The sequence below is a fragment of the Macrosteles quadrilineatus genome, unplaced genomic scaffold, assembly GCF_028750875.1.
Source record: "Macrosteles quadrilineatus isolate MER2022 unplaced genomic scaffold, UCM_ALF_1.0 Scaffold_5__1_contigs__length_97177068, whole genome shotgun sequence".
NCBI lineage: Eukaryota > Metazoa > Arthropoda > Insecta > Hemiptera > Cicadellidae > Macrosteles > Macrosteles quadrilineatus.
The window spans coordinates 26,810,616-27,060,229 of NW_026542598.1; the positions used below are offsets into that span (position 1 = coordinate 26,810,616).

Below are 249,614 nucleotides of genomic sequence, written 5' to 3' on the forward strand. Positions count from 1 at the left end.
TGTAGTTACCATTTTAATGAAAAGTATTAAAAAGCAAAGCATTAAAATTGTCTACGCCTGAAACAAGTACTAATATAAATATTAAAACGAATACCGGTTTTATCCCTACATGAAAATGTACTGCAATATTATAAGTTTTATTGGCAATTGAACACTTTTGGTTCAAGTACATATTATTACACTAATACGTCCAAATACCGTACTTATCTGTACATAACATCATCGATAGTTTTCTTAACAACATTGAACATAGAGACAAGCTGTTATTGCAAAATCACTCTGATTTATTTATGTACCTTATTGCTACATTTTTAGAGCAGATACTCTGGCAATGTCACTCAAAAGCGGTACAAAGTTGTACGTTTATCTTCTGACTGACACATAAAAGTTATTTTTCCTACAGTTACCTAACAATGTACATGTTCTCTCACTGATTTGAGAAAGCAAAGTGGCCAATTCGCTCATCAGTGAGACAATGTTAACATTGTCTCACTCTAATTACTTTGTCTCACTCCAGATTTTCAACGTGAAGGCATGAAATAGTGAGCGCGTAACATGCAGGCAACTTCGTATGCGCGCTAAATACGTTGGCAGCACTGGCTGTAAATCAACTGGTCAGCTGTTGTACTCTTGTATTTGACACTTCACATTAAATGTTATATTAAAAGTTCACTTCTGTGTAAAAATAGGTTATGTTTCTTCACCAATTTATTTGTTTTATGGTAACTGTAGGAAAAGTTTAATGTGCAACTCGAGTTCAAAGTACAATTGCCTCACTCGAGAAACCATTCCTCACTCGCCTACGGCTCGTAAGTAAGGATTTCTCTCGAGTGAGTCAATTGCTCACTTTTCTCACTAGTTGCACAAATAACTATTGAAACTCTTGTGTCACATTATCAGTCATGACACATGTTATGCGCCGATCTTTTCACAATGTCACTCAGAAATAGTTCAAAGTTAGAGTATTATCTGACAGACGTTTCAAAACTACTTTGTGACAAACTTATAGGTTTATGTAAATTTATTTTTTTTTATCAAACTATTCAGAAAACCTTTATTAGTAACTTAACTACCAATTTTCGTTAAGTATTCTAATAATATACATTCCTCCACTTGTATTCCGTACCTATAACAGTACCCGGGAACTTCTGTTCCGGAGTAAAATCCAGCAAATCTCCAATAACAAAATATTTTATCAACACCTATCAAGTTAAGCTAACGTACCAAGCAATTGCAAACAATTTTTTTTACCAAGCAAAATTGTGAAACAATTTTCTTCTTAGGATAAAGAGAAACATTTCCTATATCCTGTGCTTTAAGTTTGAACCAAGTAGGCGGTAGTAGGTAGGTGGGTCCTAATTGAAGTAGGTTCATTTACGACTCCAAAATGTTATGAAAATAGATTTATAAATAGTTTTTTATAAAATAGGGTGCATAAACATGATTAGGCAATAACCTTAGGTCTTGCTACTAGTATTTATTTATATTTCCAATACCAAGAAATAATTACACGATGATAAAAAACCTATAAAATAATAAGTAAAATAGTTTCTCAACCATAAAATGTTCTTAATTTTGTCGAATGTTCTGGGATGTTGTTTTATCATCAAGTGAGCGAATTGAATAAATGGAGATGAGCTCGTAATGATTGTCGTTTATTAAACTGAGATCTTTTGTTATTTTCCTCAGTACCTTTTTTGCAAGCGTTAGTAACGGAAAAGTTAACAGTTAATTTTGTCCTTTTCATTCCATCAAACAATGTAATTCACCTTTTTACAAAGGGGCAAAAATAACGAGCGATCCTTTTTAAGAGTAGTTTTAAGTGAATTTCACATTAGGTAATAAACTAATACAGTAGGTCTCATAGTAAGACCATAGATTAAAGAGTTAACTAATTTTAGTATTGCGTGAAGTATCTAGGAATACTCTTTATTTAATCTATGGTAAGACCTGGACCCGGACCAATTTACTTTTTCGTTTTATGTCCACAGAGTCCAAAAAACACAATTCTTTCCAATTCATATATAGCAAATTAGGCAGTTTCTGTATTTGGGATTTAATACCAAGCTATTCAATCTTTTTATAAAACCACACTTTATTACCTTCTCTATATCAGCAACTCTATGTACATGTCGACCTTAGTAACAAGACTACAAGATCGTGCCACTCATCTTATTTCATCTCCATTCATACTTCTACGTATTTTTGCCATTTCAATTTAAAGTTATAAACTGTGAAAGTATTAAAGTACTCATTAAACTCAAATTTATTTAATACCCCCGTCGCAGCAAACCCTCATACTAAGCGAATTTCCATTTACCCAGCTTGATTTCTACTAAAATATTCCCTATAAATTTTCAGATTTATTTCCTATTTAAATAACATTAATTTTAGTGAGTAGTTAGGTTTGCTGTTACGGGGAAGATGTTGAGGTGAGTTTTTTCAATTGAAATATTGATAGCTTAGTATGAAATAAACCAAATTGCCAAATTTGATTAAAATATATCCATAAACAAGCAAACTAGAACAGTTTATTTATTCTCCATAAGAATAACATGGGAATTTTAAATTTACAATTTTTTTAATTTTCTCCGTAGTCAATGAACATTCAAAAACATTTCAATATACTAAATTATTTGTTTTTTAAGCTCTTCAAAATGGTCTAGAGAGAAATTTAGAAATTTAAAGTTTTTAGGGTCAAAAATGAGAAAAATCCATTTTTACCCCATTATACCCCCCATAAACCCCTGATCCCATTGTCCGATTATGCTGGTTCGCGAACTCGTTCGAATAAATGTAGGTTTACACGTTTGTACCAAATTTCATCAAAATCGGATCAATTTTGCTCGAGTTATCGCGCTAACGGACACATATATAAATATATATATATATATATATGAATTTGAACGGATGGTGTTTTTGGCCTCTGGGGACCTCAAAACGAAAAAGTAAATCGGTCCCGGGTCTAGGGCTTACCATGAGACCTACGGTAATAGCTTATTCCCTATATGGGAAATTCGCTAAAAAGGGAATAAATCTGACAATCTAAATATATTTTAGTAAAAACCGAACCAAGTCAACGAAAATATACGTAGTCTGTAAATTTGCCATGGTGGGGTATTTTTAATGACTAACGTTACATACAATTACAATTACACATTTGAACATTCACTTATCCTTATAACGGCTACACACATTATGAGTTAGTTTATCTGAATGATTGATTATTAATTGGTGATTTTAATATACTCGTGTATTTAACTTAAGATTCAGTAATAGAGAAACAAACTTGTGCTCTAAATAGTTATTTGTGTAAGTAGTGGGCGAAGTAGCACTTTGCTGCACACGAGACAAATGTTTACGCACCTGGAATGTAGGCGAGTGTGGAAAGTTTCTCGAGTGCAGCAAAGGCAGTTTGCACTCGTGTTACACATTATATTTTACCTACAGTTACTATAAATTATATAAATACGAAAGTTATGGTGTACTGACGAAAAAGTATTTTAGAAAATATAATACCTATATATACATTAGAAGTTTTTTAAATGAATAGTTCACAATTCTTAGCGATTTTTAGCAAATATGATTAAAGTGAGGCTTATTTAAATCCACAGTATGCATAGCCTCATAATTAATTGTAGAGTGATTGTAGAATGTATCATGATATCAGGTTATATTGTAACATACATAAGAACAAGATGAAAAAGTATGGGTTTCAAAGGTATAATCAAACCACTAGAGGAAGGAGCGCTTTTGAAAGCCAGGTAAGGATTGGTGATATTAACACAATATAAAATGTCTTAAGAATATGACAAAGCAATATTTCTGACGTAAACAAGTTTTAACCTGTAATTATATACGATTGGAGTAGTTATAAGTATATAGTTTTCATGATAAAGAAAAGAGGTAGTCGAGTCGATATAATAAAAAATATCCCCACCGCAGCAAACCTGCAGACTAAGCGCATTGTCTGAATTGATATTCAATTAAATCTATTCAGGACATTGTCTTTAATAGGACTGCAAAAATGTTTCCCAGATAGCAAAAAACTGTTTGCAATAATTTTTTTTTTTTTTGCAAATAGAAGATTTGCAAATAATTAACTATTGCAAACTGAAACTTTACAATAAATTTGTATATGATTGCTGCAATTTATAAACAAAATTTGAAAACTTATAAATAATTAATTTTTGTAAACTGAAAGTTCTCAAGAAACATTAAAATGTTTGCTGCAATACGACTGCCACTTTTAATGATTCACTGTCTGGGTTGTATAGACTAAAAAACCGACCTAAAATGATTAGTTCGTCAAAAATGTGTGTTCACGTTCAACTTGAAATGTTTTTCTCTCCAAGAAATATGTATGTTTACATTAAAGTGTTGTGTTTTTTTGTAGAGGAAAACATACGTAAAAATTGAGTTCAAAAAAACAAAATTCCGGATTTTTTTTACCATTTTCAGTAGTGAATCTCCTTAAGACATTGTCTTTGAATAGCACAAATAGACTTCAAAAAACTTTTCCCAGATAGAAAAATTTTCATTTTTAATAAATGAGGTTTACAGAAAAGTTGTTTTTGCAAACAAACTAATTTCCTAAAAACCTATAGAAGTTTGCTGCAAACTTGTAGTTGACGCATGCTGAACTTGCAGCGAGTTAACTGCAAGTATTATTTGCAAATAGTTATAGCTCTTAAAATGATAAGACATAGTTTGGATACCAAATTAACGTTGCAAACACAAATTATTGATTTTTATCTATTTGGAATATATGGCAAGAAAAAATACTGTGAAAAATGGTACAATGGGGTTAAAATGATTTTGTCTGTATTTGTAAAAGTGGTAACAAACGTATATTCTATATACATAAATAACAAAAATATATTAGTCTGAAAGTTTTACAATAAAACAAGCAACGTTGAAGTATTGGTGTTGCGTCGAATAGTGTTTACATATCACACAATATTATTCGCTCACTTGACATTGACGACTTCAGGTTCTCAAAGCATCTTAAGGTACATCAAGTCAAGAACTTCACTTGAAAATATCGCAACCGCCATGACTGTACAAGTATCACAAACACCTCTGAATTTCCCCTGAGAAATCAGGTAAATGACAGCAACAAAGTTCTCCCTTCACTCGCAAAGAAGGAAATCATCTTTGAATATGTATCTTAAAACGATCCTAAAAACGTTTTCCGATGATTTAGTTTATGTTTTGTGGTATGACTTTATTTATTTTTATTAATTTCACCAAAGAAACACTCGATTATTGAAACAATTTTTGCTTAGCAAAAAAATTAATTATTTTCAGTTCGGCACTTTTTTAAGGGAAGGGTTAGTGAGTAATCTTATTGCCGTATCTAGTCAAATCATGATACCTCTAAATACCTATCTGTATTCCCTTATAAATTATTAATTGCCCTTGTAGCTGAACAAGTTTTGAGTGATATTCATAAACGGTAAATAATTAATTATCCTAATTTATTATCTTTCTTTCAAGCTCAGTAATATAATAAACACGAAACAAATATTGCAGCTTCAAACATACAAACGGTTTTTTTAATGCAAATGTTTCCTTAGTGTGATGTTGGAAAATACTTATTCTATTTGTAGTTTTTAGTATCTCTTCAGAAATGTTTAGGGAAGCCATGCACAAACTTTAATGTGACAACTAAAATCTCCTATAGTATTGATAAGTGGTATTTAACAAAGCATGTATTAAGTTTTCAAATTTCTTCATAAAGAAAGAAGTAATCGACAAATGTTTCAAGATGAATTTTAGTGTTCTCAAGAAGAGCTTATCAAATAATCAACGCAAATTACAAAGTAACTCAATGAAAGCCAAACTTTAGTCTGGCGTTTTGAAAGTTATAATTTAACACTAACAATAGCCAATTATATACCAGGAAAAGGAAAAGTGGTATATTTAACAGCGATATATTCACTAACCAATCTGTGATATATTTTATAATTGTAACTGTGATCAGAAAACTTGACAAATGAAATGGAATTGAATAAGACCTACATGTATATTCCTAGCTTAAGGTCATCCTGCATTTGCAGTATTTATTATTTTAGTATATGGAAATGTTGAACAAATAAGAATTTTAAGTTACCATATTTTTTGCCAGGTTCATATTTAATTTAGCTCGTCGTCTGTCTGTGTAATATATATATACTATTATTGATTGTTACATTTGTATCAATGAACAGGAACTAATAAAACTACCCACGGGCATCACCCCGTTTAACTTCATAAGTATTAATGAAATTATTGATTGGTTAAGTTAAGCTGAAATAAACAAAACAGAATACAGTAATACAAAAAAATAAGTACAGCTGAGGTATTTTTAACATTAGGTATATGGAAAGTTCCATTTAGAAAGGAATTATGACCTTAAAGGACAAATTTATGATATAATGGATAGTTTTGCGCAAGGTTTCTCCTCATGACGAACATTTTAAGTATATGGTTTATGGGGGTGTGACTTGTAGTTTTCTCAAAAGTTCATGGGTACTTTTGGCTTTATATATAGATAATGTTTTAAGAGGCAAATAAAAACAAAATGTATCTCCACAATTTATAACATAATACTATTGTATCAAGTATAAAACATTAAGGCTGACATATTCCAAGCTTTTCCTAAGGGCAGAGGGTAAAAAATGAGTATTGATTCCTGGATGTAGTATTAATAATTTGTTTTGTAGCTGAGCCTAACAAAGGCAAGAGAGATAAGATTACAACCCCCAGGGTGACATTGAGTCTCCCTTACCTGGCTACCTTTGAGGGGTTGAGATGTACGTAATACGCTTATCAAACTTATAAATAAAAAGGTACAGGGATATTACACTAGAAAGACATCTTTACTAGCATATCCTGTACTTAACTTGTCTTATAAAATAAAACCTGAGTAACAGATCAATATTAAGCTGTTGAACTGCTTGAAGTCATTCAAAATGTAATAAAACAATTTGTATAAGTTTTAAGCCTTAGACTTTAAACAATAGCCATAAGTCATTGATAATGAATACAAATGTTAATTACGTAACAATCATATGAATTTCATCTAAGCTTATCCATCCCATAGTCTTGGTGTATTATTTTTTTACCACAACAATGTATAGGTCAACTATTCCTTGGCAACTAAGAAAACTCATTATTTATTTGACCACAAATGAAAATTAGCATGAAACAATTATCAAAATACAATTTTGCTGTGTAGTTAGATGTCTAATTGCAGTCTTATTTAATTGCAAGTTATATTGAATTTTAAAATGTGGTTAAGAGTAAAATGTGGTGGAGTAAATTAATATTCTGCAATGTGTATTATGTTTTGCTAAAGTAATATAGTCAGTGACAAACGTAAGTGGCATGACAGTTACATACGTGGTCATATACGTACTACAGAGGAAACCACTCACCAGCCAGTGTTGGCAGAAACTTTGCTAATCAAGTGTTTAGTTACGGACATGCTAAACAAACTCTGGAATTGTTATGCTACCTCTGAAGGCCCTACCTTTTTCTCATGTGTTACTTTTATGGTTGTTAAACTTTATTTAATTATTTTCTTCTTTTTTTCTAATAATATATTATTTTGATTGTGATTACTGTGGATTGTAATTATTTAAATCAAAATTTCGAATCGTATGGCTTTCTACTGGAGAAGTCTCCGATAAGTAGAAAAAACCTGAGAAATGTTTTTCTAGATTGTCTAGTAGGCCTAGTTTTAATTAAAGTTCAGATTTTGTCAGAGGTCATGTTGGGTGATGTGGATGACGATATACTTTCATTTAATTCCTGTGTAGCATTAGACACAGAGACGGATTATTTTAATTTTTTTAATACGAAGCTTAATGATAGCACGTTAAAATTATTTCACATTAATATTCGTAGTATCCAGAAGAATTTTGACGAGTTGTTAGTCTTATTACATCCGTTTATTCATAATCTTGATTTCATTGTTCTTTCTGAATGTTGGTTGAGGGGTGGGGTGGGGGGAGAGGTTATAGAGGGCTTTGACCTTGTGACTACAGATAACTATCGCAATCAGAATGACGGTGTACTAGTTTATGTAAATAATCGTCTGGCTTTCACTTATGTACAGATTACTATTGGAGACGTTTTTGGTTTACGCTTGAACTTTACTTTACACAGTGAGCAATACATTCTCACTACACTGTACAGAACTCATGACAGCAACGTTGACCTATTTTTATCAGAACTCGAAATCTTTAACTATTTGCCTTTGAATGTAAAGGTGATTTTTGTGGGTGATATAAATATTGACTTGCTCAAAGGTAATCTCATTTCTGACAGATATTTAAATTGTTTGATAGGCAATGGCTTAGTTCAGTGTATTGATAAACCCACACGTGTCTCCTATAACTCTATGTCTTGTTTGGATCATATAATTGTCCGTATTGCAGATTTAAAATATATAAATACAGCTATTTTTGAGACAGGTATCACCGATCACTATGGAACTGCACTGAATTTGACTGTAACCACGAACAATTCAACACACCACAAAACAAGTCGCACTTACATTGACCGCACACTACTTGCCGACAATCTTACTCACGCAGATTGGGGAACCGTTCTGAACTGTTTCGATACCAATGTATGTTCTGAGCGTTTTAACGAAATTATATCAGTGTCTAATGAAAGCTCAAGAAAATTATCAAATAACAATACAAGATTTAAAAAGATAAAACCCTGGATAACGCTGGATCTTGTTCAACAAATTCGTGAGAGGGACAAGCTTAGTAAAACTCTAAAAAAACAACCTTTTAATGAAAACCTAAGGATTCGCTTTATCATAGTTAGAAGCAATTTAAGTCGATCGTTAAAAAATGCAAAGAGAGATTATTACAGAAGCAAAATTAATCAGGGGAATAAAGATCCCAAAGTGCTTTGGGGTGTTATCAATGAGCTGTCTGGGAGAGTCAAATCTCGAGATGCGTTTCCTGTACAGAAGTTTTTACCTCAATCACATGTTTTTAACGATGAAACATTAAAGCGAATTGCTAGTGATTTCAATACTTTTTTCTCTCTTGTTGGTCAAAATCTGGCCAATAATATTTACTCTGGAGGAACCCCAATACTGAACGACGCCGACTACAGACATGACTCGCAGCTCACGCTACACACAGTCACTGAACATGACGTCACACGTTACGTTAACTCACTTAGGGGAGGGTCTGCACCTGGCTTTGACAATATATCTGCTGATTTTCTAAAACAACAAATACATATTTTTCTCCGACCGCTAACTCATTTGATCAATCTTAGTTTAACATCTGGCACTTTTCCAACCCCCTTTAAGACAGCCAAAGTATATCCTCTTTACAAATCCAACGATTTTTCAGACGTCAATAACTTCCGCCCCATATCTATGCTGAGTGTTTTCTCAAAAATTTTAGAACGCATTGTGAAAGATCAGCTTGTTAATTACCTTGAAACAAACGAAATTTTAAGCAAAGAACAGTACGGTTTTGTAAAAGAAAAAAATATATCTGACGCTCTATTCGAAGTAAGTAAAAACATAAATGATAATATCTCTCACAACAGACGGAGTATGCTGGTATTCCTAGATCTAAAAAAGGCATTTGATTCTGTTGATCGAACAAAGCTTTTGGTTAAACTAGAAAACATTGGCATTCGTGGCACCGCTCATCAGTGGTTTCAGAGCTATTTATCCGACAGAAAGCAAAGTGTGGTGATTAACGGAATTTCCAGTGACGTAAAACCCATAAACTATGGGGTAATTCAAGGAAGCACTCTTGGGCCTGTCCTGTTTTTAATTTATATAAATAATATCACAAAACTTTCAATTAAAGGCAAACTGTTTTTATTTGCCGATGATACCGTCATTCTTGAAAACGGGACAAGTTGGGAAAACGTCCGTGATGATGCTAATCATGATCTTCTTTTAATACAAAAATGGTTTGACCAAAATGTTCTATCCTTAAATGTTTCAAAAGCCAAATTCTTACCTATTTCACTAAGAGATACTACTGATTATAACTTGGAAAATATTTCAATTCGCTCTTGTGGCAACTTTTTAAATAGATTTTGCTCTTGTGAGCAAATTGAGAAAGTAAGTTCCTATAAATATTTAGGTGTGATTTTTGACAATCGTATGAAGTGGTCTGACCACATACATTTTTTAACCTCTAAATTACGTAAATATATCTTTGCATTTAGGAAACTGTGTGACATATTAACAACACAGGAAATGAAGCTAGCATATTACGCCTATGTCCAGTCGTTACTTTCAATTGGCATCATCGTATGGGGCGGAGCTTTTCCCACTGTTTTAGAACCTCTCTTTGTCCTTCAGAAGTTATTACTCAAAGTTTGTTTCAATAAGCCAATTCGATACTCTACTAACACATTATTTCGTGAATTATCCTTACTCAGTGTAAGACAGTTATTTATCAAATTTCTTTCAATTCATGTTTTCAAGAACTTCGATTATATTTTTAACCAAACATCACATTCTTATAATACCCGATATGCACAGAATGTCGGAATAACTACCTCTCATTTAGCCAAGTCTTACTCATTAACAAATTCCTCTTACATTTCTGAAGTTTTATATCGTAATGTTATCTCCCGTTGTAATTCTTATCATTTGTTTCATTCTCCATCGATTACTATTTTCAAAAAATGCATCACTGGCTGTCTGATAGAGTGGGGTGTAGATGAATCAGAACTCCTAATCAAAGCAGAGTACAGACAGACTTGACCCTACTTTATTCTCTCGTAATCTTTACTGAATAACTGAATTACTAACACCGAATATTCTTAACTATATTTATGTCTGTGCCCTCCGCCTTGCCTCATTCCTCAAATTGCTCATTTCACTTATTTCAGAATAGTTTTACAATTATATTAAATTATTTGTTTTTAAAATTCTCTGAATATTTATGAATAGTATTTTTCCAACAAATACAGTCACTGATAGCGACTGAGCCTACGCACAGGCTTCCAGCCCATGTAGGCTTATTTCCATAATGTATTATGTTTAACATGGCTTCTCTGAGACCTTACATCCTTTGTTGTTATTATTAAGTTTATATGTATCTTTATATTTAATTATTTTTATCTATGCAATAGCTAGTAGGGTGTCTGTTCACTGGAAGTTGTGTTATAATTTATATTCGGCATATTTTTGGAAATAAAGTATGTTTTGATTTGATTTGATTTGATTTGTCCCAATTTTCAGTGCATAGCTTGTCCAGCAAAGATGTGTACTTTTTAAAACAGTATATCACTTAATAATTAGCTTGACAGCTTAAGCAACTCTAATAGAAAATTGATGGATTTTCAAGTCCGATTAGAAAACATCAAAAGGTGAATTAAAATGAATATTCCAAAACAAAATGTATTTATACTGTCTACCTTGTAAAGAAAAGTGTTTGCTTCCGTCTGCCAGCTACAGCCAGACGTTAAATTGCAGGGCTGCGGGGCTGGAGAAACTTTCCACAGACTTTTGATTCCTTTAGCAGCCTTTGAGGCTGTTCTTGATAGGACACTACTCAGTAGAACAAATGAGTATACATACCTATTTACAGGCGTGTGATACCTAAAACTATACCTACATGTTTGACCATAGTTTACAAACGTCGGTTTCGTTAAGCAGTTTAATATGATCAAGCTGATGATAATTTGGTCAGAAAGAAAAGAATGTTAGCTGCCTTTTAAGTATTACATTTAGAAGAACAAGTGTACTGGAATTTTTGATAATAGTTATGTAATTATGATGGTTATAACCGGTTCAGAAAATATGCAAGTTGACTTTAAGTTATAAACTGAAAATTAATTGCAATTTTTAAATCCTTTTTTACCATTGCAGCAAATCATTCAATGGCGTTTCAAAGGACATAGTCATCACAACTCTGTGAAGCCGTTCCGTCCGACCACAGACAAAGCAATTGCATTAGGACAGTGTGATCAACATTTAGTTGGAAAGTTTAATGGAATTCCCGGCTGAATAAGCTAAAGCTACTACTATGTATTTACAAGATGTTTTCGCATAAAATTCTATCTTTATTCTGCTCTACAACGACTATATACAATTATTATTGTTTCTCTTAGTACACCGAGTTATATTTATCTCGTATGAAAAGAAGGATCATTTAACTATACGGACAACGTTTTTACCCATTATTTACTACGTATATACGATATGCTGTAGTAAGTGGTAGATATAACATTTCCGCACAACAAATTTAAATAATGCTAAGTTTTACTAACAATAAAGTTTAATTGTGTCTTAACTGTTGGACGTGCAAAGGGCGTAGACTGGGACGGCGGAGTCGTCCTAATCCAGCTACTAGGAGGTAAAGAATTGTGCATATTTATTTAAAGGCATGCACTATTAATGGCATACTCCCTGGTGTGGACTAACAACCGCACTAGTGAGTACTACGACTATCCGCAGTACTATTCTATGATTAGACCAATTCGTTCATTACAAGGCAAAAATGTGGTTCGGATTCCAATATTCACTATAGGTCCTTTTGCCATTGGCTGTATGTGTATTTAATTAACATCTGTAAGGAATATGTCGGCCTTAGTCACTAACAAGACTACAAGATCACGCCTTTCACCCTACACTCATCTCCATTCATACTTGGCTTAAAATGCCTACATTCCTATGGTTGCCATTTCAAATTAAAATATCAAAATATATTTAGAGAGCGTAATATGTCCGTATGCTTTTGAAAAGGTTAATAAATGTCAACTGAGTGGACATTTCACACTTTCAAGCATTGCGCGTGGTGAAAACCATTGGCCTTGGATACTACAGTGATCTTCCATATTAAAAAGCTGTAGTCAATGGTTTATTCGACGTGTTCTTAGTTATTGGTGTGAACCTGGCAATAACTCCAGCCATAAGTAGTGCGCGCGCCCGAAAAAATCTATTGCTGGCCGTTTTGCGGCAAAATGCGACCGCGTAACATGAAACCGATGATGTCACCAGATAGAGGACAGTTTAACGGACACAACAGCATCAATATCATGTACCTGGGGAATAAGAAAGGGGGGGTAAAGTCAGCAATAAGTAGTGGGCGCGCCCGAAGAAATCTATTGCCGGCCGTATTGCGGAAAAATACGTCCGCGAGCAATAATAACGACGATGCCAACAGATAGAGGACACTTCAACGGACACGACAGTATCAACATCATGTACCTGGGGAGTAATATAAGGGGGGTAAAACCAGCAATAAGTTGTGCGCGCGCCCTTTCAAATCTATTGCTGGCCGTATTGCGGAGAAATACGTCCGCGAGCAATAATAACGACGACGCCAACAGATAGAGGACACTTCAACGGACACGACAGTATCAACATCATGTACCTGGGGAGTAATTTAGGGGGGTAAAACCAGCAATAAGTAGTGGGCGCGCCCGAAAAAATCTATTCCCGGCCGTATTGCGGAAAAATACGTCCCCGAGCAATAATAACGACGATGCCAACAGATAGAGGACACTTCAACGGACACGACAGTATCAACATCATGTACCTGGGGAGTAATTTAGGGGGGTTAAAACCAGCAATAAGTAGTGGGCGCGCCCGAAAAAATCTATTCCCGGCCGTATTGCGGAAAAATACGTCCGCGAGCAATAATAACGACGATGCCAACAGATAGAGGACACTTCAACGGACACGACAGTATCAACATCATGTACCTGGGGAGTAATTTAGGGTGGGGTAAAACCAGCAATAAGTAGTGGGCGCGCCCGAAAAAATCTATTCCCGGCCGTATTGCAGAAAAATACGTCCGCGAGCAATAATAACGACGATACCAACAGATAGAGGACACTTCAACGGACACGACAGTATCAACATCATGTACCTGGGGAGTAATATAAGCGGGGTAAAACCAGCAATAAGTAGTGCGCGCGCCCGATAAAATCTATTGCTGGCCGTATTGCCGAAAAATACGTCCGCAAGCAATATTAACAATGATGCCAACAGATAGAGGACACTTCAACGGACACGACAGTGTCAATATCATGTACTTGGGGAGTAATATAGGGGGGTAAAACCAGCAATAAGTTGTGCGCGCGCCCGATAAAGTCTATTGCTGGCCGTATTGCCGAAAAATACGTCCGCGAGCAATAACTTTTACCCCCCCTAAATTACTCCCTAGGTACATGAAGTTGATACTGTCGTGTTCGTTGAAGTGTCCTCTATCTGTTGGCGTCGTCGTTATTATTGCTCGCGGACGTATTTCTCCGCAATACGGCCAGCAATAGATTTGAAAGGGCGCGCGCACAACTTATTACTGGTTTTACCCCCCTTATATTACTCCCCAGGTACATGATGATCAATGTTGATACTGTCGTGTCCGTTGAATTGTCCTCTATCTGTTGGCATCATCGTTAATATTGCTTGCGGACGTATTTTTCGGCAATACGGCCAGCAATAGATTTTATCGGGCGCGCGCATTACTTATTGCTGGTTTTACCCCCCCTAAATTACTCCCCAGGTACATGATGTTGATACTGTCGTGTCCGTGGAAGTGTCCTCTATCTGTTGGCGTCGTCGTTATTATTGCTCGCGGACGTATTTCTCCGCAATACGGCCAGCAATAGATTTGAAAGGGCGCGCGCACAACTTATTACTGGTTTTACCCCCCTTATATTACTCCCCAGGTACATGATGTTGATACTGTCGTGTCCGTTGAATTGTCCTCTATCTGTTGGCATCATCGTTAATATTGCTTGCGGACGTATTTTTCGGCAATACGGCCAGCAATAGATTTTATCGGGCGCGCGCATTACTTATTGCTGGTTTTACCCCCCCTAAATTACTCCCCAGGTACATGATGTTGATACTGTCGTGTCCGTGGAAGTGTCCTCTATCTGTTGGCGTCGTCGTTATTATTGCTCGCGGACGTATTTCTCCGCAATACGGCCAGCAATAGATTTGAAAGGGCGCGCGCACAACTTATTACTTGTTTTACCCCCCTTATATTACTCCCCAGGTACATGATGTTGATACTGTCGTGTCCGTTGAATTGTCCTCTATCTGTTGGCATCGTCGTTATTATTGCTCGCGGACGTATTTTTCCGCAATACGGCCGGGAGTAGATTTTTTCGGGCGCGCCCACTACTTATTGCTGGTTTTACCCCCCCTAAATTACTCCCCAGGTACATGATGTTGATACTGTCGTGTCCGTTGAAGTGTCCTCTATCTGTTGGCATCGTCGTTATTATTGCTCGCGGACGTATTTTTCCGCAATACGGCCGGGAATCGATTTTTTCGGGCGCGCCCACTACTTATTGCTGGTTTTACCCCCCTTATATTACTCCCCAGGTACATGATGTTGATACTGTCGTGTCCGTTGAAGTGTCCTCTATCTGTTGGCATCATTGTTAAAATTGCTTGCAGACGTATTTTTCGGCAATACGGCCAGCAATAGATTTTATCGGGCGCGCGCACTACTTATTGCTGGTTTTACCCCCCTTATATTACTCCCCAGGTACATGATGTTGATACTGTCGTGTCCGTTGAAGTGTCCTCTATCTGTTGGCATCATTGTTAAAATTGCTTGCAGACGTATTTTTCGGCAATACGGCCAGCAATAGATTTTATCGGGCGCGCGCACTACTTATTGCTGGTTTTACCTCCCCTAAATTACTCCCCAGGTACATGATGTTGTTACTGTCGTGTCCGTTGAAGTGTCCTCTATCTGTTGGCGTCGTCATTATTATTGCTCGCGGACGTATTTCTCCGCAATACGGCCAGCAATAGATTTGAAAGGGCGCGCACACAACTTATTGCTGGTTTTACCCCCCTTATATTACTCCCCAGGTACATGATGTTGATACTGTCGTGTCCGTTGAAGTGTCCTCTATCTGTTGGCATCGTCGTTATTATTGCTCGCGGACGTATTTTTCCGCAAAACGGCCGGGAATAGATTTTTTCGGGCGCGCCCACTACTTATTGCTGGTTTAACCCCCCCAAAATTACTCTCCAGGTACATGATGTTGATACTGTCGTGTCCGTTGAAGTGTCCTCTATCTGTTGGCATCGTCGTTATTTTTGCTCGCGGACGTATTTTTCCGCAATACGGCCGGCAATAGATTTTTTCGGGCGCGCCCACTACTTATTGCTGACTTTACCCCCCCTTTCCAATTCCCCAGGTACATGATATTGATACTGTTGTGTCCGTTAAACTGTCCTCTATCTGGTGACATCATCGGTTTCATGTTACGCGGTCGCATTTTGCCGCAAAACGGCCAGCAATAGATTTTAGCGGGCGGGCGTACTACTTATTGCCAAGTTATTGCCAGGTTCACACAAGTTTCTTAGTTGAATCATAGAGTACAACTTTAAGAAATACATTATTTTTTAGTTATAATACTCCAATTATAATACGGCCAAATTATGCTTGCAATAAGTTGTACGTTGAATTGACTTAGTTATAAAGCCAAAGTATAACATCTATTAAAACTTTATGATAGTTCCATAACTAGCTACAATTACACTTTACATTTTACTGTATAAATTAAATGTTAGCGTTCCAGAGAAGTTTTAGTATTGGGATTAGATGATAATTAACAACAAATACTGATTTGATCGGAGTTTGATTAGTTTTGTATTGTTGTTAACCCATCAACTTATTTGTGTAACCTTATAAAAGTAGGCTAGTATAAAGAACTGTATGGATTGAGATTTAAATACAAATTCATTATTCGAGTAACCAACCTGCCATAATTCAATGCAGTATTACCAACTAAGCTATGCAATAGCTATGTATTAGTTGGTATTAGTTAAATGTTTAACTTTAAGTACTGTACGGTTCATTCAACATCTCTCACTGCTTCTTATATTATAATATTAAACTGTTGATTTGTTTGTATGATTCTGTCTTTAAAATAATAATGATGGTGACATAAACTAAAGGTGATTGATACTGTTGGGAGTTATTAAGAAAATTTATAATTTACTGTGAATTTAATTAAATCTGTTTTGCGTTAACAAAGGTAAATCAGCGTCAATTCGTTTTATTTAATAAGTGCATTACTGGAAAATTAGTTTAGTCAATACATTAAACAATTTACCGAAATTATTCAACTGTAAATTATATAATAATATCTAATTATATTTAAATTTGTGACATTAGTTCAAGTAGTACTGTTTACTCAAACAATTATTAATTTTTATTTTAATACTAGCTGACCCGGCGAACTTCGTATCGCCTAAGTTATAGGTTTCCCCTAAGACAGACCGATGGAAAGAAAGTACCGTTACGTTTAATTTTCAAGATGATCTCGTTCGCATCGCTCAATCACGTCCTGGTTGAAGTTCGTTCGCTACGCTAACTCGCCTCCAGGTTGAAGTTCGTTCGCTACGCTCACTCACCTTTAGGTTGGAGCTCGTTCGCTGCGCTTACTTGCCTTCAGGTTAGCTCGTTCGCTACGCTAACTCGCCTCCAGGTTGAAGTTCGTTCGCTACGCTCACTCACCTTTTGGTTGCAAATTAGCTGTTGTCATAAATGTAAAAGAAATAATAGTGCTGCACCCTGTTGGTAATCCTTGTAACTTTAATGCTATTGAACATCATAGAACAGAACCAACTTGTTTAATTGAAACAGCTGTTAAGATTCATAAATTCCATTTCTCATAAGGTTAAAATGGGAAACTCCAGGGCCACTGGGGCGGAGCCCTTTTAAGAATTTCGAAACGGGAAATAGTTTACGTCCGATTCGCATACCTAAAGAATTTACACACCAAATTTCATAACGATCGGTGAAGTCGTTCCGGAGGAGTTTGCAGACAAACACTGTGACACGAGAATTTTATATATTAGATACTAATTGTTGGCTATAATGTGTTTTTAAAGGCAAATTTTTGCTGGGTTTTTACCGAAGTCGAATATCCATTATTTACAGTACTTGTCTTTAAAATACTTGAAAATTTCTTTTTATAAAGTGTTTACCCTGGTTTCATTTTATTTCTAGTAAAATTTAAATGTTTTTAAGAGGACGTGGTCAAACCCCATAGGTAGAAAGAAAGACTTCTTTGTGGATGTTAATAATTTATCAAATTACACTCAATAAAAATGATAAAATTCAATATATGGTTTAATGAACTTGCTTGAAAACGAACTGTGAAAAAGTAAAAAAAAATTAAAGAGGTAATTAACATTTAAAACAACATAGTAGGTTCCTTAGTTGTCATTGGCTGTATGGGCTATTCATTAACAGCTGTGTCTAAGGAACATGTCGGCCTTAGTCACTAACAACTGGAGTCTAAACCTTCGCTAAATCATCACGATGTTGTCCCCTGGCGCTGCGGAGTGGGGGAAATGATTCTCCCTCCACCTCCCCTCTAGACGGCGTCCAAACAAGCCCGCGTTGTCTTACATGCATATCATATACCTATGCTGCAGTTTTTCAATAAGTTAAAAAATGAATATTTACAAAATTAAACTGTCATAAACTAACCTAACCAACCAAACATGCTGATTATTTAAAAAAATCGAATGAAGGTTTACTAATCGGAAAAATAGTTCTGTTCATAAAATAAAATTATAAATGCCTTGAATTCAATTTTAGAATTTATTAATTATAAAATTAAACTGTCATAACCTAACCAAACCAACCAAACTTGCTGATAATGAAAAATCGAACAAGGTTTACTAATAGAAAAAAATAGTTCTAAAATTATAAGAGCTCAAATTGAATTTTATAATGTTTTAATTAACAAACTAAACTGTCATAACCTAACCAAACTTGCTGATAATGCAAAAATCTTAGACAAAAAGTTAGTGCTACCGAGAGGATTCGAACCTGGTACCTTTAGATCCTCAGCCCGGCACGTTATCCATCAGACCACCGAGGCCGGTGGCAAACCGTATAGTTGGGGTAATGGTGTTCCCTCAGCCAATAGAATGCTTTGCTTCCCCCACTCCGCAGTGCCAGGGGACAACATTGTGATGATTTAGCGAAGGTTTAGACTCTAGTGTCACTAACAAGACTACAAGATCACGCCACCCATCCTTCACTCATCCTGCACTGATCCTTCATTCATCCTACACTCATCCTTCGCTCATATTTGGGTTAAAATACGAACATAGTGACGTCCCCATCTTAAATAATTGAGATAGCTTTCGTATTCTAACAGTGTGTATGCTATCCTACAGTTTGGCAATAATCCTCTTTTCAGTGGGTACCCTTGGTTAAAAACTCGGTTTTTACGGCGTCAGCACTCTCTATGCTCATCTAACCTAGGTTAATTTTAATTCTAAGCCTAATGTGGTGGACGTGTTACCTAATATTCAATATCTAGGAACATTTCAGTAAGGCTTTATTTATATTAGAGCTTTATTTATATAAAAGGTTTTACTTTAATATTAGTTTAAGTTAAAAATGATAGTTTAAAAAAGTGTGAAACTTGTTTAATGAGATAGTTTAAAGCTTTCCCGAACAATTTTCAATATTTTACAGGGCCATACGTTTTTCTTTTTCACAGAGAAAAATAAAGATCAATTAGTTTACTAGTACTAATAGTCAAAATTGACATAACTTCCATCAAAACAATAATAATTCAATCATAACCAATTCGTGTTTTTGTCAATGAAAAATTGATCAAATATAACACTGCTGCATCCATGATGAATTGTTAGTTTTCCAATTAACTTCCAATAAAAGGTTATTTGGAAATAGCTAACCAACAAAGCAAAGTGTGACAGATTTTTATTACGTTTGCAGTTTTGTACTTTTAATCAATCATTTTTACCAAAACCTTTGAGATTAGTCTTTGAGTATTTATATAGGACACAACAATGACACTGTGAGGTAGGAAATAAAATTCAAGTGATTTAAGTGTTTTAAAATCTTTTTAGTTTTTTGAAAGATACTAGGCTATATGTTACGTTTTAAATTAGCTCAGAAATTGGCTGGACATAGATTTTGTTGGATACGATAAACAAATCTACCTTGCACATGTATACACTATTTAAGTCTTTATAATGAAGCGTGTTTAAATTACTTATTATGAAATCTCTTTGCATCAAATAATAATCTCCAATTTATACTGCATTTTTGTCATATTTCCATATGTATGGTACTAGATCTCATTTATCACAGCTGATTTTAACTGATTGAAGTGTTTAGCTCTGTTGGGTGTATTAGGAGACGGAAAACGTTCTAATTTGACCTAGGCCTACACCAAGTTCTTACATTATTATAAGTATATAAATATCCAGTAACATTAGTAATTTTGATTCTTTGATTCATTGTTGTATTGCATTCACTGCAACCTTAAGGCACGAGGATAGCGAAGATATACTAGTGTTTAGTGGGGATATCACCATTGACTATACACTATATCAAAATAAAAACGTGGTTTTCAAATAATACCACGTTTACTGGATACGATAAGGGTGATTTTTTTGTTGTATCTTACTTATCAGTCCATTTTGCGGTCAATCCAAAAATCTAATGGGATGCAAAAATAAAATATTTCCAGTTTTCGCCACATATTAAAAATATTACATAAATAGCCTTTTTTTGCGATCTCACGTGAAATTTTGGGTTTTTCAAGTGTTTTTATGTCGGTGGCGAAGGCGTGAAAAAGTATAAGAAATACGTGGCATTGGACGAAAGAATCACGTGGAGCATTCGAAGTTATGAGGGAAGTTGAGATGTATTTATTTCATTTTATGGTGCTACAAAACAGCATATACCAATTGGATCTTAGCATAAGGTATGATCAAAGAATATTTACTTAAGTAATTCAAATACAAAATAAAAATAACTTATTTACATTAATAACACTGGAATACTTGTCATGCGCTCTTAATACACAAATAGCGATTATTAATTCAATATATAAAAACGCTTATCATATATCCTAAAATAAAGTGTTGGATCAAAATAAAATCGTATTTAACTAATAACATTTAGAAGATAATATTGAATCTCAAGTGTATGCAAAACACGCAGCTTCATGTATAAAAGTTTAACCGCCGTCCAACAACGCAAGGTTGCGAGAAACGCTGTAAACCAATTGATCACTGCAGCCAACCTCGTGGGAAATCAATTACTTTAACCTTCCTCATCGGTATTCGATCTCTCCTTATTAAATTTCTCTGAAATATAACACCAATTGCAGCGTAACATTTGGATGTTACTCTTTACACCCCTCACACTAAATTTATTTTTTGCCTTTAGTAAAGTGTTTATGCCACTAGTTTTTGTAAGGAGTATTTTGTGAGGTTTAATGATGATCTTGTATGGATACTCCTGTAATTAGTATTTTCTGTTGGATTACCCTACTTAAAGCGATTTTATTAAATTTTATTAAGTCATGTTTTTTTTAGTAAGTACCGTTTTAAAATAAAAAATAACGAGTATACTCATTGTCATTATACTTTTATTTGAAAGCTAGTATCTTAATCTACTTTTCGACATAGTTCCCATAAATTTTGTGTCACTGTCGTTTTGACCTCATCATCGTTATCTAGGCGTTGACTGGCGTAACATAAGACCCACATGTTTCATCGCCTGTAACAATTTGACTTAACAAATCGTCTTCTTTCTCATCGTAGCGCTCAAGAAAAGTCAATGTATCGGACGCTTTTTTGTGCACCTCAGTCGACATTTTCGACACCCAGCGTGAGCACAAGTTTCGGTACTCAATTTTTCAGTCACAATATCATAAAGAACACTTTTCGAACTAAATGAAACTCATCAGATAATGATGAGATCTTAAACCGACTGTTCTCTCTCACTTTTTCATAGACTTAACGCACCAACTCACCAGTAATTTACAGATGGCCGCCCAGTGCGTTGCTGCTCATGAACGTTGGCACGTCCGTCTTTATACCCTTACCCACTTGCGTACCATTCCGTCACTCATAATGTTCTTGCCATACACTTCACAAATCTGTCGTTGAATTTCAATGGCTTTCACACATTTGGCACTTAAAAATCGAATTACATCGCGCACTTCACAGTCGGCGGCAGTCTCAATTTGCGGCACCATTTTGAATGCTCGAAACCTGATGTAAACACGGCCGATTATTGCCTAATTTCCGGCGCAGGCTTGCCAATAAATGCGCATACACAGCGCAAATGTCCAAAATGCCAATCGCAGGGCTGGAACGTAGAAATGTAAAAACGGTACTTTCTTAAAAAAAACATGCCTCGTATTAATAATTTTTTATTAACATTATTCATTTTATATGTATTTGAACCCTGGTATGATGGTGTATTTGTAGGTTGTACTTATTTTTTTAATTCACTCAGTTGGTTTGCAAACTTTGTCCGTGAAACGTGTGTCAAAACACAATAAGCAATGCACGTATGCGTTAAATGTGTTAGTAATAAAATAGTTTAGTGGTTCCATCATATATCTTGGAACTGTAAACGTTGAAAAATAACTGCTCAGGCATATTCCTATAAAATAAAATTTGGCTAAAAGTGCACATTTTAATTACTTGCAGCCCAGCCCTGGCTGTAAAAATTATGAGTTTCCTGGCCTTAAACCATTTAATTAAGACATCTAAACGACATTTCTTCGGTTGCAGGGTTTTATGTGTTTTAAATTAAACTTCTCTTATTATAATGATTTTTTATATATTTTATAACATATAAACGTTAATCGTTAAAACAATATTGTAAACAGACATTTTAAAATTTACGAAAAACAAGCCATGGACATTTGATCGCTGAAATAATAACAATTCTGTAATGTAAAAGTAAAACCTCAGCATGAGCATACTTTCTCTAGTATGATGCATTCTAATTCAATAATACAATAACTAATACAACTGAATACAGCTTTCCAAATTATGTAAACTATTAAAAAGAGTGCATAAAACTTGTAAAATCTACCCTAATAAGGAGTTGACGCCAGTGCACCTAAACGGCACCAACACGAAACACTCATCAACACTTCCTCTATTTCCCTTGTTATGGAGTTATCTTCGGTCTAATCTTTGCTCAATAGTTACAACTGATGTTTATCCCTTTACTGTATTTTATAATTTGCTAGTATACTGTGGATGGCTTGTTATAAACACATTTTACAAGTATTTTGTTCACTTTATACTTGTTATTTTGTCCAACCAACAGTTTCTTGGCAACCCAAAAGGCCAATGTTCAATTTTGTAAATTTTCAAATTAGTTGTGTAACGAAAGGGGTAGCGGATTTTTATCCCACTCGAATTTTACCCCCTGGGCAAACGTGACGTCACAAACCAGGGGGTAAAATTCCGGCCGCGAATTTTTGAGTTTCGCGACATCAGCTCGATGGATTAAACGCGGAATTAAACATATATTTTCACGGTTGTGAATTTAATCAGAAGGTGTAGCGGATTTTTATCCCCCTGGAATTTTACCCCCTGGGCAAACGTGACGTCACAAACCAGGGGGTAAAATTCCGGCCACGAACTTTTGAGTTTCGCGACATCAGCTCGATGGATTAAACGCGGAATTAAGCATATATTTTCACGGTTGTGAATTTAATCAGAACACATAAAATTATAAAAACCTAGAGTGTACGGCCCGGATTTTTACCCCCGGAATTTTACCCCCCGGATTTTTACCCCCGGAATTTTACCCCCTGGCCAGATATATAAATTCGTGAGAATGAATAATTTTTAATTATCTTCATTCTGTTTTAATTTAATAGTAAACATTTCATCATTAAGTAGCCTACTGTATATTAATCTATTTGTAACATTAACTAATCGAACACATTTTTAATTTTAATTTTGAGATTCTAGTATTAGGATTTGATCTTTAAAGCCAACAGTTGGTTAATATGGCGTATAAACAATCAACTGAATGATAATTGTTTCGAACATTTCTTTACAAAATAAATAAATAAAGATAGGCTACTAAATAATGAAATGTTTACAATTAATTAAAAACAGAAATAAGAAAATCAATTATTCAATTTCTAAAATCGGCCAAGGGGTAAAATTCCGGGGGGTAAATATCCGGGGGTAAAAATCCGGGGGGTAAAAATCCGGGGGTAAAATTCCGGGGGGTAAAAATCCGGCCCGTACATCTTTAGTTGTCTAAACGCTAGTTATATGGACAGGGGGTAAAATTCCGGTTTTTATCGGTAATCTAATTAATCACGCTCTGGCTATTTTCATTAGACTTCCAAATCCGCGGGGGTAAAATTCCGGCCGCGAACAAACTTTTGGCCACTCAGGTTCCTACGTCATAGTGACGTCAGCTTTGTCCAGGGGGTAAAATTCCAGGGGGATAAAATTCCGGCGACCCAAAAGAGACCCATGTTAGAAAAAAAATCATCTTGGTTCAACCTAAAGTTTTGAAATGGCGGCCGTTTAAAGATTTAAACTTAAATCACTCAAAAATGGCTGATTTAAAAAAAATAATTTAGCATTGTTATATGCGTTTGGCATCTATCAAACGATACCAAGTTTTAAAAAATCAAATAATAAATAGCTGAAATATTACGATTTTTAGTTGTAAAATGGGGTAGATTAAGGCAGAAGCTGGTCAGGTTTGCCCCATTTTACAACTAAAAATCTTAATATTTAAGCTATTTCTTATCGATCTTTTTCAACTTTGTATCGTTTGATAGATAACTAATAATGCTAAATAAAGGTCTTCGTGTTATTTTTCATAAAATCAGCCATTTTTGAGTAATTTAAATTTAAAGTTTAAAATTTTGAAATATTTGATGAATCAAGATGATTCTTTTTCTAACACGGGTCTCTTCTACCTTAATATACATACCAAGTTTCATAAATATCGTTTCAAAATATTAAAAGGAAAACATTATTATGTGAAAAATACAAAAGGCGGATTACCGGTTAACGAAGTACTTTTGGAAAACATTTTATTCGTGATTTTCTCTTTATTTTGAACAAGGAATCACTTGGTAAAATATGTCCGCACCTTTTTTGGACACCCTGTATATTACGTACAGAGAGACAAACAGACATTGCTCGTATTAGAGTATAGGATTTATTCAGATTGTCGTCTTAAAGAGTATTAAAATGAATAAGAAACTTTATTAATCATGGGAGATGGAACTATCTTTGCTTAAGATTAAATAGACCATTAGTATTTACTGAATTTTTTTATAACAGTCAAATGATGCCACTATTTTGGTTTAGTTTGTGCATACCCTGTTCGTAATCAAACAAATATTTTTATTGTTTTGTCAACTGTTTCATTTTCATCAACCAAAACTGTACAACCAAAGCAAATATTAACTTTAAATTGAAGGCTAATAAATTCTATTAGTTTTATTAAGTTCCCAAGTGTAATAAAGAATAATTATCCAATGTCCAATGTTTTAATTAAGAAAATTATTAGTCTTTTTAGTGTTGCGAAAAGTAACGTTAAAACATGAATAAAAATGGGAACAATTGTAAAATTCTCAACCATTTTCAATGTGCTCGATAAATCTCGCACTTAAACCATGGTATCTAATATCTCATTACTCACTTTCTACTATTGTTATTAAATATACTGTTCTTATATTTAAGGTGAAGAAGAAAGGAGAATGGGTACTAAATCACTATGACAGTTTTTTTTTAGAATAATATAAAATAATACCTAACCTTTACAAGAATAAATTACACAACAAAATTAACAAATTTAAATGTTTTTATCACAGAGCGTTAGTAAAAGCAAGTGAGTTGTCACATTTTACTTTTTTTTGGGGAAATTCTTGTCAATCCAATGAATTTGAGATAAACCACATTAAACCCTACTGTCGTTATTTCGCACCACTTCGATAACGGATAATTTCTGGCGTTCCTTTGTCAACAACCGCGTTGTATGTAACGTTACACGATAGACTAGAGGTTCATCGATAACCAATACTATACGTAGCGACGTGCCTAACGCATTGTAAAGCTAAATCTGTTGTAATACAATAAAACACATTTGTAATATATTACAGATTTGTATAGCATTGTTCTTATTACAATATACAATATTCAGACACATGGAGATGTCTAGTACAGAGACAAATTTACTCCTCGCAAATTAAAAAGCCGTTTTGTTTCATATACGGGAAGAGCTACAATAAAGAGCTTGACAACATTTCAGAGGCTTTATGTAAGTACTTTTTTGTATCATTTTTGTTAGTAAGTGTATTGACTTTTACTCTGTGCTGAAGAAGATCACTGTGTAGAACTCACACTCACTGTATATATTATAACCAAGTGATATAGGTGACCGGACAAAACCGCCTCTTCGATTTTTAAAACATAAGAAAGTGTAAAATCCACCAACATAGGTTTTTAACCTAAGGTGGTTATTGTTTTTTCTTTTTTTCATGTGTGTATTTTTGTGTTTGTTGTTGTATGGAAAAACAATAAAGATTTCTAAAAAAAAACTTAATTCCTTTAAATGTGCCTACTTCAGTGAAATACGTATTGAATACAAGTAACAGAGCATTGTATATAAAATGATGGGTAAATAGTATCGAACCGGAGCGCGATTAGGTTTTATGCTTCGAGGAACTCGGAAAATTGTTGTTATATTTGATGGCCACGAACTTATAAATTATGGGTTTTTTACTTCCTCCTACGCTAAGAAATTACAAGGTCAAAATAACATCCATTGAATGGATAAGGAAGGGATTTAAAGAAGAAACATAGACTGTACACAACATGACATGTTCGATGAGTTGTATAAATTGTTAACAAGAGTTATGATGAGTTAAAAAGCGTGTTGCTTTTATGACCTAACCAGTCTTGAATTATTTGTAGAGTTTAGGGTAATCAACATGTAAAAACTAATTTAAACGATAGAGCAAGCAAATATTTTTTTTCCTACAGTCTCCTGACAAAGTGGACTTCCTTGCACTGATTATAACACAGAATGTTTCTAATTGCTGCATTTAGCCGCACTCCAGTATTCCAACCAAACAAGACAAAAAGCATACTCTTATCAGGCACGTAATCCGTGTACGCTTGAAAATAAGTTAACAACACTATTATACTACGACTACTATCAGCTATTGCATTGATCCCATTTCACCCCACATTTGGATTTAAGCTAACCTAAAACGTGTTGGTTGGTGTTTGAACGACTAATTATGTCTATCCTCTGTTATAACTGTAGGAAAAATGTAATGAGTAACACGAGTGAAAATTGCCTTTGCTGCACTCGAGATACATACAAAAAGTGAAACAAAATTGGACTAACAAAACAGACAACTATGAATATAAACATTCATATCATCTATAGTATGATGACTATGACAAATAACTGCTTACGAAAGATAAAGATTTTCAATGTCCAGTTGTTTTAAAAGGTTCTGATTAAATTCATCATAACACAATTTATTTGTCTTACTTTCACTATATACAAAATGCGCATTCGTTGTAGAATAAAGCAAGTTAAGGTTCCTGGTGAAGCCTTGTAATAAGGATTAATATTATTGTGTACTGGGTAGCAGTCGTATTATTCCACTGTTCTATTTTCCATTTCATTATTAATAGAATACATATTTTACAAAAAAGTGTTTATGCAACAAAAAAAGTCATGAATGTTAAAGTCTTAAAATATTTGTAACGAATATACATTTAAAGCGATTCATGCGTATGTGTTTTAAGTGAAGTAACTTAAACAAACAAATAATCAATAAAAATAGAGATAAAGACGCAATCGGTAACTAGTTTTTGATCACAATATTAAGCAAAGTAGAAAGCGATGTAATTGATTTCCCCTGAGTGTATGAAACGTGGACCATTGGTCTACATTGGTTACCTTTATAATACCACTTGACTTTTTGTTGGACTACTGGCAAATAAGTTTCGTTTATCTTCTATTGACATTCGGCTAGCCAAAACCCAATTACTCATTGACAAATTGTATTTTGATGCAAGAGTGCTATATCTAAAAAAATTACGACCAATTTTTTTAAGTTAGTGTAGATATATAATAAAGAAACCGCATTAAAATGTTGATTGCAATTTCTTTGCTTTGCATCATATTTCTTGATATTTGGTTTGATTTAGGCATACCCAACCAGTTTAATTTATAGTAAAATAATAGGTTAGACTAAACAACAATGAATTGCATTTACCATTTTGATTTATTTCAAAAGTCTATTCTTTATAGTTACTCTATCTCAATCTCAAATACAGATAGGATGTTTAAGTATAAAAATAAAACTTCTTCCGTGTAAGTTGCTTCTGAAATTGTTTCCTATACCAATTCTTAACTTTAGTACAAACAATGCAATAAAAGTACAAAATATTAGTACTGTTCAATGATTATGTGCAAACATAACACCTAACTGTCAGACATTTCATTGAACTATAATTAATTACTGTCTACGTACTGACCACTTGATTTTATCAAGACAGTTCCCTAACACAAACTTTCTGGTCTCTAGGTCAAAATAACCAGAAGTAAGTCCGTTTTCTTACTATGGTAGGCCTATAGCTTACTGTTTTTCAATTAGATGTATTAAGAAAATATTTTTTTTTTTTACATTTGAACGATTATACGACCTACTTACTATCCCTGCAATTACAGTACAATGTACTGTAGAAGGTTCAATGTAGATGTGTGCAATGATGAGCAATTTCCAATTTTATTAATTAAACACGTTATTGTATGGTCAAAAATACATTGAGATCCCTGCTAAAAGATGAACTGATATTATTATTTTTAACAAATTATCCAAATGGTTTTTTGATAACACAAAAGTAGCCCTTAAAGTAAACCCAATCCTGATAGTGATATTGGCTCGAGAGGAGATACATTTAATCATAACATTTCAAACACGATATTATTCGCTCACTTGACATTGACGACTTCAGGTTCTCAAAGCATCTTAAGGTACATCAAGTCAAGAATTTCACTTGAACGCAACCGCCATGAATGTACAAGTATCACAAACACCTCTGAATTTCCCCTGAGAAATCAGGTAAATGACAGCAACAAAGTTCTCCCTTCACTCGCAATGAAGGAAATCATCTTTGAATATGCATCTTGAAACGATCCTAAAAACGTTTTCTTTAATTTTATTTTATTATTCTAGGGGTTTTTTCTTAAAACTTCTTCTATGAGAAAAAATCTATTTGTTGGGGTACAAAAACTATTCAATGGAATAATGGATAGTAGCATTTTGAACAGAATGCAAAAAAGATGATTTCATTTATTGTCTTTGATACGTATTAAGCTATTCAAATATGCATTATTCTGTTTCGTAAAAATCCATAAGCTGGAGCCCGAAAATTTGTAAAAATCACTATCTATCTATTGAAACCACAGGGGCTGGATCATATTGGGTTTATTTAGCAGAATTCTGTCAACTTTTTTTGTTTATCTTACTTAGAAAGCAAGCCTGCGCCCCACTAACTGTAAACCAAGCCAACAATATTTAGGTGTAATATATGTAAGCAGTATTTTAGTTGGCAATTAAATTTAGAATTAATAATATCATTGTGGGCTTTATTGACGCAAAAAACTATGCATTTCAACAAATAATCCATACGCTAGAGTTTTAAAAGCAAAATATATTTTAAGGTTCCCAATTTGCCTGTAATATTTCTCCGTAAACATCTCAACATCTATTCTAGTTAAAAGGTACATAATAATTGATCATTATTTCAGTTTCAAGATGAATTCAAGTGTTCTTGAGAAGAGATTATCAACTAATCAACGGAATTTACAAAGTAATTCAATGAAAGCCAAACTTTGGTCTGAAGCTTTCAAAGTTATAATTGAACGCTAACAATAGCCATTGGATTGAAGGAAAGCAAAAGCCAAATCTGTTATAGCAATATACATAATTACTTTGAGAAAGTAATATATTTTGTCCTATTAGTATATTTATCCACTGAATAATTTTTTGAGTAAGTTAATGTATAAAACATTAATTTAATCAACATAACTACCTATTGTTAGGCATTCGTGACTTGAGATTTAGTAAATGCTTGATGGACGAAGGATGTATTGGTTTTTATCTTATAGACAATATTCATAACTAACTGACTATACTTAAAGCTGGTTAGTGAATGTATGGCGTTCTTATGGGAATTAGTATCAAAAAGAAGTGAAAAAGGTTAATAACTGATTTAGTGGAGCATACAAAACAACGTATTTTACAGTTCCATATCATCGCGTGAGCATATTGCGCATTTTAACATGGTTCAAACCTCGTTTACATAACGTTACGAACGAATAACGCAATACCCTTTAAATTTCAAAGATTACTGAATCTGAAAAAATTACATCTAAGAAAACATCATCATATGAAAATCAAAATAATGTAAAGTTTTACGTAAGACAGTTATTAGATTAATAAAACTACTGATTTACAACATTGAGAACAGCCAATTGAACATCCTTAAAGACTAGAATCCCCTGGACTCTAACTTTCTCGTACGTCAGCTGATCTCAATTTAGTACAGTAAAAATATGTTTTGACCCCAAAAAAATTAGCACAACCGGGGAATTTGGTACAGTTGTTGGGTGTACCTTCCTTTTGAACATACTAAAAGTCCCCTAAAATTGAAGCTGTGCTACGGCCGCCATATTGGAAAATGGCGGCATATTTCTGTATTTTTCGCTATAGTGACTTTATTATTAGAGATACAGGAAAAAGCTAAATGTACAAATTGTAGGTCATCTAAAAATACACATTTTTTGTATTTACCATCTTTCTCTAAACCTAACAGTTTTTGAGTTATTTGTTAATAAGTATATTTAGTTTTTTCTATTTATCAAAAATAGGTGAAACACATGGAAATTGACCGTTACTTTCAAGGATTATGATAATTTACCCTATTTAGTTAAATAGTGTGATACTAAAAAATCTAAAAATGTAAGCTTATTTTACGAGTAAAACTACTCCGCCACAGCAAACCTGCAGACTCAGCATATTTCCATTTGATTAGATGTTTTATTAAAAAATGTATATCAATAAAATTAGGTTCAACAGGTACCTAGGTTTGCTGCTACAGGTAGGTTATTATAGTGTGTTTTTTTAAGTAAAATATCAATACCTTACTATAAAATAACAAATTTTCCAAGTTTGATCAAAATATATCTATAAACAAGCAAACTGCAACAGTTAACTAATTCATAAGAATAGCATGGGAGTTTTAAATTTACAATAAACAAATTTGAATATACAAATTTTGGGCGTGTTTACTAAAAAGATGGTGAATGGTCACGATTAGAATATTAACCAAATGGGTTTTCAAAAGGAGATGGAGCCTGTTATTTATATGTAATATTAATTCGTACCAAGCACCGAAAATATTGTATACAGTAAGGTAATCTACCATATTTTGTAAAGTACACAATAGTCATATTAATATTTTATCTTAATTTTTTACCCATTTAATAGTTAACATTTTAGTATTTTGATGGCACCACCACACTAACTAACTATACTTCACATCCCATTGTAAATTTGGAAGGGTGTTTTTCGTGTCTAGTTCATGTTGGTGACTAATTAAGTATGGTATAGTATAGTTAGTTTTATTTATCAAAAGTCGGTGAAACCCATCGCAATCGACGGTTACTTTCAAGGTTTACGACAATTATTCATCCCACTTAGTTGATATCAGAGTGATAGTGGTAGTGCCTTCAAAATATTAAAATGTTAATTTTTTAAATGAGTAAAAATGAGTATAAAATATTAATATGACTATTGCGTAGTTTACAAAATATGGTTGATTTCCTCACTGCATACAATATTTCCGATACTTGGTACGAGTTGATATTACAGTACTTAAATTACTTGCTTCATCTCCTTTTGAAAACCCCTTCGGTTAGTATTCGAAACGTGATGAGTAATCGCCATATTTTTAGTAAACACAACCAAAATTTGTATTTTTAAATTTGTAAATTGTAAATCTTAAGCTACCATGCTATTATTATGAATTAGTTAACTGGTGCAGTTTGTTTGTTTATAGATTTATTATGATCAAACTTGGAAAATTAATTATTTTATACTAAGTTATTGATATTTTACTAAAAAAAAAACACTATAATAACGTACCTGTAGCAGCAAACCTAGGTACCTGTTGAATCTAATTTTATTTAAATACAATTAATAAAACATCCAATCAAATGGAAATTTGCTGAGTCTGCAGGTTTGCTGTGGCAGAGTTGTTTTAATCATAAAATAAGCTAAAATTTTAAGATTTTATAGTATCACACTATTTAACTAAATAGGGTAAATTATCATAATCCTTGAAAGTAACGGTGAATTCCCATGTGTTTTGCCTATTTTTGATAAATAGAAAAAACTAAATATACTTAATAACAAATAACTCAAAAACCGTTGGGTTTAGAGAAAGATGGTAAATACAAAAAATGTGTATTTTTAGATTACCTACATTTTGTACATTTAGCTTATTCCTGTATCTCTAATAATAAAGTCACTATAGCGAAAAATACAGAAATATGCCGCCATTTTCCAATATGGCGGCCGTAGCACAGCTTCAATTTTAGGGGACTTTTAGTATGTTCAAAAGGAAGGTACACCCAACATCTGTACCAAATTCCCCGGTTGTGCTAATTTTTTTTAGGTTTATGGAATTTTTCTCTTATTTTTACTGCACTAATTCCCTTCTTCAAAATACACCATAAAGAGTGATTTGCCTACCTCATTATCTCTATATCATCCAGACCCAGCTTTCCCTGATCATTGGGGCTTAAATAAATGATCTTGGCTAATAATAATAGTAATAGCTTATCTTAGACAGTAACAAAGCTACATAGATCATCTCGCACCATTCCAAACTCTTTCTTCACTCTTATTTTAGTACAAACCTAGGTAGCGACAATCTCAATGATTGATAATTAGATTGAAATTGATTGAACTATCAATAAAAACAACCTGTTTAATGTACATGTTGTAAAGTAACCCGTTTTGTCTCTTATCACTATTTTAAGATTCAAACGGAAGGGGTTCAGCTGTTAAATTACTCTTACTATTAACGTTAAATCCGTGTAAAGGAAGTTTTAGCAGCACCTTAATCTTTCGTGCCTTTTAGAAAGAAATTGTAAGGGGGTGGGAAGCTTCAAAGAAGGAATCCTTCCTCAGCTAAAACATTTCTATTACAGTCTGCTCCTGTAACTAAGTTAAATAAGTTAATATGATTCATACGCTAAAAGGAGGTAGGGGGTTAAAAAGTAAGTATTGATTCCTGGATGCTGTATTAATAATTTGTTTTGTAGCTGAGCCTAACAAAAGCAAGAGTGATAAGATTACAACCCCCAGGGTGACATTGAGTCTCCCTTACCTGGACTACCTTTGAGGGGTTGAGATGTACGTAATATGTTTATGAAATTTGTAAACGACACATTTATACTATACTTAAACTGTTTTGATTTACTATTCCCATATGAAAATATATCTACAAAAAGCGAATCATTTCCACTCTATTTTACTAAATAAAAATGTCAAGATACAGAATCCAGATGTAGGCCTACGTCGTGATTAAAATGTAAAATTATGCAAGTTACAAAGTGGTTTTCATACGACCGTCAGATAATACACGTAACTTGAACTACTTTTGTGACATTGTGAAAACGTTGGCGTATAAAATGTGTCACGAACATATTGCGAGGGAAGAGTTTCAAAATAACTTTTACCTGTCAGTCAGAAGATAAACGTATTTTTGTGCCGCTTTTGAAAGTCATTTTCAGAGGCTATGCACAGAAAATGAGTTACTACTGATAATAAACACAAAACTTAAACTTGTATAAGAGATTTGGTGCCATTTCATCACCAGAAATTTTAAACTTTAGTTGTGTTATTTGTGGCGCTTTCGTTGTATTAGTGATCGTGATTAAAACATTCTAATTTTTCACCATAAAACCAAATTTTAACCAAACATGTTAATATACAGATTTTAAGGCATTCAAGAAGTAATTAACACCAAAACCTTAAAAACTCACGCATGGAAATTTAACACACGTTCTCCCATTTAAACAATTTTGTATCTCATATTCAAACCAAATCTGCGTAAAAGTTATAAAATGAAAACGTACCACGAATAAAACTTCAGTATAAATAAAGCTTGATGCTTAATTTTAAATTCCAAATCGGATTACATATTTCATAAGTTTAAACCTAACTAGAAACCTTTCTTAATGTACAAGTCATGCTTCTAAGCAATCGTCGAGTACGGCTTGGTGTAACCATAAGGCGAAGGTAAGCAATTCCAATTCAGGATTCAGGCAATTCTGGATTCAGTACCAGTTTCTCATGCAAATAAGTCCTCACCAAAGGGTTAATAATTCAGTCAAAAGATCTGGGTCATCAGAAACGAAATAACGTGTAATTATGCCATTATCAACTACATTTCTCAGTAGTACATATCTACAATTTCTATAAAAACGTTCAGTTACATTTCTTCTAGTTAAATTCCGACTTTAAAACGTGTGTCTCAACAAAGACAGAACCATTGCAGTAGAACCGTATTCATGTGGCAGTTCCATTAAACTTTTCCCCTAAATGTTCATTACTGTGGCCCTAATGCGTGGCTTTGTCTGAGGTTATTTGTTTATTACAAAAGCTCATTTAACATGATTCAACAATAGTAATCAGTTTTAGCATTCACTTGAGGTAAAACAATGTAAATACTACAATAACTATGGGACCTGCCCTGTAAATGCATTACGATTGTATCATTTGTATGCAACAACAGACATTTGATTTTTAAGCAACTATATATTGGCTCTAGCCTAACCTAACCTCACCTAGACCAACCTACTGTAAAAACGTAATCCTAAACAGGCTTTTTTGATAACATTTCAGCTTAAAAAACAGTTAAATAGGCTTTTTTGATAAAATTTCAACCTAAAAAACAGTTTGTTATAAATAAAATTATAATTATGAAACATTTTGAAAAAATTCACTGTTACTATTAAAGCTAAAAATGCCGGTTAGGCATAAATATTACAGTAATTTCCTGCATATTCATTACATTATGGAACTAACTAAATGAATTACTTTAAAATTAATAAGTAATTAAACTAGTAACTGTAACTGGTGTAAAAAAGATAACAAATTGTACACAAACAATTTAGGAAATAATTTTAATTTTAATTTGATTGGCAGTTATAAAAGTTTAATTGAAATAAACTATTTAATATAGTTTATACTGTTGAATAACCAGTATGAAGGAAGATTTCTTAATAAAACTTTTCTGATTGAGAAATACAAGGTTACATCTATAATATAGAACAGTATATTTTGAATTTGTATCTTACTTTAATATGTATATCCGATTTTTTATTCAGTTAACATTACTTAAAACAAAACAACAGACAAAATGACCACGATATTGCAAATCTATACTTATTTAATACGCAAGCAGGATTTTTGTGACAATTACTCCTCCGAAACTACTGAACCAAATGACATGTTTTTGGTGTCATTGGAAAGAGCGTAACGTGAAGTTGTGCAGGAAACTTTCTTTTTAGGTAAACAATTAGAGAGGGAGGCCCTGGGGCCCTTTAAAGTTTCGTATTTCTCCATAAGATTAACATGGGGAACAAACATTGTTTTGAAACTCCAGCTGTTGTCAGAAATTAAATATTAATAATTGGTCTCCATGGAAGCATGAGAAAATTCACAATGTTTACATTTGCTTTGACATTTAAATGTAAACAACTAGAACTGTCAAATGCCTATTTCACAATTTCAGACAGCTGGTCCAAAAAAAAATAAAACAACTATGTGGTAGGTTTATAATCTTAAACTTCATGATAGATTATTCATTATACACCTATTTCAATGATTATGAAACAGATTTTCCCGTTGCGAAGCAAAAATTAAAAATTTAGAAGAAGAACATATGTTAATTGTAAACAGTCAATGTGTAAATTATCTATGTTGTATAGTTTTGGATGTTGGTTTGTGTTTAAAGATATAAGTTATTAATTATTGAATTTTTATTTGCATATAAGTATGCCTATGATAAATAACACCATTTCAGAGTTCTGCCAGTTTTCGCCTAACTCTGTTCTGTAGAGTTTAAAGTGGCCTACACCTTATTGTCTACAAATTGGCTAAATAACTTAGGTATGGTACATTATAAAAGCTGACAGCCTTTTTACGTTGACTTAAATTGTAAGCTTACCTTTTCCCGTCCATGGACAGTTTGATAGTTAAAAATTAACCCTTTAAACTGGAATAGGCCTGTTATGTAAATTGTGAGTATTTTATTGTTATGTAATTTTGTGAGTGTTAATAATCTTTAAGTTGACTCTTTAAAATCATCGGAAATTATTACTGTTATTTGTTTTTAAACACGTCATTTGTTTATATGTAACTCCTGTACTTCTTTGCAATTGCTCGATTTCGAGCAACATGTACACTAGTACTAATAAATACACTCTAATTAAATTTTAAACACGGGTTTTCTTCAAATAATAGTACATGGTATGCCGAGATAAAACGAAAACATTAAATTGTTATTTCAATGAATAAGTTAGTGATGTATACCTAATTAAAGGAATTTGAAGTTTAAGTTCAAAGGAAAAAAGTAAATTAAATTGTATCTTCTGAAAGAAACCCAATTATTTTAACTGTCTACCTTGGTAAATGAATATCTTTGATTTCCCCTTCTGCCAGCTACAGCCAGACATCAAGTTAAAGGGCTGCGGGGCTGGAAAACTTTCTACAGACTTTTGATTTTTGGCGGCCTCTGAGGCTATTGTTGATTGGATTTAGTTTAGATACGGAATAAAATGTATTAAACCATCCGTTGAGTGTTGTTCACTGTAAACCGAATCTTATTCGTCTGCTGTATGATGTAACGAATACTGTAATGTAGTTTTGGTTGGTTTTAAAGTAGGATGCGACTTCTATTGAACAAATATCAGTTATTAAATATGGAAATCTTCAATGTGGTGTTACAAAACTATTCACAGTTTAAAAGAATCAAGTCATAATCTATGTCGATAGCAAACACTGTATACTTCTTGGTTTCACGTATCTCGGAAACATGTAAAAGAGGTACCAGTAGTACTACTAAAAAAGAATTTTTAGAAAGTAACTGTTTTCTGATTGTGATATAGTCCCAAAAATTAAAGTAAGTTTGCGTAGAATTGACCAAAAAGATAGTAAATTTATGTACTGTTTGAGCCCAGCTATTATTACTATAGATAGAGGTTTACAAAGTATTGATGTAACGTGAAATTATATTTAAAGGTTCCTATTTAAAGTTACAAGAAGGCAAAAAGCACACACACGCGATTAGAAGGCAAAATGTGTCACAAAAAGTCACAAAGTAGTTTTCATACGACTGTCAGATAATACTCTAACTTTGAACTATTTCTGAGTGACATTGTGAAAAGGTTCATGCATAACATGGCTGATAATGTGACAGAGGAGTTTCAAAATAACTTTTATGTGTCAGTAAGAAGATAAACGTACAACTTTGTACTGCTTTTGAGTGACATTGCCAGAGTATCTGCTCTAAATATGTAACAAGACGGAATCTAGTTAAAATGGCATAGCAATAAGAGCTCGGCTGATTCAGTGATCTAATGTTTATGAGAATAATATGGGTTATTTTATGTCCAGATTAGTAAACGAAAATTGAATGTTTTTGTGAAAAATATTGGAGTAATGTTCTCATACTTCAAAATCCACATATTATAAATATCCACAATTCATGACCTCCTAGTAGCTGGATTACAGGACGACGCCACCGTCCCAGTCTTTGAATAGTATATAAGAGTCTGGGTATACAAATATGACACATATATAAATATGACACAAAACTTATACTTGGAGGAAATTATTTACATAGAGTTAAAAAAGATAAAAAATATCTCTATAGATGAGCAACACATTTCTCTCCCTCTTGTAAGTAATCTTGCCACAGCTTAAGTAAACATAAGGGTTAAAATTTAAATGTATTTGTATTCAAAAATCCATTTACAAAACTCAGTATTTAAACCCCTTACTTGAATAACACAAATATAGACAAACCAACCAAACAACCTAATCTTCTTAGCTAGAAAAAAGCAAATACTTTTACTGTGTAGTATTAACTCATGCTCCGAAACAATCGTAAGCAATACCAAGCTACCAGTCTCTCTTTTACAACCCTTCGATCCGTCTATTGCTGCATTATTGAGTCCAGGAAGGATAATATCGCCTTCTGTTGGGTGTATTGAGCTACGTTGTTGCTTTATATTGACTGTCTGGGTGAGTATGCCTTTTACTCAGAAATAAAACACGGTTTGCAACATTTTATTAGATTGGTGTTTTTATCGTAAAAAGCTAAAAGTTTTTTATTTTTTAGTAAATTCTCATAAACCCCGTGTCATCCTTAGGGGCTTTGAAGAAGTGAAGAAGAGAACTAAGTTTTGTATAATACTTTACTTACTTTTCTACCACGGCTCCACAAATCTCAGTTGACTCTTTGCCTCTTCCACCCTTCTCTGTCTTCTGTCAAGTTGGTATTTGCACCCATCGTCCTGATTTCGTTAAATACTTGGTCAGTCCTTCTCAATTTCAGCCTTAACAACGGACGTTTACCTCCAGGTGTAGCTCTCCAATCTTCATAAAGTCCTGTTCCTTTTTTTCTTCTTAGCAAATGCCCTATCCAATTAACCTTCTTCCTTGAACCATTGCAACAATATTTTGGTCGGTGTATAGGGATCTTAGCTCTCTATTTTTCCTTATCCTCCATATTTCTCCCTCCTGCACTGGTCCGAATATTTTTCATAGGACTTCATTTTCAAACATAATGAGTAGTTTTTAATTTGTATTAGACCATACTCCATTTTTTGTATAATATAGATGGAAAATCAAACCACAATGAACGTTACCATTCAAGGACTCTTTCTACTTGAGGTAAATCTATAAAATGTAAAATTAGCTGACAGACCTGGAAAAGTAAATTATTACCAAATGTTATAATGATAATAATATTGATTAGTAATATTGGTAATATCCGATAGATTGACGATGTGACATTCATGTTGGATACAAGACTCTGTATGCATTGTTCATGTCACGAGACAGCCAATCATAGAGAGCATGTCATGCTTTGACAATTGACCTCGCCAATCCAATTGTTACTGTCATGTCAGTTCTAGGATATTGTTTATGCATGTCATGTAGTCAATACAAATCGTTTTGTTTTTGGATGTCTGTATAGACCGCAACAGTTGTCACGGTAAATTGGTTTTAAGAAAAAACATTTGAAGAATGATACTACAGGCAATTGCTGGTTTAATTATTAAACGACTTTCAATGCTGCTTTGTCTTTTATTAAACTTTTTCTACAGTATTGAAAGTACAATTAAAAGTGTAAATCGATAGGGAATATGCTATAGATTTATTAAAAAGGCTGATGCCACCACATATTACAGAATAATCCACATTTTAAACTTTCTTGCCTTGATGTTGTATGTACGTCAACACGGCTTTGTATTTAGTTTGGGGTAAGTAACTCATCTTTAGCTTATTAAGTTAAATACCGTGATATTCCCATTGGTTATGCAACATAACTGTGCTTAAAGTTTTACCATAATTTATTCAGTTTATAAAATAATTGAGTTAAAAGTACTTATAGGCCTAAGTGTGATTTACAATTTTTTTTACACGACGAAACATCAATTGATGGAAAAAGCTCTACGATCCATTTGTATATGAAAGTAATTTTGAAGTAACATATTTATTTTTACCTTTGAACCCCCTCCCCCCTCTCCATAGCTGTGTTAGGAGGAGAGAACACAATGTCACCCCGGGGGTTGTAAACTCTCTCCTTGGGGCTTTGTACAGCTCGGGATACAAAATAACTTATTAATATTATATCCACAAAATCAATACACTGCGCTTTTATCCATGTTGATTCTGCAATTGGTAGTTGAAAAGCAATACAATATACGTAGAAATAATATTCATGTTATTTTACAAAAAAAACTTTTCCTTTCACTAGAGTTTTTTGCAGTACTTAGTTTCTTTTAGTGTTCAACAGAAATACTTCAGATGTATCAAATTGCTATGAGTAATAATATTACTAATTTTATATTTATAATTTTATAACTGATATTATCACAGACAAGGTAATGGTAATATTTATAATAGTGCTGGCACTTGTTTCAAAATTGGTAACAATATTTTTAACACTTGAAATTACTTATTATATTCTGATAAAATCATGTAAACGTTACTAAACAAAAACAATTTTTTTTGTACGATTACTTGAAAAAGTGCATTTTTTTAGAGATTGACAGTCTTCTTCACCTTGCATTTCGTCCACATAGGCATATCGCCTGTGCATTAACGTATCCAGCATAGAAAGGGGTGAGCTAGCCCAGTACAATGGTTGGACTGTATTGATCAAGTATAATGGCAATTACTAGGATCCGAGCCCACGACATCGCTGCAATATATCCGAAGTTCGTCACTCAGCCAACCGAGCCAACAACTTGAAAATTTGTAACTTCAACGAAACCCTAATGTCATATTTAGTCTATTTAAATTGTATTAAAGGTTTTCATTGACTTATTGTTCTCATCTCGTGTCTAATACGATACAATTTTCATAGTTCGCACCAAAGAGGCATATTCTAATATTTTACATTGAAAGGAGCTGGATGATTAGACACACAAAGATTCATATACATGAAATTATCGTATTTCAGCTTATAATTTGTTAGTACACATCTTTAGTACCTTACGATAAATTGTATTCAACGTTTGGTTACATTTATCCTAGTTAGAAATGTGTGTCTCAACAAAGTCAGAACCATTGCAGTAGAACCGTATTCATGTGGCAGTTCCATTAAACTTTTCCCCTAAATGTTCATTACCGTGGCCCTAATGTATCGGCTTTGTCTGAGGTTATTTGTTTATTACAAAAGCCCATTTACCTTTTTTAACAACAAAAATGTGTTATCGTTTCCACAGGTTAATGGAAAGTTAAGGTAGGGCCTAGTAGATTTCAGCATCTCTAAAATCTAATATCAGAACTCTGGAGCTAAAATTTTTGAGTGTTTTTAATTATAGTTCAAAAAACGTTACAATTCTCATTTGGCTTTTGGACAGACGTCTTACATTTAATAGAAAAGTTTGCAATGAAAAAACTGCCGGTAGTTTTATTTGTTTAGCTGGACAACATATCAACACAACAGATCAAGTCAAGTCAAAGTGATTTATTCCATAAAATAAAAACCATCATTACAATACAAGATAAAATTGAAGTTTTAGTAAATACGTTTAGTGCAAAGCATTTGGTTTGTGTATTCCATTTTTTTGACATAAAACTTCGAGTAAAAAACACATACCTTCTCTACCTACGCTAATTACTCTAAAATTGAATGTAGAATAACATCTATTATATTATTAAAGTGATACAATCAAATTTTATGTAAACGGTTAAGGTCATTAACCAAATAAAAATATAGGCATATGGCACATCAAAATGAAGCTTAGATTGTGTAGATTTGCCGAAAAGTATTGATATGGACGAATTTCCTAAGGGCTCTGCCCCACAGGCTGATTTGCCCAAAGGGCTACGCCTGGCATGCTTCCAATGTTTAAATGATTTAATTTAATTTAGCTAATGAAACAGCTGGTCAATACAATGAACTGGTGTTTGTTTATTTACTCGAAAAAGATGTTTGTGACGCTTTATGTAGATTGAGGAGGGTTATGTTTGGTTTTAAAGTGAGGTTGTATACGTTTTGTTAAGTATTGCTCAAAGTTTCATGTTTTAATTTATATAGTAAGCTACATGTGAAGAAGCTTGACTAAAATTAAAGAATTATAATAAAACATGTCATTTATAAAGCATCAATATGAAGCAATTGATGCTATTGCTACACTAAGGTATGTTGTCATATTCTTATAACAATATTAACATCAAAAGTAGGGATTTGAAAGTAAGTAGGTTTACGCTTTTAAATCAGTTCATATTTTCAAACTAAATCATAGAGTTGTTGTATTTTAAAAACACATCAGCACCACTTTAATAGCTCTCTAGGTCACATTTTCTTCCCGTTGCAAAGCACGGGTATAGCAGCTTGTTGAAACTTAAAGGGCTTCTGAGGTGCAACCATGTGGTAAAATTGTTATCAAAACTATTTTACTTTTTTATTTTAACCTGAACCGAATTAGTGACAAATTAGTCTGTGAGTAAGGGGTTTTACTTTTATGTGTTTGGGCTTATAGTTAAAGTATTTACCTGATTGTTATTAATATACTACCTAATCCTAGCTTACTAATTACAATAAATATAATTGATATAAATTACTCATGTAATATGCTTTCTATAAAAAAAACATAATACAGCACTAAGTAAAATATTCTGTCAACTTCAGGTTTTTAACTCTGGTAAATTATGGCAACTTAATAGATTTAATAAATTCTTTATATCCTGGATTTTTTCAAACCATTGCTGAAATACCTTAATGGATTGTTCATATACATATTAACTAAAATATATGATTACATCGTTATGAGATATGAACAAACTTGAAAGCGATAAGCTTGTTCCTACAAAATCAACATCATTATCTGTCTGTCTTTAAACAATCAATTTGTGTTGGCTTAACTAATGATTAAAAGTCAACTAGATGTATTGGGATTGGTTTTTGAAACTTAAAATAAACTGATAGTATTTGAAATATAATAGGTCAAGTAAATATAGCCGAATAAGACGAAAACAAAAATCAACTAAGGTTTTAACAACCTAAAATAAAACTAGATGTGACAAAAAAGTTTTGATTAAGTAAATATTCCTGGTTTTACTATGCAATAAACTTAAAAATGCCTTTATTCAATTTATGTAATTTAAGTCTTATTGTTGACATAATTGGGCCATAGTCAATCAACGAAATGAGCGAAAATAAAACGAATGAAAATAGAACATGTTACAAGTTAATTTTATTAATTACTACTAGTATGTTAACTAATAAGATGTATCAAAAAGGTAGTTCAGATAGAGTGTTAGTAATACAATATCGTGACATAATTGTATCTGACAGACCACTGAGCCTATGTCATGGTAGGAATGTTCAACATCAGTCAAATGCCACAATGATCAGACAAAGAGAATATCACATGTGTACAGTTCAGTCATACCTACTCTCTACATTGTACTGCTATATACACAGGTAACATAATTGTATCTGACAGACCACTGAGCCTATGTCATGGTAGGAATGTTCAACATCAGTCAAATACCACAATGATAAGACAAAGGGAATATCACATGTGTACAGTTCAGTCATACCTACACTCTACATTGTACTGCTATAGACACAGGTAACATAATTGTATCTGACAGACCACTGAGCCTATGTCATGGTAGGAATGTTCAACATTAGTCAAATACCACAATGATCAGACAAAGAGAATATCACATGTGTACAGTTCAGTCATACCTACTCTCTACATTGTACTGCTATATACACAAGTAACATAATTGTATCTGACAGACCACTGAGCCTATGTCATGGTAGGAATGTTCAACATCAGTCAAATACCACAATGATCAGACAAAGGGAATATTACATATGTACAGTTCAGTCATACCTACTCTCTACATTGTACTGCTATAGACACAGGTAACATAATTGTATCTGACAGACCACTGAGCCTATGTCATGGTAGGAATGTTCAACATCAGTCAAATACCACAATGATAAGACAAAGGGAATATCACATGTGTACAGTTCAGTCATACCTACACTCTACATTGTACTGCTATAGACACAGGTAACATAATTGTATCTGACAGACCACTGAGCCTATGTCATGGTAGGAATGTTCAACATTAGTCAAATACCACAATGATCAGACAAAGAGAATATCACATGTGTACAGTTCAGTCATACCTACACTCTACATTGTACTGCTATAGACACTGGTGACATAATTGTATCTGGCAGACCACTGAGCCTATGTCATGGTAGGAATGTTCAACATTAGTCAAATACCACAATGATAAGACAAAGGGAATATCACATGTGTACAGTTCAGTCATACCTACACTCTACATTGTACTGCTATAGACACAGGTAACATAATTGTATCTGACAGACCACTGAGCCTATGTCATGGTAGGAATGTTCAACATTAGTCAAATACCACAATGATCAGACAAAGGGAATATCACATGTGTACAGTTCAGTCATACCTACACTCTACATTGTACTGCTATAGACACAGGTAACATAATTGTATCTGACAGACCACTGAGCCTATGTCATGGTAGGAATGTTCAACATTAGTCAAATACCACAATGATCAGACAAAGAGAATATCACATGTGTACAGTTCAGTCATACCTACACTCTACATTGTACTGCTATAGACACAGGTAACATAATTGTATCTGACAGACCACTGAGCCTATGTCATGGTAGGAATGTTCAACATTAGTCAAATACCACAATGATAAGACAAAGGAAATATCACATGTGTACAGTTCAGTCATACCTACACTCTACATTGTACTGCTATAGACACAGGTAACATAATTGTATCTGACAGACCACTGAGCCTATGTCATGGTAGGAATGTTCAACATTCGTCAAATACCACAATGATCAGACAAAGAGAATATCACATGTGTACAGTTCAGTCATACCTACACTCTACATTGTACTGCTATAGACACAGGTAACATAATTGTATCTGGCAGACCACTGAGCCTATGTCATGGTAGGAATGTTCAACATTAGTCAAATACCACAATGATCAGACAAAGAGAATATCACATGTGTACAGTTCAGTCATACCTACACTCTACCTACATTGTACTGCTATAGACACTGGTGACATAATTGTATCTGACATACCACTGAGCCGATGCCATGGTAGGAATGTTCAACATCAGTCAAATACCACAATGATCAGACAAAGAGAATATCACATGTGTACAGTTCAGTCATACCTACTCTCTACATTGTACTGCTATATACACAAGTAACATAATTGTATCTGACAGACCACTGAGCCTATGTCATGGTAGGAATGTTCAACATCAGTCAAATACCACAATGATCAGACAAAGAGAATATCACATGTGTACAGTTCAGTCATACCTACACTCTACATTGTACTGTTATAGACACTGGTGACATAATTGTATCTGACAGACCACTGAGCCGATGTCATGGTAGGAATGTTCAACATCAGTCAAATACCACAATGATCAGACAAAGAGAATATCACATGTGTACAGTTCAGTCATACCTACTCTCTACATTGTACTGCTATATACACAAGTAACATAATTGTATCTGACAGACCACTGAGCCTATGTCATGGTAGGAATGTTCAACATCAGTCAAATACCACAATGATCAGACAAAGAGAATATCACATGTGTACAGTTCAGTCATACCTACTCTCTACATTGTACTGCTATATACACAAGTAACATAATTGTATCTGACAGACCACTGAGCCTATGTCATGGTAGGAATGTTCAACATCAGTCAAATACCACAATGATCAGACAAAGAGAATATCACATGTGTACAGTTCAGTCATACCTACACTCTACATTGTACTGCTATAGACACTGGTAACATAATTGTATCTGAGAGGCCACTGAGCCGATGTCATGGTAGGAATGTTCAACATCAGTCAAATACCACAATGATCAGACAAAGAGAATATCACATGTGTACAGTTCAGTCATACCTACACTCTACATTGTACTGCTATAGACACTGGTAACATAATTGTATCTGAGAGGCCACTGAGCCGATGTCATGGTAGGAATGTTCAACATCAGTCAAATACCACGATGATCAGACAAAGAGAATATCACATGTGTACAGTTCAGTCATACCTACACTCTACATTGTACTGCTATAGACACTAGTGACATAATTGTATCTGACAGACCACTGAGCCTATGTCATGGTAGGAATGTTCAACATCAGTCAAATACCACAATGATCAGACAAAGAGAATATCACATGTGTACAGTTCAGTCATACCTACTCTCTACATTGTACTGCTATATACACAAGTAACATAATTGTATCTGACAGACCACTGAGCCTATGTCATGGTAGGAACGTTCAACATCAGTCAAATACCACAATGATCAGACAAAGAGAATATCGCATGTGTATACTTGAGTCCAAGCCAAGTTATTTATCAATGAATATAATTGTTTAACATTCCATCCAGAATGGACATCCCAAATTAGATGCTCTTGTACAGTAAAACACAATTATTGAAAATCGTGTTGGACCAAAAAGTATTTTTATACGCGTAATTATCAATCAAGAATACAGGGTGGTAAAAAAATTCCAGGACAGTTAAATATTTTAAAAAAATAATGCAGATAGAGCTACAATACTTGGTACAAAGTTACAGGGCATAAAGCTCTATTTTAACACATATTCAGTGATCCAATAACTCTTCAGGGGGACGGCCCACAAGGAGTCGGAAGAAACATCAAATTAAAGGTCTTTTTTAGTAGAATACAATGCCAAAAACCGCACTTCAAAAGGATGATCCTGCGCAAAATGGCAGTTGTTCAAAGATTCATTTAATTTACATTGCTATTATACGCTTACTCCTCAGGGGGCACAGCCCTAGGAATCGGAAGAAAATTTTTAACGTAAGCATATGCACGTGATGCGCATATTGTTAAAATATGCACATCAAATCAAAGGTCTTCACTAGTAGATTACGACGCCGTAAATTCAAGCTCAAAAGAATGCCTGAGTAAAAAATGGCAGTCGTTCAAAGATTCAAAATGGCGGATTCAAGAAATCTTTGAACCGCTGCCATTTTGCGCAGGATCAACCTTTTGAAGTGCGGTTTGTGGCATTGTATTCTACTAAAAAAGAACTTTAATTTGATTTTTCTTCCGACTCCTTGTGGGCCGTCCCCCTGAAGAGTTATTGGATCACTGAATATGTGTTAAAATAGAGCTTTATGCCCTGTAACTTTGTACCAAGTATTGTAGCTCTATCTGCATTATTTTTTTTTAATATTTAACTGTCCTGGGACTTTTTTACCACCTTGTATAGTGTATTTAAATATTAGAAAATTAATGGTTATACATATTTACATATATATTCAATTTGTTTCTGCAGTGTATTTTATTGTATTACTCTTGCCACTAGTCCTTGATTAGGTCTATAATAAGTAACTAAACTTTGAATTTAACTATAAATTTGGATGACATTTTATGTGGAAATTAATGAGTCATGAATAAATAGATACACATAAGTGTTGTATGGTACACCACAATCAATCAAATAAATAAAACGTTATTTTGGCATATTTAGCTTCTCATTGTATACATCATCATCAAAATTTATCAAGAAAACTTAAAGATTGCCTGATCCATAGTTTATTGTGACGAGGGTGTTTTATATTACAATATCAATACAAAGTACGGTACACAGAGCTGTGAAACACATCTTCACAATGGACGAGCCCAATCCCATGATTTCTCGCGGGAAACACCGACAGCTTTCAACAGGATCATCATGTCAGTCTGCTCTTTTAGTGTTTCATATACTTTGTGAAGTCACATACATCAGGTTTTAGCATGTGAAATAACTATTTCAAACTGGCCTTTGTTTATGTGGTATTTTGATGAACATACCACATATTTTGATATTTTGCATATTTTGATGAGCTGTTAATGTACCATCAATATTTGAACAATATGTGACATAACTGTTGAAGTTGGTTTTTTAAGCACCAAAGTTTATATAGATTTTATATATTTTCTAAACAAAAGCTTAATAACATAAATTTAACCATTTGACTTAATTTGCTCAAACCAACCTAATTAATCAATATAGGCTACGCATACCATGCCTAATTACTCCTGGTACATTATTGCGTTTTAGTTGGAAGTTGATAAATTTGTTTTACAAATAAATTTAAAAATGTTTGTTTTAAATGTATTTAATAATTGTTTGCGAAAGGAAATTAATAATTATTATAAATTCTTTTTTTTTACTAGATATATACCGAGTTACTTAGACTGACTTTGATGGAGAAACGCACACCCGTAACATTAAACATAGTAGCCATGAGGAATCTAGAGTAAATAGCTTATGATATAATATTTTCCAAAAGGTTATAAAGGTAATTTTGAATGAAATCTTAGTCCCATTGCACTTACTAGTAACTATAGTTTACGGTCAGTGTCTGGGATTCCATTGTTACCATTTAATTATAACTTGGGACCACAAACCGAAGTTAGGCTTTTATTGGATTACTTCATTAATTCTACTCACTAATTGGATAGCTACGTTTATCAAGTTTGTCTTGAGAGAAATTCTGTAGAACTTTCGGTTTGTAGAGGTATTGTTATTTTAAAAGGTGTATTTTACGAGTAAATGATCTTGAAAAATTATTACAAACGGTATTTTGTGGGTTTGATTCCATGAGCTGTTACTATATTGAACTGCATAATATAGTAGTGCAGTTGGGTAGATCAATATATTTTATGAACTTTAAACAAACAACGCTGTTTCCATTTCAATGAAAATATGTTAATACTCATCTCCACTATTACCATTATTATAATTTATAAAAAATGTTTTGAGAATATGGTATAGTACTTTATTTTACTAACTTAACCAAATTTCAACAAATTACCATCTAATATAGTTGATCAGTCATTGGTCTATACATGTTTGAACTGTAAATGCCGTGCTTCAAAATACAAACAACAAATTAAATTATCGTATAACAGATTGCAATATAAACTGGTACTTTCAACATTTTGATATATTTAATAGTGCTAAAACTCAACTAAGTAAAAATCTACGATCCACGTCATACGAGCATGTCAAAAAAAGGAACAGAACTAGAATACAAACGCATGATCGAACACATAAGATATTAAATTGGTTTTGTTATACTTTTGCGTTTGCTTTTTGTTGGCGAGTTGGTTGAAATACAGCAAATGTACTTTTAACAAATTCTTGTTGTTTTTTTTTTGTAATCATTTTTAATGCTATTTAACATCAAGTCATCTACGAGCATTGACGAAACCAGGGTACGTTCACTTATAAACGTTAAATAATTCTAAATTTCTTTGTCCTGAAATACTCCAAATGTACAATGTTCACACATTACTTGAATCATTTAATTTTTTACATTCAAAGCTACGAATTAGTGTTTTCCATAAACTTTACCTTTAGGCCTACTATAAATTATCAATCATTAGGATGGAGACGCCACCTAGGTGTGTATTCCAACCCTAATATGAATGATGGATGAGTACTAATGTTTATAATGAAAAAATATTGACATCAAAAACTGACAGATAGTGTAGCAGTACGCTACATACTGACGAAATATTGACGTAGCTTGATTATCAATAGTCAATACCATTACCAGATCCACATACCAATTATACACTCAAACATAGGCTGACAGAATGATACTTTGATATGGATCAATCGATCGTAGCTTGTAGATTGTGTTGTAAGTTGGGTATTTATACTTAAACTAAAATTATATAAATAAAACTATCTTTAAACTAACTGATTGCATTAGTAAAACACGGCTAAGACTACAATTACAGTGAATTTTATCGTAGATTTAACATACTCCCTTGGTAAATTTGTCGTCTTTATGAAGACAAACAGCTAAAGAAAATTGTAGTGTTAGTTCTGTCCGGTGTAGCTAGAGGCATGTTTTGATTGAAATTTGTTTCTTATTATTTTGGTAATTTCAATACGACGAGTAGTTTAAACAAATAAACAGATTGCATGACAACTTGGCCTTTCAATTTATGAGAAAAAAGTAAAGCACAAATTATAAAAACAACCAAGAATACAAACCAAAATTTCGTCAACACTAGTGCTCAGTTTCACCAACATCAACTAAACATGAAAAACGAGACTCAGATTTCGCAATGGGATGAGAAGTCTACATGGTCTATGATTTTATCGAAGCTGAATTTTATCAGTGTTGATCAAGTTCTATAATTACTATTATTACTTATCGAGGATGAATAAATAGAGTTCCAGGCAGTAACAAAAAGCATTAATGGATTCATTAGGTACATAGCTATATAGGCTTGGAGTTAAATACAATTAAAAACATACAAAAAAGATGGTAAGTGGTGATCGATTTCGATTGGACACGCCTATTGATGCAGGAATTGAGTAAATCTGCTATAGAAGTCACCCTTGATGGCATGAGATTGTCTGTTTGCGACACTGTCAACACACTTGGTGTTGTACTTGACAAAGACCTCTCTTTATCTGACCATGTCACATCTGCAGTTCAACGCGCAGTGGGTAGACTGAGAGGTCTTAGCAGATTTAAAACTCTACTGCCAGAATATGCCAAAATGCAACTCATGCGGTCCTTGGTCCTTCCAGCCTTTACATATTGCTTTCCTGCATATGGAAACAGCATCTCTAAGGAGGATATGGCAAGAGTTCAAAGAATTCAAAATTCTGCAATAAGGTTCATTTTTGGCCTTAACCGCTTTGACCACGTGTCCTCCTTCCGAGATGCTGCAAAGCTCATCCCAATGGATGAAATATGCAGGAGGCTGACCTGCTGCCTGGTCCACAAAGTGCTCACGCTGGGAGAGCCTCAGTACCTCAGCGAGAGGCTTAAGTACAGGGGGGAGATCTGCCTGCGTGGTACTCGTTCCGACCGCAATTTTCTTATTTTCTTATTTTGGTCATTTTCTTATTTTGGCCCGCAGTTGTATAATGGCCTCCCTCAGGACATTATAGAGCTCCAAATCGTATGGCTCATTCAGGGCCGCAATGCAGAAAAACAAATGTAAATTGTAAATGTTTTTTCTTTGTAGTTTTTTGTATATTAAATTTCTGTATATATTAGGTTTAGTTTTAGTTTGACTTGAGTACGTTTGAAAATCATGTATATGAAACTCGCTTGTAAATAAAGGCCTTTTTATTTTTTTTTATTTTTTTTTATTTATTGGGTCTGATGATGATTGGAGTGTCCAATTGAAATCGATCACCAATTAAAAACACTCTAAATCAGAAGTTAGTGCAATTATTTGTTTCGTTTGGTAAAATACTTTTAATCTCAAACGCACACATGTTTTAACACTTGTTATTACATGAACTTCTCAGAAGTGTAAAAATAAAATTGAAAATATGTTGAAAATTTTTCCGAAATTGTGTGTGGGTTTAACCTTAAACTTAGCTTAAAAGCCCTTTTTACGCTGAATCCGAATCGATTAAATGTAAATGCAAATTGATCTTTATTTACTTGACAGTTGGTCAAACGTTCTTGTTAATGGTTCTGATGGGTTTACCTACCCAAATCAAACCTAAACATTTAATGTCATTTCAAATAAAAAAAAACTAAACCATTTCCCTTATAGAATAAATACTAAAAGCATTTTTCAGAAATGGACGTTGCTAACTTAAACGTATCAAGTATCTATTTATCAATATAATTATACAAGATATAAAATTGCCAATTACGATGGATGAGTACTGTAATTCGAGAACTTTTATCACTAAACAATATAGGATACTTGATATTATACTAGGGCTCAATAATTTTAAAATAGGTGATTAGCAAACTTTTAGATTTTTTCAATTTTAATCTTATTCGATTTAACATACCTAACAGTGTATTTCATGTTGCACAACGGTTTAATTTTCTATTATGGAGTTTATTCTCTAATCCTGAATTTTACTATTTTCATTTATACTTAAAACCTCTTCAAAACATGTTAAATTTATTTGTTAAGCTCTACTTATTCGCGAGCAAATACATTTTAACTTATTTGTAATATAGTTTCCATTAGTCAATCATTATATTTTTGTTAACGATAAATAATACACTATTTTGATATCAAATCGTTGTCTTGTTGTAGAATATGTTTCAAAATGATACTGAAAAAATACTGCATATATGTTAAATTCCCTCCTATGAGAAATCACCACACATAGTCAATAGATCAGTCTAAGTCTATCAGGATACTACAACAATATACGGCAAGACTGACTTGTGAAAACTGTTGATACCTAGGAAAATTCCCAACAAATCGGTAGTTAAAAAAATACTGACCATAAAATGAACGTGATTTGGCGTAAATGAGTTACAACTAAATGCATCAGGTACGTGCTTAGTAGTACTAAATACTGCTAAGTTTTTATATAAATTTGTAAAAATATATCTGCAATAAATTTGGACGATCAAGTGTTTAAATTACGAGAACATCCTTGCGATGTTAATGGAGTTGAGAGAATCTCATTGACTCAACATCAAAAATATGATTGGGTATGGATGAACAAAAAACCCACTACAAACAAGTAAGTGCTAAGTAAGTGATATTATAATTGGGGAGGTTTTTAGTTCGTGTATGATTGTATTTACCATTAGATTATGGTATTTATGAATATTTATCTGGCAGTAAGTGTTGTTATAGTATTGTTATAGTATTTGTTATAGTATTTTTTTAGTAATTACAGCTGTTCTGTGGGCTTAAAAAGATTTGATTAGGCTTTATAGTCGGGTAAATATAGGATATGACCTTAAAAAAATTGCAAGAAAACGTTTTATGGTTTTATTTTGTAGAGTTGGGTTTGCAGAATGACATACTAAAAGTTGCCAAAAATCGGTGCACGAGAAAACCACTAAAATCACAATTTAAAATGGCGGCTTTTTTCAACATTGGACAAATTAAAAAAACATATTTCACATGTATTTGTTATGCACATTTTTCGAGATATTGACTTGGGATCACCGCCTGTATTTATTGAGTGGTTAGTACTTCATTTTGATAGGGAACATGTTTTTGGCCGCCATCTTGGATCCGCCATATTGGACATAGATAATTTTTTTTCAATGTAATGATAGTGTTGTGACACATCATTACCAACTACATTTTTACACTGATTTCAATGCCGAAATCCGTTTTTAAATATCTTTATTCATTTAGAAGATATATACAAAAGAAAACTCTGCACTATACATTTCTTATGGACGTTTCGTAGTTTGATATTTTTTTTAAAATTATTTTTCTTATATCTCCAGTTCTTATTAACGCTTGTAGTTCGTTCTAGGCTTAAAATATTCAGTAATGTAAGGGCTTTCATTTGAGCTCTTGATCATTAAAATCAGACGAGTTAAAGACCTGCTACGAACCTCAGAACAATATTAAATTTAACTTTTTAGAAATATATTTTTATTAAAAGATTTATAACTCGGGTTGTTAATACGTCACCGAGTTCTTTCTGGTCTCAAATTACTTAGTAAATGTTTGGCTTTAATGTTATTGATTATTAAACAAAATCTGACAATTTTAAAATGAGCCATGGACCATAATTTAACATTAGAATGTATTTATATTGAAATTTGTCTTTAGTTAAAGACGTATATTCCTAATTCTAAATAACTCCCAAAACTCTTTATAGTCTTAAATAATTCGCCAAAATATTGACTTTTATTTTAGCTATGAATTACTTTCCAGGAGTTATTAGGGTTTGGGATATATGTCCTTAACTAAAGACAAATTTCAAAATAAATACATTCTAATGTTAAATTATGGTCCATGGCTCATTTTAAAATTGTCAGATTTTGTTTAATGATCAATAAAATTAAAGCCAAACATTTACTGAGTAATTTGAGACCAGAAAGAACTCGGTGACGTATTAACAACCCGAGTTATAAATCTTTTAATAAAAATATATTTCTAAAAAGTTAAATTTAATATTGTTCTGAGGTTCGTAGCAGGTCTTTAACTCGTCTGATTTTAATGATCAAGAGCTCAAATGAAAGCCCTTACATTACTGAATATTTTAAGCCTAGAACGAACTACAAGCGTTAATAAGAACTGGAGATATAAGAAAAATAATTAAAAAAAAAATATCAAACTACGAAACGTCCATAAGAAATGTATGGTGCAGAGTTTTCTTTTGTACAGGGTGATTACTGGGAAACGCATGTTTTTGACTTTCATAGTACACAAGGAATATCGTTCGGCGACGGCCGGAAGTTGTTGCGATGTGTAGGGGGAAGTGTGCATTTTCAATTTTTGCCAAGATGTGGGACCTTGAGCATCGTATGTTTGTCATGCGACGATATTACGCAAATGGTGATTTAGTCACTCAGACTCAGCGAGACTTTCATACACATTTTAACATTGCACGGTATGGCGCTACCCCTGATCGTAACACGATATTGCGTTGGATACATAATGTAAAACTCAATTAGATCTCTGCTTAAGAGAAACCCTCCTGGACTGGCAAGGACAGTTAGTACCCCTGAGACAGTTGAAAGAGTGCGCCTTGCAACAGCTCAGAGTCCTAGCCGCGACGGCAGAGCAGTGACAGTGAATCCACAACGGTACCTACGTTGACATGTTGGAAGAATATTTCTTGCCGGAACTGCGCCATCAACGTGTCGAGATACGTAATGACGTATGGTTCCAACAAGATGGGGCAACAGTCCATACAGCTCGCATTAGAATGGAATTCCTTCGGCGAACATTACCTAAAACCCACGTTTTGGTGGTGTCACTTGGCCGAGCGCTCACCAGGTCTTAAAATTCCAGATTTCTTTCTATGGGGATTTTTTAAATCTAGAGTTTACATAAACAAACCAAAAACAATACAGGAACTTAAAGAAGCTATTCGCCAGGAAATCAACGCCATTCCTAGAGATATGTTAGCAAATTCCGTAGAAAGTTTTAAGGAACGCCTTCAACGCTGTATTAAAGCAGAAGGCGACCCGTAAAATTATCAATGTTCTCTTACCACCACGTTAGAAATGTAATTTTTAAATGCTAAATTGCAAGTAATTTTATTCTGAAATTGCATATTGTGTACACTGTTTTCCACTCATAAATACATTTTTTGCTCTGAATTACCTGAGTACTCGTTATTTGAAAAACATGCGTTTCTCGGTAATCACCCTGTATATATCTTCTAAATGAATAAAGATATTTAAAAACGGATTTCGGCATTGAAATCAGTGTAAAAATGTAGTTGGTAATGATGTGTCACAACACTATCATTACATTGAAAAAAAATTATCTATGTCCAATATGGCGGATCCAAGATGGCGGCCAAAAACATGTTCCCTATCAAAATGAAGTACTAACCACTCAATAAATACAGGCGGTGGTCCCAAGTCAATATCTCGAAAAATGTGCATAGCAAATGCATGAGAAATATGTTTTTTTAATTTGTCCAATGTTGAAAAAAGCCGCCATTTTAAATTGTGATTTTAGTGGTTTTCTCGTGCACCGATTTTTGGCAACTTTTAGTATGTCATTCTGCAAACCCAACTCTACAAAATAAAACCATAAAACGTTTTCTTGCAATTTTTTTAACGGTCCCTATGTAAGTTTGTTTAGTTTGCCTGGACTATTATGTTTTAAAAAGTACAATATATTTTATTTTTGCTGATAGCAAGCAAGTGCAGGCATTTTTATCAGTAAACTTCTTTCGAAAAGATAGGTTTGAGTATAGCGATATTTCAACATCCATCTTGATATTTTAGTAAAGAGTTTTGTAATTTTTAGTTAGAGGTGACATTAAAAAGTTTCATAAAATCATGCATATTGTTCAATAAATCTGTTCGGGGAAAAGATTATCTGTAAACTAAAAACTTGTTACTAGACTTTACTAAAATTGTTGACTTTACCATCGTGTTTTGTTTGAACTAATATTCACGTATTTAAAAATACTTATTGCTGTGCACCCTTAGCAGCAATCAATAAATAATTAATGATTAACAAAAATGTGATTTCGATTAATAATGTTTATTATATTTTAGCAACCATAAAGATTTTTTCATCCTCTCATCGGGTGTAGATGGCTGTTGGTTATTATAACACAAAATAATATTTTTAAATTGAATTTATACAAAGCTTTTGGTAAATCCTCAAATATATTATATGTTTTACAGGTAAAACGTATAAATATATGACTTTGTGCAGTAAACAATGCATTTAGACGCCGTAGAGCAGAATAAATACAGTACGGTGGATGCGAAGGTCCCTTGTAAATACATGGAAGTAGCATTAGCTTATTCAGCCGGGAATTCCATTAAACTTTCCAACTAAATGTTGATCACGCTGTCCTAATGCACTTGCTTTGTCTGTGGTCGAATGGCTTCATAGTGTTTTAATGACTTCTGTTACTTTATAAATTTTCAGAAACAATATTTGCTGCAACCAATGATAAGATGGAGTGTATGTAAATATTTGCTAAGTTTAAAATGAACCAACAACCTTCCACCTTTACAATAATGATTGATTCAACTTAAGGACGTAAAAATTATGTTTGTTTGACGAAGAAGCGTCTTTACGCTGTAGTCTTTTTACTATAGCGTCTCATTATGCTGGTCAGGAACCGATGAGAACCTCTTCAGCAAAGGAATGGGGGGCGTGACGTCACTCTTCTCTTGAGGGTAACACCATTGTACCACAACGATACGAGGTGAAGCGATCGGTGTTCGTGACGTTGGACTGATGTCCATAAGGTATCCAGATCAAATTCCAACGGTGACGTTAACTTGTTGTCAAAGATTTTACTTAGATTGCGATTACTTCTTAATTGTACAACTTTTGTTAGAATTTGAAGCATTTGTAATTTTATTTCATGAACAGAATAGTTATTTGTGCAACTAGTGAGAAAAGTGAGCAATTGACTCACTCGAGAGAAATCCTTACTCACGAGCCGTAGGCGAGTGAGGAATGGTTTCTCGAGTGAGGCAATTGTACTTTGAACTCGAGTTGCACATTATACTTTTCCTACAGTTACCATAAAACAAATAAATTGGTGAAGAAACATAACCTATTTTTACACAGAAGTGAACTTTTGATATAAGATTTAATGTGAAGTGACAAATACAACAGTACAACAGCTGACCAGCTGATTTACAGCCAGTGCTGCCAACGTATTTCGCGCGCATACGACGTTGCCTGCATTTACGCGCTTACTATTTCGTGCCTTCACGTTGCAAATCTGGAGTGAGACAAAGTAATTAGAGTGAGACAATGTTAACATTGTCTCACTGATGAGCGAATTGGCCACTTTGCTTTCTCAAATCAGTGAGAGAACATGTACATTGTTAGGTAACTGTAGGAAAATATATTTTTTTATTTGTAAACCTTCATTTGATTATTTTTATATTGAAATTTTTTTATATTATCAGTAAGTTTGGTTGGTATTATTATTAGGTTGTGACAGTTTGATTTTATAATAAAAACATATAAAATTTATTTCATTATTTAAAAAATATAAAATTAATTTTAATTTTTTTCTTAAATCGACGTGAGAGGCTCTCCCCAAAATCCCCCCACTCCTTCGCAGAAGAGGTTCTCATAGGTTCCTGACCAGGAAAATGAGACGCTAGTTAAAGTTACCACAAATCGATTAGTTCAAAACTACTATGTAAACCGCACAATTTTAAAATAGAAATCATATCAAAATAATGAACAGTTTATTTACAGTAAATTCTGTGAGATAAATTTTCCTTATGAAATGAAATTAAGGTTGCAAAGTCTAAGTAGTTTGTATTGTTGCTCCAACGTTTTAAATGTTTTTAAATGGTTGTATAAAAAGTTATCTAGGTTTAAAACTATCTTAAAAACGTAATATGTACTAAGGCACTTTATAGAACATAGATGCGTATTAACTTTGACGGTATTAGGTAGAAGAATATGGTATTGGAGGAGTATTTTTAGCACACTATTAGTTGTCTACTTTATTAGTTAGTTTTTTGTGTAGTAAGTGATAAGTATTTAAGTATTTTTTTCACTGTGAAGGTAACTTATTCAAACTCTAAGTTCGAACCTAGTACCATAGACTAAGCATATTTTATCTATGCTTGTACGTTCCTCCTCCATCAAATTAAAAATTGTACGATTTGGTAAAGGATTATTTATGGTTTAATTAGGGTATTATATCAACCTGTACAACACTGTGGGCGACAATCACAGAGTTTATTAGCCATCACTTCCCTGAAGGGAAGTTGAAGGCAGTTCAGAGAATCAGATATTCGGTCACTATGAAAAGCCCGAAGAGATACCATATGAATTACAATATTTATACAGAAAAAAATACATCTGTCCATGCGAGATCCGAACAATTATTTTCTGTCTGTAAAGCGAGTCCTAATCGAAACTAGGAAAAGTGTTGATATTTGCTGCAAAACATGTTTTTACATGAAAAAGTCATTATACATATAATAGTGTTTGATTTGCAACAAATTAACTACGGCAATACTTTTTTACGCCTATAACATTAATGTTCTGTTTTGTCCAGGCAACGAATGCTAAAAAAAGGGTATAGAGGGAAATGTTTGGAACACAATTTCTGACTTCGTAACTTTGTTTAGTATAGTTAGGAGGTTAACATACCAAAAGTCCCCGCCTCTAGCCCTTGTGCTGTGGGGGAGGGGGGGGCTTGAAGGTACCATTTTTCGGTTTTTTGCTGATATCTCGGAAACCATGCGTCCAAGCGAAATTATGCTAATATACAAAATGAAAGCTTATTAAATTTCCAGCAAGTTTGTAATTTACTATTTTTCAATACCTTGTATGGTTTTCGCGTTATTTGCCATCAAAAGTTTGTAAATTTGGAAAAATATATTTTTTCCTCATGTTTTTTGTTCTTTTTGACAAGTTGCCTCTTAAACTATGCACCCAAAAAATAAATGCTGGGCATAGGGTTGTAGAAAATTAAATTCCCTTCAATAATATATATGACTTTACTAGTTTACCTCCTTCCGTTCAGATTTTAAAGCAAATTAACCGTCAATATAAAAAAAATTAAATTTAATTAAAATAAAAAAAATTAAAATCTAGTGTTGAGCAAGGAATTAGAAGTCTTGCAACAGCTGTTGACTACTTAATATTTCAATTTATCACCTTACACAGTCAACTAATTGGTTGGAACATTCACTATGAAGTAGCTAAGGTGAGTGATGGGCGTCTAAAATAGCACAGATACCCTATAGAAAATATATACTTGTGGGCTGCCTAACTAGCATCCTCACACTTGATGATCTAGCTAGACTATTGTTATGGGAAAATATGGTGTTATAACCATGTTTATGCATATAAGAGTGTCTATATGACACTGGAAACCAATCACAACCATAAAATTTAAACAAAGATAAATTACATATTTAAGTGAATTAATATAAAACATTAAATCAGTACGTAGCCTAATATTCTATCCCTTGTTATCTTAGTTTAATAAGGACTACCATCCTCATCATTTTTATCCTTTTTTTCTCCATCGGACCTATTTTTGAAATAGATATACTGTTTTTTTCATATTCTTAGTCATCTTTCCCAGGAACAACATTTTGGCATTTTTGGCATACTTATTTTAGGCTTGCTTTTTTGCTACCTGATTTTGCACGAGTACAGTTTTATGTGCATAGGCAGAAAACGATTTTGAGAATATCCTTCAGTGTAGTTTCATGCTGAGTTGAGTGTGCTCTGCTACTACAGAGTTTTTATTATTCCTTTCCACTCTTACATAAGAGAAGGCAGGTTATTTCCCAGCCACAGCTGAACCTTTTGGAATGTACATGATAGGAAACGATGTTTTAAAGCACCATCAGTCGGAGGAAGACAAGAGATATTAGGCTTTATGGAGACCATCGATTTAAAAATTGACTTTTACCTGTATAGATTGAAGTTGAGGGATACCTCTCACACTAGAGCCCATATCAAATCAAGATGTACATTTTCCTTACCTTTTGTATTTGGGTGGTGTTGGAGAGGGGGCGTGAAAGACTGATGATGCATTTTGGGCCACTGGGGAATTCGATAAAAACTTCGCATAAGCAACCTTGCTTTTCTCAAATGATAAAGATTTTTTGTCACATCCAGTAGAATCGCGTTCAAAATATCATCTAATCCTTGTTAAGATAGTTTATGGTGCGAGAAAAAGATGTCCCTTACCTTCTTTCTTAGAGAATAAGAGGATAAAAACGATTATGAGGATGGTAGTCCTTTCCAAACTAAGATAGCAAGGCTGAATTGACTCCATAGTAGGCTAAGGCTACTCACTAATGTAATGTTTTATGTTACTGTAATTCCTACTTAAATATGTCAACTGTCTTGGTTTCAATTTTATGGTTGTGATTAGTTTCCAGTGTCATATAGACACTTTTATATGCATAAACATGGTTATAACATCATATTTTCCCATAACAATAGTCCAGCTAGATCATCAAGTGTGAGGAAGCTAGTTAGGCAGCCCACAAGTATATATTTTCTATAGGGTATCTGTGCTATTTTAGACGCCCATCACTCACCTTAGCTACTTCATAGTGAATGTTCCAACCAATTAGTTGACTGTGTAAGGTGATAAATTGAAATATTAAGTAGTCAACAGCTGTTGCAAGACTTCAAATTCCTTGCTCAACACTAGATTTTAATTTTTTTTATTTTAATTAAATTTAATTTTTTTTTTATATTGACGGTTAATTTGCTTTAAAATCTGAACGGAAGGAGGTAAACTAGTAAAGTCATATATATTATTGAAGGGAATTTAATTTTCTACAACCCTATGCCCAGCATTTATTTTTTGGGTGCATAGTTTAAGAGGCAACTTGTCAAAAAGAACAAAAAACATGAGGAAAAAATGTATTTTTCCAAATTTACAAACTTTTGATGGCAAATAACGCGAAAACCATACAAGGTATCGAAAAATAGTAAATTACAAACTTGCTGGAAATTTAATAAGCTTTCATTTTGTATATTAGCATAATTTCGCTTGGACGCATGGTTTCCGAGATATCAGCAAAAAACCGAAAAATGGTACCTTCAAGCCCCCCCCTCCCCCACAGCACAAGGGCTAGAGGCGGGGACTTTTGGTATGTTAACCTCCTAACTATACTAAACAAAGTTACGAAGTCAGAAATTGTGTTCCAAACATTTCCCTCTATATCCTTTCGTTGCCTGGACATAGAATGTGCTCTAACCTCAAACAAATTCATTGCTCCAGCTGTAACAAAATGTATTGAACAAGGACGGGCGTAGAGACTTTAGGAGGTGTAATGTTTGGTGATGTTAAATCGTATATTTTCATGTTTCATCATCACCAAGTCATGTAAAGCTCTAAAATGACAAAAATAGGCGTAATGTTATTTATATTTATCTGTATGTTAATGTTTTAGAAATAGTAAAACATTTCACCATAATAAAACAACATTTGTTTTTTCATGAATCTCGGAATCCTTTACCTGGTCTACGAAGACAAAGATTGGAAGAAAAGGGAAGAAAATAGTCATAGCATTGCAACGACGTACGAGAGAAGATGGGGATAGTTCATTGTCACATGGATTGATAATTGTGAACAAGAACATAAAGAAGATATCAGAAATATACAAGAAGTTTAAACACGAGCCCATTGTGTTGATTTAGTTTCACAGAACCAAAAATTAAACAGTTTTTTTACTTGGGGAAATATAATTTTTACTTAACAAATCAGCGAAAGAAACAGCCCTACTTAAGAAACCAATACGCCCGACAATAGGGAAATAAGTTCCAGTTTACACAAAATAATCTGGCAATAAACTGTTAGCTGTTGTAAAGCTACGAAGGCAGGGTTTTATTTGGTTTTCGTCACCCTAGAATTGAGGGAGGGGTATGTGAATTGTAATTGAATGTTTCCAATCCCTACCACCAAGAGAGCAAGCTGGCCTGCTGGAAGAGCCCGGGACCTCGGTCCTGAGGTCCCGGGTGCAAATCTCACCAATCACCAATGGATTCTATTTAATTGATAATGCCACAAACCCTAGGTCCTGAAGTAATGTGAAAACTCCTGCTAGAGCCTTGTGTTCTATGGGGAAAAAATATAAAGACACGAGTTGTTTGATCAACTTCATTTTCATGATTATCTAGTTTTGAATCTCACAAGGGAGTATTACTATATATAACTCATGATCAACTAATGAAAATTTAATTACTAACGAATGCGACTACTGAATAATTAGTTTTTCCTAACTTGAATTATAACAAAAAAACTTTTAAAACTCAATAATACTTGCACTGTTTGAATTGAATTTCTGTGGAAATGAATTAAAATATTAAAAAAAAAAACAAGGGAAAGTATTTCCTAGCTAAAATGGAAATACAGAGTTTCAATCTTTTCAGTTTTCACTCTCCTTATAAAAGGTGTAAGTCCAAGTTTAAGTTCAGTATCCACAAATACAATAGCTACAGTGTTACAAATAAATCCAATACAACCAACAGAAGGCGAAATTATCCTTCCTGGACTCAATAATGCAGCAATAGACGGATCGAAGGGTTGTAAAAGAGAGACTGGTAGCTTGGAATTGCTTACTCCACCTTGGCTGTACCCGACTATTGCTTAGGAGCGTAAGTTAATACAACACAGTAAACGTTTATTAGTGAAAATGTAACCACGGAACCGGTGGTTTTAACTTAAGTTGTAACTATTTTTTAAAGTTTTACTCTTAGGGTTTTACCAATTTAGTTTACCTGATTCCATAATAGTGTAACAGTCCTACATTACATTGAAAGCGAACTAGGTCCGTTTCACTAAATATGTGTTTTGTAGGTGACATGTAAAAGTTGTTGGTCCTATTTTTGTGTCACATTTCGGAAACTATTGACTATATTGATAGACCACAACCCATAGTGAGGTTAAATTTATATGCATAAACAATTAGCTCATAACGATGGAACCCTTCAAAGTACAACTTGGCAGATCAGTCCTGAGAGGTTTTGCACCATAAAATTTAAAATTGTTAAACTGCAAATAGTGAAAATAGTATGATTAAAATAACATGCTTCTTTGGGGCAGGATTGTGAAAGTCACATACTTGTATTCCATTTTTTTACATACGTTTATATGAAACTGCGTATTTAAATAATATCTGAAACAGTAAAATATACTGACATCCAATAAACTAATTCCTCCAGTCTAATGAGCAATATCAAAGCAGCTTTGAAATTAATTACAATTTTGAATTAATATTTAGAATATTTTAATGTCATATCTCTATTAAGCTATTCACTGAATCTATATTAATAAAATTACAGTTTTGTCTATAAATAGTGTATAATTAGGATGTTTTTGGTTGTTTTTTCGTTTTGTAGCCTAAGAAAGCCGAAACTAGTCTTATCACAATTTCTATCTGTTTGGCTGTCTGCCTGTCATTGATTCCGTGACGCCAAAATTCCAATTTACGAGGCATAGGATTACTTATTAGTATACGAGGCCTAATTCGGGAATACTTGAGTACCGAATTATATTTAAATCGTTTTTGTGTATTCACCGAATTGGTGAGAATGTCTTCAGCTATTTTGGCTACACAATTTGGAAATAAAATAACTAACGTTTAAAATCCAGGTTTTGTGCAGTTTTTGTCGTCACCTCCTAATATTTACTAGGCTACATTACGTAATTGATTAAATACCAATCATCTGTTCAGAGAATACGTCATCAATAAAATAACGAACAGTCGTTTTGATAAAGATTCTTTCTTCAAACTTTTAAAGATATGTTTACATTATTAAAGTTTTAAAGTAAATAACATACATGGAAAGTTGCAAAAAAGCTAATAAGAAGGTTTAATAACAAAGCAAATCCAAGGGTGACCAATGCCCATGTCCTTAATGCAAGAATATGTGTAGGTAACTAAACACTTGATTAGCAAAGTTTCTACCAACACTGGCTGGTGAGTGGTTTCCTCTGTTGTACGTATATGACCACGTGTGTAGCTGTCACGCCACTTACGTTTGTCACTGACTATATTACCTTAGCAAAACATAATACACATTGCAGAATATTAACACCCTTTTCACGAAGTCCATTTGTACAAGTATCGCTGTGACTTTTGTAAACATTTAACAATGGGTGTTGAGTTCATGTATTATCACAAACTAGCTGAACTACTTCTGATATAATTTTCGGTCAAAATTATTGATTTATTTTCAAAGGAGTGTCCCAGATTCAAAGTATTTAAGGTAATCCAATCAAAAGCATGGGAACTGTCTTGAGTAGCTATGTGTCCTCTACTATTACTTCACACACACACTCACATTACATGCATATGTAAATTTGGACGCATGGTGTTTTTGCATCTGGGGGCATCAAAATGAAAAAGTAAATTCATCCTGGGTGTAGGTATTGCCGTGCCGATTACGGTAATAGATTTTTCACCACACTATGATGTTTTTGGCTGTATTACATACGTTAATTGGTGGCTGAAAGTTACGTTTTGCTGGCCATGCCAGCTGTCATCGTAATTTGGGGACCAAGCAGGTTTTTACAGGCCGGGGCCGCAAAATCAGCTGTCCGCTTACTTAAAACATGAATGCATTTTAAATACACAATCAAAATCCATAGCATTGCAATAGAACTGTGTTATTGTCACCGTTGCCTAGCAACTATTTATTTTTATTTTTGCTGATTCCACAAATTATTTCTTCGCATAACCTTAAAGTTGTAGTTGTGTTGACTATCAGTGTGCATTATTATAGTGGTGAATAGTGGTAATAGGGTAAAGTGTGGTGAAAAATAGCGTTCGTACCACTGACCGAAATGGTTTTGCAGCTCTCGATCGATTTAAGTTCTCGACTTCGTCTCGAACTTAAAAACTATCTCGAGCCGGCAAAACCTCATTTTCGGCCCTAGGTACGAAATATACTATTTTTTCCTAATTCCCTAAAATGGGAATATCACATGGTAATAAATTGAAAAGTATTTCTAGTGCAATTAGATATTATTGTGCCTTTTATTTACAAGTTTCATAAACGTATTGCTGTACGTACATCTCAACCCCTCAAAGGTAGCCAGGTAAGGGAGACTCAATGTCACCCTGGGGGTTGTAATCTTATCACTCTTCCCTTTGTTGCCTCAGATACAAAACAAATTATTAATACTACATCCAGGAATCAATACTCATTTTAAATCCTATTCCTCGGTGAAATGCATGGAAACTGTACATATTTTACTCTTGGTTTCAACAATATTCTGTAACAGAACATTATACTTTGATATTTTACAGTAAAGATAATTTTCTTTGATTACATAACTTGGTTACGTATTATTGTTTGTATCATATATCAGAAAATATATTTTAAAGGAACTTCCTATATTTGTCTTTGCCATGGAGATCATAGTTTTTATTTGAATTCTGTGCATTGGAATTCGCATAGGCTATTAGCCAGTAAGGTATGAGTCAAGTGATATATGAGACTTTTTTTAAAATATACTATACAGTTTTCGTTTTTAAACCACTTCCTCTAACTCAAGCTATGCATGCAAGTTCAGTAATTTGTTTTTAGTTAAATTTCATTTAATGCACCTACTTTTTTCTGGTCAGACTAAAATTTACATCGTATATTAAATATACCCCCCTCCCCACGGTTATCAAATATATCACTGTAATTTATTCCCATAGGCAATGTATGTATATAGTAATGTATTATCATATACTACTTTTGCTTTTACCTTAGAATCCAAAAGGCGTTAGCGTTCAATTATAACTTTGAAAACGCCAGACCAAAGTTTGGCTTTCATTGAATTATACTTTGTAAATTCTCTTGATTAGTTAATAAGCTCTTCACAGGAACACTTGAATCCATCTTGAAACTAAAATGATTTGTCAATTACCCTATCTGTATACTTGACTTTGCGTCCTTCTACGTTGTATCTGTCTACACTTAATATAGTTTTTCCGTAACATCTCTATTTCATTCGTTCTTACTTAGCAGTTTTTTACGATTTTGTGTGTCGTTTTAAAGCTTATTGGAGGGACGAATTGTAACTAAAAAGGTAATTTCCTTAAGGCTTTCCCCTCAATGTAAATCTATTTTTAGAGCCTATTTTCAAAGATCCAGTTAGGTATGTAGACAAACTCTTTTTATAACGGGAATGTAAATTAATTATAATCAGCAGTTGTTGTTTTTTTTTTTTTTTTTTTAAAGTAGAAATTACTGTTTTAACTAGCTAAAATCATACTTTACATCACCAAATAACTTTGTTATAAAAACATGCTAAAAATTCAAAAATGCAAACTAAATCATCGGAAACGTTTTTAACATCGTTTCAAGATGAATATTCAAAGATGATTTCCTTCTTTGCTAGTGAAGGGAGAACTTTGTTGCTGTCATTTACCTGATTTCTCAGGGGAAATTCAGAGGTGTTTGTGATACTTGTACATTCATGGCGGTTGCGATATTTTCAAGTGAAATTCTTGACTTGATGTACCTTAAGATGCTTTGAGAACCTGAAGTCGTCAATGTCAAGTGAGCGAATAATATCGTGTTTGAAATGTACTTGACGCAACTTATCTTGTTCCAATAATTTTTATAGTAGCTGCTTTTATTTAACAATATTTTTAACATTCGTGCAGTTTTTTTTTTCATTTTTTTATAGAAATACTACAGTAAAATTATTTTTTTTCATATTATAATACTATTTTGTTCGTGTCAAACTATACTATACAGATGGAAAAATGTTATGTTAGTCAAGAGGTTAATGTAGGCTATAATTTTGTAACCATAACTAGATATGTTTTTATTTATTTTATAGTAAGCTATTAATATTATACTAAAGCCCACACTTTATTAGTGTCCTTTTAGCAGCAAACCTACATTACTTGTTAAACCTAATGTTATTTAAATAGATTTAATTGAAGACCAATTCAGACAAATGGAAATTCGCTTAGTCGGCAGGTTTGCTGCAGCGGGGGTATTTTTACTTTCCCTGGGTATCCATTATTCTTTAAAGTAATTGTTGATTGTTGTTTGTTTATTTGATTATGCATATAGAATTACGTCTACCTTTTGGGATAGTTTCATTATTTTTTCACAAAGTTTTTGTATGCAGATAAATAAAATTACAAATATTTCTTGCGTTAAATGACGTTGAATAATTTCAGCATCCAATAAGATAAGTGAAAACTCTACTGCAGTTATGGTACCTACAATAAATTGCTAAGAATACGTTCAAAAATATACCTTTTCTAAATACGTTTGGTTAAACACTACAGTAACTAATCGATCTTGGACCTCTTTGCAAGAAGGCTCAGCAAAAAAAAACTAATTTACTTTTGGTTTTTCCGGCTCAAAGACCAAAATTAACTGTTTGTGTTAGAGAAACCCTCTATACAAAGGAGCTAAGCACCTGGACAACAATGGATTTTGGTTTAATGAATAGCCGGACCACTACGTGTTTTGTCAAAAGTCCTTGGAAATTATTTTACAAGCTCGGAATTCCTTATTGGACAATGTATCCGAAACTTCATTGATTTTCTCCGTATATTGAAATATGATATACCGTTAAACAGATCTATGTATGCACTCCAGTCCTTACACTGTTCGCCTTAAACTTAGATAAATGTGATGACAATCAGTATTAACTCTAAATACATTGAGCACATGAATACAGTAGTGTAGTATTTTTCATATTTTTGACTTCTGTAAATCTACACAAAATAACAAATATACAACTAAATTGAAAGAGAATGACAACGAATACCAAGAAAGAATATGGGTAAAGGCAAAATAGGGTAACAGTTTTTTATCAGTACTTTCATGTAATATACTTGCTGGTCGGTAAATAATTTTACAATTGTTCATAGTTTTTGCAAATTCGGGGCTATAAATGAGCGTGCGTATTAATGTCTTGTATGCAAATCTCTACTTTTCAATTTCACCTATATCAGGTAAAATAATTCATAAATAAAATAGTAAATTCAGTCAATAACAGCAGTAATTTATTTTTGTTTGTTCCAACCTATTATTCAGCAATCAATCAATCAAACTGGATATTATTTTAAATCAAACACAATTTCAAGCTGAGTGACATCAAATACGGGAATTGCAGCCCCGTTTCACATAATGTCAATAGCACAATATTGACAGTTACTAATTAACATTGCCAGTTAATTTAATTTGTTGATATTTGTCAAAAGAGTTAAAGTTTATTAATACATACAACACAATAAAATGTTTTAGTATGATTATATTGACTAATCGTTATGAATGGATTTGGATTTTAAAGTAGAATATTACAACTATCATGTAGAGATGATAGATAAAACTTATTTCTTGTTGTGTAAAATAATGTCAAGTAGTTGTTTAGAATTTTACCCATGCAAATCAATTGTCTACGCTTCTTACACTCGGGGGAAATCAATTACAACGCTTTTGACTTTGCTTGATGTTTTGATCTAAAACTAGTAACCAATCATGTTCTTAATTCCAGTTTATTGGTTTAGTTGGTCGAGAACCACACTCAGACAACATATACTTATAGAAGCAGTAACGTGTAAAGTATTTTAACTTGTTTACTAAATGATTACAAATAATGTGGTAATAGTTAAGGCTCGTAATTTCGAAAAATGGCTATTAAATTAATTGTATGGACATTTCATACGCCACAGTGTAGTCAGGGAGGTTTTGGGGGTGAAGTTTTATACATTTAGAGAAAAAAACCTAATTGATAAAGGTAAAGCTAGATGGAATTGTTAGGTAAACACGGAAGATGTTTCGGAGAGTTTCATTTAAACGTAGGGTCAAAAACACTTAGAAAAAGCGTAGGAAAATTTCATAAACTAAAACTTTAAATGAATTATAAGAGTTTATAAATGTATTTCATGATGCGTTGAAACCATAAAAGCAATGTCGCAAGTTCATATTTAGTTAAGCACAATGATTTAAATATGTTTATTATACTGAACTAGGCTTTTCAGGAACCATCCCATACGTTACTGAAGAATAAATAATGAATAGAAACACATTATAAACACATTCAACCCCCCCCCCCTCACAGCTGCATTTTAAAATAGAATAAGGAAACTTTGAATACTAAAGATAAGGTATGCTCACCACCATAGTTACAGGTTCACCACCCGTTCAAGGAAAATGGTAAATACTAAAAATTCTTTATTTCTTAATATTTAACATCTACTGCACATAAGAATTTGCTTTAACGAAGACTTAAAGTGTTGTATAACTTGATAAAACAAATTAAATCTAACTCATTTTATTCTTATTTTTACAATAGAGAGAAAATAAAGAACCAAAACCATCGCTCAAGAACCTCAGTGTTCAGCTGCAGGCGTTGTGGTCTGAGGAAACTGTTTCTGACATTACCCAGACCTGGGGCAGGTTATGTTTTAATTAAGATTGTATAAAGTTAATCGTAAATGTATACCAGCAGAACGTTCAAAAATCCATATCTATATATTAATAGGCAAGCATGCTTTTTTAAAATCTTTTTTCTCAGCTCGTGTGCATCGTAGGAAAAATCTACGCATACTGTTAGAAAGCTATAGAAAGCTATTTTCCTTTAGGTGTGCAGAATATCTTTAAAAATTAAAATAGGCTAAAAAATAAGCACAAGAAATGAATTCAAAATTTAAAAAATAACATGGGTCTTATGGGTTGTCATGCTGGTGACGTAATAACAACGGAATATAAACATAAAATCAAAACAAATGGAAGAAATTCCAATCACATGTTATATTTACAGCTTAGGGTGAAAATAAAGAAGCCTGTACCTTTGACTTACAACTAGACATTCCATCCCCATTACATGTTAAAGTTGACACCAGTTTTAAAATTAAATTCTTCGTGAGCCACCAACAGATTTCGCTGATCTAAATAACTAATTTCTGTGGAATAAACGATGTTTTTTACCAAGTCAACTTTTGGTATGACTTATTATGAGCATAGCAATTGTTATGACCCATATACTTTGTCAGCAACAAAAAATAAGGTAGAAAATAGAATTTTAGACACGCATTCTGCAAGGCTCACACAATTACATTGTTTTATAAAAAAATGATGAAAGCTGGTCCATATAGATGGGATGTCTACTTCAGTATCCAATAATCAATGCGTGTACATTACATATTTTTGGTTGAGTTTTTTGACGACTGGATAACCACTAGTACAAATTAATTTATAGGATTGTTATATTTATAAAAAGTTACTATAAGTTATATGGGGAACCTGATACAAATGTTCTAGCGTAGAAAGAAAATATTTATTTGATCATGAACCCCTACTAATACTCGTAATACTTTTAACTTTAATGGCGACGATACGAAGGTAGGTATTTTAAACCATTTTAAGGTAGGTATTTTATGAATGGTGATGAGTGTAGGATAAGTGGCGTGATCTTGTAGTCTTGTTAGTGACTAAGGCCAACATGTTCCTTAGACACAATCTATATAATTAATACGCTACATGAAACTTTGTCGGTTGAACTCCTCCGCCATTTCTTAACCGATTTTATCCATTGACGTCTCATTGGAAAGGGCGTGTCGCGTAGATTTGCAAACTGGCCTTACATTTTTGAAAAAGTCCCTTGAGCTCTGCCCCAGTGGCTTTGAAAATTCCCATGTTATCCTTATGGAGAACTTAATTGTTTACATTTTGATCAGCTGCATAATTAAATAGCTGTTGGATCGTGTTAGCATGATTGTAACTTAAATTTGTGCATTCATCGTTGTTTTGTGTAGCTATAATTTGTTTATTTGTTGTTTCTTTTAAATTACTCCAACGTGACGACAACGAAACATAGACAGGAGGCGTAATCGTGATAACGACCGCAGCTACAGAACAGTGGCGCGTAATAGGCTTAACTCATCACAGTCAGCACCTGACCCTGGACAATCTCAACTATTAGGTTACAAATGTGCCCTAAACTATCCCAAAACGACTTTTCCTTCTCAATTGGCCCTCTATCAATGACATGTGTTGCGCATTTTGAGAAGGAGAAAACCGGCCGGAATGCTTTAGGTTTATCAATAACGAAGATAAACATGGTCTGAGTTAACACACCGGTAATCTTTGAGTTGGCTCTTTTAAACTCATTGTAAATATGATGTTATTCTTTTTTAAACAACTCCTGTAATACTTTACAATTGCTCGAATTCGAGCAACATGTACACTAGTTGTTAATTAATAGCCCATACAGCCAATGACAACTAAGGGACCTACAGTTTATAGTTGAATCCGTAACACATGTTTACCTAATAATTTACGAATTGGTCTAATTAGGCCTATCAGGATAGTACTGAGGATAGTAGTAGTAGTACTCACTAGTGCGGACGTTAATCCACACCAGGGAGTATCACATCCACAGATCATGCATTTAAATATCCACAATTCGTTACACCCAAGAAGTTGGATTACAGGACGACGCCACGGCAATATTGAGTTCTTAGTTAAATCAGCGAAAGCTACTGATTAGTAGAGATGATTAGTATAAAGATTGCAGGACAACACACAGGTTCAGATTGCGATTCCCCTAACCTTCATCCACACATGACGAAATGTACTAAGTTGTATCATTCCTTTACCTTGCAAATGCCCTGGAGATTCCAAACTCCCCGAAATATATAAACAATGAGCTAAGCGAGTGGTATAGTCGTTGGATTTAGCAAATGTCTCTACAGGGAAATAGGTAGTTGTACAACAGTTGTCCAAGAATGAATGTATAAATAGTCGAACAAAAGTGACAGCACTCTAAATAAATTGTTTAAGCTAATTTTCGTGACAATCAATCCCTACGATTATTAACGAGTAAATAACTAACCTTTGGTTTGTGTAGTATTTCCAAAGTAAGCCAACGAAGCACACACAAGTCCACATCATCACGAACTAAAACTATCAAAGAAATAACGTAACCTATCAAACGGTACTGTTTCACTGCACAGATACACAACAATAACAATACTAAGACACATGTCACTACAGGTTATACTGCTGGAGCGTAGGAAGAGGAATATCACCAGCTGATACAACAGTCAGCTGATTGACGCGAATTATTTCATTCCTAGTTATGGTTAATAGTCAATGGTTATAGTAAGCTAATATTCTTTGCAACTTACAGCAAGCTTATTTAAGCACTATGATAAGTGTAACTTGATTATTGCTGGTTGCATGGATATTTATTATATTTTAATTACACTCTTAAGAAACTATAGCGAAAAATGAACAATAGATGGAAGACTGAGTATAAAATGTTGAAATAGGCCGATTATTGTTGAACACAAATAACTATGTATGTATAAAATTACCAACTAAGAAGTATTCGCGTGTTTGTTCACTAGTTTAATAATAACTCTACAAATATATTGAAGGTAATAATGTTTAAAACAACTCTAAGTTTATGTTTTTGAGTACTTAAGTTACATTTTTGAACAAATCTTGTCTATTTCAATGTAGAAACTAAGAAGAGAATCTTTGGTTTTTTTACCGATAGTCCAGTGATTATTTTTTTACCTTGAGTACTAAGCTTCGCCACATAGATCAGAGGTACGTTGTACTTGGAATCGTTCTAATGTTTTGTAAAAAAAATTAATATAAACAAAATGTTTGGTTAGTGGATACACTCTAGAGTTTCTGTAGACTCAGTGCAGACGTTGTGGAATGTCTGGAATGACAGTAACGCGTGTAAATTAATCAGTCATCCAATGATCAGAGAATGCAAGGTATGATACATCTATCGACCAGGATATTACTGGAGAGTCCGCCAAAGCCTGAGCCACCCCAGTCGATTTTAACTTTGTAAACTGCATTTTAACATTAACTTTATCCATTATACATAGTTTACGTATGTATGTTATTTATTACTTTGAACATAACATATTCACGTTTTATCGATACCCCTGTGTATATTACTGACAGATTGTTTTTTCCTAATCGTCCGCAGAGTCATTTGTTATTGTCGGACTAGTTTAGTATGTGACTAGTTTAGTAATATTTGAATTATTGACGAAACAATAAAGACATTTAACAATTAATAAAGGTCTATTAACATACATCAGTTCCGGCACGTCACCGTTTAGTCAAGAATCAGTTTCGACGCAGGTCCGTCAGTCACTCTGCCAACGTCAGTCAATTTCAGATTCCTTCCTTCCGAAATTTTGGGCTTGTTCGGACGCCTGTGATGTATGTGTTTTAAATTAAAAAAAAAACTAATGTTTTTGTTATTTGATTAATTGTGTTTATATTTTAAGTACCGTTAGTAAAAATCATCAAGATGGATAATGCAAAATTGATAGAATATTTTAAAATTCTTGACTATGGCCTCGCTTAAATAAAGTGACGGAAGTCTGACTAAAACCAACTGACGAACAGTTGACGGAGGAATTGGGGATGCAACTGACACTGAACCGACCTTTAACGTAAGTTGAAGGTTCTAAATGAGTAATTTCCAAAATCCTTGACACGAAAACATATAAGTTCTTTTCATTTAAATTTCTTCTCTCCATCTAGATCAGTCGTACTCCATTCACAGCGCAACCAATTTTCACTTCGCACACTGTGGAAGAACTTTTTTGTCCTACGTGCTAGCATGTGTTGCATGTGTTATATTTTATAGTTTTGCGTTTGTATTTTTATTTTATTCCTCAGGCAACATTTCTATTCAAATTCTTCACCAACGGTCTTGAGTTTTAACTGGAGATAACTGGAATCGAATTCTAACTCGTAAATTTATAAGTGGATTATAACAACGCAGTCTCTGTTAAGAGATTATCAACTTTAACTCGGACCAGTAAAAATCTGTCTCGAACTTCAGTTTTATAATCTCTTTCACATTTGCTTTGTTAAAAAATTGAGTCAGACTACATTGTAAACTTTAAGTGGCCACAACTATTATTACTCAAATAAAATAAAATTAAAATGTCTATTAAGATTTTTTGTATTTTTTGCAATTTAAACTTAGTTATTTCAAATATATATATGGGTTCGATTAAATTGGAAAATGTATGGATTGTGGACATTGAATCATCTTCTATACATATAAAATGCATAACCATCACTGACTGACTGACTCACTCACTCACTCATTACTAAATTCTTCTACTTCCTATTTACCTAGAAGACTGACATTTGGTACACTGATTCTTTAGGCATTAAATAGGAAACTAAGTAGTTTTTATTCTGATCTGACTTTCGAGTTCCGCCCCAATGGCTCTGGAGTTTCCAATATTCACCTTATGACTTTTCATATTTAAAAGGAAACTTAACAGCTGTTTCAATGAAACAAGTTGGTTCTATAAAGTTTCTGGGTTTACCAATAACGTACCAATATGTGAAAAGCCACTCGAAATGCCACCCAACCCAGTACGGCAATAGTTTTATTAATACTTATAAAGTCCAACGGGGGATAACTAGTTAGCCCGTGGGTAACTGCTAGTTTAAAATAAACTGCAACATTCAAACGAATTAATTCGTAGTAAACACAATGGCAATTTACTTATGCGTGTTTTATAGACCAGCGGGATGATAAACGCATACAATATCTATTTTAATGCCTACTTTGGAGACGGTTGCATCCAGTTCAACGAAAACACGTTATATTAAACCTCCGGTCGTTATTTTGCACCACTTCGATAACGGATAATTTCTGGCGTTCCTTTGTCAACAGCCGCGTTGTATGTAACGTAACAAGATAGACTAGAGGTTCATCGATAACCAATACTATACGTAGCGGCGTGCCTGGAGCATTGTACAGCTAAATCTGTTATACCACGTATAAATACTAGGTGGCGTTTGCAGAGGCATCCACAAAATTGAGCGGAGTCATCAAGGGTTTATATTATATTGTTTTGGTCATACTGCGGTAATACCAGTCGTTTTAATGCATGCGTTGCGGGTCTAAAGACGGTGACACACTATCGATCTTTTCCCCGAACAAGACCCCGAACCGAGCAGGGAGAAGGGAGAAGGGAGGTCGAAGGGAGCATGTTCGATAGTGTGTCAGGGGTCCGTACACTGAACCAGACGGCGAACCAGACATCAGGCCGAGCAGGGAGACGAGCGCTCTGGAGGCGGTTTCTTGGCGAAAGATCAAAGAAAAGATCGGTCCGATGTACGGAGTGATGTACGATAGTGTGTCACGGTATATTTTTGTCCCGTACATCGTCGCGAGCGCCGCACCGAGCGGCCGCCTGCACTAGCGATGATAGTTCTAATTTAATATGGCATTTTAACTCTATAATTAGTAAAATAAATGAATGCTGGGTAATATTTTGCCGTTTTATATTATGGGAATTTATGTTATAATTTTTTGGTTTGTTTGGTCAAGGTTGAAAATGTATTTTACAAGTTGAAACCGTCAACTCAATGATACCAATAATGTTTACCTTTAATTGATATTATACATAAATTCCTTCATAATTAATATAAACATAAATATTATTAAAGGCAATTAAAATTATTATTAGGTAACATGTTATTTCATGTTTTATTACTGTTTTATTATTACTACCTCCGCGCTCTCACTCGCACACACTCTCCATCTCTCTCTAAACTCCATTTTGCCGCGCTCGGTAGAATTCGTCTGGTCTTGGTCTTGTTCGGGGATGGTTCGGGGTTATGTTCGGAGTGAAATTTTGCTGATATTTATCTCCCTTCTCCCTTCTCCCTGCTCGGTTCGAGGTCTTGATCGGGAGAAAGATCGATAGTGTGTCACCGCCTTAAAGTAGCAATTTTACTCTTTAGGAAGTAAAAAAAGTTTTTATCCTCTATGGTGTAAAAATAGTTTTTATTCTCTATGGAGTAAAAATAGTTTTTATTCTCTATGGAGTAAAAATCAGCTGTTGTCAACTCAGTTGTGAATTTCTATTAAAAACGATTGCATGTATCGAATAATGTATCGATTCGTGCTTCGAAATAATTTTAACCTACAGTCTACAGTCTCTTCCCATAGCGTTTTAGCATTGCAGATACATTAATCCATTCCCACACTCAACACGCTCACCTTTACTACTTCCTTCACCACCCCCTACGTCGTGGACCTATTTCCCTCTCTTCCCATAACATTTTAGGATTGCAGATATATTAATGTAATTGCCAAAGACAGTTCCCACGCTCTGCACTGCAAGCCTTACCACTTCCTTCATTATTTCCTACGTCATATACTTGTTTCCTTCCCTTCTCATAGCATTTTTAGAATTAAAGATACATCAATCTAACTGCCACGGACGGTTTTCACACTATGCTCATACTTTACTACTTTCTAAGCCTTTTTCTACATCGTGGACCTGTTTTCATCACTCTCCATAGCAATTTAGTATTTTAGATACGTTAATCTAATTGCCACAAACATTTCCCCCCACTCCGCACTGCTAGCCTTTACTACTTCTTTCACAATTTTCTATGTCGTGGAGATGCTTCCATCCCTACTCATAACATTTCAGCATTGCAGATACATTAATTTAATTGCTACAAACTGTTTCCAGATCCCACACTCCACACTGCTCACCTTACTAATTCCTTCACCACTTCATACGTCTCGGACCTTTTCTCTCCCTTCCCATAGCATTTTATGATTGCAGATACCTTAATCTAATTGCCATAAACAGTTCCTATAGTCCGGACAGCTTGCCTTGACTACTTCCTTCATCACTTCGTGCGTCGCGGACCCGTTATCCTCCCTTCCCATAGCATTTTATGATTGCAGATATCTTCATCTAATCGTCATAAACAGTTCCCACACGCCGGACTGCTCGCCTTTACTACTTCCTTCACCACGTCCTACATAGTGGGCCTGTTTTCCTCCCTTCCCACAGCATTTTATGATAGCAGATACCTTAATCTAATCGTCATAAACAGTTCCCACACTCCGGACTGCTCGCCTTTATTACTTCCTTCACCATTTCCTACGCAACGGATCTTTTTCCCACCCTTTCCATAGCATTTTATAATTGCAGATACCTTAATTTAATCGTCATAAACAGTTCCCACACTGCGGACAGCTCGCCTACGTGACGGACATGTTTCCCTCCCTTCCCATAGCATCATAGGATTGCAAATACCTTAATATAATGGTAATAAGCAGTTCCCACATTCCGGACTGCTCGCCTTTACTACTTCCTTCGCCACTTTCTACGCCATAGACCTGTTTCCCTCCCTTTCCGTAGCATTTTATGATTGCAGATACCTTAATATAATAATGGTCATAAGCAGTTCCCACACTCCGGATAGCTTGCCTTGACTACTTCCTTCATCACTTCCTACGTCGCGGACCCGTTTTCCTCCCTTCCCATAGCATTTTATGATTGCAGATACCTTAATCTAATCGTCATAAACAGTTCCAACACTCCGGACTGCTCGCCTTCACTACTTCCTTCGCCACTTCCTACGCCACGGACCTGTTTCTCTCCCTTTCCATAGCATTTTATGATTGCAGATACCTTAATAAAATGGTCATAAGCAGTTCCCAAACTCAGAACAGCTTGCCTTGACTACTTCCTTCATCACTTCCCACGTCGCGGACCCGTTTTCCTCTCTTCCCATAGCATTTTATGATTGCAGATACCTCAATCTAATCGTCATAAACAGTTCCAACACTCCGGACTGCTCGCCTTTACCATTTCCTTCGCCACTTCCAACGCCACGGAACTGTTTCCCTCCCTTCCCATAGCATTTTATGATTGCAGATACCTCAATCTAATCGTCATAAACAGTTCCAACACTCCGGACTGCTCGCCTTTACTACTTCCTTCGCCACTTCCTACGCCACGGAACTGTTTCCCCCCCGTTCCATAGAATTTTATGATTGCAGATACCTTAATCTAATTGTCATAAACAGTTCCTACACTCCGGACAGCTTGCCTTGACTACTTCCTTCATCACTTCCTACGTCGCGGACCCGTTATCCTCCCTTCCCATAGAATTTTATGATAGCAGATACCTTAATCTAATCGTCATAAACAGTTCCCACACTCCGGACTGCTCGCCTTTACTACTTTCTTCAACACTTCCTACGCCACGGACCTGTTTCTCTCCCTTCCATAGCATTTTATGATTGCAGATACCTTAATTTAATCGTCATAAACAGTTCCCACACTCCGGACAGCTCGCCTACATGACGGACATGTTTCCCTCCCTTTCCATAGCATCATAGGATTGCAAATACCTTAATATAATGGTCATAAGCAGTTCCTCCACTCCGGAAAGCTTGCCTTGACTACTTCCTTCATCACTTCCTACGTCTCGGACCCGTTTTGCTCCCTTCCCATAGCATTTTATGATTGCAGATACCTTAATCTAATCGTCATAAACAGTTCCAACACTCCGGACTGCTCACCTTACTACTTCCTTCGCCACTTCCTACGCCACGGACCTGTTTCTCTCCCTTCCATAGCATTTTATGATTGCAGATACCTTAATATAATGGTCATAAGCAGTTCCCACACTCCGGATAGCTTGCCTTGACTACTTCCTTCATCACTTCCTACGTCGCGGACCCGTTTTCCTCCCTTCCCATAGCATTTTATGATTGCAGATACCTTAATCTAATCGTCATAAACAGTTCCAACACTCCGGACTGCTCACCTTACTACTTCCTTCGCCACTTCCTACGCCACGGACCTGTTTCTCTCCCTTCCATAGCATTTTATGATTGCAGATACCTTAATATAATGGTCATAAGCAGTTCCCACACTCCGGACAGCTTGCCTTGACGACTTCCTTCATCACTTCCTACGTCGCGGACCCATTTTCCTCCCTTCCCTTATAATATTTGGAATGCAGATACCTAAATCTAATCGTTATAAACAGTTTGCACACTCCAGACTGCTCACCTTTAGTACTTCCTTCACCACTTTCTACGTCGCGGATCCGTTTTCCTCCCTTCCCATAGAATTTTAGGAATGCAGATACCTAAATCTAATCGTCATAAACAGTTTCCACACTCCAGACTGTGTACCTTTAGTACTTCCTTCAACACTTCCTACGTCGCGGACCTCAAGCTTGTGTCGTCATGTGATTATTTTATGATCCATACCACCGTTTATGTTTTAATATCCGTGGAATAATGATATCAGCTATTTATTTATCTACTGCATTCAAAAGTCAACAGCTGATCAGATGTCTTTGTTTATGTCTCAAATACTGCTTCCATAAGGATTACATTGAAACTTTGAGACCCAGTGGGGCGGATTCCTGAGAGTTATTTTTAACGCCATATAGATGTTGGCACTCACCGATATGGTCTTTACCACCATCCAAAATTTGAAAACGATTGATTCAGCCGTCTAGGAGGAGTTTGCGTATTACGAAATGCATAAAAGTCAACGTATAAGAGCTTCGCTCAATTAACCATGCGTCAATTGCTCATAAACAATTTCCTATAGTTACCATAAGCATTTAAATGATTTTTTTTCACGAAGCCCAAAATAAATAGTTCATACTTAAGTTTATATTGTCGTTTGCATTTTACCAGTCTTGAATATACTATGATTAAAACAATTTTTCTTTGAATTAAATCACTAAACAATTTATAGGTTATGCCCGCAACAATAGTCAACTAGTATTGCATTGCTTGAAACGCAAACAATAACAATGAAATAGCTGATCCAAGTGCATTATTTTGCAGTCGGTGTTGCCAAAGTATTTTAACACGTACACCACTGAATTAATTATTATCATTGTTATTACTAGTTGAGATTAAGACACTAGATTCGTATTTTGATCCAAATATTAGTGCTGCCAGCTGTTCAGCCAATGATAAAGGACAGCTGGGTCCAGTTCCTATTAAAATTGCGAAGTATATTGATAAAGATCTGGAGTTCAAAAAAAAGTAACCGTATAGCGTCAAAACTTGTAGGAATCAGCTATTTTGTCGTATAGTCATTGGATGTGTATTTACTAAAAAAATAATTAGTTTTGGAAAAAGTAATTTGTGTATTATAGTCATCGATCTTTATTATAATAATAGAGATCGATGATTATAGTAGGCCTATGTGGAGTTCTCTTTAATTTGTATGTGATTAAAAATAACAATATTCTATTGTCACAATAAACAGCTGACTGCTACATCCAATGATGACAATGCTGGGAGAGTTATTAAATAATGTTGACACAAAGGCAATACTCGACCTAATTCAATCAATGATTCTTGGTAGCAGAATGAACCACTACAATGCACTAATTACCTAGGACTAAATATAGCTTAAAAACTCGCCGAGATTTTTTGGTTTGTGAGTGTTTCAAAATAGTAAGCTCCACACATGAAACAAAATTAAATACATTTGTATTTCCCATGAATAAAATACAAACAAATACATGACACTTTTCTTCATTTCATCACAACAAAAGAACTTAACTACAAACTTCTAAATATAACTAATACATATGTAAAACATACAAAAAAATGTGTCAACGATTTTGCATTGATAAGCAAATGAGCGTCGAATAGGGGTGATTAAATTAATTTATAAGATTAATCAACTAGTATTTGTTATTTTTGTTGTGCCCTTCGATTTTACTTAAAAGTAATAAGTCTGTGTAATTTACATAATATCAATTTTTATTTACGTAATTCGAAATTTTTACTACTAAGTCGTGGATATTTAAATCTTTACAAAGCCATTTAAAGAAGGAAGTTTAATTTCAGACACATAAAACCCTTTTAACAAAGAAATGTCTTTGGATTTCTTAATTAAATTGTTTACAGCTGGGTGGACTCATAATTCTTACAATCATTGTGGCTAGGCTGAATATAATTATTTTTTTTATGGAGTTACTATTTTAACAGTTGCACATTATTAAGCGTCTCTTGCCAGTGTTTTTATCAGTTTTAAATTAAGTTTTTCTTCAGTGATAATGTGGAGCGTTGATAAATTTGAATGTAAATTATATACACAATCTTGATGACTTATTGAGGTAGCAAACAAGGAGCTTAAAAAACAAATAATTTACTATATGAAAGTGTTTTTGTACGGTGACTGGTTACGGAGAAAATTCAAAAATTGTTAATTTAAAATTCCCATGTTATTCTTATGGAGAATGTTATAATATGTTGTAGTTGGCTTGTTTATGGATATATTTTGATCAAACTTGGCGGATTTATTTATTTCATACTAAGCTATTGACATTTTAATAAAAAAACGCACTTTATTAGTTTCCCTGTAGCAGCTAACCTAGGTACTCGTTACATAAATGTTAATTTAATAGATTAATTGAAAATCGATCCAGGGAAATGGAAATTCGCTTAGTCGGCAGGTTTGCTACAGCAGGGTATTTTAGTTTATGATAGTGTAGTATAGTTAATGTATATACAAGTTTGTTTCACTAGAAAAAGATGTTAGTAATATATTTCATTAGATTCTACCAATGTTTAACTCCCAATTTCTAATTAAATTAAAGGGTATGACCACTAAAAGTATGTATACCTAGGTAATTCAAATCGTTACAACAAATTGCTTGCATTCCAGTCGAAACCTAAAAAGTGATGCTTAAAATTAAATATTCTCCCATGAAAATAAATTACATTGTTTGTGGGCTTACCAATGGGAAAACCCCCTAACATTCCTGTAACTAACAAAGATGAAAAGGAACTAGAGGACCAAAAACCGATTGTATTAGCATTGACTTTATATCTACACTTTATGTCTATTGTGTAGATATAAAGTCAATGGTATTAGTAAATACTTCATAAATGCACTGACCATATAAATTAAAGAAACTAATGAAATGAAAATGTACCAAAATATATATTAGCTTTGTCTGAGAGAAATGAAAATATAACATACAAATGCTACCCTGCAATTGGTGTTATATTTCAGAGAAATTGAATAAGGAGAGATCGAATACCGATGAGGAAGGTTAAAGTAATTGATTTCCCACGAGGTTGGCTGCAGTGATCAATTGGTTTACAGCGTTTCTCGCAACCCTGCGCTGTTGGATGGCGGTTAAACTTTTATACATAAAGTTGCATGTTATGAATATCAAATTATTCTATTGGCTTTTGTAAGTGTGGTTAGTTTTATATGTTGTATACATTATTTTATCCTGAAGAACGGGGTATGCGATATTTTTGAATTTATTAAAACATTCTCAGATAACGGTTGCTGGGTGGTTTCAGTTTTCGCTGGGATATAATGGTAGCCACATCGATCGTAAGATGGATTTAACTCCTTTTGAATGGCCGATACATCCTACCACCCTTGATGGTTAATTTTACAAAGCAACACTGAACAACAAATAATTCCATCCTAACCAGTGACCCCTATCTATCCATTCCAAACCCATCCTTTGCTTGGATTCGCTTCGCATTCAAAGTGTTAGTGGTGGTTACCACAATGTTCAAGGTCACTGTGTGTATTGTAGTGTTAAAAGTATCTGATTTTAATGATAGAAATAAAATAAGCCGAAACCGAGCATGTGAGAGTAATTTTCACGTACGAGACGAAGCCGAGAATGGGAATAATGGAACAAGTGTCGGAAAATCACTTTCGGTACGAGTTATGAACGATGCTTTTCATCACGTCGCAAATATACACAATACAGAATAACAGACCTCAGTAACATTAAAACTAATATATTTCTCAATTAAATTTTGTTTAATATCAAAACAAAATAAAATCTCCCCTAGCAAACCTACATATTAAAAGTTCGCGGCTATGTTTATTGTGCCATTTCAATGTTGGTGACAATCACTCCTTCGTTTTATAAGTTTTATTATTTTTTTTTATCAATCATTGAACATCTACTTCACAACGTATGGTTTCGTTGTTTCGTTATTATAGATTTTCCAGATAAATATCTATACAGGGTTGATAAAAAGTCTGGAGAACACCTGTCAATTTTTTAACAGCCCATACTAGAAAAACTTAACCCTGCACTCCTTAATGGCATGTTATGAAATACTTTTTGAGCCTAATTGCTACTTGGTTCGTAAACCCAAATTGGGGGATTTTGGGGGAAACTCCAAAATTTCAAACGCTAAGCCCCATCGAGTGACCCCTCATTTTTAAGGTCGTGATAAAAGAAAACTAACAACGCAAACTAGAGGTCTCTATTTTAGCACAGTAAAATATGGCAGTCAATTGAAATCCTTATGAATTCTAATTTCTGGTAAGTATTATATCATAGATAAAACGTACTTAGTCTATGGTATTACACACTTACATTATTGGTTTAACATTTTGTCGTTTGTACCAGTCCGTAAACTTTCTGTATTCCTCTTCATATATTTCCCGTGGTTTCTCTGGTGGAAAGTTGTTAGTTACCTCTGAAGCTTATTTCATCAAATCCGTCAAGAATGTTAGACATATTTGGAACAATTTCAAACATGCACTTTGCTAAAACACAGAAAAACATGCTAATGCATGTTTCTGTATAAAATTAGATTTTACAACAATGAAATCAGTTGATTTTAATTATTAAAATAAACATACTGGCGCCCGTACTAGGGAAGAAGAACTAATACTCGAGAGCGAGGGAAAATCAGCTGATCGTTTTTATCCCGCTCTAAACTAGAGCTTGGGAATCAATTACTTTCTTTGATATCAGCTGTTATCGAAAATATCTGCCTGTTCTTTCTGTATGGTGTGATGAAAAGTAATCATCTATTGTCAAAATAAACAGCTGACTGCTGCATATGCTGATGAGCATGCTGGGAGTTATTAATCATGTTCGCAAACACAATACTCGACCTAATTCAATGGATGATTGTTGATTGCAGAATGAACCACTACAATTAACTAATTAGCTACTAGCTATGACTACTTTTGAAAACTCAACTAGTTTGTTGTTTGTTGATATGATGGTATTAAAAAATAGTTTGGTTCCACAAAAATGTGTATTCATCAACAATGGAATTGATGAGCTTGCAAGAGCAATTTGATTTATTCATGACATTAATCGATAGTAGGTATTTGCTCTTGTGTTGTTTCTTAAATTATACAATAAGCCTGTGAAATTTACGTTAGTATATAGCCTCAATTAGATACTTTAGGCTATATATGTAGACCTGCCTATACCTTTTACCAAGTGTTCAAGCAAATTTGTAGGTTAATGGACGTTATACAGTAAGATTTTATTACAGATTCAGGTAAAACAAGTGTTCTAGAGTCTGCTACACCCTGTAATTATGTGTTAAGCTGATTGCTATAAAATTACATGAAAACCTTAACAGATTATGTTAGCTAAGAACTTGTAACAAAGCATTATCTCCCACGTAGCATGATTTTTAATCCATAAATAATTACTCACAAAAGTAACATATTATCAAACGTTGTATTAGCAATACGAAACAGCAAAACTAATCAAATGTTCAAACAATTTGTGGACGGTTATGAATTAATTCTTCAGCGTAAGTTAATTGAAAAACTGACAATGCATCACAACCACTGTAGTGTCAAATTTGATTACACATTGACAAAATAAATTGGTTAGTAGTAATTTCATTATAATTGTTATGGCAGAGTTATGTTGATGATATTAATCAGCTTTTTATTGCATTATTCAAATTTTAAATAATTAATGTGCAGTTTAATAACAGTTTTAAGTAATAATAGTTTTGCTTCGGAATGGAATCATATTGAAATAAAAGTATAAGTAAAGGTTGATAATTATTTAATGTGATTTTGAAGGTATTTAGCATGTAGCTCTAAGAGGGCATGAAACCAAGGGTTGGTTAGACTTGAGAATATCACAAGTCATGAATATCAAAGTATCACAAACACCTCGGCATTTCCCTTGAGAAATCAAATGAATGAGTGAAAGTTTCAACTTCATGCTAAAAACTGAATAATGCTTGTAGACTAACTTGGTTGATAAAATTGGTAACATTTGTCAAGTAGAAAAGTAAGTGGATTAGAATAGAGTGCCACATAATTGCATCCTATGCTAATGCATGTGTATGCTAATACAATTTTATCACTTGTTTTGAAAACAATACAAAAAATGTTAAGCAAGAACAATTTGACGATAAAAATGTAACATTGATTATGGCTTTTACAAATACCAATATGAATAAATTTTTACCTAAAAATTTAATTACTTACAAATTAATTGTTAATTTTTTATGAATACAATTTAGTAAATATAAATACTAACTTTTATATATGTTTTAGTGAGGTAAATTTTATGTTGGTTTTCTGTTTCCGAAGCAATCATATACACCACTTGCATATAGATAGGCTTTTAGATAAGCTACAGTAAATGTCACAATGATTGTTTGATTTGAAATAAGTATTTAATGCAAATTATTGAGCAAAAGTACCTAGAATAATTTAAATACCCCCACTGCAGCAAACCTGCAGACTAAGCGAATTTCCATTAGCCTGATTGGATTTACACTAAAATGCCTCCATAAAAATAGCACATTTATTTCCTATTTAAATAGAATTAGTTTAACGAGTACTTAGGTTTGCTGCAACAGGGAGGGTAAAAACGATTTTTTTTATAAAATGATAATAGTTTAGTAAGAAATAAAAATATTTTCCAAAATCAATCAAAATATGTTCATAAACAAGCAAACTACAACAGTTGACTTATTCTCCATAAGAATAACATGGGAATTTTAAAATTACAATTTTTTTTTTAATTTTCTCCGTAGCAATTAGGCGCATAATAACGCTTCAATATACTAAATTATTTGTTTTTTTAAGCTCTACATAATGGTTTAAAAAAAAAATTGTGAAATTTTTTGTTTTTAAGGTTCAAAAATGGGAAAAACCTATTTTTACCCCATAAAACCCCCTATAAACCCCCGTTCCCATAGTCCGATCATGCTGGTTTGTGAACTCATTCAAGTTTATCCCGCCTTACACCTTCAAACCAAATTTTAACAAAATCAGACAAAAATTACTCAAGTTATCGTGCGGATGGACATATATATATATATATATATATATATATATAAATTTGAACGAATGGTATTTTTGGCCTCTGGGGACATCAAAATGAAAAAGTAAATCGGTCCCGGGCTTAGGTCTTACCATGAGACCTACGGTAATAGCTACTTCCCTATAGGGAAATTCGCTAAAAGTGATAAAATTGATGAAAACAGATGATTGGTAATTTTATGCAACATTGTACACAACTAAACTCTAGGTATTTAACTAATAATACAGTAGTCAAAGCTAAAACTAAATATTGTTAAATTGCTAATTTAGCGTTGTAAAAATAGGTTTACAACAGATTTGAATATTCAAATGTTTAAGTGTTGAGATTAACCTAACAAAGTTAATGAAGTTGACTGAATCTGATTCAAACTAAACATTTTTGTGATTGGATTAGCATAGCTGTGTAGATGATGGTATATTTTACGTAAGTAGAAAAAGATTAAAGCAAATATTTAACTAGTAGTTTAACGAGTGCAGTTTTTACAGGTGTGTAAATCAGTATATTAATTACAGGTTTTTATTTTCAGCAATAGGCAAAAAACAAGACTGTACTGTGAATTTGATTTCCCGAATTCCACATACAGGGGTTTTAGTATATAATGACGATTGATGACTGTAAGAAGAAAACATGTTGTTCAGCTAATGGTAGAGTAATATTCATTGGCCATACTGTACTGTGATTTTCTGTCCAAGATATATCTAAAATCCTATAGTTAAACTTCAACTTCATGTGAGGGTAGTAACTATAGGTTTCCAGATTATCTTATAAAACTATATTAATCATTGTTGTTAGTTAAATTTTTGCCTTTAGGATAACTACCATCCTAACCCAGTCATCCATTAATCTCTTCTGTATTGATTCTGTCATTTACAGACTTTAGTTTACAAAAATAATTACTCTTGATTAGTTTTTATTTTAAATAAATGCAACACATATTAAAAGATTATCTCACAAAAAAAGATCCACTAATTTATTCCAACTCAAACGATACTGTTCATAATGGAATTATTACAATATTATAAATTTGCCATTTTCGCAACATGACTTATTATTTTATTCTACAAAAGTCAAATAAAAATAATTCCCATCGTAATTCATAATATTGATACTGTTGGTAACATTGTTTAATCTGTTTGCATTGATTGAAATAATTTCCAGTGACAAAGGTGCATTTATCGAATTAAAAAATTTGCCATGGGTAATAATATTAATTTAATGCAAAACAGATATAATTATACGTTTACAGTTATATGATCAAAGTGCTCTTCTTAATTAAAATCCATTAGTTATCAGTTGGCTTCACTTTATAGTAGTACCAACCATAATTGTTTCAAAGTCTAAATCATAATCATTGAATAGACTTTAACTGGAATATGTTTATCTATGATAATATTAAATTGTTTTAAGAGCTCTGGAGAATAATTACGAAAAAAGATGTTATTGAAATTAACTGTTGATGTTCTATAATTTTGTAATTTTTAATTTAAATTTCATTTAGTGAATTTCATATAATAAGCTATTATCGTAGGACTCATGGTAAGACCTGGACCTGGGACGGATGTTTGTAACTTTTATGTTTATAATCTATTATTTAGGATACTTGTATATCTAATTTTTTTGTTTCTCTTTTCCTTTCTGTGAGGCAATTCATGTATTTGCTGTAAAAATACTTCATGAATAAAGATGATTTGTATTGTATTGTATAGTCGTAGTACTCACTCGCGCGGTCGTTAATCCACACCAGGGAGTATCGCAATCCACACCAGGGAGTATCGCATCCACAGTGCATGCCTATAAAAATATCCACAATTCGTGACCTCCTAGTAGCTGGATTACAGGATGACGCCACCCGTCCCAGTTGTAGTGGGCTTGTTTATGGGTATACTAGCTGTACCCGGGGGCTTTGCCCCGCTTAACTTCATAAGTATTCGCATGGCTCAATCACGTCCTGGTTGAAGTTCGTTCGCTACGCTCACTCACCTTCAGGTTGGAAATCGTTTGCTGTGCTCACTTGTTTTCAGGTTAGCTCGTTAGCTCGTTCGCTACGCTTACTCGCCTCCAGGTTGATGTTCGTTCGCTACGCTCACTCACCTTTTGGTTGCAAATTAGCTGTTGTCATAAATTTAAAAAAGTCATCCCTTTTATTGTTTATAATACAGTACTTAGATAAAGGTTTTTATGTTTTAATATTTAACATCTATATAAATAAAATTAGAGTTTTGTCTGTACATTGCTCAGAATTATATACTTTTAGGTTATTTTTACGTTTTATACATTAAAGAAGCAGAAACGAGCCTTATCTCAATTTCTGTCTGTCTGTCTGTCCCTTTGTCTGTAACACTCAAGATGGCATTTTACGCAATCTTCTCCGTGAAAACCAGAGTACATATCAAGATCCAAGTCATTTTAATGTATTCACTGGATTGGCGAGAGTGTCTTTAGTGATTTAAATATAGCCTCACTACTTTGTAAATAAAATTACGGACGTTCAAAAATGTAGTTTTGTGCGATTTTTGTCAAATTTTCGTTCAATTTTTATCACATAATCGTCTATGAAATAACGAACAGCTGTTCGGATCAAGATTATTTTTTCTAGCTGTCAATGACATGTTTACAAATGTTGTTTACAAATACCGCAACTATTTCGAATCACGTTTTGAAAGCAAATCCCAACCAAGTAAGATTAAAAACGTTTTTCTTACATAACGGATTTAATTAATCGCAAGTGCAATAATATAGTCTAATAGTGTAACCGTAAATGAAATTAAATAACTAGACATCGTCCAAATCGGAACCAGAAATTCTTTGAGTATAAAATGTTTCTTGAGTTTTGACAACCAGAAAGAAGAAGACCATGAATCAGTGTTGTATAGGGCTGTGACACTGAAATGATCGTCGCCAATAGCTTACAAAAAAGGTTTCCACTCATTGACGGCGCTTCAATGGCGGTTGTGTAAAGTGTAAAGTAAAAAATCACAACTGCAGTGGGTGATTGTAACAGAGGTTTAACAGAGGAAGTGCTAAACTCGCTTTTCCAATGTGTCACTTTCTGTTTCTACTCACCGTGTGATGCAATCGCTGGACCATACAGCCAATAGGCCCATAGCTCATATCTTGGGTACCTAAGCCTACATATTTATTCATAACAACCTTTTTGACGACGATCCTTGATACCGGTACTTTTCCATAGAATACATGGCCTACCTACTTAAAAAATAAAATTACAAATGACCAAAACCCCAACATTGTGTGATTTTCGTCACATTTCCTTCTAATGTTAATAGATATACTAATCATTGTTTAGAGAATGCGTAATCTATTAAATAACAAAAAGTTGTTTGGGTAAGGTTGCTTTTTTTTCAAACTGACACCGATAAGTTTACGCTATAACTTTTTACGAGAAAATCCAAAAGCAAGAGATCAATAACCTCGGGACTAGATATTAATGTATTTAATTGGTCCGATTTACTATAGTTCTTAGGTAGGTTCTTATGTAGGTACTGGTTCTTTTCCTTAGAACCGGTAGTTTACAAATTTGATATCGTTGGTGTTGCACCTTATTTATCAGAGCCGTCCGTATTCAATTTAAGTGATGTCTTAACTCTGTATAAGTTTTGCTTTTTCTGTCTGGATTCCAAATCTTAGCTTACCCGGTATGCTAAGAAAATTATAACCTATTTGAGTAAAACATTTGTTGGGCAAACCATCATGAATTGTTTACGCCTTTATATTGTTTATGCATCAATAGTTCGTGGCCTTTGTTGGATTGTTGTATTGTGTTGTTTTGTTGTATGTTGGTAACGCATTAATGTCCTTATTTGTCAGTGTTTCACGGAATGGACAAGAGCACCTTTGATACTGAAAATGTCAACCGGAATAAAGTGTTAAATGGTGAGGTTGAGGTAGTACTTTAAATGCGTTTAAGTTAACCGATGTGGAAAGTAGCTTTCAATTATAGGCCTACTTTAGGGCTACGCTTCATGGATCTATAAAAGATTTTTTAGTTTAATCATTGGACATATGGACCAACACGATCCGGGTGACATTTAATTGCGAAGCATTTATTTTGGCTTGAACTGTCAGATACTGTATTTGCGAAGGTTTATAATATAATAGTTTTGCCAGCATATCTGCAAATATGCAAACTAATTGCTGTTCTTAATCTTAATATAAGAAGGTTTCAACTGACTACTATAAGATCCCCGTGCGTAGAACGGGCACACAGCTAGTTAGAGAATATAAACGTTGTTAAGTGCACAGGTGTGCTGCAATTGGGGTTTAATACATTTGGACTTATTCAAAAGTAAAATAGTTTTCTGTGCTGCAATCTGTAGAAACACTGTGGCACTATTTCAAATCATGAATAATGCCAAAGATTACATATGCTAACGCAAAATAATGCGTTAGCATATGTAATCTTTGATAATGCTAATACAGAATGTTGTGATTATTCAAACCTACAAAACAGTTGGTGAAAGTAAACATCTGCTTTTAAATTATATTTATTTGTAAACATTTTAGATCAAAAAGTCTGACATTGGCCCACTTAAAACCCTCTGGGGCAGAGCCCTTTTGACGGATCTGCACCAAACTTTACTCGAACCATCCTTGAAAGATGCTTAATAATGCCTGAAAGTTTCATTACAATCTGTCGAGCGGTTTCGGAGTCCATAACGTATATACACACACACACACACACATATACATACATAGTTCCTCTTTTATAGATATAGATTTTGATGAATCTTTATTTATTCTATACCAAGTTAACATTTGACTAAGTTAGACTTTCATACCTTTTTTGTAGCAGCAAGCCTGAGTAATTGTCATTTAAATAGGGACTTATTATGACCTGTTTAAGTAAATATTCAAGTGAAAATCTAATCTGGGAAATGGAAATTTGTGTAGTCTGCAGGTTTGCTGCGGTCGGGGTATTATTTTAACTTATTATTGCATTACAAAGCCTATTAATTACAAACTATATAATAATGATAGCAAGATAAATGTTTCCTAGCCATAATCAGACTGAACAATTTTGATTCAGTATTATCACTGTATGCTTGATATTAAATTCCTGCCTTTGAGAGAGGCCTGATCATTAATTTTGATTACTGGTAACACATGCCTTGGTAAGAAACAATATTATTACTTTCTCCCCCAATACATAGTACATAGAGAAAGTCTTGTTTTCCTCAAAATCAAAATTTTTGAGTTCTGTGTGGAAATATAAAGATTTGTGATGTCTGTGTGGATGTGTACTGAGCTACAGACTACATTCTGTGGTATGATTTTTATGAAATTCGTAATTTGAGGACTAATTCATAGTCCTCTCCAGAAAATGTTTTTCTTTTTGCTGAAATTTTGATTTTTTTTTAAATTATGATTTACCCATAAAAGCCCTCAGTCACAGAAAAAATAGGATTTTCACCAAATTTTCTTTACGGATTTTAAATAAAGATTTGTCCTTAGTGGTCCTATCAACTCTAGTTAAAATGGCACAAACTACAATGCAGTACTGTATAAATCTATATATCTAATTCCGTAAGCCCAAAATTTTACAATGAAATTGTGAGCGAACCGGAGGGCGTAGAAAGCTGGGAGGGGTCTCATTTTAAAGGTCTGGGCATGAAATTTTGGGGAAAATTATTCATTTTTCTTAATTATGCACCAAAAGGTTGTGACAGAATAAAATAATTCACATTTAAATAACATGGGAATCTAGGTCATGTTTGCTTTGTTTACATTAAAACATGTGGTTTAACTTTATTTAAAGCATATGGTAATATGTAATATGCACTGTAATATGTATACTAACCCGAGAGGTTGAACCTACCAATTGACTATATTAATTTAATTGCACGATCTGGAATACCACCACACAAATTAGTTTTAAAAGTTGGTTCAATAGTGATGCTCATTAGAAATATGAAGCTAGGGTCTGGATTAGTTAATGGAGTACGATTGGTTGTGTTAGGTATTACTGGAAAAAGTGTAAAGTTAGTAGTAATTACTGGAGTAGGCAAAGGAAACGTATTTTCCATGCCAAAAATAATACTAATATCCACAGATCCTAATATGCCGTTTAAGTTTACAAGGAAAATTTTCACAAAAATTGGCATTTATTTGAAAAATTTATCTCCATGTATTTTATCTAAGTGAATTTGTCTATATTCAAAGAAATGTATATACATTTAATTAATAGTCATGAAGATTATAATTGAAAATTATCCTTAGTTGTATTATGATTAGAAAGTTTATACTATAAACACACCGCATGAAAAATCCTTTGTAATTTTTATTTTTAACAGAGCAGACCTCAAAATGCATTATGCAGGTATGTAATAACTATTATACATATTATAATATACAATAATGTTAAACGATAATCAAGGTAGGGTAACCCATGGGACTAATAATTTGTACAAAATAATTACTAGAATATATATATAGGGGCTACTGCCCCTACAAGCCACTAGTTATGGTTCTAAAGTCATTACAACTTATTTGATTTTCCTCATAAAATGTCATTGTTTTTAATTTGCAATACGGTACAAGGCCTATTAATTACAAACTAAATTATAATGATAAAAATTTTGATTATCAGTATTATCACTAAATGCTTTATATTAAAAACCTGCATTTGCAAGGCCTGATAATTAAGTTCGATTACCAGTATCACATTTTTAATATCACGATAAGATTGGTAAGGCTCCTTTTATACTCTGCGGCGCCCGCCGCTGCGTTTATGTTTGGCCATGGCCTCAGTGTGGGTATCAGGGCTACCAACTTAAAAATTATTTTTATTCACCACACCATTAGTGTGATTAAGCCCCTTTGTCATCCCTGAGCCTTTAGTCCTCTGATGAACAATCCCACAAACTTGGTCTAGATTTCAATTTGTAGATGAACTGTTCAATGTTGACTTTATTCGTTGTAGTTCTCTCATTTTGCATACACAAAACTTGCAGACTGATGCTCAGAAAATAAAAACAAAACCACCTACCGGCAACAGAAAGTGAAGAGGCAAGGCAGGACCGTGTTGGGCTGAGTTTGTTTTGGTCAGTTGGCAGCAATCGACAGTGCCGCTGCGGCACGCCGCAGAGTATAAAAGCTCCCATATAACGCAATGCACCTAGAGGCCGCAAGTTTCTGCGTCTCCTAGGTGCTCCGTTACATCTAACCAGCCGCAGTGGCGTGTGGCGGCCGCCGCTGAGTATAAAAGGGGCCTAAGATACAATATTTCTTAGTTAGCTATTATGGTTACTGTAAACAGCAATTTTTTTGTGTATTCAATTAAACTGTTTTCCTGCCTGTGGGCACTTTCATTTAGTAATAATGGTAAAGATTTAAAAATATAGTGACTTTCTGCAAAAGCAAAAAGGTAAATACTCAACGACACCTCGAATGTCGTAAAACTGAGACTTTCAAAGGGAAAATAATAGCACATCATGATGAAAAATAGAGCTAGTTTTATTTTAGTCAGTACTATTTAGTTATGTACAAACATTACCTTACATTTACTAAAATCATGACAAACCTACAGAAACTAAGCAGAATTCAAAATCTGTAAAATAAATTTAATATCACCATAAACTAAACAAGCAATAATGAGAATTTTAAAAACAACAACAAATTTATAGGCAAGAGAGACACACTCATACATAACATTTAAACATTTTGTACTATTAAAAATATTTACAAACAGAGGAGAAATATATAGTTCCCTAAATCTACAACATAAAGTACATCTTCTGGCACATAAGACCAAACTAGAGTATCCGTAAACAAAATTAAGATATAGGCTACCTTCTTTAAAAATTGAGTAACTGTTGAGTATTTTCATTAATGGCTGTGTACTGACACGAGTTTTAGGTTTTGAAAAGGCAATATTATTGAGCACCAAACATTTCTGATAGAATCATTACTGTCATCATCATAATCATTAATATCTGTATTGTATTTAATTGTTTATAAAGTTTTTAATTTCAGTAATGCAGTAGTCAAATTTATTCTCTTTTACTTTTAGACATTGAAAGCGTGGTGGACACTTGTCCAAACTAAAAACACCAACAATGTTTGAAGTTAAAAAGTACTCTATTATTTTAGTAACATTATCTGAATTGTTCAAACAAACTAATAAAATAACTATTCCGCTAATAACGTCTTACTATTAACAGCAAGCATTACAAATTAGCAGTACCTCGGTAATACAATTACTTAGAATGTGATTATTTTTGTAACGCAAGAACTGCAATTCAAACAAGTAAAATAACGCTGATCCTTTTTCCCTATTAACAGCGGACAGCATGAAATAATTTAATACCTTGGTATCTGATTATTTTTGTAACATCATCTGAACTTTTAAACGAGGGAAATAAGCTGATCCTGTCTTCATATTAACGGCGACCGGCTGTAAAGTCCTTAATAAAAATGTTTTATATCAATATTACCAAAAAACTAAGGAAAGTTCCTGACTATTATTGCATAGGTACAGTGGAACCTCGATAACAAGACCCTTAATAACAAGTCTCCCTTGATAACAAGGGTCGTTTAAAAGCCCCTTGAAATGATTTTACTCCTAATCACATGTTATTGCAGACCTTAAAAACAAGTCCACATTGATTATAACCTTATTTAATAACTCCCATGATATTCTTAGTATCTAGGTTCTACTGTATGTTCCATCTCTGGTTTGTTTTTGTGGCTGTGAACAAAGCGGCGAGATTGAGCGGAGTACACAAGTCACTCACGGGTGGCCTTCTGAACCAAATGGATCCAAACAAAAGGAAGTCTACAGTACAAAACTTTTGATTTAATCCTAAAAGAAAAAAAAACAATACCTGGATATTAACCAGGATGATTTCTAAAAGGATGATTTCAAATTTCTTTATGCAAACATTACTTGATTTTAGAGGATCCTAACTTCTAGACTAGACAGAAATAGGCCTTGACAATACAACCAGCTTTATACCGTTTACTTAATACCAACACCTGTATTAAACTTCTTTGCTGACAAAATGTATGAACGAGTGTTAACAAAATGGTGAACATTACATAAATAAATCAAATGTAGTGTGTGTATCTGACCCCCTATGCATTAAAGGATTGCTGAAAAAGTGGAGTATAAAAAATATCAAGTTAAGCAATTAGTATAATATAAATAGGCCTAGCTATGGATTTGTATCCCTAGGCACAAAAGGTTTTAGAATATGTTCAAGTTTGTTTACTATGCATAAAATGCTACTAGAGTACTTAATATACAACATTTTTTAAGTGTTTCAGCCAGTATTTAAACATTTAATTAACTTGATGATTGTAATTTAATTTCAATTTATTCATTCAAATGCATACAGTTACGTCACTTCTGGCACATGGTAACATATTGAAGTCGGCAGTTTTAGTGGATCAATGAAGGCTTAAATATTTCACCCAAACCAACATAGTTAAGCGAAAGCATAAACCCACAATTTAAAAATGGCTTAAGAGTTAACATTTAAGTTTTTTACTTTAGTAAAACCATTGACTATTGGATACTGAAGTAAACATCCCATCTACATTGACCAGCTGTCGCAATATTTATTTAAAAAAGAACATTGCTGAGCGAGCCAGTCACAAAATGCGCTAGTGTCTAATATTCTATTTTCAACCTAATTATGTTGCTGACATAGTTGACGGCTCATTACAGTTTCTATAGCTCACAATAAGTCGTTGCATCAGTTTTACTTGGTATTCTAAGAAATTAGTCATTTAAATCAGCACAATCTGTCCGTGGCTCACATCAACTATGACAATTTTGAAAAAAAAACAGGCAAAAACTTTTAAAACAGGGATGGAATATCTAGTTTTATAAATAGTTAAATGTAAAACCTAATTGCATACAATGTAAAGAAAATAGCATAGACTACTTACATTTATGCTTCACATAAAATAATATTACAACAGTCTTAAAATCGTCCTTTATAACTAAGTTACTTAAATCTACCAATAGTATTAATATCAGTTGTATGGCACCCTGTAAAAAATGAGACGTTTACAAAAACTATGTGTATAGTCAAACAACAGAACTGACAATTGAATTTGTTGAATAAAATTAAACAGTCGAGGTTGAAAATAATTTGTGGCTAGCTAGACAAAGGAGGGCAAGTACACATATACTTACTTGCCCCCCTTCGTCTTACAAGCCACGAATTCATGACCGTGTCTGGCCAGTATTTAATAGAACTCTGGAAATAGGCCAATTATCAAAATAGGATGGACCATTTTATTTGTTGTTGCAAACACATTTAGGTTGTAGTTTTGTTGCTGATATCATTTTGGTATATAAAATAACTAACAACTACCCACATCAACATTTTGAGCTCAAAGATACAAAAGTAAGTGATAACCATCATAAATTGAATTGTACCAGTTAAAAAATTCAGTTTCTTGGCATTAGTATTAATCACATAGGATAACAATAATTACATTGCTAGACACTAAGTAACAAGAAATAATTATATTTACAGTTTCTGTAGCCCTTTACTGTACAAGGAAGGAGTCAACTTCAGTTTCAAACTTGACAACAGGTTGTGTGATATATGAAATCAATTCATAAGCTTTACACATACAAATCGGTTATTGTAATATCAAAAGTTAATATTGCACATCTGGATATGTATGTAGATGTAAAAGTAAAACTAAAACTATATTCCTGTTTTGAATACGAACAAAAAGTTGGGGGGATTATGGAAGCTGTTCTGGAGATAACTTCTTTAGAAAAAATATTTATAAATTAGATACCATCAAAAGGTAAAATACCGAAAATGTTAATTTTTCATCAAAGAGAATGCAGCTTTAGAAGCTTTCATAGGAAGTTAAGTTGTACACCTTATCTGATGTAGTAGTCTTTGATTTCCAAAATGACAGTAGAACTCCTAATAATATTCACAAATCCAACTTGGTGAAAAACTTAAAAAGTTAGCTGTTTTTGAACGACATGCTTTTAGGCGAGGTGTTATTATTCACGTAGATTATTGTGGGCTTCACTCACCTTTATTTTTGTCTGTGATGTCCGGGACTCGTCAAAACACACATAAATACACATATATAAAACACAAAATCGTCCACGGCATCAAAGTCCGACGTTTCGCGGAACTCAAAAAAACGTTCCGCTTCTTCAGGGTAGAAATATACTATTTTTAGCCCGCACACGGGTTGAACGCCTAACCACGACTGCCGGATCAGCTGAGCTTGGAGGAGGACGGGCGGGGGCGGGGGATATTCATATTAATGATAAAAAAGGAGTGTAGTGGTTTTTTTGAGTTCCGCGAAACGTCGGACTTTGATGCCGTGGACGATTTTGTGTGTTATTTATGTGTGTTTATGTGTGTTTTGACGAGTCCCGGACATCACAGACAAAAATAAAGGTGAGTGAAGCCCACAATAATCTACGTGAAGTTAGCTGTTGTAATGGAGTCATGAATTACGGTTACAGATTCGTAAAAAACAAATGAAACAATAATGTATCTTGCTCCTAACAACTTAAAATCTTGTACTACTGGATCTTGATGAAGTCAGGAAAACGTTTTACTTTCACCTTATGAAATCTCTCCATATCATGACTAGACCTTAATAGGTGACCCATACAGTAGATTCCCTCTTCTCCTCGGAACCAAAGCCTGGCCTGATATAGCTTTTTCCAGTTAAACCGATGTCAATAATTTAGAAACCAGTAATTTACATCATTACAATCTGCCGGTATCTCACTTCAATTCTGTCAATTTTTTTATTTAAAAACTGGTGACAGCTTTAACATGGGGATGGAATGTCTAGCTCTATTAAGTCAAAGATATAAGATATGTAATTATTATAAATGCTATTATTATTAAAAAATAACCCAAATATTATGCTTGAATTTAGGAGAGCATTGTATTTAGACACGTAATCACTGGTCTCAAACTTTCCCATCTTTCTCAGAAAGGTCGTTTCAGTACCCATCACTTCCTGCCATCCAGTCCGCTTAAATCCATGTGCTGATAAAAATTGTGCGGGTAAAGAGATGTCACCTCTGCCAAGTGTAGTGGTTAAACCGATTTCCGGTAAAAAATAATCCGAATAAGAGCAAGTCTACTGTAATAGCATTCCCAGTGATTTGCTAGTTTAAAAAGTAAAATCATAGATAAAACATACTCCCTAAGTAGATTTCTCATCCTTTATAAGCTGAAGACAATTATATTGTTAGTTCTGTCCGGTGCACTGTAGAGGTCGTGTTTTGTTTGCAATTTGTTTCTTGTTATTTCAGTCATTTAAAACCTGGTTCAACCAAATAAAACGATCTAATCATATAAACCATAATTCACCCCTTGCTTACATAACTAAACAGTAAAGCACAAATTATGAAATTAACCCTTAAAATAATAGAAACAATATTTCATTGACACCAGAAATTGAATTGAATTAAATTTGATTTTTCTATCAGTGTCACCAAATATGAATTAGACACGATAAACAAGCTAAAAAATGTACAATGGGATGAGAAGTCTACTTGTGTTGGTTAGTCTATGGTAAAATCTTTTTTTTCAGTTTTTCCCCAAAAGATTTTTTTTGGGGAAACTGAATTAATTTATAACTAAAGAGTCACTAACCTTACACCCCAGGAAGTTGATGTTACCAAAAGTCCCTTATTTTAGTAAAACAGTTGAACTAGGTGTTTGATTCCTTGCAAGTCCATAATTCCCGTGATTTTTTTACACTAAAAAATAGTTCATTCCAAGATTAAACCTTAGGAGTTCTACTGTACAACCTCTTCATGATAAGTATTTTTATCATAAACAAATATATCAATCACAGTCAAGTCCTCGTCACTTGTGACTTGTTTTATAAAGTATCGAGATCTAAATGAACTTGTCTGTCGTTGGACGCAAGCTTAACCAAAGTCTTCTTCACCCTCAAGGAAGGTAACCTTACGTTTGGCTTTTGATGCCAACATTCTCGGATTATCTTGCTGATCCCAGCTAACGTCTGTGAACATCAAAACAACAGTAGTTAAAATTAAGTCATGTTTATTTTTTACAAAGTAAGTAAGTTATTTTTTACAAAAGGTTCAGCCTTGTCACAATACTCAGTAGGAAAACATCCCTATAAACTTAATGCCAAGGCCATTTGTACACACAAGTGCTTACATAATAAAATAATGTTGTAAAATAAATGATTTTAATCATTTTACAAGATTTATTTTCAATTAAATAGGTTTATTGTCATTTTTAAATTTGGAAAGAGAGACAAATGTGTTTCTTATGTTTTTATCAAAATAGTGCAATAGTTCATCTGTTTTCAATTTTATTACTAGTTTATTGCTAGTTGGTACTTTTATTTAGAAGTTATTTAACCATCAAGGATTTCAATCAAATCTGGTAACCGGTTTAACCCTTTTTTTAATAGAGGGCCAGGCTTTAAGTAACCATGGGATTGCAGCGCAGCTAGAACAGCTTATTGTGCACCCTCATTCACAGGTCCTCATTCTTTGTCAAATCCCAGGTCCTTTGTGAGCCGTGAGATCCTTTTGACTATGGTGACCCGTTCTTCCCTTTGATCTCCAGTCGATAGGCCAAGGGATCTCATGCGCAGACCTTGTAGGGCTGGGCACATAAATATAACGTGGAATGCTGTCTCCTCCTCCTCTCCACATTTCCTACATAAGAGGCTTTCAACTTGAATTCCCATCTTGTGTAAATGTCCACGGAATACCCAATGGCCTCTAATAAAGCCAACCACCTTCCGCAGGGTCTTCCTACTCAGCCCAAGGCCATCTGCCGCTATCGCACCTGTAGGTGCCAGCAGCATTCTCTTTGACTGTGCATTTCCTTCTGTTCTTTCCCAGTTCCTTGAATGTTCTATGCCCATCCACTGGCGAACAGCTCTCCGTGCTGTGCTGTAAGCAATGCCACACGTCGGCTCTGGACCCACGAGCGGGCTTTCAGCTCCTTTGTTTGCCCACTTGTCAGCTCCCTCATTGCCAGCAAAACCTTTGTGCCCTGGAACCCAACTAAGGATGATCCTGTTGTTCTTTCCCAGGGCTTTCATGGCCTGATGACAGTCCCATACAGCCTTGGAGGTAAAGTCAAAACTGTCAAGTGCCATTAGTGCTGCTTTGCTGTCTGAGTTCATGTATACAGTATGGCCTATAAGACCGCGCTTCAAACACACTCTCGCACACTCAGACAGGGCAACAACTTCTGCCTGGAATACAGTGGCCATTTTTCCCAGGCTTACGCAGAACTGCGCCTTGGGTCTGACTCCATATATTCCAGCCCCCGTGCCCGTTGGCTTTTTCGAGCCATCTGTATACCAAGTGATCCTCCTTTTCATGTATTCAGGTTCACCCTTGTCCCAGGCATCCCTGTCAACAATGTTGACATTGTATGGTTTTTCTAGATCTGTGATCTTCACCAAGTAGTCTGGTAGCATTTCCAAGGTGTTCATCTGCACCTTGACTACAATTCTTGTGTGCTCACTGGAGGCATTATACTTCCAGTTGTCACTGCAAGCCATTCTGTAGGCTGCCATCCTTGCCTCTCCTTTCACAATGATGTCGAGAGGTGGCAGGTTTAGCACTACTTCCAGGGCTGCAGTTGGAGTGCCTTTGTTTAACCCTTAACCCCTTAACCGCGACACACGTGTTATTCCGTGGTAGTGTTCTGTATACGATATGGCGACGCACGGAATATCACGTGCAACAGCCTTGTGGCGTTAACCGCGACGCACGAGTTTAGACGGTTTTGACGTTCTCAGCTGATGCATTTCGTTGAAATTAGTCTTCTGCTAATTTTTTTTCTGGTCATTGACCCAAAGAATAGACAGTCCATTTGGTGCTGCACTCAAGTGTATGTTTCTGGAACTACGTCTACACCACGTGTTCTGCATTGTCAAATGTCAAAGGTCCTACTTGCTAGTTGCTACTGTCGCGTTTAGATGATAACGTCGCATCTTCGTGTTATAATACAAACCCGTTGTTTCTGTTATATCTGTTTTTGATTTTATGTGCAATATTGTGTGTTTTTGTTGATGGTAATAATCAGTGATTGAAATGGCCGATGGCGAACTGTTACGACTCCTGGAACTGCCCAGCTCGGAGTTAGGACCCGGTGAAGACTTATCGGATGATGGCGGATGGATGAGTGATGACGGGGATCTTGACCATGCTAATTTAGATGCGACTCCAGAGATAAGTGATAATGATAATTTTATAGATGATGATTACAATAACCGTAATTTAGATGACATGGGTTCGGAGATAGATGAGCCTGATTCCCCCCCTATGCCTAATAATCCTGGTCCTTCCGCACCTAAACGAGGTCGACGAAATATACCAAACCAAAGTAATAAAAAAGGAAGACAACCTAAACCAAAAACATTTAAACCAAAGAAGAAAAAGAAAAGCCTTAATCCAAAAAGAAAGCCAAAAGAACCTAAATATCCTCACGTATGGAATTCCAATACATTTGTGCCAGTAAATTATGATTATGATACCACAAATAGTGGGGTAGTAGGTAGAGATATGTATCCCGATCCTTGTCGTGAGGTGGATTGTTTTGACAAAATGTTCCCAAATGAGATCTTAGAGTTTATTGTTGAGCAAACAAATAAACACTATGACTTTATTGTTTCGTCACAGGCCCCAACACCCCGTTCAAGGCTCAAAAATTGGCAACCGTTGACTGTGAAGGAGTTAAAAGTTTTTATTGCTGTTTCCATACTAATGGTACACAATAAAAAAATTGTTTTGGAAAATTATTGGTCCACTGATAAATTACAGCAAAATTTTATCCCTAACATCATGCGCCGAGATCGATATTGCACAATATTGCGTCTATTGCATTTCAATGACAACTCTGAGCCAAATCAGTATGGTAAGCTTACCAAAGTCAAACAGCTAATCGATATGTTTAGGCGAACGTTTTCACAGAACTTTATTCCGTTTCGCAATTTATGTATTGACGAAAGTCTTCTATTGTTCAAAGGCAGATTAGCATACAAACAGTTTATCCCCTCCAAAAGAAGTAGGTTTGGGATAAAGACCTATGTTTTGTGCGATTGTGAATCAGGGTATGTTCTTGACGTGATTGTGTACACTGGAAAAGAAACTGAGATATATGACACAGAAAGCAACATGTCTCTCCATTATTTTATCTATTCATTGTGTTTGTCAAGAATTTCAATTTTTTTAATCATATTAGGTTTTTGTTTTATTGTAAAGAGTTTTGGGACTTCAAGATGTTTGTGATAACAGGCTAGAGAGATAAGGAGGACACACACACTGACTGATGGAAGTGATAAGAGTTTGGACTTGATTCCCTTTAGTTTAATGAGCTGCAGACAAGCCATGTCAGGCTTTTGCAGCATGGTGAAAAATGATATGTAAAAATGTGTGTTTCAATTTGTTTCAAATAAATAAATAAATAAATAAATAAATAAATAAATAAATAAAACCTAGGTTTGTCGGGTGCGATTGTCACAACACTTCTCGCACCTTACTTGAACAAAGGCCATTGTTTGTACGTTGATAATTGGTATAGTAGTCCTGATCTGTTTATGTTTTTGCATTTGAACGAAACAAATGCTTGTGGTACAGTTAGATGGGACAGAATTGGCATGCCTGAATTTCAAAAAGAGTTACTAGTTGGTGAACGGGAGGTTGTCAATGATGGGACGAGCATGGTTGTAAGGTGGACAGATAAAAGAGAAGTAATGATGATCACAACAGAACATGACGATAAAGTAGTTGAATCCGGAAAAGTGAACCACGTAACAAAAGAAAAGGTTATGAAGCCAAAATGTGTCCAAGAATATAACTATAGCATGGGCTCCGTAGACCGCACAGATATGATGCTAAGCAATGTTACATGTGTAAGGCGCACCCAAAAGTGGTACAAGAAGCTGTTTTTACATTTTGTGGATCTAGCAATACTAAACTCTCATGCAATATACTTATGTGTAAGTGGCAAGAAACCAACTTTGGCCGAATTTCATCTAGAGCTAGTTCGGCAACTTTTAGAGGAAAACATGGCAGCTCAGACCCACAGTCAAAAAACCGGTGGTCGTCCTTCTCACGGTGATACACCACTAAGATTGACTCAGCGTCATTTCCCGTCATGGCGTCATGTATTCCTTCAACTGAAAAAAAAGAGTATCCCTCACGCCAGTGCTACGTTTGCCGTCACACAACGCGACGTGAACCGGCCAGGCGGGAGTCGCGGTACCAGTGCCAGGATTGCGCGGTTTCCTTGTGCGTAGTGCCGTGCTTCAGGGAATATCATAACCTGAAGAATTTCTAAGAAATGTCAAGGAAACTTTGTACATAGTGTATATATATATATAGATTTCAATATTTACATCCGCTTGTGTGACCAGACAACAGAGTAAAACCCGTACAGTAAGTAAATATGAATAATACAATATTTTATTATTTATTTATTAGTTTATCATTATTAATTATTTATAAAATAAGAAATTAAATCATTATTTACGCTAACATGAAAACTAATACACAGTTTATAATAAAATTTATCATAGTTAATAGCTTTAAAATACGTTTTTAACATATGATTTCTCAGAATGTTAAAAAACCACGAAAAATGTGAAAAAACCCCGCGCTAGGCCATCGGCGAGCGTAATTAAATTGTGCGCCACTGATCGCGTCTGAACCGCGGCGTGCCAACTTCGGCCGCGGTTAAGGGGTTAAGAGACACAGACATTTCAACTTTAAATCTTAACTAGTTTCTAATTTACAATGTAGACCTATTAAAGTCTTCAAAATTTGGAAAGTGGAGAGTCCATTGAAAACACGCAATTGATCATTTTGATTATGACAGAACGGAGATTTGGCCCCAAGGTCCCGGATTTGATTTCTCGCCAATCACCAATGGATGTTGTCCAATTGATAATGCCACCACGGTCTTAGCATGAAGTAATGTGAAAACGGTTCCAGAACAGAGCCAAATGTCCTCCTAGGATGTGAAGATGAGACAACAAAGACTCATTTTCTTAGGGTTTGAAAACTACTTAAGAACAAAAATTATCTCGCAAAAAAAAGGTTTGTGAAAGTACTATGTGATAATTATGCAAGGACTTTAAGAAATTTATCAATGATTTTTAGGGATGGACGAGATTGGATTTTTAGTTTCGAGACGAGACGAGACGAGATTTTTTATTTCTCATAAAATTTCGAGACGAGATCGAGACGGGATTTCCCTTCTCATACACAACGAGAAATGCACGTTCGGAATTGTTACCTGATTTTGTAACATTGTTAGATGACTGTTTAAATACAAAAATAATGATAATAGGCAAGAATATTTACAATCTTTTATTAAAAAACATCAGCATAATAAAATAAATCATAAAATAAAATATTAATTTTTATAAAATAGTTACTTGTTTTGACTTTTTTTATAGTAATAAAACATTCCTCACACTGCTAACACTTAACAAAACTTCTCAAATGTTATTAAAATAATTAAAGTAATATTTACATTTGAAGAATTAATTAAATAAGAACGCCTTCGCAAAGGAAACGCAACTACAACACGCTCCTGTATTGCGGGTATTGCATTGACTTTCTGCAGGCGTTTTTAAATTTTTTTTTTTTTTTTATTCTCGTCTCGATAAAAATCTCGGGCAAAAAGAAATCTCGTCTCGTGTAACGAGATTTAAAATTTCCCGAAAATTTCCCGAAATTTCGAGACTTGACCATCCCTAATGATTTTCAAGCTTCACAATTTAAAAAAATTACCTTAGCCTATTTTGATATTTACAGTTGTGTTTTTTTAGACATATCCAAAATAAAAACCAAATATCCTACTCACCGGATCAGAAGCCCATCTGTTGGGAATGGCAGGCCGTTGCTGGTCTACACACACGACTTTGCGCATGTCCTCAAAGCTGGGGTCGTTGGGGACTGCGTCGTAAAACGGGGGTTTGTAGTCTTCAACCACTCCATTACACAGAGTTCGGCGGCCGATCTCCCACAGAACGAGCCCTACAGCGTACATGTCTGCGCGGCGCAGCGCTTCAAAACACTGCATATTTATCCTGCAAACAAATACAAAAACTTATCAGTTTGAATGTATTTGTAGATTTTTTAGATTAAGCGTACCATTAGATGTGAAGGTGTTTGATTGATAAATGATTGTTTTTAATACATTTGTAAATTTGAATTTCATTTGTTTATTTAACAGTTTATGATAACTTGATGACTTTATTCTTGAATAAAATATTACCTTTGATTATGTTAAAGTTGTAACCAGTTTTAGAATAAAAACATAGTTAAATTGAGACACAGATTATCATTTGTTGATTGACATTGCTATTTGTCTAATACGCTACACAAACTTTGCCCTAGACACCAGTGACCAAATTGAATGTTTCCAAGTTTATTTCAATGTGTTGTAAAGAACTGTGTATCTGATAGTTTTTACTCACGTCTCATCCAACACCTCGGGAGCCATGTATCGCTTGGTGCCGACCCGTGGGTTTGGTGCCATGTCTAGAGCTCCAGTGGCCTGGGTGTGGGTCACGGCCAGACCAAAGTCAGCAATAACACAAGTGCCGTTGTTCTTCACCAGCACGTTCTTGCTCTTTATATCTCTGTGGGCGATTGCTGGTTTTCCCTGCAAAATAATCATTCAGGTTATCAATATTTTCTGTAACAATGTAGGCTATTACAACTTTGTTTTCTATTGTAGTGGATACAAGAAACCTGAACAATTAGGCATCTTTAATTTCTTTGAGAACTTGCAATCTATTTTTAAAAAATCCCGTGGTAAGTATGTTCATGAATATATTAGCCTTAACGATTTTATTTTAACTATTCATACTTACTTTCTGTATAATTCAATGGACATAATTCTGTATGTTTAATGAAACAGAGGGCAGCAACAAAAAAAATATTTTTTATTTAACAAACATAAAATATTTGCTTGACTACTAAACAAACCATTTAAATTACACCTAAAGACTCGGTGTAGGCTATTGTATTTTATAATTGTTTAGTTTTTATGAAAGATGGATTTCTACGTGATTTTAGTTCATTTGTAATTTTATTACATGATTTTAAACACACCTGTCAGACAATAATGTTCATTGAATCGGCCAACAGAGTATCCGTCTCTAGATAATTAAATGTAAACACCTAAATGATGTGTTTAATTAACCAAAATTGATTATAACATAATTTTGGAATCTATGTTAAGAAAAAATAAAACGATGGTTCCCATTCTCAGTTTTTCTTGCCATAACTACTTTCTTGATTAATTTTTCCGACAAAATGTAAAAAAAGTATTCACATTATTAATATTCGTACAAAGTTAAGTTTTTCCTAATTAGTGAAATCATAGGCAAGTACCTATAAGGCCACAGTACACACAATTATAGAACATTATAGACATTATAGAATTTCAGATTTCTTCCAAGGAAGAACTTTGTCAAGTGTGGACAAAAAAGTATACACTTGTGGTAAAGTGCACCAGGGGACAACATTTTTAATGTTTTATTTGTGTGTACTAAGGCTTACCTAGACTTTTTCTAATGTAAGCTAACTACTAACTCTTTACTCTAAAAATCACAACCCTAGCCAAGAGTCTTCCCTTTAAACAACTCAACCCATTTAAAAACTTTCAGTCTATTCCACACTATTAGTTCTGAAAACAGTAGACTATCAAGGATAACTAAATAACCTACAACAGCTAACACATTTTTACAAAGGCCTACCTGAGTTCCGAATATCTCCGAGTGCAGATGGACCAGTCCATTGATCATTGACAGACACAGTTTCATCATCTGGTGGTGAGTGAGTGTCGCGCGGTTGAGGTGGTCGTACAGAGAGCCGAGTGCATGGTAGTGAGTGATGAGCCATAGTTGTGTGCAAGAATTGCGGGACGTCATGTCAGACCCGATGTAGCCGAGGATGTTCTCGTGACGCAGCAGTACAGTGCTACAGACACAACGAGAATGATGGTTTAATTTTGCCAATAGATAGGGTTCCAAGCACTAAGTATACAGACCAATTTTAGTCTTTGAGAAAAACCAACTTAAATTGGTCTTCGACCTTTGAATTGGTGAAAATATTGACTTGTGTGTTGAATGCATAGGTGTTCAGTTGAATCGTAACCGCAGAAGGATTGCTTTTTTCACATTCAAAATGTCAGCCAGTATTTTCATCAGTTCAACATTCATACTCTTCCTTAGGTTTACAAGGCTGGTATTGAAATTGAATGAAGATGCTTGTTTATGGAGGCAAGGTTAGGACATGATGATTCATTTTTAGCTTACTTCTAAATAAATAAAAATTATGAACCATCATTCCGTGTTTTTCAGAGTGCAATTTTAAACTGGATAAATGTATAGGAACAGAAGCAGCACAACAGCAAGTTGACCCACAAATTACTAATGAAAAGAACACTGCAAAGCAATGATAAGAATAGGAGTTAGGTATGTATACACTTCAACACAAAATTTTCAATCCTCACGTATCCACTGCATTATGATCGTAACAGCAGATGAATAAAACCTCTCGTGATTCACTTTTAATCACACCCTGTCTCTTCAACCAACAGCAAAGTATCAGTGTGAATTCTAAAAATCAATTTCCCAAGCTTCCCTTGAAAACATAGTAACAATTCTACCCTAACACAAGGTGTTAAAAGTTGTATTCAAGCTAGCTAATTTTTCTTTTTGTGAAAGTTAAGGGTTTCATTTGCTTAAACATAATTTGCTGCTTTAAAAAAATAATAACATGTTGACACAACTGATGGTAACTATATAAAATAACAAATTTGCCTTATCATTTTTTTTAAGGCAAGTTACCTATAAATCTCTGTTTCTCTACTCCAAGACGCTTCATCACGGGAGAAGAATATCTTGACAGCGACATTCTCGCCATGCCAGATGCCTCGCCACACCTCACCGTATCGGCCCTTGCCTATACACTCCGCCAGAGAGATCTGCTTGGCCAGAGTACGCTGGATCAACAGCGGCAGACCCGAGCCTGAGCCTGAGGTTAGCGACTGCTCCAGATATTCCTACAGTTAAAGATTCATCATCAATCAAATGTATATTCAATGGGGTTCACACAGGTTACAAAATAAAGTTCCAGGACATTATGGTGAGTTTCATGATATTCAAAGTATAAGCACTAATAAATCTCTTTTTTTCAGATCGTAAGGAAATGCCCAGCCATGAAAGGCTGATGACAATAATAATTGGATCTCAGCCATCAATAAACCTGATGGTCTACCATACAAATAATAGAGCCTACCAAGAAACTTTAACGTTCTCTCTCATTAGTTCTAGACCTATCCAGGTCTCAAAATGTCACGACGCAGATGTAAGCTGTTTTTGTACAGTTATACTTGCACGTGTGTATCGTTGGTAGTGAAGGTTTTTTTATGTCCCTAAAAATCAATAGGCCTATGTCAGAAATCATTGTTGAAAATGTTAGTGGAAAATTTGCAGTGTTTCAATTAACTTTGCTTTTAAACTTTGTTCTTTTGTTATACATGTAAAGTTTATCCATTTTACGTTTAATTGGGGGAACAATCCTTTACTTCATCCACTGATATTTGATATGATTAAAGATCTTTATACAACAGAAATTTCACAGCACATTACAAGAGGAACTGACAAAAACCAACTTCTAAGCCTAATTACCCGCAGCGTGGTGTCCCCAGCAGCAGTGGCCCGCAGCATGTCATCACTGGGGCAGTAACTCTCTGGGTCCGAGTGGAGCGACCGGGCCGCCATGAGCCGCTTGCGGTGACGTCTACGCATCAACAGAATCACCACTGAGCCGAGAGTGCCCAACACCACGATGGGGCCCAGTATTGCCAACGTCAACTTCCAAATGTACACCGAGTGGTCGGAATAGACTGGCACCTCATCTGTAAATACACGTTTGTGAGTTAATTGGTTGTACTGCAACACTGCTTGCTAACTATCTACTAAAACTAAATATAGTTTGTTTTATCCATGGGTTGTACTATCCAAAGGATTATCTCAACCTAGATATAGCCAGAAAAAAAATATCTTTAGGCCTAAGCTTTAATAACTGTTGGCATTTTCTATTATAGCATGAACAGTGTTGTAGGTGCTGAATCTCTAGCAGCTTTGACTATCATCAGAACTAGATCATTCCATTCTCATGTAAAAGTTGTGGTCCTTTTAATAATGAAAGTGGACGTAGTTGGGTTGAGCCACCGGCAGATTAATGTCAATTATCGATTTCTGTTGAACCTCCTCACTTCATAGCAAGCCTCTAGCTTAAAAAACGCTCAGGTGCTATAAAAACTATACTATCTTTTATCTTACCATAGTTTATAAAAATATCAATGAACAAGAGAGGAATTCCTACAGATGCACTTAATGAGTGATTCAGCTACCTACATAATAATTAAAAACATTACTACAGCTGGTCCATATAGGTGACATGTATACTTCAATATACAAATGTCAATGGTAGTAATAAGAGTTAGCCTAACGTCCAACCTGGATATATGATTGGTGGCAGGAGAGGAAAGCTGCCGTTGTTGCAGAAGTCGCCGACACAACAGTCAATGGCATACTGTCCGCCAGTGTGACGCTTGGTGTGTCCGTGATGGTGATGATGTTGAGTAGAACAGTACAGAGGTACCTGCTCTTGCTGTGTCGTACAGCCGCGAGATACTCGCTCCTGGCCATTAGAGTCTCGCACTCGGGACTTCCAGCACTGTATAAATGAAGTAGACATAGATTTTGAGGAAACAATTTTCTATATGCATCTACATTGAACTATCAGTAAAAATAAATTTTAACTTTAACACATAACCTCATGAAATCCGGGTTTTGCTAGATCTCATAAGCCCACACATCAGTTGACTCACTATTGATTGCTGCAGAGATGTCATTTAGAGTTTCGAACCACAAAATATAGGCTACCGGTACCAAATAAAAGAGTATAATTTTCCAAACGTGCCAATACCAAACAAGACATCATTTCTTCTTCTACGATTATATTTTTAGCACTGAAAATTCAAACTAATATTTGCATAATCACATAACCTTATTTATGAGATCTACCTACCTACATAGAAACTGATGATTAATTTAGGATCATCGGGATTTCGGATTAGGATACAGTATTTTTGGCTTTAACGCCTGATTTTCATCTTTACTGTTTTCCATATAAAAAGGTAGAACATGACGCTTTAAAAAGATCACATATACATCACAACGGGAAATTCATGCAGGATAAAACAGGATTTTTCATTATAAAATAGGATTTTTTTACCTACTAAGCGGGATTTTTGTTTTAGGCATGTGGAAACACTGATTAAGATGTGGATTAAGTGATGTTCCATTTAGCCCACATAACATAGTTTGATATAGGCTAGCCTAGTTGAAATGTACCTATAAGAAATTTTCCTTTGATAATGAATTAGGTTAAATAACAGTGGTGCGAATAAGAAATGCTAATAACTTAAATCTATACAGCATCAACAACCTTCAGTTGTTCACGTATTTAAGTAGGCCTAGTCCTGTTTTAGCCTTGTAATATTGTCAATTATCCCCCCCCCCCCTCCCCGAAGTAACAGAATGAGAGACATGGCCCAGTTGAGGAGAGTTGCAACCTACTGTTAATACCTACTGCATTAAGGTTGCTGAGCAGTATTAAGATTACCTGTAAAGCGTTGTAACAGGGTGGTCCCTCTCGACAATCTGGCGGCTCACAAGAATAACATTTATACTTTTTCACGGGAATCTTAGAATATGCTTTAATCATCTGATCGTGGAGTTTATTGCGTAGGTCTATGTCTCCTGTGTCATCCTGCAGATTCTCCTCCGGAGAGTCTGCTTCATTTTCTATCAGATGATTTTGTGGAAGACCCAAGTCACCTGAAAAAATGTGGTAACGTAAAATATTTAGCAGCAAATTGTGAGGTAAAAGAACCTTCTGCATGTTCTATAGGCTACCTCAAAATTGTCTTTGGGTCAAGAGGTGTTTTGTTTTGAGCAATTAGCTCCTAGCATATATTCATCTCGTTAACTTGAGTATCATAGCCCTGATTTCCTGGTTATTCCTAAGTAATTAGGTTACTTGCAAAAATGCTGATAGGCCTATTGATCAACAAATAAATTAACAAACGTTAACAAACATACCTACCATGTAAAAACCAACAAGCCTATTCAAATTAACTTAGTAGGCCTAGGTTACTTAGGCCTATGTAGCTTCCACCAGGTTCACACGAGCGTAAGTTATGGCCACAGCGGTCGAGCCGCGATCTAGTTTGGTGTCACACACTATCGCCAGGCCCCGCTTCTAAGCCAAGTGTCATAGCAGTACATGTAGCCACATGAGAAGTTTCACATTGATAAACTTAATAACAAATTGAAACATATCGGCTGACAACTACGATAAGAATACAGTATATAAATATTGTTCAGTATCAACAAACAATTTTAAAATACATTATATTGAAATGAAACTGTTCTAAACTAACCTAGGCTAACTAACCAAACTTGCTGTAACATTTCAAAATTGTGTTTGATAGCCTATTCCCCATAAGTCTTTTCTGTTAATGTATCAAACGGAATATTGAAACGGTAACTTAGCCTAAGTTACATCAAGTTTGGTAAGCTATGTTTGGTTCTAGATTAGAATAGTGTCATTTCCTAAACCAATATATATAGGCTAGGTAGGCTATCTATTATTTTTGCCTAAACAAGGTTAATTCTTAACTTAATTTGTAAAAAATGCGTTTGAACTTTGAAGATATTAAAACACCGTGAGGAATATTCAAATAAGCCCTAATCGAAACCGCCATGCCACAATGTTTTTGTAGTGTTGTAAATAGGCGATTAGCTTTGTATAAATTTGTATACCTATATAAGAATAGTAATTAATTGACGCAATCTATCTGATAATGTCGGTCAAGGATGAAGACATCAAGTATCAAGTAAACTAATTAAGTGCCTATCAAGTAAGTAACAGAAGGGATACGGATCGTGAAGTAAAACAAAAATATCGATATAGGCCTATCGAAAAAAAATCATCGATAACTTAATAATGAATGTTCCCTTTAACCCCTTAACCGCCGTCTAAGTAGCCTAGTCAAAATCCGCCATTGCCACTTATTTTTGCCGTTTTTTGACGATTTTTACTTGTGATTTAAAAAATTGTACCAGTTGTTTTTTTTAAAGAAAATAGTTATCAATATTGTTTGTAGACATCTTCAAAAACATTAAGCTTTAACGATACTAAAATTTGAGATTGGGGGGGGGGTGGGGTTCGGGGGTTTCTTGAGTTAGGCCTATAATAAAAATTAGGCCTACAATAAAGTCTACAACTCTAATAAATCGTCATCCTCAAGCATGTCACCAGCCATTACGACTAATATTTACTACTCATTCAACACTAGGCTACCAAGTAAATAACCACCAAAAATCACAATTATAATGACATGCATAATGTACGTTACAAGCATTTACGTAAGCTTCCGCAAGCACGAGTTTTACTGAAACTACGAACGGAACGGATCGGGACCATTACTGACCTATAATACCACTAAAATCCACCAGATTGCAGCACTAGTCAAGCAGCACTGTCAACAACTTGTTTACGTACGTATATCAGAGATAAGGCGGGAAGTGAGCTGTTAAAAATCAAACACAACAGCTGATTACGTCAACACGAGATAACTCGTACGTGGCGGTTGCTCTGAAAACTAGTATCGCCCGGCATATCTCGTGCGTGGCGGTTAAGGGGTTAACAGGAAAGTAAACTTATCCTATTTTCATCCCACACTGTACGGTAAATAAAACATGTGGTTGGAATTTCTTCCATTTTTTTTATTTTCCGTTTATTTCCCAATATTTTTGTTATTTTGGGTAAAAATTTGTTATCAGCATGGCAACCCATAAGGCCCATGTTAATGTTTTATATCTTTAAAATTCTTTTGATAGGCTATGCTTATTTTTGGCCTATTTTAATTTAATATATAGGCCTAAAGCGATTCTGCACATCTTGGCTAACTTACTGGAAATATCTTTCTAAGTTACGTAGCCTATGCAGTAACTTTAAAAAGTTAGGTAGGCCTAGCCTATGCAAAGGATTCTCCCTGTGATGCACACAAGCTGAGAAAAAGTTTTTGAGAAACATGCTTGCCTATTAATATATAGGATGGATAAATGAATGACTAAACTAAAGCCTAGGATGAAGTTAATATGATGACTTTGTAAGGCAATGAGCCTAGGCTAGACTAACTTCAGTCAAGGTAAAAATAAATCATTTGAAAAGGCTGAATCTCAATCAAAGGTTCAGTTGTAAGGTTCAGTTTGTAGAACCTGAAATGTATTCATAGGGCGAAAATTGGGTTGTAGCCTATAGCCTATTACAATGTGTTGTAAATTAGAAATTGTTTAGGCCTATTTAATTTACTTAGCCTATCCTACAAGAAAGTTTATGCCCAGACACAAAAGTAGACTATGACGTACACAATAACGAAACTAAAGTTATTCGCATCTTTGTACATAACTAATAGGTGTTAGGGATTAGAACAAAATTATTTAGTGCAATACTTACAAACAATTCCTCGGATAAATATCAATAAATTAAATAATAACAAGACCGACCCAGCAAGAGCCATTTTCTAATACTTTACATTTTTTTAAGGTTTTATTTCTGTCTGAATCTGAATCTTTTTTCGCCCATCGGTATCGCTGCCACAAAAACAGTGTGACCACCAACAAGCCACAAATAATCTTAGGCCAGGCGCACACAGGCGATTTTGAGTCGCGCAACAGTTGCCCGACTAAAATGTTCAACATTGTTTTAAATTGGAGTGCGCACACGAAGGAAACAGTCTGGGGACAGTCGCGCAACTGTTGCAACCGATTCCCGGACCCAATTTGCCAGCGACTGCTCTGCGACTGAATTGTTGCGGGACTATCGCTCCAGGTTTGGTATCCATTGAAACGAGTGTAGATGCGCACACATGCAACTAAATAGTCGCTGTGTCGCTCAGTCTCACCCCAGGAGTTCAACTACTCGTGGCCAGAACTGTCACTAGTGTTTGCTCTCTTGTTGTGTGAAGTTTTTAGAAAATTACAAGTATGAGTGTGCGTGATGAGGATGTCGAACAATCAATTGATGAAGTTGAGAAGACGCCGACTATATTTAAAGTCATTGAAACTGTCCTTTCACAAGTCGCTCACTATATATGGGATGAACCCAGTATCTTCTCTTTTCTTTCGCGCGCGAAACTTCAGCAACAAAGCACATACTACGGCTGTATCATTTAAATCCATTCGGAACGCTGTAACGAATGTATTTCCAACACGTCTCAAGACTATATCCGCGACTAAAAAGTTGCCTGTGTGCGCACTCCAGCTCAACTGTCGCTAGACTTCAGAGTCTCCGAGAGAGTTGCGCAACAGTCCCCCGATTAGTCGGGCAACTGTTGCCCAACTCAAAATCGCCTGTGTGCGCCTGGCCTTACTAATATTATAAACTAGGTGAAACCCGTCGAAATCGACGGTTACTTTCCAGGCTTACGATAATTAATCTAACTGCGATAAATTGAGTGAAATTATACATATTTTGAGCATTTAGCATTGTTTGAATATTAATGAGTGTAAAAACAATAATGCCATTAATTGCGTTAGTTAGTAAATATTTTTGATCATTCCACGAATAAAATATTTCCCATACTGTACGTTATCGGAGTTGTGAGTATGCTATCTGGTATCTCTTCCTTTGGAAAAACCTTTAAATAGGTACCTAGTATTGAAATCGTTTTGGCGGATCTTTTGTAGTTAAACACTCCCGTGATTTCATCAGTGTTATGCAAATTAATCTATGATTTTATTTGAAAAAAAAAAATCTCTTTGTTGGGAAGACACGTTCTAACTTCAAAGGGAGGTACATCTGTTACAGTGCAAGTTTGATTTTTCCTTCGTCACGTCGCGTAAGTTCATATCGTACTTCTGTGCCAATGAATAACCCTCTAGCACAGTTTTAAGAAATTGGTTGTGAGGTTACTGTTAAAGCTGGCATTCCTTGACATGGGGGATGTCAGTTAGTTGTCTCAGCCTTATCAGTTACATCAAGTTGTCAATATAATCTCTCTACGGAATGTTAGGTGTAGTTGAATATACTTTAAGTGAAGTTGGCTTTTATTATTGAACTGTTAGGGGCCTCCTCATTCATATGCTAAAAATAATGTAAATTGGCTGTTACGTAAATATTGATGTTTACATGAATTGTTAATCAACGTATCTTATAAATGATAATGTGATCTAGTTTAAAAGGATGATCTTTCAGTCATGACAATAGCTGCTTAGATAGTATTTACTCATTGGGCCATTTTTACAGCCAAAATGTCGTGTTATTTTCAATAATGTTACCAACCCAGTGGGCCATGGTCCGTAATATAGGCCACTGTGAAAAAATATAAGGAAAATAAGGTGTTAAAAAGGCAGACACCAACTCGTAAAATAGATTTAAGATGATCAATAAGAAATAATTGTAAGAGTTATTGTGATAAAAGGATTTTCCACTGATTTCGTAAAATAACTTTATATTGCAAAACATGACATGATACAAAAGACAATCAATTTTAAAATAAGAAAATAACATTGCAAATACTTCTTTTGGACAATTCAGTAACTCCCAATAAATGTGTGTTGTTTAAAATACAATTTTAAAATTACCAGCTGTTTTATTAAAAAGTATTATCCACCTGACCAAAATGTAAACAAATCTGTGGAGGGATCTTTAAAGGCTTCTGGGGCAGAGCCCTAGGCTAATTTACTTCGTTTTTCTTTTGATAACTCATCTACAGACCAAAGACCTTTCTTTGGACACCTCTACCAAGTTTCTACGCCCAGCCGTTCTCTCAAATTAGAGGAGGCAAAGTTTCCAATTAAATATTTTGATTCCCCCATGTTAATCTTATGGGAGAAAACCTAACTTTGATGGAAGATCCTGCCCAAACTAATAAAGATATAAAAAAACGAAAAACACTTTGCAAAACTACAGATCAGGGCAATTCTTTTGACACCTTAATCATCAAAATCGGTCCAAAAATGAGGGAGGAGTTCTGTTCACAAAAATCGGCTTAGCGTATTACTTCGTTTTTCTTTTGATAACTCATCTACAGACCAAAGACCTTTCTTTGGACACCTCTACCAAGTTTCTACGCCCAGCCGTTCTCTCAAATTAGAGGAGGCAAAGTTTCCAATTAAATATTTTGATTCCCCCATGTTAATCTTATGGGAGAAAACCTAACTTTGATGGAAGATCCTGCCCAAACTAATAAAGATATAAAAAAAACGAAAAACACTTTGCAAAACTACAGATCAGGGCAATTCTTTTGACACCTTAATCATCAAAATCGGTCCAAAAATGAGGGAGGAGTTCTGTTCACAAAAATCGGCTTAGCGTATTATATATATAGATGTGAAAGTTTGTGTGTTTGTTTGTTTGTTTGAAGTTCAATCACGCATAAACCACTGGACGGATTGGGCTGAAATTTGGCATGATGATAGCTTACATTCCCGATTAACATATAGGCATATTCTTATCTCAAAAATCCTTTCGGGCTCCGCCCCAGTGGCTCTGTAATTCCCCATGTTAACCTTATGAGTATTCATATTTAAAGGGAATTAAAGAATTTAATCAGCTGTTTCAACTAAAAAAGTTGGTTCTATGATATGGAAAAGCATTAAAAAGTTATAAGATTTACCAACAGGGTGCAGCACTATATTTTTTTGCATTTATGAAAACAGCTAATTTGAACTAAGCAGCAACAAAAAACTGTGATTCGCAATGAGAACTGTCAAAGTAGGATTGTTTACAGTTATGTATATGTTTTTCATTTCATGAATAATTTGTGATATTTTGCGAATTGATAATTTATTTTTCTCTATTGTTTAGGTAAAATGGTAGAACATTATGGCTATGGTAGATGTGTAATACTATAGAATACTGTAAATTTAAAGAAGCAAATTTTATCAAACTGTGTCCTCCACCCATTGCAATCGCAAAGCTTGAGTATAACTGCAATAAGCATTTTATACTTATATTCCAACCCCGTACGAAGGACGGGTACTGCTAGTATACTAATAATTTTGACTGAGATAGATATTATCATTGATTATATATTGTTAGAAGTACTGTATGTACGTACAATGAATACAATGAATTTATTTGGCCAATCAACAACATTGTTATATCCTCTACTGGCTGCCATTTGAAGATAAAATCATATGTTTTATTAATTTTTACGACCTTATTTATATTACTTTATTTTTTTTTGTCACAATTTTATTTACAATCTGTTCATTTTTTGAACATTTAGCAAATACAATAACAACTTTTAATAAAACGTTAGTTAATCTCTGTCCATTGACAGAGCTAACTTAAAAATATTTCAATGAAAAAAAAAATATGTAAATAAACAAGGGAAAATTAAATTGTTCAAACAAAACGTGTGCTTGGATCCAAAACATGAATCCTTTTTAGCCTGTATATACTGGTACTGTTGTCCAAGAGGTTTTAGAGCCAGGTGATTAGGGTGATTTTCAAGTTTCTTTAGATATTTTGCACTAAATTTGGTTATTTCCTCTTCAACCGTAGGAATTCCACTGTCCTTGTGAAGGATATTGTTTTATAACATACCACGGGGCTTGCAGAATGAACCTTAAAACTTTTGACTGAAATCGTTGGATGATGTTTATGTTCGACATACTGGACGTTCCCCACAGTTGGATTCCATAAGTCCAAATTGGCTTCAGGATTACTTTGTATAGTAATAATTTATTTGCAATGGTCAATTTTGATTTACTATTTAGGAGCCATTATTATTTGTCATGAGAGCCGAAGCCCCCTGACTGCATACCCGGTACCTATCCTTTAGGACATACCCGGGCCCCATGATGTAGGCCGAAGCTTACGCATCAGCCTTTAGCACATCATGGGCGGATGACTTAAGGTCATCCAGGCTCGCCGGCTGCCGAAGCAGACCCTTCGGAAGGAGGGTTGCCCCTCAATCCTAACCAGGGATTCCGGCTGCTTGTTTAAGCGTCACTCCACCTGGGTTCCACTAGGTCAGGACCTAGAGGTCCATGGTAGGGCGCCCCGACGCATTTAGTGCAAGCAACACTCGGGACCTATCTAATCCCTGACAGGCAGAACCCGCCATCAATAGCCAGGAGGAAGGGGACCGTCAGCACGCTGAACCCCAACCTCCCATTTACACCACTACCCGATCGAGGCCTTACCCATTGCTGGGAAACCAGAGATAACCAGAGCGATAGATCCCCAGATACCCCTGGCGGGCTCGGACCCAGCACCCGATCTACTTCGTTTGCCCGTCAGACCCAACATCACTGCCAGGCCATCAGGGTTTCCCAAAAAGAGGCAGGTATAGAAGTGGGACCCACCCGGATGAACCTATCCACCAGAGGTGGCGACACCCTTGACTCAATTGAGGTTCCGGGAAGAACCCCCCACACTCAAGATAACCATACCGTCCGTACTCAGAGACAGGGATTGGTTTGCATAAGTGCCTACAAACCGTTGCCCTCACACTGCGGAAAGTTACGTTGCCCTTGAGTGTCCCCGTGAGCTACGGGTACTTGCCCGTTTTCACCTCCAGGAAAGGTTACTTCCAAAGTCGAGGATTTGCCCACTGAATGCTGGTCGCACACAACAAGCAGGCCGAAGCCCAAAGAACCACAGACACAGGTAGGTTAGAGATTATGATGCACTTCCATCTCTCCTAGAGCTAAACACCCCTCCATCCTGGATAAAGGAATGTCACTGGGACCCAATGCCCAGTCGTCCATTTCTGTGGCCTACTTGAAAATGCCGATACCAACACGGAGCATTTACCTCCCCTCTGGGGGCTAGGTATTTCACCTCCCAGGACGAGGCTACTTCCAAAGTCGAGGATATGCCTCACAAAATGTCAGTCGTACACAACAGGTAGGACTCAGTCACAACCACAAGCTACAGGCAGGTGAAAGATCTATGAACTTAATCAACACTAGCAGAGCTGAACACCCCACCACCCTGAATGGAGGGAATGTCACTGGGTACTCTCACTTTGGGTACAACCCAAAGAGGCTGGCTTGTCCAGTCGTCCATAGCTTATGGTCTACCTGAAGTGCCGGTTCCAACACCGGGCAATTACCTCCCCTCTGGGAGAGCTAGGGTCCGCGTGGTCGCCCAGGCCACGAACCCACGCAAGCGTGGGCCCCCTGCGGTTATTTAGGAGCCAGGAAAGATTTTTAAATTTTAAATTTAGATACATTATTTTATTCCAGATATGGTTTTTCCATGTTAATCTTTTGTCAATCGTCATGCCGAGATATTTCACTTCGTGGGATTGTGGAATTTGGACATTATTTAAGGTTACAGGAGGACAAGTACCTAATCTGGTAGTGAAGGTCACATGAGTAGATTTGCTCTCATTCACTTTTATTTTCCATGTTTGCAACCATTCTTCTAAGTCATCTAGGGAATTTTGAAGATTAAGTGAAGCTACCACTGGATCAGGATGGGACGCTAAAATAGCTGTATCGTCAGCAAAAGTGGCCACAGAAGTATTCACATTTTCAGGTAAATCGGCTGTAAATAGCGTATATAGTACAGGTCCGAGAACGCTTCCTTGGGGAACGCCAGCTTGAATTGGGTACAATTTTGTAATGCTATCTCCAAATTTAACTCTGAAATTTATATTACTTGTTTACATTTAATCAGTTTTGTTCTCAACTATGTTAATAAACCATCTATTGTTTTTCATCTCTTTTATTGAGTAAAATCATCGGTGGGGCACACGGAAGATTCATCAGGTGCCGTTTGACACTTTGACGTCACTAACTGCTGACGTCACTAACTGCTGCGTCTGAAGAACAATTTTATAATTTGTCTATTATTAAATTAAACTGTCATAACCTAACCAAACGTGCTGATAGTGAAAAAAATCGAATGAAGGTTTACTAATCTAAAAATAGTTTTGTTAATAAAATAAAATTATAAATGCCAAAATTCAATTTTTTAATTTTTCAATTATAAAATTAAACTGTCATAACCTAACCAAACCAACCAAACTTGCTGATATGAAAAAAAGTTGACAAAAAGTTAGTGCTACCAGCGGGATTCGAACACGGTACATTAGGATTATCAGCCCGACACGCTATCCCGACGCTATCCACTACACCACCGAGACCGATGGCTCTAAGGCCCTGTACACATATGAGGGTGGCAGCCGCCGCGGTTGCTATTTCGCGGGAACCGCGGCGGTTGAAAGTGCAAAGGAGCAAATGGGACCGATCACATGCAACCGCCCACTTCCAGTCAACCGCAACTAACCGCGGCGATCGTAGATTTCCCTTCGACCGCCGCGGCTCCCATGCGGTTGAAGTTACTAGAGTTGGCTTGAGAGCGTACACATGAGGGCGGTAGCCGCCGCGGTTGACTGCAGTTGCTACTACAGTCACAGAAAACGTACTAGTACGTTTTCTGTGCTACAGTATATAGGATCACAGACATCTGCGCGCTTGCCCTGTGGACATCGCTCTCTGTGTTGGTGAAGTGTGTAGCTGTGGCTGGAGTTGATGTAGTGCTCGTAGTGTAAGTTTAAATGGCCATGCGTGCTGCTGTGGAACCAGAAAAATGTGACACTGATCTGTTCATTACAGAAATACAAAAAGAAGATACGTTTAGGAAATAAACTAAAAAAGATTGCGTAGCAAGAGTTAGTTGAGTTTTTTGCTGAAAAGATTTGTCAAGCGTTACGCGTTTAAAAGAAAAATAATTGGGTAAATCCAGTACTGGCTGTCGAGCGACGGTCAATTCACACCACAACCGCAGCGTAACCGCGGCTTCAGCCGCTGCCATGTGTACGGTCCTAGGCGGCCGCCGCTGCGGCCACCGCGGCGGCTGCCGACCTCATGTGTACAGGGCCTAAACCGTATCGTTGCGGTAATGGTGTTCCCTCAAAGTGACGTCAGCAGTTATTGACGACAAACGGCACCTGAGAAATCTTCCGTGTGCCGTTTTGCTGCTCCAGTGCTCCTACTGCACTGCTCCAGTTTCCAGTCTGCTCCTGCTCCTGCTGTCGCTGTCAGATCTAACTAGAGATGTGCCAAGCAGTTACTTGGCCGAAACAGCTGCAGCTAGTTCCAAGGTCGCCGTGGAACTCGTTCCAAAAGCAGTTCCAGCTGCAGCTAGTTTTGCCCGCTGCAGCTGGTTTTCCCGTTGCAGCGGAGCTATGGCTGTGGAACGAGGCAAAAGGGCGGATGAACAAAATCTCAATTTATTACCATAATTTGAGACGGATTAGTTTAAGCTGTTCTTGAATTAGAATATTGTTTTAAATAATGCAAAATAGCGACTGTAAAGAAATCAATATCGTGTTTTGGAAAGTAATTAAGTATTAATTATCAAGTAATTGATTATTTTAGTTTGTCTATCTAGGGTCTAAAAATAATACGTGACAAGGCCGGTATAAATTATTTTAGAGGTTCTTCATATTATGCATTTATTATTCATATTATACATTTTTTTATTGTTAAAATAATATTATTCAAACACCTCTTACACTAACTCTTAATATAAAATTCTAAAGTTAATAGCGAAAAAATCCTGAATTAAGTTAAACACAAACAATTATCACGATACTGATTACTGAGGAAGAGATAATTAAATTTGTATATATTATGAGCACGACTTAACTGGGACTGATGTACTTTTATTTAATTCCTGCCTGAAAAAAATAAAAAACAGGAAATGAATTTCTATTAAGGCATGTCAACCATATCCGCTAATCAAACCTTTGTAGATTAGACCAAATAAGTCAAAACGCATCAGTTGCACAGGCTAGAACTTCATGTTTAGTGAGAGTATTAATAAACCAGCTGCAGCTGTTTTGTTGTAACTAACTGTATGTGTTTTACAAATCCAGTTACTCCGGAACTATCTTTAGAAATTTACAAAAAGGCTGCAGCTGTTTGTGCGGAACTACATTCAAATCGTTCCACCGAGCTGCAGCTGAAAAAGTAGTTCCAGTGGAACTGGAACTGGATTGTGGTTCCGCTTGGAACGGTGGAACGAGTTCCACTCTCGGAACGGTGGATAAATGTAGTTCCAGCTGCAGCGACACATCTCTAGACAGTGTTCTCAGACGTACGATAATTATCGTTTTGTACGATAATTTAGCCTCCCGTACGATGTACGATACGTCACCGTACGATAATGCTATTTGTACGATAATTTGGGCAATTGAATAGTACTCTTTTACAAAATTGGTTTGGGAGGTTATACCCAAAAATTTGGAAACATTTTTGCTGTCTTAAATCAAAACTCAGTATTTATTAGAGATGGGATATAAAAATCAATACAAAAAAAATCAATCTTATGAAAACTATAAGTTAACTGTTAGTATGAATAAAATTAAAACGAAACCATTTCCATGAAATGTGCTTCTAAACTGCTTGAATGCTTCTGCTTCGCTTCTTCTGCTTCTCCTACACCACGAGAAAGTCTGTTACCATAAGAACAGACCTTCCGTACATAATCTCGCCCATTTGGCGAATTACCACGCCATCGATCTCTATTTTAGAGATCGATGGTGCACGGGTGCACGCACGGCCGCCTTTAACTCCAGGCCTCGGCCTTCAAAGTGGCAACATCACAAGAGGTGTTGTAACAGCTGTTTTGTTTGGAAGTGAAGCAGCTAATGGTATTTGTGTATTAACGAAATATTGGTTACTGGACTATGACAATATTGACTCCGCTTAAAATGTACATAATAGATTTTTAATTCATATTGTTTCGGTTTTCAATTCTGTATGTCTTTTTTTCAATATTTTAATAAATTTATGTTTATAAATTTAAATTGAAATCAATAAAGTGCGAATTAATGAGCTGATATCACCTGTCTGCCATGTTATCTTATGGGACGTCTGTCACTGAACAACATACCACTTGTGGAGATGCCAATTCTACCAGGCCGCGGCCTGTAGTTAAAGGTGGCCGTGAGTGCATGGTGGAAGGAAAATACTGGTGTAGTGTTTGTGTTGAGGTTGAGAAATATTCACATAATATCAGTTACCTACTATGATTACAACGTGCAAAACTAAAAATAATATGGTTTTATGGCGATTTTGAGATTTATAATAAAAAAATATATAAGTCTATTAGGTATTTCAATACTCAAGCCAGTTACGATTGTTATTTAAAATTGTACGATAATTTTTCGTGAAATACGATAATTTAGGACCGCGTGTACGATATTTGACTACGGCCAATCTGGGAACACTGTCTCTAGATCTAACTGAAATTATTTTGAGGTTATGTTTTCCATTGTACTTTTATTCGAAGGCTGTTTTGTTTATTTTTATTTTACTTTTAGAACCGTTATTGTCAATTAAACTTTTGTTGAACCATAAAATGATTATTTTTCTACATAACAATGGAATGAGAAAATATCGCTTGTTTTCAAAAATTAGTTATTCACATACCGGTAGTAGGCCTAATCATATTGTGATAAGTACTAAACCTAATGCTTACAGTTTGCAAAAGTTAAGCAAATTTAAATTACATAACAAAGAGAAGGATGAGACTGTTAAAAATAAAATTGTTTATAACTCAGTTATAAAGACAAACAATACATTTTACGGCAACAGGAAACAACAAATTGAAGAAGATGAAAACCTAACCAATTATAAACTAAACGGTGCTCCAGTCTTGGCGCTGAAGTATTTTACAAAAGACTACATAAGCACAACTCTTGCTAACAATGAAACTTTCCCTTCCAGACAAAAAGATTCTCTTTCGGAAAGAGAAATAAACCAAGAAATTAACTTTCCTTATAAAAAACATGATCATGTGGAAATAGACTCTAATTATGCCAGTACCAATGATGACATTGATAAGGATGACTTTGACAGTGATACATGTTCATCATTTAATGAAATCAAAGATATCTCATGTAAGTAGTTTAATAAATTCTTAATAAGTTTAGATCATGTTTTTAATTAGTCTGGTGCTGAAAATAGGTCTGTTGTGGCTGTGCTACTATTTGATTCACATAAGTTAACTTACTGTAGGTATCACGATTGTCAGGATTGCGCCATATATCATCGTGACAATAATTTAATCAGGGAAGAACTAAATTAAATAAGACTTTATTTAAACATGTCTTTTGTAAGAAGTCCTGACCATCGTGGCTCAGTGGCTGGTTTTACAACTGTTCCAGGTTTTTCCAATCCAGATATCCAAATGCTATAGGACTCCAGATTTCAAACTTCCAAGAGATTTCCCACCATGCCTGGAGTCATAATTTCTCTTGTACTATTCTTTGTAATTTCTCTCCCTTTGTTTCAAGTCACTCAAATCTGCCTTTGATCCCATTTTTAACTCAATTCCAAGCTCCTTTCATTTTACCTAAACCACTGAAAAAGGCTGGATATTTTTGTACCAGCTGGTCGAAGTCGAAGAAACACTTTGGAAAACTTGTAGAATGTTAAGTTTTTCAATGGCTGGTTTATCTAGGAGCGGTGTTTTACAATTTTCCGCTACCTACATAAAAACGCTATCCAAACACGATTTGTTCTTATAGTCTAACCTTACATTACCATCCCTCCTACAGTTAAGAGAGTCCCATCTGGTCCTGAGAGTCTTTTACAGATATGTTGAAGTTAGCACTCCAATCATAGGGGTTGAAGGTAAAATTGTCTGGAGGCGTGACATGGATTTTATTTGTTTGAAGTGGGTTCTCTTCAGTTTCCTGTTGGAGTTGCAGAGGCTGCAGTGGAGATAGCAAAATGCACCCTAAAGAAAAAGAAGACCCTTACCTGGCACTCTTGTCATACTGTAACACTATCGAACACGTATAGCCCTGCACAACTACTAGAGGACAACTCAAGATACAAGACTAGACACGGGCGTGGCGTGAAGTACATCCTCCGAGAAACTCAATCTTTAAAAAGGGAGGGGGATGTTTCATAAACACTACAAATAAAACATGTGTTTTATTTAGGATATTATTATCAGATGTAAACAAATATTGTTATTGTTTTTGACTTCTTACAAAATACATGTTTAAATAAAGTCTTATTTAATTTAGTTCTTTCCTGATCAAATTTTATTGTCACGACAACTATCACAAAAAACAAGCCAACAACAACCAAGCTGTGTGTGTCCAAAAAAACAAGCTGTTTGGATTACAGTTGCTATAGCTAACAATAAGTCGTTCCATCTGTTTGACTTAATAAAGTTTGTGTATTCAACAGAAATCAGTAATTTATATCAGCACAATCTGTCGGGAGCTCACATCAAATACGTTGATTAAAAAAAAAAAATGGCAACAACCTTAACATGGGGATGGGATGTCTAGTTGTATAGCCTATAGTCAAAGCGTCAAGAACATCTAAAACTTATATTATAAGTTACTATATCAAACACACTTTGGAAAAGGACAAGATTTAAAAAAAAATTGTTCCCAGGACCATTATATGGCAATGTGTAACAACCAACAGTCAATAGGCCAATGCAATTGAATTTACGTGACGTAGCACCATATTTTGGCCGTTAGGCTAAATTCTCAAATAATTGTATTACTGTAGTTGTTTATAAGAGGGCTGTAATAAATTAGCAATTCTAAGTTAAATAGGCTAATACTTTGGTTTGTAAATCTTGTGTTTTTTTGTATTTTTGTAAATTTTTGTTGTGAGGTTAACATTTATATTTTCCAGCTCTAAATAGTCTGGCTACAATGTACCTTTATGTAAATGCATAACTGATATTATTGATTTCACATTTCCTCAATAAGGTAGCAGACATAAGAAGACTTGGATGCATGATTACAACAAATTTGCAGAAGTGTCAGTTAGGCAGGAAGATGAGGAAGAAACTGACGATGAAGATGAAAGAACAGATATAAACTACGGCTCTGCTGACCCCAGCATTCCTACCAGCTCCGTTCCTTGTGGGGGTTGCGGTGCTCATTTACATTGTAAGGTAGGTTGAACAGTTTAGAGGCCTTGTCCAACAATATCGGAGAGTTTCATTAGGAAAAGCAGCTAGCTTATCCATATTTTTACCTCCTGGATTGATACAACTCATCTCCCAAAGCTCCTAAGCTCTACTCATTTAAGTACTCATTCAATTTAAATTACTTTAAATGGTTAAGCAACAAAGATATTTTTCTAGATTCTTAAAGGTGTATATTTGTTGCGAGACAGGATCCAGCCATCCCAGGTTACCTGCCTAAGGAGATATTCACTGGATTGAAGCCACAGCAGTTACGAGCAGTTGTGTGTCAAAGGTGTCACTTCCTTCAACAGTACAACACAGCGTTGTCAGTTACTGTAGACCCAGACACATACCCGAAACTGCTGTCCAAGATCAAGGGAGAGAAAGCAATGGTTATTTTGGTGGTTGACATGACAGACTTCCCCTGCAGTATTTGGCCTGGAATACTTGACATAGTTGGTGAGTGTGCTTAGCAAACAAAAACTTTTAACTATGCATTTCTTCTTGCAAAATAACTCAAGTGTTGATATTTTTATATTTTGTGCAAGAAAAACCCATTAATGAATTTATTTTTACAGCTTTTATTCCATTGTCTTGTCAGTGGCATTTTGTAAGGAAGAATATATAACGCTTTAAAGGGAAAGCATTCCGAAACTTCTCAATTTTTTGGATATGCTGAGAATTGAACCCGTCCTTACAGGGATGTCCAAGATGCTAACTACTAGGCTAACAACAAATCCAATATAGGGTAGCCTGTGTCTTATATGAATTTTAACCATTGTGCTTCTCTTAAGCCAAAGATTTTGATAACTAGGCCAACGTAGTAGACTGGGACGGTGGCATTGTCCTGTAATCTAGCCTCTAGGAGGTCACAAATTGTGGATATTTATAGGCATGCACTGTATATGCGATACTCCCTGGTGTGGATTAACATACGCACTTATAAGTACTACGATTATCCGCAGTACTATCCTGATAATTAGACTAATTTGGATTTAAAATACGAAGTGACTATTCGCACGTCAAAATGACGTCGCAACCCGTTCCTGTTCCATTCCAGTTCCAGTATTGTATTGCAAAATAATGCAAAGGGAAAAGTTACTTATAGAAGCAATTTTGAATAACTTACTTTAGGCCTACTCACTCTCATTAAAATTCGTTGGAGATGGAGGCTCCTTTAACATTTTGCTATTTTGAAGCTTTAAAAAAATGTATAGCAAAAAAATAAAAATACGAGCATATTAAGAATTGAACGTTCTAGACTAGAACAGTTGATGGAGCGCGAAAGCCATTTCTGCTATCAAAAGGAATTTTTGAAACGTTACAGAATGTTTTGTCAGGTTAGTTAAGAACAGTTTCATTTCAGAATTCTGCTATCAAACGGAATTTTGAAATGTTGCAGCAAGTTTGGTTAGTTTAGAACCGTTTCATTCTATAATCAATATATAGTTGCGGGCAGATAACATGAAGTTGATTCCATCCATTTCGGCTAATGAGGTTTAGAGGTACTGGTACTACCGTTCCTAATACTAGGTTTTCTTTGTATGAAACCTGTTCCCAAGCAGTTATAAAAGTGACTGGATTAGGAACGTAAAGTGGCGTAATTTGGAACAGACATGCGGGGTAGCGGCGCACGTCTGACGTGCGAATAGCCTCTGCCTTTAAAATACGTAGACTCCTACTGTATAGACCAATTATCAAACGAGAAAAGTAGGTGGCCACGTGATATATGTTTATAAGTTTATTTACCTCACCAAAACTATCAGAATTTTCTTTTATGCGTATGTAAACCAGCTGTTCTGAATTATGTACTTTTTTGCGCTTTTAATGGATAACCGTCCAAACCCATTAAAGTTTTGTAGATGTGTCGGCAATTGAACCCACCCCTCAATGTTACTCACTAAGGGTCAGCTAGTTGTACATTAAACATCAACTTCCTCAGAATGTTAATGTCTGCCAGGTCGCAGGCGTCCCTTGGTAGTGGTGGGTAACAAGGTAGATCTGCTGCAAGATTGGTCCAGAGGCATGCTACAGAAGGCCAAGCAAGCTCTACTCGCCCAGCTGCCTCCCAAGGCCAACATTCTACACACGGCCCTCGTCAGTGCCAAGACAGGCTTCGGCATAGAGGACCTCGTCACTGCACTCTACAACATCTGGCAGTATAGAGGTTAGATATTTTTACGTTTTACTTTATATCTCACAAGAAAATTGTAATCATTCGTGAAATCTTTGTTGTAATTTCATTAAAAATGCAGGGGTGTCGTACTCGAATGTAAGACACATTTTCATCAGTTTTCTTCAAACAGATTTTGTAGCGAGGATGTAGAATGTCCACTGTGAACTATTATTGTGTTCTTGAAGCAAGACAAGAATTAATTACATCTTAACAATTAATTTCCTGTACTTACTGAGGTTCTAGCCTGACTTTTTGTTCTTAAAATTAGCATCCCATAGGTTACAACAACCACACGTACGAGGAAGAAACCACTAAAAGATTGTGCTACAGTCTAAAATTAGGTACACTTAAATTTTAACACATTCGCTGCGGCTGGGTCCCCGGTGACGCATGAAGTGCCGTTGTGCTAGGCGGCTGCGTCTCCCGGACACAGCATGCAATGCATTGTTTGCCCAGTCAGTGTGGCTCAGGTTCTTGCCGGTTGGTTCGCGTTATTGTGTCTCTAATACCAGTCTATAATTGTAGTGTAGGTTGGCAGTAAATTTCCCCGTAAAATCCCCTTCTGGTAGGCTTAGAAATCAACTTGTTGTACAGTCTTTCTCCCTCCAATTGGCAATACAATGACCGGCTACGTTCCAAGAGCTGCTATCTGTGGTTATTTTATCAAAGTATGTTGACTGTTGACTCTCGTTGTAACGCAGCTCATTACCGCACGTTATTTGCTATTCGTCAGACCGAAATAATTGCCCGGCGATTGAATGGGTTCGTTCGACGCTGCGCCACACCAGGGCTACGAATGTGTTGACCCCTAGTTGTTGTTTCTTAGTGTAAAATAAAAGATGCTATATAGTGTACAATAAGTTGTTGTAGTGGTACAAAAGTCAGCATATTTGACATGAGTCACTAATTATCATCAGTGCTCTTAATTGTTGGCTCGACTCAAGTACACTAATTTTTACTAAAAATTAGGCTTCAATTTTAACATGGGGACAAATTTCTGTAAGAAAAGGGTCAGTCCTTATTAGGTACCGGTACTTACAGTTTTCAGTTGATAGATTTGTGTGCAGAAAAGTGTTTTGTGGTAAAAAATTTGTACAGTTTAGAGAGTTCCTAGAAGGTAGCAAACATTTGAAGAACAGGGCCAACAACAGATGTTCATCAGTTCCTATCGAGACAATGGTTGAATTTGATTAAACTTTGCTTGCTTCATTGGCCTCTTTCAAACATCCAAGGCTGACTGTAGTCCATGAGAGTCTCATAGAGATGTCCTCTATTACTTCTACGATCCTTCTTGTTCAGTCACACCGTGGTCGGAATGCAGAATTCTTTTAACTTCGGTCACTGCTTCAAATAAAGTAATTGGAACAGCAGAAAACTATTTAAAACCACCTCCGAACTCACTACGGTACTCCGTTTGAGTAAAATATCAATGTTCATCACTTTACCCCATTCTTGTCTATCAACTAGCAATGGACTTCAAATCAAATCAAATATATCATCATTCATAATATGTACATCTGTACAAAGAATGGTGTCAGGCTTATTTCTAAAAAATAAACATAAGTAAATTAAAATTAGCCTAGTTACAATTATACTATACCTAAATCTTACCAACACCATTTATTTTATTTAAAAATGCATTAACTAAATAACAATTATTGTTCTCAATCATGATAACTTGAATAGACGTTGATGATTGAGACCACAGAAATCACTGAGCAGGATCCATACTTGGTGTGAGTGTCAATTTTCTTTCAAGATGTTTTAGTGAATTTCCCATATAGGGAATAAGCAATTACCAGTACTCATGGTAAGACCTGGACCCGGGACCGTTTTAATTTTTCGTTTTTAGGTCCCTAGAGGCCAAAAACACCATCCGTTAAAATTCATATATATATGTGTCCGTTAGCGCGATAACTCGAGCAAAAATGATCCGATTTTTATTAAATTTGGTACAAACGTGCAAACATACAATTATTCGAAGGAGTTCGCGAACCAGCATAATCGGACTATGGGAACGGGGGTTTATGGAGGGTTTTATGGGGTAAAAATGGGCCTTTCCCATTTTCTATCCCAAAAACAAAAAATTTTGCAATTTCTTTCTAAACCGTTTTGTAGAGCTAAAAAAAAATTATTTAGTAGGGCCTATATTGAAGCGCTGTTGTATGCCTAAGATTCACGGAGAAAATTCAAAAATAGTGTAATTTAAAATTCCCATGTTATTTTTATGGAGAAAATGAAAACTGTTGTAGTTTACTTGTTTATGGATATAAAATATTGAAAAAAATTGGCAAATTTATTTATATACTATTGACGTAAGGACAAAAACACTTTTTAACTTCCCTGTAGCAGCAAACCTAAGAACTTGTTAAATCTAATGTTATTTAAATTTGAAATAAATTTGACATATTTATGAAATATTTGAGTAAAAATGTAATCACACAAGTTGAAATTCGCTTAGTCAGGTTTGCTGCGGCGGGGGTATTTTAAATGAATGTCAGCATTGGATGTTTCTTGTACCAGTAATCAAAAAACGTATCACTGACCTTACCTCTTCTATGGCGAGAGATTTGACTGTTTAAAGATTTATTTAAACAGACAACGAAATGTACATGACAGCTACAGAGCTGTTTCATTCTGTTCACAAATTATGCCAGTAAATCTGTTTTGAGCCTCGTGTCGTACAAGCCAACTACCGTACGGATTTATATGAAAAAAGTCCTTGCTTAATAAACCGCCCTCCTATTTAATCAATCTATCCCTTACTAGTGCATACATGTATCATTGAACCAACACAGTTTAGCCAAATATCCAGCCAACTTCCTGATAAAACTTACCTCGATAGTGCAGATATTGCTTAATAGATAATTCAAATATAAAAAGTTATAACAGTTAGTATTTTACAAACCTGTTGGAGTACTTCAGGTAGCCTTTTCTCAGTTTCTTGACTTCAGACTTCTCACTATGCTGTCATGACGATCATCTTCTAATGTTTTTTACTTCTATCGTCTCTTTTGCCAGTGTCTTGACTCTTCAAATGTAGATCCAGATGACCTAGAACCACCCTCCCCCTGCTATTCCCACTATTCCCAGAGAAATAAACAGGATTGTGCCTCCAAAAAGAATCAAGTCATTAGATCATCCATCCCCACGATGCCCCCCTCTAGCCTACTTCCCCATAACCCCAGACCCTGACTAGCCTACCAATATACTTCCCACTCCATAACTCAAAAATGTTAACCCTCCCCCCTTAAACCCCCCAATAACCTACTATTTTTTTAAGTTCCCTCGTCCCTGTCTAGCCTACTTTATCCCCCTCCCTGTCTGAAATGGATGATCCAAGGACCTGTTGTATACTTCTCTATACAATAAACCCAAGATTATCAACCCTGAATTGTTACTTGATTCCCTGTAATTAACATGTAAATGCCCTACTTTTAAAGTATTTTGGTAACAATTTTCTTTTGCACTATGTCTTAAACCCATAAAATCTTTTTCATGATAAAATCATGTTTCTTTAAAATTTGTTGTCTTTGTACATACAGGGGTCATAAGAACTTCCGACTTTCGATGCCCCCCTCTAGCCTACTTCACCCCATAACCCCAGGCCCTGACTAGCCTACCATGATACATCCCACGTCCCTAAGTAAAATGTTCAAACCCTCCCCCCTTTACAACCCCCCTCTAACCTACTTTTTTTTATTCCCTCTCCCTGGCTAGCCTAGCAAGTTCCCCTCCCTGTCGTAATCGGAAGTACAAATGACCTGTTCAATAACTATGAAACGATAACCTAAAAATCTTTCTGGTCCGTTTTTGTTCTCACAAATTCCCTAGCTAACAACCCCCCACCCCACTCCCTCAAACCCACACGCACTAACAACCATACATCTTCTTTTTTGATCCAAGCAAACATCATCTTCTTTTCAGGGAATCTGGAACATCAATATTGTGGTTAGTAAACGTTTCAAGATGTCTATAAAGTTAGCTAAAATTGCAATTTAGATAAGGTTCTAATAAGACAGAGATAGAAAATTAATTCATTACATTAGTTTTTAATTGGTGCACATTTTTAATTTACAAATTTTCAATGTTATTTTGTCTTAATGGATAATTCAAATATAAAAAGTTATAACAGTTAGTATTTTACAAACCTGTTGGAGTACTCCAGGTAGCGTTTTCTCAGTTTCTTGACTTCAGACTTCTCACTATGCTGTCATGACGATCATCTTCTAATGTTTTTCACTTCTATCGTCTCTTTTGCCAGTGTCTTGACTCTTCAAATGTAGATCCAGATGACCTAGAACCACCCTCCCCCTGCTATTCCCACTATTCCCAGAGAAATAAAGGATTATTCCTCCAAAAAGAATCAAGTCATTAGATCATCCATCCCCACGATGCCCCCCTCTAGCCTACTTCCCCATAACCCCAGACCCTGACTAGCCTACAAATGTACATCCCACGCCCTAACTCAAAAATGTAATCCCTCCCCCCTTAAACCCCCCCAATAACCTACTATTTTTTTAAGTTCCCTCGTCCCTGTCTAGCCTACTTTATCCCCTCCCTGTCTGAAATGGATGATCCAAGGACCTGTTTTATAGGCCTACTTCTTCAAACAATGAACCTAAAATTAACAACCCTGAATTGTTTTAAAATTCCCTTTAATAAACATGAAAATGCCCTATGTTTTAAATGTTTTAATAACAATTAATAACCTTTCACTGATATAAATGTCTTAAATGGACGCTAAACCTTTTTCATGATAAAACCATGTTCTTTAAAACTTTTTGCCTACATACAGGTCATTAGAACTTCTGACTTTCGATGCCCCCCTCTAGCCTACTTCCCCATAACCCCGAGCCTTGACTAGCCTATTATGATATATCCCACGTCCCTAAGTCAAATGTTCAAACCCTCCCCCCTTACGCCCCCCTCTGACCTACTTTTTTTATTCCCACTCCCTGGCTAGCCTAGCATGTTCCCCTCCCTGTCGTAGTCGGAAGTACAAATGACCTGTTCAATAACTTTGAAAAGATAACCTAAAAATCTTTCTGGTCCGTTTTTGTTCTCACGAATTCCCTAGCTAACAACCCCCACCCCCCCCCCTCAAACCCACACGCACTAACAACCATACATCTTCTTTTTTGATCCAAGCAAACATAATCTTCTTTTCAGGGAATCTGGAACATCTGAACATCAATATTGTGGTTAGTAAAAGTTTCAAGATGTCTATAAAGTTAGCTAAAATTGCAATTAAGATAAGGTTCTAATAAGACAGAGATAGAAAATTAATTCATTACATTAGTTTTTAATTGGTGCACATTTTTAATTTACAAATTTTCAATGTTATTTTGTCTTAATGGATAATTCAAATATAAAAAGTTATAACAGTTAGTATTTTACAAACCTGTTGGAGTACTCCAGGTAGCGTTTTCTCAGTTTCTTGACTTCAGACTTCTCACTATGCTCTCATGACGATCATCTTCTAATGTTTTTCACTTCTATCGTCTCTTTTGCCAGTGTCTTGACTCTTCAAATGTAGATCCAGATGACCTAGAACCACCCTCCCCCTGCTATTCCCACTATTCCCAGAGAAATAAAGGATTATTCCTCCAAAAAGAATCAAGTCATTAGATCATCCATCCCCACGATGCCCCCCTCTAGCCTACTTCCCCATAACCCCAGACCCTGACTAGCCTACAAATGTACGTCCCACGCCCTAACTCAAAAATGTAAACCCTCCCCCCTTAAACCCCCCCAATAACCTACTATTTTTTTAAGTTCCCTTGTCCCTGTCTAGCCTACTTTATCCCCTCCCTGTCTGAAATGGATGATCCAAGGACCTGTTTTATAGGCCTACTTCTTCAAACAATCAACCTAAAATTAACAACCCTGAATTGTTTTAAAATTCCCTTTAATAAACATGTAAATGCCCTATGTTTTAAATGTTTTAATAACAACTAGGAGTACGCTCCGAAGTCGCGTATGAGAATGAACGAAGACAATTCCATGTAGGCTACCATATATAATCTGTCTTTAGTCTTTGGTGCCCCTTAACCCTGCCTCTGCGGCCCGCCGCAAGTTTGTGAGGCGACAGTGGCAGTGATGACCAGCGTTGCCAACACAACTTGCTCATTTTACCCGCAAAATCTGGTGGTAATCCCCGGAATTAGCCGGAATCAAGTCTTGATTACCCGCAAAATCCCCTGAATTCAAATTTTAAAGATTTCGGCAAATAGTTTGGTAAAAACCTCGTTGTAACCACGTTGTTACGGTGCATTGAGAGAATTATTAATATTTATACCATTCTTTCTTATATTCAGCAAACCGTTCATCATTCATTTCAAGTTTTTTTTAAGGTTACCTTTTTTAACTGAAGTCAAATGAAATATCATTTATGTAGGTACCTATTTATGCAAATATTTTTATCTTTCTGAAAGAGAGGTACCCGAACTCCGTTCCACTGCATTCCCCCCAAATCGAGCACTGAATAACAGTAAGACTCTATCCCCTATATCAACCATACAAATTACAAAAAAAACATAAAATTTACAAGATTTTAAACCTTACGTGATGGCCCCTGGCCCTATCATAAATTGAATAAATAATGTTAATTATAATAGCTAGAGCAAGTAATGCAAGAGTACCCTAGGTCTATCGCGAATGGCAATTTGAGTACTGTGGTTAATTCGGAATTCTTATGAATAATATTCAATAGTTTGATGCCATAAAATGGTGTTAGTAACCCTTATGGAAAAGTGGACTGGTCCCAGATCTGGATTCTATATCTGGCCAGATCTGGGATGACATATCTGGACATATTCCAGATCTGGCACCCATATCTAACCAGATATGGAATTAGTTCAGATCTGGCATCACAGATCTGATCGTATCTGGCATCCAGATCTGATCGTATCTGGCATCCAGATCTGACCAGATATGGAATATGAAATTGGTAAAATTAGTGTTTTAAGAGACAAACTAACATTTTATGTTATCCACACTTTATTCTTATAAAATCCAAGCCTAAAAAGATACAGTAGTAACCATTGACAGAGAAAATTAAAAAAATTTAAATAAATTAACACATGGGTAAAAAAATAGTTTTAATTTGTTTAGTTTGTAGAGTGTTGTTTATTGTAGGCCTTTCACAATCAATGTTGTTTTTGTGTCATATGGTTGCCAACTATTTGTTTTAGCATAAGTAAAGGACCATTAAAAAAAAAGTATTAAAGTACTTAAGTTAGCCAACGATAACATTGGGTTTAGGCCTAACTTATCTATGGTTTACTTTTTAATTATTAATTAACTGGTGAACCCCTCTTGACATTTTCTTAAAAATATTCCAATTTTTCACTTCATTGATAGATAGGTCTATAAGATTAATAAATGATTAAATCTGTAGGAACTGTTGTAGTCAGTCGAATTTCGTTTGGTAAAAGTTCTACCGAGCAAGACAATTTTTGGGAATGTTATCTTAAAATTACGAGACCTAGATTCTCGTATTCGTAATGGCTTTCGTTACAATAAGTAATTAGAAGTGGCCATGGTATAGTGGCTAAGTGATCGGAGTTCCACGCTAGAGTCCCTGGTTCAAATCCCGGTCGGGCATATTCAAAACTTTTACTAAAATTTTTTTCACTTTTTAATTTTTATTGAATTTTTAATGCATTTTTTAGCCACATAGTTCATTAGGTTTTAATGTTAAAACATCTTATATTCTTTTTTATTTTATAAAAATAATTTTCTTTATAAGTAATCTGGAACTCCTTCTTAAGGGAAGATGCAAAACAATGTTACCATTTAAAATGCATAACAATTTTATTATTTAAGTATTTTAACCTGTAGGACCATGTTAGCCTACCAGAAGAATAGAAGCCTGTATATAGAAACAAATAAAGTACTGTAGGCCTACCTATGGAAATTGAAATTAAGATAAAAATAACAAGATAAATATTTCAATTTGTTTGATTTGCAAGCATGTTTTATATTGTTATTTCATTGTGTTTCAACCACTATTTCAATTGTGCAAAGACAGTCTGGAGTAGCATAAATTAATGAGCCGGTTCATTATAACCTAAACTTTACCTTCCTAATCGAACCTAACTTCAAAACACTTAATACGGTCACAAATTCGCATAAAACCCAACCTACCTTCCCCACATGCCTAACTAAGAGCTGATTATTTAACAAATTGATTTAATTCCGCATTGAGTCAAGTATAAACAGCTGTTTGCTTTGATCACACAGTCCTCAGCCCACATTCGGATCCGTTCAGACCACGCCATATTACTATCCGAACCGCGAAATGAACCTTAGATTCGTAATTTTAGCCTTCGTTTTACATCCACTTAGGAATCTTTCCGACAAAAACGGATTGCATTTTTGGAATCAGCGTGAAAAATACTGTAAGTAAACATCTAAAAATTACATCATTTTTCAATGTAGACATACTAAATGATTGCCAAATATTTTATCGGATGAGTAAGTTAAATTTAATCTTAACAATCCATATCCGATTCAATTTTTCGATTACAATTTTTTTTCCAATGTATGTCGCTAAACATCAAATTGATTTATGGTTGGTACGGTTTTTGTTCATATTTAAGAAATTAGGCTAAACTACTGTCTATGACTAACTTACAATTGACAAAAAATAAATTATAAGTTAGGCCTATAAAAAGAAAGGGTACAGTTTCATATCTTTGGCACAAACAACCGAATGAGTAATATTGATTAGGCCTATTCGATTGTTTAATTTGATATATCAATCGATATTACTCATTCGTTTGTTTGTGCCAACAGATATGGAAGTGTACCCAAAAGAAACAAAACAAATAGGCCTAGGCCTACCTAATAACAAAACAACCAAGGATAAAACAATAAAATGCTTCTTTAATGTTTGGTTACCTCGGTAGGTGTACCTATGGCTCTGGGGAGTGGGATTTTTTAAACGTTATTTTTTTATATATCATATGGTAAATGTATGATGAACTTAAATTCAATAGGCCTAGGCCTACGATATTAAGTTAAGTTAAAATCAAACCGATAAGTAGTTATTCATTTAATAAAATAAGTAAGTTATTGTTGGTTCTCTGTAACTTACCCAGTAGGTAAGATAGGTAGCCTACATTTTTATAAACTCATGAAAAAGATCAAAGTTAACTTACCGTAGCCTAACTTATTCATGTTGTCATGTCAAAAGATTCATGTTGATTTTTAGAAATGTTACCTTTGTTATTAGGCCTATTATAAACTAAAAAGTAAGCTACACAGTATAAAGAGTCTCCTTAAAAAAAGATCTTGTAGGCATAAATTGTTCAATATTGAAATAGGCCTTGGCCTACATGATAAATAGGTACGGTAAGTTGTATCGCCTAAAAGTGAACCGATTACGATAAGTTATCGCATATAGGGTATATTAAGTTAAACAAAAATATTTCATCTGATAAATTATCGTAGGCTAGGTTCTCTGTGAAACTGTTCCCCTGAATATGGGTAACTTAATCTAAGTAGGCCTACATAAGGACACAGATCTAACTTAGTAGCTGAAAGAAAGTTATAGGCTATATTACTTTTTTAGGTCTATTTAGGTAAGTTAGGGTTAGGCCTATACTAAGGCCTACCTTTCTTAGTTTAAACTTTCTACCGTAGGCCTGCATTCTTTGACGGTGAAAAACACATTAAACACAGATTGTTGTATGAACAAATACACATAGTACTGTGACATCATTAGACACAGATTTTAACAAAACACTTGACAGGCCATACCTAGGCTAGGCAACACGGCCGTCTAGGCAATTAATGTCAACAGACACACTTTACACAAAACAACTTTACATGACACAGCACTTCCTCGCTTCACCGCCTTCCTTCAAAAGTTTATACTGTTTAGGCTATATTTTGAAGTTAAGATTATCTACCTCAGCATTATGATTTCTGTTTCACCATTCTTCCACTGCCTTGGTACAATCGATGAAGACCTGTGAGCCCAATGTTACGTCTGCTCGTACCGTACGTCTTGATCTTCACTTCTTGGTTATCTAAGCGTAGTCTAGTCCTTTTGTTATGGGCCCTTAGCAGCATTATTATAAGTGGGCTAGCTCTTTGAAGCAGTAGGTTTCCACTTATTGAACTACAGTAAGTTATTTAGTGTTCAATACTTGATGAAGGGTCCATAAGCTCAGTTGGCACATAGTCGACTGAGAGTTCAATATTAAACTCAATAAAATTTGTCACTTATTCAGACCAAATTCGGGAAAGCTCCTTCCTATTGCCTATTCTTGTGTCCATTGGCTGAGCTTCATCCGCTCTTCATCAGAACTGAGTCTACTTGTTCTAGGTTAACCTTAACCTTAACTTAATGGATGAGGTTTGAGTTGGATCTAAAATGCAGTTTGATTGCATTACTTACCTACGTAATTTAAATGGATAGGATTTTATTCACAAACTTTTAAAACCTGCTTAGGTTGCCGTCTTATTATCAATAGCAGAATGCACTAAACCTTGAGGAGTATGTTCTAAGACTTAACTTAACTTAAGGCAGCATTTCTGATTCTGTCTTAGTTAGCGAGTGAACTGCAGACGACCGATGAAAAAAGATATATTAAATGAAAAAACCTTATTCGATAAAAAAAGTCTTAGTACTTATGTTTGGTTATATCATTATACAGTAATATGAAAGTACAGTAACTTATCTAAATATTTTGGGGCAACATTTGAATGACTGACTGAATAGATAAAGCCACCGACGCGAGGCCTTACTAAAATTTAATTTAGTTAAGAACAACCAGAACGAAAATAACTAAAACCATTGATTATTAGATAGTGAAATCTTATATAATATTAATTAGTCAAAGATAACACTTAACTTTTAGCAAGTTAGGAAACAATAGTAGACTTTCACCCACGGCATCGTTTACCGTCGCGTCGTACTTATTATATAGCACAGCCTACTGAAGAAACGTAGCCTGTAGAATAAACATGTAAATATTTATTTTTCAAATCAATTGCGATACATTTTAGTAGATAGTTTGTTAACTACAAATTGTGCTATTTTCGTAAATACATTATTATCCTAGAAATTGTAGAGTTAGTTATAATGTGAATACGGTATGACTGTTACTCTTTGGATGAAAGAGTAGTCGTTCTCTTTGTCTCAAGTAAACGACAAAATTGTAGGTCGTAAAATGTAAACAAATAAAAAGAAGAAGAAGGTAGCTCATAATGTTAATCTTATGGGACAAAATTAAAAATGTTTTTTTAAGATTTTATAATAATTACGGAACAAATATTTTTGAACAACTAATGGTCGCAAGATAAAGTGGTATAGAATCTTTGTGCAACACATCAAGTTTATAACTTTAGTCATTCTCGAGATTTCGATCAACATAAAGATGCATTTCACACCAGTATGAGAATTCACTTCGTTCATTCAATTAATAACCTTGCACTGATATAAATGTCTTAAATGGACGCTAAACCTTTTTCATGATAAAACCACGTTTCTTTAAAACTTTTTGCCTACGTACAGGTCATTAGAACTTCTGACTTTCGATGCCCCCCTCTAGCCTACTTCCCCATAACCCCGAGCCTTGACTAGCCTATTATGATATATCCCACGTCCCTAAGTCAAATGTTCAAACCCTCCCCCCTTACGCCCCCCTCTAACCTACTTTTTTTATTCCCACTCCCTGGCTAGCCTAGCATGTTCCCCTCCCTGTCGTAGTCGGAAGTACAAATGACCTGTTCAATAACTTTGAAAGGATAACCTAAAAATCTGTCTGGTCTGTTTTTGTTCCCGACAAACTTCCTAGTTAACAACCTCCTCCCCCACCCACACACTCACACACCCATACATCTTCTTTCTTCTTTTTGTTTCATCAACATCATCTTCGTTTCATGGAATCCGGAGCATCTGAACAACAATATTGTGGTTAGTAAAAGTTTCAAGATGTGTATAAAATTAACTACAATTTTAATTTGATAAAGTTGGAACAAGACAACTTGAAGATTAATTTGTTATGTGTGGTATTGGTTTTTATTTTGTGTATGATTGTAATTTTAAAATTTATGCAATGTTATTTGTCAACTGCAACAGTGGTTTCAACATTGCTTTGGATAGGTATCTCTTTATATTAACAACTGGTTGAGATAATGAGTCGAGGCAAGTAGTTGAGTATTGTCGCAATTGAGAGTAAAGTCTTCAAAACTTAAAACCTGACTATGTACCTACTTTGTTCTTCTTGATGATTTGTTCTTGAAGTCTGGAATACTATTTTATGGGGAGAAAAGTGCCATTCCAAGGGATCTGAGGTCTCCAATCAGTCAATCACTCAATATTCAATTCATAGGGGTTGTTAGACAAACATTTGTTTTCTGGCTGGTAATTTAAAGCACTAAAATAATTTGTTGATTATTCCTTTCTTTAAATACTTTGTTTAATATTTTGAAAATTATTGTTGTTCTTGTGATATCTTAAAGAAATACACTAGTAAATATCAATAATATTAAAATGATAACAGCTACTTACTTGCAACATCCATTGAGCTTAGAGACTTTGAAACTCTTGAAGTTGGCTGGATTTTGGCTAAATTCTTGTGCTTAGAGTTTAAACTGTGTTGGTTCAAGACTAAAATGTAGAATTACCTTTTACAACCTATGAGCATTTTATTATACAACCGATTGTGTGAAATTAAATAAATAGCACCTATAGAATCAGAATTTTATTTAGAATTACTAAAGCCTTATAAGTAGCAATCTGTGCTGTTCATTAGTTAACAACCAAAAATAGAACAAGAATACTGTTATTTGTTTTTTGCTGTTCAGTAGTTGTTAACTGGGTTGAAACAGTAACAGTTGTAAACGTTATTAAATGTTTCTACCACAAAGCTGTAAACTATAATATTCTTTAGATTTTTTCAATTGGTTCTAAGACATGGAATGTTACTTAACTCACACTTTGTAAACATTGAATCGAAACAAAGTTACCTAATACGCCCATAAAATTTGCTTTAAATGTATGAATTGTAACCTGTCGTGCGAACAAATCGTAAAGGTTTTTACAATGATCACCAGACTAGTCAGCAACCACCCCGTGGACATACTTATTATCATAACAGTGCTATCTAAATATTTGTACATATGTACTGTTATTATTTTGTGATGTGTTTCTTTAAGTTTTTTGTTAGACGAGCTGCATCCTTTGCAAATTTTGTCTTTGCATCGAAACATATACTAAGCTACTGAGCAATCTAAATAATTGTTGGACTATTTGATGGATTTCCTTAACATAATGTATTATCTCAGGGGCCAGAAACATGAATATTTAATTGGTAATTTTTTAGTTGTGAAATGAAATTAGATTGGTTACTGTTTCAAAAAACATAATATTAGGCTATAACAATTAATTTTTAAAAATATCAGAGTATAGTGATAAAAAAAATACAATAACAGAATAGCCTAACAGAGAAATTATAAACGTTCGTCAATAGATGTATCTGCATACACTTATACCCTTTTATATCCTTCCAAGTGCGTTCTGTCTGAATGGAAGTATTAACAATTTTAGTATGAAATTTAAACTGTTGGGCTAATATAATTTTATCAAAACTGTATGATGAAGATGAGATGACACACTGTTGAGGTTACTCACCATCTGACGATTTTCACATAGCTGTCTCAGGTAATATTCATAGAAGAGGCTACTTACGACTATCAGGCATCTTTCATTTTTAATTTCAGAATCCTTTCAGCCTGTGTTTCCCTGGAAACAAATATGCACCAAATTAGTAAATAGTAAGAAGTCTTATGTTTTATATGATCTATTTTGGAGGCGTAACAATTCGTGAACCATATACATACCGCGCTGATACTGATGATACGTGGGGGGAAGATTACACTGTGACCTGAAAGAACTATTGTGTCCCCCAAACTGGTCTCCAGTCTTTGCCTAGAGAACCTCCTCCAATCCTAACTCCTTAATGAAGTTCAGCGTCAGGTGGGGTTCTAACTCGGAAAATCTCCAACTGCTACTAAGTGTTTTCCCAAGCTCTTGGCTCTCTTTCGCCCAATTGTATCCTGCATCCCATTCAGCCAATAGGTTTCTGGGTGTTTCTTCCCCTGATTGGCAGGATCAGCAGTCACATTCCTAAATGATGTTCATTTTTTTTCTCAGAAACCTCTGAGCCTACAATGTTCAATTAGAAAACCTGTTAACATTCTCAAACAGCTCTTACTCAGGGGTGTGCCCCTTCAGTCCGCCTTTTAGCGAATTTCCCTATAGGGAAGTAGCTATTACCGTAGGTCTCATGGTAAGACCTAGGCCCGGGACGGATTTACTTTTTCATTTTGGAGTCCCCAGAGGCCAAAAACACCATTCGTTCAAATTTTTTATATATCTATATATAGAGAGAATTATTAACACTAATACCGAAACCCCACCTAGGCTGACGTTAACCGAAACCCCCGGTCTGTGAGACCCCATTTGAAAAATAATGGACCCCGCTTAGAAACACACAAACCGAAAAACCCTGGGCCTATGAGACCCCGCTTTAAAATACACTAACGCTGGGCTTCTGAGACGGACATGTTATGAACAGACGACCTGTCAAGGTCACGGCACCCATGCAAAATGAACAAATGATATATCAATAGGTAGGGGAGGAAAAGAGGGGAAGGTATTGGGGGAATGGAATCTACCAAGTAAACAGTGTTGCCAACATGCGTTTTTGAAAATTCCCGTGGGCCTGTCAGACCGGGGTTTCGGTATTAGTGTTAATGAAAAGTACTATATTGGTCAAACAGGTCAAACATTCGAAGTCAGGTACAAAGAGCATATACAGGCAATAAGATCAAATAACATGACAACACAAAAATCCTCATAAGCCGATCATATACTTCAGACCGACCATACATACTCAGAAATGAATAAAAATATGCACATTCTAGATGTTGAAAATAAAGGTGAAAAAATGAATGCAAAAGAAGAATTTTATATTTATACACATCATATTACTGACAAAGACAATTTCCTAAACTTGACACAAATTGAAAATCAAAACGTCATATTCAATTAAATTATTAATCTTAAAGAAAAACACCTCCTTCCCTTAAGATAAAAATTATCACCTGTTCATTAAACAAGAAATATCTAATAATGTTTGTAAATCAAATAAATTAATAGGTTACTAGGTTAATAGGTTTACTGTGATCATGGCATTAATGTCCGAAACACTTGTAAGTAATATAAAATAAAATGTTTTTAGGGAACTTTGGTATTTTAATTTACTTAGTAACATTTAAAGTAGCCCTCATTGGTGCATATAATAACAAAATATATATATAGACTAGCTGACCCGGCGAACTTCGTATCGCCTAAGTTATAGGTTTCCCCTAAGACAGACCGATGGAAAGAAAGTACCGTTACGTTTAATTTTCAAGATGATCTCGTTCGCATCGCTCAATCACGTCCTGGTTGAAGTTCGTTCGCTACGCTCACTCACCTTTTGGTTGCAAATTAGCTGTTGTCATAAATGTAAAAGAAATAATAGTGCTGCACCCTGTTGGTAATCCTTGTAACTTTAATGCTATTGAACATCATAGAACAGAACCAACTTGTTTAATTGAAACAGCTGTTAAGATTCATTAATTCCATTTCTCATAAGGTTAACATGGGAAACTCCAGAGCCACTGGGGCGGAGCCCTTTTAAGAATTTCGAAACGGGAAATAGTTTACCTCCGATTCGCATACCTACAGAATTTACACACCAAATTTCATAACGATCGGTGAAGTCGTTCCGGAGGAGTTTTGCAGACAAACACTGTGACACGAGAATTTTATATATTAGATATTATGTGTGTGTGCCCGTCCGGACGATAACTTGAGTAATTTTTGTCCGATTTTGATGAAATTTGGTTTGACGGTGTAAGGCGGGATAAAATTTGAATGAGTTTGTGAACCAGCATGATCGGACCATGGGAACGGGGTTTAACAGGGTAAAAATGGGTTTTTCTCATTTTTTCCTACCCTTACAACACAAAATTTATCAATTTTTCTCCAGACCTTTTTTAAGACCTTAAAAAAACAAATAATTTAGTATATCTAAGTGTTTCTGTACGGTGATTGGTTACGGAGAAAAAAAATTGTTAATTAATAAATTCCTATGTTATTCTTATGGAGAATATTTTAAAATGTTGTAGTTGGCTTGTTTATAGATCAATTTTGATCAAACTTGGCGGATTTATTTATTTTAAGCTATTGATGTCAGGATTTATGGCAGGCAGGTTAACAACCGACCAGATTTTCATATTGAAAGAAATAGCATCTAAATACTGGGAATACAAAAAAGACTTGTATATTCTTTTTGTTATTTGCAAAAGCTTATGATAGCATATCAAGACAATACCCCCGTCGCAGCAAACCTGCAGACTAAGCGAATTTCCATTTGACTGATTGGATTTACACTGAAATGTCTACTTAAAAATATAACATTTATTCCCAATTTAAATAGAATTAGTTTAACAAGTACTTAGATTTGCTGCATCAGGGAGGGTAAAACTTTTTTTTTTTTGTAAAACGTTAATAGTTAGTAAGAAATAAAAACATTTTCCAAATTTGATCAAAATATGTTCATAAACAAGCAAAGTACAACACTTTACTTATTCTCCATAAGAATAACATGGGAATTTTAAATTTACAATTTTTTGGAATTTTCTCCGTAACCATTAGGCGCATAATAACGCTTCAATATACTAAATTATTTGTTTTTTTAAGCTCTACAATATGGTTTGGAAAGAAATTGCAAAATTTTATGATTTTTGGGTCAAAAATGGGAAAAAACCTATTTTTACCCCATAAAACCCCCCGTAAACCCCTGTTCCCATGATCCGATCATGCTGGATCGCGAACTCGTTCGAATAAACGTAGGTTTACACGTTTGTACCAAATTTCATCAAAATCGGATCATTTTTGCTCGAGTTATCGTGCTGACGGACACATATATATATATATAAATATATAAATATATAAATATATATATATATATGAATTTGAACGGATGGTGTTTTTGGCCTCTAGGGACCTCAAAACGAAAAAAAAAATCGGTCCCGCGTCCAGGTCTTACCATGAGTACTACGGTAATAGCTTATTCCCTATATGGGAAATTCGCTAAAAAATGTGGAAGTTGATGGAAAAACACAGGATTCCAAAGAAACTTGTCAATCTTACAAAAATGTGCACATTTAAGACCATATCAAAAGTCAAAGTAGAAAATTAATACTCAGACACCTTTAGAATTAACACAGGACTAAGACAAGGCGATGCACTATCCCCATTATTATTTAATCTAGTCATTGAAGAAGCGCTGAGAGAGGTTAGCAGTCTTCAGGGAGGTGCAAAGATTAACGGGAAGACAAACGTTCTAGCATTTGCAGACAATGTGGCACTTATAGCAGAAAATAAAAAGGATATTAAGGAGCTAGCAGAAAAGCTAATCACTGAAACACAAAAAGTGGGACTAATAATAAATTAAGAGAAAACTAAGATAATGGAGATAAGTAGACTACCTGATAACCAACCAGACTTGGAAGTCTTAAATTTTAAATTCACAAAAACTGACAATTTTAAATATCTTGGAGTGACAATAAGTGAAAGCAGACAAGACGACAAAATCCAATATAGATTAGCAGCAGCTCAACGGTGCTATTGGGGAGCGAGCTGGCGTGGGGAGCGAGCTGGCGTGGGGAGCGAGCTGGCGCGGGGAGCGAGCTGGCGTAGTGGCTAGAGCGCGGGACTTCGGTCCGTGAGGTCCCGGGTTCGATCCCCGCCAAGTCACCAATGGATTTTATCTAAGTGATAATGCCGCAACCCCTAGGTCTAGCCTGAAGTAATGTGAAAAACAATCCCAGGCTCGTGCCTAGCGTCCTAGGACAAAAAAAAAAAAAAAAAAAAAAAAAGCTCAACGGTGCTATTGGAGTCTAACAAAACTATTTAGAAGTAGACTCGTGACCAGAAGAACTAAAATAAAGATGTATAAAGTAATAATACAACCAGTTCTACTATATGGAGCCGAAGTCTGGACGCTTACAAAGCAAAATGAAAAGAAATTAATAGTTTTTGAAAATAAAATCTAACGTAGAGTGTTTGGACCTATTGATGACAATGGTGAATGGCGGATAAGGAAGAACCAAGAATTAAGAGAACTTTATAATGACCCAGATATTATAGCAATGGTAAAGAGCAGAAGATTACGATGGCTGAGACACGTTTATAGAGGAGATGTTAACAGTATGATTAAAAGTGTATGGATGGGGCAACCAGAAGGAAGACGGCCGCTGGAACGGCCCAGATTAAGATGGAATTACCAAGTGAGGCAGGACCTCAGGAGGTTAGGATCAAGTTTGGAGGCAGCAGAGGACAGGCAGCAGTGGAGGCGCATTGTTGGCGAGGCCAAAAATCACTTGGGATTTGTGTGGCCACAGGAGTAAGAGTAAGACTAAGTAAGCTATTGATGTTTTAATAAAAAACCCACTTTATTGGTTTCCCTGTAGCATCTAACCTAGGTGCTCGTTAAACATAAATGTTAATTTAATAGATGAATTGAAAATCAATCCAGGCAAATGGAAATTCGCTTAGTCGGCAGGTTTGCTGCAGCGGGGGTATTTTCCTTTCTAGGCACCGGTTTGTTCTGCGCTGCTGATACTTTCATTTCATCCACTTTCTTCCTGGCTTCATCAGGTTCCAGCCCTGTTCTAAGAAACGTAGGTACCAGCCTGTACTGCTCAGCCCCACTCTATGAGGATCGTTCCTTTCTACCAGGTTCTCCTGGTTTCAGGTAGCTCTTCAAAGGTTGGGGCTTTTTACCTCCCTTTCCATAACTTGCTATACTAGCCTCTCTATCTAGGGATCTAAAGTCGACCTGGTATCCTGCAGGTACCATTCAGACACCATACAAAAGGGGCCTGATGCCATCCACCCCTCAGCACGGTCCACTTAACACCTTGGGTTGGTCTGTAACTGAAGAAGGAAAAGGAGGGGATGGAAGTTGGGAGAAGAAGAGAGCATAGACAGAAAGATAAAGACAGTTGGTCCATGCTTGGGAAGAAGAAAAACATGAGTGAAAGGTCAGACCCTGCTCAGCTGAAGATTAGGGAGTCAGGGAGGCTGATTGCAATGGCTAGCCACTGGGCGATGGGATCGCCAACCCCTACGCCGAAAACCTTAAACCTAAACAGTTACACTTTCCCTTTTGACTTGATTACTGATCACTTAACGCTTCCAAATTTCTGGTGATCATAAGCCTCATCAACAGACGCTCTGCCTGTCTTCAGAGGTTTTGAATGAGGTTGCTATCTTCAGCTTTGTACAAAAAAGACAAAAACTTCTTTATTCCTGATATTATATCAATGAACCCGATGGCTCTGAGGGATGAAGACAACACACTACTGTAGTGATATTTTAAACTAAATAGAAATTCATGTTTGTAAAGTAATGTCATACATTTTTGTCAAATGATGTTTTGTAAAATACGTATTAAAGTGCGAAAACTAAAATTATTCCTCCACCGGTAAAAGTTGTTCAATTTTTTTTTGCCATTTATTATTAAATTCTACGTACATAACACAATGCCTTATCCTCCATAAAAACCTGATAAGTGTTTTAAATCACAATCTTTCCCATACTAGTGCACACATGAATCATTGAACCAACACAGTTTAGCCAAACAATCCAGCCAACTTCCTGAAAAATACTTACCTTAATAGTGCTGATTATATTATACTTAATGAACAATTCAAATATAAAAAGTTATAAGGGTAGTACAAACCTCTTGGAGTGCTCCAGGTATCCTTTTCTCAGTTTCATGACTTCAGACTTGTCACACCACTGTCATGACGATCATCTTCTAATGTTGTCCTCTTCTAACATCTTTTTTTTACCAGTGTCTTGACTCGTGAAATGTAGATCCAGATGACATAGGACCTAACTAACGCCCCCCCCCCCCCACCCTACTATTACCAGAGAAATAAACGTTTATTCCTCTAAACAAAATCAAGTCATTAGATCATCCATCATGTTTCTTTGAAATTTATTGTCTTTGTACATACACAGGTCATTAGAACTTCCGACTTTCGATGCCCCCCTCTAGCCTACTTCACCCCATAACCCCGGGCCCTGTCTAGCCTACCATGATATATCCCACGTCCCTAAGTAAAATGTTGACCCTCCCCCCTTTACAACCCCCCTCTAACCTACTTTTTTTATTCCCTCTCCCTGGCTAGCCTAGCAAGTTCCCCTCCCTGTCGTAGTCGGAAGTACAAAGGACCTGTTCAATAACTTTCAAAAGATAACCTAAAAATCTTTCTGGTCCGTTTTTGTTTCTCAACGAATTCCCTAGCTAACAACCCCCCACCCCCCCTCAAACCCACACGCACTAACAACCATGCATCTTCTTTTTTGATCCAAGCAAACATCATCTTCTTTTCAGGGAATCTGCAAGATCTGAACATCAATATTGTGGTTAGTAAAAGTTTCAAGATGTCTATAAATTTAACTAAAATTGCAATTAAGATAAGGTTCTAATAAGACAGAGATAGAAAATTAATACATTACATTAGTTTTTAATTTGTGCATATTTTTAATTTACAAATTCGCAATGTTATTTTGTCTTAATGGATAATTCAAATATAAAAAGTTATAACAGTTACTATTTTACAAACCTGTTAGAGTACTCCAGGTAGCCTTTTCTCAGTTTCTTGACTTCAGACATCTCACTATGCTGTCATGATGATCATCTTCTAATGTTTTTCACTTCTATCGTCTCTTTTGCAGTGTCTTGACTCTTCAAATGTAGATCCGGATTACCTAGAACCACCCTCCCCCTGCTATTCCCACTATTCCCAGAGAAATAAACAGGATTATTTCTTCAAACAGAATCAAGTCATTAGATCATCCATCCTCACGATGCCCCCCTCTAGCCTACTTCCCCATAACCCCAGACCCTGACTAGCCTACCAATATACTTCCCACTTCCTAACTCAAAAATGTTAACCCTCCCCCCTTAAACCCCCCAATAACCTACTATTTTTTTAAGTTCCCTCGTCCCTGTCTAGCCTACTTTATCCCCCTCCCTGTCTGAAATGGATGATCGAAGGACCTGTTGTATACTTCTCTATACAATAAGCCCAAGATTATCAACCCTGAATTGTTACTTAATTCCCTGTAATTAACATGTAAATGCCCTACGTTTAAACTATTTTAGTAACAATTTTCTTTTCACTATCTCTTAAACCCATAAAATCGTTTTCATGATAAAATCATGTTTCTTTAAAATTTGTTGTCTTTGTACATACACAGGTCATTAGAACTTCCGACTTTCGATGCCCCCCTCTAGCCTACTTCACCCCATAACCCCGGGCCCTGTCTAGCCTACCATGATATATCCCACGTCTCTAAGTAAAATGTTGACCCTCCCCCCTTTACAACCCCCCTCTAACCTACTTGTTTTTATTCCCTCTCCCTGGCTAGCCTAGCAAGTTCCCCTCCCTGTCGTAGTCGGAAGTACAAAGGACCTGTTCAATAACTTTCAAAAGATAACCTAAAAATCTTTCTGGTCCGTTTTTGTTCTCAACGAATTCCCTATAGCTAACAACCCCCCTCCCCCTCACTCTCACACACACAAACAACCATACATCTTCTTTTTTGATCCAAGCAAACATCATCTTCTTTTCATGGGATCCGGAACATCTGAACATCAATATTATGGTCAGTAAATTTCAAGACGTATATAATATAATTAACTAAAATTGCAACTTATATAAGGTTGTAATAAGACATAGATAGAAAACTAATTCATTAAATTAATTTTTAATTCATGCATATTTTTAATTTACAAATTTGCAATGTTATTTTGTCAACTGCAACAGTGGTTTCAACCAATGTTTCAACTTTATCACTTTACGTTAACAACAGGTTGAGATAATGAGTTGAGACAAGTAGTTGAGTATTGTCGCAATGGAGAGTAAAACTCTTATATGTACTTAGATATGATTTGTTCTTTGAGTCTGGAATACTTTTGTTATGGGGAGAACACTATCATCGCAAGAGATCTGAAGTCTCCATCAGTCAATCACTCAATATAGTTATTTATAATGGTTCCTAGACAAACATTTGTATGCTTCCTGTACAGTACTCGTGTTGTCTTAATGGAATACACTAGTTAATATCAATATTATTAAATTAAAATTCAAAATGATAATAACTACTTACTTGCAACATCCATTGAGCTTAGAGACTTTGGAACTCTTGAAGAAGTTGGCTGGATTTTGGCTGAATTCTCATGCTTAGAATTTAAACTGTGTTGGTTCAAGGTTTGAATGTAGAATTACCTATTACAACCTATGAATGTTGCATTACACTAACAAATAGTGGAGAATGAAATAAATAGTACCTATAGAATCAGGATTTGCATATATATGATTTGATCAAAACTGCATGATGAAGATGAGATGACACACTGTTGAGGTTACTCACCATCTGACGATTTTCACAGCGCTGTCTTAGGTATTATCCATGGGAGAGGCTACTTACGACTATCATGCATCTTTCATTTTCTTTTTTTAGAATCCTGTGTTTCCCTGGAAACAAATATGCACCAAATTAGTAAATAGTAAGAACTCTTATGTGGTAAATGATATTTCTTTCTCATCTGTTTTGGAGGTGATACATTTCACGAACCCTTTACATAAATTGATTGTTGCGTTTTGGTTTTATCGAGATAGAATTTTCAATTATTTTTTTTATTATGTATGATTTTTCGGGGTAACTTACTTTCAATAATAAAATATTATAGTTTTTTACATAAAGGGAGACCAACGCAAAATTGTTTTTTCAATTTTCAAATGTTTGTTTTATTTGTTAATTTAAAACTTTTTGAACATTTTGATACTAATATTATCAAGGTTCTAAATTAAATTATTTTTCTTATAGAAATAAAGGATTATTCCCCCAAACAGAATCAAGTCATTAGATCATCCATCCCCACGATGCCCCACTGTGCTGGTTCAAGGCTTAAATGTAGAATTACTTTTTACAACCTATGAACATTTTATAATGTACAACCTTAATCGTGGGAAATGAAATACAATTTGTTTATACTCCCAATACTTGTCAAATCAAATCATTTATTGTCCATAAACATATATACAGGGAGCGGCAAAATGATCTGACGGTTTTCTTTGCCGCCCTGTCGAGCGAGTGAGTGGCCTAGGGTGGTGGGAATAGGGGCGTTACAAAGCCAACGTGTGAACATTTTTTGTAGCCATGGAGCCGTGGGATAGCTGAGAAACATGTATTTGTAGTAGAAGTGTTTTTAAAAGTGGAAATTCCTGTGTAGCTGTTCAGTACACGTTTCAATGTGGGTCATAGAAGAAAAGTCCTAACTCGAAACACCATTTTGCTGTGGGTGGGTAACTTTAGAGCTACTAGTTCAGCATTGAAACTAAAATCTGACTATGTGGTGTGAAACTAAAGAGAGTAAGGACGACTGTATGTTGTGGTTGAAAGTGTGATTCGTCGCTCATAATGAAAATGTTGTTACATGTAAGAAAATCAATCACTACTTGTTCTGAAAAAGAGATGCGCTTTGCATCTCTGGGTTTCAGCTGTTGTACAATTGCCATTTTGTATGAATGGAAATGCAGGTCGTGTTGTAATACTCTTCTACCGAGCGGCCAGACAAGTACAGAGCTGCAGCTTATTAACGTTTAGGCCACTGAGGACTAACTTCCACAGGTTCTCTTACTCTCTCAGCGTTCTCTGGCGTCCGGGCTGACCTTGGACTTAGACTGCCTGTTGGCTTTTTTCAATGCTGAATTAGTAGCTCTGAAGTTACCTACTCACTGCAAAATGGTTTTTTGAGTTGGGACTTTTCCCCCTTGAACCCACATTGAAACGTGTACTAAAAAGCTACACAGGAATTTCCACTTTTAAAAACACTTCTACTACAAATACATGTTGCTCAGCTATCCCACGGCTCCATGGCTACTAAAAATGTTCACTCGTTGGCTTTGTAACGCCCTTATTCCCACCACCCTACGCCACTCATTCGCTCGACAGGGCGGCAAAGAAAACCGTCAGATCATTTTGCCGCTCCCTGTATATATATACAACTAGCTGTACCCGCGGGCTTTGCCCCGTTTAACTTCATAAATATTCGCATGGCTCATTCACGTCCTGGTTGAAGTTAGTTTGCTACGCTCACTCACCTTTAGGTTGGAGCTCGTTCGCTGCGCTCACTTGCCTTCAGGTTGGAAATTAGCTATTGTCATAAATATAAAAAAATAATAGTGCTGCACCCTGTTGGTAATCCTTGTAACTTTTATGCTATTGAACATCATAGAACAGAACCAACTTGTTTAATTGAAACAGCTGTTAAGATTCATTAATTCCTTTTAAATATGAAAAATCATAAGGTTAACATGGGGAACTACAGAGCCACTGGGGCGGAGCCCGAAAGGATTTTTGGGATAAGAATATGCTTTAATGTTAATCGGGAATGTGAGCTATCATCATGCCAAATTTCAGCCCAATTCGTCCAGTAGTTCATGCAGGGCCGATTTACCGAATAGGCACGGTAGGCACGTGCCTAGGGCGCGAGGCAATTGGCTTTTTTGGGGGCGCCAAAAATTTGGAAATTAAAAAAAATTCGTGGTAGTATTTGCATGCTATCGCGGTAAACTTCTGATAACCCCTCGCGGTCGTGTAGGCATCGTATTCGGCTCGCGTTTGCGGCAAGATTCTTACTATTTTCTGCAGTCAGGTCGTTTGGACATAAAATTGTCTTCCATGATCGAGGCAATATATGAACATATCCCGCAGTCGTGAGGAGATTATCATCGTCTACCGCAAATGAGGCAAAATTCTGATATTTCTTCGCGGTCGTGAGGACATTATCCTCGTCTTGCGCGATCGCGGTCAAATTCTGACCACCCCTCGCGGCCGTGGTGGAGACATCTTATCGTCCCCCGCGATCGTGTGGACATAGTAATCACCTCCCGCAATTGTGGCAAAATGGTAATCATCTCCCTCGATCTTGTGGAGATTATCATCCTCTTACGCAAATTAGGCAACATTTTGACCTTTTCCCGCGATCGTGTGGCCATTATCATCGTCTTGCGCGATTGCGATAAAATTCTGATCACCCCTCGCGGCCCTGAAGACATCATTATATCGTCCCCGTCGGTCGTTTGGACATAGTAATCGCATCCCGCGATTGTGGCAAAATGGTAATCATCTCCCGCGGACATATGGAGATAATCGTCTTCGGCGAATGAGGCAAAGTTCTTATCTTTTCCTGCGGTCATTTGGACATTATCATAGTCTTGAGCGATCGCGGCATTATTGTATTCCGCGTTTCTGTAGACATCGTAATCGTTTCCCGCGATTGCGGTAAAATGTTAATAATGTCCTCCAGTCGTGTGGAGATCATCATCGTCTTCTACGATCGCGGCAAAATTCTTGCTGTTTCCCGTGGACGTGTGGACATTATCATCGTCTTCGTGATCGCGGCAATATTCTGATCATCCCTCGTGGCCGTGTAGAAATTTAATGTATCACCCGCGGTCCTGTAGATATCGTACGTATCCCGTAGTCATGAATCCATGGTACCTAATCGTCTCCCGCGATTGCGGCAAAATTTTAATCATGTCCTGCAGTTTTTTGGAGATCATCATCGTCTTCCGCGATCGCGGCAAAGTTCTTGCGGTTCCCGCGGTCGTGTGGACATTATCATCATCTTCCGTGATTGTGGCAATATTCTGATCATCCGTTGCGGCTCTGTAGATACCATTATCGTCTTCTGCGATCGCGGAAAATTCTGATCATCCCTCGCGGCCGTGTGTAGACATATTATCGTCTCCCGCGGTCACGGAAACGTCACTGTTGTCATGCACGATCACGGAAAATTGAAAACTCCAGGTAGAAATACAAAATTCACGGTTCAAAAATCTCCCACATGATTCCCGGATTTCCCGGTCGGTGTACACCCTGTTATATATATATATTGCAAAGGGGCGCTACTATTAGACGTGCCTAGGGCGCTGACATGGTCAAAAACGGGCCTGAGTTTATGCATGATTGAGCAACAAACACACACACAAACACACACACAAACACACACACAAACACACACACAAACTCACAAACTTTCAGATTTATAATGTTAGTAAGATGCATAGACAAAAGTCACCAGTGTCAAAATAAGTCATCAAAAGTCAGTTTTGAATATAAAATAAAATACCCCCGCCGCAGAAAACCTGCCGTCTAAGCGAATTTCCATTTGGCTGAATTGATTTTCAATTGATCTATTTAAATAACATTAGGTTTAACGAGTACCTACAAGAGAGAATAGTGTGTTTTAAGTATAATAATTATTGCTTAGTATAAAATGAATATATTTGCCAAGTTTGATCAAAAGATATCCATAAACAAGCAAACTACAATATTTTACAATATTCTCCATAAGAATAACATGGGAATATTAAATTTAATTTTTTTTTAGTTTTCTCCGTAACCAATAACCGTACAATAACACTTTGATATACTGAATTGTTTGTTTTTTTAAGCTCTTTAAGAAGGTTTAGAGAAAAATTGGAAAATTTTGTGTTTTGAGGGTCAAAAGTGAGAAAAACCAATTTTTACCCCATAAAACCCCCCATAAAATCCTGTTCCGGTCCGATAAAATGATGGTCCGATCATGCTGGATCGCGAACTCATTCAAGGTTATCCTGCCTTACACCTTCAAACCAAATTTCATCAAAATCGGATAAAAATTACTCAAGTTATCGTGTTCACGGACACATATATATATAAATCTATATATATATATATATATATACATATATAAAAATTTGAACGAATGGTGTTTTTGGCCTCTGGGGACATCAAAATGAAAAAGTAAATCCGTCCCGGGCCTAAGTCTTACCATGAGACCTACGGTAATAGCTACTTCCCTATAGGGAAATTCGCTAAAGAATACAATTTCAATGTCTATAAAAACAATAAGAATTACCTCTTAGTGTACATACCTGGGATCAACTTAGATTACTCAAAATGTAGTTTTTCCAAATTGTTATGCCGAATCGGTATTTAAATATGAAATGTTTTATGAATACGGTCTTTTTTTAACTTGCCAATTCTTCAAAGCAATTTTGAATTTAGTGCCTTCTAATTCCTTTATATTGTTTGGTAGGGGGTTGAAATAAATTGACCCCATCACAAAAGGACTTCGGCCAGTTCTGTTGAAATTCCTCCTCACACGGTGAAAATCATCCTTTCGTCTTATGTCCTATGGATTTGACTATTTTTATTTGTGTGCTTTACATCATTTTTCACAAGCATAATTAATTGATAAATGTATAGTCCATATAAAGTGAGGAGATTTAAATTAACAAAAATATCTTTAAAAGACCTTTTGTACCATACTTTGGCTATCAGTCTGAGGCTCTCTTTTCTGGAGAACAAAAATTGTATGCAAATTACAGTCGGGAGAACTTCCCCAGAAAATAAGGCCATAAGACAAGAAAGAATATATGACACCAAAATAAATTAAATTAAATTATTTTTAACGTATCTGTATCTAAATAAAAAGATATTCTTCTGAGGAGGCTGATTCCACTTAAAAGTCTAGATCTTACAAGAGATATATGATTCTTAAAAGTTAAGGTCTGATCTATATATAGTCCCAACAACTTACAGCACTCTTTACTTTCAAAGATCACATCACCCTTAACTTAATCTATCAGAGGAATGCGCGTACTACTCAATCCGAAAACTACAATTTCTGTCTTATCAAGATTGACTTTGAAATTAATATTTTCAAAATATGAGCTAGCTTTATGTACAAAATCGGCCATGCCCTGCTTGAGTTCATCAAAAGACGGAGCCCAGTATACACCTGACGTGTCATCAGCATACATACTAATTCCAATGTTATTGATAGCAGGAAAATTACTAACATAGATATTATACAGATGAGGGCCTTGTGGGACTCCTGAAACAACATGTTTTTGTTCTGACATGACATTGTCCAATGACCAACCATTGTCATAATAAAAGTACTTGTGCTATAGGAATGTTTTCAGACATGTGTTTAGATGGATGTTTTGACAATTTTAATATGTACTTTAAACTGTCGGGCTAATATGATTTTATCAAAACTGCATGATGAAGATGAGATCATACACTGTTAACGTTACTCACCATCTGACGATTTTCACAGCGCTGTCTTAGATATTATCAATGAAGAGGCTACTTAGGTCTGACATGAACCTTTCATTTTTAATTTCAGAATCCTTTCAACTTGGGTTTCTCTGGAAACAAATATGCACCAAATTAGTAAATTGTAAGAAGTCTTGTGTTAAGTCAAGTCAAGTCAAGTAAATCTTTATTCAGACATACAACAATGTGTACATGAATGTGTCTTAATCTTAAACTATAACTAATTTAACTTAACTTAACTATAAACCATTTTCCGGATCCATTTATTTTTACATTATTCCATGTTTATTTACATATTTGAAAATAGTGCAGTAAATTCTAGTGCTAGTTGAAAAAGTAAACTTTTTTCAAATAGAAGATTGTTGACAAACTGATGATCTCTCATCATGTTATAAAATAGTATAATTAATTTTATCTTCCCTAAAATACAGTCACACATACATACAACCTCTGCTGCATCTAGCATCCCGCCAAGCCACGGCCATCCGGTCAAGGTAATATCCTTTCAGCGCCATCATCAGTCGGGATTGGTTTTCTATGAATTTAATGTGAAAAGGTATGGAGTTCCATAAGCGGCATGCTGTTACTAAAAATGATTTGTTATAAACAATTGTTCTATGATGAGGAATGCGAAGCGTAGACAAGCCAGAGTGGGTATCCCTTGTGCCTCTTTCATGCAAAAATTTAAAATTCTTTGCAAGACGATTTGGAATTCCAAGATTGATGGCTATGAGTAATGAAAAGTATTCATATTTTTTTATGTCCTCCAATTTCAAAATTGATTTGTTAATATAATTGGGTGTGACATGGTCATCACGCCTAAGATTGAACAAGAATCGAACACAATAATTTTGTACTCGTAATTTTGTTGTCAAAGCCACAGTCATATCATTAACCACAGTGTTGCAGTAGTTGGAGTGTGGAAAAAGGAGTGATTTGACCAGTAAGAGTTTAATGTAAAAAGGTAGAAGTCGTTGCATCTTCTTCAGTGTGTGAACAACAGGAACCACTCTTTTACAAGTGCTTACCACCGCGTCAGTCCAGTCCAATGTGTGGTTTAAATTCAAACCAAGACTTTTTACTTTGCCCTGGTATTGCAAAGTGCACTTACAGTAATTTTTGGTAAATAGTCCAAGTCCAATTTGTTGAGTAACTGTTGGCCTGGGTTGGCCTGTAACAGAAGAAGGATAAGGAGGGGGTGGGAGTTGAGAAGAAGAGAGCAGAGACATGAAAGATGAAAAAAAGTTGGTCCATGCTTGTGAAGAAGAAGAAAAACACATGGAGTAAAAGGACAGACCCTGCTCAGTTGAAGAATAGGGAGTCAGGGAGGCTGATTGCAATGGCTAGCCATTGGGCGATGGGATCGCCAACCCCTACGCCGAAAACCCTATACATAAACAGTTGCGTTTTGGTTTTATTCAAAAGGGTGGAAGTGCAGGGCCAAAAAGAGCCATAACTAGAAGTGTCAGCAATCATTGCCTTTGGTTTGTTGTGTAAGTCTGTAGATCAAGTTGACTCAGATGTCGAGTGGGTGACTAAGTACCCTAATGTTTTCAACGGTTTAAAAGGTAATGAATACACCATTTAATCATCTGATGATGCCAAACAGTTTGCAGTATCTAGCCCTCGTCGGGTAGCTCTACTCTTAAAGGCTAAACTGGACAATATGATTAAGACCGGTATTATTGTTCCTGTCACAGAAATAATTGACTGGTGTACCCTATGGTAGTAGCACCCAAAAAGGATGGTTCTATTTGACTTTGCGTTGATTACACAGAGTTAATAACTGCTCCGGAGCATTTCCAAAGAAAGATTTAAGGCTATCAAGGGGTTGAAAGGGTGTTGTCAATTACCTTATAAACTACTTGATATGCTACTAAGAATATGCAAGACAAAGGCACTACTTAGAACAAGAACAATGTGTTGTAAGTGAAGTCATTGAATTTATTAGGTCATAGGTTTGAGAATGGTCAAATAAAACCTGATCCACATAAGGTTTCTGCGATTAAAGCTGTGCAACCTCCAAGGAATGTGAAGGAGCTGCAGTCTTTTCTTGGTATGGTGAACTACCTCATGAAATTCATTCCTCATTTGTTGAATCATGTAGTTCCACTAATAATTATACTTAATACAATTTACGAATAGATTTGGACTGATCAAAATCAGATGCAATTTGAGAACATCAAGAATCTAGCTACTGATGATGTGTTGCTTGCCACATTTGACCCGGAGCTGCCTATAAGAATTTGTGCAGATTCATTAGGCCTTGGGATTGGTGGAGTATTGGAACAGTGGCTCAACAGAATTTGGCAGCCAGTTAGATTCATATCTCAAAGTCTCAGTGAAGTTGAATGGAGATATGATCGAATATAAAAGCAGGCTTTGTCATAAACATGGGCTTGCAAATATCTTTCTCAATTTGTGTTAGGGTCTTTTAGACTTGATTACTGATCACTTACCGCTTCAAAATTCTTGGTGATTATAAGCCCATCACAGTCGTTCTGCCCATCTTGATATGTTTCGAATGAGGTTGCTACCTTCCAGCTTTGGTATCCATTACAAAAAAGGCAAAGACTTCTTTATTCCTGATATTTTATTAATGAACCCGATGGCTCTGAGGGATGAAAACAACTCACTACTGTAGTTATATCTTAAACGAAATAGAAATTCATGTTCGTCAAGTAATGTCATCCATTCCTGTCAAAATAATGTTTTGTAAAATACTGTAAAAATTTAAATTATTTCTCGGTACCTATGTGTTAATGTACTAATGCGAACACTTATTAATTTCCTCTTAACGTAACTTGTCACTTGTAGTATTTAAATATTTGTTTTGCCCTTTATCATTAAATTCTACGTAAAAAAACACAATCCCTTATCCTCCATAAAAACCTAAGAAGTGTTTTAAATCACAATCTTTCCCATACTAGTGCACACATTTATCATTGAACCAACACAGTTTAGCCAAATAATCCAGCCAACTTCCTGAAAAATACTTACCTTAATAGTGCTGATTATGCATGTTTGACATTTTAAATATATATATTATTTAAATATTTACACACCTCATGGAATGCTCCAGATATCCTTTTCTCAGTTTCTTGACTTCAGACTTGTCACACCACTGTCATGATGATCATCTTCTAATGTCGTCCTCTTCTAACATCTCTTCTACCAGTGTCTTGACTCTTCAAATGTAGATCCAGATGACCTAGAACCACCCTCCCCCTGCTATTCCCACTATTCCCAGAGAAATAAACAGGATTATTTCTTCGAACAGAATCAAGTCATTAGAACATCCATCACCACGATGCCCCCCTCTAGCCTACTTCCCCATAACCCCAGACCCTGACTAGCCTACCAATATACGTCCCACTCCCTAACTCAAAAATGAACCCTCCCCCCTTAAACCCCCCTATAACCTACTTTTTTAAGTTCCCTCGTCCCTGTCTAGCCTACTTTATCCCCCTCCCTGTCTGAAATGGATGATCCAAGGACCTGTTATTAAAATATTTTAGTAACAATTTCCTTTCCCTATGTCTTAAACCCATAAAATCTTTTTTCATGATAAAATCCTATTTCTTTAAAATCTTCTGCCTTTGTATATACACAGGTCATTAGAACTTCTGACTTTTGATGCCCCCCTCTAGCCTACTTCACCCCATAACCCCAGGCCCTGACTAGCCTACCATGATACATCCCACGTCCCTAAGTAAAATGTTCAAACCCTCCCCCCTTTACAACCCCCCTCTAACCTACTTTTTTTTATTCCCTCTCCCTGGCTAGCCTAGCAAGTTCCCCTCCCTGTCGTAGTCGGAAATACAAATGACCTGTTCAATAACTATGAAAAGATAACATAAAAATCTTTCCGTTCCGTTTTTGTTCTCAACGAATTCCCTAGCTAACAAACCCACCCCCTTACTCTCACACACACAAACAACCATACATCTTCTTTTTTGATCCAAGCAAACTTCATCTTCTTTTTTGATCCAAGCAAACTTCATCTTCTTTTTTGATCCAAGCAAACTTCATCTTCTTTTCATGGAATCCGGAACATCTGAACATCAATATTATGGTCAGTAAGTTTCAAGATGTGTATAAAATTAACTAAAATTGCCACTAATATAAGGTTGTAATAAGACAGAGATATAAAATTAATTCATTAAATTAGTTTTTGATTCGTGCATTTTTTTTATTTACAAATTTGCAATATTATTTTGGCAATTGCAACAGTGTTTTAACCAAAATTTCAACTTGATCCCTTTATGTTAACAACAGGTTGAGATAATGTTTTGAGGCAAGTAGTTGAGTATTGTTGCAATGGAGAGAAAATTTTTACTATGTACTTAGATATGATTTGTTCTTTGAGTCTGGAATACTTTTGTTATGGGGAGAACACTATCATCGCAAGGGATCTGAAGTCTCCATCAGTCAATCACTCAATATAGTTATTTATAATGGTTCCTACACAAACATTTGTATGCCTCCTGTACAGTACTCGTGTTATCTTAAAGGAATACACTAGTTAATGTCAATAATATTAAAATAAAAAAAAAAATTATAATAACTACTTACGTGCAACATCCATTGAGCTTAGAGACTTTGAAACTCTTGAAGTTGACTGGATTTTGGCGGAATTCTCATGCTTAGAATTTAAACTGTGTTGGTTCAAGGCTTAAATGTAGAATTACTTTTTATCATACAACCTTAATCGTGGGAAATAAAATAAGACTTTTTTATACTCCCAATACTTGTGCTATATTAATGTTTTCAGATATGTTTTTTTTTAGATTAATGTAGTGACAATGTACTTTAAACTGTCGGGCTAATATGATTTGATCAAAACTACATGATGAAAATGAGATGACACACTGTTGACGTTACTCACAATATGAAGATTTTCACAGAGCTGCCTTAGGTAATATCCGTAGAAGAGACTACTTACAGCTGGCAGTCAGGCATCTTTCATTTTTAATTTCTGAATCCTTTCAACCTTTGTTTCCCTGGAAACAAATTATACCAAATTAGTTAATAGTAACAAATCTTATGCTGTAGATGATTTCTTACTCAAATACTTTTGCAGGTGATACAATTCACGAACCTGTACATAAATAGTTACTTTTTGTTTTTATTGAGATAGAATTTTTAACGATTACCTTATAATCTGTTATTTTTCACCCTCATAACAGTTTAGGCCTAAGGGCAACCTTCTTTCTAGAATAAAATCATCAGCTTCATGCCACTACTCCCACCACGAGGCTCAGAATATTTGAAAAGGCGTCTCTACCAAACCAACACCGGAACAATGTTCGGCAAACATGTTTGGTAGGGACGCAGCTTTAAAAAATTATGTCTTTATTTACACCTTTGATTATCAAGAGTAGTTTCTCTGAAACAATAGTTAAAATAATAATTGTCTTGTTTAGTGATCTTAATTTTATATTTGGGATATATTATAAACCCAAACGTTAAGACTCAAAATGAAATGTAGGTTTTCCGCCCACTGCAATGAATATAAGTTTTTTTTTTTTTTGCAATTGTCTTAACACTAATACCGAAACCCTACCAAGACTGACGTTAACCGAAACCCCCGGTCTGTGAGACCCCATTTGAAAAATAATGTACCCCGCTTAGACACACACAAACCGAAACCCTCGGCCTGTGAGACCCCGCTTTAAAATACACTAACGATGGGCTTCTGAGACAGGCATGTTATGAACAGACAACCTGTCAAGGTCATGGCATCCATGCAAAATGAACAAACAATATATCAATAGGTAGGGGAGGAAAAGGGGGGAATTTATTGGGGGAATGGAATCTCCCAAGTAAACAGTGTTGCCAACATGCGTTTTTGAAAATTCCCGTGGGCCTGTCAGACCGGGGTTTCGGTATTAGTGTTAACTAGTTAAATCACCAACCAAATGTAATTAGAATATTTGCTCACCTACGTTGGTTATTCGATATTCCATGTTATTTTATACAAGATGAATATTTTCTGGTGTAGTTAATTTGCTCGTTAAAGATGTATTTGTTAGTATAATCCATGGAAACAATAATAGTAGTAACTGACAATCAAATCTATATTTATAAAAGAGGAAGTTTGTATGTTTGAACGTTATGAGCTCGGACATCTTTGGACCGATTGCCACAAAACTTGGTACATATGTGTAGAATTTCATGGAATAGGTTTATACACCATAAATTTCGTGATCCGTCCAATTGGCTCCGCCCTAGTGGCTCTGGAGTTTCCCCATGTTAACCTTATGAGTAGTTATGTTTAAATGAAATTAAAGAATCTTAACCAAACAACTGAACATGTGGTTCAACTAAACAATTTGATTCTGTGATGTTCAATAAAATTAAAAAGCTAATAGGTTTACCAACAAGGTGCAGCACTATTATTTTTTTTTTATTTATGACAACAGCTAATTTGCAACCAAAAGGTTAGTGAGCAAACTTCAACCTGGAGGCGAGTTAGCATAGCGAACGAGCTAAACCTGAAGGCAAGTGAGCGCAGCAAACAAGCTCCAACCTAAAGGTGAGTGAGCGTAGCAAATGAACTTCAACCAGGACGTGGTTGAGCAATGCGAACGAGCTCATCTTGAAAATGAACGAGCATTTGACGTAAAACCACATTAGGACAGGACGACGTCTGTCGGGCCAGCTAGTCTATATATAAATCAAGAATGTTGTTATTCTGATGAATGGAAAATGCCTCTGAACTAACTGCTATGCACGGTTTCATCTATTGAACACAATCACTCTTTTCATATGCGCTTACTAATAATAAACGGCATATAAATATCCAAAACAGCAGTTTATATTTGTAGGTATTCAAACATATCATTAGAAAATGTATCTCATTTACTAAAAAGATTTAAAATTTGTATTACAACTCAGTCAGTATTGACGTATTAACCTGTCGTGGGTCAATGTGAGTGCAGCGGCGCTGTACCAAATGGTATCGTACTCTAATAATACTTCATGTGTAATAAAAGAAATAGCTTTACAGTTACAGATAGTACTATGGTAATATTTCCCCTAGCACGCAGAGTAACGCAGTTGATATCGTAGCGAGGCTCTCAACGGAAGGGAAGTAAGAAACATAGAATAAACTTCATGGTACACCCTTGTCTAGCTCTAGTGCTGGGGTCTAGGGCAAAGTCCCACACCGCCTCCTCGCCCCTATGTACTAAAATGCTCAGGGTTGAGGAAAACCCTGTACCCAGTGTGATATGAATTTCCACACAGTGCTCGCCAGTCGGGCTAATATGATTATATCAAAACTACATGATGAAAATGAGATGTCACACTGTTGACGTTACTCACCATCTGACAATTTTCACAGCGCTGTCTTAGATATTATCCATTGAAGAGGCTACTTACGGCTGGCAGTCAGCCATCTTTCGTTAAATTTCAGAATCCTTTCAACCTGTGTTTCCCTGGAAACAAATATGTACCAAATTAGTCAATAGAAAGAAGCTTATGTTATAAATTATATATATCTATCTCATCAGCTTCTGCAGGCGATACAAATCTCTATCTCTATCTTGGCTAGCTCTAGTGTTGGTGTCTAGGGCAATGTCTCGACTGCCTCGCTTGCCCTATATACTACAATGCTCACGGTGGAGGAAGACCCTATGCCCTGTGCAATTGGAATTTTCACACAGTGCTTGCCGTTTGGGCTCTTCCTTGCTTGTCACAAGTATATTTCTGCCCCAACATATCAGAGCCCAAAGTGCACAGTTGTCCCTTGCTTGTTTCCTCCGTACCTTACTTCTCTGTGGGCTCTCCCTCTAGCCTCACATTCCTGACATTACAATCTTTGACACCCTTTCTATCCACTTCCATACACAAAATAATATTAACAACAAATATTAACAGGAAACATATACTTATTCAAAATAGCCAGGGAGCGAGCTGGTCTAGTGGTTAGAGCACGGGACTTTGGTCTCTGAGGTCCCAGGTTCTAATCTCGCCAATGGATTTTTCTAAGTGATAATACTGCCACCCCTAGTTCCAGCATGAATTAATGTGAAAAACTATTCCGGGCTCGTGCCTAACGTCCTTGGACAAAAAAAACCTTGCCCTGTTAGTTCTGGTGAAACTCACGAGGAGATAGCCTACCTGTCAGTGGTGGAGTTCAGAGGAAGAAGCTCGTTTATCTAGTCGTCCACTCAGGCTTTTACAGGATCAGTGGATTCTTAGTCTTTTGCAATGCATATTAGTAATTCCGCTAACTATTCTCATTCTTGTTAGTGTGCTAATCGTATCTCTATTAATATTAATTTTTACTTTTGGTTGCAAGTTGCAAGAAAGAAAAATGTGATCAATACTGATTCCTCACAGTAAATTTTTAATTTTTTTTAATAATTGAAATGAAAGCCATGGCAACTAATTTAACCAAACTATCAATGTAGGTATTACAACTGAGCAGGTTTAGCATGACCGGTGGACTGGAGATGCGCAGTAGCTACGGAGTGGATTTCAGTGGTGGGAGGAGCAAGCAACTCAGTATGTTGCTACTCCCGCTACTGTGCATATCGCTCCAGACTACTATGTGCGTGCCAGACTAAAAACCTTTTGAAGATTGTAATTTTTTTTTTATTGTAATTTTAGTTACTATCTATATCTATAAAAGAGGAACTGTATGTATGTGATGTGTATATACGTTATGGGCTCCGAAACCGCTTGTCAGATTGTAATGAAACTTTCAGGCATTATTAAGCATTTTTCAAGGATGGTTTGAGTGAAGACTGGGATGGGTGGCGTCGTCCTGTAATCCAGCTACTAGGAGGTTACGAATTGTGGATATTTATAGGCATACACTGTGGATGCGATGCTCCCTGGTGTGGATTAACGTCCGCACGAGTGAGTACTCGACTATCCGCAGTACTATCCTGATAATTAGACCAATTCGTTAAATACCAAGAAAAAAATGTGGTTCGGATTCCACTCTAAACTGTAGGTCCCTTAGTTGCCGTTAGCTGTATGGGCTATTAATTAACAGCTGTGTCTAAGGAACATGTCGGCCTTAGTCACTAACAAGACTACAAGATCGCACCACTCATCCTACACTCATCCTTCACTCATATTTGGGTTAAAATACACACATAGTGGCGTCCCCATCTTAAATAATTGATAATTGAATTGAATTGAAGTTTGGTGCAGATCCGTCAAAAGGGCTCTGCCCCAGAGGGTTTTAAGTGGGTCAATGTCAGACTTTTTTATCTACAATGTTTACAAATAAGTATAATTTAAAAGCAGATGTTTACTTTCACCAACTGTTTTGTAGGTTTGAATAATCACAACATTCTGTATTAGCATTAGTCATGATTTTAAATAGTGTCACAGTGTTTCTACAGATTGCAGCACAGAAAACTATTTTACTTTTGAATAGATCAAAATGTATTAAACCCCAATCGCAGCACACCTGTGCACTCAACGTTTAAATTCTCCAATGTTAAATATTAAAAACATAGAAACCTTTATCAAAGGAATATTTTTATCTTTCGTTCTATACCCACACAATCTAACATTAATTATTAAGTGAATAATAATCGTGCGTGCTATCTTGGGTATTCAAATGCCTCTCAATTTGTCATCAACCTACCACTTTACTGTCATTAAAAGAAGGAACTCCAATAATACTAATGCGAAACTTAAATCCACTTAAGCTGTACAATGTTACCAGACTAACGATTAAAAAAATTGTGTCAAAATTGATTAAAGCAAAAATTATCAGTGGTAGGTTTAAGGGAGAAATAGTCTTAATCATAATAATACTGATGATTTCACCCGAATTACCCTCTGAATTTAAGCAGCTACAATTTCCTTAGTGTCTTGCTTTCGCAATCACCATTATAAGGCACTAGGGCAATCCCTGACTATCGTCAGTTTAAATGTAGAAAAAACATGCTTTTCACACAGACAGGAGACAGATTTATTTTGTTAGCGCAGCAATGCGCGCCGGGTAACTGCTAGTTTGAGATAAAAGACAATGGATGGTGGGGTTAGGAAAAAAATTGGAGACAGAAAAGTTATTCACAGCCAAACACGTGAAGTAATTGCAAATGTTTATCGTTTTATGAATCACGAGATTCCCTTGGATGTAGAATTACTATATTCCTTACTATGCTTAAATGTAGAATTACCTTTTACAACCTATGAACATTTAATCATACAACCTTAATTGTAGGAAATGAAATGCACTTTTTTTATACTCCCAATACTTGTGCTATCTGAATATTTTCAGATATGTGTTTAAATGGGAGAATTGAAAATTTTAATATGTACTTTAAACTGTCGGGCTAATATGATTCTATCAAAACTACATGATGAAGATGAGATGACACACTGTTGACGTTACTCACCATCTGACGATTTTCACAGCGCTATCTTAGAGTGGTAATATCCATAGAAGAGGCTACTTAGGTCTGTCATGAACGTTTCATTTTTAATTTCAGAATCCTTTCAACTTGGGTTTCTCTGGAAACAAATTATGCATCAAATTAGTAAATAGTAATAAGTTTTATGTTGTAAATGATCTCTTTCAAATCTGCTTTTGCAGGCGATACAATTCACAAACCCTATACATTCTGATACGGATACTGATGATACCTAGGGGAGATTACACTGCGACCTGTAAGATCTATTGTGTCCCCCAAACTAGTCTCCAGTCTTTGCATAGTTGGATGTCCTCCTCCAGGGTTCTAACTGGGGAAAATCTCCAACTGCTACTTGTTGCATTCCCAAGCTATTCTCTTTCTCCCAACTGCATCGCATTCAGCCAATAGATGTCTGGGTGTTTCTTGCCCTGATTGGCAAGGTCTACAGTCACATTCCTGAACGATGTTATTTTTTTTAGATAACCTCTGTGCCTACAATGTTCAGTTACAAAACCTGTTAAAGTTCTTACTCAGGGGTGGGGTAATCTCTTGAATCTCCCTTTATTCCTTTTCTAGGCACCCATTTGTCCTGCGCTGCTGATGCCTTCCTTTCATCCACTTTCTTCCTTGCTTCATCAGGTTTCATGCCCTGTTCTAAGAAGCGTAAATACCAGCGGGTTCCTACTCTGCTCAGCCCCACCCTACAAAGATCGTTCCTACCCACCAGGTTCTCCTGGTTTCAGGTAGTTCTTCAAAAGTCGGGGCATTTTCCCTCCCCTTCCATGACTTGGGGTACAAGCCCGCGTTCCCACGACAAGCTAGGGATCTCAAGTCTACCTGGACAGAGCCCCACATGCCCATGAAAGGCTGCTTACTGCAGGAGCGCCTGGTATCCTGCAGGTACCGCTCAGACACCATACGAATAGGCTTGTCGCCATCCACCCCTCGGCACGGTTCACCTAACTCCTTGAGTTGGCCTGTAACAGAAGAAAGAAAAGGAGGGGTGGAAGTTAAGACAAGAAGGGAGCAGAGACATGAAACATGAAGACAGTTGGTCCATGCTTGTGAGGAAGAATAAAAAACCTGGAGTAAAAGGACAGACCCTGCTCAGTTGAAGAATAGGGAGTCAGGGAGGCTGATTGCAATGGCTAGCCATTGGGCGATCGGATCGCCAACCACTACGCTAAAAATTCTATGGATAAACAGTTGCGTAGGGAGTGGAGGGCCCAAAAGTGCCATTACTAGAAGTGTCAACAATCATTGCCTTTGGTTTGTTGTGTAACTCTGTAGATCAAGTTGACTCAGATGTCGAGTGGGTGACTTAGTACCCTAATGTTTTCAACGGTTTGGGAGTTGTAAAAGGTAATAAATACACTTATTACACTTATTAGGTAATATATGCAATGTGGTATCTGATGATGCCAAACAGTTTGCAGTATCTAGCCCTTGTCGGGTAGCTTAAAGGCTAAACTAGACAATATGATTAAGACCGGTATTATTGTTCCTGTCACAGACACAATTGACTGGTGTACCCCTAGAGTAGTAGCACCAAAAAAGGATGGTGCTATTTGACTTTGGGTTGATTACACGGAGTTAAATAAGTTTGTCATCAGAGAAATGCTTAATTTCCCTGCAGATGAACAGCAAATATAGGCAAATACAGGATCAGCCTCTGTGATGTCTAAGCTCGATGCTCAAAGCGGTTTTTTGCAGGTTGTGATTGATGAAAAATCTTAGAAACTCACAAATTTCATCACACCAGTCGGTTACTTTTCACTTTAGAAGACTATCATTTGGACTTTCCTCACCTCCAGAGCATTTCCAAAGAAAGATGATTCATCGAGGGGTTGAAAGGTGTTGTCAATTACCTTATGAACGACTTGATTTTAATTTTTACATCCTCTAGATACTTAATCCTATACGATTGTAGATGTGTAGTATGTATGTATATGACGTAGGCCTATACATAGGCTGATGTGTTGACTTTGTCAATGATTTGTAAAAATCCAAAAGAAAAATAAATGATATGATTTGATTTGATTTGATATGCTAATAAGAATATATTAGAACAAAAACAAATATATGTTTAAAGTGAAGTCATTAAATTTATTAGGTCATAGGTTTGAGAATGGTAAAATAAAACCTGATCAACATGAAGTTTCTGCGATTAAAGCTGTGCAACCTCCAAGGAATGTGAAGGAGCTGCGGTCTTTTCTTGGTATGGTGAACTACCTCATGAAATTCATTCCTCATTTGTTGAATCATGTAGTTCCACTTATAATTCTACTTAATACAAATTACAAATATATTTGGACTGATCAACATCAGATGCAATTTGAGAACATCAAGAATCTAGCTACTGATGATGTGTCGCTTGCCACATTTGACCCAGAGCTGCCTATAAGAATTTGTGCAGATTCATTAGGCCTTGGGATTAATGGAGTATTGGAGTGGCTCAACAGAATTTGGCGGCCAGTTAGATTCACTGCTTTTCAAAGTCTCAGTGAAGTTGAATGGAGATACAATCAAATAGAAAAGGAGGCTTTGTCACAAACATGGGCTTGCAAATATCTTTCTCAATTTGTGTTAGGGTCTTTTAGACTTGATTACTGATCACTTACCGCTTCAAAATTCTTGGTGATTATAAGCCCATCACAGTCGTTCTGCCCATCTTGATATGTTTCGAATGAGGTTGCTACCTTCCAGCTTTGGTATCCATTACAAAAAAGGCAAAGACTTCTTTATTCCTGATATTTTATTAATGAACCCAGCCTCACTCACTACTCACTACTGTAGTTATATCTTAAACAAAATAAAAATTCATGTTTGTCAAGTAATGTCATCCATTCCCGTCAAAATAATGTTTTGTAAAATACTGTGAAAATTTAAATTATTTCTCCACCGGTACCTATGTGTTAATGTGCAAACACTTATTAGTTTCCTCTTAACGTAACTTGTCACTTGTAGTATTTAAATATTTGTTTTGCCCTTTATCATTAAATTCTACGTAAAAAACACAATTCCTTATCCTCCATAAAAACCTAATAAGTGTTTTAAATCACAATCTTTCCCTTACTAATGTACACATTTATCATTGAACCAACACAGTTTAGCCAAATAATCCAGCCAACTTCTTGAAAAATACTTACCTTAATAGTGCTGATTATGCATATTTGACCACTTAAATATATATATAATTTAAATATTTACACACCTCATGGAATGCCCCAGATATCCTTTTCTCAGTTTCTTGACTTCAGACTTGTCACACCACTGTCATGACGATCATCTTCTAATGTCGTCCTCTTCTAACATCTCTTCTACCAGTGTCTTGACTCTTCAAATGTAGATCCAGATGACCTAGAACCACCAGGCAGGGGGAGTGCTATTCCCACTATTCCCAGAGAAATAAACAGGATTATTTCTCCAAACAGAATCAAGTCATTAGATCATCCATCCCAACGATGCCCCCCTCTAGCCTACTTCCCCATAACCCCAGACCCTGACTAGCCTACCAATATACTTCCCACTCCCTAACTCAAAAATAAACCCTCCCCCCTTAAACCCCCCAATAACCTACTTTTTTTAAGTTTCCTCGTCCCTGTCTAGCCTACTTTATCCCCCTCCCTGTCTGAAATGGATGATCCAAGGACCTGTTTTTAAAATATTTTAGTAACAATTTTCTTTTCCCTATGTCTTAAACCCATAAAATCTTTTTTCATGATAAAATCATATTTTTTTAAATCTTTTGCCTTTGTATATACACAGGTCATTAGAACTTCTGACTTTCGATGCCCCCCTCTGGCTTACTTCACCCCATAACCCCAGGCCCTGACTAGCCTACCATGATACATCCCACGTCCCTAAGCAAAATGTTCAAACCCTCCCCCCTTTACAACCCCCCTCTAACCTACTTTTTTATTCCCTCTCCCTGGCTAGCCTAGCAAGTTCCCCTCCCTGTCGTAGTCGGAAGTACAAATGACCTGTTCAATAACTTTGAAAAGATAACATAAAAATTCTTCTGGTCCGTTTTTGTTCTCAACGAATTCCCTTGCTAACAAACCCACCCCCTTACTCTCACACACACAAACAACCATACATCTTCTTTTTTGATCCAAGCAAACTTCATCTTCTTTTCATGGAATCCGGAACATCTGAACATCAATATTATGGTCAGTAAGTTTCAAGATGTGTATAAAATTAACTAAAATTGCCACTAATATAAGGTTGTAATAAGACAGAGATAGAAAATTAATTCATGAAATTAGTTTTTGATATGTGCATTTTTTTATTTACAAATTTGCAATGTTATTTTGTCAACTGCAGTGGTTTCAACCAAAGTTTCAAATTGACCACTTTATGTTAACAACAGGTTTAGATAATGAGTTGAGGCAAGTAGTTGAGTATTGTCGTAATGGAAAGTAAATTCTTATATAGATATGATTTGTTCTTTGAGTCTGGAATACTTTAGTTATGGGGAGAACACTATCATCGCAAGGGATCTGAAGTCTCCATCAGTCAATCACTCAATATAGTTATTCATAATGGTTCCTAGACAAACATTTGTAGCCTATGCTTCCTGTACAGTACTCATGTTATCTTAAAGGAATACTCTAGTTAATATCAATCAATAACAATAAATTAAACTATTCAAAATGATAATAACTACTTACTTGTGACATCCATTGAGCTAAGAGACTTTGAAGAAGTTGGCTGGATTTTGGCTGGATTCTTTTGCTTAGAATTTAAACTGTGTTGGTTCAAGGCTTAAATGTAGAATTACTTTTTATCATAGGCCTACAACCTTAATCGTGGGAAATGAAATAAGACTTTTTTATACTCCCAATACTTGTGCTATTCGAATATTTTCAGATATGTGTTTAGATGGATGTATTGACAATTTTAATATGTAGCTAAACTGTCGGGCTAATATCTGATTTTATGAAAACTGCATGATGAAGATGAGATGACACACTGTTGACGCTACTCACCGTCTGACGATTTTCACATAGCTGTCTTAGGTAATATCCGTAGAAGAGTTTACTTACGGCTGACAGGCATCTTTCATTTTCAATTTCAGAATCTTTTCAAACCAGTGTTTCCCTGGAAACAAATATGTACCAAATTAGTTAATAGTAAAAGTCTTATGTTGCAAATGATTTCTTTCTAATCTGCTGTTGCGGGCAATTAATGAATCCTGAACCTACATAAATTGTTGCCTTTTGGTTTTATTGAGATAGAATTTTCAACAGTTATCTTACAACCTGTGATTTTTCACCCTCGGAAGATAACTAATGCGACTTGGTATATAAGTAACAACACTGAATGAGGACCTTATAGTACCTACAATCAAGGAAGAAATCATGAAGTTGAGTGAGAAATATATTTCAAAATTGGAATCTCATCCAAATAATTTGGCATTGAACTTGCTCGACAACACCGACAAAATTTACAGACTTAAAAGACATTCAATTCTGGACTTGCCCTTTTGATTTTTGTGAAGTATTTAATTATCATCTATATAATTAATACGCTACATGAAACTTTGTCGGTTGAACTCCGCCGCCATTTCTTAACCGATTTTATCCATTGACGTCTCATTGGAAAGAGCGTGTCGCGTAGATTTGCAAACTGACCTTACATTTTTGAAAAAGTCCCTTGGGCTCTGCCCCAGTGGCTGTTAAAGTTCCCCTGTTATCCTTATGAAGAACATGATTGTTTACATTTTGATCAGCTGTATATTTTAATTGCTGTTATTTTTCATTTCAAAGTCTTTTAAACTCATCGGAAATTATGATGACTTTTAAGGCCCGGTTTCCCCAAAATGGTGTAAACTACGTTTATATATAATAAACTAGTATAACTTATTGTTAAATATAAAAAAATACTTAATTAATAAAGTTTCTTGTGTGGTAGTTGAAATATATTCAAAACTTGAAGAATGTTTCTTATATGGATCCTAAATCAAACTGAAACGCTGGACCCCTTCATTACTTTTTATAAAAAAATCAATAAAAGTGAACAAATTTATCAATTTCCATTTGAATCTAGGATAGGACTTTTGCGCCTAAAGTCGTTTGGAGAATCCACACTTGAACTCTAAGTTCTGCAATTTTCAATTTTACAAATTATTTATTTTGTTACACCTTTGATAAAAAATTAAATGTTATGAGATTCTTTTTTTCATATTCACTATCTTAATGTATGATGTATGTATTGTGTATTATATCAATTTTGATATCAATCTATTCAATCTGTTTGTATCATACTCTAATAATACTTCATGTGGAAATAAATTAAATAGTTTTACCGTCACAGATGGTACTAGGGTAATATGTCGCCTAGCAAGCAGAATAACACGATTGATATCGTAGCGGCTCTCAACAGAGAAGTAAGAAACATAGGATACACACAAGCGTCTAGGCATCCAGTGCAACTCCGAGGATTGTGGATCAGAACACCCCCCACCACCGCACCATGTCGTACGCTATCAAGTCATACCGGCACATTAGCATAGCCTAACAGTTCGCGGAAAATTGTTATCTCTGTCACTGTCGCTGTCAAACTCAAAACGTATCGTTTGTAGGTTAAATTTAAATCAAATGTAATTAAACTGTCATTACATAACCAAACCCTAGTAGCACAAATATGTATTAAATACATATGAATAGATATATATTTAAAATCTATTTTATATATATCAAGTGTGTATTAATGTCAATTTTATATAATACTAGCAGTCACAAGTATATTTCTGCCCCAAAATACCAGAGCTGAAATCGCAGGCTGTCCCATTCACAAATATTCGTGGAACAACATGTAACGGGTAACATATACTTATTCAAAATAGCCAGGGAGCGAGCTTGTCTAGATTAGAGCATGGGACATCGGTCCCTGAAGTCCTGGGTTCAAGTCCTGCCAAATCAACAAAGGTATTTTATCCAAGTGATAATGCCATAGGCCTTTTGCCTAGCGTCTCAGGAAAAAAATGAGCAAGAGTTTGATGAGCATATGTGCAGGTATAAAAAGGTTTTCTTTAGAAAAGCATATCTTGTGAGGCATGATATCTCAAAGTGCTACCAACGGAGGGTTTAATGTTTAACCATGGTTTAACTAAATCTTGCCCTGTTAGGCTTTAGTAAAACTCTTGAGGAGATACCTGGTCAGTGGTGAAGTTCGGAGAGATGGTCGCCCAGTCGTCGACTCGGACTTTTACAGGATCAGTAGATTCTTAGTGATTGCAAAGCATATCAGTTACTCTGCTAAATTTTCCTCATCCTATTTAGTGTGCTAACAGTATTTCTATTGATACTAATTTTTACTTTTTGTTGCAAGAAAGGAAACGTAATTAATAAGGGGATTCCTATTAACAAATTTTTAATTTTTTAAATCATCGAAATGAAAACCATGGCAACTTATTCAAACCAAAATAATAGGGACAATGAATAAAAACCTAATAAGAAGCTAAATGCTTTGGAGAATAGTGATCTGACTCAAATTTTGCCACCAAAATGAGCTTAGCGCGGCCGCCACTAGGATGCTACCCTAACTCTCTCTCTCTCTCTCTAAACCGATTCTTTGTCTCAGTCAGTGTGGGTCTCGTTGACTTGGCCGCACTCTCGCAATTGTAGGGCCTTTGGGGTAGGTGCACTCTGCACTGTTCCTAGCCCAATGGGGGATCTTGAAATGTAGATCCAACACTCGTCGTGGGAACAGTAGGTCCGCAATTAATGTACGCATATTCACTGATCCGTTTCCTGATCAAGGACATCCATGATATGGCCCCACAACGTGTCGTGGGAACAAAGCTTCATAGAGACGTCCTCTATTCGACAATCCTTGTTTAGTTACGCTGTGATCCGAATGTAGAATTCTCCTAACTTTGATCACTGCTTAAAACAAAACAAATGAAACAGCGAAAAAATTTGTAAAACCACAGCTGATCACCCTCCTCTCTTACTTACTTGCAACATCCTTTATTTGAGCTAAGAGACTTTTACATTCTTGCAGAAGTTGGCTGGATTTTGGCTTAATTCTTAAGCTTAGAAAGGAAACTATGTGGGTTCAAGGCATAACTACCTAACAACCTATGAACATTATCCAACCGAAATTGTGGGAAATGAAATACATTTGTATACACACACTCCCAATACATGTTCTCTGTGAATATTTTGAGTTATGTGTTTAGATGGAAGTATTGAAATTGTAGTTTGTACTTTGAACTGTCAGGCTAATATCAAAACTACATGATGAATATGACTCACTGTTGAGGCTACTCACCATCTGACAATTTTCACAGCGCTGTCTTAAGAGTTCACTTACGCCTGCTTCTTTCATTTTTACTTTCAGAATCCTTTCAGCCTGTGTTTCCCTGGAAATAAAATATATACCAAATTAGTAAATAGTAAGAACTCTTATGTGGTAAATGATATCTTTCTCATCACTCAATTTAAGAAAGCCCAATTAATTGTTATACCAAAACCAGGAAAACCTCCTCATGAAATCACTTCCTACAGACCTATAAGTCTCTTGCCTATAGTGTCCAAGTTGTTTGAGAAATTGTTCCTCAAAAGACTACAAGCTCTTTTTGAAGAAGACGACGTCATTCCAGGACACCAATTCGGGTTTAGACGGAGACATGGCACCGTGGAGCAGGTCCATAGGGTTGTTCATACAATTCAAAACTGTTTGGAAAACAAACAATTTTGTTCTGCTGCTTTCCTTGATGTCAGTCAGGCATTTGACAAAGTATGGCACTCTGGCTTACTATTCAAAATTAAGAAGTTACTACCCCATTCAGTTTTTCCTATTTTAAAATCATATCTTACCAACAGAACTTTCCAAATTAAACATCAAAATTACTTAACTGACCTTTACCCTATAGAATCAGGAATCCCCCAAGGAAGCGTGCTTGGACCATACTTGTATATTCTCTATACATCGGACCTACCAGAAAGTGTAAACACTATGGTTGCTACATTTGCGGATGACACGGCGATTTTATCTGTCCACGACAATCCAGCTCAAGCTACAGCAAATTTACAGCTAAACTTGGATGAAATTTCTCATTGGTTTAAAACATGGAGGTTCAAAATTAATGAAAATAAATCAGCACACATTACTTTTACCTTAAATCAGGCTACATGTCCTCCAGTATCCATGAACAATATTCACCTCCCTCAAGTAACGGAAATAAAATACTTGGGCATGCACTTAGATGCAAAGCTTAATTGGAAGGCACATATCTGGACTAAAAGGCAACATCTAAATTTAAAAACAACTAAACTTAATTGGCTTCTTGGATCTAAATCAAAACTCAGTACACAAAATAAATTGTTACTTTACAAAACAGTTTTAAAACCAATTTGGACTTATGGTATTCAGCTTTGGGGATCAGCAAGTACCTCAAACATTGAAATTATTCAACGTTACCAATCAAAATTATTACGTAAAATTGTCAACGCTCCTTGGTTTGTTACCAACAGAACACTTCACAATGATCTTCAAATTCGAACAGTAAAAGAAGAAATTACAAAATATAGTGAAAAATACATTATAAAATTGGAAAATCAATCAAATCATCTTGCACTTAATTTATTGGACAATCACAACACCATTTACAGACTGAAGCGACATACGATATTGGACCTACCATTCAGATTCGGCTAAGTGTTATCAAAATTCTCTTTGTTTGCTAGTGTTGACGGTGGTCAATCACTAGCTCATGTTCTTCAAGTTATTTTTGTATTACTTTTTATATCATTTGCTTATTGTTCAACTTGAACAGATTGTAAATTAAATAAAGTTAAAAAAAAAAAAAAAAAAAAAAAAAAAGTTTTGCAGACGATACAATTCACGAACACTATACATAAATTGTTGTGTTTTGGTTTTATCGAGGTAGAATTTTCAATGATTTTTTTGTTACATGTGATTTTTTACCCTCGGTTTAAGGGTAACATGCTTTCAGTAATAAAATACTATTAACGATTTTGTTACATAAAGGGTGACCAACACAAAATCCTTTTTTTAATTTTGAAATGATTGTTTTGTTTGTTAAATAAAAAATGTCAGAACATTTTGATACCAATATTATCAAGGTTCTAAATGAAGTTATTTTGATTTAAAATATTATTTTAATTATATAAGTGATACAATCTATTAACACGTTCGCTACTGCAATAGTACGAAATTTTCCATTCACATGGACCAGCGACGCACATATGCGACGGCCGGTTTCTACCCATAGACTGCCGTCGCATATATGCGACGGCTAGTCACATTAAAATAGACTGCCGACGCATATTTGCGTCGGGGTTCTAATGTTATTAAAATGCTTATATCTTTGTAGTGGTCTATTTGAAGGCACTGAATTCCCTGCAGTGGTCTACAGAGATGTCTGACGCACAACTGCGTCGCTTGGTCTGTGGATATGATGATTGGTGACGTCATATAATAGTAGGAAAAACTGGTCTTTACTTTTCTGCATCACTGTATGTATGTATGCAGTATGTATGCTGCATTATCCTATGTAGCTTTTATATTTGTTCAGTTATAAACTGTTCTTGAATAATCAGTTTATTTTTTTACTTACTTTCACCTTAAAACACAAAAAAATGTACCGTCGCATATATGCGACGTTTAGTCTATTTCAAGAAAACTATGATAATTTTCACTATTGTTTTCGCTGTAGACCGGGCGTCGCAAATATGCGACATTACAAAAGGTTATAAAAAATACAAAAAAACAAGAACAATTTATTTACAAACACTATTGTAGCGTATTACAATGTAAATGATCACTGTTTTACAGGTTTTCGCCCGTGGTCTGTGTGTACTGTTATCCAAATAAATAAAAGGTTAAAATACCTGCTTGTCGCCTTGTGGTCCAAATTGTTGTCCTAGTGGATTATGTACATTTCGGCGCGAGCGCCATCGTCGGATCCGTATAAGAACTGTTTACACTAAACTTCCCTGAAGAGGTGCGTAAGATGTTCACAACACAAAAGACACATAAAAATCGGTCGACCGTTAATTAACATTTTTTAACTTTAGGTACGCGTGCACGGGCAGGATATGGAGGCGCGCCAGACGTGTGTCGAGACTCGACTGAAGACGGTAGTTGGTTGTGATCTGACCTTTGTCCTGGTGACGTAGCTAGTGCAGCATTGTTTCGGCTATTATTCATTTGTATTAAGGTTTCAAAAAGAATGTTGGATTGCAGGGTGTTTTTGTCGTTTAACAGGTTGTTTGTTTCAATTTTAGAGGCTCTGTAAATTTCGAACTGTTCCAATGCAGTCATTGTTCGGCCTTTTTGGCAAATATGTAAAGGCTGCAAATTTGTTGTTATATCAGTATAACTATGGTTACTGGCTACCAAATGGTCGGCGAAATTTGATTTTTGAACGATGGTTTTCTTGGGAAGATGTTCTTTAAACCTCTTTACAAAGGGCCTTCCAGTTTGGCCAATGTAAAACTTATCACAGTCATTACAGGTTATTTTATAAACTCCTGTTTTTTGACAAAAATCCTGTGGTGTATTTTTTACGGAAAGGAGATTTTGGAGTTTGTTAGATGTTTTGAAGGCTACAATTTTACCATGCTTTTTCATCTGGTTTTTCAGTGTATGGGAGAGGTTGGTTCCAAATTCAACTGATACATACTCCATTCGCTCTTTATTGATATCAGTGCTAGTAATGGCTTTTTTCTTTATTATTTGTTTATTGGTCAAATTATCGATCAATTTAGGGCTGTATCCATTTGAGACGGCGATGTATTTAATTATGTTTATCTCTTTTTCATAATCATCGGGGTTTAGAGGAAAAAATCAATGCTCAACAAACTACTGCTCAGATCCCACATCACTATGCTAAATCTAATTCATCCAACTCAAATAAATGAAATAACACAAAAAATAGAATCTCAGATAAATATAGTTATCCAAAACAAAAAGAAAACTTTAAAGAAAAAACTTGACAACCTATTAAATACTAAACACAGCTTCGACATTAATAAAATCTCCCACAAGTTCTACCCCCGAACCATCAATCTAACAAACATAGTTTTTGATTCAGATGAAATGGATCTCTTGAACAAAGGACTTAAATACAACCTACCCCAACATGGCAGCAAGAGTCTTTTCTCAGAAATTATCAACTCAGATGCAACCATACAAACCTTGAGTGATACAAATGAACAAAACACTGTAAGAGTCATGGTAAATAACAAACTCAAGAAATTAATAAAACATCCAATCCATCCCAAAATCAATAGTCTCCACATTAAAGAGGCTAAAATATTGAAAACTATTCGTCAGAAACTTAACACAAACAATCTAGTCATCACTAAGGCAGATAAAGGCAACACACTCGTCATAATGAACCATGATGAATATAATAAAAAAGTACATGAGTTTATTAGTAATAACCAAATAGAAAAACTTCCACAGGATCCCACAGTCAAGTATGTTAAAGAAATAAATAAAGTATTGTCAAGCAGCAAATATATATTGAATGAAAGAGAAATCAGAGAATTTAAACCCATAAATCCTCATGCCCCACCTCTGAAAGGTTTGCCTAAATTACATAAAAACGGACAGCCTATGAGACCATTAGTAAACTACATGCCGGCCCCTGCATACAAACTAGCTAAAAGATTAGAGAAAATTGTGAAAATGAATGTCACATTTAATAACAGCCACAGCCTGAAAAATAGTATGGATCTAGTAAATAAAATCAAAGACATAAAACCTAATGACAGACACACTCTAGCCTCTTTAGATATCTCCAACCTATATACTAATGTACCCGTCCTAGAAACTTTAAAAATACTACTGAAAAATCTGACCGAAAATTCTAATTTGAACCAAGATGAAATAAATGAATTGATGCTTTTACTGAGAACAGTACTCCAACAAAATTATTTCAGTTTCAATAATGAATATTTTACACAGAAAGAAGGGCTCGCCATGGGGTCACCTTTATCAGGAATATTAGCAGAAATATTCCTGAATGAAATGGAGAATCAGCATTTATGGACAGACAACACCAACAAATACAAGGACCGTATCATTTTCTACCATAGATATGTTGACGATATCATCATCATGTATAATGGCAACAATAGACAAATACAGCTTTTTAACAATTATTTAAACAATATTCATCCACAGCTAAAATTCACAATAGAATTTGAAGAAAACGAAAAACTAAATTTCTTAGACCTAACACTAACAAAAACAAAAGATAAGATTGTATTCAGCATCTACAGGAAACCTACAGCCACTGATACCACCATTCATGAAACTTCCCATCACCCCTTCCAACACAAGATAGCAGCATACAATAGTTTCATTCATAGAATGCTTACCGTCCCTCTAAACCCCGATGATTATGAAAAAGAGATAAACATAATTAAATACATCGCCGTCTCAAATGGATACAGCCCTAAATTGATCGATAATTTGACCAATAAACAAATAATAAAGAAAAAAGCCATTACTAGCACTGATATCAATAAAGAGCGAATGGAGTATGTATCAGTTGAATTTGGAACCAACCTCTCCCATACACTGAAAAACCAGATGAAAAAGCATGGTAAAATTGTAGCCTTCAAAACATCTAACAAACTCCAAAATCTCCTTTCCGTAAAAAATACACCACAGGATTTTTGTCAAAAAACAGGAGTTTATAAAATAACCTGTAATGACTGTGATAAGTTTTACATTGGCCAAACTGGAAGGCCCTTTGTAAAGAGGTTTAAAGAACATCTTCCGAAGAAAACCATCGTTCAAAAATCAAATTTCGCCGACCATTTGGTAGCCAGTAACCATAGTTATACTGATATAACAACAAATTTGCAGCCTTTACATATTTGCCAAAAAGGCCGAACAATGACTGCATTGGAACAGTTCGAAATTTACAGAGCCTCTAAAATTGAAACAAACAACCTGTTAAACGACAAAAACACCCTGCAATCCAACATTCTTTTTGAAACCTTAATACAAATGAATAATAGCCGAAACAATGCTGCACTAGCTACGTCACCAGGACAAAGGTCAGATCACAACCAACTACCGTCTTCAGTCGAGTCTCGACACACGTCTGGCGCGCCTCCATATCCTGCCCGTGCACGCGTACCTAAAGTTAAAAAATGTTAATTAACGGTCGACCGATTTTTATGTGTCTTTTGTGTTGTGAACATCTTACGCACCTCTTCAGGGAAGTTTAGTGTAAACAGTTCTTATACGGATCCGACGATGGCGCTCGCGCCGAAATGTACATAATCCACTAGGACAACAATTTGGACCACAAGGCGACAAGCAGGTATTTTAACCTTTTATTTATTTGTCAATCAATTGGTCCGGAAACACCACAACAAAATATACTGTTATCCAAGTGACAGCCGGTCTATGTGTAAGATTGAAATGTATACCTCGGTCTGTGGCAATGACCGCGGCGTCGCATATATGCGACGCTCAGTAGCGAACGTGTTAACCCACTAAATGTTTTATTTTTTATGTTATGTCGTATTATGGATGTTAACATAACATTGACGTTCATGCAAAAAGTCGTATGTAAAATAACTGTACCTTTCAAAAGACAAAAAAAAACTGAAATCGTTAAAAAATAGATGCTATTTTGACATTATAAAAAGCAAAAGACTCACTGTACGTTTTTTTTTTTTTTTTTTTGTAGTTCCAGGCTTCTCCACTGCACTGCAGCGGCGCAGCGCTTAACAACGTCTTTATCCTTGTTAGGCTGTCAGCCTCAGTAGCTCAGTTGGTTGAGTCTCTTTGACCAAAGGGAACCGAGCGAGTTTGAAACCCAAACGGTGGCTCCTAGGGAGTTTTTGTCAGTGCACAGGCACATGATATCAGCATTCTCGGAATAGGCTCCTGGCCAAGCTGCCAGGAAACCCAAGAAAGACTCCGATGTGGCCAGCCTATGCCTTTACAATAGGGAGGATCTGATATTATATATTCTTGTGCACTAACACCAAACATCCATTTTGCTTTTTTAGAACGTTAAAACATTAGTTTGATTACATTATTAATAGATGAGTGAACGAAGTGAACGAATCTATGTATCGTGTATAGCGGCGTCGGAGAAAAGTTGTCCGCTTGTCTGTGAGTGAGTCTGTGAGTGCAAGATAGCAGCATACAATAGTTTCATTCATAGAATGCTTACCGTCCCTCTAAACCCCGATGATTATGAAAAAGAGATAAACATAATTAAATACATCGCCGTCTCAAATGGATACAGCCCTAAATTGATCGATAATTTGACCAATAAACAAATAATAAAGAAAAAAGCCATTACTAGCACTGATATCAATAAAGAGCGAATGGAGTATGTATCAGTTGAATTTGGAACCAACCTCTCCCATACACTGAAAAACCAGATGAAAAAGCATGGTAAAATTGTAGCCTTCAAAACATGGAGTTTATAAAATAACCTGTAATGACTGTGATAAGTTTTACATTGGCCAAACTGGAAGGCCCTTTGTAAAGAGGTTTAAAGAACATCTTCCCAAGAAAACCATCGTTCAAAAATCAAATTTCGCCGACCATTTGGTAGCCAGTAACCATAGTTATACTGATATAACAACAAATTTGCAGCCTTTACATATTTGCCAAAAAGGCCGAACAATGACTGCATTGGAACAGTTCGAAATTTACAGAGCCTCTAAAATTGAAACAAACAACCTGTTAAACGACAAAAACACCCTGCAATCCAACATTCTTTTTGAAACCTTAATACAAATGAATAATAGCCGAAACAATGCTGCACTAGCTACGTCACCAGGACAAAGGTCAGATCACAACCAACTACCGTCTTCAGTCGAGTCTCGACACACGTCTGGCGCGCCTCCATATCCTGCCCGTGCACGCGTACCTAAAGTTAAAAAATGTTAATTAACGGTCGACCGATTTTTATGTGTCTTTTGTGTTGTGAACATCTTACGCACCTCTTCAGGGAAGTTTAGTGTAAACAGTTCTTATACGGATCCGACGATGGCGCTCGCGCCGAAATGTACATAATCCACTAGGACAACAATTTGGACCACAAGGCGACAAGCAGGTATTTTAACCTTTTATTTATTTGTCAATCAATTGGTCCGGAAACACCACAACAAAATATACTGTTATCCAAGTGACAGCCGGTCTATGTGTAAGATTGAAATGTATACCTCGGTCTGTGGCAATGACCGCGGCGTCGCATATATGCGACGCTCAGTAGCGAACGTGTTAACCCACTAAATGTTTTATTTTTTATGTTATGTCGTATTATGGATGTTAACATAACATTGACGTTCATGCAAAAAGTCGTATGTAAAATAACTGTACCTTTCAAAAGACAAAAAAAAACTGAAATCGTTAAAAAATAGATGCTATTTTGACATTATAAAAAGCAAAAGACTCACTGTACGTTTTTTTTTTTTTTTTTTTGTAGTTCCAGGCTTCTCCACTGCACTGCAGCGGCGCAGCGCTTAACAACGTCTTTATCCTTGTTAGGCTGTCAGCCTCAGTAGCTCAGTTGGTTGAGTCTCTTTGACCAAAGGGAACCGAGCGAGTTTGAAACCCAAACGGTGGCTCCTAGGGAGTTTTTGTCAGTGCACAGGCACATGATATCAGCATTCTCGGAATAGGCTCCTGGCCAAGCTGCCAGGAAACCCAAGAAAGACTCCGATGTGGCCAGCCTATGCCTTTACAATAGGGAGGATCTGATATTATATATTCTTGTGCACTAACACCAAACATCCATTTTGCTTTTTTAGAACGTTAAAACATTAGTTTGATTACATTATTAATAGATGAGTGAACGAAGTGAACGAATCTATGTATCGTGTATAGCGGCGTCGGAGAAAAGTTGTCCGCTTGTCTGTGAGTGAGTCCGTGAGTGTGTTCGCGTCAAATCTCAAGAACCGTTGCACTTATAGTGTTCAAATTTTGCACACATAATTATGACACCAGTGGGAATACCCCATTAAAATTCTAGACGATTCCGCTCAGTAGTAATTATAAAACCCTAAAAAAAACATCAGGGTGTCCACATTCTGGAAAGTCAGGGATAGTCATGGAAAGTCATGGAAAAAAATTCTGGTCATTGAAAGTCATGGAAATAGGCAAAAGTCATGGAAAGTCATGGAAATCCCCAATGATGGATGGATTCCAGGGGACCTTTCAATGCTCTAGTGGGTCGTAACCCCAACTATTGTAGCATTTTCCGAATTTTTCACAAATGTACGCCAATTTCAATTTATACAGTTGTCTTAGTTTATGGGTTTTGAGTTTGTATTAGTTCATTGTTGTACCTATTGTACTCCATTGTTATCTGTTATTACATATTTCAATATTTTCTGTGAAATAACTTGTCTAGGCAGTATTATTCGTGTGTATACGGTATATTATAATTTTTGAGTTAAGTTCGTGAGTCATGGAAATCAATGGTTAATGGTCATGGATAGTCATGGAAAGTCAGGGAAATTAAAGACAAAATTTCTGTGGACACCCTGAACATTTTTAAATTCGTCCCATAAGAATAACATTAGAAGCTATCTTCTTCTTCTTTTTATTTGTTTACGTTTTGCGACCAACAATTTTGTCGTCTACTTAAGACAGAGAGAACGACTTATCCTCTAAGCTCTTTTATTCATAGAGTAAAGAGTTTGATGTTTATGAATATATATGACATCATAATTTCACAACTTTCAGAATAATAAATTGAACTTTACTATATTAGTCGGCAGCTATACAGTTTTATGTTCAGGTCAATTCACATTTGCACTACAAATGTATATATTTAGTACTAAGCAGCTATTTACTTAATTCAATTTAATGTTGGCATTTACTATTAAATAGTCAAAGATGTTAGTCCATTTTTATACTAAAATGCTATGTGAAGGGGGGGAAACAGTTCCACGACGTAGGAAGTGGTGAAGGAAGTAGTCGAGGGGAACAGTCTGGAGTGTGGGAACCGTTTGTGACAGCTAGAATAATGTACCTGCAATACTAAAATACTTTGGGAAGGGAGGGAAACAGGTCCACGACGAAGGAAGTGATAAAGGAAGTAGTCAAGGCAAGGGTCCGGAGTATGGGGAGCCTTTGTGACAGTTAAAATAATGTATCTGGAATTCTCAAAATGCCATAGGAAGGGGTGGAAACAGGTCCACGACGTAAGAAGTGGTGAAGGAAGTAGTCGAGGGGAACAGTCTGGAGTGTGGGAACCGTTTGTGACAGTTAGAATAATGTACCTGCAATACTAAAATACTTTGGGAAGGGAGGGAAACAGGTCCACGATGAAGGAAGTGATAAAGGATGTCGTCAAGGCGAGGGTCCGGAGTATGGGAAGCCTTTGTGACAGTTAAAATAATGTATCTGGAATTCTCAAAATGCCATAGGAAGGGATGGAAACAGGTCCACGACGATGGAAGTGGTAAAGGAAGTTGTCAAGGCGAGCAGTCCGGAGTGTGGGAACCCTTTGTTACAGTTAGAATAATGTATCTGCAATTCTGAAATGCTACGAGAAGAGAGGAAAACAGGTCTACGACGTAGGAAGTGGTGAATGAAATGAAGTGTTAAAGGTGAGCAGTTTGGAGTGTGGGAACCGTTATTGGCAGTTAGATTAATATATTTGAAATACTAAAATGCGATGGAAAGGGAGGGGAATAGGTCCACGACGTAGGAAGTGGTGAAGGAAGTAGTCAAGGCTAGCAGTCCGGAGTGTCGGAAACCTTTGTGACTGTTAGATTAATGTACCTGCAATACTAAAATGCTATGGGAAGGGAGGGAAACAGGTCCATGACGTAGGAAGTGATAAAGGAAGTAGTCAATGTGAGAAGTGCGGAGTGTGGAAACCCTTTGTGACAGTGGGATTTATGTATCTGCAATATTAAAATGGTATGAAAAGGTTAGGAAACAGGTCCACTACGTAGGAAGTGATGAAGGAAGTAGTCAAGGCAAGCAGTGTGGAGTGTGGGAACCGTTGGTGGCAGTTAGATTAATGCAACTGCAATACTAAAAGGCTCTGGAAAGGGAGGAAACCGGTCCACGTCATAGGAAGTGGGGAAGAAAGTGGTAAAGGCGAGAAGTTCGGAGTGTGGGAACCGTTTATGGCATTTAGATTCATTAGTTAGATAAACATATATTGGATTTTTAATCATTTTTAGGTGATATAATAGCGCTATCGTTAGTATGTGTTATATATCATCATTATAAGCCATACGATATTTTTAGAAGACTCCTTTACAACGTGCTGTCGCAATTAGGTTAAGTTAGATTCGTTCAGTTTGTTTTAGTTTTGTTTATGATAGGCCTCATAACAAATAAGGAAATAGGCTTCATTTAATCAAAAGACGTTTTGTACAGGAACAATGGATTTACCTCCTATCGATAACTGTTGGAAATCCATTACGTATATTACCAATGACTTTGGTTAAGTAATGGACGAGAAGTTAGGATTGTGTTGACTGAGATTTGGTTGATTTGCCTATACAAATAACACTGTGTTCACCAGTGACCCCGGTAAGAAGGCTAGGTGCGGATGGACTCTTCCATTGTTGCGCTCACGTTCACTCATCCCATTACGCGCAGAATAAGCGTACTACTAGTATTTAATAAATGATCAATTAATTATATGTTAGAAGAGTTGCGATCTTTGCAAATGTTGTCTTCGCATCAAAACATATAAGCTACTGAGCAACCTTAATCTGAGTTAGATTATTTGATGGAGGTACGCAACAAATTGTCTTGTCTTAGCAAATAGCTCAGGGGCCAGAAACATGAATATTGACTTGGTAATTACTTTAAATAATAACTTAGGGAAAAACCGTAGCAATAGTGGTTATTTCCCAATTTGCGATTTTTGCAGAAGACTTGGGTATTGGGACCGAATTGATGCATTAAAACTAAATTGATGCATCGGTATTTTGATTCATGGTGAATCAAATCAAAATTTGGATGCATTTTCAATGCATCGCACACTACTAGTTTTTTTGCCTCTAAAATAATTTACATGCATGCATCAAAATCAAAAACCAATTCTTAATTTCTACGTAATTTTAACATCCATCATTTGATTACAACATTTTTACATAAAACAAAACGGATATTAACAATAAAATTGTTTTGTTACCTTGCAATATCCTTGTTCGATGTTGGTAGATAAACTACATGTTTTGTGGCGACAGCCACATCCTCAGGTTTATCCTCTTCTCAGAGTAGTCATAAACTTAAAATAAAATACATAGAACACACGTAAAAGACATCACATTTAATTGATTGAACATCACGGTGCGTGCATTTGTCGGGCCGTCCTTTCAATCCTTTCAATTTAACCTAAATTTTAATGCGGCCCGACCAAATGTTGCACGCACCGCAACGTTCGATCAATTAAATGTCTTTTACGTGTGTTCCATGTATTTTTTTTAAGTTTGACGAATCTGAGAAGAGGATAAAAACATGTAGTTTATCTACAACATCGAACAAGGATATTGCAAGGTGACAAAACAGTTTTATTAATATAAAACAATATCCAGAAGTAGGACGATGAATTCTGGATATTTACAGATTCAGAATAATGTTAAGTAAATATTACATCAAGCACAAATATTTAAGTTAAGTATTAAACGATGAAAATTCAAATTAATTTACTATCCGTACCTAAGATTTAATACACAACTAATGCTAACACTTATTAATTTCCTCTTAATGTAACTTGTAATTTGCATATAAACACGAGAAAACTGTAGAAATGACTATTTTTTTATTTAGGATAACCCACTTCACAGGGTATTTAAATTTGTTTTATCCTTTATTAATAAAACAATGGATTATCCTCCATAAAAACCTGATGAGTTATTTAAATCCCAATCTTTCTCTTAATTTCTTAATTACCTTAATTTCTTTTAATTCTCTATTGTCTATTGTCTATTGTCTATTAATAGTGCATACATGTATCTTTGAACCAACACAGTTTAGCCAAATAATATCCAGCCAACTTCCTTAAAAATACTTACCTCGATAGTGCAGATTTTGCTTAATGGATAATACAAATATAAAAAGTTCTAAGGGTAGTACAAACCTCTTGGAGTGCTACAGGTATCCTTTTCTCAGTTTCTTGACTTCAGACTTGTCACACCACTGTCATGACGATCATCTTCTAATGTTGTCCTCTTCTAACATCTCATCTACCAGTGTCTTGACTCTTCAAATGTGGATACAGATGACATAGGACCTAACTAACGCCCCCCCCCCCTCCACCTTACTATTACTAGAGAAATAAAGGATTAAGTTCCCTCATCCCTGTCTATCCTACTTTATCTCCCTCCCTGTCTGAAATGGATGATCCAAGGACCTGTTTTATACTTCTCTATACAATAAACCCAAGATTATCAACCTTAATTGTTACTTAATTCCCTCTAATTAACATGTAAATGCCCTACGTTTAAAATATTTTACCAAAAATTTTTCTTTGCACTATGTGTTAAGCCCATAAAATCTTTTTCATTATAAAATCATGTTTCTGTAAACCTTTTTGCCTTTTGTATATACACAGGTCATTAGAACTTCTGACTTTCGATGCCCCCCTCTAGCCTACTTCACCCCATAACCCCAGGCCCTGACTAGCCTACCATGATATATCCCACGTCCCTAAGTAAAATGTTGACCCTCCCCCCTTTACAACCCCCCTCTAACCTACTTTTTTTATTCCCTCTCCCTGACTAGCCTACCAAATTCCCCTCCCTATCGTAGTCAGAAGTACAAATGACCTGTTTAATAACTTTGGAAAGATAACCTAAAAATCTTTCCGGTCCGTTTTTGTTCCCAACAAATTCCCTAGCTAACACCCCCCCACCCCCACCCTCACTCTCACACGCACTTACAACCATACATCTTCTTTTTTGATCCAAGCAAACATCATCTTCTTTTCAGGGAATCTGGAACATCTGAACATCAATATTGTGGTTAGTAAAAGTTCCAAGATGTCTATAAAGTTAACTAAAATTGCAATTAAGATAAGGTTCTAATAAGCCAGAGATAGAAAATTAATTCATTACATTAGTTTTTAATTTGTGCATATTTTTAATTTACAAACTTGCAATGTTATTTTGTACTAAATGGATAATTAAAATATAAAAAGTTATAACAGTTAGTATTTTACAAACCTGTTGGAGTACTCCAGGTTGCCTTTTTTTAATTTCTTGACTTCAGACTTCTCACTATGCTGTCATGATGATCATCTTCTAATGTTTTTCACTTCTATTGTCTCTTTTGCCAGTGTCTTGACTCTTCAAATGTAGATCCAGATGACCTAGAACCACCCTCCCCCTGCTATTCCCACTATTCCCAGAGAAATAAAGGATTATTCCTCCAAAAAGAATCAAGTCCAAAGGAATCAAGTCAAGTGGGGATCATCAATCCCCACGATGCCCCCCTCTAGCCCATTTCCCCATAACCCAGACCCTGACTAGCCTACCAATACACATCCCACTCCCTAACTCAAAAATGTAAACCCTCCCCCCTTAAACCCCCCCCCCCCCCAATAACCAATAACCTTTTTTAAGTTCCCTCGTCCCTGTCTAGCCTACTTTATCCCCTCTCTGTCTGAAATGGATGATCCAAGGACCTGTTTTTTAGGCCTACTTCTTCAAACAATGAACCTAAAATTACCAACCCTGAATTGTTTTAAAATTCCCTTTAATAAACATGTAAATGCCCTATGTTTTAAAAGTTTTATAAATGATAAATAAATTATATTGGTATAAATGTCTTAAATTGACACAAAATCTTTTTCATGATAAAACTATGTTTCTTCAAAACTTTTTGCCTAGGTACAGGTCATTAGAACTTCTGACTTTCGATGCCCCCCTCTAGCCTACTTCCCCATAACCCCGGGCCCTGACTAGCCTACCATGATACATCCCACGTCCCTAAGTCAAATGTTCAAACCCTCCCCCCTTACACCCCCCTCTAACCTACCTTTTTTATTCCCTCTCCCTGGCTAGCCTAGCATGTTCCCCTCCCTGTCGTAGTCGGAAGTACAAATGACCTATTTGTAATAACTATGAAAAGAAAGCCTAAAAATCTGTCTGCTCTGTTTTTGTTCTCTTAGAATTCCCTAGCTAACAAACCCCCCCCCCCCTGCACACTCACACACACAAACAACCATACATCTTCTTTTTTGTTCCAAGTGAACATCATCTTCTTTTCATGGAATCCGGAACATCTGAACATCAATATTATGGTCAGTAAGTTTCAAGATTTGTATAAAATTAACTTTTTAAATTTTAACTTGATAAAGTTGTAACAAGACAACTAGAATATTAATTTATTATGTATTGGTTTTTATTTTGTGCATATTTGTAATTGAAAATTTCTGCAATGTTATTTGTCAACTGCAAAAGTCGTTTCAACATTGCTTTGAATATCACTTTATATTAACAACTGGTTTAGATCGCAAGCTGCGGCAAGTAGTTGAGTATTGTCGCAATGGAGAGTAAAGTCTCAGAAAACTTAAAACCTGACTATTTAGGTACTTTGTTCTTCTTGATGATTTGTTCTTCAAGTCTGGAATACTATTTTATGGGGAGAAAAGTGTCATTCTGAAGGATCTGAGGTCTCCATTCAGTCAATCACTCAATATTCAATTCATAAGGGTTGTTAGACAAACATTTGTATTCTGGCTGGTAATTTAAAGTACTAAAATAATTTGTTGATTATCCTATCATTAAATACTTTGTTTAGTATTTTGAAAATTCTTTCTGTACTCATGATATCTTAAAGAAATACACTAGTAAATATCAATAATATTAAAATGATAACAGCTACTTACTTGCAACATCCATTGAGCTTAGAGACTTTGAAACTCTTGAAGTTGGCTGGATTTTAGCTAAATTCTTGTGCTTAGAATTTAAACTGTGTTGGTTCAAGGCTTGAATGAAGAATTACCTTTTACAACCTATGAGCATTTTACTATACAACCAATTGAGGGAAATTAAATTTATGTGGTATTCCCAGATTCAACACCAAATAATTAACTATGTTGTTTACCTTTTGGTTGCCAGGTTCTTGATGAAATTATAAGTTAACGCTCAATCTACATTTCGCCACAATTGTGGCATCATCAGGAGCTGTTTCTTGTTTCTTCTCACATCACTATCACTTAGTCACTAAAAACGCACTATCCTATTTTATTTACACTTATTTACATTCGCGGACGAGAAGCCTGTACAAAGACAACAGCCGGGCAGTCGGACGGTGACATATGTAGCGCCCCCGGTCCGTGCACATGCTCGGAATTCCACACTCGTGCCACGAATCGTCATTCATTTTTAGACTATTTGATGGAGATACCTAACAAATTGCTATGTCTTAGCAAATAGCTCAGGGGCTAGAAACATGAATATTCATATGGTGATTTATTAGTTGTGAAATGAAATTAGATTGATTACAACAAAACATAATATTATAACAATTGAAATATCAGAGTATAATGACGACAAGTACTGAGAAATTATAAACATTCGCCAAAGATGTATCGGCATAAACTTTTATATCCTTCCAAAAGTGTTCTGTCTGAATATTTCAGATGTGTTTAAATGGAAGTAGGTATTGACAATTTTAATGTGTACTTTAAACTGTCGGGCTAATATGATTTTATCAAAACTGCATGATGAAGATGAGATGACACACTGTTGAGGTTACTCACTGTCTGACGATTTTCACAGCACTGTTTCTGGTAATATTCATAGAAGAGGCTACTTACGACTATCAGGCATCTTTCATTTTTAATTTCAGAATCCTTTCAGCCTGTGTTTCCCTGGAAACAAATATCCACCAAATTAGTAAATAGTAAGAAGTCTTATGATTTATATGATCTGTTTTGCAGGGGATACAATTTGCAAACCCTATACATATTGATACTGGTACTGATAATACCTGGGGGAAAGATTGCACTGTGACCTGTAAGATCTAAGATCTTTTGTGTCTCCAGTCTTTGCCTAGATAATCTTCCAATCCTAACTCCTTAATGAAGTTCAGAGTCAGGTGGGGTTCTAACTCGGAAAATCTCCAACTGCTACTTGGTGCATTCCCAGGCTCTTGGCTCTCTTTCACCCAACTGCATCGCATTCAGCCAATAGTTTTCTGAGTGTTTCTTCCCCTGATTGGTGGGATGGGCAGTCACATTCCTAAATTGATGTTCATTTTTCACTCAGAAACCTCCGAGCCTACAATGCCCAATTAGAAAACCTGTTAACATTCTCAAACAGTTCTTACTCATGGGTGTGCCCCTTGTGTCCCCCTTTTTCCCTTTCTAGGCATCGGTTTGTGCTGCGCTGCTGATGCCTTCCTTTCATCCACTTTCTTCCCGGCTTCATCAGGTTATATATATAACCTGTTCTAAGAAGCGTAGATACTAGCAGGTTCCTGCCCTGCTCAGCCCCACCCTACAAAGATTGTTCCTACCCACCAGGTTCTCCTGGTTTTAGGTAGTTCTTCAAAGATCGGGGCATTTTACCTCCCCTTCCATGACTTGGGGTACAAGCCCGCGTTCCCACGACAAGCTAGGGAACTCAAGTGGACCTGGACAGAGCCCCGCATGCCCATGTAAGGCTGCTTGCTGCTGGAGGGCGCCTGGTATCCTGCAGGTACCGTTCAGACACCATACAAAAGAGGCCTGGTGCCATTCACCCCTCAGCACGGCCCACTTAACACCTTGGGTTGAAATTAAATGAGGCGAACTTAGGACCTCACAGTCCTTTCTTACAGTTAACCTCTAAAAAAAAATAATAACAATCAAATACAAAAAAAAAAAATACAATACAGTTTTTAACATAACAAGTATAAAACTATAAAATAGTATAATTTATTTCATCTTCCGTAGCATACATTCATACATACATAAACTCTCTCCTGCATCTAGGCTTAACGCAGGCCATCCCGCCAAGCCACGCCATCCGGTCAACGCGCCACCATCCTTTCACACTGAAGAAGATGCAACGACTTCTACATTTTCACATTAAACTCTTAATGGTCGAATCACTCCTGTTTCCACACTTCCACACTACTGCAACACTGTGGTTAGTGATATGATTTGATGATATTTTTTCACTATCCTTTCAGCGCCACCATCAGTCGGGATCGGTTTTCTATGAATTTAATGTGAAAAGGGTATCCCTTGCGCCTCTTTCATTCAAAATTTAAAATTCTTTGCAAGATGATTTGGAATTCCAAGATTGATGGCCGAATGAGTAATGCAAAGTATTCATATTTTTCTGATGTCCTCCGATTTCAAAATTCATTCATTAATATAATAGGGTGTGACATGGTCATCACGCTTAAGATTGAACAAGAATCTAACACAATAATTTTGTACTCGTAATGTTGTTGCCAACGCAACAGTCATATCATTAACCACAGTGTGCAGTAGTTGAAGTGTGGAAACAGGAGTGATTTGACCAGTAAGAGTTTAATGTGAAAAGGTAGAAGTCGTTGTATCTTCTTCAGTGTGTGAACAGCAGGAAACCCCCTTTTACATATTGCGGTGCTTAACACCGCGTCAGTCCAATCCAATGTGGGGTTTAAAGTAAAACCAAGATTTTTTACTTTGTCCTGGTATTGCAAATTGGTTCCGTTTATAGTGATTTTTGGTAAATAGTCCAAGTACAATTTGTTGGGTAACTGTTGGCCTGAGTTGGCCTGTAACAGAAGAAGGAAAAGGAGTGAGTGGAAGTTGAGAAGATGAGAGCAGAGACATAAAAGATAAAGACAGTTAGTCCATGCTTGTGAGGAAGAAGAAAAAACATGGAGTAAAAGGTCAGACCCTGCTCAGTTGAAGAATAGGGAGTCAGGGAGGCTGATTGCAATGGCTAGCCATTGGGCGATGGGATCGCCAACCCCTACGCCGAAAACCCTATACATAAACAGTTGTGTTTTGGTTTTATCCAAAAGGGAGAGAGTGGGGGACCAAAAAGAGCTATTACTAGAAGTGTCACCAATCATTGCCTTTGGTTTGTTGTGTAAGTCTGTAGATCAAGTTGACTAAAAGATTGCGCTACAGTCTAAAATTACATTTTAATTTTAACACATTCGCTGCGGTTGGGTCTCGCATGACGTGCTGTGGTGATAGGCGGCTGCGTCACTTGGGACACAGCGCATAATGCATTGTTTGCTTAGTCAGTGTGGCTCAGGTTCTCGCTGGTTGGTTCGTGTTATTGTGTCTCTAATACCAGTCTATAATTGTAGTGTAGGTTGGCAGTAAATTTCCCCGCAAAATCCCCTTCTGGCAAGCTTAGAAATCCAGCTACGTTCCAAGCAGTGCTGCTATCTGTGGGTGTTTTATCAAACTACGTTGACTCTCGTCGTAATGCAGCTCATCACCGCATGTTATTTGCTATTCGTCAGACCGAAATATTTGAAAGCCAATCGCCCGGTAATCGGGATCATTCGACGCTGTACCACACCAGGGCTACGAATGTGTTGACCCATAGTTGTTGTTTCTTAGTGTGACATAAAAAATGCTATATAGTGTACAATAAGTTGTCGTAGTGGTACAAATGTCAGTGTAATTGACATGAATCACTGATTATCATCAGTGCACTCAATATTGTTGGCTCGACTGAAGTACACTAATTTTTACTAAAAATTAGGCTTCAATTTTAACATGGGAACTGTTATATATTCAATCTAGTGTCAATTAATAATATTCTATTTTCCTATATTTTAATACCAGCTGACTGGTTAATTATTTATTGTTTTCTGTTGTGAGTCAGTTGTACAATTTAATGTTTTTGTTTTCAGTGTTCGTACATTTTACAATGTTCAAATATATTTCTCAAATGTTTAAAGTTTATTTAATTTAGACACAATATTGGCGACGAGAATAAGTGAAATACTTAAGCTTAAAAAGGTATTAACTGCAGTCAAAATTCAAATTAGGAAAGCTTACAATGCAATTGTACAAAATAAAACAGTTAGAGAAGACATTAGTAGTGATGAAGTCACAGTGCGGTTGTCTTCATTACGGACATATTGGAACTGATTCGAAAATGCTCAATCTGAACTCGAATCATTAGTTGATGAAGAAGATATTGAGCAATTAGCAACTAGCAGAAGTGAAATTGAAGAGCTGTACATTACAACCGAAGTGGTGTTAAGAAACAAACTGCAATCCCCAACCACAGTTACGAATCAGTCTTCAGTAGGTCTACACCCTTCTGTTACATCAAATATTGCTTTTGCTCCATTCGATGAAGGAGAATCATTTACAAACTTCGTTAAAAGATTTGAAAATTTTATTTCCTTGAAGGAAATTTCTGATGATAAAACCAAACTTTGCACATTACTTGCAGTACTTCCACCAAAACTACATGAACAGCTTCAAGACCTTGTTTCTCCAGATGATCCATACAAGATGAATTACAAAAATGTGGTAACAGTGTTGAAGGATTATTTGGAACCGTTACCTAGTGTTATATCTCTTCAACACAAATTTTTGTGCCATGTTCAGCAAGACGAATCAACGATGGATTTTTCAATGGAACTGAAGAGACTAGCAAAGGATTGTCGTTTTCAATGTGAATGTGGGAAATCGGTATCAGACATGTTACTAAGAATGCAGTTTGTTAGAGGACTTAAAGATAATGATGTAAGAGGGCAGTTACTACAGAAAGAAACAAGTACTTTCAAAGAATCAGTGCAAGCTGCAATTTCCTTCGAATCCTCAAGACTTGAGAGCAGCATTATATCAAATCCTAAAACAGCTGCTGTTCTTAAGCTAACAGGAAGTACTGAAAGAAAGATGCCGGAACAACAACAATATGCAAGCAAAGGCCCAACCAAGAAGACCGAAAGATATCATACAGTTCGCTCTACATTTGACCAACTACGTGGACGGTGCTATCGATGCAGGGATAAATTCCATAAAGCTGACAGTTGCAGGTATAAGGATGAATTCTGCAATTCTTGTAATAAGGTTGGTCACTTAGCCAGGGTCTGCATGGCAAAGAACAGAGCTAGGCATATCAACCAGATCGAGGACAATGAAAATGTAAATGATGTTGACCACGCAACGTACGACACATATAAGATACAAATGAATGGTTCTGACAAGTTCATGGTTGAAGTTACACTAGAAGGAAAGCCAATTCAAATGGAATTGGACACAGGAGCAGCTTTATCGTCGATATCATACAAGGATTATAAGCAACTAAATTTGAGTAAAAAGCTATTTCAAACTCATGTACAACTAAGAACTTACACGGGCGAACTTATCAAACCAAAGGGGGTAGTGTATGTCGAGTTTAACTTCAAAGACAAAGCATACTTTGGTAAGCTGTATGTTATTGGACAAAATGTTGAACCTATTTTCGGAAGAGAATGGCTTAGGGAGATTAACTAAAAAATTGGGGATATCCGAACTATTCAAGAAAACTCGTGTGATCTTTCTAAACTCCTTACAGAATTCTCTGATGTTTTCAAAAAGGAAATTGGATGTATTCCAAATGAGAAGGTTCATTTATCCCTTCAAGAAGGTTGCAAGCCCATTTTCATCAAACCCAGACAAGTTCCATACTCACTTAAAGGAAAAGTAGAGGACGAACTAAATCGACTAGAGAATGCCGGTATAATCACTAAGGTGAACAATGCTCAGTGGGGAACGCCAATTGTCCCAGTGGTTAAACCCAATGGATCTGTAAGAATATGTGCAGACTATAAAACTACACTGAATAAAGTGATACAAGACGACAAACATCCAATACCTAGGATAGAGGACATTTTTGCGGAAATGAATGGAGGCAAGCTATTTTGTACCTTGGACATAAGCAATGCTTACCTGCACATGCAAATGGACGAGGAAAGTTCAAATATGCAAACTATAAGTACTGAAAAAGGTCTTTACAAAGTCAACAGAATGATGTTTGGGGTTAAGGTAGCACCATCAGTATGGCAAAGGTTCATGGACAGAATACTACAAGGAATTAGCGGTGTTAAATGCTTCTTTGACGACATTATCATACAAGGATCAAATTATGAAGAAACTGTGCAAAGATTGAAGCTAGTCCTAGATAAAATGAGGAAACATGACCTTAGATTGAATTTTGAAAAGTGTAAATTCTTTCAGAAAAGGATTGCTTACTTAGGTCATACAATTGATGAAAATGGACTTCAAAAAGGGTCTGAAAAGGTAAAAGCAATTGTTGAAGCAAAGCGACCTCGTGATGTCAACCAATTACGTTCTTTCATAGGTTTGGCAAACTACTACAACAAGTTCATACCTAAACTGGCAGAGAAACTAAACCCATTGAACAAACTCTTACAGAAGGGCAAGAAATTTGAATGGACTGATGAATGTGAACGAAGTTTTGAATCTGTTAAAATGGACATTGCCAAAGACAAAACTCTAATCCACTACAATCCATCATTACCTTTAATACTGTCAACAGATGCATCACTGGCTTAGGAGCTGTAATTTCACACAGGCTAAATGATGGAACAGAAAAGCCAATTGGCTTTTTGACCTTTGCATCTAGATCACTGAGTAAAAGTGAGAATCAATACAGTCAAATTGACAAAGAAGCGACTGCCATTTATTGGGGTGTGAAAAAGTTCTTTCCATACTGCTATGACAGGAAATTCATTCTTGTCACAGACCACAAACCTCTTGTATCTATTTTTCATCCTTCAAAATCCCTACCTGCAATGTCAAAATTTCAGTTCAGGATCTAAGAAAAGTTTTTACCAGTCTTAGCAATACTAAATCTTCAGGTTGGGACGAAATTCCCCTCTTTGTTATTAGTAGAGTTTTTAAAATTATTGAACAACCTCTCTGCACACTAGTGAATCAGTCCCTTGAGGAAGGAATTTTCCCTGAAAAACTTAAATATGCAGAGATAAAACCTCTTTTTAAAAAGGGTGATGTTAACAATCCTTCTGACTACCGACCAGTTGCTCTTTTGCCCTGTTTTTCCAAAGTTTTTGAAAAAATTGTGAAAACTCAACTTACAGATTATTTGGAACAAAATAATTTACTAAATCCATCTCAGTTTGGTTTCCGCTCAAAATCCAGTACTGAAAAGGCTATTACCAGGATGATTAACTGCATTGCGGAGGCCTTGGACGGGTCGCAGCGCACAATAGGTGTGCTGTGTGACCTGTCCAAGGCTTTTGACTGTGTTGATCATGATATATTGCTAGAAAAATTAAGTAGACATGGAATAAAAAATGTGGAATTAAAATGGTTCATTTCATATTTAAAAAGCCGTAAACAAAGAATTATATTACAGAAATGCCAAACCAAATATAAGTCAGAGTGGGGTTACACACCCTACGGAGTTCCTCAAGGTTCCATTCTTGGACCTTGTTTATTTTTAATTTATGTAAATGATTTATGTAATGTTACAAAAATGCATACTTTTCAATATGCAGATGATACTGCTTTAATCTGCACCGAACAAAAAACATTGGATTTTAAGCAAGACTTAATTACTAATGAGTTTTAACTCCTCGGGGACTGGTTCACAGTAAATGGTCTATCTATGAATGTGTCAAAGACACAACTAATTCACTTTTCAGTTGCTAATGAGAATAGAGACATTGTTGTAAATTCAAACCAAACATCAATATATTCTCAAAACTCAGTTAATTACCTTGGAATTGATATAGATTGGCAACTTAATTGGCAAACAAACATTAAGAATCTATCAAAGAGACTCAGATCAGCTATACTTGTTCTTCGGGTAATTCGACATACTACAAATTTAGACACACAATTAGCAGTATACCACGCTTATTTTTCTTCCATTATGAATTACGGTTTAACGGTATGGGGTTCTTCTAGTCATGCCGAACAAATTTTTATCCTCCAAAAAAGAGCAGTTAGAGTCTTAGCGAAAGTGTCTCGAATTACTCACAGTAAAGAGTTTTTCATTCAGTTTAAAATTCTTACTTTGTATAGTTCTTATATCTTTAAACTAGCTTTAATGGTTAAAAGTGATTTTGACACATTCATGGAAGATCAACATGCCCATCCTCACAACACTAGATTTAAAAACAATATAAAACCAGTTCAACACAGACTTAAAGTATTCCATTTATCTCCTCAGTACATGGGCCCAAAAATATATAACAAATTACCTTCTTCAATTAGGGACACTGATTCATTCCCTGAATTCAAAAAGAAGTTAAAAAACTTTCTTTTGGAGAAGGCCTTCTTCTCATTGGAGGAATATATGGAAGCTATGTAGATGTTAAGGCTCAGCAATGAAATTTATTTTAGTAATAATTTTAGTATAATAGAGACTATAAAATATTGTAACAATGACGAATCGCCTGTCTGAATATGATGTTATGTGATTATTGGAAAATAAATAAATAAATAAATACACGTTTGTTAAATTACGCTCTTTTCCTTGCTGGTTTTGACTATAAAATAGAATACAGAAAAACTTCAGACCACTCCAATGCAGATTTTCTTTCAAGATTCCCAGTAGAAAAGTTAGAAGAAGGTGAAGATCTCTATTCAAAATTTCAGATGAATCAAATATCTATGCTACCACTCACCAAAGAGACAATTGCAGAACATACGAAGAAGGATACTTTTTTTTCTAAAGTCAAGATAGCCCTTGAAAATGGAGATGATCTTGAGACAGTGGGATTAAACAACAACGAGTACACATTACACAAAGGATGTGTTTTTCGAGGTATAAGGGTTGTGATACCTTCATCTCTTCAGAAAGAAGTACTCAAAGAACTACACGTGGGCCACCTTGGGATGACAAAAATGAAAGCAATGGCAAGAAGCTATTTGTACTGGAAGAATGTTGACAGAGACATTGAAGAGTTGGTCAGAAACTGTAAGATATGTTCCCAGAAGAGAAATGAACCTCCAAAAGACAGGAATCACCCTTGGGAAGAACCATCTGGACCATGGGAGAGAATACACTTAGATTTCCTTGGGCCTATGAATGGAAATTACTTCCTAGTCATCATTGATGCCCATACTAAATGGCTAGAAATATTACATACAAAATCTACTACAGCAGAATGGTGTATCAAAAAGCTACAACATCTATTTACAACGTTTGGTCTTCCAGTGACAGTCGTTACAGACAACGGGACACAATTCACCAGCACGGCTTTTCAAAACTATTTGAAAGAAAATGGAATTTGTCACAGAACATGCGCACCATTTCACCCTTCTAGCAATGGACAAGCAGAAAGATTCATACAAACCGTGAAGAAGGGGCTAAATTCAATGGTGGGGGAGAGAGGTGACATACAAACAAAGATCGATGCATTAGTCACACAGCTGAGGAAGCCACCAAGCTCTACAACTGGAATGTCTGCATACAAGATGATGTTTGGCAGAGACATCAGAACTAAACTAAACGTCATGTCAGATAAAACAGAATGGTTTAGAGTTGAACAAAGGAAGATGGGAAGACAGTTCATTGTGGGACAAAAGGTGCAAGCAAGGAACTATGCATCCAAAGAAAAGTGGAGATTAGGAGAGATCATCAGTCGAGTGGGCAATGTCATGTACAGAATAAAAATGGACAATGGATTGATATGGACCAGACACACTGACCAGATCCTCCCTCATAATTAAGAGGGGAGAGTTGATATATATTCAATCTAGTGTCAATTAATAACATTCTATTTTCCTATATTTTAATACCAGCTGACTGGTTAATTATTTATTGTTTTCTGTTGTGAGTCAGTTGTACAATTTAATGTTTTTGTTTTCAGTGTTTGTACATTTTACAATGTTCAAATATATTTCTCAAATGTTTAAAGTTTATTTAATTTAGACACAATAGGAACAAATTTCATTAAGAAAGGGGTCAGTCCTTACTAGGTACTTACAGTTTCCAGTTGACCGATTTTTTGCAGAAAAGTGTTTTGTGGTAAAAAATTTGTACAGTTTAGAGTTCCTAGAAGGTAGCAAACATTTGAAGAACAGGGCCAACAACGGATTTTCATCAGTTCCTATCGAGACAATGGTTGAATTTGATTAAACTTTGCTTGCTTCATTGGCCTCTTTCAAACATCCAAGGCTGACTGTAGTCCATGAGAGTCTCATAGAGATGTCCTCTATTACTTCTACAATCCTTCTTGTTCAGTCACACCGTGGTCGGAATGCAGAATTCTCCTAACTTCGGTCACTGCTTTCCAAATAAAGTAAATGGAACAGCAGAAAAATATTTAAAACCACCTCCGAACTCACTACGGTAATCCGTTTGAGTAAAATATCAATGTTCATCACTTTATCCCATTCTCGTCTATCAACTGGCAATGGACTTCAAATCAAATATATCATTATTCATAATATGTACATCTGTACAATGAATGGTGTCAGGCTTATTTCTAAGAAATAAAAATAAGTAAATTAAAATTACCCTAGTTACAATTATAATATACCTAAATCTTACCAACGCCATTTATTTTATTTAAAAATTCGTTAACTGAATAACAATTATTGTTCTCAATCATGATAACTTGAATAGACGTTGATGATTGAGACCACAGAAATCACTGAGCAGGATCCATACTTGGTGTGAGCGTCAATTTTCTTTCAAGATGTTTTATAGTGAATTTCCCATATAGGGAATAAGCAATTACCGTAGTACTCATGGTAAGACCCGGACCCTGGACCGTTTTAATTTTTCGTTTTTAGGTCCCTAGAGGCCAAAAACACCATCTGTTCAAATTCATATATATATGTGTCCGTTAGCGCAATAAATCGAGACAAATTATCCGATTTTGATTTAATTTGGTACAAACATGCAAACATTTGTTTATTCGAACGAATTCGCGAACCAGCATAATCGTACTATGGGAACGGGGGTTTATGGAGGGTTTTATGGGGTAAAAATGGGCCTTTCCCATTTTCTTCCCTAAAAACAAAAAATTTTGCAATTTTTTTTAAACCTTTTTGTAGAGCTTAAAAAAATTATTTAGTATATTGAAGTGCTGTTGTATGCCTAACGATCACGGAGAAAATTCAAAAATAGTGTAATTTAAAATTCCCATGTTATTCTTATGGAGAAAATGAAAACTGTTGCAGTTTACTTGTTTATGGATATAAAATATTGAAAAAAGTTGGCAAATTTATTTATATACTATTAATGAAAGGACAAAAATACTTTTTAACTTCCCTGTAGCAGGAAACCTAAGAACTCGTTAAATCTAATGTTATTTAAATTTGAAATAAATTTATCTTATTTATGGAAATATTTTAGGAAAAATGTAATCACACAAGTTGAAATTCGCTTAGTCTGCAGGTTTGCTGTGGCGGGGGTATTCTAAATGAATGTCAGCATTGGATATGTTTCTTGTATCGATAATCAAAAAACGTATCACTGACCTTACCTCTTCTATGGCGAGAGATTTGACTGTTTAAAGATTTATTTAAACAGACAACAAAGTGTACATGACAGCTACAGAGCTGTGTCATTCTGTTCACAAATTATGCCAGTAAATCTGTTTTGAGCCTTGTGTCGTACAAGCCAACTACCGTACGGATTTATATGAAAAAAAGCCCTTACTACTTAATAAACCGCCCTCCTATTTAATCAATCTATCCCTTACTAGTGCATACATGTATCATTGAACCAACACAGTTTAGCCAAATATCCAGCCAACTTCCTGATAAAACTTACCTCGATAGTGCAGATATTGCTTAATAGATAATTCAAATATAAAAAGTTATAACAGTTAGTATTTTACAAACCTGTTGGAGTACTTCAGGTAGCCTTTTCTCAGTTTCTTGACTTCAGACTTCTCACTATGCTGTCATGATGATCATCTTCTAATGTTTTTCACTTCTATCGTCTCTTTTGCCAGTGTCTTGACTCTTCAAATGTAGATCCAGATGACCTAGAACCACCCTCCCCCTGCTATTCCCACTATTCCCAGAGAAATAAACAGGATTGTGCCTCCAAAAAGAATCAAGTCATTAGATCATCCATCCCCACGATGCCCCCCTCTAGCCTACTTCCCCATAACCCCAGACCCTGACTAGCCTACCAATATACTTCCCACTCCATAGCTCAAAAATGTTAACCCTCCCCCCTTAAACCCCCCAATAACCTACTATTTTTTTAAGTTCCCTCGTCCCTGTCTAGCCTACTTTATCCCCCTCCCTGTCTGAAAATCCAAGGACCTGTTGTATACTTCTCTATACAATAAACCCGATTATCAACCCTGAATTGTTACTTAATTCCCTGTAATTAACATGTAAATGCCCTACTTTTAAAGTATTTTAGTAACAATTTTCTTTTGCACTATGTCTTAAACCCATAAAATCTTTTTCATGATAAAATCATGTTTCTTTAAAATTTGTTGTCTTTGTACATACACAGGTCATTAGAACTTCCGACTTTCGATGCCCCCCTCTAGCCTACTTCACCCCATAACCCCGGGCCCTGACTAGCCTACCATGATATATCCCACGTCCCTAAGTAAAATGTTGACCCTCCCCCCTTTACAACCCCCCTCTAACCTACTTTTTTTATTCCCTCTCCCTGGCTAGCCTAGCAAGTTCCACTCCCTGTCGTAGTCGGAAGTACAAATGACCTGTTCAATAACTTTGAAAAGATAACCTAAACATCTTTCTGGTCCGTTTTTGTTCTCACAAATTCCCTAGCTAACAACCCCCCACCCCACTCCCTCAAACCCACACGCACTAACAACCATACATCTTCTTTTTTGATCCAAGCAAACATAATCTTCTTTTCAGGGAATCTGGAACATCAATATTGTGGTTAGTAAAAGTTTCAAGATGTCTATAAAGTTAGCTAAAATTGCAATTAAGATAAGGTTCTAATAAGACAGAGATAGAAAATTAATTCATTACATTAGTTTTTAATTGGTGCACATTTTAAATTTACAAATTTTCAATGTTATTTTGTCTTAATGGATAATTCAAATATAAAAAGTTATAACAGTTAGTATTTTACAAACCTGTTGGAGTACTCCAGGTAGCGTTTTCTCAGTTTCTTGACTTCAAACTTCTCACTATGCTGTCATGACGATCATCTTCTAATGTTTTTCACTTCTATCGTCTCTTTTGCCAGTGTCCTGACTCTTCAAATGTAGATCCAGATGACCTAGAACCACCCTCCCCCTGCTATTCCCACTATTCCCAGAGAAATAAAGGATTATTCCTCCAAAAAGAATCAAGTCATTAGATCATCCATCCCCACGATGCCCCCCTCTAGCCTACTTCCCCATAACCCCAGACCCTGACTAGCCTACAAATGTACGTCCCACGCCCTAACTCAAAAATGTAAACCCTCCCCCCTTAAACCCCCCCAATAACCTACTATTTTTTTAAGTTCCCTCGTCCCTGTCTAGCCTACTTTATCCCCTCCCTGTCTGAAATGGATGATCCAAGGACCTATTTTATAGGCCTACTTCTTCAAACAATGAACCTAAAATTAACAACCCTGAATTGTTTTAAAATTCCCTTTAATAAACATGTAAATGCCCTATGTTTTAAATGTTTTAATAACAATTAATAACCTTGCACTAATATAAATGTCTTAAATGGACGCTAAACCTTTTTCATGATAAAACCATGTTTCTTTAAAACTTTTTGCCTACGTACAGGTCATTAGAACTTCTGACTTTCGTTGCCCCCCTCTAGCCTACTTCCCCATAACCCCGAGCCTTGACTAGCCTATTATGATATATCCCACGTCCCTAAGTCAAATGTTCAAACCCTCCCCCCTTACGCCCCCCTCTGACCTACTTTTTTTATTCCCACTCCCTGGCTAGCCTAGCATGTTCCCCTCCCTGTCGTAGTCGGAAGTACAAATGACCTGTTCAATAACTTTGAAAAGATAACCTAAAAATCTGTCTGGTCTGTTTTTGTTCGCGACAAACTTCCTAGTTAACAACCTCCTCCCCCACCCACACACTCACACACCCATACATCTTCTTTCTTCTTTTTGTTTCATCAACATCATCTTTGTTTCATGGAATCCGGAGCATCTGAACAACAATATTGTGGTTAGTAAAAGTTTCAACATTGCTTTGGATAGGTATCTCTTTATATTAACAATATAAAGACACACTGGTTGAGATAATGAGTTGAGGCAAGTAGTTGAGTATTGTCGCAATTGAGAGTTAAGTCTCCAAAACTTAAAACCTGACTATGTACCTACTTTGTCCTTCTTGATGATTTGTTCTTGAAGTCTGGAATACTATTTTATGGGGAGAAAAGTGCCATTCCAAGGGATCTGAGGTCTCCAATCAGTCAATCACTCAATATTCAATTCATAGGGGTTGTTAGACAAACATTTGTATTCTGGCTGGTAATTTAAAGCACTAAAATAATTTGTTGATTATTCCTTTCTTTAAATACTTTGTTTAATATTTTGAAAATTCTTTTTGTTCTTGTGATATCTTAAAGAAATACACTAGTAAATATCAATAATATTAAAATGATAACAGCTACTTACTTGCAACATCCATTGAGCTTAGAGACTTTGAAACTCTTGAAGTTGGCTGGATTTTGGCTAAATTCTTGTGCTTAGAGTTTAAACTGTGTTGGTTCAAGACTAAAATGTAGAATTACCTTTTACAACCTATGAGCATTTTATTATACAACCGATTGTGTGAAATTAAATAAATAGCACCTATAGAATCAGAATTTTATTTAGAATTACTAAAGCCTTATAAGTAGCAATCTGTGCTGTTCATTAGTTAACAACCAAAAATAGAACAAGAATACTGTTATTTGTTTTTTGCTGTCCAGTAGTTGTTAACTGGATTGAAACAGTAACAGTTGTAAACGTTATTAAATGTTTCTACCACAAAGCTGTAAACTATAATATTCTTTAGATTTTTTCAATTGGTTCTAAGGCATGGAATGTTACTTAACTCACACTTTGTAAACATTAAATCGAAACAAAGTTACCTAATACGCCCGGAAATTTGCTTTAAATGTATGAATTGTAACCTGTCGTGCGAACAAATGGTAAAGGTTTTTACAATGATCACCAGACTAGTCAGCAACCACCCCATGGACATACTTATTATCATAACAGTGCTATCTAAATATTTGTACATATGTACTGTTATTATTTTGTGATGTGTTTCTTTAAGTTTTTTTTTAGACGAGCTGCATCCTTTGCAAATTTTGTCTTTGCATCGAAACATATACTAAGCTACTGAGCAATCTAAATAATTGTTGGACTATTTGATGGATTTCCTTAACATAATGTATTATCTCAGGGGCCAGAAACATGAATATTTAATTGGTAATTTTTTAGTTGTGAAATGAAATTAGATTGATTACTGTTTCAAAAAACATAATATTAGGCTATAACAATTATTTTTTTTTAAATATCAGAGTATAGTGATAAAAAAAATACAATAACAGAATAGCCTAACAGAGAAATTATAAACGTTCGTCAATAGATGTATCTGCATACTTATACCCTTTTATATCCTTCCAAGTGCGTTCTGTCTGAATGGAAGTATTAACAATTTTAGTATGAAATTTAAACTGTTGGGCTAATATAATTTTATCAAAACTGCATGATGAAGATGAGATGACACACTGTTGAGGTTACTCACCATCCGACGATTTTCACATAGCTGTCTCAGGTAATATCCATAGAAGAGGCTACTTACGACTATCAGGCATCTTTCATTTTTAATTTCAGAATCCTTTCAGCCTGTGTTTCCCTGGAAACAAATATGCACCAAATTAGTAAATAGTAAGAAGTCTTATGTTTTATGATCTGTTTTGCAGGCGTAACAATTCGTGAACCGTATACATACTGATACTGATACTGATGATACCTGGGGGGAAGATTACACTGTGACCTGTAAGAACTATTGTGTCCCCCAAACTAGTCTCCAGTCTTTGCCTAGAGAACCTCCTACAATCCTAACTCCTTAATGAAGTTCAGCGTCAGGTGGGGTTCTAACTCGGAAAATCTCCAACTGCTACTAAGTGTATTCCCAAGCTCTTGGTTCTCTTTCGCCCAATTGTATCCTGCATCCCATTCAGACAATAGTTTTCTGGGTGTTTCTTCCCCTGATTAGCAGGATCGGCAGTCACATTCCTAAATGATGTTCATTTTTTTCTCAGAAACCTCTGAGCCTACAATGTCCAATTAGAAAACCTGTTAACATTCTCAAACAGCTCTTACTCAGGGGTGTGCCCCTTGTGTCCGCCTTTTAGCGAATTTCCCTATAGGGAAGTAGCTATTACCGTAGGTCTCATGGTAAGACCTAGGCCCGGGACCGATTTACTTTTTCATTTTGAAGTACCCAGAGGCCAAATCACCATTCGTTCAAATTTTTTTTTATCTATATACTAGCTGTACCCGCGGGCTTTGCCCCGCTTAACTTCATAAGTATTCGCATGGCTCAATCACGTCCTGGTTGAAGTTCGTTCGCTACGCTCACTCACCTTCAGGTTGAAAAATCGTTCGCTGCGCTCACTTGTTTTCAGGTTAGCTCGTTTGCTACGCTTGCTCGCCTCCAGGTTGATGTTCGTTCGCTACGCTCACTCACCTTTTGGTTGCAAATTAGCTGTTGACATAAATTTAAAAAAGTAATCCCTTTTATTGTTTATAATACTTTGATAAAGGTTTTTACGTTTTAATATTTAACATTGGAGAATTTAAACGTTGTTGAGTGCACAGGTGAGCTGCGATTGGGGTTTAATACATTTGGACTTATTAAAAAGTAAAATAGTTTTCTGTGCTGCACTCTGTAGAAACACTTTGGCACTATTTCAAATCATGACTAATGCTAATACAGAATGTTGTGATTATTCAAACCTACAAAACAGTTGGTGAAAGTAATCATCTGCTTTTAAATTATATTTATTTGTAAACATTGTAGATCAAAAAGTCTGACATTGGCCCACTTAAAACCCTCTAGGGCAGAGCCCTTTTGACGGATCTGCACCAAACTTCACTCGAACCATCCTTGAAAGATGATTAACAATGCCTGAAAGTTTCATTACAATCTGTCGAGCGGTTTCGGAGTCCATAACGTATATACACACACACACACACACACATACATACATAGTTCCTCTTTTATAGATATAGATAGAGAGAATTATTAATGAAAAGTACTATATTGGTCAAACAGGTTGAACATTCAAAGTCGGGTACAAAGAGCATATACAGGCAATAAGATCAAATAACATGACAACACAAAAATCCTCATAGGCCGAACATATACTTCAGACCGACCATACATACTCTGAAATGAATAAAAATATGCACATTCTAGATGTTGAAAATAAAGGCGAAAAAATGAATGCAAAAGAAGACTTTTATATTTATACACATCATATTACTGACAAAGACAATTTCCTAAATTTGACACAAATTCCAAAACGCCATATTCAATGAAATTATTAATCTTAAAGAAAAACCCCTCCTTCCCTTAACATAAAAATTATCACCTGTTCTTTAACACGTTCGCTACCGAAACGGCACACGGAAGATTTCTCAGGTGCCGTTTGACGTCACTAACTGCTGACGTCACTTTGAGGAAGACCAATACCGCAACAATACGGTTTTGAGCCATCGGCCTCGGTGGTGCAGTGAATAGCGATGCGGGCTGATAATCTGAATGTTCCGGGTTTGAATCCCGCCGGCGGCACTAACTTTTTATCAACAATTTTTTCATATCAGCAAGTTTGGTTGGTTTGGTTAAGTTATGACAGTTTAATTTTATAATTAAAAAATTATAAAATTGAATTTTAGGCAATTATAATTTTATTTTATGAACAAAACTATTTTTTAGATTAGTAAACCTTTATTCGATTTTTCCATTATCAGCACGTTTGGTTAGTTTGGTTAGGTTATGACAGTTTAATTTAATAATAGAAAATTATAAAATTGTCTGTTTCTTCAGACGCAGCAGTTAGTGACGTCAGCAGTTAGTGACGTCAAACGGCACCTGAGAAATCTTCCGTGTGCCCCACCGCGTTCGCTACTGCAATAGTACGAAATTTTCAATTCACATGGACCAGCGACGCACATATGCGACGACCGGTTTCCACCCATAGACTGCTGTCGCATATATGCGACGGCTAGTCACATTAAAATAGACTGCCGACGCATATTTGCGTCGGGGTTCTAATGTTATTAAAATGCTTATATCTTTGTAGTGGTCTATTTGAAGACACTGAATACCCTGCAGTGGTCTACAGAGATGTCTGACGCACAACTGTGTCGCTTGGTCTGTGGATATGATGATTGGTGACGTCATATAATAGTTGGAAAAACTGGTCTTTACTTTTCTGCATCACTGTGTGTATGTATGCAGTATGTATGCTGCATTATCCTATGTAGCTTTCATATTTGTTCAGTTATAAACTGTTCTTGAATAATCGGTTTATGTTTTACTTACTTTTACCTTAAAACACAAAAAATGAACTGTCGCATATATGCGACGTTTAGTCTATTTGAAGAAAACTGTGATAATTTTCACTATTGTCTTCGCTGTAGACCGGGCGTCGCAAATATGCGACATTACAAAAGGTTATAAAAAATACAACGAAACAAGAATAATTTATTTACAAACACGATTGTAGCGTATTACAATGTGAATGGTCACTGTTTTACAGGTTTTCGCCCGTGGTCTGTGTGTACTGTTATCCAAGAGACAAGCCGGTCTATGTGTAAGATTCAAATGTATACCTCGGTCTGTGCCAATGACCGCGGCGTCGCATATATACGACGCTCAGTAGCGAACGTGTTTTAAACAAGAAATATCTAATAATGTTTGTAAATCAAATAAATTAATAGGTTACTAGGTTAATAGGCTAATAGGTTTACTGTGATCATGGCATTAATGTCCGAAACACTTGTAAGTAATATAAAATAAAATGTTTTTAGGGTACTTTGGTATTTTAATTTACTTAGTAACATTTATTAAAGTAGCCCTCATCTATATATATAAAAGGCAAAGCCCTCACTGACTGACTGACTCACTCACTCATCACTAATTCTCCCATTTCCCACTTACCTAGGAGGCTGAAATTTGGTACACTGATTCTTTAGGCATTAAATAGGAAAACTAAGTGGTTTCTATTCTGATCGGACTCTCGGGCTCCGCCCCAGTGGCTCTGGAGTTTCCCATGTTAACCTAATGAGTACTCATACAGTATTTAAATGGAATTAATGAATCATAACAGCTGTTTCAATTAAACAAGTTGATTCTGTTCTATGATGTTCAATAGCATTAAAGTTACAAGGATTAACAACAGAGTGCAGCACTATTATTTTTTTAAATATCTGACTCTGACAACAGCTAATTTGAAACCAAAAGGTGAGTGAACGTAGCGAACGAACTTCAACCCGAAGGCGAGGTAGCGTAGCGAACGAGCTAACCTGAAGGCAAGTGAGCGCAGCGAACGAGCTCCAACCGTAAAGGTGAGTGAGCGTAGCGAACGAACTTCAACCAGGACGTGTGAGCGCAGCGAACGAGCTCCAACTTAAAGGTGAGTGAGCGTAGCGAACGAACTTCAACCAGGACGTGATTGAGCCATGCGAACGAGCTCACGTATGAAGTTAAACGGGGCAAAGCCCGCGGGTACAGCTAGTTGGTGCATATAATAACAAAATATATATGTAGATATATAATGTGTGTCTGTGTGTGTGTCCGTCCGGACGATAACTTGAGTAATTTTTGCCTGATTTTGATGAAATTTGGTTTGACGGTGTAAGGCGGGATAAACTTGAATGAGTTCGTGAACCAGCATGATCGGACCATGGGAACGGGGTTTAAAAGGGTAAAAATGGGTTTTTCTCATTTTTCCTACCCTTAAAACACAAAATTTATCAATTTTTCTCCAGACCTTTTTTAAGACCTTAAAAAACAAATAATTTATTATATCTAAGTGTTTCTGTACAGTGATTGGTTACGGAGAAAATTAAAAAAATTGTTAATTTAAAATTCCTATGTTATTCGTATGGAGAATATTTTAAAATGTTGTAGTTGGCTTGTTTATAGATAAATTTTCATCAAACTTGGCGGATTTATTTATTTTAAGCTATTGATGTCAGGATTTATGGCAGGCAGGTCAACAACCAACCAGATTTTCATATTGAAAGAAATAGCATCTAAATACTAGGAATACAAAAAAGACTTTTTTGTTATTTGCAAAAGCTTATGATAGCATATCAAGACAAAAAATGTGGAAGTTGATGGAAAAACACAGGATTCCAAAGAAACTTGTCAATCTTACAAAAATGTGCACATTTAAGACCATATCAAAAGTCAAAGTAGAAAACTAATACTTAGACACCTTTAGAATTAACACAGGACTAAGACAAGGCGATGCACTATCCCCATTATTATTTAATCTAGTCATTGAAGAAGCGCTGAGAGAGGTGAGCAGTCTTCAGGGAGGTGCAAAGATTAACGGGAAGACAAACGTTCTAGCATTTGCAGACGATGTGGCACTTATAGCAGAAAATAAAAAGGATATTAAGGAGCTAGCAGAAAAGCTAATCACTGAAACACAAAAAGTGGGACTAAAAATAAATGAAGAGAAAACTAAGATAATGGAGATAAGTAGACTACCTGATAACCAACCAGACTTGGAAGTCTTAAATTTTAAATTCACAAAAACTGACAATTTTAAATATCTTGAAGTGACAATAACTGAAAGCAGACAAGACGACGGAATCCAATGTAGATTAGCAGCTCAACGGTGCTATTGGAGTACTACCTGATAACCAACCAGACTTGGAAGTCTTAAATTTTAAATTCACAAAAACTGACAATTTTAAATATCTTGAAGTGACAATAACTGAAAGCAGACAAGACGACGGAATCCAATGTAGATTAGCAGCAGCTCAACGGTGCTATTGGAGTCTAACAAAACTATTTAGAAGTAGACTCCTGACCAGAAGAACTAAAATAAAGATGTATAAAGTAATAATACAACCAGTTCTACTATATGGAGCCGAAGTCTGGACGCTTACTAAGCAAAATGAAAAGAAATTAATAGTTTTTGAAAATAAAATCTAACGTAGAGTGTTTGGACCTATTAATGACAATGGTGAATGGCGGATAAGGTAGAACCAAGAATTAAGAGAACTTTATAATGACCCAGATATTATAGCAATGGTAAAGAGCAGAAGATTACGATGGCTGGTACACGTTTATATAAGAGATGTTAACAGTATGATTAAAAGTGTATGGATGGGGCAACCAGAAGGAAGACGGCCGCTGGGACGGCCCAGATTAAGATGGAATTACCAAGTGAGGCAGGACCTCAGGAGGTTAGGAGAAAGTTTGGAGGCAGCAGAGGACAGGCAGCAGTGGAGGCGCATTGTTGGCGAGGCCAAAAATCACTTGGGATTTGTGTGGCCACAGGAGTAAGAGTAAGAGTAAGTAAGTAAGCTATTGATGTTTTAATAAAAAACCCACTTTATTAGTTTCCCTGTAGCGAGCTAACCTAGGTACTCGTTAAACATAAATGTTAATTTAATAGATGAATTGAAAATCAATCCAGGCAAATGGAAATTCGCTTAGTCGGCAGGTTTGCTGCAGCGGGGGTATTTTCCTTTCTAGGCACCGGTTTGTTCTGCGCTGCTGATACTTTCATTTCATCCACTTTCTTCCTGGCTTCATCAGGTTCCAGCCCTGTTCTAAGAAACGTAGGTACCAGCCTGTACCGCTCAGCCCAACTCTATGAGGATCGTTCGTTTCCACCAGGTTCTCCTGGTTTCAGGTAGCTCTTCAAAGGTTGGGGCTTTTTACCTCCCTTTCCATAACTTGCTATACTAGCCCGCTATCTAGGGATCTGAAGTCCACCTGGTATCCTGCAGGTACCATTCAGACACCATACATAAGAGGCCTGATGCCATCCACCCCTCAGCACGGTCCACCTAACACCTTGGGTTGGTCGGTAACTGAGGAAGGAAAAGGAGGGGACGGAAGTTGGGAGAAGAAGAGAGCAGAGACAGAAAGATAAAGACAGTTGGTCCATGCTTGGGAAGAAGAAAAACATGAGTGAAAGGTCAGACCCTGCTCAGCTGAAGATTAGGGAGTCAGGGAGGCTGATTGCAATGGCTAGCCACTGGGCGATGGGATCGCCAACCCCTACGCCGAAAACCTTAAACCTAAACAGTTACACTTTCCCTTTTGACTTGATTACTGATCACTTAAAGCTTCCAAATTTCTGGTGATCATAAGCCTCATCAACAGACGCTCTGCCTGTCTTCAGAGGTTTTGAATGAGGTTGCTATCTTCAGCTTTGTACAAAAAAGACAAAAACTTCTTTATTCCTGATATTTTATCAATGAACCCGATGGCTCTGAGGGATGAAGACAACACACTACTGTAGTCATATTTTAAACTAAATAGAAATTCATGTTTGTAAAGTAATGTCATACATTTTCGTCAAATGATGTTTTGTAAAATATGTATTAAAGTGTGAAAACTAAAATTATTTCTCCACCGGTAAAAGTTGTTTAATTTTTTTGCCATTTATTATTAAATTCTACGTACATAACACAATGCCTTATCCTCCATAAAAACCTGATAAGTGTTTTAAATCACAATCTTTCCCATACTAGTGCACACATAAATCATTGAACCAACACAGTTTAGCCAAATAATCCAGCCAACTTCCTGAAAAATACTTACCTTAATAGTGCTGATTATACTTAATGGATAATTCAAATATAAAAAGTTATAAGGGTTGTACAAACCTCTTGGAGTGCTCCAGGTATCCTTTTCTCAGTTTCTTAACTTCAGACTTGTCACACCACTGTCATGACGATCATCTTCTAATGTTGTCCTCTTCTAACATCTTTTTTTTACCAGTGTCTTGACTCGTGAAATGTAGATCCAGATGACATAGGACCTAACTAACGCCCCCCCCCCCTACTATTACCAGAGAAATAAACGTTTATTCCTCTAAACAAAATCAAGTCATTAGATCATCCATCCCCACGATGCCCCCCTCTAGCCTACATCCCCATAACCCCAGACCCTGACTAGTGACTAGCCTACAAATGTACGTCCCACTCCCTAACTCAAAAATGTTAACCCTCCCCCCTTAAACCCCCCAATAACCTACTTTTTTTATATTTCCCTCGTCCCTGTCTAGCCTACTTTATCCCCCTCCCTGTCTGAAATGGATGATCCAAGGACCTGTTTTATACTTCTCTATACAATAAGCCCAAGATTATCAACCCTGAATTGTTACTCAGTTCCCTGTAATTAACATGTAAATGCCCTACGTTTAAACTATTTTAGTAACAATTTTCTTTTCACTATCTCTTAAACCCATGAAATCTTTTTCATGATAAAATCATTTTTCTTTAAAATTTGTTGTCTTTGTACATACACAGGTCATTAGAACTTCCGACTTTCGATGCCCCCCTCTAGCCTACTTCACCCCATAACCCCGGGCCCTGACTAGCCTACCATGATATATCCCACGTCCCTAAGTAAAATGTTGACCCTCCCCCCTTTACAACCCCCCTCTAACCTACTTTTTTTATTCCCTCTCCCTGGCTAGCCTAGCAAGTTCCCCTCACTGTCGTAGTCGGAAGTACAAATGACCTGTTCAATAACTTTCAAAAGATAACCTAAAAATCTTTCTGGTCTGTTTTTGTTCTCAACGAATTCCCTATAGCTAACAACCCCCCTCCCCCTCACTCTCACACACACAAACAACCATACATCTTCTTTTTTGATCCAAGCAAACATCATCTTCACTTCTTTTCTTGGGATCCGGAATATCTGAACATCAATATTATGGTCAGTAAATTTCAAGACGTGTATAATATAATTAACTAAAATTGCAACTAATATAAGGTTGTAATAAGACATAGATAGAAAACTAATTCATTAAATGAATTTTTAATTCATGCATATTTTTAATTTACAAATTTGCAATGTTATTTTGTCAACTGCAACAGTGGTTTCAACCAATGTTTCAACTTGATCACTTTGTTAACAAAAGGTTGAGATAATGAGTTGAGACAAGTAGTTGAGTATTGTCGCAATGGAGAGTAAAACTCTTATATGTACTTAGATATGATTTGTTCTTTGAGTCTGGAATACTTTTGTTATGGGGAGAACACTATCATCGCAAGAGATCTGAAGTCTCCATCAGTCAATCACTCAATATAGTTATTCATAATGGTTCCTAGACAAACATTTGTATGCTTCCTGTACAGTACTCGTGTCGTCTTAATGGTTAATACCTATACCACTAGTTAATATCAATATTATTAAATTAAAATTCAAAATGATAATAACTACTTACTTGCAACATCCATTGAGCTTAGAGACTTTGGAACTCTTGAAGAAGTTGGCTGGATTTTGGCTGAATTCTCATGCTTAGAATTTAAACTGTGTTGGTTCAAGGTTTGAATGTAGAATTACCTATTACAACCTACGAATGTTGCATTACACTAACAAATAGTGGAAAATGAAATAAATAGTACCTATAGAATCAGGATTTGCATATATATGATTTGATCAAAACTGCATGATGAAGATGACACACTGTTGGCGTTACTCACCATCTGACGATTTTCACAGCGCTGTCTTAGAATGGTATCATCCATAGGAGAGGCTACTTAGGTCTGTCATGAACGTTTCATTTTTAATTTCAGAATCCTTTCAACTTGGGTTTCTCTGGAAACAAATATGCACCAAATAAGTAAACTGTAAGAAGTCTTGTGTTAAGTCAAGTCAAGTCAAGTAAATCTTTATTCAGACATACAACAATGTGTACATGAATGTGTCTTAATCTTAAACTATAACTAACACTAAAACCATTTTACCGGATCCATTTATTTTTACATTATTACATGTTTATTTACATATTTGAAAATAGTGCAGTAAATTCTTCAAAATTATAAAACTCCACTAATTAGAATATTCTTAAGCTTTTTTTTTACTTATTTGTTTTCCTCATTTCTGATGCTACAAGGGAGAGAATTAATTAATACAAGCCCAATATAATCAGGGCTTTCTTTAAATTTTTCTTGTTTATGCTTTTTAATTATACAATTTTGTTTGTCTAGTATTGTACGTATGTCATAAGAAATATGGGAGTGTATATTTGAATAATAAACCACACGCAAAATTTCTTTACTGCAGAGGGGATATAGTCGTCTTAAAGTAAAAATACCGGAGCTAATTTTATTACATATTTTATCGACATTTGAGGTCCAATTTAGTGTACTGTCCAAGGTTAGACCTAAAAATTTGGTTTCACATGCAAAGTTTTCAAATATTTTTTCCCCAGACACTCAAATTTGATGAAGGTTGTTTTGTTTTCATTAAGTAAAAGGTTTTTTTCATAGTAATCTCCAAATAATTTTGAGCAAATCTTTCATATTTATTTCAAGAAGTTCAATAATCTTATCATGCATAGACATACTTATGTCATCTGCATACAAGCAGACGGCATTGTTTTCTACTCGGTCAGATAAATGTTTTGGCATCCCTCCCAAGTAGAATAGGAACAGGAACGGACCCAACACAGATCCCTGAGGAACAGAATACTTATCTTCCCTAACATTAGATCTAACATTGTACATCTTATTTCCATCCAAATACCCAATGTTAACAAACTGTTGGCGGCCCTCTAAATAAGATTTTATCCAACTCAGTTCTTTACCACTAATTCCATATGCTCTGAGTTTTTGCAGTAACATTAAATGATTCACGCTATCAAAAGCCTTAGACATATCTAAAAAGGCGCCAACAATATAATTGTCCTCATCCAACTTATGTAATACATTTTCAATATAAGAAATTAGAGCTGTAGTAGTAGATTTATTTTTTCTCTATTCATGCTATTCTTGATCTAATAAGTATTTATTTTCAAAATAATCTACTAGTTGAAAAAATAAACTTTTTTCAAATAGAAGATTTTTGACAAACTGATGATCTCTATCATCATGTTATAAAATAGTACAATTAATTTTATCTTCCCTAAAATACAGTCACACATACATACAACCTCTGCTGCATCTAGCATCCCGCCAAGCCACGGCCATCTGGTCAAGGTAATATCCTTTCAGCGCCATCATCAGTCGGGATTGGTTTTCTATGAATATAATGTGAAAAGGTATGGAGTTCCATAAGCAGCATGCTGTTACTAAAAATGATTTGTTATAAACAATTGTTCTATGATGAGGAATGCGAAGCGTAGACAAGCCAGAGTGGGTATCCCTTGTGCCTCTTTCATGCAAAAATTTAAAATTCTTTGCAAGACGATTTGGAATTCCAAGATTGATGGCTATGAGTAATGAAAAGTATTCATATTTTTTTGATGTCCTCCAATTTCAAAATTGATTTGTTAATATAATAGGGTGTGACATGGTCATCACGCCTAAGATTGAACAAGAATCGAACACAATAATTTTGTACTCGTAATTTTGTTGCCAAAGCCACAGTCATATCATTAACCACAGTGTTGCAGTAGTTGGAGTGTGGAAAAAGGAGTGATTTGACCAGTAAGAGTCAGGAACCACTCTTTAACAAGTGCTTACCACCGCGTCAGTCCAGTCCAATGTGCGGTTTAAAGTCAAACCAAGACTTTTTACTTTGTCCTGGTATTGCAAAGTGGTTCCGTTTACAGTGATTTTTTGTAAATAGTCCAAGTCCAATTTGTTGAGTAACTGTTGGCCTGAGTTGGCCTGTAACAGAAGAAGGATAAGGAGGGGGTGGAAGTTGAGAAGAAGAGAGCAGAGACATGAAAGATGAAGACAGTTGGTCCATGCTTGTGAAGAAGAAGAAAAACACATGGAGTAAAAGGACAGACCCTGCTCAGTTGAAGAATAGGGAGTCAGGGAGGCTGATTGCAATGGCTAGCCATTGGGCGATGGGATCGCCAACCCCTACGCCGAAAACCCTAGACATAAAAAGTTGCGTTTTGGTTTTATTCAAAAGGGTGGGAGTGCAGGGCCAAAAAGTGCCATTACTAGAAGTGTCATTGCCTTTGGTTTGTTGTGTAAGTCTGTAGATCAAGTTGACTCAGATGTCGAGTGGGTGACTAAGTACCCTAATGTTTTCAACGGTTTGGGAGTTGTAAAAGGTAATAAATACACCATTTAATTATCTGATGATGCCAAACAGTTTGCAGTATCTAGCCCTCGTCGCGTAGCTCTACTCTTAAAGGCTAACTGGACAATATGATTAAGACCGGTATTATTGTTCCTGTCACAGAAATAATTGACTGGAGTACGCTATGGTAGTAGCACCCAAAAAGGATGGTTCTATTTGACTTTGCGTTGATTACACAGAGTTAATAACAGCTCCGGAGCATTTCCAAAGAAAGATTATTAAGGCTATCGAGGGGTTGAAAGGGTGTTGTCAATTACCTTATAAACTACTTGATATGCTACTAAGAATATGTAAGACAAAGGCATTACTTAGAACAAGATCAATGTGTTTAAAGTGAAGTCATTGTATTTATAAGGTCATAGGTATGAGAATGGTCAAATAAAACCTAATCCACATAAGGTTTCTGCGATTAAAGCTATGCAATCTCCAAGGAATGTGAAGGAGTTGCAGTCTTTTCTTGGTATGGTGAACTACCTCATGAAATTCATTCCTCATTTGTTGAATCATGTAGTTCCACTTATAATTATACTTAATACAATTTACGAATAGATTTGGACTGATCAAAATCAGATGCAATTTGAGAACATCAAGAATCTAGCTACTGATGATGTGTCATTTGTCACATTTGACCCAGAGCTGCCTATAAGAATTTGTGCAGATTCATTAGGCCTTGGGATTGGTGGAGTATTGGATCAGTGGCTCAACAGAATTTGGCAGCCAGTTAGATTCATATCTCAAAGTCTCAGTGAAGTTGAATGGAGATATGATCAAATAGAAAAGGAGGCTTTGTCACAAACATGGGCTTGCAAATATCTTTCTCAATTTGTGTTAGGGTCTTTTAGACTTGATTACTGATCACTTACCGCTTCAAAATTCTTGGTGATAAGCCCATCACAGTCGTTCTGCCCATCTTGATAGGTTTCGAATGAGGTTGCTATCTTCAGCTTTGGTATCCATTACACAAAAGACAAAAACTTCTTTATTCCTGATATTTTATCAATGAACCCGATGGCTCTGAGGGATGAAGACAACACACTACTGTAGTCATATTTTAAACTAAATAGAAATTCATGTTTGTAAAGTAATGTCATACATTTTTGTCAAAATGATGTTTTGTAAAATACGTATTAAAGTGCAAAACTAAAATTATTTCTCCACCGGTAAAAGTTGTTTAATTTTTTTTGCCATTTATTATTAAATTCTACGTACATAACACAATGCCTTATCCTCCATAAAAACCTGATAAGTGTTTTAAATCACAATCTTTCCCTTACTAGTGCACACATTTATCATTGAACCAACACAGTTTAGCCGAATAATCCAGCCAACTTCGTGAAAAATACTTACCTTAATAGTGCTGATTATACTTGGATAATTCAAATATAAAAAGTTATAAGGGTAGTACAAACCTCTTGGAGTGCTCCAGGTATCCTTTTCTCAGTTTCTTGACTTCAGACTTGTCACACCACTAGTCATGACGATGATCTTCTAATCTTGTCCTTTTCTAACATCTTTTCTACCAGTGTCTTGACTCGTAAAATGTAGATCCAGATGACATAGGACCTAACTAACACCCCTCCCCCCCTACTATTACTAGAGAAATAAACGATTATTCCTCCAAAAAGAATCAAGTCATTAGATCATCCATCCCCACGATGCCCCCCTCTAGCCTACTTCCCCATAACCCCAGACCCTGACTAGCCTACAAATGTACGTCCCACGCCCTAACTCAAAAATGTAAACCCTCCCCCCTTAAACCCCCCCAATAACCTACTATTTTTTTATGTTCCCTCGTCCCTGTCTAGCCTACTTTATCCCCCTCCCTGTCTGAAATGGATGATCCAAGGACCTGTTGTATACTTCTCTATACAATAAACTCAAGATTATCAACCCTGAATTATTACTTAATTCCCTGTAATTAAACATGTAAATGCCCTACTTTTAAAGTATTTTAGTAACAATTTTCTTTTGCACTATGTCTTAAACCCATAAAATCTTTTTCATGATAAAATCATCTTTCTTTAAAATTTGTTGTCTCTGTACATACACGGGTCATTAGAACTTCCGACTTTCGATGCCCCCCTCTAGCCTACTTCACCCCATAACCCCGGGCCCTGACTACCCTACCATGATATATCCCACGTCCTAAGTAAAATGTTGACCCTCCCCCCTTTACAACCCCCCTCTAACCTACTTTTTTTTATTCCCTCTCCCTGGCTAGCCTAGCAAGTTCCCCTCCCTGTCGTAGTCGGAAGTACAAATGACCTGTTCAATAACTTTAAAAAGATAACCTAAAAATCTTTCTGGTCCGTTTTTGTTCTCAACGAATTCCCTAGCTAACAACCCCCCACCCCCCCCCCCCTCAAACCCACACGCACTAACAACCATACATCTTCTTTTTTGATCCAAGCAAACATAATCTTCTTTTCAGGGAATCTGGAACATCTGAACATCAATCTTTTGGTTAGTAAAAGTTTCAAGATGTCTGTAAAGTTAAAGTTAATAACTAAAATTGCAAGTAAGATAAGGTTCTAATAAGACAGAGATAGAAAATTAATTCATTACATTATTTTTTAATTGGTGCACATTTTTAATTTACAAATTTGCAATGTTATTTTGTCTAAATGGACAAATCAAATATAAAAAGTTATAAGAGTTAGTCTTTTACAAACCTGTTGGAGTACTCCAGGTAACCTTTTCTCAGTTTCTTGACTTCAGACTTCTCACTATGCTGTCATGATGATCATCTTCTAATGTTTTTCACTTCTATCGTCTCTTTTGCCAGTGTTTTGACTCTTCAAATGTAGATCCAGATGACATAGGACCTAACTAACACCCCTCCCCCCCCCACTATTCCCAGAGAAATAAAGGATTATTCCTCCAAAAAGAATCAAGTCATTAGATCATCCATCCCCATGATGCCCCCCTCCAGCCTACTTCCCCATAACCCCAGACCTTGACTAGCCTACAAATGTACGTCCCACGCCCTAACTCAAAAATGTAAACCCTCCCCCCTTAAACCCCCCCCCCCCCAATAACCTACAATTTTTTTATGTTCCCTCGTCCCTGTCTAGCCTACTTTATCCCCTCCCTGTCTGAAATGGATGATCCAAGGACCTGTTTTATAGGCCTACTTCTTCAAACAATGAACCTAAAATTAACAACCCTGAATTGTTTTAAAATTCCCTTTAATAAACATGTAAATGCCCTATGTTTTAAATGTTTTAATAACAATTAATTACCCTTGCACTGATGTAAATTTCTTAAATGGACCCAAAATCTGTTTCATGATAAATAAAACCATGTTGCTTTAAAATTTTTTGCCTACATACAGGTCATTAGAACTGACTTTCGATGCCCCCCTCTAGCCTACTTCCCCATAACCCCGAGCCTTGACTAGCCTATTATGATATATCCCACGTCCCTAAGTTAAATGTTCAAACCCTCCCCCCTTTACAACCCCCCTCTAACCTACTTTTTTTATTCCCACTCCCTGGCTAGCCTAGCATGTTCCCCTCCCTGTCGTAGTCGGAAGTACAAATGACCTGTTTGTGAAAAGATAGCCTAAAAATCTTTCTGGTCCGTTTTTGTTCTCTTCGAGTTCCCTAGCTAACAACCCCCCCCCCCCCCCCGCACACTCACACACACACACCCATACATCTTCCTTTTCTTTCATCAACATCATCTTCGTTTCATGGAATCCGGAGCATCTGAACATCAATATTGTGGTTAGTAAAAGTTTCAAGATTTGTATAAAATATAAAATTAACTATAATTTTAATTTGATAAAGTTGTGTAACAAGACAACTAGAATATTAATTTATTATGTATTGGTTTTTATTTTGTGCATTATTGTAATTTTAAAATGTATGCAATGTTATTTGTCAACTGCAACAGTCGTTTCAACATTGCTTTGAATATCACTTTATATTAACAACTGGTTTATACAATGAGCTGAGGCAAGTAGTTGAGTATTGTCGCAATGGAGAGTAAAGTCTCCGAAAACTTTAAACCTGACTATGCACTTTGTTCTTCTTGATGATTTGTTCTTCAAGTCTGGAATACTATTTTATGGGGAGAAAAGTCTCATCCCAAAGGATCTGAGGTCTCCAATCTGTCAATCACTCAATATTCAATTGATAAGGGTTGTTAGACAAACATTAGTTTTCTGGCTGGTAATTTAAAAAACTAAAATAATTTGTTGATTATTCGGTTCTTTAAATACTTTGTTAGTATTTTGAAAATTCTTTCTTTAAAGGTATATTACTAGTAAATATCAATAATATTAAAACGATAATAGCTACTTACTTGCAACATCCATCCGTTGAGCTTAGAGACTTGGAAACTCTTGAAGTTGGCTGGATTTGGGCTAAATTCTTGTGCTTAGAATTTAAACTGTGTTGGTTCAAGGCTTGAATGGAGAATTACCTTTTACAACCTATGAGCATTTTACTATACAACCAATTGAGGGAAATTAAATATTATGTAGAATTACTAAAGCCTTAGTAGCAATCTGTGGTGTTCATTAGTTAACAACAAGAAACTTTTTTTGCTGTTCATTAGTAGTTACCTGGGTTGGAACAGTAACGGTTGTAAACGTTAATAAATTTTTCTACCACAAAGCTGTAAACTATAATATTCTTTAGATTTTTTCAATTGGTACCGGTAATTAAGATTTGGAATGGTAAGTTAACTCACATTTTGCAAACATTAAATCAAAACAAACTTAGCAAATACGCCTGGAAATTTGCTTTGATTAACTCTTCGTCCAAAAATAGGCTCAAATGTTAAGGTAAAGTAAGAATATTTTTTACTATTTGTAACAGATTAGTCAGCAACCACCCCGCGCCAGAATTATATGATCATAACAGTGCTATCGAAATGTTTGTAGCATGTTTATGTCCGTGATGTGGTTGTTTTAATTATGTTTGATGAGTTGCAACCTTTAGAAATGTTTTCTTTACATCAAAAAATAATATGATTATATTATATTCTTATATATTATTATAAGCTACTGAGCAATCTGAATAAGTTTTAGACTATTTGACAGAGATACCTAACAAATTGTTATGTCTTAGCAAATAGCTCAGGGGCTAGAAACATGAATATTTATATGGTGATTTATTAGCTGTGAAATGAAATTAGATTGATTACAACAACATAATATTATAACAATTGAAATATCAGAGTATAATGACGACAAGTACTGAGAAATTATAAACATTCGTCAATAGATTTATCGGCATACAGTTTTATATCCTCCCAATTCATGTGCTATCTTAATATTTTCAGATAATCTGAATATTTTAAGATATGTGTTTAGATGGTATTGACAATTTCAATATCTACTTTAAACTGTCGGGCTAATGCTAATACAGGGCCTTCCCTAGGGTTGGCGGCGCCCGGAGCAAACGTGGTCACAGCGCCACCTCCCGCCCAGCAGTAATAGTCACATTCGCATATTTTAATACAATGTTAATACAAATAGCAGCTGTGCGGCACCCGGGGCAGCTTGCCCCGGCTGCCCGCCCCTTTGGACGGCCCTGGGCTAGTATGATTTTATCAAAACTGCATGATGAAGATGAGATGACACACTGTTGAGGTTACTCACCATCTGACGATTTTCACATAGCTGTCTCAGGTAATATCCATAGAAGAGGCTACTTAAGACTATCATGCATCCTTCATTTTTAATTTCAGAATCCTTTCAGCCTGTGTTTCCCTGGAAACAAATATGCACCAAATTAGTAAATGGTAATAAGTCTTATGTTTTAAATTTCTTTCTCATCTGTTTTGCAGGCGATACAATTTGTGAACCGTATACAAAATTAAATGAAATGTTTATTTGTCACATAGAATTAACATAATTGGGGATACATCACCAGTAAAAATATGACATGTCAGATTCTCACAACAAAATACATTATATTATATATTTTATTTCATTGTAGTTAGTAATATATTAAAAAATAAGGTCAGAAGTTTAAAATAAACCAAAAGAATGACATTAGTTGTTACAAAAAAAAAATCATGAACTGAATAAGGACAAAGTAGTTCCAAATGTTCCCTAAGTATTTTTTTTTAAATATCCATCTTTTCTGTCGATTTGATTTTGTTAGGGAGGTTGTTGAATAGCTTCCTACCCATATACAAAGGAGCTTTCTCATAAATAACTGTTCTATGGATAGGAACTGAAGAGTGTTTCTATGTCGAGTGTTATAATGGATGTTGGTGATTTTTTGATGAGAATGAGGTCAAGTGCTTTTTAACAAATATACATAGTCGATATATATACACAGCATGAATTGTTAATAGTTTCAAATGTACAAACAGAGGACGACAAGCAGTACGAGGTGCAGTGTCAGTTAAAACTCTGATGGCCTTTTTTTGACGAATAAAAAACCCATCTATGATCGTAGAGCTGCCCCAAGAAATAATGCCATAGCAAGCCCTGGACATAAAATAGGAATAGTAAACAGTCAAAGCAGCATTTAGTTTTGAAGATGACCCTTAATCCAAACAAAGCTTTGGCTAACGATTTAGTCACCTAAAATTGATGTTCTGTCCATTTTAAATGTTCATCCATATACAAACCCAGAATTTTTTTGTTTTCTGAAGCATTGATTTGTTCCCCAGAATCCAAGCTGATGGTTACCTTTTCTGTATTTAACTGTGGATTGTGAAAATGAAGTGTGTTTTTTTTTACAGTTGAGATGAAGACCATTTTGTTTTAACCAAAGTTCTATTTTGTTCAAATTTTCCGATGCTTTGATAGACGCTAGGGCAACAGATGGGGCTTTGACCAACACTGTGGTGTCATCGGCAAATTGTATGATTCTGGAATTCAATGTGGCAGCTAGATCATTTATGTAGAGAATAAAAAGAAGAGGTCCAACTTTAGGTCTCCTATACATACTGATACTGATACTGATGATACCTGGGGGGAAGCTTAGACTGTGACCTGAAAGATCTATTGTGTCCTCCAAACTAGTCTCCAGTCTTTGCCTTGAGAACCTCCTCCAGTCCTAACTCCTTAATGAATTTCAGAGTCCTAACTTTCAGACTACTAACTAATTACAGACTAATTTAACTAATTTCAGAGGGTTCTAACTTGGAAAATCTCCAACTGCTACTAAGTGCATTCCCAAGCTCTTGGCTCTCTTTTGCCCAATTGTATCCTGCATCACATTCAGCCAATAGTTTTCTGGGTGTTTCTTCCCCTGATTGGCAGGATCGGCAGTCACATTCCTAAATGATGTAATTTTTTTGTCAGTAACCTCTGAGCCTACAATGTCCAATTAGAAAACCTGTTAACATTCTCAAACAGTTCTTACTCATGGGTGTGCCCCTTGAGTCCCCCTTTTTCCTTTCTAGGCACCGGTTTGTCCTGTGCTGCTGATGCTTTCCTTTCATCCACTTTCTTCCTGGCTTCATCAGGTTCCAGCCCTGTTCTAAGAAACGTAGGTACCAGCCTGTACCGCTCAGCCCAACTCTATGAGGATCGTTCCTTTCTACCAGGTTCTCCTGGTTTCAGGTAGCTCTTCAAAGGTTGGGGTTATTTTACCCCCCTTTCCATGACTTGCTATACTAGCCTGCTATCTAGGGATCTGAAGTCGACCTGGTATCCTGCAGGTACCGTTCAGACACCATACATAAGAGGCCTGGTGCCATCCACCCCTCAAAATGGTCCACCTAACACCTTGGATTGGTCTGTAACTGAAGAAGGAAAATGAGGGGACGGAATTTGGGAGAAGAAGAGAGCAGAGACAGAAAGATAAAGACAGTTGGTCCATGCTTGGGAAGAAGAGAAACATGAGTGAAAGGTCAAACCCTGCTCAGCTGAAGATAAGGGAGTCAGGGAGGCTGATTGCAATGGCTAGCCACTGGGCGATGGGATCGCCAACCCCTACGCCGAAAACCTTAAACCTAAACAGTTACGTTCGCCCTTTTGACTTGATTAATGATCACTTACCGCTTCCAAATTTCTGGTGATCATAATAAGCCCCATCAACAGCTGCCTGTCTTTAGAGGTTTCGAATGAGGTTACTATCTTCAGCTTTGGTATCCATTACAAAAAAGACAAAAACTTCTTTATTCCTGATACTTTATCAATGAACCCGATGGCTCTGAGGGATGAAGACAACACACAACTGGAGTCATATTTTAAACTAAATATAAATTCATGTTTGTCAAGTAATGTCATCCATTTCCGTCAAAATAATGTTTTGTAAAATACGTATTAAAGTGCGAAAACTATAATTATTTCTCCACCCGTAAAAGTTGTGTTTAAATTTTTTTTTACAATTATAATTAGATCCTACGTACATAACACAATGCCTTATCCTCCATAAAAACCTGATAAGTGTTTTAAATCACAATCTTTCCCTTACTAGTGCACACATGTATCATTGAACCAACACAGTTTAGCCAAATAATCCAGCCAACTTCCTGAAAAATACTTACCTTAATAGTGCTGATTATGCTTAATGGGTAATTCAAATATAAAAAGTTAAAAGGTTAGTACAAACCTCTTGGAGTGCTCCAGGTATCCTTTTCTCAGTTTCTTGACTTCAGACTTGTCACACCACTGTTATGACGATCGTCTTCTAATGTTGTCCTCTTCTAACATCTCTTCTATCAGTGTCTTGACTCTTCAAATGTAGATCCAGATGACATAGGACCTAACACCCCTCCCCCCTTATGCTTTCCAGAGAAATAAAGGATTATTCCTCCAAACGGAATCAAGTCATTAGATCATCCATCCCCACGATGCCCCCCTCTAGCCTATTTCCCCATAACCCCAGACCCTGACTAGCCTACCAATATACGTCCCACTCCCTAACTCAAAAATGAACCCTCCCCCCTTAAACCCCCCAATAACCTAATTTTTTTAAGTTCCCTCGTCCCTGTCTAGCCTACTTTATCCCCCTCCCTGTCTGAAATGGATGATCCAAGGACCTGTTATTAAAATATTTTAGTAACAATTTTCTTTTCCCTATGTCTTAAACCCATAAAATCTTTTTCATGATGAAATCATATTTCTTTAAAATATTTTGCCTTTGTATATTCACAGGTCATTAGAACTTCCGACTATCGATGCCCCCCACTAGCCTACTTCACCCCATAACCCCAGGCCCTGACTAGCCTACCATGATACATCCCACGTCCCTAAGAAAAAAGTTCAAACCCTCCCCCCTTTACAACCCCCCTCTAACCTACTTTTTTTTATTCCCTCTCCCTGGCTAGCCTAGCAAGTTCCCCTCCCTGTCGTAGTCGGAAGTACAAATGACCTGTTCAATAACTATGAAAAGATAACATAAAAATCTTTCTGGTCCGTTTTTGTTCCCAAGAAATTCCCTAGCTAACAAACCTACCCCCTTACTCTCACACACACAAACAACCATACATCTTCTTTTTTGATCCAAGCAAGCTTCATCTTCTTTTTTGATCCAAGCAAACTTCATCTTCTTTTCATGGAATCCGGAACATCTGAACATCAATAATATGGTCAGTAAGTTTCAAGATGTGTATAAAATTAACTAATATTGCCACTAATATAAGGTTGTAATAAGACAGAGATAGAAAATTAATTCTTTAAATTAGAGTTTGATTCGTGCATTTTTTTTAATTTACAAATTTGCAATATTATTTTGTCAATTGCAACGGTGTTTTAACCAAAGTTTCAACTTGATCCCTTTTTGTTAACAACAGGTTGAGATAATGTTTTGAGGCAAGTAGTTGACTATTGTTGCAATGGAGAGTAAATTTTTACTATGTACTTAGTATGATTTGTTTTTTGAGTCTGGAATACTTTTGTTATGGGGAGAACACTATCATCGCAAGGGATCTGAAGTCTCCATCAGTCAATCACTCAATATAGTTATTTATAATGGTTCCTAGACAAACATTTGTATGCCTCCTGTACAGTACTCGTGATATCTTAAAGGAATACACTAGTTAATGTCAATAATATTAAATTAAAATTTAAAATGATAATAACTACTTACGTGCAACATCCATTGGGCTTAGAGACTTTGAAACTCTTGAAGTTGACTGGATTTTGGCGGAATTCTCATGCTTAGAATTTAAACTGTGTTGGTTCAAGGCTTAAATGTAGAATTACTTATTATCATACAACCTTAATCGTGGGAAATGAAATAAGACTTTTTTATACTCCCAACTAGCAGAGTACCCGTCCTTCGTACGGGGTTGGAATATAAGTATAAAATGCTTATTGCAGTTATACTCAAGCTTTGCGATTGCAATGGGTGGAGGACACAGTTTGATAAAATTTGCTTTTTTTAAATTTACAGTATTCTATAGTATTACACATCTACCATAGCCATAATGTTCTACCATTTTACCTAAACAATAGAGAAAAATAAATTATCAATTCGCAAAATATCACAAATTATTCATGAAATGAAAAACATATACATAACTGTAAACAATCCTACTTTGACAGTTCTCATTGCAAATCACAGTTTTTTGTTGCTGCTTAGTTCTAATTTGCTGTTTTCATAAATGCAAAAAAAAATATAGTGCTGCACCCTGTTGGTAAATCTTATAACTTTTTAATGCTTTTCCATATCATAGAACCAACTTTTTTTGTTGAAACAGCTGACTAAATTCTTTAATTCGCTTTAAATATGAATACTCATAAGGTTAACATGGGGAATTACAGAGCCACTGGGGCGGAGCCCGAAAGGATTTTTGAGATAAGAATATGCCTATATGTTAATCGGGAATGTAAGCTATCATCATGCCAAATTTCAGCCCAATCCGTCCAGTGGTTTATGCGTGATTGAACTTCAAACAAACAAACAAACAAACAAACACACAAACTTTCACATTTATAATATTAGTAAGATACTTGTGCTATATTAATGTTTTCACATATGTTTTTAGATTAGTGTAGTGACAATTTTAATATGTACTTTAAACTGTCGGGCTACTACTATGATTTGATCAAAACTGCATGATGAAAATGAGATGGCACACTGATGACGTTACTCACAATATGAAGATTTTCACAGCTCTGTCTTAGGTAATATCCGTAGAAGAGACTACTTACAGCTGGCTGTCAGGCATCTTTCATTTTTAATTTCTGAATCCTTTCAAACCAGTGTTTCCCTGAAACAAATAATACCATATTAGTTAATAGTAACAAATCTTATGATGTAGATGATTTCTTACTCATCTGCTAATTCACCAACCCTTATAGATAGTTTAAAAGAACCCTTACTTTTTGTTTTTATTGAGATAGAATTTTAAACGAATATCTTATAATCTGTTATTTTTCACCCTCATAACAGTTTAAGGGCAACAACCTTCTTTCTAGAATTAAATCATCAGCTTCATACCACTACTCCCACCATGAGGCTCAGAATGTTTGAGAAGGCGTCTCTACCAAACCAACACCGGAACAATGTTCGGCGGACATCACAAATGTCCGTCAAACACTGTTCGACAAACATGTTTGGTGGGGACGCGGCTTTAAAAAATTATGTCTTTATTTACACCTTTGATTGTCGAAAGTAGTTTCTCTGAATCAATACCTAGTTAAAATAATAATCTTTTATAGTGATCATAATATTATAAATTGTGAACAATATTATATTAAGATTATATTATTATTATATTATATTTGGGATTTATTATAAACCCAAACGTTAAGACTCAAAATGAAATTTAGGTTTTTTGCCTACTGAAATGAATATAAGTTTTTTTTTTTGCAATTGTCTTAACCAGTTAAATAACCAGCCGAATGTAATTAGAATATTTGCTCACCTACATTGGTTATTCGATATTCCATGTTATTTTATACAAGATGAATATTTTCTGGTCTAGTTAATTTGCTTGTCAAAGATGTATTTGTTAGTGTAATCCATGGAAACAATAATAAAAAGTAGTAAACAAAAATAAAATCTATAATATAAAAGGCAAAGCCCTCACTGACTGACTGACTGACTCACTCACTCACTCACTCACTCATCACTAATTCTCCCACTTCCCACTTACCTAGGAGGCTGAAATTTGGTACACTGATTCTTTAGGCATTAAATAGGAAAACTAAGTGGTTTTTATTCTGATCGGACTCTCGGGCTACGCCCCAGTGGCTCTGGAGTTTCCCATGTTAACCTAATGAGTACTCATATTTAAATGGAATTAATGAATCATAACAGCTGTTTCAATGAAACAAGTTGGTTCTATTCTATGATGTTCAATAGCATTAAAGTTACAAGGATTACCAACAGAGTGCAGCACTATTATTTTTTTTAATATTTGACGACAGCTAATTTGAAACCCAAAGGTGAGTGAGCGTAGCGAACGAGCTAACCCGAAGGCAAGTGAGCGCAGCGAACGAGCTCCAACCGTAAAGGTGAGTGAGCGTAGCGAACGAACTTCAACCAGGACGTGTGAGTGCAGCGAACGAGCTCCAACCTAAAAAGGTGAGTGAGCGTAGCGAACAAACTTCAACCAGGACGTGATTGAGCCATGCGAACGAGCTCACGTATGAAGTTAAACGGGGCAAAGCCCGCGGGTACGCTAGTAAATATATAAAACAAGTGTTGTTCTGTTGAATGGAAAGGGCCTCTGAATTAACTGCTATGCACGGTTGCATCTATTCAACACAATCACTCTATTCATTATGTGCTTACTAATATTAACATTATATTAGAAAATGTATCTCATTTACTAAAAAGATTTAATATATTACTATTACAACTCAGTATTGACATATTAACCTGCCGTTGGTCAATGCGAGTGCAGTCGTGCTGTACCAAATGGTATCGTACTCTAATAATACTTCATGTGTAATCAAAGAAATAGCTTTACCGTTACAGATAGTAATGGTAATATTTTCCCTAGCCAGCAGATTAACGCGGTTGATATAGTAGCGAGGCTCTCGACGGATGGGAAGTAAGAAACATAGGATACACTTCATGGTACCCCCTTGGCTAGCTCTAGTGCTGGTGTCTAGGGCAAAGTCCCACACCGCCTCCTCGCCCTTATATACTAAAATGCTCACGGTTGAGGAAAACCCTGTACCCTGTGTGATAGGAATATCCACACAGTGCTCGCCAGTCGGGCTACTACTATGATTTTATCAAAACTACATGATAAAAATGAGATGACACACTGTTGACGCTACTCACCATCTGACGATTTTCACAGCGCTGTCTTAGTTACTATAGAAGAGTTTACTTCTGTCAGGCATCATCCATTTAATTTCAGAATCCTTTAAACCTGTTTCCCTGGAAACAAATATGTACCAAATTTGTTAATAGTAAGAAGTCTTATGTTATAAATTATTTCTATCTCATTAGCTTTTGCAGGCGATACAAATCACAAACACTATACATAAATACATAAATTGCGTTTCGGCTTTATTGAGACAGAATTTTCAACAATTATCGTATAATCTGTTATTTTTCACCTGTTTTTTTCCCTGCGTAAAAACGTAAACCTAGCATTGAGAGTAACACGGTTGATATTGTAGCGAGGCTCTCCACAGAGAAGTAAGAAACAGTCGATACACTTAAGTGGTGGCTAGCTCTAGAGCTGGTGTCTAGAGCAATGTCCCGACTGCCTCGCTTGCCCTCATATACTGCAATGCCCACGGTGAAGGAAGACCCTATGTCCTGTGTGATTGGAATTTTCACACAGTGCTTGCCGTTTGGGCTCTTCCTTGCTTGTCACAAGTATATTTCCGCCCCAACGTACCAGAGATAAAAGCGCACAGCCGTCCCTTAAGTGTGTTTCCTCTGTACCTTACTTCTCTGTGGGCTCTCCCTCTAGCCTCACATTCCTGACATTACGAACTTTGACACCCTTTCAATCCACTTCCATACACAAATATTCGTGGAACGGAAGTAACTTGTAACATACACTCATTCAAAATAGAAGGAGAGTGAACTGATCTAGTGGTTAGAGCGTGGCACTTAAGCCCGTCCCTGGTTCAAATCCCACCAAATCACCAATGGATTTTATCAAAGATTTGATCTAAGAGACAAACCAACCACTAGGTCTAGCCTGAAGTAATGTTAAAAATAATCCCGAGCTCATGCCAAGCGTCCTAGGACAAACAAACAAGAAATTGCCAGAGTTTCATGAGCATAGTTACAGATATGAAAAGCTTTTTTTTATAAAAACATATCTTATTAGATATTATCTCACAGTGCTATTAATGGGGTTTATCATTTAACTAAATGTTTACCCAATCTGCTGAAACTCATGAAGAGATACCTGTCAGAGGTGAAGTTCGGAGGGATGGTCGCCCAGTCGTCTACTCGGACTTTTACGGGATCAGTGGATTCTTAGTGATTTGCAACGCAGATCAGTTATTCTACTAATTTTTCCTCATCATTGTTAGTGTGCTAACCGTACTGTATTTCTATTGATAATAATATTTACTTTTGGTTACAAGAAAGGAAATCGTGATGAAGATTCCATCCAGTCCACAATTTTTTTCAAGTTTGAAATGAAAACCATAGCAGCTTATTTCAACCAAAATACTAAAGTAGAGATTAGCTTTAGCAATTTCCAAAATGGTAATGTGTTTTACCAGCATTTTGCATAATCATTCTTCAGGCTCAGCGCCTAGATTATCAATCTCTATTGATTATACTTGATACTTACTTGATACTTGATGATGTCCCACTAGCATCGCTCCTGCGACGTGGTCGTCAAATGGGTAGAAAAACAATAATAGGCCTAATTGAACAGATCTTCTACTTTAAAATAGGCCGCTTCACTTAAATATTCTTTTAACATCTTCTTAAATTTATTGAAATTTTGCTCTTGGATAATGTTCCTTGGTAGTGAGTTGTAGATCTTGACACTACTAAAATATGGGCTCTTGCTGGCCAAAGTTGAGTTAACTTGAGGTACATGTACTTGATTAGCTCTTCTCGTGTTGTACTGATGGACCAGATTGTTTGTGAAAAAGATGTCCGGATTATTTCTCACCAAGATGGCAGATTCTAAAATAAATAGTGATGGGAGGGTTAAAATTCCAAGGTCCTTGAATAGGGGCCTACTGTGAGCAAGACGTTGAGCACCACACATTCTCCTAATAATTCGTTTCTGGAGGAGAAAGATCCTATTGGCCATGGTACTACCTCCCCAGAATACTATTCCATAAGATATTATACTGTGAAAACATCCATAATAAACTTTTAACAAAATGTCAGTCTGGACCAATTTCTGGAGCCTAGTAATTAAATTGATTACAGATCTTATCTGCGCCTTTTGCATAATCTGATCCAACGGGATGCTGGAAGGGATCTGGGACTGGATGGGACAAGCTACAAGAAGCAATGAAGCTAAATCAATTTTGATTTAGTTTCAGAAAAAAACCATGCTTGAGTTACTCAATTAATTGAATGTAGGAATTCCCTAAATACAAACCGTTTTTATCTTCATAACATAAAAAACCATTAATCTCTACACAGTTTTTGATGGATCTAAAATAATAAAAAACAAGGATAAAATCACATATACCTGAAAATGATCGGCCGATTGCAAACTTTAGTTGTCTATTTCTATTACACAGAGACTTCATTCAATAAGTAATATCCAATACCCAAAAATTATTAAGCTATTCACTTATAGAACTTATAGTAAATTTTGAACAAGCAAAAGTGTTATAGTCTTTGCCACCTTAACTTGAGGTAGCCCAGACTGACCTGCAGGGCCTTTATCAGCTGGTCCCTCACGATTCTTTTACAACACTATTAGCGACACTTCCGTGAACGACCTATTTCAATATTAACTTTAAAATTATAATCGGATATATTTTCTATTTGCCAAAGGCAGTTTTCAAATTAATATGAATTTGAACTTAATTAGAGCATTCTCTTCAACTAGTTTTAATCGTTTAAATAAAGGAATCAACATGAAATTATCCCTATATCACAACTTTTATTAGTTACCTACTTTATACTATTTTAAGTTTAGAATATTGATCCTTGAATACTCAGTTTGGTCAAAAAAATACAGACAAGTCAATTTGCACACCACTTAACTCCGCAAAAGTATTACCTTTACAATACACCTTACCAGTTTACAAAAAAATACTAAAGGGTTTACAAAAATAATTTACCATTTACCAAATTAGTTACATTTAAGACTGGAAAAAATAACAAGTTCAAGAGTACTTACGGTCTGACGACTTCCTGGACGTAGTGTTGTCTTAGTTTATGGTTCAGGGAAGTCTGCTTATGTCTTTACAAATATTTTTCTTAAATTTCAGTTATTTTGTTTCCCTGGCAACAAATATGTTCAAAGATAGTAAATGTGTAAAGGCCTACACAGGTTGTCTCAGACCTCTCTTGAGGATTTTGATATTTGTGTACACATTAAAATTAAGAAAGGCAAATACTTGATTATGCCTGTGTAGTGTGTGATTTTTAAACAAAATCCAAATCATTTAAGATTTAACAGTCATTAACCTAAAGTGTTTAATGTAGCAAATAAAAGAAATAGTTTGTAATTTTTATAAACAAATTAAATCATTGATTCGCAAAAATATAAAAACTTAACTGATTGCGGTGTAACAGTGTATCGGTCAATCAATATTTTTAGTTACTGTAAACCTATAATAGTGTGATTATAGGGTTTTGGCGTACATTTTTATTGTAGATTCAAGATGTAAAATTTTAAGAATAAATTAGTAAAATGCTTTTGTAAATTTGCTGTGTTACTTTTAACAGTAAATAGTAAACCATTAACAGTGATATTTGTGCCTTGTTGAGGCCTAGAAGTTTATTTTGAAGTCATGAAACGTATAATTTAAACGGAACAGAGAACCAAAGGAACCTAGATCTGACAATCTTAATTTTTTTCCAATTACGTTTAGTTTAAAATAATCAAGTGTCCATTATTAAACCACATCATGTCTACACAATCACAATAATTATTATTGACAATTTTCAAACCACACACAATGTCTGACTGTATAACAACATACCTTGAACTTTATTATTGGATTTTAATGGTAATGGTAACATAGACAAAGCAAGATATTTTATATTTGTACCTAAAACTTTCACTTGATCTGCTATAACCTCCTTTAGGTTACGAAATAGAGCTTTATGACATTAAGCTTGAAAATTTCCGTGATAAAATACAATTAGCATTTGACTGTTATTATGCGGCCAACATGTCAGAATAGTGTATAGTCAAAATAGTAAAGGTTTTCTTGGAGCAATTGTTTGGTTTGGACTCTGTAGATCTAATATTGTTGATTTTTAAACAATCTACAGTTATCTTCCATTTTAACCTTGATTTTATCTTATCTTTGGAAACATTACTTTATAATTTCCTTGGTTTTATTTTATTTTTACTCCTTAAACAGAAAGGATTACAAAGGAATCCTTATTATAGTTCGGCCGCTTAGAAAACGACCTCCTCCAGCATTGGTTTAGCATTAGCGCGCAGGTCGTTTTCTAAGCGGCCGAACTATAGTTTTGGATTACAAAGGAATCTTTATTAGTTTTGGATTACAAAGGAAATTTAAGATTTTGAAGCCGGTCAATGATAGACTCCGACTTGGGAAGTGTTCGAGTCACTAACATACCCCAACCAGCTGTTCTTTAAAGTTAGTTACTCGACCACTTTTCACTTACCCAGCCATTTTCGATTGCCAGCCGGCTTCACAACCTTAAAATATTAACTTTTATTTAGTTCAAAATTAGCATTTTTACTGGTATGTGTTTTTTACCCTAAGTAACGAGTCTGTGAAGATGACATGTTGTGTTTTTAAAGGCCTGAAGATGGGATTATAATCCCAAAACTTATACAGTCATTGTATAGTTTTATCCATAGCCTTTTGACACTCAACAGCTGATGTTTGTACAGGAGATGTGTACCTGGTCGGATGTACCAACGTAGGCAAGTCAATGTTGTTCAACGCCTTGCTTCAGTCTGACTACTGCAGAACCAGAGCCGTAGACTTGATACAGAGAGCTACCACTGCTCCGTGGCCAGGCACAACTCTCAACCTGCTAAAGGTATGACCCACCTCGGGTAGTTAATCTTAATCAGTAGTTCATCTGTCATTGCATAATAAAAACTAGTCGGTATTTGAAGTTTGTTTTAGCATGCATACATACTCACTCCTCCGGCCACTCAAATCCAAGTTTATTTTTGGCCTCCACAACAAGTTTCCTCCAGACTCCTCATCCTCCGCCATGTCCACTTCCCCCAGTTCTTATATCTCCAGCCAGCTGATCACTCCATCTTAATCTTGATCTTCCTAGTGGCTGCCTTCCTGCCGGTCGACCTCTTTACGCCCTTGTTGTTGCATCCTCCTCTCTTCTTCTCATATGACAAGCCACCTAATTCTTCCTACTTCTTGTCATCCCCACAACACAAGTTCCTGAGTTCTCAAGTTTACTACTGAGAACTGGCTTTATTTTATTTTATTGTTTCTATTTAAACATGAGTAGCATTTATTAACATTATTTGTAAGGGAACGGTTTAAACCGTAGTCTTGTTAACTATCTAACATCGATCTGTTGTTAGAAAGCATCATCAATTGATAGCCCATTGACAATGGTATCTGGGTCTAATCGAACCAGCGACCTTCAGATTTTAAGGCAAGCACTATAACTACTCGGCTACCCAGGCAATAATAATTCTGCATACACACATATTCTCCTCTAACTTTTCACAACTAAACTCTTCTTAAAACTACAAATGATTCGGTAGTACATTTATGTTTTACAACTCTCAGTTACAGTTAAGAGTTATAAAAGGTACTGGTCCTGTTAGAGCAGGGGACTTCGGTTCCTAGGGTCCCGGGTTCAAATCCCGCCAAATCTTTATGGATAACCAATCAAGATGAATTTTTGTTCTAAAGTGGATCTGTTGTACCTTAACATACATACAAAGTTGCAAAATGATTGATTGAAAACCCTTAAAGATAAAAATGTTAAAGTGAAAAAATCAATATGGCGGATATCTGGTTTATGAAGCGATTTTTGAAAAAATATTACTCTTGATTTTCTCTTCATTTTGACACCCATAAAACCATTTCCCGGAGTTAAGCTTTTTACTTATGGGACACCCTGATTCTTTATGCTCCATCCGAAAACTTGGTATGCAGATTTTGGATATTTTATGTATGATAGTAAAATAAATGTTTTTTTCATCATAAGGAAACAATTCCAAATCAGTGGTATAAAATTTAAAGATAGTCTCTAGCCCTTGTATACAAAACCTCCAATAACCCAGTTTTTTCTTTGAACAGTTTCCAATCACTCGGCCCGAGGGACATCGTTTGGCGATGCGTTCTCTGCGGCTAAAACAACAAAATATGAATGACCTACAGCAAATACAACAAGGAGGTCATCACGAGGTTACCCCACAAATGATCTGTAAGTAACCTTTTCTCAATGTTGCTAGGATTAGCTAGGTTTAGTGTTGATAGTTTGACTCAAAATGCATAACGACATTTGTTAGCATACATGATACATGCCATTATTGGATAACACCTTCTTCGGGGATATTCAATAGTTGTCATACACAAAAAAATGTTCAGCCCAAAACTAACTACTGTATATGAAGTGTTTTGGGGCTTCACTCACCTTTATTTTGGACTGGTGATATCCAGGACTCAACAATAAAGGTGAGCGTAGAAGCCCACTAAATTTCACAAATGAAATTAATAATATTACCTTGCTTAAAAGCGAGTAGTTTTAAAACATGAAATTGTTGTACAGTACATGATCCGTATTTTGCACAATCAAAATTCCTCGCAGTGCCAGTATTAAGATAGGAGGTGGATAGAAACTACGAGAAAGTTGTCTATAAATGTAACAATCAATTGTGATCAAACGTTTTCAGTTTACACTTTAAGCGAATATGAAGCTGATCCAGGCATATTCTATCTCGACAACAAATCATCAATTTCAAATTGGAGTTGTGTGTCCATCTTAGTTGGGAATGTACAGTAGTGAAAGTGATTTATAGTTTAGACCTAAAACACATTCTCTTTGAGGCAATTCCAAGGAATTCTACTGTTCCTTTTGCAGCTCAAATCAATCGGACCTTTTCACATGGCAATATTGAGTCTAACTCAGATGAATACAGCGACGACCTCTTCGCCATGCCCAAGTTGGAAGTTCTCCGTAAGATAAGAGAACCAGGATCTGGACTTGATCCTTCAGACCCAATGTTGGCAAAGAGCAAATGGCTGTATGATACTCCAGGAGTGATTACTTCAGACCAGGTACCTAACTTTGTCTGCTAAACTAACTCTGTGTCTAACTATAGTCAAACATTGTGTCTGAGTCTTTGCAGAATTTTGCAGTAACCCATTGACGACTTATGTGTGTAGTCTGTCACTGCATTTCGTGGGATAGTCGTACTCCTAACCCCACTGGTCCTCAAGTACTACGTTAAATCTGACCTACGAATGCTAGTGTTATCGCATGATGACAGTATAAGCATTTATACTGGCAATTGACCCGTTCGGCCAACGGTGGCATGTTAGCTCAGTTGACTAAGGCATTGCACTGACGAGTTTATCGTTGAGGTCTTTCTATATGTGCGGGTTCAAATCTAGTACATATGCAATCCATATTGAGCTTGCTAATGTGTGGCTTAGCTGGAGTGAAGCCCAACTTAAATAAACGATGTCCAACTTGGGTGGACGTTGATGGCATTAGTGAGATTAATAAGGACTGCACACAACACAGGTTTTGCTTCTTTTCACATTTGTATAGAGGAGGAGGACACAGATTTTTCTTTCTTGGCTTTTATTTTGGTTATAAATGCAATTAGGAAATTAACATTGCTCTAATCCTGCCTCTAATTTACAGGCTCGATTTTGTATTATATTTACTTATAACAACAGTACAGAAAATTGAGCATCATGTTTGATTTTGATCATAAATAAACAAAAACTAATTATCACAAAGAACAAAAACCCCAGAAACATTCATACAAAAATGTATGCTAATAGCTTTGCCTCTTCAGAACAAATTGTATAGTAGGTATTTTACACCTTGGAAAAATTTAATATATTTCTCTGAAACAGATTATTAACCTGCTGACCACTGAAGAGCTGATGTTAACTTTGCCTCGGCAACCACTGATTCCTCGCACTTTCACAGTGTGGGCAGGGCAGAGTCTGATGGTAGGAGGATTGGGACGACTCGACTACCTGTCCGGGAATACCAACATCAAGTAAGACACTCCCATTGTACTCTCAAATGTTTTGTTGGAAGAAAAAAAATCATTAAAAAAATTAAATAAACTACAATTAGTACAAAGAGGGTAGGCAAGATGGTGCGTCAAGCTAGTCTGATTTATCCTGATCCAACTTGCATTCAAAGCACCTTGGGGCAGATTTTAACTATATTTTTTTCCTAAACATTCTATTGCGAATGACATAACACTGATCGTGTCTTCCTATTAAGGTGTTTGAATTAAATTGGTCAAATAAATCGGTTGGACAAAACCTAATATTTTGACCATTACCATAACATGTAATATACAATAAGTTTGTATCAGGATGACCGTGCTAGCAGCAGACACACTGCCTGTGACTATCTGCTTCACACAGGATGCTGCGGAGGTGTACAGTCACTACCTCGGCTCCGCAGCACTGGCAGTACCTTGTGGGAGTCCTGAGAGGCTGCGGCTGTGGCCCGGACTGAAGTCCAAAGAAGAGTTCGCCCTGAAAGGCACTGGTTGGAACGAGAGTTGTGGTGATGTCGTTTTGTCTTCAGCTGGTAAGTTGACATTTTTATGAGTTTAATTTAAATTGAGTGCTAAATGCAAAGCCAGGACAGTAAAACCTCTTTGAACCATTACCATTTGGATTGGAACTATAATTTAACTGATTAATTTGAACTCCCAAAAGTCAAAGATCATTTTAAAATATCATAAATTCACTTTGTGTAGCTTAATTTATTTTTGTTTTTTTGTTACTTAAAACTTTCAGTTGATTATAAAAAGTCAACTGTAATCATTGAAACGTGTGGTTGCGCAGGCTGGGTGGCACTGACGGCAGCTAAGGACAATCTTGTCAGATTGCAGCCATGGACGCCTGAAGGTCGAGGAGCTTATGTAAGGATTCCCCCCGTACTGCCCAGAGCCGTTTGTGTCAAGGGGCAACGCATGTTCAAATCCCCAGCTTATGCTCTTTTTAACGACAGCATCAAACTTAGAAATAACTAAATCTGTAAATAGGATTACTATGTACAAGGATAGGGATCAGCTAGCTTACCTGGTAGAGTCCAGATTAGCTTTGGTAACATACACAAAACAGTACAACTTAATATTTTGTCCCTGTTAGAGACATCAGAAGGAAGAAGAGGAGACAGATAAGTAACTGCAGAAGATCTGAAGATCTCGATCTCAAAAGACTGATGAAGAAGTGAGTCTTTTTCTTCTCCCTTCTGATGAAGTCTCTAACAGGGACGAAATATTAAGTATTACTGTTTTGTGTTTGTTATGTGTTTTGTGTATGTTACCAAAGCTAATCTGGACTCTATCTACCAGGTAAGCTAGATGATCCCCATCCTTGTACATAATTATCCTAATCAGCCAATTGACTGTTCCTTAATTTATAAATATGTAAATAAATATTAATTATTACATTGTGTTGGGTTTTATTTTTAAATAATGTTTTCACCCCCTTGGAATTATCATAGTTTTCTAAGTCCAGAACCACAGTATTCAGGGACACCAGAATCTAAAAATTTGGGTTTGTCAAGTATTTCAATAAATTATTATGCTTATTATTTTATTTGTCTATCCATATATTCAAAAACTGTCGTTAAACATTTCAATTTTGATCAAACATATTAACATATTATAAATGTAAACTGATATCTGTAGCCTAAATGTGTAAACCAAAACAACCCAACTAACGGAATCCTTAAAAGTTGGCTGGACTGCACAAATTAGGTCTATGCTTGAAAGTAGCATAAAATCATGAGGAGACTGTATTGGTTCATAGAAAAACAATTGGGAAAATACAAATAACTCCATCCAAACTTGTATATTAAAATTTATTGTACAAATTCCTAGTTTCTCCGGATTTTTTATTTTTAAGTGTTAAATACTCCCACAAAAACTGCCTCTACCACTTGGAAGAATACACTTATGTTTTCCTAGGCTATTGGCACTTCTATGTTCCGATCTACTACTATGCAGCAATGACCTCTTCCAAGATAGCATCATTAAATAGCTTTAGGACAAATTGCATCTGATTCCAGAATCAACTTTGTTTGAAATCAAACCAGGAACTTTTCATAATACTAGACAATTCAACATGAAAGAAAACCACACCTAGTATAATATAACACCACCACTTAGTAAATAGACGTGATTACATTCAGCGTTGACTCTGTGAAGTATCCGGATTCAATTATTGTACAAAAAAATTCTCACAATAATAAAGTTTACTAAAATTATTAGGAATCTATCAAAGAGAATTATTTTTTATAAAATTATGTACAACAGTATTACTTTTACTGTGTAATTTTCATTTACATATAAAACTTGAGTCCGACTTTCATTCTACTGTATTCTTAATTCTCAAAAATTCCACACAAGAATTCTAACTGCAGCATGCACCATAAATGTACATTGTTTTAAATATGACAAACAATACACCTTCATTTTATAACAGGCTTAACACAAAGGTGATTGTTGTCTTGCACATTTATTTACCATTAATTAATATACAAACATAATTGAAACAAATTAGAATACAACACTTACAATTAATAGTCGTCAAAGATAATCGTAATTATGTCGTTAAAAGTAATTATTTAAGTTACTGCTAATACAATTCCTCTTGAAACGAATAGCTCTAACTTCTCCAAATAAGATTTTCTTTATAGTCTTTACAAATTCACTGACAATTGTCTGAACTTGTGTGGAAAAATTTAGCACATTTTAGACTCTTCTGCAACGGCATTTTCTTGGATTTGGTTCAATTTTAAATATGCAGTCATTTAAGTATTTCTCTGTTATACATTTTTTTTCTTACAGTCATATAGCAACACATTAAAACTGGTGATATAACCTCACTACAGAGGCGAGATGTTAAACATCATAACAGATCATTAAAAATTGTATTCGATAGCATGAGAATTAATTGTCATCTTAAGGCAATTAAAAGTCACAATTTTTTACCATAGTCAATGGGTCAACAGATAGGCTATCAGTGTTTAGGCTAATGCCTCTTGTATTATTGTAGTTTCTCATTAATCTAAATCCCTATTTAAAGTTCTATTAGTTAGTCCACCTATAGGTCGGCCGCTTAGAAAACGACCTCCTCCAGCATTGGTTTACCATTAGCGCGCAGGTCGTTTTCTGAGCGGCCGAACTATAGTTCTAATGGCATTGCATTAGAAACTTGATAATATTCCAACAGTGTTTCTATTGACCCATATGGATAATTTTTTTCACGACTAGATGAATCTTGAAACTGTACTCACGACCTAGTGAATTACTCCTCCCTGGACGTTTTCTCCGGTGCTGGGTTTTCGATCTTCTACCTGTCTGTGGTTGAATTCATCTTTCATAAATTTCAATGTTCATTTTATTAGTGTTTCCCTGGAAACAAGTGTTTAAATGTTGAAAATAATATTGCGTTATAAAGGCAAAATGGTTTCATCTTCAGCTTTTGGTGGTAGACATCCCATTCCTATATTGGTCGACAACAGTTTTAGAACAAATAAATAAATAAAAAATTAACGTTATACTGACCGCATGGATAGTGTTGTTTCTAATCACTAATTTCTGTGGTATATACCAACATTTTAACCGAACCAAACTGATAGCACAACTTTTTGTAAACTGCAGTATATTATTAAGTCACGTCGACTAGCTTGATAAAAAAACTAAGCGAGAAAAGAGAAACTTGACTAGCACACTCTGTGAAGTAGGAATTTATACATCCGTAGCGAAACGTCAATAGTCTTAGCTTCATGGTAAACTTTTACACTAAGAGATATCAACATTTTACTAGGTTTAAATGCCTGTATTTTTATTTATAGCATTTTGCGACTCTTGACTCTTAACTGAAAAAAAATCATGTTTTTCATTGTGCTAGTAAGAAAATAAATGCATAGCTAGGGATTCTGAGTTCATAAAATCAAAATGATGCAGTGGCAGTCCCAGGATTTCATTTCGGAGGGGGGGGGGTGACCACCGGGGGTTTGGGGGGTATGGATTATAGCCCCCAAAAAAGGGGGTCCGGGGTAAAAAAAAGTGGAATTTAAAGCCTAAGAACATATTTTTATATATATTTGAGCTCTAAAATATGCTCAAGCTAATAAAATATAAAATATTTCGGGGGGGGGGGGATGTATCCCTCTCATCCCCCTCCCTGGGACCACCACTGAAATGATGAAACCCTCTCCCATGAATGCATTTTCCATCCTAGTACAATGCCCTAGTCATGGCCGCTTTAATATGGGCAAAAGGTTTGTTGGGGGTGCAAGAGAAAAATACCATGACCCTCGTCACCCTTTACACGGCCACCAACCTGCAGAGCGACGGCTTCGGTCCAGAAAGAGCTTTTTATCATGGACACGAGTCCTGGATGGATCACTCTCAAGCAATTGGGTGGTAAGGTGGGAGGCCACGTTGACTAACCCTCCCATACCAGCCAGGGAGGAACTGGCTTGGTGTGGAAGACCCTAAATCGAATTAGGGTCGAGGTACCAAAATGCAAGACAGACATGCAGAAATGGGGTCTCTTACCAGACGAAGAAAACATCTTGTGCGCGTGTGGTGCTGTTCAGGATCCTGGCCATCTGCTGATCTGCGCACGCCTAGACCAGTCTTGCACATTAGATGATCTTTTACATGCGAGTGACAAAGCCATATCGGTAGCTAATTTTTGGAAAAGCTAAGTCTGATTTCCGGACATGGAAAGTAAGAGATTCCATGTCCACTACATCAAATTGATGTCCTACATCAATTGTAGTAAGTAACCGTAAAATCAACAAAATTTCATATTAGATGAGATTGCTTCCAGTATGCCATGAGTAAATATTAATTTTCATCCCCCCTCACTTGAATTAAAAACCACAGATATTAGAACAGAAACCGTATGGAAACATAAATAAATGACGTCATTGGCCCAAATCGTAGACACAAAATAACCTATTCTTTTTCGACGTTTTTTTTTTTTACAGAAAAATATATCACAAACATATTTACTTTCACACTAGTGATGTAATTTCTATCTGTAGGTACCGTTTCTGTTCTAATATATGTGGGAAAAACTATCTGTCAAACATTTCAATCGCCTTTTCAGGTAGTATGTGAACTTGTCTAATATGTCAGATCTTAAAGAGCATCAAGATTCACAAATTTTTTTTCTGAGAACTAGTTTAAATACTGGAAATATTTATCATTTTCACTAAACTAAAGCAGTTTAGTTGTTTATGTTTACAAAGAGACAAAAACATTTGTACATGAAAAAATAGTATGTGTTAATCAGATGATCAACTGGATAAAAGAAAATTGAACAAAGTAAAAATTTATATTAGAAAGGTTGGGATTTAAAATGGTTTGTTTCATTGAGCAAGGTACAGTTATGTATTATATGTAGAATGTAGGTAGCATTTAATTATTTAATCCAAACAGAGCTTATAGCTATATATCTTATGTGAATGAATTAAATTATTCACTCACCAACTTGGATAGAAGATCTCTTTATTTAGCAATGTAATTTCTTGAAGGCTCTTACTGCTATGTTGAATTAATATTTGAAACTAAAATCAAAGATTCCATGGAAACAAAAATTTTATTAAATCAGAACAAAAAGTCTACTCTAACCTCCATAAGAGTATTTTATAAAAATGTATATTCTTTAGGGTACTTATTTAAATTTTCAACAAAATTAACTAAATTTTGTAGACAGAACTTAAATGTATTTTTATTTATCTTTTTTTTACCAAGCTTGGATTTTTGTCATTCACTTAGTATCTACTCAACTTTCTTAATTTGCAGGATTAATCTAAATTGTCCCCATTAGAAAGACATTGTAGGTGTAGGTACAGAAATCTTGCAATTTTCCTCTAAATCTTACTTCGTTTTAAAAAAGGGGGAATGTTAAGATAATACTACCGGTATGCTTTTTATTACTACAAAATTGTTCAGTCAAAGGATTAAATTAAGTTCATTTGAAGTTATTTAAAATTAGTTTTTTCCTTGTTTTTTTTTAGGTTTGTAAGAAAGAAATGTGGTCGTAATGTTCACCTCAATAAAGCAATTCAATTCCCTCACAAGTCTATTTTCATACTTAGGAAAACTTGTACGGTAATTTATTTAAATAATTAACTACTAGCAACCTGTGTCACTTTGTGACTTAAAAATACGTGATATATTTTATGTATAGTTGATAAGGGTGAAAACTATTATTTCTCATCATATCCCTATATTTGCATTGCGTGCCCTATCACTTTCATTGCTAGCGCGATCTCTTCGAGGCATCTTAGTAAAATTACAAATAGGTAATAATGAAACATACTATGAGAACACAAATCTCTTCTTTACATTTTAAACAAACAACATTACAATTATCTACTTAAATTCCCTAAAATATTAATAAAACATACTATGAAAACACAAAATCCTACCACAACACCAAATCCAAATCAAGTAATTTTCTTCTTTATGCCTACATTTTATACAAATAACATTACAATATTTTACTTGAATTCACTGAAACATCACCAACTCCAGATAACCCCATTTTCGTACGTATGTAAACAAAATTGTATTATGGCCATCTGTTTTGATGTAAACTTGAAACAGTTCAGATGATTCGCAACAGAATTCAGCACAAATTCTGAAATTTCCAAAAGCCTGTAGGATGAAGGGCTTTCACAAGATATCACCCAAACCGCAAAAGGCACATCTAGAGGATAAGAGCTTTAAATTAAAATTTATACCCAATATGCCTCTAAAAATAAATATTTAGGGGTCGATTTGCTGCACACAAAAATCCAACAATTTTTTTTATGATATAGATGTTCTTATTAGTAGTAAAGTGGGGGTGGGAACGTGTGTGAACGTGGGGATTGGGATTTTTTCCAAAAATCCTATGTATAGGCTCGTGTTTTATTAAACTTGATTGTGAGCTTTCCCCACTGGACAAATTACGACTACACCACTGGTTCTTATAACAATATTGAATACCTTGAATACATTCAACCCAAAGTGTAAGATGTTGTCTCGGAGCAACATAAAAACTCGAGTATTTGGGGTCGATAGTCACTTCTCCAGTGATAACAAAACAACCCTTGAGTTATTCCTTATCTCTCAGATCCATTAGCCCTACCCTTGCACAAAGGAATGTTGGGGGAAAGATAACCTGACTGCAGTCTGGCTGGTCACTCACAGTTCCTTCCAAGCCACGCCTCAGAACAGCTGTATATACAAGGCTTCAGGGTAGAGGTAAGAATACTTTGCTGTCCATTACAACATCCAATAGTAGTCACCTAAATTAGTTGAAAATCTCTAATTGTAATAAATTAAAATTATATTTTAAACTGAAAATTTTAACTTGGACCGAGAAACACAAACTTTGTCTACATACTTTTGCTTAGATAAATCCTGGTGCATGGATTGAGACATACTGTTTGTAGCTTGGCTAGTTCTTACTGATCGGCCTTTTGATCTAGGTACACTTACTAAAATTTTAAAATATGTCACTGGATCCAGTTTGAACTTTTGAAAAGTTGCTGTCTTCACACAGTTGAATTGTTTGGAATTTTCCTCTTAATTTAGCGTTTATCAAATCCAATAATCTTATTAGTTATATGATTTAAGTTTTGGGATGTGGACATTCAAACAAATGCTTAATTGCTTAATTTGCTTGATTTTTTGTGAAATATTCTCTAACAATGCAAACCTTCAAGTCAGTTTTTTTCTTTAAAATGGAATTTGTAAATGGGTTCCTGGATTGTAGATTTATTTATTCTTAAAGTGCTTACATACATTGTTCTGATTAAAAATGTAAATACTGTACTATGTGAAGGTTCAGAATCGGAACTATAATTAATCCCTAAAATATTAAATAGGTAGCTTTAAAGCTGTTTTAAAATCCAGGACATAGTATATTCAAGTTAATCATTAATTCTTTGAACTATATGTTCAAAAATTTTCAAATAAGATTTAGAATAGGTAGTTAATAAATAATTTCTGAAAATAAATTTAAGTTCAAACCTGAATCTCTACAACCTATTGGCAAACCTAGTTGCAGAACTAAATTTTTATTTTGTGTAAGAATTAAGAAACAGTTCACTGTAGGAATGCTGTAGGTAAAGCAAGAGTTTCTTGTATCAACTTTTTCATAACTCATTATTTAAAGCTCATTTATTGTATTATTGCAGATTTTTTCACTAATTTGTGTTTTACTACTGTGTTTGTATATTTTAAACAACTACTCTACAATGTTTTGTACTCAGCAGGCTCCGAGATGCACAGTTCTATGTTGTTGTTGCTGGCCACCGCAGCGCTAGTGTCAAGCAGGGACGCCAAGTGGTTCTTGCGTCGCAACACTGTCACACAAGTTGTTTACCAACAACGCAGTCAGACGCTGGTCGTACCTTCTTCCTGCGTTGTCGTAGAACCTTCACTCAAACCCTGTCGTCATCTGCGCCAACTACAACCCACTCCTGTCTCCCAGTTGCCCAAGTATGTTTGGTTTTAGCAATAATGCTTCTTGCGATAAAAATCTTGCCTGGGTGTAAAACGGCTACTCTAATCTGTAATCTGTATAATCTGAAATTTTAACCTCCAATCTACCAACCCTAAACAATTGAGCAGTGTCCACTGCTCGCATTGAATTTTTTCCAACTACTCCCACTCTCAAATCAGCTATGTTTCTTTACATAAAACACTCCCAGGATATAATGTTGGCTAAGTTGTTACACCTTTAAATCTTAAGGTCTCTGGTTGAATTCCAAGTAAGACAGATTCTGACCCTAAATTCTATTTGCCAGTGGGTTACCAAATAATGATGCTGTCTAACAAAAGGCCAAGGTGAAAATGGTTCTTAAACAAAAACCATTAAAAATGTGAAAAATATATTTGTGGCAAAAGACAAAACATTGTGAATTTATGTGCCTGTCGTTATGTGGAGCTATTTTGCATTTTATCAGAACAATTACATATTGTTTAATACAACTATTCAGCTATCAGCACAACTTTTACTGGAAATAAGTTTTTTTTTAACAGTAGAACCCCCCCCCCATATTTGGTGTTGGGATCCGAGTGTTCGTTAATTGGTTGGAGCAAAAGAACTTGGGTTGGGTTGAGTCAAGCTGAACATTAATTTCTGTGACTGAAAGTGTTTACAAAGAATGAGGATGCGCGGTTAAAAATAGATCATTTGGCCGAGATCGTAGGAGACAATGATATAGCTGTGACCGCAGAATTTGCTGTAATCTAGGGGAGATGTTCATAATTTCGCCATAACCGTGAAAGATATTCTCGTTTTTACCGTGACCTCATAAGACATTGACGATTTCACTGTGGCTGTGTAAAATGTTCTCAATTTTACCATGACCGCAGGATAATGATCATGATTTTGTTATGACTACGGAAGATGATCTCGATTGTACTGCGACCACAGAAGTCGATCGCAGAAGACAGTTTTATGGTTTGTTATAACCACAGACTAAAATCAGGTTTTCCCGGTGAAATTTTAAAATAATATTCCATAAAATTATATATATATATACATATATATTGCATGTCAGGGTGTTGCCAACCTCTTAAGTTGGATATCCCAATAAGTTGGTTATGCTGAGGTTGGATAAAAGGAGGTCTACTGAACTTAACTGTTTTTACAATTAATTTTTACATTTAGATCCCTCAAATATTTCCTTTAAGATGTTTATTTTCCTAGAATCACTCTGACTGCCTCTCCTCGTCTACAACAAGTCGCTCCTTCTCTGCAGCCCAGTGAGGAAGACCCCAGACAGAACTCATGGTACTCCTACCTGGGTCTGGGTGACGTGACGGTCACACACACAGTCACGCAGCTAGTAACGGCTCGCATGGCCTCGCCAGCTGCTGTGGTCACGTTCTCCGTGCGAGGTTGTCACCCCACCAAACTGCCCTTTGACCTCCCACTGTGTCCAACCGTTAATGCAACGTCAACATCCGCCAATGCTACCATGACCAAGGAAGTCCACTTTTTGCCAGAAAAACCTTGAATGAACTTTATGTGGGATTTATTCTATTTGTAGAAACAATAATTTATTTGATGTAAATAAGTGTCACTATTTGCTGAAGGCTAATCAATACAAACCAATATAATCTAGTGGTCCTTTACTAAGGATCAGAACTAGATGTTCCATACTGATGTAAAAGTTTTTAACAATGAAATGAACGTAATTGAATTGGACCATTGACAGAACACGCTCATGTAAATTACTTATTTATTTTCAATATATAAACGTTAAAACCAGACTAAACTAAACTAATTTGATAACTTATTATAAAAAATTGAAGTAAATATAATTTTAGAGTGTAGCCAATGGTGCGGTCGTAAATTTTCCAGAGTGGGAACACTCACAATATACTACTAGTAGTGACAGACATACCAGCTGTTTAGTAAACTACTTCAACATTCAATTACTTTTCTTTTTTACTGTCCCAACTTTACATCCTAGGACACTAAGTTCTACCCTGAACTGTTTTACATAACTTCAGGCTAGTACTAGAAGGATTAGTCTATGGTGCTATCGGCACTGCTCACAATATTTTAAACGAACATGAAGAAGTCTTAGCACATTAAAAAATGCAGCTTTTATATTGTTTAAAAGGATATTGTTTTAAAAAGTCCATTATAGTAAAAAATAATTTTATTTATTTTGTAAATACCGGTATTATAAATAATTTTTCTTGTAACATTAACTGGTGTTTTAAATATTACAGTAAAATAATTCTAAAATACAAAGATGACTTACATTTACATTATAAATTATTATTAAATATAAATGCATTCTTTATCTTAAAATTAGGTAGCTATCAATTAATTCTATGTTGTTATGTACAAATAAAGCTATTAACAATATTTGATGGTTTCACTTATCCATGTAAAAT

At 35.5% G+C, this 249,614-nt stretch overlaps 3 protein-coding genes across 3 annotated transcripts in view; 1 reads left to right on the forward strand and 2 right to left on the reverse strand.

Moving 5' to 3' along the window:
• Window positions 1-92,985: 92,985 nt before the first annotated feature.
• On the reverse strand, window positions 92,986-113,216 carry LOC128993963 (activin receptor type-1). The gene is made up of 9 exons (XM_054418108.1): window positions 113,123-113,216; window positions 110,222-110,436; window positions 109,051-109,270; window positions 108,217-108,446; window positions 107,374-107,588; window positions 106,279-106,501; window positions 104,992-105,179; window positions 104,376-104,601; window positions 92,986-98,532 (listed from the first exon to the last, which is right to left on the reverse strand). Exons 1-9 carry the CDS (start codon window positions 113,184-113,186, stop codon window positions 98,389-98,391), a joined length of 1,725 nt encoding a protein of 574 aa, XP_054274083.1. The 5' UTR covers window positions 113,187-113,216; the 3' UTR covers window positions 92,986-98,388.
• A 9,675-nt stretch (window positions 113,217-122,891) lies between these two features.
• Window positions 122,892-239,800, forward strand: LOC128994744 (nitric oxide-associated protein 1). Its single transcript, XM_054419499.1, has 10 exons — window positions 122,892-123,539; window positions 125,382-125,569; window positions 125,794-126,043; window positions 127,545-127,751; window positions 235,377-235,528; window positions 236,770-236,896; window positions 237,554-237,750; window positions 238,561-238,709; window positions 239,037-239,257; window positions 239,518-239,800. Exons 1-10 carry the CDS (start codon window positions 122,999-123,001, stop codon window positions 239,703-239,705), a joined length of 2,220 nt encoding a protein of 739 aa, XP_054275474.1. The 5' UTR covers window positions 122,892-122,998; the 3' UTR covers window positions 239,706-239,800.
• A 9,687-nt stretch (window positions 239,801-249,487) lies between these two features.
• LOC128994834 (RAB6-interacting golgin) overlaps window positions 249,488-249,614 on the reverse strand; it is a 7,171-nt gene continuing 7,044 nt past the window's right edge. The window contains exon 6 of the mRNA XM_054419640.1: window positions 249,488-249,614. This exon is cut by the window's right edge and continues 465 nt beyond it. The gene's annotated coding sequence lies outside the window, so the exon portion shown is untranslated.

Excerpts from the sequence above, each read along its gene's own strand:
- LOC128994744 (XM_054419499.1), top strand. The coding sequence starts at position 122,999 with ATGATTATTTTTCTACATAACAATGGAATGAGAAAATATCGCTTGTTT. Across the intron at positions 125,570-125,793 it reads GTGCTCATTTACATTGTAAG|GATCCAGCCATCCCAGGTTA; the intron begins GTAGGTTGAACA and ends GTTGCGAGACAG. Across the intron at positions 236,897-237,553 it reads GGTTACCCCACAAATGATCT|CTCAAATCAATCGGACCTTT; the intron begins GTAAGTAACCTT and ends TTCCTTTTGCAG.
- LOC128993963 (XM_054418108.1), bottom strand. The coding sequence starts at position 113,186 with ATGGCTCTTGCTGGGTCGGTCTTGTTATTATTTAATTTATTGATATTT. Across the intron at positions 110,437-113,122 it reads ATTTATCCGAGGAATTGTTT|GTGACTTGGGTCTTCCACAA; the intron begins GTAAGTATTGCA and ends ACATTTTTTCAG. Across the intron at positions 105,180-106,278 it reads CGGAGATATTCGGAACTCAG|GGAAAACCAGCAATCGCCCA; the intron begins GTAGGCCTTTGT and ends ATTATTTTGCAG.